Consider the following 288,358-nt stretch of genomic DNA (forward strand, 5'->3'; position numbering starts at 1 on the left):
AGTGGTTTATGACTGTAAAGATGTGATCTGTCCATGAAGCTAGAGAATCCTCATGAGAGGGAACTGTTCCTGTGGTGTCCACACTCTTGCCATACACCTCTTCATTGCTTGAGCCTTGCGCCCAGCATGCCTGGCCTTGTGTATCCCGACCATCTTGGGCCTGTGACTGGTAGTGAGTGTGCCGCTCCCATCAGAGGGAGAGAGAAACAAAAGGACTATCTTTGAACTGATTTCTGCATATCGCACCATATGTCACCATATCCGGGTTTGGTGCCACACACTATTCTCCACACAGGCCATGACAGAAGATGTTACAAATACTGAAGTACACAATCAACCGGAAACAATGTAGATTTGGGCTACATTGTCTTTAAAAGCTGTCTGAACTATCTATATCTTACTCTAGCTATGCTGCTACATATACAGTAGCTGCCTGAATTGTATTCTAGCAACTATATCCTAACACACATACAATAGCTGTTCAGATAATCTTCTAGCAACTTTCTATTAATATGCCAGTAAGTAGCAACATTCTTGGCCTTCACTGCTGAAGATACAAAAAATATATCATTTTCCTATTAACAGTTAATACTCTATACATCCTACCCAACTAGACTCTATTAAACATTATGAGCTTTCTGCATCCAAAGGGATAATGGTTTCTGATCCCTTACAAGCTGGGGAGAGATACTGGATGAGGTGTGAAGGAATCAGGTCACTACTGCAGGTATTGTGACCAGAAGAAGAAAGGAGCCTGGAGACAACTCCTGTTTTTGGGTCAAATGTTGAGTAAGAGAGAGGTGTGGGAGGGAAGGGGATCAAAACTACTTGGAGATTAGGAGATTATTCCTTGTGCAATGTCAATTTTATTTTTTAAATAAATGACCAGGTCTTCAGCACCAAGATTTGTCATGGGCGGCTGCACTTGAGGGCTGAGGAGGTAGTGGAAATTATCAAAGCATTGCTTTAGATTATTGAATGGTGAGGACATAAGATTAGGGAAGTAGACTTGTCTGGCATGCTAATAATTCTGTGTAAATTCTGTATAAATTGTACCCAGCATTAATTTACAATGGAGATAATTCGCTAACGTGTGAATTTCTCCATTGGCATTCCACATTTCTAGAGCATCATTGAAGGAAATGTGTTTGCCAAGATTGCTACAGTCTGCATGGGGGGGGGGGGGGGGTTCAAAGTGTATCGGAGTACTTTTGAGAGTTTCATTGTAATGTTTGGCAGCCAGTTCGGAACAGACGTAAGAGATAGGGGACAGTGATTACTGTACGGAGTCTATAAATTGCTCAGTGTTAATGGCCTTTAGATTTCTTTGTGTGTAATAGTAAGAAGTGTTCTAAGAAAGAAGATAATTATTGATACTAAAGGAGAGAAAGTTGTACTGTGAGAGCGATAGAGAGGAGATTACAAAGTTAAAGATTTAATTGAGCAGAAAGAAGACCTATAACTATATTTCCATCTTCACATGTGAGAGAAGTAGGAAGTTGTGAAGGACGTAGGGAGGAGGTTAAAGGAGTTTGTTAGGACTAAAGAACTGGTGACGTATCCTCTCTAAAGGTCATCAATATCTGATTGATGGGGATTTGATGCTTGGGACCCCCACTAATCAGCTGATTGAAGAGGCTGTAGCGCTTTGGTGAGCACCAAAGTGTCTTCTCCAGGCTGTGACAGCACATTTATTGTCACATGACACGATCAGTTAATCAGCTACAATACCAGGCATAGCCACTATGAAAAATACAGCACTGTGTCAGGTATGCACTTTAGACAGTTAATTGGCAGGCGACCTAAGTGGTGGACCCCTACTGATCTGATATTTATCCCCTATCCTAGTTTTGAAGACCTAGAAAACCCCTTTAATGATTGAAACTAAGAGGCAAACAGGAAAAATAGGGTTATGATAGGACTGTCAATAAGGGATGTTAAAATCACCCATAATGAGATTGCAGAAATGCTAAAATATATTTGGTATAGCTGTAATAATACTGTCCCACAGAATAAAATTTGGTATGGAAACTGAAATTTGGCTCTGAGAGCCTCTCATTTCTCCTGATCATATTTGAGATGTTTTTACACTTTGGTTGGAGTCCATCTGTGGTATATACAGTTAATTGTACATAATTGTAAAATACACACCCCTGTCTATATAAGGTCCCACAGCTGACAAGCATTTCAGAGCCAAAACTAAGCCATGTGGATGAAACAACTGCCTGTAGAGCTCAGAGACAGGATTGTGTGGAGGCACGAATTTGGAGAAGGCTACACAAACAAATTCTCCTGCACTAAAAGTTCCCTAGAGCACAGCGGCATCCATAATACTTACAGAAGTTTGGAACAACCAAGACTCTTCCTAGAGTTGACCAAACTACCAAACTACGTAATCAGGGGAGAAAGACCTTGGTAAAAGGGCTGACCAAGAACTCAATAGTCAGTCTGGCTGAGCTCCCAAGATCCTTTGTGTCGATGGGAGAAACTTCTAGAAGCTCAAACATCACTGCAGCAGTCCACCAATCTAGGCTTTATGGCAGAGTGGCCACAAAGAAGCCTCTCCTCAGTAAAAGACACATCCACAGACAGTTCCATCCAACCTGACAGAGCTTGTGGCATCAAACTGCAGCTTGTAATTGCTGTCAAAGGTTCTTCAACTAAGTACTGAGTACCGGGTGTGAATACTTATGTTATGTTATGTTAGTTTTTTGTTTGTTTTTTTAAATGTACAAAGGTTTTGAGCATTCGGTTTTCATTTTGTCATTATGAGGTGTGCAGAATGATCGGGAAAAACCTGAATTCTTTTTAATTCACAGAAGGCCACAACATAACATTTTTTTAAAAAAGTAAAAGGATCTGAAGAGTTTCCGAATGCATTGTAGTACCAACAAACATTACAGCTTGCCCTCACATAGTTCTATCAACAACAACAAAAAGCAGCTCTCTGAATATGATGATAGAATAAAAAGGGGTCAAAATGTCATGTATATCCCGAAAATAGTACTAATAAAACTACAACTGGCCCACCAAAAAAGAAAGCCTCACATAGTATGGTCAACAAAAATAAATCAAAATGTTGTTCTCTAATTATCCGTTTTAGGCCGGGCTCATACGGCGTAAGTTACTGCAATATTGCACGTAATTCGCGGTAATTCACTGGCAATCAAATACATTGCCTTTCGCTGTTTTGCTCACGTTTGTGTGTATGTATTGCAGAACAAGCAAACGCAAAAAAGAATGCAGCATGTTCTATTTTGCCGCATATTACTCGCGAGAAAGCCCATTGTTCTCTATAGGTGCATAATCAATGCTGCCTATAAACAATTGCATTGCGTATGGGTGGCGTATATACGGGTCATTGTGAAGTGAACAGGGGACTACGTATAACAGTGTGCGTGAGTTACAATGTCATGCGCAGTACAATATCGCTGCCATACATGGCGAAAGGCCAGCTCCACAGCGGTAAAACCCCCATTTTAGGAGTGTGGAAGAAAACCCATGCAAACGGGGAGAAACATATAAGTTCCATGCAGATGTTATCCTTAGATTTGAGACTAGGACCCCAGTGATGCAAGGTAACAGTGTTAACCACAGAGCCAGCATGCTGACAATAAAAATTGGGCCGGAGCCGTCTCATGCGTTCTTTTTCTCGGCGGTGCGGAGAGTCGTCCTATCGTGCAGGAACATTGGCGCATTGGCGCCCATGTGATTGAGCCCTCAGGTAAAATTTTTATTTACATATATATGCTGGAAAAAAAAATACAAGAATGGCTGTTTTTTAGTTGCCTTAAATCCACAAATCACTGTGACAAAACGGCCCAAGAAAAAGTGGAAAAGCTAATCACTGAAGAAGGCCTTCACTAAAATATAACTTTTATTAGTACTAAATTAGATAAAAAACTATGTCTCAAATGGGCAACATAGTTAAACATATAGTTAACTTGTGGACATACTAACAGACATATATTTTCCCTCAAATAATGTGTGGACGATATTTAGATGTTAGGAGACACGATGATATAATAAAGCGGAGGGTACAGCCGTTTTAGACTGAATACTGGTTGTTTATGGCCCAAAATAGAGATGTATGGGTATTGGCAGAGTATTGGGTCGTGGTGTAAAAACCTCAGACAAATTACTGAATTATCCCAATGGATGGACCGGTAGAAAAGTATAGAGTTCTAGGGTATATAGTTAAATTAGAAGTTATATATAGCTACCTAGATGTATTAGATAGTTATCTAGTATTAGATAACTTGCTCTGTAGGACATGTCCTAATTGTGTTTAGCAATATTCTGTATAGCATACTGCAGATGTCATTTGCATATTTGACATTGTTATACACACTCACCTCTTCCAGCTCCAACAGGTCATAATTTGAAGATATCCTAAAGACAGAACAGCTGTAGCGTTTTCAAAGCCACTGACAATAATAACTTCACTTGCGCAATACTAAAGAAATCCTGAAAATATGACCGCTTGGAGATAAGTGCAGGAGTTGAGGAACACTGCTTAAGGCCAGTTTCAAAAGAGTGTATGGAAACACGTCCGTAATATGGATGCAAATTACGTATGTGTTTCACATGATATTATAGAGGTATGTCATCAGTATTTTCACCACTATTTGCCTCTGTATATTTAACTTTTTACGGAAAAATATTGATCCGTATTCGCCCATTAGAAAAGAATATAAAATACGAAGTCAAATATGCAAAAAAAATAGTTATGCTGCGTTTTTAAAAAATGGCCATGAAAAACACGGCTCTCTGAATACATTCATAGAATCACATTGACGTCGTATTACGGTCCCGAAAACACATATCAAATACAGAGCTAAAATACACTAATCTGTAAGTGACCTTAGTCTGTTTTACATGAACGTATTTGTAAATATGGATGTATTCTGAAACAAGATGCATTAGTATTCCATCAGCATTTACTCTGTATTTGAATTGGCTCAGTCAATCATCGCAGCGTTCGATGAACCAATCACAGCCATCACATTGAAAGGCTGTGATTGGTGCATTGAGCGCCACAGTGATTGTCTGAGCCATGGCACTTGAGAACCAACCAGAGCCAGCACTTCCAGGGGGCGGGGCTTTTGGCTGAAGACATCAAACAAGTGCCGGAGACTTGTGGAGGAGTGGACAGCGCCTGTTAAGTGATGTATTGTGTTTTTTTTATGCAGCCAGGGCTTATTTTCGGGGCAGGGCTTATATTTCAAGCCCCCCAAAAATTCCAGCAAAAGAGAGCTACCCACAAAATGGTGATATCACACAGCTGCAATATCGCTGTCACCTGTGTGAAAGAGATCTAAAACTGATAAAACTGCTGCATGCTGTGTTTTTAAAATACCTGACTTTTATCCACCTGTATACATTGAGCCATGAATATCTATTGCAGCTATGCAATTGTATGGCCGCTGATCCACATACAGATTTAGCCCTTATCAAAGAACAAATCTGTGTACGGATTTCCTGGCACGGTATCAGCATCAAGAAGTAATATGTCACTTATTTTATTTCTGCACGTGGATTCCCCATCTGTGTACGGAAAAAAATCGGCACCTGTATGGATTATGGCGTGCATTCGTATTAAAGTTAAATCTGCATCCAATTTTCCCCACCGTACTAAAATTATGTGTGGGCACAAAAGAGGAATTATTACCAAGTGTTGAACATCACATTGTGTGGGGGTAGTGAGAAGACTACTATTATCATTTGGCCTACATAAGGTAACACTTTTATGGTGTGGTGCACTAATGTCTGCTGCACAATATGGCTCTACTGTCTTCAGGGGTGCTGCCAGTGGCGCTATTTTTGGAGGGTAATTACAGTTAGCACTATATTATTTCTGAAGTGTTTAGGGACACCGTATCACACAGCATGTTCAGTAATAGGGGCAGTTAAGGCAATAAGAGGCACAGAATTGGGGGCAGCAGCAGGATAAGGACTTTCTGTAGGCTGGTAAAGCTGTTTGGGGTGCTGGAAACGTGAGGATCCCAAGATTTTTGTGTTGCAAACTTTGCAGAAAGTCGTGGATGGAGGAAGACGATCGATGAGATAATGGTACTGTAATCATTTTTTTATAGTCTGTGTAGAACAACTATATACTGCTATGTAGTAGTAATATTGGTCGTTTTATGGTTGTTTTTAATTTGTAGCAATATGGTAATATTAGTCAGTCATTATGAAGTAATGGTGTGGCGGTATTATTTAAGCCTTGTACGTTGGTAACATTGGTGTGTGTGTATGTGTGTGTATATATATATATATAGTTACATTTTTCTTTGGAGTGGAGGAGGGAGGCTTGTGCCGCTGATCGTTCGCTTGCAAATCGTTCAGTTGTTCACATTCCCTGTACCAGTGAATGAAAATGACTGAATGATCACTATTTAAATCAAATGATTAGCGAACGAGCCAACAATGATTCCTTGCTTGCATGAAATGAACAATAAGCAAACAAATTATTATCATTCGATGGTTGGCTGTGATAATTATCGTTGAAATTGAAACGATACTGCGGTTTTATTTTTACATTTTTAAACGATAATCATTCCATTTAAAAGCACCCTTAAGGCTCATTTACACGGGACGAGTGTTGGGCAAACGGTGCCCGACACTCGCCCCTGTGTCTCTGTGCTCCCGTGCTCCTGGACAGGAGCTAGCACAACAGGCTGGTTCACGTTGCAGCCAGCAGGGGGGCGGGGCAGTGCAGGAGATTTCTTCCCCGCCCCCCCCCCCCCCATTGGGATAACACAGCGACCGTTCACTACTGAACGGCTGCTGTTTAAACTGAGCGATAAGCTGATCGTCCATCGTTTATGCAGCATAAAAGATCAGTGATGAGTTCATTGCTCATCATTCTGTTTAAACAGCCGCTGTTCAGTATTGAACGGCTGCTGTGTTATCCCAATGGAGGGGGGCGGGGGAGCGAGAGGAACTAAATCTCCTGCATTCCCCTCCCCCCTGTTGGCTGCTCCATGAACCAGCCAGCTCTGCTAGCTCCCGTGCAGGAGTACGGAGACACAGAGACGAGTGTCGGGCATCGTTTGCATTGTTTGCTCGACAGTCGTCCTATGTAAAAGGACCTTTAGACTGATCCACTGATCAAAAACTGATGGCTTATCGTAAGAAAATGACAGCAGTATTTAAATTAGAAGAATCTAGGAGACCTCATGTTCCTTTCTGTCATTTGTGCCGGACAGAATATTATAGTCAACTATGCTAATCTGTCTGGCAAACATGCTGGAAGGAGACCAACAAGGTCTCTGCTTGACATGGTTTGTGCTGGATAAAATAGTGTAGTTGACTATGCTCTTCTGTCCAACGCTAATGAAAACCTATGCTTCCATCAGAGTTCAGGCTGAATGCCGCTTGGTGATTCACTTGGTACCCTGGAACAGAAAGGCTGAGCAGGCAACACTAGCACAGTGTGAACCGAGCCTTTGCTTCCCTATGACTACGGATGCACAAGAATAAGAAAAGCAGGAAAAAGAGAAAATACATTATACTTTTTGGTACTTTTTAGTTATGAAAATGTAAACAGAAGGATATGAAATTGTACATTAGGATTGGAAAGTACGGCCGCCTACATACTTTCTCTGCTGTCTCTGTGTCTGCATTGCATATAATACTTTGTCTAAGATAACTGTAATAATGCTGTGGGTGCAAAAGAAAGGAAATATCTTAAAATTGCTCAAAATCATGTACATTGAACATTGAAAAACTGAACACACTGGTAGCTGGTTAGTGTGATAGAAACTGTATAGCCTATATAACAGGCAACCCTACTTGTCCAGTAGGAGTGTAACTGGAATAAGAGTCCACGCCTTTTATACATTTTTATTTTTATCTTTACCTAATAAAAGTTATATTTTAGTGATTCCCTCGGTGATAGGCCCATTTTTTGTAGAGCACATATATGGTATGCACTTTTGGGACATAAATTATTTTTTTTGTAGTTAGTTTTTATCCATACAATAATATGTTTCCACCTTCCATGTTGCTTTATCAGTGAAGGTTCTTTTCTCAAAAAAACAAGAGCCAGCCCAGCGCTTTTCCTTTGGGGTATAAAGCATGGTGCTATGGTGAAAATGGCTGGTTAATGGCTCACAACCAGTAAACAGGCGAGCATATACTCAGAGGTGAAATGCAAAAATAGTGGTGATTTATTGCAGAATTCCAGATGCAGGCAGAATTGCAATGTTTTGGGCAAATACCCTTTTTCAAGCAGAAAGGGAATTCAAGAAAAGGGATCAAAGGTTGCCTGGAGGCAAAAAGATCTCTATTGACATGGTTTCTGTTCCTTTCTGGCATTTGTGCTGGACGGAATACTATGGTCCTGGAAGGAAAGGAAAAAGCATGTCAAGCAGAGACTAATAAGGAAATGCTCGAGTGGATAACACTAGTGTCATGTAAATCCAGCCTTTGGTCTCCTTCTCACGGGCGGATATTTGATGCAGTATCCGCGGTGGGTGTCCGCAAATAGTGCCCATAGCATGCTATTGGAAATCGATTCTTCCTGCACACTTGCGGAAATCAATTGTGGTTTCCACAAGCAGAGGAAAAATCACAGCATGCTCCATTTTTCCGTGGTTTCTGTGTGGACGGCTTCCATTGATGTCAACGGAAGCTGTCTGATCCGCGGCCCTTCCGCAATTGACAATGCGGAAAGGTTGTGGATTTTGCGTCATCACTGGGCAATGAAGCAGGAAAAGCATGTACTGCGCATGTCTGCCGTTTCGCCATGCGGACCATCCACCATAAAGATGAAAATGAAAGTGACAAGGTGCGTGCGGATCATGTGGAATCCAGCTCTGCAGTGTGCAGAAGCCCTAAGTTCCCGACTGGGAGCATAACCATTACTAAAACATAGTTTCAATGCTTCCCTGTAAAACTATTTAAGAAGCTGCGATCGACCTCGTGAGCGTTGAAAGAAATGCCGCATTGTAGGTGAAAGTTCGAAGTATGAAATCTGATTTCTGCTCTTACTTTTCTGCCTATGTCCCAATTCTAATTTGAGCAATATAAGAAAAGAGAAATAAAGCAACAATGGCTCATAGGGATATGAAAGAAGATACAATGTTATAAAATCTTATTAAAATGTATTTTATTTCTAAATGAGGAAAACAGAAATTAACATTTTAGAGCTATTTTCTTTGCATATCAGGAATAATTCAATGTTATTAATAAGACAAAGCCAAAACGCCAGTGATACTGAGTGGCTTGAACCAGCAGCATGGCTTATCAGCGCACCACACCTTTACATTGGATTTAGCATTATTGTTACAATATTTACCGGAGTGTGAAGCATAAATAACACTGCGTGTTATAATATTATATATTACTTAGGAAATCATGGCTATATTTCATCTCTCAGTACAGTTTTATTTCAAGTATATCTAAGTCCATAACATTTTAATTACAAATGAAATATGGAGAGTAACGCTTTTGGAAATGAAGTCGTAATTGGCTGCAAAAATTTTATGTGTGTGTGTTGTTTACTGAACAATGCACGTAGCCGGGTGGAAATCCATCACGTACCAACTACGGCCGAGCTTGCTTAATAACGTATTAAAGGAGACTTCAACACTTTTTTGCCTATGTGATTTTATAGGCAAGTGTGGATTATTATGCTGTACATTAACGACATGTGAGTTGTGCTATTGTTCCACAGTATCGCCAGAGGTAAAGGTCACCCTGTCAAACCCGTTCTCTTTGTTGTGCATTCACACATATTAAAATGTTTTCCTTCGCAAGGTGCTAGCCTCTTGTTTGCTTGAAATAATGAAACGCATGTTTGCTTAAACTATTATTGCAACTGCAAGGAGAAGAAATTCTCTTCCGAGGAATTTCCATAACACATTCATTTGTGAAATGCAATTTATAACTGGCTTCTTTTTAATAATGTACATTGCAATAATTGTCAAACAATATAAACAGCATTTCAAAACTAAAGAGAAAATTCTCTGTACATGGTTACTCTTTTCATCTAAACTCTTTAAGTCACATATATTTTTCTATACTGTTCTTGTTAGCTGTTTAGTCGTTGACGCCCCCTGCAACCCTAAAGGCTCCCTCCTTCCATGTTTTTTGGTTTTGCACGGCTTCTTTCAGTTGTGTGATATCCATGCCAGTATCAGCTGTGGCAGTATCAGCCATCGTGTCCTTTGGCGGCCAGGTCTTCTTTTGCCACTGATCTGTACAAGCATTATAGATTTTTCTAGCGGCTCTGCTTGCATTACATGGCCAACATACATGAGTCTGAGTCTGGTCCTCTCCCCCTCCAGTGATATATCAGGGCTTATACCATTCAGGACTTCTCTCTTTATTACTCTTGCCGTCCAGGGCATACACAGCAGCTTTCACAGGAGCTCAAGCGCATCAATCCTTCTTCTATCAGCTTTTTTCGCAGTCCTGCTTTCACATCCATACATGGTTATGGGGAAAACGATGGTTTGCACTATCCTGTGTTTAGTTGCTATACCAATGTCCCTACTTTTTCAGATTTTGTCCACGTTTAGGATTGAGCTTCGCCACAATACTCTCCTACATTTTATCTTTGGTATAGATTCTCCAGCTTGGTCAATTTTCGAACCAAGGAAGATGAAGTCTCGCACGCATTATATGGCCTCATTGTTGATTTGATAATTTTTTGCAATTGTTATAATTTCAGTTTTCTCTAAATTCAGGTAGAGGCCCATTTTTCACGTTCAGTTTTAATCTTACATATCAGCTGCTTTAAACCGGCTTCAGTTTCTATATTGTACTTCTTAATTTCAGGTCCTAAAATTTGGACCCAGCTTTGCAGTCACATTTATCACCAACGTCGTTTTATCAAGCAAAAGTAAATAATTGTAATAATTCTCTAATTCCCAATATTAAGACTTCCCCTTAGACTTCCTTGGGAGGCGAGAAACTATGCTCTCCTACCTTGCTGCTACTGTACACTAAAATTTGGGTGTATTTTGAACAAAAAAAAAGTAATATTTTAATTTACACTGCTAGTTTTCTGTATATTTTCAATTCCAGACAGGAATTCTTTTGTGACTTTCTTGTCTGATACAGTCATGTAGGTGTTTGTGATTTCCAGTCACACAGCTTCCTTCACTAGCGCAGCAGCCTGTCAATCTGAGGATAGGTCATCAATAGTTTTGAAGTGGAAAGCCCCATTAATTGCAGATTTTGTTTTCTTGCAGAACACACAATAAATGATTATACATTGTAGATTGGTGGGTGGAAGGCGTTCTCCAGTTTTGCTTACCAATGATTTGACACCTAGCAATCTAGTTGTACTGCTTAGTATAATACAACCACCTTCCAAACATAACTGTGATTTGCCAAACTGTAATAGGATGAAGGTCTCCTACAAATATGTAATGTAGCACATTTTTCACCATATACATTCTTCTGACAAATGTTGGAGTTCACAGATACTGCAGCTTTTTTACTAGGTCATCTACTACAGGGGTAGTCATGTTTTCAGGATATCCTATAGTAAGAGCACCTGTGGCAATGTCTGAGGCATCGACAATAATTACATCACCTGTGTAACACTGAGGAAATCCTGAAAACATGACCTGTTGGTGGTCCATGAGGACTGGAGTTGGAGAACACTGATCAACTGCACCCAGGATTCCCTTTGCTAGCAGCATCGGGCATCTACAGAACCAGATATGCGGTGGAATAACAAAAGCATGTGAAAGAAATAAACCTGTGAAGCAGAAACTTAAAATCGGAATGAAGAAAAGTTGATCACAAATTGATATAACAAACAATGGCAATGCATTTATTCCTAAACAGGTTGTCCCACAGAAAAGATATTGTTTAAAGTTACATCCATCAAACAATTCAACACATTCTTTTGTATTTACATTTATTAAAAAATGTTAATATCTCCAGATATTTGAGGAGTTTTGGAATAGCGCCACCTGCTGTTTTTATTGAAGAGCCTGTGTCTAGTCCAGTGGTTCCCAAACTTTTGTTTAGCCACGGAGCCCATTTTGAAGCAAACATTTCTTGTGGAGCCCCAGGGTGTGGTCAGGGGAGAAGTTAGGGGCATGGCTTGCCACAACATATGATTTTTACCTCTGTCGTTATAAAAAGGACAAGGCCGTTTAAAAAAAAAAAACAGGGTGGAACACTGAAGCACTGGATGGGCTATTGGTATACATTATATTTAAAATTAATATGCTGTCAATATCCGCACGGCTTTTGTGCAGATTTTATCCACTGCGTTTTGATGAGATTTTGAAAATCTCATCCACCTTGCTGCTACAGCTACTGTAAATTCTGCAGCAAATCTGCCCCGTGTAGTAATAGCGTTCCCTATATTGGCCCCAGTAGTAATAGTGACCCCTATTGCGGCCCCAGTAGTAATAGTGTCCCTCACAGTGGACCCAGTGGTAATAGTGTCCGCCTATATACTCCCAGTAGTAATAGTGCCCCCCATATTGGTCCCAGTTGTAATATTGTCCACTGTTGCAGCCCCAGTTGTAATAGGCTCCCTTATATTGGCCCCAGTAGTAGTAGTGTCCCCTATTTTCACTCCAGTAGTAATAGCATTCGCTATATTGGCCCCAGTAGTAATAGTGTCCCCTATATTGGCCCCAGTAGTAATAGTGAACTCTATATTGGCCCCAGTAGTAATAGTATCCCGTTTGAGCCCCAGTAGTAATAGGCTCCACTATATTGGCCCCAGTATTAATAGTGTCCGCTGTTGCAGCCCCAGTAGTAATAGGCTCCCCTATATTGGCCCCAGCATTGATAGTGTCCCCCTGTTATTGCCCCAGTATTAATAGGCTACCCTATATTGGCCCCAGTAGTAATAGTGTCCCCCTATATTGGCCCCAGTAGTAATAGTGTTGCCTATATTCACTCCAGTAGTAATAGCATTCACTATATTGGCCCCAGTAGTAATAGTGTACCCTATACTGGCCCCAGTAGTAATAGCATTCCCTATATTGGCCCCAGTAGTAATAGTGACCCCTATTGCGGCCCCAGTAGTAATAGTGCCCCTCACAGTGGACCCAGTGGTAATAGTGTCCGCCTATATACTCCCAGTAGTAATAGTGCCCCCCATATTGGTCCCAGTTGTAATATTGTTCACTGTTGCGGCCCCAGTTGTAATAGGCTCCCTTATATTGGCCCCAGTAGTAGTGTCCCCTATTTTCACTCCAGTAGTAATAGCATTCGCTATATTGGCCCCAGTAGTAATAGTGTCCCCTATATTGGCCCCAGTAGTAATAGGCTCCCCTATATTGGCCCCAGTAGTAATAGTGTCCGCTGTTGCAGCCCCAGTAGTAATAGACTCCCCTATATTGGCCCCAGCATTGATAGTGTCCCCCTGTTATTGCCCCAGTATTAATAGGCTACCCTATATTGGCCCCAGTAGTAATAGTGTCCCCCTATATTGGCCCCAGTAGTAATAGTGTTGCCTATATTCACTCCAGTAGTAATAGCATTCGCTATATTGGCCCCAGTAGTAATAGTGTACCCTATACTGGCCCCAGTAGTAATAGCATTCCCCATATTGGTCCCAGTAGTACATATACAGATAATCCCCTACTTATGAACAGGTTCTGTTCCAGGAATGTTGTATGGAGGTAGATTGCGGGTGGATTCTGCTCCATACAACGTCAGGTGCAGGCTGATTCTAACAGCCAACACCAGCCCGCAATAGTGCTGACAAGCCGGGCCGCTCAGTGGTGCTGTTAGCACTTTAATTGCCGCTGTCAGAATTGAGGGCGGCATTTAAAGTGTTTACAGTTCCGACGAGCGGCTGCCACCGGGTGTTGGCTGTAAGAACCAGCCTGCACCCGACGTTCGAGGTTCCCATACGACCTCCTGTGATAAGATCGTGGGATGCCGTGCAGTTGCCACAGCAGCCGGATGCCTTCTGAAAGGCCCCAGGGCTGCATATGCAGAGTGCCTATCAAGCCGTGCCTATGCCATGGCTTGATAGAAGCCTGTCTGATGGCTGCACAGTATGAGGTGATGCTATAGCATTACATACAGGTTTGTTCGTATCTATCGAAGTTCATAACTCAAATGTTCGCAAGTAGGGCAGAATCTGTATTTATACATATAATATAGTTGCTGCGTGTTCTCGGATATCAGCAGAAATTCTAAGCAAGTGGGACTGTGTTACTGTAGAGAAGCAAGACTGAGTAGGTATGACCACCTTGGAATATTTACTGAGGTGGACTGGAGAAGGAAAGGTTCCTGCAGTAGTGTGGATGGATATTTCTAACTATGGGGTTTTGGGAACTCCCTGACACCTGTAATGAATCTAATTAAGCTTCTCACTCCATTTGTTGAATTATGTATGTCTTCTGTATCTCCTAGATGTGTGATTTCTGTGCTCCATCAGTTGCTGCTACAGGGGGAGACAGAAGACATTTGCCCAAGTTCCATTAGTACAAGGGAACTAGATTAATCCTTCTCAGAAGAATTTTGGCACAAGCCCTTTATTTTACCGTGCAAAAAACAGTGTCTTTCTAATTGCCAGAGTTTAGTTATAAGATGTCCCAATGGTACAGAACACATCTTATATATATATGTCAATGTCTGTTTGTTTGTTGGAGCATCACGCACAAACTTGACGTTATTGTCTTGGTAACCTCATTTGCATTTTTTTTGCCTTTGCTTGAATTTTAATGCAGCAATCCCCAAATTTGCTTTCACCAATAGATTCTACGCACTCGATTTAGTATGCCTGGTTGTTGCCAACAAGTAATTCCCACTAGAAGAGTCATATAGTGCATTGGAACTTTGTGTTTCAGGAAATGATCTGTCCCCAGACAGGAGCAAATTTATAAACACTGGTCCTCATTTATCCAAACGGTCTAACAGTAAATCAACAAACAGTAAAAAAAACAACTGTTTTTGTTGCCCATAGCAACCAATCACAGAGCAGCTTTCATTTTACCTCAGCACTAAAAGGATTAAAAGCTGTTGCCTATAGCAACCTATCACAGCACAGCTTTCATTTTACCTCAGCAGTATAATATATAGCAACCAATGACGGCACAGCTTTCATTTTACCTCAGCAGAATAAGAAATGAAAGCTGAGCTATGATTAGTTGCTATTGGTAACAAAAAATGCTAAATTTTACTCAAATCGGACCAGAACTGGGGATTTGTATACGACATTTTGTTTTAGATAAAAGTAGCTTTCATTTTATCTCAGCACTGAGGATTGAAAAATATTGCCCATAGCAACCAATCACAGTGCAGCTTTCATTTTCCCTTAGCAGTATAATATATGGCTAATACATTACCATAGCATTAACCACCATAGGTGTGTGTCCACATATTTAAGAGTATGTTCTAGTATCTTTTCTTACTTAAAATGTCCCGTTTTGTATTGCACGCATTCTGTATCGGGTACCAGGCCTAGTAAAATATATAACTTGGTCTCTCCCTGTGCTGGTGAAGCTCTAGCACTATCGGTAACATGGTTCATATAAAATGAGTTTCTTCCACTTGCTGCTCTTTGGAGGAATGTGGTGGCTTTATATAATCCAACATGTGTTATGTTGGTGGTCCTGACCCTGGAGGCAACCCTACTGTCTATGTTCGATGGATCTATTGCGAATATTAGGAAAGGCCTGCTCTATTTCTTCATACTTGCAGCCAGATCAATCATTCCTAGATTGTGCCTTCCAGAGTGATGTGAGTGGAGTCCGTGAGATGGACTTCTGCATTGAGTGGCAAGTTGTATTTTATATATTGTATTGGAAATGTGATTGTTTTCTTACCACACCGACTCCGTTGTTCAGTTTGCTCTGCTTCCTTGTATTATCTTTGTCATCCAGGAACTGCCTACACAATCTGGGCACGAGGCTGGGCATTATCCTGCACCAGCGCAAGGTCTTTTTTTTTTTTTTTTTAAGACTCTGTGGATTTCATCCTGTACCTAATAGGAGTCAGGGTACTACTGGCTATTATGCGGAGGTTTGTGCCGGGCCTCGGAAAATATGCTTCTAGAGATCTTCACCGACTCACTGCCAAACCAGTCATGTTGGATGGTGTTGCAGGCAACAAAATGTTCACCATGGCATGTCTTAGCGGTTTAATGTCTGTCACATGAGCTCGCTGTAAACCTACTCCCATCTGTGAAGAGAACTAATGGGGGACCTGCCAATGCTTTTGTTCTCTGGTGATTGCCACTCAAGCTGCATGGTGCTGAACTGTGAGCACTGTCCCACTACAGAAAGGTGGGCCTTCATGGAGTCATAGCATAATGAATCACAGGCTAAACAAAAGGAAATAACGTAAGATAATGAGATATACAGTAATTTAAATCTGTGGGGAATCTTGTATGTTTTAAAAACCCAAATGTCTCAAAGACTAGAATTTCTAACCAGTTACCGCTGCAGGGGGGTTGTGTAAACCTTTCAACCCCTATAACCCCAAGGCCTTGTTTAGACGAGTGTTTTTTTGCACACAAATAGCCAAATAAAAAGATTGCGTCTATTAGAACCAATGACTTCGTATTGAAGCGTTCACATGAACGATTTTTAGACAGCAAAATACCTACAAGTGAGAGGACATGCATGGCTACAATGCCTGCATCTAAGGTGCGTGCTGCATGAAAAGATAGGACCTGACTAATCCTTGGTGCGTGTTGCGCAGGAGTTCCCATTGACTCCTATGGGAGCTGGATTAACACGCACCTCGGATCGTGTGAACAAGCAAATTATGCGCAAATGTAGAGCTCACCTTTAGCTTCATTCAATGAAAAACGCTCGTCTGAATGGAGCCTAAGGTGGTTGTCCCACTTCTAGCAGTTTGTCGCAGGAAGGGGCTAGCTTCGTACATTGCATAGTGGCCAGGGTTGATACTGAAGGATGAATCCCAGTCATTTCAATAGGACTCAAGCTGGAGTACCAACCCGGGGCACTGCAAATGGTATGGATCGGTCTGCTGCCTGCAGCAAAACAGCTAGAAACAAGACAGCCCCTTTACACCATTTGTATGGTACTGGAATCCACTTCTCTACTAGTTTCCTGGGATCCGCCCCGGTGGCTACATCCGAGCACCTGCTGCATTCCTAATGATTATGAGGCTGGACATTCTGCTCTGGCAAGGAACTGTGTCAACATTTTTCTTGTTTGTATACTGTGTTACCAGCGCCATTTTACAGCACAGCAGAAAAGTTACTTTATACTGTGGGGAATATTGAAGCTGTTGAAAGTGTATATGCCAACAGAAAAAGTGCTCTGTAGTAGGAGTGAGTCTGCTGAGCATACGTTACGGCTGATAAAACAGTACATGGCAGTAGAAGGGGAAATTGCGCTGTTGCATGGGGAATATTGCAGCTGCTGAAAGTGTATTATGTACCTGCTGTGGGTTCTGGTGAACTGAAAAACCCAACAGAAAAAGCCGAAGATATCCTCTCCGTATCTGGTATCACACATCTTTCCAAGCTCTGAGCCTGCCTATATAGATTGTTATGACCCAATTTGTGGTTTTCTGTAAACTAAAAAGCCATCAACCTTCAACACGCTTTACATCAACACCGATTATCGGTATCACACAAAATCCAGCCTCCATACAGCAACTGCCTCATGAGAAACTGCATCAGGTTGTGCTTAAACTCATCTGCCTACGTGAGTGCAGCCACACCTCTGAGGAGCAGTTGGCAGCTCTGCAGGCCTCTGAATATAAACTACACTATTGAAATGTCACCTGAAATTGTGTTTAGTGAGATTGCTGGGATACTTATAAAAACTCATGTTCGATATAAAGAGCAGCACAAGACACAAAAACTAATAATAATAATAAAAAAAGTCAAATGCTCTGACATTTCAGAATAAACACGCTTTGAAGATCCACTCAGAATAAAGCTCAGTTGGGAGGGTGAGGCAGTGCAAGCCTCTTCCCACTTGTATCTAGTGTGATAGCTCTCCCGGTTTGTGTACAGGGAAAGAGCTATCACTCTAGGCGATACGGGTGTGTAAAGGCCCCAACCGCATTATAGAATAAGCCATACATGTCCTAAATTTGCATTGGTCGTGGTTTAGACAGCATGAATCTGATGACCGGTATCCTTTAAACTTAGTGAGTCCTCGTCCTTTGTGGATCATTGCAGATTGCAAAATATAAGGTTTTGACCACTGAAGCAATCTATTTAGCGCCCTACTTTATCCTTTGTTGTACAGTATGTTTTAGGTTTTTAAGTGATTTTCACTTTCTTTGAGATTATATACACACAGCTCTACTTCACACATCACAAACATACAGTTCAACTACACAGAAATCTGAAACAGATCACATACATGGCTCTCAACAGGCATCTTATTGAGGTTAATGACAACTATAAATACTTGTATACAATGGCAGCCACTGTAAACCTTTTTCTTCCTGCCATCTGTGTCTGACATGAACATTTCAGCTCTTTATTGCTATCTGCTTTGTGTGCCCTGCTATGCTGAAGTATGGAGGACCTGCAGAATCACAGACATTTTTTTTCATCTTCATGTTCTTCTAGAAGTGCTTTTCTACTGCCCAACAATGATCAGTGTTGGCAGGAGATAGAAGTGTGCAGCCACAAAGTTCCGTCAGCAATCCGGCTCTACCAGGTCATTATGAAAGTGGTCAGGGGAATCTGGCACTGCCAGATCCTCCTGACTTTAGAGTATAAGACGCAGGCACTTTTTTAGCAATTTTGTTTTATTCCTAAAAACGGTCTCATAGTTTGAAAAATACAGTAATTTAAACCCGCTAATAACAGCATTTCATGACTTTTGGAAAATGCTTCATGAGATAATGATCATAATTGTAATCATAATGATCAGAATCTTTTTCCTTTATTATTCTCATCATCTACATTTTTACCTTGGAAGTCTGCATCCAAAATAATTATGCGGAGAATGCATTACAAAATCACAGCACTTGCCATTTTATTTTTCAAATAATAGCAAATATGTACAGCGGAGTAACTTTCTTTTTACACAATTACAACAACATGAAATAAATAAAAATATACTGACACAAGGAAATTAAAACAAGTTATGATTTATGGACAAAAACAAGCTGAGAAAATGATTTTTTTTGTTAAATTACTCTGTCCATGTGCCTAATAAAAACAAAACAAAAAGCATTTGTTTGAAATGAACTAATTCCTTTTTGAGCATACACTTGAAAAGTCTTAGTTTTGTGTATAAGTATATAACAAGCTGCATCGAAAGCGAAAACACGTGCAAATAAAAAAAACTGTATGCCATTGACCAATACCGGGCTGGGTATAGACCACCGTTCCTTTCAGTTTTTGGTTTGCTTTAAGATATATTCGCATGCTGCAGAGATGTTGCAAAAATTGTAAAAACTATTCCATACATTTGAATGAGGTTTCTGTAAGTGATTTTTATAAACCCTATAAAGATTACTGGAACAGTGGCAGAAATTTTTACAACAAATCAGCCATATGAGAGCATATCTGCACATTTCCCCTCTTTAAAGGGAACCAGTCATCAGGTTCATGCTGCCTAATCGGGATGGTATGTATACTGCATCCATGTAGGTCTTATTTGGAAAAGCTGCGATGTTTCAGAAGAACTTAATTTTAAGTTTGATGCCAAACCAAGTGCGGCCAAGTCATAGGGTCAGCCCCCGCCTAGAGTGACAGCTCTCATTCTACTTGTGCATAGGAAGAAAGCCATCATCTCTTTAGAGGATGCAGGCAGGGAAAGGCCGGCGAAGCTAAATGCCGTGCCTCAGAGCAGTTCGGAATCAACTTCAGAGTGGTTCAGGTAGCGTGAATCTGGTGACAAATTCCCTTTATGATCAAATACCAGTTTGGGCAGAAAAAAAGTGCCTATTTGACTGTCTGAACTCAGCCCTAATATGCATAACTGATTGACTTAAGTTAAGACAGTGAGAGCTTTAACAAAGTCATCATCCCTAAAAAAAGCATAACGGACAATTCTCTCTCACTGTATCAGGTATTCGTATTACTCAAAATCCATTTGTTTAGGCTACATGCTTTTTGACCATCTCAGTATTTGGTCTGTGCCAAATTTTACAAAACTATCATTCTGAAGAAGTTTAACTGTAATGACAAACAATTTCATATAGATGGCACTATGTATAATCTGGTCTTATAACACATTCTGAAGGTTGGTGGGTGCAAGTAATTTGTATATAAAAGATTAAACACTTTAATATGCTTTACCAAATGTAATTTTGAAGAAGTGGGCATCGTACATGCTTAAGTATTTCAGTTTTGGGCCATCTGCAAAAGGCATTCAGTAGAGCGCAGTACCTTACTATTGATTATATTTCTGTAGATAAGAAATCAGGCTCAACATCAAAACTAAGGAAATGTAACAAGAAGTTTTTTCTTCTTTGAGCAGTTTTGATACACAGTACCTAAAGTCCCATAACAGAAAACAGTAAACTCCTAAAAATGAACATAAATCAATCTTTTAAAAAAATTAAATAAAAAATGAAATTGTGCAAGATTGTACTACACAGCAGTATATTATCTATTTTGCCATATTCTTTTGATTTGATGTTTACACATTCAGGGGAACATCTTAGGGTAGGCTCACGCAACATTTTCACTGTAGCTTTCAGTTGATGGTCGTCTCCGAATCGCAAAAAACTACATTCAGACCGAATCCTAGGCTTTCATTAGTCAGACTACTTTTAGTCACAGATTCACAGGTTTCGGCTCCCTTCCAGCATCTCTGCCTAACACAACAGTGCAGTAACTTATGCGGTTACAAAAACCCCTGGTTCTGTAGAGACCAAATCTTGCACCTTTGGTCTTCGTTTGACCAATGAAAGCCTATGGTTCAGTCTGAATGCAGTTTTTGGTGATTCAAGCTGAAACCTTGGCAGAAAGGCACAGTGGAAACACAATCAATATGATTCTACCCTTACATTGTCAAAAATGCCAAGCCTTACAAAGTTCAAGGTGTGCTGAGCCAGGCACCAGTTGTCCTGTAGCCAATTTAATATTACTGCTTTATTTAGTCTGTGGCACTCCTTCTGAATATTCTAGGGAAGTGCACACCAAGGTCTTAGGGTGATTTTTTTCCCTTCTTTAAAAATTTGAGAAGTTATGGACTCCAGCACAATAGTAAAATCGGTAAATTAAGAGTTCTTGAGCAGCTTTTCGTCATACACCATAGCATTTAGGGCAAAGCCATGCAGCATCAAGTACTGAGCAAAACAAATAGTCACGCACTTTTCAACCAACTTGCGCTTATAAGATGGCCAATATGATAACTAGCAAACATGCAAATCATCTCATGTACCTGAAATGACTTGTTGAAAAAAATAATGCTGCAAAATGTCTATTGTGATGGGAAATCCATTTCTAGTAGCAGAGACTGATTACAAAAAGTGGGCCTTTGCTACTGTCTCATGTTGCTCATAGACATCTATGGAGAGAAGTGAGCTGCTGGAGGGAAACAGAGGCAGAGACTCATGGCTACAGATGTAGGACAAATTACCACAGAAAGCTATCTTTTACCCGTTGAGAGTCAAGTTAGTTCATTTGCCGCTTCAATACTTTTGCATGGATTTTGTTTTAAAACAATAGCTTTTCAACTACCCAAGATGACTTTCTGTGATAAGTTATGTTATCGTGGTCATATTAAACTTTGCTCCATCTGTACACTGCTCAGTATTGCTGTATGTCCTCAGTGCTACCACTTTTGAGAGATAAGGAGCAGGATCTCATCTTCTCTGTGTATGCAAGTAACAGTGAAACAAAACAGCTAGTCTCCACCCACCTGCTCAGAGAAAACTGAGTATTAGAGATCGAGCCTGCAGAGGGGAAAACTAATGAAAAATGCAGAATAAAAATCATATAATGGCCAAAAATAGTGTTTTATCTCATGCAGATACAGTTTATTCTGAAAAGTCACTTGAAAGTGTAGGTATATTTTAAAAATGAAATAAGTTTTAATAATCTAGAAATAAAAACTGTGAACATGGTAGAAAGTGTCAAGAATACATAATACTGTTGGTAATAGAAATTTATAAACTGTCGTAATAGTCATTTACCTTCAACTATTGTACATATAGAAATTGGGCAATTTTAGTCCATAAAAAAAGTTTTGTTTAAAATAAATTTATTAAATGCGTACTTTTCGTTTTTTTTACCTCATTAGTCTTGCTCAATTTTAATGACTATGGATATTTCCACTTTTATCCTATTTCTTTGAAGCAGTTTCACTTTCAGACAAGTTGAGACCAACAGCTATTAAACTATACAATTTTGTCACAACAATTTTGAATCCTAAGGCTTACTTCAATCATCAGTCTATCTGCCACTGGTGTACAGAATTCTGAGATTAACCAGTTGGTACTGACTACAAATAGTCCCCTCTGTAGATGCTTTTAGCAGAAATACCCCTTAGACTCCCCTAGCGCACAGACTGTTCTTTCTGGCAAGACTTCCTGCAGCTGCATCCTCTCAGATGTCACACAGCAGACTTCAGCGCTCGAGGAGAATCATCTCAGCAACACGCAGAAAGAAAAGACCGAGGAAACATTACTGCCTAGAGTGGTCAGAGATCACAGTATGAGAGGACAATCGCGCAGCGGGGGGAGGAGGCGGAAAGTGTGCACTTTGTTGTGAGGAGCTGGTGAACACATAGTATTAAAGCAGGGAAATGTTTGTGGCACATAACACTAAAAGGGAATGCCCACTGGCATTGAATTTTTTCAAGTGAGGCATCCTGAAAAAAAGTAAAAAATAAAAGCCAGGGCATCATGAAGACAAGATTGCAAAGAAATGAACTAATGAAGATAGTTTCTTGGAATCTGGAAATATCGTCAAATTTTAAACTCCTTGAAATATTGACCCTCTGCCTGTACGACATTCTTGCATACTGTTGAGAAACAGCAAATCAACTTTTAGAGTACATGGTGGAATCTGATGCAGAATTTTCTGCACAGATTCCACCTCTAAAATCGCAACAGAAATCTCCCGCTAAGCCATGTGTTTGTGGCATATTTTGCAGAAGATTTGCAAATGGATTTAGCTCTGTCAATGGGCAAAAACAGCATACGGAAATACTGATGTGCTTCTGGGTGAAGCAGGGACAGGACACTTCAATTAAAACCATGCGGAAATGAGTTGAAAATTGCACACACAGTCTTTTCCCACTGACAGGAGCAGAACAGCGGAATAGGCACAGAACATTCCATGTTGGTTTGTGCCGTGTGAACATAACCTTACTTTTCTTTTGGTTGGGATATCCATTCCTGGTGGAAAACCTCCCGGAGAGGTTTCCGACTAGTGATTGGTTGTTTTAAAACATGGGGTGTTGGCAAATTGGAGGCCACTGTAGGTATAATAAGCTATTCAAAACCATTTTTCAGTGTAAAACTTTATCTTCACTTTAAAAAGTCAGTCAACATTTAAAACTTTCATAAATCAATAGTACAAGTAATAGGAAACTTTGTAATAACTTGAGAAATATGCCTTTGTTTCTGCACTCAGCCACCCCCCAGCTTGTGCTGACCACACACACTGCATGTATTAAGAACTGTACACAGACAGATCTGATTACCACTGCAGATGTCAGAGGGGAGTAAAGGTACCTTTACACTGGCTGATAGATGCTTAAAGAATCGTACCAACGAGCAATTTTGGATGACTGTCGGCTCGTGTACAAACAGCCCTGATAGGGCACTGAACAAGAAGTCAATTCTTCCTAGTCTTTGCTGAAAAGGAATAACGGCTGAGCAGCTTCTCGCTCAGTGTAAACTAGAATCAGCTGTCTCTATAAAGATATATTACAAAGTTTCTTATCTGTCTGTACTATCGGTTTAGCTTCTCTTTTTACATACATGTGTCAGTCTGAATGGTCCAGAAACAGTTTGCTACAGAAAACTAGGGTCTATAGCCTCCTGGTACCATGTATTCGAACAAACAACTTTTCAACGGGCAAGACTTGCTCAAAATAGTGTGGAGCTTTAAATGTCAGTGCAGAAGAATAGTTCTTACCCTTTTACTAAAAACTTTCTACTTCCTTCACATGAATATGTGATGAGGGAGAATGAGCAGAATACATAGTGGATACACAGCAGATTATTGTTCCTTCTCATTCTTGCATTCCAATTTGAATAAAACACAAATAGGATAGCAGAGTAAATGAACTCTACTTCATTCTTGGGCACTTGATTTAGTTCCATGGTTAAACCAAACATACAAACACAGTACTTAGTAGCTATGGTTAGCATAACCCTATTTAAATCACAATTTGTCCTTAGGCAATCAATACTCTATTAATCCAGCCTACTATACACTATTATATAACATAATGGCATTATAAATCTCAAAAACACACACAGGCTGCACAGTAAAAGTACTTTAAAAATAGAAGAGTTAATAGTTTATTGTTGTCAACTAAATCAAATGGATATTTGATGTGTGCACCCCTGGTCTTCAAAACAGCATCAATTCTTCTAGGTACAAATCAATTCTTCTTTTGCACAAAAGTCAGGGATTTTGTAGGAATATAGCCAGGTGTATATTAACCAATTTTATCAAACAGGTGATAATGATTACTTCCATATGTAAGCTGAAATACAGTATTAACTGAAACAGCCATGAAGAAGGCTTAAAGGCCCATTTACACAGAGAGATGATCGCTCAAAAAAAAAAAAAAAGCCCTAAAAAGCGATCGTTTGAGCGGTAATCATTGCGTCTAAATGCGTGGCAATTGTGCACTGCTGGCTGATCGTTAACTTCAGGCCAACCTAAAAATCGTTCTGCAGTCTTATCAGGATCAGTAGTGCTGATAGCATTGTTACTCATAGGAGAACAAAAGGAGCTGAATGGAGATAAGAGCCCTCTGGCTATTAACTGCATTCAGCTAAAGGCTTCATTTGCACGCTAAATAGCTATTAAGTAGCTACTTAACAGTTTATGCAAAATGATCGCTTAAAGCAGTCACTCAAACTGTTTGAGCGATTTTTGAGCAATCATTGCTCCGTGTAAATGGGCCTTAAACTGGATGAGAAACAGCCTAACTGTGCTACAAATGTGAGGTTTTGGAAAACAGTTAAAATGTCACAGGACACACATCATGGCAAGGCTGAGCACAGCAACAAAACACAAGGTGATTATAAGGCATCAGTAAGGTCTTTCCCAGCTAAGGCAACAAACAGTGTAGCAGATTCAAGACACATTATGTTTACTTCCCTTCAAAAGCTGAAGATTTCCAGCAGTGCAATCACCTCGGAACTGGTAGAAACCAGTAGGACACAGGTACACCCATCTATTGTTTGGGGAAGCCTGGCCCAAAGTGGTCTTCATGGAAGAATTTTGGCCAAAAAGCCATACCTTCCACATAGAAACGAGGCCAAGTGACTCAACCATGCATGAAAACATAGGAACTGGGGTGCAGAAAAATGGCAGAAGTTATTCTGGATTTTTGAGTCAAAATTTAAAATATCTGGTTGTAACAGAAAACTGTTTGTTTGCAATAGGGCTGGAAAGCAGTACAATAATGAGTGTCTGCAGCCAACAATGAAGCAGGGTTGGAGGTTCTTTGCAAGATTGGGGCTGCATTTCAGAAAATTACGTTGGTGTTTGGTCAGGATTAATTGTAATCAATGCTGAGAAACACAGGCAGATACTTATCCATCATACAATACTATCAAGGAGGCATCCAACTAGCTCTAAATTTATTATGCAGCCCAACAATGACCCCAAACATACAGCTGATGTCATTAAGAACTATCTTCGGCTTAAAGAAGAACAAGGAGTCATGGAAGTGATGATATGGCCACAACAGAGCCCTGATCTCAACATTGAGTGTCTGGGAATACGTGAAGAGGCAGAGGGATATGAGCAAGCCTACATTCACAGATCAGTGGTTAGTTCTCCAAGATATTTAGAACAACCTTGATTTAGATTTCTCTTTTGTTCACTTTGCGTTTTAATTTACAAAAATAACCTATTAACACGACTATTTTTGAAAGCATTCTTACTTTGCAGCATTTTTGCAAATGGCGGAATAGTTCTTTTTTTCCTATTTAAGTTTTAGAATTTTTTTCAAAGCTTTCTAGTAAATATCATTGAAAATTGCAACTCTTCCTGCAAAAAACAAGCCTTCATGTAGCTAAGTAAACGGAAAATTGAAGGAAAAAAAAAGTTATGATTTCTCGAAAGTGAGGATAAACCAAAATAGCCTCAAGAGGTTAAATCGCATAAAGGGCAAATTGTGATTTAAATGGTTAAACCACTTACCTTTTTTGTTAGGTGGGTACAGATCCTCTAATGTAATCTGCTCCCTTTTCATAAAAATACCATAATTTCACTGTGACTGCACTTGTAAATACAAATTAAATGGAAGCATGTGTATTGCATATAGAATGTGAATGTTGAAAAACCTCTACATAATTGATGCTGGCCAACCTATGAGAAAAAATTGTAACATGAATATTTAAAATTTTTGACAAAAAGTTAAAATTGTGTTTAAAAAAAAATTAGAGAAAAAGGTTTTTTTTTTGGTTTTTTTTTCTTAGTAGTAGGGTCGTTTTTTTCAGTTCAGCTCATTTCCGTTCACGTGAATAGGGATAGAGATGCAACACCAGACAAAACTTGTGGATATCCACTTTAGGTTAGTAAATAACAGATTGAATTACCTTCCCCAATGTAAGAGGTTTTCAATTTGCACTCTACCACCTCATTGAATTAAAGTCTACTAGGTGAGAAGTGAAGTACCCTGGGGCTTCCAGTGACCCTAGTAAAAGTTTTTCACAGAATTTGAAGTTTATCAGCTCACATGGAGTTTAAATATTTTTATTATTGTATATAGATCTTCTCAAACATTTTCCAGTTAAGTCAGCATTCACACAGTGTTATTGACTACACTGTATGATTAAGTCAGGGAGTTCCATCACAGCTGCTGAAATCATCATTGTGATGGACCTCCCGAATAGAAACGAACACAACCACTTGCATAGTGAAACGCACACCATTTTAGTGTTCACTTTACAAAGTTTTCTTTTTTTTTTGCGCTATATTGGCAGTACAGAAAAGCGTCGTCAAGTTTTGTTCTACACTCCAAATAGAACAGAAATCTAGTAAAACTGACAGCAAAGTGGTATCAATTTCCCTATGCAAGTGAATGGTACTTTATAAAGAATATGCGAGGACATGCCAAACAAACTAGGATTAACCCTTTCCAATCCACTGTATGACGTCTAAAGACATTATGATTTAAGGCTGTAGAGCTCCGATGCTGGAAGACGTCCGTCGGGGTTCTCTTACTGTATATTGCCAGCCTTTCTGCTGTCGGAGCCTATCCAACATGTTACTTCATGCAGTACTGGCTTGAGCCAGCAGATAGCGCCGTTGTATAACGGCAGAAAAAGAGTAAGCCCCCTAGGAAAACCAGGATACAAGTTGGATTGGAAAGGGTTAAAGTACTCTTTGAAACAAAAATAAGTGCATATATGTGGGAAAACAGAGGACTGTGAAATATAAATTGGATCTTGATTTGACCACCATTTGTCTACCGTTGTCAGAGCATACGTACTGTACAGTTAAACAGATGTCATCAATCTTTATTATCAGTGAAAACTTCTAAATCATTAAGAGGATTTTTACGACTACGAAAAAAAAAACATGTAAACTCTCTTCAAAATTCCAGTTAGTAAAAGGTATTTAAGTCAAGTAGCACAATAATCATCTGATGATAAAACAATATGTATAGAAAGACACAACTAGTGACTGGAACTGTGCAATATATTAGGGCCAAGCAGAATGATTTTAGTGCCATTCAATATTAAAAAGTTGAATCAAACTAGTTTCAGGAGCTAAAAAGCGCTATAGTGAGTGTGTTATTTCAAAGGAGGCACGAAAATCCTCACGGTTGATTTGCAGAGAGCTGATTATTTAGAGAACAACAAGGAAGGAGAATGTGGCATTAGTAATGCAAAGGCTGGAAAGGCAAGTGGCAAGACACTATGCCCAGTGAACTAAACATTTTGTTCCCATCTCTACTGGCAAGTCATAAGGCCAAGTTATATTTAAAAATAATGTGCAGAAGGTCAGCCGACAAACAATATTAAAACAAGTAACGCTGAGATATCTGTGGTCACGTTCTTCAGTGTTAGTGTGTAACTCAAGACTCGACATTCTTGATGTCTTTTTAGATCTTACCTTAATGAAACATACAATGTTAATAAACAGACAAAGTCCAGAGTTAGTATCTTGGTATTATAACATTTATTAAAATAATGCTATGGGGTTAATAGAAACAGCAAAGAACCAAAGAATTAAAATGCAAGCCATGTAAAAACCCAACTAAAACCCAATGTCATCCAGTCGCTAACTAGAAGCCAAGAAAGACAACACTCCCAATATAATAAAGTACTGCAAAACAATTGGCAATTTTAGTTATCAAAATTGTGGGTTTTGCATTTTTGTATCCTTTTTCTCAATCAGGAAAAAATCCATTTGAATGTTATATAACATACATATAAAACAAGATAGAAAAATACATTATAAACTTGTAACAATGGCTGTAAATACATTATTTTACATTTTTAGGCAATAGGTTGGTTATGATACATACATAGCATGAAAACTACTAAGGTTATAAAGAATAGACAAATACATTTTCATCTGTAAGGTTACATATCAGCTACACTCCCATCTAAACATTCTAAAAAATAAAATATATAATACTGTTAAAGAAAAAAAAGAAAGACTGAAAAAAATCATAATACTGAGATCAAAGGCAGAGATTTCAAAAAGTCATGCTTTTCTCTTAAAGTTGACTCCTTTGTTCCGAAGTTTGTTCATAGCAATCATGTCTTACATAGGTCTATTCAATAGACTTATGCATTGTCCATCATTCCCAAAAAAAACTAAAAAGTATAATCTAAATATAAAACTTCTAAAAATGTCCAGGTTTATCACAAGTGAGATGAATCTGGATCAAATACTGATTTTTAAACGGTTTGATCTCTCTAAATGCAAAACTGTTCAAAAACAGAAATAAACTGCTATACTGTATATATAGGAAGACAAAGCTGGTGGCATGGGAAATAAAAGCTGGATGCTGAATTAGAATGCATGTCTGTTGCATAGTAAATCAACTGATAATTTGTTCCAGTGAGATGGGATGGCAGACTAGACCACCACAAAGGTGCTTAAAAACTAAAGAGTTCTAGGCTTCAGTGCTGACCTTTTAATAGGGACTGTATTAAACACTGTACACAGGGCAGGGGTGATAAAACTGGGAAAAAATATTTCAGAACATTGCCACATCTGTAACAAAACCTTACTTTAAAAGGTTACATATGTAGCAACGTTTTACAACACCGCTCAATACACGGGAGTTAAAGGGTTGTCCGGTTGTCAACTACTGATTGTCTATTCATAGGATAGGCCCTGAATAGTAGCCTGTGACATTCCGTGATCACCAATTCTCTGAGCCGGCATGCTCATGCACTGAGCTGATATCTGCAGGAAGCACTATGCAGTGACCAGGCTTGCTATTACAGGCATTGAAATGAATTGCAACTTTGCCTGTAATACCACGCCTGACCACTTCCAGGATGAATGGAGCTGTCTGCTTCCTGCAGAAATGATCTCAGTGCATAAGCATACTGGCCTAGCGAACAGCTGATTGGCAGGGTCCCCAGGTGGCAAACCCCTGCTGATCTACTAATGACGGCCTATCCTAAGGCTAGGCCAACAATAATTTGCAACTGGATGACTCCTTTAGGTAATACTAAAATGTAGTTGGCATTATGTAAGGGTACAGGCAAGAAAGTTATGAAAAGCTTTTTTGCGGTAACAATATTTTGTTCTTAGTACAATATTGGACTGGGCGACTGAATTCTACAGCTCAATGGAATTTCAGAATTTCTCATACTGCTAATAAACTTGAGGCCTATCAAAACTTGCTAGGTAACATGCTGCAGGCCATTTGACCTTGACGTAAATAAAAGGAACAAACTTATACAAATCCATGGGGCTAAATGACCATGGAGAAAAATAAGGCACTTTCTTTTCTTTAGACTTACACTGATATTGAAACAAAAAAAAGGAGAAAAGAAAAAAGATGAGAGAGGGGAGGAAAAAAAGAAAAAAGGACAAAAAGGCTCTTTTTTGGTCTTATTCCTTGACTACCACCAAAACAAAAGCATTCAATGCAATAAAGGGTTGTTTTTTTGTTTTTCCTTTTTTTATAACACTTGAAAGTATAAAATGCTACATTTCCAAAAATATAGTTTTTTTTTCTGCACCAGCACCCTTGTATAGTAAAAGTATCTACTTTTTGTTCATGTTTTCAATGCACTACACTGTATCTACAATTTCAATACAATTATACAGCAAATAGGCAAGCATGGCTTTTACATCCTTAAATGTTTTTTTTCTATACAGGGAGGTCTAAAACATATTTGACAATTTGCCCAGTAATGTGATACATAATGCATGTACCTTGTTTCCAATACTTTAATAAATGAGGCTTTATGACTGTAACATCATTAATTGCGTCACCCGATTTGTGTGCAGCTAACGACGTTGCAGTCTCAATTTGTATAGCGCAGTACAAAGTTTACAACTCAGAATGTCATGGCACCCTTATCAATGTAGCAAATTTGGCAGGTGATATCACAAATAAAACAAATCGGAAAGTTGACCCTGTGGGGGTACTGTAGTGACTCGAGTAATTTCTAATTTTTAATATTTGTTCGTTTAAATATATAAAATCACTTCACCAGTGAAATCCCTGACCAATCAGGTTCATGCATGATGCATCATCACAACACAGTACATTCAGCTTTATACTTCACTATACGAGAGAAAAAACAAACAAAATCGAGTTCCCTAGAAGTCTCTCACAGTAACTGCCTCTGTCATTGGTAGTTGAGGATCAGCTGTCTTGCCAGTACGGTAGATGAAGCCTTTATACCGTTCGTTTGGTTAGGACACTAGAATATGATCAGTGCGAAGGGTTGAATTGGACCTTATTGCTTTACTACAATTCAGTGCAGATACTATAATCACTTTCACCCAACCAGGGAAAGAAAAAACAAATGCAAAAAAAAAAAAAATGTTGAGTTGGAAGATAACCATTTTTCTGGGTCTTTTGTTAGATGGTAAGACGAACGGACAAGTGCCTCAGCTCGCTGCACTGAAGACAGGCAAGCAGAGGCGTTTACCAGTTAACTGATCAGCAGGCAGGCATGGTCAGGTCATCATTGGGTGAAGAATTCAGAGGTCAGAAGGTCATAGGTTAGTTGCCGGTGGCGGCTGGGTGGTTAGAAACAAAAATAAAAAAAATGAACAAAAAATAAAAAAAATTAAAAACAAAAAAAAGAAAGAAAAGATAGAGAAGAGATTAGTTTCAGCTAGTGACTGCTTAATGACAACATGAAAAACTAATCACAACTAATAAAAAAACAAGCATGTTTAATACTGACATACTGATTGACACCATCTACAGAATGCAACAAAATCATGACACCAAGTATCATGATTCGAATGTGTGAAGGAGGAGCCCACGTCCATAAAACTGGTTAACAAGTAGAAAAAATGGAAATAAAAACACAACTAAGGGCTAATGGTTAGTAGCAGTCGGAAATTGGAGACGATAATGGATCAGCTTGGAACTCAGAAAGGAATTTTCAGACAGTCAGTGCGCAAAATCAGTATCTGACTGCTATTAAGCATTAGTACTCCCCAATGGTGCAAGCATTGAAGCATCTAATATTAATGATGATGTGATTATTAACTTGGATTAGAGTAATGGACCTAAAAGAACATTTTTTACGCAAAAATTAAATGAAGAAAACTCAATGCTTTAATATAAACTAGGGGCCAAACGAGATTGTTTTTGTTCAATAAAATTTTATTGCTCATTTCTATTTACAAACAGAAAATATCTTGGCCTCATAATACAAAGCATAATAAACTCTGGTCTAGCACAGTAGGCATCATCATGTGAACCAGGAACGGCTAACACTATTGCTACTGGCAGCATTTCCAGTTGAAAATACTAATTTACACAATATAGAACACATATAAAATGCATTTTGTATGTAAACACTGTAGAAGTTCTGGCTTTTTTATATCTAGACTCTAAAAAGTTTTTTGAAGTACATAAAAAAACCAAAACGAAATAATCTAATATGCTAATAAAGCATTTTATAACTACAAACAGCCCCCTAATTTCAACGCTAATAACTCTGCAAATACAATAAAATCTGGCATTTCATATACATTCCTGCATTATATTTTTATATATCTTACGCCATCTGTAAATACTATTTTCTTTTTGGAAAAAAAAAAATAAAATAAAATAAAAATACAGTAAAACAAAAAGTTCTCAAGTGGAAAAGTTAACATTCCCAGTGTTCTTGAGCCCTTCCTTCCTCAGTAAGTCACAATCTCCTTCGCTAAACTTGGTCCACTTAACAGTAGTATGTTTTAAGACTCTTTCAACAGCTTTATTATATATAATGAGGTTCCATTTGCTTATACTGTACTGTTGCCATCATGACTATAGCAGAGGAGATGTAGACAAAACGTTTTCAGTGCAAAGTCAGATTTGTGGCATTTCGGAAAATAAAAATCCAGTAGGTTCACAGATAGCTTAGTCTTAAAGCCCGTGCATCAGTTGGTCAACTTCATGAACGGAAAGACTAAAGATAGAATCTCTTGAGTTAATCAGATTCCCTTCCAATATCTTAAGATTTTAAAGTATAACCATATTCTCTTTCGTTCTTCAATAAGAACTGTAATGCTTGCTTAAAAACCTGCTTGTGTACAGCAGACCGAAATCTTAATATAGCTGTGGCTCGTGACTACAACAATGGCATAATGCAGTCAGACAGACTTCTATTTTGATGTACATTGATCCCAATGCACTACTTTTAACTGGATTAAAAAAAAGATGTAATCAAGAGATTTGGTTACAAAGTTATCAGTTGGTGCAACTTACTGGCTTAGCTGTGATACATCCTCTGCCAAGTCTATGGACAAATACAGTACACACAGGTTTAATAACTGTGCAACATTATTAACAGATTATGACAAGTATTTCTGTCTGTTACAACAATTCAACTGAATAGAATAGGATACAAATGTAGTCAGGAATAATCATTGAAATGACTGCCCTTCAAGTCAAGAATGCTTAATTAAAAAAGAAGGATCTGTTCCAGGACTGAGTTTAAAGTCAAATGTATCACACGAGGCAGAAGAGACTTTAAAAACATCTGCAATATCTCACTTCTTGTCAAAAATGTAAGAAGGGGGAGGCTTAAACTTTGTAAAAAGACAGTTTTTTGCAGATGCCAGGATGATGCTTACTACAATAATGTGTTCATAACCTAAACAATGGGTTTCAAATCCAGTATTCTTGATATATTACTAAATGTAGACTGAGAACCGGGAAATGTAGTTTGAGAAAAAGGACCTTCAAGACTCCAATTTTCCCTGTTAATGTTGAACTCTTGATAATGGAAACTCCGATGGGGAAAAATGCTTAATGGAGCACTGCACGAATACTACACAATGTCCAAAATTGCAGAATTTTATATTTTGCCCTTTTTGCTCTAATGTTGTGTATTACAAGTGACCTAATGTGTTTGGAAAGGCTATGTATTAAATTACATTCTGTACACTACTGGTTAGGACCCAATGTTGATATTTCTACTTTTTGAAACACTGTGCTGTCTCTATCAAAATGATACTGATCATTGCATTTACTATATGCCTAATAACGCAAATGGTATACCTATGCAGACTTCTGTTCCTTTGATTCATTGACAAAAATTAATTAAAATCATCCTCGTTCGTTTCAAACAGACATCTGCAAAAATTTGTCAAGGGTAAGCACCCAAAGGCCTCCATATTCTACTTTTATAGTTAAGCATTCATCTGTCCGGCTTTCCAACACCAAAGTAAATTCTGCACGCCAACCCAGAGCAGTATATGTCAGTTGTATGCCCACTCGTAAAACGAAAGATAGGACAACAAAAAGGGGGATTAAAGAAAAAAAAAATCACTGGGCACGTTTCAAGAAACAGATCAACGACCAATGGGTAATTAGCATTTCCTGAACATCTGCTCTAAATTGCTGAGTGCATATTAAGTGTGGTGTTGTAAAGTAAAACTACAGACATAGCACTTCTCATAAAACAAGAGAAAAGAAAAAAAAAGAAAGAAAAAACAACAAACTACACAGCTAAACTAACCTCTGTCTGCGGTCACAATCCTTTGGTAAGGATGGACTCGCATATCATGCCTTCGAACTTTAGTTGCCACCGCACCTAGTTAAATTGCAATTACCAAAACAATGTTAGAAACACAACATTCACTTAAAAAGTACACACAATACAGTAACAACAAGGTTCATCGAAAACTGCAGCTTACATGATGTTTTGCTACAAAAAAAAGGATTTATATTTAAGAAAGCAACAAGTTAAGGCACAGTAGTTTGGAGTCATTGCTATATAAAAGATACATGTGCAGATTAATATTGCATTTAATATCACACCATCTGGCCTTAACCTGCTCAGCCCTGTGAGTTCGGTGGGTGTCTGCAAGCACCTATGACACTGAAGGGCATCATAATGCATTTACTTGCCACTGAATAGCAGTAGATCTTGAAATCTGTTCGACCCAAGAATAATGAAGCTTTACTAGTCACGTAATCATTGAAGTGCTGTACTCTTCGCAGACTAACACCGTTTTTTCTTTTACTTTAATACTGATATCAGTTGTATTAAAAAAAAAATATTCCAGTTTTACAATTTTAAAATTGAGTATTCATTATCTTAAGTCATTATTTTAAGTAGAAACCACATGAATTAAGTGATTAGTAAAGCGCACAGAGTAGGTAACTTAGCAGTCAGCATTCTACTACACACTCACTCACTGCTAGTTAAACGTAGACTAAATCAAATATTGATCAACATAAAAAAAGGTTTATTTTATCTATGTGCAAAATAAAAAATAAGTGCAAGTAAGTCACTGACTGCTAGGCAAAGTTTATTTCCAAATCTCTTTTCTTTTTGTTCAAAAACTGCTGACACTACACAATTGCTAAAAATTTCAAATCTGATGATCAGTGAAGGGTCATTTAAGATTTTCTTGAATTCTTAGCCTTTCGTGGGGAAAGCCATACCTGAAGACAAAAGGAAGGGAATTGAAAAGCAGTTAGAATTGGTTTGCGTTTCTAATTTGACTAATGTCACATAACAAGGCGTTACATTGCATGTTAAAGGGGTTCTCGCATGACAGACATTTCGGGCATATTGCTAGAATAGGCCATCAATGTCCGGTTGGCAGGGATTTAATAGCTGTGACCTCGGATGATCGCTACAACCAGTTGGGCTCAGAAAGGGCAACCGTGTTTCCATTCAACTTTTTTTTTTCACACAACAAAATGGATCGGTATTAGAGTCAATGATTTGTTGATGCAGGAAGAAAAAGTCGAAAGACAACTAAATGGCAAGGTGCCTTGAGCTCTGCTGCCACTTTAGTCTATTAATTGCCAACTGTGAGAGTAGTCATATGACAAGATTACTTGGTTTCTCGCTCTTAGAACAATCACATATTAGTCACATGTCACTAATGTCTGTGATGAAGATAATACCCTTAATAACACTACTTAATAAATCTAATGACCCATTTAGACGGGACGAGCCGTCAGGCAAACTATGCCCGACAGGGCTTCCCAATGATGCTTGTTCCTGCGCTGTTACACAGGAGCAAGTATAGCCGGCATGGAGGTGGACTGGGCCGGGGAGCGTTCTCTCCCTGCCCGTCTCCATTCACTTTAAACAGAGAATTGTTCAGAAGCGAGCAACTGCTATTTACACTAAACGACTTCCCTTCAGTTTCTGCATGCATTTACATGGGATGACTATTGTTCAAAGTTCCGCGGAGTGCAGGAATTTGAACAATTCTGAATGATAATCGTCCAGTCTAAATGGCCTTTAAGTCAAATTAAAACACCAACTCCCTTCAATGGTTTGCATAATGGGTCTGGAAAACAGCTGGTTTTGCCAATAAACATCTTTGGAACTGGTCCAGTCTATTAGCCTAAATGACAACAAAATCTTGTGCCGTTGAACTAACAGAAGCGGACAAAGAATACAGCAGACTTTCAGTTATGAGCCTGTTGCCTCTTCAAGAAACAATTGCAAGCTAATGCGCATCTGCTTGCATACACAGCAGCTCGTCTCTGATGGAGCTCCCCTTATAAATAGGGAGATCTACATACTGTTGGTTCATGTTGGCTAAAGAGCACAATATTTTTTGTCTTACCGATAGTGGACTGGACCTTTCCCCATATTATGCTGCCCTTAAATAGGGTAGCATTGTCAACAGTAGTGCCACAAGTGCCTTGATTTTCAGAGGAAACAGTCCAAATTGCATTTTTCTAGCGCAATTTAGTATGTTGGAGCCAAATTTAATTTCTATTTTCACTAATCTTCTATCTTAACATACCCTTAATGAAGACTAGTGGCCGTTTTACATTGTTCCCTCTTTTTTTGTTATACATAACGCTGCTAATTTTCCCATTATACTGGGTATTTAGCAATTAATTTAAAAAAATTGTAAGTAATTTCAGTTTGGAGTCTGTATTTCTATAAAATGATAATGCTTAAAGACAATTGCATTTAAAATATTTAAACTGTCTTTGTTATGTGAGACAAATTACAGGGGTTCTGCAGTGAAATGCTATAGATGACCTATCATCAGAAGAGATCATCAATAGCTGATTGGCCGGAGCCCGTCGAACGGGAACCCGGCCAATCAACTGAGCGGGTGCATGCTGTCCGCACCGCAAAAACACAGAGGTTGGATGGCAGCCTCCGTGCCAAACCTCTGTGTAGTGGCTGGTGCTTGCAACTACAGGCCAGGCTCCCATTGATTTCAATTAGGGCCGTGCCTGCAGTTACAAGTACCGGCCACTACATGGGAGGTCGGCATGGAGACTTCCGCTCCAAATACACAGAGATCGGACCTCTGTATATTTACGGCGCTGACAGCATGTGCCTGCTCAGCTGATCGGTCAGGGTCCTGAGCGACAGACCCCACAGCCGATCAATTGTTGATGACCTATCCTGATGATAGGTCATCAATAGGATTTCCCTGGAAAACCCCTTTAAGTGTTGCCTCAAACGGTTTCCGGGACCAAGATATTGATGGTCTATTCTCAGGCAAGTCATCAATATCAGATTGGAGGGGTCTATATCCCTTTTTTCCCCATCTGATTAGCTGTCTAAAGTGACCACGGTGTTCATGTGATTGCTGCGGTCACTTCACTGCATACCAGGTACATTACATAGCGGCTGTGCCACGTACAGCGCTGAGTTGCTCTTAGGCCATGTGATCAATAAACGTGACATCAGAGACCTAAGAAGAGGCAGTGGCACTCACCCAAGCACAGCGGCCTCTTTGATCAGCTCATTGGTGGGGGCTCCAAGTAGCAGGCCCCTATCAATCTGATATTGAAGATCTATCATGAGGATATCTCAGCCCCCAAGAAACCCTTTAGGGCCTTTAAGGTGGTTTGGAGATAACCACTGAATACAGAAGGAAATGATGGCATTTTCTTTTGAGATTACTGTAACAACATACTGTTATAGTCTGTAAAAAGACTTTGCGCTTGCAAAAATCTGCTGTTTATGTCTATGCAAGCAACATAACAGCTACATAGCATAAGCTTAACCTAAGGGACAACAATTAATTAGACCCCATCAGAGGTGTCGGATGGCACCTAGACATATGATTGCTGCCCAATATTAAAAGGGCTGTCCGAGACCCAAAGGAGCTATTAAACTATTACAGTGCCCACCAACATTTTTGTAACATGCTTACCATTAAAAAGAAGTGCCAAAAGCTCTTCTCAGGCACATCCGCAGTTCACTGCCAGGGATATAGCTGCTGATGTAACCGTGCAAATCGAGCTGGGAAGGCACCTGAGATTGTGTACGTGATGTCAGCGAAAGATCAGGATTTTTTTGACAGTACAGACATATGACCATTGCGTGAAATGGGACATTTTTTTAATAGGTATATTACAAAAATGTTAGTGGGCACTGTAATAATATAATCAATAGCACATGTGGTTTTCGGACAACTTTAAATGTTTTAGTACTTTACGGAATTTGAAAAGGTAGTCCATGCATAAAGTTTTACTACTACATGGTTTGCAATGGTAAGTGAATCTCTACAGTCCATACAAGCTTAAAAACATAGTTTGCCTTAGGGCTTAATATAAAGTGATATTCTTTCACATGGAGTGGTTAAAAGATTCCTGAAGGATGGAAGTTGAAAGTACCTTGAAAGGAAAAAAGTGTTATTCATATTCATGCAAACGGTAATTTTTGGTCGACAAAACTGGTTTAAGAAAAAGGATGTTAATAGATTTCAGTTTGACATTGACCTAATAAAAACTTGTAAATATAAAACACAATAGATGACATCATGTTCACTTGTCTGTACTAATAGATCATATACGGCCTTCGACTGAAATCACCATGCCATCCATTTATGAACTCCGACATGGTATTCAGTGCAACCAGTAAGGAATAAGTCATTTTAACAAGGTTCTTTGACAAGAGTTATGCCCTGCTTAGGCAGAGTGATTATTACCGTATATACTCAAGTATTAGCCGACCTGAGTATAAGCCGAGTCAATAAGTTTTACCACAAAAAACTGGGAAAACGTATTGACTCGAGTATAAGCCGAGCTATACTCAAGTATATATTAGGTAAAAAAAAAACCCGCAATACTCCCCTCCCAGCCGGCGTTTGTGACCCTAATGCGATGCTCTCCCCGGCGGTGCGGCAAGCTGTTTCAGACTTCTACCTGCTGTCATCTCCCTGGCTCGGTTTTAAATTCCCCCGCCGTCAGCGCTGTGTAACTAAGCCAGCACTCGATAGAGCAATCACAGCCATTCAGTGATGTCATTCACTGAATAGCTGTGAATGATCGTGCCCGGCTTGATTGGCTGGCGCTCGATCCAATCACAGCGCTTAGTTACACAGTGGGGAGCAGGGAGATGACAGCGGGGAGAAGTCTAAAGCAGCTTGCTGCACTGCCAGGGAGAGCATCACGCCGGGGACACAGACGCCGGTTAGGAAGAGAGTATTGCGGGTTTTTTTTTTACACCTCACTTGAGTAAAAAGGCTTTTTAGGCACAAAAAAATGTGCTGAAAAACTCGGGCAAACAACTGAACTACGAATGAGAATCAGGAGGTTCTCACTCGTCATTTAGTTTCCGCCATCATAAAAACCAGCGCCGGCTCATGCACTTAGTATAGGTCCACAGCGCCGGCTCGTCCACATAGGATTGTTGAACACTAAAAAACTAGACGTGCTGGTGATGACGTTACCCGCTCGGGCAAACTACAATTATGAGATTCTCGGCCTGGGTAAAATGGGCGTTACATGTCTTTTATGTTGCAGCTTCCATAAAGAATTCCTTCAATGAAAGAAGGGGGGGAAGGGGCTTGTTATTTGTATAGTGCCAACTTATTCCGCAGCACTTTCAGGTAATCTTTTAAAAATGTATTACCCCCCAGCAAGCTGGGTGCTCATTTTACCGATCTCAGAAGGATGGAAGGCTGAGTCAACCTTGAGCCAGCTAACTGAACCATTCAGGGATTGAACGCGCAACCTTCAGGTCGTGAGCGAGAGCTTAGGACTACATTCTGTTGCCTTAACACTCTGTGCCACATGATGCCCCTAAAAGAGAAATTTATTTTTAACCATTTAAAGTAACTTGCTCAACTGCCACTTTAAAGGACAACTGTAAGCCAAAGGCAAGTTGAAAGCTCCCCTAGATTTAAGAACAGTGATAGAACAGTAAGGGCAAGTAACAAAACCAATTAAAATTTTCACCCCGTTTTAAATTTTCAAGGAAGAGCTATACACACACAAATAATCCACTATATCTTTAAAATATGAGTGTATATTATATATATCTCCCTTGAAAATGTAAGCAGAGCTGTAAATAAATATATACATAAACACATTTAATATATATAATGCTATATAACATCTAAATACGTTAATGCTTTTCTTCACAGATTAATTTTTACATAGAGTATTCTTTACATTTGTATACATACTGTTTTTGTAGTATATTTGCAACACTAAAGACACTTTCCTCAACAACGTGACCATTAGGCTGGGTCCACACGGGGGCAGATTTGCAGTGGAACGTCCGCAGCGGCATTCCTCTGCAGATCAGCCAGGGAAAGCCTGCCTCCAAAATCACACAATCTGGTGCGGATTTATTGCGTATTCCTGTGCGTAATCCACCCCTTCATTGGGAAGAGCTATTGTAAATACTGCGGAAAATCCGCCCCGTGTGAACCCCACCTAAGAGTCAACACGCGTTAGATAGATAAGATGGCAATATTTAAATCAACATTGATTAAGCAACTACTGACTAAAGCTTACCTAATACCCCACTTGTTTCAATAGGATACTCAAGGATTGATGTTGCTGGGGCCAGTGTATAAGGGTATTCATACGGTGTGTAGATCAAGCCAGCTTCTGGTGCCTGTTGGACTAGCGTAGCAGTCGGATGAGGGGTTCCATTTGGCATGACAGCGGCTGTCTGTATTTGTCTGATCAAAGGCATTAAGGTAGGCCCAGCTGGCGTAGGTGTACGCAAAGCAGCTGGGGGCAGTACAGGCGCAGGCCCAGTTATAATCCGTGGGGCCTGAGCTGTCGCTGCAAGAGAAAAGGCAAGGGCTGCTACAGTAAGCAAAGAAAAATTAGAAAGAAATGTAGAGGCAGCAGTATGAAAAATAGGATAAGGAATAGGTAAAAGAAAAAGACGGAAAAGTAGAAAGAAGCAGGAAGGAAGAAAGGAAAGGGGGAAAAAAGGAGAATCATTAGTTCATGCGCTGATCACACAGTGCCAAAGCACACCACTCAGATGCGTACAAGCTACCCCAATTACTAGTGTCATTAAATGCCAACATGCTTAAAATCAAAGCAAATACCCCAAGAAAGGGGCACATTGGAAGTACATGACTCAAATGAGAAAGAACATTTTTGGCAAGTCTCACAATGGAAAATAAATGTTAGCATTGCCAGTGATTTTGCAAAAGAAATATGAAAACACACAAGGACAGAACAAAGCATTTTTAAGAGAAAGTGTGAACAAGCATAAGGGAAGTTGTACACTATAGGTAACCATTACAATGTGAGCACACCAGATTTTAGCTGAGGGCCTTTTACACGGGCTGATCATCGTTCAGAATTCTCACGATCGAGCGAGACAGGCATTCAGTGAGTGATGATCACTGCTGTGTGAAAGCCCAGGACCGATCATTGCTGCCCGACAGGTCGTACCGTGTAAAAGGGCCTGAACAAGCAGACCATGATTTAAATGTCTGAACTCTCTGCACTAAAAACGTTTCTTGGTCAGTTAATAAGCGATTCTCTAGAATCAATCAAAACAGATAGTGTGTGGCTATAGGAACTCTTTAGTTATGCCAGTCAATGGAAGGGGGTCCTTGTTTTAACCCCTTAAGAACGAAGCTCAGTAAAAATACAGGGTAAAAGCTCCTGTTCCTGCAATCTAGCATGAGCAGGTCAGGTCATCGACTGTCAGTCAAGAGAAGGCAAAAGTGGTTTTTAACTGCTTCTGCCTTCTCCCTTTACTGGCTACATAGTGCTCTGTAAGTCCAGCCAAAACCATCACCATATGCTCACTGTAATCCCACACTATACAAATTATATATAAACATATCCGAAACAAGATGAGGAATCATTCCTGTACTTTATTTTAGCTTGTATACACTATATTTAAAAATAAACTAAAATTTTCTTTTTTCAAAGCTTTTTTATCCCAAAATAAAGCAAAACAAAAAAGTCAGGAAAAAAAAAAAAAGATATAAAAAAACAATGCAGCAAAAATAATTTTGGTAGCCAAAAAAAAAAAATAAGGCAGTAAAACCACCACATGGGCAAACTCCTTCAAAGAGGTCTGGTGCTTTAGGACCAAAACACCCTGGTTCTTAAGGGGTTAAAACAATTAGTACTTCCAGAGTATGGACATGAAGACACATTTAAAACACTGACTGCAGTGAATGAAATATATCTTGACAATTTTAATATAAAGCAGGAAAGGTCCACGCATGTCCTAATCTTTGGCTTCCATTAGGAAAGTACAAGATATGCTGCAGGTTTATAGAGACATTTCACATATTCCCAAGTTCTTCATTATTACATGTAAGAGCACTATAGTAGCAGGCATGCACCGAGATCAAGAAGCGGCCCTAATTGGATATTCAATAAGTTTTTGTATACATAAGCAATATACATAAAGCATGCATAGATGTGCAACAAAAAGATGAAGGAACAGCATGATTTATTTTAAAAACAAAACAAAAAAAAAAACATAAGTGAAATAAAAAAAAGCATGAACTTCAAAATAAGCATGTGATCTAAAAAAGAACAAAAAACAAAAGCCCAGAGAATTTCACTTTACATGAGCTAGGAATCTCTACCGTTATCTAAAGTGTTAAGGCAAAAAAATCCCCTTGTGATTGATGTCAGAGTTTTTATTTAACTCTTCAGTGTCCAGCAGGTGACATGCTAGATTTCGTGTTAGCATCATCAGCAGTCCAAGTCCTGCCAGAGAGAATGAAGGTCAGGCTCATAACACTGGCTCATGTTTTCCTTGAGGTTGTGATACTGAATTGGGACTGTGGGAGAGGTACTAGTGTATCCTTCTAAAAAGCGCCTTAAAAAATTAATCACATTTTAAAATATGTTAAAAAAAAAAAAAAAAGACCTCCACTTGAGGAGCATAAATGGTCACAAACATAGAAAAATGATAGGAGCAATAATGTAATGGCATGTATTAGTGCAGAAACTAAAAATGCTTTTATTTTACAATACGCGCTCCCCGTGTATGCGTCATACAAAAACTCTGATGGAAGTGTATATTTTTCTAAAGGAAGACCAGCTAGAGCAAAAAAAAACAAACAAGAAAAGCTTACGTGATTTTAAGTTGGCATCTCTGTATGTGCCATTCAAGATGGCTAGTTCCATCAGCTGCATTTTTTTTAAACTGTCTTCTCCTTCTGCCTGCAAGTTAGAATAAAAGAAAAATGATTGAAATTACATTTTCTAACAGGTACATCGATTTTTAAAAAGCAACAATTTTATTGATTTTACCATCCATTTGTATTTTACAGAAAACCTACGACATAATGGGAAAATACTACAGCACAGAACAGGATTGCAACTTAAAAGAAGCGTGTCATCCGAAAATGACCTGTTAGATAAATCAAGTTCTTAGGTTAAACCTATTAGGGAATTTTTGATGATTTTTTTTTCTTCAAATTTTCAACCTATATTTTAAAAACTTCCTAAAATCCAGCTTTTTTTACACTGAGATTTACTGCTTTATAAAAAAAACAAAAAAACATCAGTCATGTGATTATCACAGGCAAGATTACAATAAAAGGCGACACCTATATATACATAACACATGATCCACCATTCACAATAGACGTTGGTCGCAGCTTATGGGCCTTGTACATGGGGCAATAATCGCTTAAAATTGGATTAAACAAACAAAATGGTGCCATAATAGTCCAGTGTAAATGCAAAAACATTGTTTATAATTCATTCACTATTTGTTATCAAAAACTTTCTGTCAGCATAAAAAACAACGCTGGATTGCGGGCTTGTCGTTCTGTGTAAACGCTCCCCGTAGAAGGTGAAGTGCTGAGCGAGAAGCCCACGATGAAGTCTATCAGTCTAAACGCTCTGCACAAGCGCTAACGATCTTGGGCCTCCCTCACACAGGCGTTTGGAGAAAAGCAGTGTTTTTCAAAGCTGCGCTGACTGTGGTTTCAGCATCGTTTTTATGCAATTTTTAAAATGCAGCTAAGGATGCTGACAAAAAATAAATTCAATACTCACCTAGCCGGCGTTGTCCGGGTCCATCCCGCTGTTCTCCGGAGCTTACGGCACTTCTCATCGCTGACAGAGGATCTTTTGCTAGTGAGGGTGTTTGAAGACCTTGCCTCTAGTAACAGATTTCTCTGATTGGCTGAGCCCGCTGAGTGTCAACAGGCTCAGCCAATCACAGCCAGCACCCGGATGCACCAATCACTGCCATTCATTGAATGGCTGCGATTGGTGCATTTGAGCGCCAGTTCTGACTGGTGGAGCCGGCGCTCCTGAACCAATCAGAGCAATCTATCCTCAGGATAGTTAATTGGCTGTGGTCGGTCGTTTGGGACCCCAACTGATCAGCTGATTGTGCACCCCACTGACAGTGCAGCAATTACACAAAGATCTGAGTGGAAGTCTCTGCTCCAACCTCCATATAGTGGCCAGCGCTTGTAACTGCAGGCACAGCTCACGTTGATTTGAGAGCGGCGCCTGCAGTTACAAGTGCCGGCCACTACACAGCGCCTCTGCTCATACCTCAGTGTAATTGCTACGCTGTCAGTGAGCGCACAATCAGACGATTGGTTGGGGTCCTGGGCAACGGGTCATCAGTAGAATTCTCTCTAGAAAACCCCTTTAAGATTTAACGGTTGGATCTATTTAGCAACCATAGTTTGTTTACCAGAGTTTGCACCAATTTCTAATACATACGTTTAGCGTAAAGCATTGATAAATGTGCCCTCCCCTTGAGTATAACAGCAACTAGTCAGCATATGTTCTACATAACACTCTGTAACCACATGCTAATAAAGTTCCACAAAAAGAGGAAACAATACTGAACATGTATTTTTAATTAAAAGTACAATAGTTGAACAAATAATGTATTCCCAACAAACATGTAAACAAATTAGGGGACTTAAAAATTGCCACAATAAAATGACATTTATCTCGCAGACGCTAGAAGAACATGAAATGGAATATAATTTCTAAAAAGTGCTGTTATTTCCCTTCAGGGAATGTGAAATGGTAAGCAGATGGCTTACTTGGAGTGCACTATTATTCTCCTAAATGCAGTGCGGAGTGCTGGACTGTGGCGATAAATCATTTAAGTTAATACAGCGCCTGGACTACTTGTTCACTTGTGGCTTTTCCTATGAAGTAGTCTTAACACCATTTCTATTATTTTAATCAATCGCAGCGAGTCCCAGCAAGTAATGAGATGAGTACACTAAGCCTCGGGATGACACCGTATTTACATGACACCCAAAAGTAACATTGGTGCCGATATTACTTCGCATTCTTAAGTTTCCCATTAGCTGTGAAGCAGTTTATTAACCTTTAAGCGCAAATTGAAACGCGGCTAATGAACTAGGGGTCAATGTGCAAGGTTGCTGGCCTAGAGAAAATTACATCATTAGTACAAGTAATTCATCTGAATATTTTCTTTTTCCACATGAAGAGTCCCAGAAAACAGCATGTAAAGTATCTAGTTAAAGGGCTTGTGTCAATTTACTAGAAACGTAAAATGAGCATATTACCGCTAACCAGGACACGGTCACCAACATAGGCGTGTGCCGTTAATATCTGCAAGCTGGAATATCAAGAGAGCTTTCTAAATCAGTGCATTTCAAATAATCTGTAGACAATGCCATGTTATTGGCTGCGTGCTGCTATGCCAATCATGAACTGTGCCATCTTTAGAATCTACATGGCTTAAATGGCTGCTGAAATTCATAAAATAATTTACAGCATTTGAAAGTTGACAACTAGGCTATTTCTATGGGCTCTAGTTAGACGCTCCTTGTAATGTGTCACCTGAGAATCTCTAGGAAAGTTCAGATTGCCTGGTCACTAGAAAACATCTAAATGTTCCAGAAGGTCTGCAGGATTTTGCCCATTCCTTGCCATACTCTTTACATTTCTATGAATAGGCTAACTGCACAAAAGTTTTGATCAGTGGGGGTCCTGCTGATCATTAGAACGAGGGGGCTGCAGTGCTCACCTGAGCTCTGCACCCTTTCGACTGTCTTCATTGTTTGAGGGCTCCTCTCGGCAGCTGAAGATGGACTCGGAGGTCTACAGACCTCTTCTATAAACCACCATGCGTCCATCTTCAACTGCAAAGAGGAGCCGACAAGGCAGCTGTAGGGGTACAGCGCTTGTGTAAGTGCTGCCACCCCTTCAACCAAATGATCAGTGGAGGTGCCAGCAGCATGACCCCACGGTGTCCCTCTCTGCAGGGGGGGTGGGGTGGAAGAGTCGGGAGCAGTCCACTGAGCTACCTCCCCATGGGCCTATTTGCTTGGTTTTCACGCCTGGCCGATATACGGTGTCCCTCTCTGCAGGGGAAAGGGGCTGGAAGAGCCGGGAGCAGTCCACTGAGCTCCCTCCCCGTGGCACTATTTGCAATTGGAGGGGGTGGGATGGGGTGGAGCTAAGTCACGGAACTTATCCCCGCCCCGTCTGGCCCCCTCCCATTGCAAATAGTGGCAAAGGGTGAAGAGGGGGCGGGAAGCTCAGTGCTGAGAGGGGCACAGTATATCGTCCAGGCTTGAAAACGCAGCTGATATACAGTCGTCTGAAGCCGCCCTCATGCTGTGAAAATCCAGTTGCGTAGCTCATCTCTACAGGGTGTGTATTCTGCACTTCTCATCCGGCCTCCAGGTCACATGACCAGGACTCAGATTGTACTCTGTGCCCTGCAGTTAAAGGGCTTTTCCAATTGACTCTGACGCAGAATCATGACACTCACAGTGGGCACTACCTGGAAAACCCCTTTAATGGCTCAGTTTTATGTCAAATGTCAAACAATTTTTCTTTTCTTGCCCACAGCAACTAATTGCAACACAGCTTGCATTTCATATTCTGCTCTTCAAAATGAAGGCTGTGCTATGATTACTTACTGTGGCCAAGACAGACAGTTTTTCTTTATGCTAGTCATAAATCCGCCCCATTAACTGCAGGACATAGAGCAAAGTCACAAGTTCTGGTCATGTGACCTGGAGGCTGGAAATAAAGTTCAAAATACACTAGAATGCCTGGAGGGGATGAGCTACAGAACTGGATACTTTACAGCAAAGGTCAGTGATACTTTGATGGATTTTTTTTTTACTTTCATTGTCAAAAAAAAATCAAGCATCTAGAAGGAGTTGTTGGAATTGAATGACACTTTATATGTGTGATTGTAACATTGATATAAGTAAGGGAATTACAAGAGCAATTTAACGCAGAAAACTAGTCCTCTGTTGGGCTGCCTCTAGCTTGGATGCAGGATGTGATATACATATTCTACTGGCTATAAGTCTGGTGGTCTGGCAGGGTACGGAAGTGCGGCAATGTAAGGGTGCCACAGGAATGCCTCCACATCTGTGTGTGCAGCTTAGCATTAGCCTGCTGGAAAATGCCTCTTGGAAGCCGCCATGAGAGGAACACATATGTTCAGGACATCCTGCAGCCACATCGCTGAGCTGTAATTGTCCCTCATACCAACAGTAGGGGTGGCTGACTGTTATATGCTATGGCCCCCCCAGACCATCACACCAGCAGTAGGGGCAATGTAATCTACAGCAAAAGTAGGATTGAGGCGCTCACTCCTAAGTCTCCAGACATGGCCATTGTCCGTGACATATTACGTTGAGCCAAAAAAAAAAGTCATATGTCCATGCAGTTCAGCCTATTACCTCCTTCCCCCTCAATGTTGAGCCAAAGTAAGGCAAAAAAACTCTATAATAAATAGCCAATTTTCCTAATTTAAAAAGGGGAAAAAAATCCCTTCCCAACTCCAAGTCTGGGAATCAGAATAATTTGTTACTGTAATATCTAATATAGTAACGCTCCAAAAAGGCCCAAGTGGTGGACAATTCATTGATACGACCATCCAGCTTCTTGTAGTCCAATAATACGGATCCTTTATTACATTATAGAAGCATCTAGTGGTCAACTAGCTCTACACAAGCCAAGAGAGAAGCCCACTACACACAAGGAGCCTCTGAGAACATTTCTATAATCCAAGAGTGGAACCACTTTCAGGATCTCAGGTGGCAAGACCGTTCAGCTAAATCACACCCCAACTCTAATTTTTGTATATCTGCCTCAGATGTAACTGCATGCAGAGTTTTGCAGCAAAATGACAACTAATTCAAGGGGCTTGTTTTTTTAGTTTTTACAAAGTGTACATAAAAGGAGTGCTTCTTTACACCCAATTGGCTATATCTCATTGTAGTGAATGACCGATTCAAATTATAAACTTGGACTCTGCAGCTTCCCCTTTTTTATCAATCAGCGTCACAGGGCAAATACCCCACCAATGACATCATAAGGGGGTTTTCCAACTGATGACCTATCCTCAAGATATGATCATCAAGGTCATTAATAATTGAACAGCTGGGGTCTGCTGCTCAGGACCCCAACCCATCTGCTGTGCCAAAGTGTACAAAGCAGAAACAGAAAGCTCTGACTCATGTAGTGTCCGGCACTGGAAATTTCATGCGCAGCTGTCATTGATTTTAATGTGAGCTACAGCTGCAATTACCAGGGCCAGCCACTACACAGTGGTTGGAGCTATCAGCCTCTGCTCTGTACAATGTTCGGGTGCTGACAGCAGGCACTAAAACACCTGATCAGAAGACTCCAGTCAATTAACTATTGATAACCTGTCTTGAAGACCGGTCATCAATAGCAATAGCCCATAAAATCCCTTTAAGTTTAAGTAGTGGTAATAGAAGAAAATTAACATTTTGTAGTTATTTAATGCCAGAGAGACAAAGAATATGGTTTCCTAGGATACAAAAAATAAGCATCCAGAAAAGGTTCAAAATGGTGGCCATCAGGAATTTAGATTTCTGTCAAGTTTGGCAGAGCACAAGAAACAACCGACCCAACCAACCATCTATAGGTGTTTTTTACATCTTACCTATAATTGTACAGTAACTGATTTAAATGCACTAAAATGAGAATTCAGACTGTGGATGGCTTCAAGGAAAGGTAGGATAAACATTAGAAGCAGGTGAACATCCAGAGTTCAATTGCAAAGATAGTCAGCGATTAGATGTTAAAACGCCAATAAAAAGAGGTCAATATTAAATTTAAGTCCATAACGTGACACAAAGCTTAAGCGGAGTGTTGCATTTCCACATGATAAATGTGTAATTACTGCTCATAGAGCTTTGCTTTATTGTTTAGGAGGTGGTGGATGGATTTGAAAAGTAACCTAGCAACTAAGATTGTGCTCTGAAATATAATAATCCCCTGTCCTATAGACTCCGCAGTGTGGGGTTCTTTATCTGAGGAAATTGCTAGCACTGCGGAGTATAGGCTCTCATAGTCTAGGCTGCTGCCGTGGAGTGGATCTTTAGGAAGAGTGCTGCTGTTGTTCCGTAATTGGTACTACTCCATGCACTTAGATATCAGTTGCAAATCCGTCCGCCGAAGCAACAAAGTAGAGAAACCCTCTGAAAGAGCATGTCGTCTGGAACATTCAAGGTGCGCAAGAAAACTCCTTTCATTCTCAGCCCTTGCAAGACATATAATCAACGTCTTCAGTGTACGGTTGCAGCCTGTTTGTGTTCAGAGAAATGTTTGACAAGTCATGTGCGAAGGAGAACGGTGTACATCTGAGTTCGATTTAACTTCTCACCAGAAGATGGTGCCATTTATTATAGCAAGCAGTCATCCCGTCCCTGAATAGTGGAGAAAAAAAAAATTGCCATGCAGTACAAATGTCTTGTTTTCGAAAGATGCCAACACAAAAACAATGTAGAGTACAGCCACACCATGGACAGACTTCTCCCCCCTTCCTGCATATTTTCATCTCCAAGTCAGGGCATTTTATCGGACCTGTCCTTTGGCCAAGTGACAGATCAAACAAGCTACGTCTCAGCGATGTATCCTAGCTGCAGGCGTTCCTGAAGGCTCTTGCTGTTTCAGTAAAGGGAGGATGCACATGGGATGCATCGGCAATCTGCAGTGGGACACAATACTACCTGAAGAAAGCTCCATCATTTGTACTAGGAGGAAGCTGCTTTAAGCAAACATCAATAAGGTCACTTAAAGCCGGATTTGCATTGCTTAGTTTAAGCCCAAGCGATTGACTCAAGCCTTTCAGCCTCTTAATTCTTCAACATTCCCCTTGTATTCTGTATGTAAACTATAAAAAAACAGATTAATAAAAAAAAAAAATAAGCCAAGCGATATCTATAACAACAGTTTACACCAAAAGTTCCATTCTGTTCTACAGCTATAGCATAAGCCACATGATTTGTCAGGACAAAAAATGTGCATATATTTGTGTATACAGTACTAACATGGGGGGAAAAACTAGAGGAATGAGCTTAGCTCGAAAAGCATGGTGCCGATGATGTTCCTTTCAACGCACACCAGCTAGGCCCAACGGCCCAGAGGGATCTGAATGGCCTCACATTCCGGCATGGCCTTCCTCCTTCTAGGGCACCTAAAGGATGTCATGCGTGGCAACAGCTGCAACCCCGAAGCCCGGCCCTGTGAGGCTCCTTTCTGACAGAGCATGCTGTGGAATGCTTTTATACTGCTGACAAAGAGAAACCTTCCCCTGCAATTCAGTGCTCATTTCACATATACCATGCCCCAGTCAGATATCCTTTACACATGAATGTTCCTATTCACTGTGGAGAACCAGCCATTCATAATTAATAAAGAAATGTCCTAACAGTGCAGCACAGATTCCTAGAGATTCACGTGTTTGCGCTGCCACCGATCCTACAACTCTTCAAAGGGAGACACGGTCTTCAATGTTCATGGTGAGCACTGAAACTTACAGAATACGCCTCACTTCAGAAAAAAAGTCTTTGTGCACCAAAATAGGTCATTAAAGTGAATGGGACTGAACAAATCTGCGTATTCACAGCACATGACATGCATGGCCATTCTTGTGGTTTTTCTTGCATGCCTAAATATGCAGAAATTATGCACGCTAAAGAAAACGCAAGCAGGGCCGAAATACACAGAGAATGGGCGATTTTCAGTCCATGAATACACTGCGTGTGAATGAGCTCTTACACTGAAAGGTAAACACCTATATGTGGATAACAGGATCCAGCATTTACAATAGGTGATCATCTGTGACTATCTCCTCCCCCCTCCCTGAACAATAACCTCTACACAGGTTACAGAGCAGGTCTAGAACATTCTCCCATACAAGTCAGTGGGTTCCCTCCTGTCCATTGTGTGAATGGCCCATGAAGCTGCTGTAAAGCATCTCTAAATGCTGTAAATGTAGCGAAGGAAAGATGGTCGCCCCCATAGTCATGCATAGACAGCAGGATAAAAAAAAAATAATAAAAAAATTCTACAATCAGAAAATAAAATAAATTTGAAAAATGGACCGTGTGTCACTATCTGGTTTTAACCCTTTGCTGTCCCCTGTCCAACCTCTTCTGACAATCACTGATGCCTGAAGATGCCAGACAGGGTATACTCGCTGTATTCTGCTGGCCGCTCCGCTGCGGCGCATGATGTAGTTACTGGCTTTAGCCAGCAGATGGCGGCATTGTATTACTGCAGAAACAAGCCCCCTAGGAAACCCTCAAACCAAAAATGGTTTGGAAAGTGTTAATACAAAAAATGTTAGGTAATAATAGTCCCTGAAAAGTCATTTCTAAAGCTAGTCTGGTAGGTGTGACAAGGTGTTCATCAAGTACCATCTCGAATCAAAGACCTGCTGTCCCACTGACAGGTTAAGTTGTGACTTCACCAGCTTGTAAACAATGTGTTTTTATTGCCAATCTATCAGTTTAGCTGGCATTGTAAGGTGCCCATCAACCTTCAATAGCAGTTGGCAGAGAGACATTACTTCCAACTCCCCCATAAACATGAATCCGTGGTTCGGTGAAGCAGGTGGGTAGTTTATATGGGGACAGTGGAGAAAGCCACAGTTGTAGCTTATTTCTAGGGGTACAAGAGGATCGGGTGTTGAAATTGAATCTGACCAATCCTCCTACTCCATAATCGTTCGACAGGAGAACGTTGGGGTCTACATGTACATGTAATTACAACTGTAGAGGAGGAGAGCAGATCAAAAATGGCTGAAACAACATTGTATAATGTGACTACTAATATAACGCCAGCTAAATCATCTCCACACCCCACTACTCGGCTAGAAGAAAAGCCTTTCATTTTAAGAATCCCACACTTCATGCTGTGCTGAACTCCAGACTGGAAAACAGGATGTGACCTGTAAGGGGCCAGACTCCTCATCCTGAAGTTTTCTATAGAGCGGTATTTATATCCGCAAGTTAGCTAAATATGTATAGAATGGTCTACTAGAAGCTTCCTGCAAGCAAAGGCAGAATATGCTAGATATAAGCTGATCTCACCGGGGGTACATGCACTCCAACCCCGAGAACAGGTCAGCACTTGGTTATGGTAGTCTGGGGGGCTAATAGAGAAACAGCATAGTGGCATACACAGAAGGTGGCCCTCTACACGGTGGGTAATTACCACCCCCGTGTTACACAAAAGGAGGCGTCTTGGTCCTAAATTAAACAGTGAATTGCAGCATTTCCACCGGATTTATGAGATCATCCACTGACCAAGCCTCTGAAACAGGAAACATTCTCATTCCAGTGACTGCTTCACATGATCATTCAGAAAATAGCAGTAAAAGGTTATTTCTGAGTAAGCAGAATGACTGTACAGAGCTTTATGGAACCAATTATATCAAGAAAGTTCATTAAAGGAGTTGTACAGGATTAGAAAAACATGGATGCTTTTAGTATCGTTTTAGCGTTCAGCACCATTCAGCATCTTCAATAGAGCTGACCTGCAATAACAGACATAACCTATGGACGAGTGTGGCGCTGTTTTAGGAAGTGTCAATGATTTTCTAATCTTAACAACCCCTTTAAATTGATCTTTAAGAAATAAATCCACCTTGAAGTTATATTACTAAGAGCGATGCTGTAGGTAAATGCTTAAGCTAAAACTCTGCATGCCTACTTATGAAATCGGAGGAATGTGTTGGGTGCAGTAGAGCCCCATGCATATCTATGGGTAACCTGCAGTAACCCTGAATGGAGAGGGGTGGAGGAGCAAGAGGAGAGAAATCTCCTGCACTGCCCCACCCCCTGCTGGCTGCTCCGTTAACCAGCTAGCTCTGCTAGCTCCCGTGCAGGAGCATGGGAGCGAGGAAACGCAGGGACGACTGTCGGGCATCGTTTGCCCGACAGTCGTCCCGCGTAAATGGACCTAATAGTGCAATGCTCACTGTGCGGAATTCCGCCAGGTGAATTCACCCGTACTCACCCGCGGCATTTTCTATTTACCGCGGGCGTACATGCAGACGGCTTCCATTGCAGTGTCATATGACGAGCCACCCGAGTCATGCGCTCTACTGCACATGCACGCCGGAGCATCATGCAAGACCTCGGGCGGCGGATCCAGAGGTATGTATGGGATCTCTAGGGGGACGCAGTGACGGGCTCCGCTGTGGAATTTCGCTTGCACAGCCCGTCACGGCACTAGGCCTTGCTCTAAGACTAATTAGCAAATTTTAATGAAATTTGGTTAACACTTCACTTTTCAACAAACTTCTGTTAATACAACAGCCAAAGTAATAACAAATAAATTGCAAATCACTTTATTTACCTAAAAATGACATTTTTGTGTTAACAATTTGTTCTAAAGTTCTAGCTGCTCCCTCCTAATATGCTGTTCACTGCCTGTTGTCAAGTAATGCCTGTCTCTAGCAACAGATAAGACTGAAACAGGAAGTGGAGCATGGTGTGCTCTCATGCTGCCTATAGAAGTCTATGTAGAGAGAGGGGAGGACTTAGCAGATGTGCTGCTGCAGCTAATTGTGAGCCATTTACTGTCCCACAGCTACTGGGATCAAACCTGCAACGCTTAGTACTGCTGTATAATATTCCTCCAAAACAATGTGACTTGAGGGTATTCTGCAGAGTTATGGAGCAGAATCTGCAAATGCATCCATGTGTGGTATATAGAAGACATCACAACAGCTATTCTCCACCTGCAAACTGAAAATTAAGCGGTACAGCCTGCAGAGGGGAAAACAGGTGAAAATGCAGGCTAATAAATCATATAATGGCCAAAATAGTGCTATTCCTCATCTAAACACACACAGCAGCCTATTTTGAAAACTTAAGTCAGCTTTAAACCAAACATTAGACATCTTTTTGGTGAATAACTGGTTAACAAACACCAGTCCCACATTCTCAAAGTACAATGACATATGAGGGGGAAGGGTGTGATCAAAGGAAAAAGGTAACTTTTTAAAGGGGCAGTCTCTTCAGTGAATTTGGATGACCCTACATCAATAGTTTTGTTGCTTTCTTGGAAAGAATATTTTACCAAAACGGAGTTCTCTAGGAGGTGGGGCTTAGCAGGCACTATATCTAACCCCAAAAATATAGACAGGAGGTATTATTTCTCACTGCACCATCAATGTAACAGCATACAAAGCAAGATTAAGTCCCAGCTGAAAGCCATTTTAGGGTTTTGAAAGCCATACAGAAAAATAAACAGAGAAATTGCACAGCGTGGCTTAGTTATTTCTCAATTTCCTTTCCGAATCCTTTGCCGTGCTTTTCTTTTTCTAGGTGGACTGGCAAAGATAAATTAGCATCATTATTTCTCGGGAGCAACATAGCCTGCTTATCTCCTTTTTCGCACCGGCTCGGTTCAAATGATATGCAAAGATGACTCCGCTATTTCACTTGACAAATTTGTGGGTCAGAATGTTAAAGATACACTGGGGAAACATCTTGGCATTATCTTTTTACATTGCCCATCACACTATCGGACATGATCCCATTTAATCACGATCCTCCTCTAGTAGCGGCTTTTACATTCAGGTGTTTGCTTTCCTTCTGTCAGGCGGTAACAAGAGGTTAAGGGAACAACATGGGAATGAGTAGTCTTCAGTGGGAAACTACAACTGCCAGAGAGCGTCAGGCAAGGTTTTATAAGACAGTCTGGTATAATGAAGTAAGCGGAGGTTCTCCAGTGGTGGTGATTTCCTAGACACAAGAAAAGCGTGAGGTTAGAGAGCTTCACTATGAATGTGCTGAGTAACAGCGCTCCGTTACTGAGCCAGTGTCTACCAGACAACATCATTAACGGAACTCAGTGGGGAATTAGGAGCTGAATTTTGATGCAAGAACGGGCTCGTCTATTTCAGTGCAGTTTGTGGTTTCTGGCTGCTGTTCTAGCACTGAAAGCTGCAGGATTAGCTTCCAAACATGGCTTTACCACCTGACATAAAAACGACAGCAAGTGTCAAGATTAAAGACAAAAAACACCTCAATTGTGATGCGTGTCAGCATATTGGAAGCAAAGCATGTATGAGTTTACTTAATGACCTTGCTACTTTTTAATTGATAAATATTATTTCGATGACCAACAGGCCTTGAGTTTTATAGCGTACGCATTAGATTAGGTAGAATGTATATACAAACAGGGCTAGAAATGGTCTCTCATTTTACGTTGGTGAAATGTGCAAAGTAGTGAATCCATAAAAAATAATCATATTATTACAATAAGGCAGAATTAAAAACGTTGTAACGTTTTTCTTCTGCAGGGTTTACATATCACTGTCTATATAGACACGGGACGATTCTCGTTCAGAGTTGGTCAAATCCTGGTGCTCCCACGGGAGTTCTAATGGTCGTTGTCCTGTGTGAAGCTGAACTGAGTTTAGTTTCCCTCTGCTCTCTCCTCTCCTGCAGGTTCTTATAAGCCAACTTATGACTACAACAATGCTTCTCTTTTTGTGGTCATAAACTAGCTGATAAAGTGTAGAAGAGGAGAGATATGGGCTGTAAACTAATTGAACCTTTTACCCAGGAGGAGAACTGCACGATTGTCATTTGCCCAAGCTGCTGATGTCATCACCAGCTCGTTCTCACTCGGGCAACCCGTTTAGACTGCATGATTCTCATTGAGAATCGTGTAGTTCTTGTGCAGTAGTCGTTCAGGGTTTCACATCACTATGACCGATCAAGTGTTTAAACTGCGCAAGAAGTGCATGAGCCTGTGCTAATATGCCAGCTGAAACTGAACAACGAAGCGAGAATCTCACAATTCTCGTTCACCATCGTTCAGTTTTGCTCATTTGAACAATTTTCTGAATAATAATAATTGTTCCGTTGAAACGGGCTTAAGGGTACAGTAACTGTAATCATTCCTGTGTTTTCATACAGGAGCAATAATCATGCACTGACTAGAAGTTGGGCACATCTGAGATCGCTTCCAACCACCTGCCTCCATGCAGAGTAAACAGGCAGTCATTTATGTTCACATGAGCCGATCATCGTCTGATTTTTATCGCTGCCTAGGGCCGAATGCACACAGGTGGAAATTCCGCAGCGAGATTCCGCACGGAACTTTCGCCGTCGCGTGCTGCCCTGGGATTGCATTGCTTTATGCAATCCTATGCAGATGGCTGCGATTCTGATTGCAGAAAACTATTTCAGTATAAGCCTCGCAGAGGCTCACACTGCCGGCACATCCGCTAAGCAGAGCAAAGACACCGGACCAGTAAGCCGTGGGTCACTGCAGGGGCACGGGTTCCATCCCACTGCGAGAATCTCGTAGTTGGAATCCGACCCGGCCGTCTGCATTCAGCCTAAACTGGATGAACAATAAGTAAAACAAACTGTCATTTGGCAGTGTTTATACTAAACAATCACTCAGTTTTGCAAGCTCAAGCGATAAACTAAACAATAATCATTCCGTGTAAAAGGGCCCCGAGGCATCAGTCCAGCCTCACTGACGGATCTCCTATGGAAACTTAGACTGCAGTGTCTATTTACAGTGATATGTAGAAGCTGCAGAAGACAAACTAGGCACATTTTTTAAATTAACCCCTATTGCAAAAATGATTGTTACACCAAAATACATGCATTTAAGTGAAAAAAATTGCCCCCGAGGTGTAATTGTGTTTCTCACTTGTAAGCCCATATTTTACGATGAAAGTATATATGAAACAATAATCCTGTCTTCTAACATTGGCAGTGCTAGATACTTTGTGTGCTCAATAGATGAGGAAATGTGAACAGAAATAGGACTGCTTAGACTAACCAATCGCAGCTTGTCTTACAGCCAGCTCAGACCTGCATTCATTCTTGAAAGACTGGAATGAATTGAAAGAGCCCTCTATGGGGACAAATGTGTCAATCACATGACCTATTTAGAAGCAGAAGCCACGGCGGCGTTGCCTGGGAGAAAGCCTCACTGTTTGCTGTGCTTCACGCTAGGCCCTTCTCTGCAGTCAGCGGTTAGTGAGAAGTACTTTACCGCGGAGCATGGGGCGGCTGGGCTGAAGCTGCAAACAAAAAGCCTTTGACTAAGATGTCTTTGAAAGGGACTGTAGAACGTGTGAACGGCTACCTAAAACCCTACAATTAATCAATTCTGGCATCAACTTTACAGCTAGGGGATAGCAGATACTGTGCACAGGGAAGGGACATCTCACATATTTAAAAGCCAGTTAACAACTGGCTATAAAAATTCATTGCAATTAACCTTCTAATACGAGAGCCAATAAGAGACCACTTTGGCGTCTAATACCCATTGACTTTCTCTATTCACAGGAAATGCTTAATCTGGAGACAACTAAAAGTAGATATATCAAGGAGATCAACAATGTCACATTTTCCTTCAGGCCCATTTACACTAGCCAATTATTGTCACGGCTTCTTTCTGATTGATCGCAGCCATAAAAAATCATTATCAGCAGCAAGATCTGTAAATGCTACTCAAAGCGACATATACAATAGCCAGCACTAGGAGACAGCGAAGGTCCCCGTTGAAAGTAAGGTTTCTAGTGATGGAAAGGTTCAGCAAGATCCTCAGCAAACCTCTTTCTTATACATGATGTGACCCTACACCTTCAACTTTAATATTTGTGCTTGTCATTTGTTAGGTCCCTAAGGGCCCTTTTACACGAGCCCACAGTCAGGTACACTACTACATGAGTGCTGATGTCACTGCTAAGGTCGTTAGTGCTCGTGTAGAGAGTTTACACTGACAGACTTCCCCGCTGGATCGCAGGCTTCTCGCTCAGCGCTTCAGCTTCTATGTGAAGTGCTGAGCGGGGAGCAGTTACATGGAACATCAAGCCCGCAATCCAGTGATGCTTTAAAGTCAGCTTAAAGATCCATGAACAAAATAATTGAGCGATTTTTATGCATTTACACTGTGTGATTACTGCTCAAATTCATTTGTTTGAACAAATTTTGAGCAATAGTCCCATGTAAATGGCCCATTAGTTACACTTTAAATAAGGTATAGAAACTAAACGCCCATTTCAAAGTCTTAGCGATCGTTTTGCAGAAAATGTGTTAAGACACTAATGTCCATTAGTACTTTATCAGCCTTATTTGCATGTAAAAAGGGCCTCCAGGAGCTGTTTGCAGAGCCCAACATGTGGTCTGAGCTCTGCACACAGCTCCATTGTTGTCACACAGACTGTTGGCAGAATACAATGTAATCCCATGCCGAACACAGTGTGCGGTCCCTGTTATCTTTCTCCGACTGAACAATGGATTTTAGGGCTCTTACCCACTCGTGTTTTTGTAACTCTGCAATATCACTGCGTTTTCTTAACGTGCTTGTCGAAAAACACAAGTGGGTAGGAGCCCTTAAGCTCACCTTAAAATCATTGTTCAGCCGAAGAGTGAACGATGGCAGCATTTACACACAATGATTATCACTGATATGCCATAGTTTGAATGAATTTTGAGCGATAATCATTGCGTCTAATGGGCCTTTAAGGTGGAAAATATCAGTAAAGTTTAGGCTGAACATCTAGTTTGGTTGTACATTGACTACCCTAATATGATTTTACATTATAAGTTATCTCATAGCAGATCGTTATAAGTAGGGCATGGGGCAGGAAAGTCAAGGAAGTAAAAAATGAATAGGCTGTTATAGGACTATAGCTTGTATGCAGGATCTTGCTGGACTGCTCGGAGAGGGGTTATATGTAACAATTAGATCTAATGGTTAAAAAATAGTTTGTAATATAATGCAATTTCTTTTATAATCATATGTCTAGAGACCAGTATCTACAGGGGAGTCTCAGGTAGTCTAAGACACACCCCGTGTCATCATTGGTTCAGGAAGCCATACCCCACCCTCTGATGTCTAAAACAGTTCAGACTATGGCTTTCTGCCCACAGTTCTGTCCAATCAGCTGCTGTGTATAGACAGGTCTATTTCAGGCTCCCCAGGAAGTCAGTGTATGGAGAGCGGATTCCTATTACAGCAAGACTACAATAATTAATTACAGATAATAAACCACCGATGCAAAAAAGATAAATATCAGGTAACTGCCACCAATATACAGAACTGTATAAAATCTCATTAAGGGTGCGCCTAGAAAATCCTGATAATTTAAATCTGATAACCTGTGTGCCTTAAAAACATTCAAAGAACAGAAAAAAACACCATATGTACATAAAAGCAAACAGGCAAACATGAAGATAACAAGAAATTGACAGCAACTGAATTGACTTGTGTAAACCGCATATTTTTAAGCAGCAAGGGCATGCAACTTTGAGGTCATTTGAGATAATCACTACTACTTAAAATGTGTGAACAGATATGTGGTTTGAAAGATTAATGCTTAGGGGGGCAAGCTAAATTCTGAATGTGTCCATTTGGAAATTTATATTTCTAAGTCAACACTGAAAAGCAATTAAGTACTGATAATGTATCAAAGGAAGTCAAGCCCTAAACACAGAGGTATGTAATTACTTATAAACACTACATTCTAAGGAACAATCATGCTAATCTCCTTCCTACTATACACCACTTCCCATCAGAATGCCAGAACAGGAGAATGTCAAGCTTTTTAGTCTTAAGGCGACCCTGCGTACCTACTTTTTTCTGTATTGAGGGTGACCGCGGCAGCTCGCCGCCTGTTTTTCCCGCACTGTTGCTAGGCGATGACTCAGTTACCCGTGGCCTATCCACAATGTAAATTGGCTTCTATGGATTCCGTCCATGCAGATAAATGGAACCTGCTGCAATAATAAATCCGCTCATTGGTTCCATTCTTGGGCACAGGATACCGCAGATCGCCCAAGCGGGTAACAATAGCGGATTCCCCGATTCAAATTCAGTTGTGCGCAACCGGCCTGTTACCATAACTTGAACCATTAAAAAGTACTTCTTTGGTTACTGTACTGGCACAAGATTTATTGAAAAGTAACTGTATTCTGGTATTTCCATCTGCTGTGGCACATTTTATCATTTTTCATGCAAATTCTAAACAAGAATTCTTGTAGCGAGATGGACCCGTGCCCCTTCACAGCCGTGCGGCTCGCCTGCTCCCGGGGTCTCCTCACTGCGCTGTGTACCGGCTGCTGGATAGCCGGCCCGTCACCACTGACATTTCTGTGTGCGCCTCTGCGAGACTCGCACAGAAATGGAACATGCTGCGATTTGTTTTCCGCGTGTGTTTTCACGTGGACAAATCCCGTCCGTCTGCCTAGGATGGAGTTTTGTAATGCAATCCTATGCAGGCGGGCACGGGCGGAAATTCTGTGGGAAATCCCGCCGGGGAATTTCCGCCCGTGTGCCGGGGGGCCTTAAGCAGGTGTGAAAAAAATGTGGCAAAGTAAAGATGCTTACAGAAATGGATGTGTTTATTTTTTCAATTAACAAAATACAAAGTGAATGAACAAAAGAGAAATCTAAATCAAATCAATATTTGGTGTGACCTCCTCTGCCTTCAAAACAGCACCAATTCTTCTAGGTCCACTTGCACACATTTTTCGAAGGAACTCGGCAGGGAGGTTAGTCCAAACAGCTTTCCTCTTTGTAGCATTTTTCCACACCTGCCCAGAACTTTTGCACAGTACGGTTAGTTCATTAAAACGCCAAAAGAATGCATAAATCATTACAATTACCTCATCTTGAGGGCTTATTCACACATCTGTATATCGCCCGGGTTTTCACGCCTGGCCGATATACACTGTCCCTCTCTGCAGGGGGGAGGAGGAGGGCCGGGCCGGGAGCAGTGCACTGAGCTCTCACCCCCTCTCCATCCCTCGCCACTATTTGCAATGGGAGGGGGCGGGATAGGGGCAGAACTTAGCTCCGCCCCTCCCATTGCAAACGGTACGAGAGTCAGAGAGAGGGCAGGAGCTCAGTGCACTGCTCCCAGCCCTCCTCCTCCCCCTGCAGAGAGGGACAGCGTATATCGGCCAGGCATGAAAACCTGGCTGATATACGGACGTGTGAATAAGCCCTCACATGGTGTGCAGTATCTAACCTTTAATTTTAAGGGTAGAAGAAAAGTAAACCATGAATAGCACATTTGACAAGGTTTACCATTACTTTTGTTTTCTTAATATAAATCTCTGTTCTTTCTGGCCCACTTACATGGAGTGATAATCGCTCAAAAAAACACTAAAAAGCGATTGTTTTAACCGATAATCGTTGCATCTAAACGAGCGGCCATTGCACACTTTTCGTGCACTGCTAGATCGTTAAATTTAGTCCAACCTAAAAATCGGCCTTCAGCCTTATCAGCAGTTCTCCGCAGGTAGTGCTGACAGCATTGTTACCCACTGGAGAACAAAAGAACTGAAAGCTGATAAGAGCCCTGGGCTATTAAATGCTTTCAGCTAAGACTTCATTTGCACACTTAAATGCTTTTAAGTAGCTACTAAATATTTTATGCAAAATGATCGCTCAAAGCTGTCACTCAAACTATTGTTTGAGCGATCATCGCTCCATGTAAATGGGCCTTTAGGAGTCCAGTGGGTGGATCCATTTTCTGACTGACAGCTATTTCTGTAGGAGTGTACGTATAAAATAGCTGTCAATCACTGGAAGACCGCCAACTGGACTCCTACCTGCAGAAAGAGCAGGGATTTAAATGCATAAAATACAGGCTTTACCGGATCATTCTCACAAAGCTATGTATCAATCCGCTCAACTCCTCCTGCTCTATAACATACTGCCAGTTGATAAGACGCCACATTCAACGTGACAGGTTCTCTTTAAACTACTACAACAGACTAGAAACCCAAAGTGTGTTGAAAAGAGTATTTAAATCTCAGCAGAAAATTATACCACTTATCTAAAGCTGACAGGAAATTTGCCATTTTGGGGAGAAGAAAAAAAGTAATTCAAGTGGATTGCGAATAAGGAATCTCACTTCCTCTTCAAGCTGTGGGAATGCAGAATCTTCTATAAACACATCTAAACCAAAGCCTGTTTTCATATGGGGTTTTATAGGCTAAAATAAAACCACTGCGTGACTTACGAAACGCAATGTTTAGTCTAACACACACAGCCCCAGCCTTATGAGATAGAAATTAGACACTTATTAAGATCAAATAAGATCCATTTACATTCTACAGTTCCCTTTCCCGTAGTGCATATTTTCTAATTTACTCTTCCTGCAGCAGCTTTTCTCATCGCAGACACCTGCTAGCAAGTGAATGGCTTTTAAACCAAAGATAAGATAGGACATTACAGGGGACTGCAACTTTGGACAGCTTCTTGTGGCTTCAGTTGTTGGGTTTTATCCACCCCTTCCATTACAGCTGGGCGCTTACCACTGAGCTTTATCACATTTTAATGGAATTTTTTCCACCAGCTGCTCCCACGTGCTCCAACCTCTAAGAAACTGTGAATTCAAGTGAAAAGGAACTTTGAAGCACAATGGAGCTTTTTCCCAGAGGAAGAACTGAAAAGAGCAAAATATTCTTACTATCGCAGCAAAGACAATATTTAAATATATTGCCATGTTTGCCAACTGTAATGGAAATTTTTTGACGATGACCATTTGAATGCAAAAGGTCCATGTGGTCTACTCCCATACCTGCATTGACCGTCCACTAAACTTGGTGCGAGTTGAGCCAAAAGGACATACATTTAATACTTCCAATAACTAGAACCTCAGCTTTAGACTGAAACCTAAACCTAGGCAAAAAAGACACAACACAGATCGCTTATCTAGAAGTATAGGCATTGAAAGAGCAATAAAGACTTTTTTTTTTAACGATAGATGTCTACTTTACCCATGGCAAACCATGTGCATCACTAAAGCCCCAAATACCCTTATCATGAAGCAGTTAAAATAGTTTTGGTCTTGGTGTGCATTTATTGATGTGCGTTTAAGCTTAGTAATAAAATGGTTCTTAATATATAGACATATGACATATCTGATCGGTTTCTTGAAAGGGTCTGTATGAGTCTTAATAGACCATAAAAGTCTGCAAAAAACTAGAAGGGAAAAAAAAAAGAAAGCTTTCGTATAGTTCCTATTAAAATTCACCTTTTTTCCCAGTTGGCAGTGATGTTGTAACCATGACGTAATGTCAAATGATCAAGTCATCCAATTACTACTTGCCACATGGATGTTGTGTCTATGGCCGCTTAAGTCACTATAGGTGCAAAGTCCTGGAGAAGCATCAAAAGATTTATACATAGAGAAGTAGAACTAAGTAAATGCATGTGACTTCAATAAAGTTCCCAATTCAAATACAATAAACTGAAGCATCCAAGACTTCCTTTTAATCTATGAACACAAGAAGGTATCAGGGTATTGGGGAAGAGAAAAACCCCGTAAGAAACATGTAATGTTTGACTTGTAGAAAGCAGCGGAGCATTGATGCCGATAGTTCCATTGTATTCCTTGAGAACAAGTGGAGGTTAAACAAGCATAAATGATGTTCATCACTTTAGGCATCTGCGAAAGCACAGAGTCCATTTTCTCACATTTCATCAGCATCCGAGCTGAGGAACGAGTCAGCAGGTCAGTGCTTCGACTCCTCGGGAATCAACGTGTGTTTCAATTGAGACCACATTACTGTGTGACCTAACAGAGCCCAAGTCCGGAAGCCACTAACCCATCGGATTCTTGTTTTATTTAAAGTTATCTTCGTCCCCCTGTGCGCCGGGCACACGGCTCTGCCAAGCATAGCGCCGAACATTGCATACACACGAGTTAAAAATCAATACCACCATAATGTATACTGAAAAAATACAAGTCACTGATGTTTAGCAGGATTACTCAAAACCAGATCTAATCTACCAGAAGGGTATTCAATCTGTGCTTGGAACAATGCACTTGTTATTTCATTTTCTCCAACTCTAGAGATTTCATGCAAACTGTCTCATGAAATGTGCTTACTGTACTGTATTTAGCCTTAATAAGCTGATCGCCTGTGAGGGAGCATGGATGAACTCCTCCTCATTAGGAGCGGGCGCAGCTTCCTGGCTGCTCAGCCTATGCCACATGAAGGAGGAAGCTTACCTTTCAAACCACTAATTTATGGGTTTATTCAAACTCACCAAACTGCTTTCAAGAAACGCCTCTTCGGTTTGAAAATTCCCTTGGTAACTCATTTAGCCTGGCAGACAGGCAGGTCTAAACCAAGGCTTTTTATCCTACGGCTAAACCGTCATAATGACAATTCTGCTCTGACACTCAGTAGAGATTGCTAATTACTGTTCTCTTGGTCCCCAGACAGATTGGTCCTTCAGATTAAAATGTGCACCAGGGAAAACTGAGGCAACACCTTCCTGCACAAAAACTCCTGCGTTCTTATACGGCTGCTCATGTCGAACACTTCATTGCTTCAGATAATTACGGAATCCAGAAATTCGGAGGGAAATGTACAACTTACAGTCTTTGCATATCATTTACAGATGTTGCACAAAAATAGTTTCGTACCTGATGAAGGGCATAAAGTAGCCTCGAAAGGTTGCAGAACTTTATTGGATAAGCAGAGAAGTTCTCTCTAGAATTCCTTTTTTTTTTTTTTTTTTATAAATACAAGAATATTTAAGAATTCCCTATATAAATCTACAGAAAAGCTTTAAACGAGAAATGACTAATTTGCAAGTTATAATAAAAAAAATAAAAAAAAGCAAAATAAAGTAATATCCTCTATGCCCTAATTTAACCCTGTATGATTTGCGCCCATCCAAGAAAAAAAAAGATAAAATACACAGACAAATGTGCATCTAATACCTTTGAATGTGCATTGCTTTGCATGGACTATTGTATAATTTAATTCTACCCGGTAATTTAGCTGACAATTTGACATCAATCTTCGTTATGAGCCCTGTGGTATTAGACCTGCTGAACAATCACAGCTTTAATTAAAAAAAGACGACCGCATTGCTTTACCCAAGCAATAGGCACTGCAGCACTTCTCCGGAGGTAGTAAACTGCTCACATCCAGTGACCACATCAACAGTCCGTACCAAAGAATGTAAAATAGGGCAGGCTCTGTTCAGCGCTCTGGAGGTAGAGCTGCCACCTTACCACCTGGCTCAGTAAGACCGGCTCCTCTGTTAATAATAGGGTACAGTGAGAGCATTTCCCCAGAATATATTGGAGACGATAGCTGTGCTGCTTCCTCCGCGTGTGCAGATGCAGTTTTAATACAGAACTAAATTTTCATTACGCCACTTAAAATGGATTATAGGAAGTGCAAATCCAAATGCAAGTTATAGTCTCCCTCTGATTGACTGGATTAGGATGAATGCCACAGGCATTTGCAAGACTGGGTAAAATAATTATTGAACTTGGGGAGATTACAATCATCCAAGAAAAGATTCAATGTTCCTTTTCTTCACAAATCTTCAAAGTTTTGGCGCATTTGCATAGTATTGTATTCTAAAGTAGTTCCAAAACTCGCTGCCTGCTTAGGTAAGTATTTGTACAAACTAATAGCTTCAGCAACAGTGTGTATTCAACATCTCACAAGCGATGCTAGATATAAAGCCAGCTGAAAATGCAGTGTAAACAGATAAAAAGAGCGCCAAGTGGGCTTTGATACATCACGGTGGTTTACTAAGAAGGTAGTATGAACCACATAGTGACAAATATAGAACAAATAAGGGAGATGGAACAATGCCTCTGCAGCGCCACCTATTGGATGGCAGCAATCCTTCAAACCAATGCTGGACCCTTTATAGAGCAATGATTGGGATATGAAAACCAAGCCAGAATCCATACACAGACAGCTGTTTCAGGGTTTTTGCCCCTCGTCAGTGTGCAGTAGGATCCTGGCTTGGCTAGTGAGAGGCCTGTAATGTGAGTCAGGAGGGGTAACATCTCTCCTTAGAGAGAGAACCAAGAAGATGAGTGAGAATTATAAGCCCATGTTTGCTCCGCTGGGAAATATGCAAATAAGGGAGATGGAACAATACCTCTGCATAGATAAATACCCGCAGATGGTCAATAAAAGTGATTTAAAAAAAAATGGAGCATGAAAAAATCTGGAGCATGCTCCATTTTCGTGCGGGTCTCCCACGGGGACGGCTCCTGCAGGCTCCTATTGAAGCCTATGGAAGCCGTCCGGATCCGCGGGAGACCTAAAATAAGAATATACTCACCTGCTCCGGATCTTCCCTTCGCCGCGGCTTCATCTTGTCTCCGTCACGGCCGGATCTTTTTTCTTCGGGCCGGTGCATGCGTGTGGCACGCAACCGACGTGCCATGCACATCCGCCGGGCCGAAGAAAGAAGATCCGGCCGCAACGGAGAGAAGATGAAGCCGCGGCGAAGGGAAGATCCGGAGCGTGCGAGAGGTAAGTTTATTCTTATTTTAAGCGCTCATGTCCGCGGGGCAGGAGGGACCCGCTACGGATTCTCCATGGAGAATCCGTAGCGTGCCTGATTTTCCCCGTGGACATGAGGCCTTATACAGGTCTGTAGAGCACACCAATGAAAGAGGAAAGACATCCATACACGTGACAGTCATTACAAACATGTAAGATTGGTCGGCATTTTGATTTGCACGATTCTGGAGGATTTGCCAACTGCAAATCTAAGCACAGAATCATCTAAAAGGAAATGCTGAAGTATCTAATGTATAGTGTAAAACTGCCCTGGGACGACCCACAATCACTCCCAACCTACAAGCCCAAAATGTAAAAGGTACACCGCATACAAATGTGCAGCTGATAAGAACAGCAGCTCAATGAATCGGACACTACAGCCTCTCCCAAAATGAAAAGGCTGATGACAGGGAACAATAGCTTGCATTCAACTACACAGAATGTGAAGCAAACCTGTTTCTGTGGTCCTTTTAAATATTTCTTTTTGTGATAAAAGATTCCTTCTATCAATGAGCCATTATGTTTAAGCTGAAACTGATCTTCACTAAGGAAATCTATATTTCATTCAGCGCCTGTAATATATCGCTGGAGAAATGACTGTATTTTTCCCCATTTGAGGCCGTTAACACGGATAGCCCCGTCATTTCAGAAAATGCAGCACTTGGTAGGCTCTCGCTGCTCTGGAAGACAGCTGCAGAATAAGACTTCATGCCTGGCAATCTCATGCATCATATGAGGACCACACAATACCTCCAAATGAAGTCAATTTACTATGGGGAGGAAGTGGATCTTGGCTTCATAACTCTTTGCCTGGGGGCCTTTAGAAGAAAGTGCCTGAAGCGGTGAATTTCACTTCGGCTGACTTGACCGCTCTTGACAATAAGGCCCTCAGGGGGTGAGCGATTGGGTCTCACGTTCTCCTCTGTGCCGAGGCTATACAGTAAAGACCTGTGTATCGATGTAAATCAGAGACGCTAAGAGACAGACGAGCTGGAAGAGGTGTAGGAAGGGGGCCAGAACACATCCGATTGGCATCTTCAGCACATGCTATGCACATAGAAGCAGTCTGCCATCCAGAATTAATCAGTGTTACATTGAATGCTGTTCTAAATAAGTCAGAGCACCAGCAACAGATGTAGTGTCAAAAATCAATTCCATCTAGAAATCTCATTTTCATGCTTAGTTTCTGCTCGTTTCCTGATGGACTGGGTTGCCTCACACACTGCTGACCTGCAAGACAAATCCACTATGTCAGCAGTCTGCAGTGAAGGTGCAATGTGTGGCTGTAAGGAACATCATGTATCGCTTCCAAGAAATGCAGATGACCACCCCATGCTCCATATTAGCTGTGCTGTACTGATGAAAGGCACCCGCGCACTAAGCTGCAGATTTATGACACAAGGAGAACTCTTCCCTACAGCTCCTTTAAAAAACAAGGCCATGAGGAAGGGTTTCTGACAATTTACCAGCAAACCTGAAAACTCCCCAAACTTGTAATATTTATTGCGTGTAGTAGTGACGTGTTTGGCCACTTTCGGAATACTACTATATCATTGGCATATATAAAACCTATACTTTTTTTTAATCTAACCCATTTGAATCACTTGGTATTGCGGGTCTTGTTGGATTTTAACCCCATAACATTCACACAAAGAATAGTAAAAATACAAAAAAAATAAAAATAAAAAAAAAATAAAAACCCCACCTTTATCCCCATAGTATGTAAAATAAATAAAAACACCCCACTAATTGGATATTGTGCGATCATAACTACAATAAAAGAGTTGGTGCATTATTTAACCCTCACGGTGCAAGCCGTGAAAAGGAATTTGAAAAAAACATGGCAGAAATAATTTAACGTATCTCGCCGTACAAAAATATAACAGAAAGCAATTACAAAGTTGTATAGATGAACAAGTGGTTCCATTAACAGGTGCAACTTATTCCACAAAACAAACCCACTCGCACAGCACTTTAAATAGAAAAAAAAAATATTTGGAAAAAAAAAAAAAAAATACATGGAAACCATACAAATTTGGTTTTGACCCACAAATTTTAATATAATATACCAGACGGACACTTAAAAAACCATGCCAGAATTTTTTTTTTATATATAGGTGTACAAAAATTGCAAGAGAAAGAAAAAAAACCTAAAACCTTATTTAAATCTGGTAGACCAGAATTATTTTGCACGCTGAACGTCGTAAATATGAAATCCAAAAAACTAATGGATTTTTTCCCCAAATCCTGTATTTAAAAAAAAAAAAAAAGTGTTATACAGTACATTATATATAACCCAAAAATAATATGCAATGGCTCTTGGAATGAGAATTAAAAAGACTGAAAACTTATTTGGTCTTTATGGTGCAAGCAGGCTATGGTACTAAGGGGTTAAGTGCTGAGGACTCGATTGCCAGTGTGAACAGCAGTAGGGATAAAGGGCAACCTTGCCTCTTCCCTCAGCCAAGTGTAAAAGCTAGAGATAGCATGCCACTGATTAGGATATGTACTCTAGGCCACTTCTTTATAATTGAGATCCACTTTTGAAATTGGTTTCTGAATTTAACTATAGTTTCAATATTGCCTGCAGGTATGGTCATTCTATAGACTCAAAAACCTTGGCTGCATCCAATGCAGCCAGGGCCCAACCTTCTTGAGTGTGCCACCCCAACTAGGTACCCACTTTCCCCCCCATCTGATTTTATCAGACAAGTACTTCACTGGCGTAAAACCAGATTGGTCGGGATGGATGAGGCTCAAAATTGCCATATTTATTTCATCAGCTCAGATTTTAGATAAGACTTTGCAATCTATATTGAGCTAATTAATTGGCCAATGCAAACGGCAGTCTTCTGGGGGGTTGTCAGTCTTTAATATCACAATAGTGGAGTCGTTGAGTGATATGGGGAGGGTACCCAGTCACTGGACAGTCTGATGAGCAACTACAGAGCTAGAAGATCACTATATGTCCGATATACTTCCTCAGGTACAGAGATGTAACCTTGTCTATAGTGACTGGGGCATCCAGGTAAGTAACCTGATTATCGGAGAGTGTAGGAAAGACTGTATAATCTAAATAGACATTAACTCCTTTGAGGAATATTAGGCTTTTGGCAAATACGACTGCGAATAGTACTCAGGAAAGGCTGTTAGAATAGACTCCTGTACCAGATCCCTACTTGTCATCTTAATCCGTAAAATAGGAGGAGAGGAAGAATTTTGCGTGACTGTGCTAGAAGCTTACTCTATTGGTTACCCAAGTCAAAGAGTGTTTGCTTTGTAAAGAAGGTTCACTAAGGCTCTTTGACAAACTGAGCATATTCTCTATCAGTCTGTAACCACCTGTTTCCGTTATCCTCAGAGGGATCATCCAAAAACATAGCCTCTTTGAGTGCGACGTAGGGTTTTCATTTCCATCTCCAGCCGGGCTGAGTCTCTCTTAATAAAGAAGATTAAGCATTTAAGACATCCTCTCAAAAAGCCTTAAGGGAACCAGTCATGTCCCCACAGCCTCCCTTTAAGAGTCTCCCATCTTAACAGGTCGGAGTCTCCACCATTCCATTCCTATAAATACTGGCAGTTCATCTGGAATCCGATCTGTCCCCTTTACGTTGCAAGCAAAATGGGTTGATTCTCCACTTACCATAGCTATTGTGATTGGCAAGGTTGAAGATTAAGAGCACGGGACAATGATCGGAGGTTCCTCTAGTCAGATAGTCTATGGATATATTATTACCAAACACAATTAAGTCTAGAAAGTGTTGTTCTATGTGGGGTAAACCATGAATACACGTATTAGGACAAGTGTCCCTGCACAGATCAATCCAGTTCTAAAATAAGTTTATGGAAGGCTGTAGGTGCTCAAGAAATATTTCCTTGTGGTTGGGAAGAAAATTTATCTATGTACGGGTCCATTAGCAGGTTGAAATCTTCCATACATATTAAGCAAGCCCTGGGGAAATAGACTGTGAATGTGGCTGCCTCCTGCAATATATCCATTGAAGCATTCGGTGGGTTATGTATACCCATAACATAAAAGGCATTACTAATATCAGCTGCTAACAAAACATATCGCCCCTCCGGATCAAATTTCGACTGGAGCATTTCCCATCTCAGAGATTTATGCACTAAAACAGAAACCCCTCTGGAAAACGAAGTGTGATATGAATGACCACTCCACTGAACCCATGGCTTTTTAAGTATCTGCACGTTTATCATTTGTCGCTTCTGCGTCTGGCGTTAAGCCACTCATCAGCTTCCTTTGGTGTGATAAAAAAGGATATCTTTTCACCATCTACGATTCTCAAGCAAGTAGGGTGTGCCTCAAAATATGGTATTTGTAGCGCTCAGTTGTTGATTTACTGTAAAAAATGCTCCAGGCGAAAAGTAGGAAAGAGAGAAACCACTGTTTTCTCAAACTTGATTTCACCAGCTTTGCAAAGCATTTGAAGCACCAAATCTCAGTCTTTGCAATTTAGCGTTTGTGCCAGCAACTACCACGGTGAAGATCTCGGCAGTGAATGTTTGGCTAGCACGTGGTGAGCTTGTTCAACCGCAAACGCCATCGGGAATGGGTCCTCCAGAAAGAGCATTTTTCTATAAAGTCATGTAGACATGGACCTTTGACTCTTTCTGGGAGACCAATGATTCCTCAGGTTTTCCATTTTCTGTCTCCAGAAGTCTACTTTCCAGTCCAAGTCCTAAAAAAATGCAAGAACATTAGCTGTGCGATCTTCTATAGTCGATATGCGCTCCTCTGTAGTAGTGACCCCATCGCTCAGGTTTTAAAGCTCTTGCTGCAGTAGTCCAACGTCTATGTGGACCTCTTCTCCCCTGCCAGTCAAAGAAGTGTGACACATTGTAATAGCAGCCAACAGTTGGTCTAAGACACGATTAAGCGCAAGTTCTGTTTCATCTGAGTCACAATCAAATTCCGTAGTTTTTCCGTAGCTGCCGAATGTATGGAAGGGCCCATGGCCCCAGTTTGTGGTTTTGTGCCATAGAATATACTGCTTATACATAACAATAAATAGGATACTTGTTATTTTTCCATAACAATTAAAGAATATGTATCACCCAGGCTGATACTCCTGCAGCACATTTACTGGTCTCTTCAACATTGTAAAGCAAGCATCTTCAAGGTCAAGTGTATTTAAGAGTGAACAAACTGCTCTCAAAACAGTCATAGCTGAATGAAAAGCGAGCGGAGTTGAAGCCATTTTTTCTCGAGTATAGGTCAGACAGCTGTGTCCTTGTTGTCCTGCGACAGCTCGTCTGGAAATATCACATTTATAGGGCTCGTACAGGGCAAGCTGCATGCGTTACAGACTGATTTTAATCTCTAAACCGGCCTGACACACAGTTGACAGAACACAGAAATTGTCCAAATGTCGGTTACTACTCCGGAATACAAAGCCCTCATTTTTGGTGGCCAATTATTGTGGCTAAAGGAAAACACCAACAACTAAAATTCTCATGGAGGAATAAAGACTAGATTACCTTGGTCTTACGGTGTGAATAGTAAACTCATTATCAAATAAAAATCTAGCACCCAAGAGTTGTTCCAACTGAATGAAACGTTCTATATGCGATTATAACATTGATAAGTAATTGCAAAATCAGAGCAAATGGATAATTTATTGCGAAAAACGGAAGACTTGAAGTGTGGTTTTAGTACCCTGTTGTACCGCCTCTAGGTTGGATGCAAGATGTGATACAGGTGGGCACAGAGGCATATAGGCTCCATATAGTTGCATAACTGCCTGAGATGTAACTGCATGCCAAATTTTGTAGCAAAACAAAAACTTCTAGGTGCTTCATTTTTTTTGTCTTCATACAATGAGTATTTCCAGAGAGTGTTTAATCCTCATGTTTAGTTAGGTACATCCATCATGCAACTTGAAGTTTTCTTCAACCCTTCCAAGAATAGTTTTGCTTTTTTTCCAAGGTAGGTCCTCTTTGACTAAAAACCCATTAAGCTGGCTTCAATTTGGCTTTCGGAGTTTTCAGTGGAATAGCTCAGATTTGGACAAGGATCTCGTTTGTTATGCGGTCCACAATACGCTACATGGCGTTTCAGTGCAAGAAAGGCAGTGCATCTCCAGATGCTTTGTTGCTCAGCCTTTATGTCCTTAAACCTCTTTACTTTTTCAACTTATCACCAGTTATTTTACGTTGTTTTAGGTTTGTTTTTTTTAAATCCAGGGCAAAGTGCATTTCTCATCTTCAAGATGCTTTGTTTAAAGAGTCTGTGACTTCTATTGTACGTGGTCACCATCAATTACTACCGTACATTCAATGGCCTTTCCTTTTGCTAAACATGACAAGTCATCTGCAATTCTATGGCTCGGTTCACACAGGGCTGAATTTCCCTGCAGACTCTCCGCATGGAAATTCTGTTGCAGATACAGTCTCATCCACATGCTGTGGAAATAATCAGCACAAAACCTGTGCGTTGAGCGACGTGCGCTGCGAAATTTGAATCCGCAACATGTCAACGTCTCCGCTGCGGAATTCACCCTCTATCAATGAGGAGGTGAATGCCGCACGGGAATTAGAGATGAAACCTGCACCAAATGGTGCGGATTTAGAGGCAGGCATTCCGCGGCCGATCTGCAATGGAATGTCACTGCGGACATTCTGCTGGAAATCATCCCCGTGTGAGCGCAGCCTTAGAAGGGTGCATTTCTGCGGTCATTCTTTCTTCGCACTCACGTGAAACACTACATTATGTCTGGATAGGTTTGTACAGCTCATTGGGGATTGTTCTGTTAAAACTGAATGAGGACAGATTGTTCAGAGAAATCTAGAAACACAGGCACCAATGCTTATCCATTATGGCATCACTGTTTAACCCATCAACTGATAAAGAATGAGAACGCTGGAGACTTAACTATTCTGACTACTGGAAAAGACCCAATGTAAGAAGGGGGGAGCTTAGGAGAGTAATACATCTAGTATTAGCCGACCCGAGTATTAGCCGAGACAATAAGTGTCACCACAAAAAACTGGGAAAACTTATTGACTCTTGTATAAGCCGAGCTATACTCGAGTATATACTAGGTAAAAAAAAAACCCTCCATACTCACCTCCCAGCCGGGGGATTTGAAAGCCGAGCAGGGACATGACAGCCGGGAGAATTCTAAAGCAGCTTGATTGGCTGTGAATGATCGTGCAATGGCTGTGATTGGCTGACGCTCGATCCAATCACAGCTCTTACTTACACAGTGCCGGAGAGTGATGACAGGGCCGAGCAAAGAGGACGGCGGGGGGTGACAGCGGAGAGAATTCAAGCAGCCTGCCACACTGCCACCAGGGACACAGACGCCGGCTGGGAGGTGAGTATGGAGGGTTTTTTTAAAGCCTTCCCTGACTCGAATATAAGCAGAGGGGGACTTTTTCAGCACAAAAAAATGTGCAGAAAAACTAGGCTTATACTCGAGTATATACAGTAATTCAAATGGATTCAGATGTGTTTCCTGCAACCTAATTCAGAATCCTACTAGTTCACAATCTGGAATGAGTGTTTTCATGCATCTTGTTTTGTCGAATGAAATAACGTTGTATACATCATGTGGCCTAGCATAATAGGATGAATAAGTGTGAACTAAACCTTATATTAAAGGGCAGGTAATCAACATCCCTGTCATCTGTACGCAGAATTATTTTCCAGCTTTACAATCATCACTTTGTATATGTAATGGAAGCCATTTAAAGAGCTGCACAGCATGCCTAGATTTTCTATGCCACAATGCTTACAAAACCAACGAAACATAGAAAAGACACAGATGAGCGAAGGTCAAAATAAGGTTCTCCTATAAATCAAGAATGCCGCCCTGCTGTGATACTGATGTACCTCAGCCTGATTCATGCTGTGCTAGGGCGATGCCTATCTTGTACATTTTTAGCATAATGTCATTTGAGTAACAAAATTGGAAGCTAAGTGGACATTTCCCATACGCAGGAGCAAGTACAGAACTCTCATATCCAGATATGTACCAAACACACAGAAAAGGTTCACTGAAATAGAAGTCTCTCACTTATTAGAATACTTATATATATCCTTCCCAAACCTAATGAAGACTTATCGGCTTCATTTAAACCAAGACAACCCAATCCCACTTCTCCCATTCTTGCTTCAACAACCCTTTACATAGGATGACTGACAGGAACATAAGCGCCTGACGGTGGCCCCACGGTCGGCCACCCAACTGTCACACATGTGCTTACAAAACAGCAATAGTCGCTCAAGTGAATGGAGGCAGTGTGGTTCGGAATCGTTCCGCCTTACCTGCCTCCATTCACAGTAAATAAGAGTTGCTCAAACGGTGAGCGGCTCCTGTTTGCATGGACCAATAGTTGCTTGGGTCTTAGTTTTGATAAAAAACAAGCGATTCTAACAAGTGAGCAATTTGTCACTCAGTGCCCCATTGCCGTGTACATGGGACGATCACTCGAATTTGTTTTTTCCAGAGAGAATTTGAGTGATAATCGCCCCATGTAAAGTAACCTTTAGCGTCAAAAATAAAGGCTATAAGCAGCCTAAGGCCAGAACCTTAAACAGCTATATTAGGCCCCATTTACACACGATTGTCGTTTCAACGAACTAATTAACAACTATTTTGCATACAAATACTGGACATTTAAAACTACAGATAATCGTTTGAAATCCTCTCCATGTTGCTCAATTGCTAAAGTAAACACTGTATATGTTGTTTGCTCAGGTGGTGTGTGTTTATGCCAGGAATCTCTGGCCAGAAGGTTTTTAGCTAGTGTGAAGAAAAGCCATTGTCTTCTGCTGCATGAGTCATTGTGTTTAGCCGGGAAAACAATCACCCCTCCCCCTGCAGTCTTTCAAACGACTCAAGGCCCATTTACACACAACACTCAAAATTCATTCAAACAAACAAATTTGTGTAAATGCGAGCAGCTGTGCGCTATTTGTTCACTAGTCGTTTATGGCAGGTTTTTAGCCGACATAAAAATAGCCAGGCAGTTCAAAATTCGTTCCATTTAAATGGGAATTATTCCGTCTTTTGAGCAGCTTGACGACTTGAGGGAAGTAAACAATGTACTCATTGTGTTTACCTTGCATACATAATGAGTACTTTTTTTTTAACTCATGCTGGGAAAAGACAATGGAATCCTGCCAGACAGATAATCGCTAACGTAAACAACCACCCACCTGAGCAAACAACTAGTACTGAGTTAACTTTAGCTAATGAGGGAAACAGATGCTTTCAAGGAATTATGTGTATTGTAATTTTATGCTAAAAAATTGTCGATTCGTTCAGTTGTTCGGTCATTTGAGCGATAACTGTTGGGTGCAAAAAGGCCTTTAACAAATGTTATTTAAAGGAAGCGAAAAGCAAATTCACTAGCGACTATTTTTATGCAGGATGAACCTCAGCAATAGACAAGTAAACGAATAGTGCATGGTGGCTTTGCATTTACACGCAACGATTATCGCGCAAATTTACTTATGTGAACGAATTTTGAGCGATAATCGTTGTGTGTAACCGGGCCTTTACTGTACAGCTCATGCTATAACAATTTTTGCTGGGCTATTATTTTTTTTAAAAAATTGATATTTTGGTGTACGAACAAAAATGGTGAATTCAGCCATCGTCACAAATGCAAGTGGTGGTTACAAAGGTCCGGTTACTTTTAAAAAGCCATCATACAGGTCAGTACCTGCAGCAGACTAGAACATAAATGTATGGTCACATCAATGAGGAGTTTTAAGCATTCCAATAAAAGTGGGCGGCTGATCAAAAATAAACTATAAAAAATGAGCAGGTCATGGTGTCCTAGGAGGCCAGCAAACCCAAGTCTGTCAAATGCAGGTGTCTCTCCTTATAAGAGCCAGCTGAAGATTTGTTGCAGAATTTCCTGCAACTGACCCATTGAAGACAACCATAGGTTTGGTGTAGAAACAACCCCATTCAGATGAATGGACCACCTAGTTGTAAACATTTCTTCAACAAATCTACCACACATGAATATATGCTAAACGTGGCCCAACACATAAGATATCTTCCAGTTTTGACCTACCCATAAACAAGTATACTTGATGAAGTGTGTTTATTGTCACCATGGAGGCAAAGTATAGCCATTGTCAAGATGGGGAAAAACTCGTGCCACACACTTCTGGTAGTGGCCAATCTCCAAAAATAACAAAATGGTTGGTGTATCTTGAAAAACCTGTGGCTCCTTGTATTTCCCAACAAACAATTTGAGAGTGGAAGTAGAATTCAGGCCTGATTAAATCATCTGTTAATGCCTGCTTATAAGTTACAATTGTTTGGAAGAAGAATATAGACACAGCAGTGCAAGGAACAAGCTGGGTGCTCACAAATTTAGACAGTCAAAATGCAAGTTGGCTCTATTTTTATGTAATCTGCAATAATTGTTTGCATGCCAACAGTAATGGCCTCTGGTTAATATCTTCAAAACGAGAGCCAATAACCTTCTGTCATGGCCATATTCGTGATCAGCACACCACAATACTACAGATTAGGACCTTTTTAAGTCAGTAACAATTTCAGTGTTGATCAGTAATCATGAAAGTCTTTACTGAAAAGTATCCAACAATTTCTCCATAATTTTCCCAATATTGATTTCACGGGGCTTTCCAAGTTTAGTGGGCGCTTATTTTGAGCAGTACACGGAGACATACAAGCTCCCTTTAAAGTAAGGGCTATACTTAGAAACATATCAACATCCCAAAATGTCAGGATCTCTAGATGAACTGGATTTAGAATTAAAATTCTAGTAATGTTACGCAGCAAAAAAAAAAAAAAAGACAAAAATAAAAAAAAGCCTTCTGAATGATGAGGAAACGGAAAGGAAGCAAGCGTATATATAGAGTTGGAAGAGCTGCGGTAACACAAGTGTTAATTAAATTCCTAATGAATAATGGTATGATCACGCATCACATTTTAAATGTAATCCAGTAAAGTGATCCGATCAGGAGTCTAAATGTAGCACAGTCCAACAGTGCAGAAAATGCCAGAGTATAAACTCATGCTTCCCTCCCACGTATATATTTTGCTGGCAGGCACACAATATGCCCAACCGTTTGAGCTGCTACTCTAGCTGCGTCTCTCCTAGACAGAAAATCATATGCTTCAGCTTAGAGTAAACAGCAAACTGAAAAGCATTCAGCTGCTAATCACCCTTCGCCATGAGAAGAGGAAGGAATGGGGGGATCAAGATAAGTAACGCTCAATGCAGATCACGAGGGCGCAAATGAAAGCAGGCTTGCGGTGAGATGCTGGTGGCGGGGTCAATCATTATACCCCTCCTTCAATGAAAATCACCCCTATTTTATTGCAGCTGTAGAAACAAAAAATTGCTACACTTACAACATAAAAATATGTCCGCCAAGAAATGGATGGCCAATCCAAAAATCACGGGCTTCGTACTTCGTACGGTTGCGTGCGATTAGATAAGGTGAACCGTGAATAGTTAACCAAATTTCAACACTGGCATTGGAAATACTAGGCTATTATCCTTGATATTTTTGCAGCCTAAATCTCTTCAAAGAATACTCTTCCAGCCCCGCGAAGAAGCGGCTCAATCTCACTGTGTTGATACATTAATCTGTAGGTGTGTGAGCTCTAATTTCACATTTCTACTATCGGTGAAATACCACAGTGTCATGTCTATATTGCTGGGATAGAAAAAGAAATTGCCTTTCTTTCTTACACTCTGAAAAAGAAAAGCTGAAAAGAAAAAACAATTTAGCAGATGTCACCGTCTTAGGCTTATGGACAAAGTATAGCATTAGAACCTGTGAGATTGAATATACGTCTGAATGGAAATGGGTGCCATTTAAAACGTCTACATACTTTCTCCATAAAAGCACAGAAGGTTTGAGGCTTTTTCGTTACACCTTGTAAAAAAAAAAAAAAAGCTAAACTTTCCAAAAATGGAGAGAAAAGAATTTAACGGAAGTGTATAGACATATATGTCATATAATAATAGAATCGAATGGCGTCTGGAAGAACAACCTGGTTTAGGTGGTTTGATTTCTGGAGCTCGAAAGGCCATCTGCAACATCAATGCAAAAGAAGATCGGGGACTCCAATCCATAGCAAGCGGGGACAATATGGTGCGCACAACATTCCTTCACATGAGAGTCCATAGGTGCAAGTCGTCATTTAACACCTCTCCTAGCCAAAAAGGCAGTCCATAACAGCATCTTCCTAAAGTCCTCAGCCAAACAGCACAAGTAGTCTGTCAAATTGGGACAGAAAAAAAAAGGCCAAAGAAAAGCTGAAGATAAGACTCCTAAGAATCCCAGTTAAATGATTGTGCCAAGTGTACAGTTTTCAAAGACAGAACTGCTTACATAAACATTACACAGAATTGGTTGATAGGCCTGGGGCCCACGAGACATTTTACACCACACTGTAGGAAGAAATATCACCTGAAGCTCCTGTTAGCTGATATATATCCACTGAACCTGAACATGCTGCTTCAAAAGTGTAGCATTACTTTAACGGCTTGCTTTAGGCCCATTGGAATTTCTTCGCCATCCTTCAGACCGCTGTTTAAAGGGTGTTTAGTTTGCAAAAGGCTGCAGGAATGTTATACTCTCACACCGTCAGAGGCTGAATGAACAATCAATAAAATCTGACTTGCGAGTTGCTCTGTAGTGGCTAGCCACACAAAATGACCTTTGCATTCCGGTAATAGAGCTGATACTTAATGATTCCGTTTATGAATGAGCGTGCAGGGAAGGTATATCAAGAGAAAAGCAAATTTAAATCCGATAGAATGGGATGGTGTGGCAAGGCCATATACTGTAGGTCTTAAGACGAGAAAAGTCATACACCAAAACCATTATTTAAGGGGGTTTTTCATCCTCAGGATAAGTCATCCATAGTTAATCGGCTGGGGTCTGCCACTTGGGACCCTGAGATGATGGGTGCCCACTGTAAAAAGGTAAAGTCACCCGGTGCAAGCACCAAGTCGTGACCAACTACTAGGGTGACGTCACATTGTGACGCTTTCTCGGCAGACTGTTTTTGCGGGATGGTTTGCCATGGTCTTCCCCAGTCATCTTTACCCCCAAAAGCTGGGCACTCATTTTACTGACCTCAGAAGGATGGAAGGCTGAGTCAATCTTGAGCCAGCTACTTTAACTCATGTGGGGATTAAACCCACAACCTCCAGGTCGTGAGCAAGAGCTTAGGACTGGATTTTGCTGCCTTAACACTCTACGCCACACGAGGCTCTTCGAGCGGCCACTGACAGCACAGCAAATGCAAAGGGGTCGGAGTGGAAGCTGCTACTCCCATCCCTGTGTAGCAGCCAGTGCTAGCAACTGCAAACACAGCTTCCATTGATTTCAATGAAACCCCAGGCTGCAGTTACAAGTGTCGGCCACTACACAGCAGCTTCTGTTCTGACCTCTGTGTATTTGAGGTACTGTCAGCAGGTGCCTGATCAGTTGATCAGCCATGGTCCTGAGTGGCAGACTTCAGCTGGTTAACTATTGATGACCTATCCTAAGCAGGGGCGTAACTATAGAGGATGCAGGGGATGCGGTTGCACCCGGGCCCAGGAGCCTTAGGGGGCCCATAAGGCCCCTCTTCTCTATATACGGAGCCCAGTACTATGAATAAAGCATTATAATTGGGGGCCCTGTTACAGGTTTTGCATCGGGGCCCAGAAGCTTCAAGTTACGCCTCTGATCCTAAGGCTAGATCATCAATAGTATTTTCCCTGGAAAACCCCATTAATATGGGCAGCTGTGAAGACTATATTGTGGAAAAGCATCAAACAGCAATTAACAGCAAAAATCTTCCCCGTTATAAGTAAATGAAAGCCAAGAAATATCTACAGGTCTGCAGAGAATGCCAATTTCCTTGTAGTTACACAGACCACCAATCATCAGATCGGAGGGCATTATGGGAGCAACGAGGGGGCATTTTCAATGTTAGCAATCAAAACCATTTCTTAAAATATTATCAGCGGCTTTAAAGATGGCATTTCACTTGACATTCAATTGAACTTCCATTATGAATTGTATTCAAACCGTGATACCAAAATCAGTGATTTGGACACAACTTCAAGTACATGCACTGTGAATACCAACCACCTGCAAGCATACAATCAAAGCCAAGACTAGGAAACATCCAGTGCACGTCACCGGCCACAGGCTGAGCAACACCCACACTGGCTGCCCCAATATCACAACGATCGATCCATTTAGATGTATTTATACAATATAATTAAAGTTCTCCTTACTGCTGGAACCAGCAACTTCTTCACTTCTTCCACTGCTCTTCTTAATTTAATTTCTGCTCGGTTTTGGGCATCTTCAACTGTGATCAGTACATGCAGATCTTCATTCAGATGCTCCCAGTTTGGTTTTCCTCTATTTTGCTCCTCCTATAAACAAAATGATATATATTAGAAGAACTGGCTCACAAACTTTGTCTATTACGCTTTTGTAGGAGAAAAAAAAAATCAATCTGAAGTTGACACAAATAAGAGCACAACTGCGTACGTCCTGCGTCGCAGAATGAGAACATCCAAACGCTACTGTAGGTACATACAGAACAGAGGATGCACAGCAATTCATTAGCTACAACTCTTCTGGAAACAAAAAATACCTGGACCGTCTGCTGGAGGATTTTGTTTTTTTAAACAAATGGAAGCCTATCAAATCTAGTGAGTGCAGGCATGCATGCACATAAAAGTAGATGCTTGGCGCAACTGGATGTGTTGTCACATATCAACATCACCTTCCATTACCTTTTTTATTTTAAAGGAACGTGTATTGGGTGCTTTACGTAGCACAGTATAAAAGAGAGGAGAGAAACAAATTGAAATATTTCACAGTATGTGGTCACCAGAGCCCCTTTAAATCTTTACACTTAGGTCTTCTGCACAGGGATGCGTCAAATTCCGCATACGGGATCCCACAGTAGAATTCGACCTGGTGCCCAGCCAGGGACCCCGCATACCTGTCTGCAGTTTTCTTATCTGTATTGCGGATGTACCAGCCGGCGCACATGCACAGTACAGATAATGCTGTGTCGTCGCTAGGCGATAAAGCAGATCCCGCTACCTTTCCGTAATGATGATTGCGAAGCCGCAGGTCGAACGGCTTTCATTGACTTCCAATGGAAGCCATTCGCACACAATCTGCCTAGGAATAGAGCATGATGTGATTTTTTTCCCCCCGTGAGCGGAAAATTGACATTCATTTCTACACGTGGGCAGGAAAAAAAAAAGATCGCTTTTTCATAGCATGCTGTGGAAGGTATTTGCTGCGGAATCTGGAGGCACACGCCCCTTCGGATTCCGCAATGCCAATCTGGCGGTGTGCAGGCAGCCTTAATTTTAAAAAAAAGAAAATAAGAAGGCATCATTAACATTACAGACTTCCCAACAAGAGAAGCCAAGATTTCCAGCCTGGGATATCAGAACAAGTAAAAGAAAAACTTCAAAAAACTTTTACCCACACCACGACCACCAATATAGCGAACACCCAGCATCCATTCCCGTAGAAGAAAAGAGACCTTTAAATTCCTCAGAGGAGTAGTCAGTCAGATGCTTTTAACGCAGTACTAGGGCAATCAACCCATCGACCCCAATGGAAGGTGTGACATACATGGCTTGATGTTGCCCTGCCAAAATTTACTAACCATGGCCGAAATTGTATGTTATTTTCAAGCACATGAGAAAGGTAATGTAGCTTTGAGCTGACGGACATGGGGTGCTCCAGTTCCCCAGATGGATTGTGTTGTGGCACCAGAACTACCATTTAGCCGTAGCGGGACCACCTACAACCAATCAGCTCTGCGCTGAGCACTGTACTTGGTGACTAGGTTGGACACATAGAAGAGCCTCCTTTTCTAATCCTTGTTGATCAGATGTTACTCTAATGTCCGATCTTGTCTGCACATGTAACCTCCGTGCTGCAGAATATGTTGGCGCTATATAAAGAGGATTACCTGTGCAGGTGAAATAGATTCGACTAGAGAGCCGCCGTAAGATGAGGCACTTTCATCTAAACAAGACGTGCCGTAGTTGATGGAAAATGATTGGGCTGTGTGGCCACTATTGATCGCTACAGCCTGAATCATGCTCATTTATTTATTACAAGCGTCCGCTCTTCCCCCGAGAGTCCCCACTGCAGGCTATTATTTGTATTCCCCTTTAGCATGTTTCCTCTGAGAGCAGATGATGTGCACATCTCAATAAAGGCAACAGATTACTACAGATGGACAATCCGATTTGTTATTGAAGAAATAGCAGGGATTTGTAGCGGGCCGGTAAGGAGAACAGGTTAGCTTGGCTAAGTGATAAATACAATCCAGGAGCTGAATCCCAATGTGCACACAGTCACAATTTAATCTTCCACCAAATCATCTGCCAAAAGACATTTGTCCGAGACGTTTGCTTACTCAGCTTGTCAAAGTGAAATTTCCAGTATCATTAGCGCATTTCCTCCTCGCAGTTTCTTTGTGGAACCGGAACACTAGATGCATGCAGCATTTCTCTAATCAGTTAGTCAGATGACCTACGAGATGTAGCAAGAGCCAAGGAAAAAAATAACATGCAGCCACTTTAATTACTTCTGTTTGCGAGCCTTAACAAAATAAAAGTAGTCCATGGAAGAGGACAGACGCGGCTGGAGAGGGGGCATCACATGGTCTTGAAGCAATCTCTTCTGACAACTTCTGTCACCGGTATTATATCATTTCCAATTGCCTTGTCAGCGCTCTTAAAGGTGCCCATACACATTAGATGGCTATCAGGTAAGCAGGACCGACCATCTCATTTGTAGGAAGTGTCCCGATTCTACCCTGACAGCACTTCCAGGGAAAGAAGGAACAGGCATGTTGGATTTCAACTTGCCCAATCCTTGGCTCTCATACAATATTTGCTGCCATGTCTGACAGCAGTGTATTCTCTCCCCATCGGCTAAGTGTTCCCGTGTCCTGGAGGGTGGGAGGAATAGCTGTCTGACATGCAAGGTGTATAGCAACCTCTAGCTCCCGCGCTCATCTGAGTTGTGTATGGCCAGGCGTTTGTGGAAAGGGGTGAGGCGGCAGATTTTTGTCTTATCGTCACACTTCAGATGTCTTGCACGTAGCCTTGTTTTGAAGCCCTAGGCTCTCACTGGCTGAAAAAAAGGCAGCACTTGGAGGTACAAAAAAGGCTGAACTGCTTACAAGTAACCAGGCTCTAATGTGCGATAAGCTGAAAAGCAATCAGAGAGAAGTCTAGCTTTCCATTAACTGGTAGTGCAGAAGGCTGTACTGCGGTAGTCCGTGCTGTATATATAGGCTCTCCTTGCCTCAGTACGGCACCATATATTACAGAAATATTGCATCACTTCTAGCAAAGCAGCAACTTTGTAATACCGTGCCCAATGGAACAAGGTACACTTTCTGCTACATCCATACTGGGAAACCAAACATAAGACTACAATATACTTCCAGGGGCCATTGTACAGATCTCGGATATGGCCATGTACATGGGTTCTAATGTAGCATGTCTGAGAACAAACATGATAGTATTTACCTGAATAGATTTAACCTACCTTTCCTATATCTTGATAATGCCCATTTTAAACAAGCCGATTCTAGTTTGAAAGAGCAAGTGACGTCACCACTACGTCATTCGCATTTGTGCAGCCTATTTAGACAGGCAGATCATGGTTGCAAATAGTTCGCTTTTCGTTCAGTGTTCTACATTTGTATGTGAAATACTGAGCGGGGAACATTTAAACGTAATGATAAGTGAGGGAGCAAATAAGACAACGACAAACAAAAAGACCGCGCTTAAATGATTTTTGAATGATAATAGTCATGTCTAAATGCAGCGATGGCAGGCCAGAATATTAATATCTGTAGGCTGAATGCTGACCTGGCCAATAGCCGGCTCTCTCAACTCCCTCCTAAAACATCAACCGAAAACACATAAAATACAAATATTTGTTTCATAGCAACCCAGATCACTTTCCTTTCTTCCTAAATTCTAGTTGGAAACCAGCCTAAAGCCGCCTGCAGACGGCCGGGTGGGATCGTGCTGCGAGAATTCTTGTAGCAGCATGCGGACCTGTGCCCCTGCAGAGACCTGCGGCTCACCCGCTCCCAGTGTCTTCGGTCTCTGCTATGCAGTGGCGCATGCGCAGAACAGAGCCGGCCCGTCATTGCTGACATTTCTGTGTCGGGTCTCTGCGAGCCCCGCACAGAAATAGAACATGACGCAGTTTTCCACGTGTGTTTTCACGTGGACAAATCATGGCAGTCGGCTTAGGATTGCGTTTTGTAATGCAATACTATGCAGGCGGGCACGGGCGGAAATTCTGCGGGAAATCCAGCCATGGAATTTCCGTTTGTGTGCAGGGGGCCTAAGGCCGGGCTCACAGGACCGTAACACTGGTGACCCGGCCTATCGCCTCGTATGGTAGCGCTATTGTACGGTGTATGACAGGGCCTCTCACGCGGTCATGCGCAGTCTTCCTGTTTTTTTGTGTGTGTTTAAATTTCCTGCGCTGTCGCTTCGCAACGGCACGTATTCAAGTCACCCATATGGATGGCGTTGATTATGCACCCATAGAGAACAATGGGCTCTCTGACTTATAACACACAGCAGAATAAAACATGCTGCATTATTTTTTGCACTCACATATTACACAATGCATACACACAAATGTAAGGCAATGTATTTGATTGCCTGCGAATTACCGCATAGCACGTGGTAAACCTATGCCCGCGTGAGCCTGGCCTAAGGTTTTCATAGCAAGGCCTAATTCCACGATGTCCATAAGAGACCCCCTGTATGCTCTGTCACAATGTGGAACATCTATATGAAGCACGTTTCCATAGCTTGAGAATTGAGAAGATCAAAACGCGTTGAAAGCCAGATATTTGGAGTGCTGCGGCGACAGCGAGGCTCAGTTCTAAACTTGCATTAACAAAAACAATGTTTGATGTTGCGTAAGTAGGACTGAATAGTCGTAAGTTTCATCTTTGAAGTTTTCTCAAATTGCAAAGCTCAATGCTCCTTCAAACACAACTAGAAGCAGATAATCAGTTGATGCCTCATTTGAGCATTTTACTTAGGAAGTTTCAAACAAAACCCCGCGCACATGGGAGAATTCCAGGTACAGTCCCGGAGTAATTCAGCGACGCAGGCAAATACGATCATCACTTGCAGGTAATTCCTTGCACATAAGGGAATATTGTTGAATTATTAACCTAATTAATGTGAGTTAAGAAGGGAGCAGAGCTCACTAATTGACTGCCAGTGTGATGTGTCCAGCACAGGGGACCATAAATCATGGAGAAGGAAATGCAAAATTGAAAAAGTAGTTTATTCGGAGCGCATGGTGATGTACTGTAGTTAACGCAGACACAAAGCACAATACAGATCCATTGCTGTTCACTGCGAAGCACCCAGAGGATTGCTTCTACCAGCCACCGAGCAAGAAGCCTCCCAAACAAAAGTGTTATTAGCCGCTGCGTGGATACATTTACATTATGGCTCTATTAGAGATAAGCAAATCGATTGGCCCAATTTGTTTGCCATTGATTTCACGTTGGAGGTTCACTTTTGGTGAGCCGAAGAGCACAGGTAAATTCATTTGCCGGTGGAGTCACCGATCCAGTTTCATGTAGTTTATGGTTGCACATGGTCCAGGTGCCGGCATGTTCCTTTTAAAGGGAGCATAAGTCACTGGTCTGCCCTGGAAATAGGCTTGGAATGACACTAATTATCTATTTGAACAGCAGCAGCAATTCTGTAAGACTCTGCGTCAGAACACACTGATTGTCCTGACCCCTGCTGATACACGGTTTTAATTGTGCATTTATAGCCAGGGAAATTAGCAAAGACTTTTGCTCCTACTGTGCTTCTAATAGCAAGAGTTCACACAGAGGAAGCTGTGTAGCAAAGAATGCCCAGGAAAGACAATCAGGGCAAGTTTGCAAACACATTACAGGGTATAGAAAGGCTACCGTGGAGTAATAGATTAAGGGAAACATTAGGGATGAAACAGCCATGAAAGTTCATGGAAGCTGATGCACAGGTAATGCACTGAATTTATGACCCAAAGGCCACTTCTGTCTTGAAGTTCACATGGAAATTAGCCCGTAGCTGAAAAGTAATCTAAAGTGTTAAGAATCTGAGCCAGATTGGGTTTTCATGGGTGAAATGTCATGTTTAAAGCACTCGGAAAGAATTGATGATCTGGTACATTGTAAAAGTAGTAGAAGGTGTAGCTGCTAATATCTAGATCAATGCTTAATAAGTATACATTTAGAATTTCAGAAACATCATGGCCCTATCCACTGCTATAGAGAGGTTAAATTCAAGAAGCAGCCAGGAAGTTACAATATTAATGTAATGTATCAATGGAATCTGGCCTACCTACTGACATCCACAGTGGTCTACAGAAGCATATGGACATCAAAGATGGGTCAACTCAGGAGCGGCCTCTGTGACCCGGAGCAAGGCTAGAAATAGTCTATTCACACTACATAATGGGAAAACACAGCGGGCATCTAGCAGATGTGCACTGGTCTCTTCCACTTGCTCTAGCTATTCATTCACACGGCTGTAAATGCCCAAAATATAGGAAAATACCAATTAATAAAGGATGAGAAGGGAAAAAAAGGTTCTTTAAAAAATGTACAGGTAATAAAATTATGCCAACGTATAAGAGGACTTTGTAACAGCTTTAACCCTTTGCAATCCAATGTTGGATTCAGGGTTTCCTAGGGGGGGTGAGGGGGGGGGGCTTTCTCTTTCTGCCATTATACAATGGCGCCATCTGCTGGTTAGAGCCAGTACTGCGGTATGTGACATGCTGGAGAGGCCTTCAACAACAGAGCGGCCAGTAATATACAGTAAGAATACCCTGCCGGACGTCTTCCGACATCGGAGCTGTACAGCCTTCAATCAGAATGTCTTTAGATGTCAGACAGTGGATTGGAAAGGGTTAATCCAGTGTCTAGATCTGGCTTCCTGTACAGAATTGTAATAAGAGTGTTCATCATTGAACTTAGAGCATGGAAAACCTAGAAACTAGGACTGCAGTACTAGGCAGTGACTGCCGTCAGCGCTCTCCCCCCCCACACTTCTCTCCTGACATCACCACCATTAATGGTATGTTCACATGGTGGTTTCGTGGCAGAATTTTCCCTGCCGACATCCATCCCAGCGACTATCACTCCTTATGAGAGATTGTGGTTCAGTGAATGGAGGCAGGAAGCGTTCAAGAGCTCTTCTGGCCACGACTATGAACAGGCAGTCCTGCAAAGATGAGTGACTGCCATAGTTGCTTGATTTTTAGGGAAGTAACTCCACCAATTGTGCGATTTCTTGCTCAGTGTCGGTAGTTAATGGTAGCAATGTTAGGGGAGAGGTGGGGGGGAAGGATCTGACAGCAGTCATTGCCTAGTACTACAGTACTGGTTTCTGTGTTTTTCACACTCCAAACATGCTCAGAGTACAATGATGAATATGCCAATCTTGAAGGTTTTCTACTGCTACAGGTGAGTTTTAAATACTTGTCGACATGCATCCAATAATTCAGAATATCTGATAGTTTGGCACCATTTAGACCCAACCGGTGCTGTGTTTAAGCGTACCTATCCCCAAAATGTAATGTTCATTTTAATATGTAAAAAAAAAAAAGCTAACAGTGCCCAATCCCCTAATTAAAAAGGTTATTAAATGTAGTCAATCAGATATAGAAAAAACACAAAAAAAACACTCAATTGCTAGATTACAAGATCCTGTATTCAGCTTAGAGAAAAATATTTTGGAATGAACAAAACGGTTAATAAATCAATAAATACTGTATTGAAGGTTTCTGATTGATAACTGTTTAATTACGGTAGAAAACAGATGTTTTTAGCCTGGACGCGAGATCTCAGAATAACTAGAGATGGCCGAGGGAGATGGTGATTGAGGTTTCATTCCCTCTTGACCAATAAAGTCAGTTTTGGGGGTGAAATGGTGGTGACAGGTTCCCTTTAAATCCAAGGACTCACAGGTGGCATCTCCTACAACTGAAGTCATTCTAGTTTCTCATCATCTTCTTTCTACTCAAACCCCCATGAACATATCAGAAATATCAGTGCCATACAGAGAGCATCCTTGGAAATACTAATGCTGCAAAGATTCTGTTCCCTACAGAAATGAAGCCATAGTGCTGTCAAAAATAACTGTGCCCAGCAAATAGCACCTCTGGAGTAATCTTACTGCAGACATAATGTCCCCCAGAAATAACTGCTAAACACATAATGCACATTAAGTGCCCCTGAAATAATTCTGATAATTAGATAGATAGTGCCCCGGATAGAAAGAGTGCTTTCAAAAATAATTGTGAGAAGAGTGCCCCCAATAGTGCTCACACACTATTCTCCTACATAGCTGTACCAAGCAGAGTACCTCCAACAAAAGATTTCCCACACATTGCCTGCAAAAGTACCAGTGCCAACCAAAATGCCTTCAACAGTAGTAGTGCTTGTTGGGTCACTAAAGTTTACTGTGCCACAGCCTCCCCATAGTAATAGTGCCTTGAAAATACTACTAAAGGTAATAATACACCCACAGAGTGTCCCAATTAGAAAGTGCCCCCATAGTAATAGTGCTCTCCATAGTGACCCATAGTAATAATAGCTCGATGTTGGATGTCTCTGAGCTAACTGTTGATATATTTACAAGTTCTTTCTCTGCTGAATGGGAACCTGTCAAGTCCTATAAAGCACAATAAACTAAGTTATGGTCCTTATAGGACAGGGAACAAGGAGTTCTCATAGAAGACAATGTGGGCGTGCTCACGCTGCCTGAAGAAAAGAGCCATTGACGGCGCCCCGGCCTCCACCGGAGACGGCGCCCCGGCCTCCACCGGAGACGGCGCCCCGGCCTCCACCGGAGACGGCGCCCCGGCCTCCACCGGAGACGGCGCCCCGGCCTCCACCGGAGACGGCGCCCCGGCCTCCACCGGAGACGGCGCCCCGGCCTCCACCGGAGACGGCGCCCCGGCCTCCACCGGAGACGGCGCCCCGGCCTCCACCGGAGACGGCGCCCCGGCCTCCACCGGAGACGGCGCCCCGGCCTCCACCGGAGACGGCGCCCCGGCCTCCACCGGAGACGGCGCCCCGGCCTCCACCGGAGACGGCACGGGAACAGGGAGCCAGGTAACTATTAAAAAGCACATCCCGACTCCTCGCTCCCTGTCCTATAAGCAACGTACCTTCGTTTATGGTGCTTATAGGACATGACAGGTTCCCTTTAAATAGATTTTATTGTGTATGAAAATAGAAGAAAATTCACCAAACAAGCTTTTGCTTGGATTCTAAAGGTTCCTTAATAGTAAAGCATAAAGGTGGTAAAAATGAGTGATACTTGGTTACTTTCCCGAACAGCCCATTCAGATCCCAGATTGTAGGCAGCACTCTTCCTATGTATCATCCAGTGTCAGCCGACAGCAGTTATTTAAACAAGAAGCCCCAACATAGCCGACTGAAGCCGGTAAAGAGTACAACCTGTGCAATCTTCCATTAGTATTCTCCATGTGTCTCCCGGAGAGCTACACAGCGAGATTGATGCTTTCTTTAAATGTTATCCATTTTATTTTAATCTTTATAGTGTACAACCCTGACCCGAGGATTCATCTGCATCTGTCAAAACTGTAGTCATCACTCAGGGATACAAGACTGAAATCAAAAACGGCACACTATTGAGAAAAAAGTTACTTCTAGACACTGGTGAGAAATTATAAAACAACAGGAAATTTATAGTCTGGATCTGTGCATTATTCTTCGCTGTCCAAGTTAACTGTTACTGTTCGGCCAAGACGACACGTCGCTGCCAGGAAAGTCAGAGCTGCTGTTTCCAGCATAAAAGCCATTAACGTAGCATTCGCAATTACTTAAAGGTTTCTAAACATTAATCACAATGCATAAAACATATTCAAGAGCAACGGTAATGTAAATCTATTACAACGCCCTGCCTTTAATGATCCCGTAACAAGAAGCAATAAGTTGTATATCGCCATTATGGTCGGTCTGGTACCAGGTCGAGGACACTGGCATTTTTTGTCACATGCATTCTGTAGGCTCCCAGTGGCCAGCAAGTATGTTCTAGATCTAATAATCATTACTGCATTATATTAGCCTTTGCTGTATGGGGCATACATGTTCAGAAGAAAAGTCATCAAGAGGGGTGTCGTCTCTCCTTAAGGAGAGCACCCAAAAAGTGTGTGGAGACACCTAGGGGGTGAGTGGGTTGGGGAATGGCATTGTCTCTTCCCAAGGAGAGCACCCAGAAGGGGTGTAAGAGGTGAGGAGACTTATACAGCCATGCACACTCCTCTGGGTAATTTACGCAAATAAGGGAGATTGAACAATACCTCTGCAGCGCCACCTACTGGATGGCAGCATTTCTTCAAATCAATGTCAGACCCTTTATACAGGACTTTATAAGAATGATTAGGAAAAGGAAACCAAGCTTGTTCTACTTCCTATTGTTCCATCTTCCTTATTTGCAGAAGTAATGTAGCATGACTGGTAGGTAAACAGCAATAGACATAAGTCATTGAAAATACAAACCCAAAACATCCAAATCCATTTATAGCTTGTGAATGTGACTGATCGATGACTGCTAACTGTATCTATCTACGTCTGCCATCTACCTAATGGTTGTTTTATGAGGCCGCGTTCCCATATATTTGGCCACGTCCCCCCCCAGTCATCATTAGTGAAATGCTGGAGGAAAATGGATGCCAAAATAGATTCCATACATGCCTTCAAGTACCAGACAGAAAAATGTTGTGTACAGCAATTCTTTGTCCAGATACGGACACTACATTCCGGTGCTCCAATCATTAGCTGCGTCTGACATTGGCATAAAACCACTGGTCGGTCACAACGGAGATATGGGAACTCCTGTCCACGGACGGTTTTCACCATGTATTACAAATGCATTGCATGGATGTGTAAACGTGGTGAATGGAGTCAATAGACTTTCATGGATCCATACACATATGATGGTAGATACGCACGAGAAATAGATTGCAGCATGAGACCTATACATTCGTATAGAAACGCTATCTAATACATTGTGTATGGGTGGTGCTTTCATGCGCAACCCCGCTACGACACAGTAGGGAAGTAAAAAAAATATTACACAGGCATGTGCAGTACAATCGCAGTCAAACATGGTCTCTGCTGGCAGACCCGCTATTTACAAGTACTGGTAAAACACCGCGGGGGGGGGGGGGGGGGGGGGTTTCCAGCGTTTTACTAGTACAGCCGAGGCCTTAGGTCAGGCTCACGTGAACTGATTTGCATTGCGTACTACGTGCATACGATATACAGTAATTTGTGGGCATTTGAATACATTGATTAAACTGTTTTGCCCACACTTGCATGCATGCATTGTGTATTACGTGAGCGCAAAAAGAACGCAGCACGTTCCAATTTGCCACATATGTGTGAGAGTCCTTGTTCTCTACAGGTGTGTAATTAACATTGTCCACACACTAATACATTGCGAATGGGTGGCGTTTTTACACGTTGTGAAGCAAGAGAGTGGGAAATTTTAACAAAGAAAGAAACCAGGAAGACGCTGCATGATAGCATGTGTGAGATAGACTCACGAGCAGTACAGAAAGCATAGGTGGCACTGTGGGGGTAGTATTCCATCACCTTTAAATAAAAAAAAAAACCAAAAACGTTACCATACGTGGGGATAGGCCGGCTCCACAGTGGTACAACACTGCATGACTCACGCAGTGCTTTACGCATGCGATCGTGTGAGCCTGGCCCAAGGTCACTTTCCCAGCTTGCTTCCCACCCAAGTCCCTGTATGTTAATATTAGCAATAGAACGTAGAGGACTCTGAACTTATTTGGAGTCGTTCCCCTGCACTCCCAGGCTTCTCTACCCATTGAAAACAATTCTGAAGCGCCCCAACTCTACAGCACCACCTGCCCTGAAGAGCAGGTCATCCTTCCAATATTCTCCTAAACAACTGCCAGCGACCGCGTAATACTGGTATTCCCTTCACATTTCATCATGGACCAACACTCTCTTGCTCAAATACATGACATGTAAACAAATTATATGGGGGAAGCTTCTTCTACAACGTGCATGGAATTAAGGCCTCCTGCACATGAGGGACACAGCATTGCCACCAGAAAAATTGCAGCGATATCGCATCGCTGCACCGTGCAATATCGCTGCATCTTCTCGCGGCAATACTGCGATTTTATAGCGCTACAAAGCCGCATGTGATACGACATCACATGCGAGGATTTTCGAAGGGGAGGGGGTTGAAATATAAGCCCTGCCCCGAAAATAAGCTCTAACAGAAGGAAAATAAAAAAAGTATACATCACTTCTCCCGCGTTGTGTGGGGCGCCGCAGCAGCTTCTGCCCGGGTCCCGGCACTTATCTTCATCTTCTGGCCAGGGATTGAAAAATCCCCGGGTTCTGGAAGTGCTGGCTGTGATTGTCTGACGCTTAGCCAAATCACAGCCAGTGCTCGGTGAATGGCTGTGATTGGTTCAACCACTGCCATTCATTGAGCACTTGCTGTGATTGGCTAGGCGTCAGACAATCACAGCCAGTGCTTCAAGGAGGCGGGGATTTTTCAATCCCCAGCCAGAAGATGAAGAAAAGTAGCAGTGCCGGGACCCGGGGAGAAGCTGTTGCGGAAAGCGCTGCTAAGGTGATGTATATGTATTTTTTTTTCCCTGCAGCTAGGGCTTAGATTAGAGCTTTGACAGTTGGATTTCCTACTGTCCAAGTTGCATCGCACCGCAAGAAAATCGCGTTTTCGTGCGATACAACAGGGAAACATGGGCTACAAAACCTCGCGTGTCGCGGGCATATTGCCAAACCCGCAAGGTTTTTGTGTCGGGTTGTTGCATGCTACAAAACATCGCATGTGTAAAAGGAACCCACAGGAAAGCATGGGCTTCACATACACGTCATTTGGTAGCAACGCTACAAAATCGTGCGACTTTGTTGCCCGTGTGAAGGAGGCCTAAGACTCCGTAAAAACTAGCTGCAAGAATCATCTATTTGATGCAACGCACAGCAAATCCCTGTTCCTCCAAAAGAGGTCATTTTTGCTCTAGTCTAATCTCCTACTTGCACCAGGTCGGTTCTGGTCTTTTATTCTCACAATGTTATGTTGTATTAGGCATATAATAAAATGCAAAAGGGGAACAATATTTGGTAGAATTGGTAAATTGTAAGGCTGCAGAGCATCAGCCTAGGATAGCCTTTGTAGAAAGTATAAAACCTCAAGACACCATGCGTGATGACAGGAAAGCAGAACTTGTTCTCTCAGAGTAAAAACAGGCAATGATCCAATGAAAAAACACTAAAAAGGAAACAATACCTGCTGCTTTTCATCGAAATGCTAAGATTTGTACAGATGGAAAAATGAACAAGTGGGGTGGGGGGTAGGGTGGTTCCACTTGAAGCCACTTGTGTGGATCAAGCTTTAAATACAGACTATTAAGCCTTATTCATATGAACGTTTTGTCGCAGTAAAATAGACATGCGCCAGCAGAAACCACTGAGGAAGGGCGGTGTGCCCCAAAACACATTTACATGCTGGATCACTACAATGAAAAGTGGAGAAGTTGAGCCAACATAGGACATGTTGGTGCTCCTCTAAACAAAACGTTCTCTTCATCTGGTTAGTAGGTAGTATTTACCCCGATTACCTTGAAGGTGCTCAGGCCGACCGTGAACCAAACAGCTTTACAAGCAACAAAGGACAAAAGCCGGCTTCTTAAAAACACTATTCTTTTATTCCAAAAAATCCATAAAATTACAAAAATGGCAGGTACCGTGTAACACCAGGTCTGCGCTCAGATGTGTTTCAAAAGACACTTCTTTCTTGATCAAGAAAGAAGTATCTTTCAAAACACATCTGAGCTGGACATGGTGTTACACGGTACCTGCCATTTTTGTAATTTTATGGATTTTTTGGAATAAAAGAATAAAGTGTTTTTAAGAAGCCGGCTTTTGTCCTTTGTTGTTGCTGGTCTTAGAAGGTTGCGCCTACACATTTTTCTGCTCCTTGGCTTGGTCGCATCATGTTCTTCCTTTTAGGCGGGGCAGCATTTGGGCTGGCTGCATCTTAGTAGCAATTTTATCTGTACTGGGAGAAATAAACCATCTTTTCTGAAAAGGATCAGCCAGCTTTTCCTGGGGGTTGCTCCACTCCTCCTTTGTTTCCCGCTATTCTTTGAATCCCTTTACACTTCATGAGGTTACATCATGGAGGACTTCTATAGAGGGGGATTAGGAGCTGATCCCACACCATACAATGTGGGTGCTTGCTGTTTCTTACAGCAGACACTCATCTGCTAGAGCTGTGATCAGCATTCGTGCTGATTGCGGCTGCTAACCCTTTAAATGCCCCAATCTGGAGTTTGGGCATCCTGAACACCTCCCCCCCTTCCGGACATCGCGGGGTGCCGTTTAGTTACCATAACAGCCAGGGGTCTTCTGAAAGCCTCCAGGGCGGTCACTGCAGATTGCTGAACAAGCCATGCCTGTGGCTTCATAGCTTGATAAGATTGACTGTCAGATTGTGCTATCCTGTAATACTATGGTATTACGTCATACTGCAGGAGGGATCAAATTATCACAAGTTCATATCCCCTATGGGGACTATCAGTTTACAAGAGGTCTATTTATTATTATAAAGGTAAAAGGTAATAAGTTAAAAAAAAAAGTAAAACATATTTAGAATTTAAAAAAACAAAAAAACAAACCCAAACATATTTGGCATGGTTGTGTTCATAAAAGTCCAATTATCTACGGTAACCCATAAAAAAATATAGCTGTCTGAAGATGGCAGCAGAAAATGTTTTTTTGTTTTGTTTTTTTTTTTAAGCAGCAAAGCAAAAAAATAAACTACATAAAATTTGGAATGGTAGTAATCGCACTGACCCATAGAGTAAAGTTATATCATTTTTGCGGCATGTGTGTACGCTGTGGAAACAAGGGGTTAAACAATAAAGGCCGACACCGAGTCCTTATTACGTATAGCAGAAAAGAAAGTGGTTTTTATTTTAGTTGCTATTGTACCAAATATTACTGACCAAATTTATTACAGCTGGGAAGCACATAACCCATTATAATACTGCAGGGTGTATCTCCTCATGAGACTACATCAATTATGAAGTGCGCTTCAGCTTTGTTAAAATGCTACATGAAGATCCCTTGGAGATGTACTTAACCTACATGATAGTACAGAAGGGGTTTGCGAAAGATAAAGAAATGTGTGAAAGGCTACCTGCTGAAATATAGCAATCCGCAGCTCTGAATTGCTGCAAGTGAATTACCTCCACATGATATCACTACGTAGCCACAATAAGAGGAAATTAATTACTGAACATAATGGTGAACTAACAGCTAGTGATCAGCAGTCTGCATTTACTCGAATGGAAGAGAAGCTGCCTGCCACTTCATTCAGGGTCAATCTAGCCGATTAACTGCCGCAGTATGATACTTGGTTGATATAGTTAACGAGACATTATAGAACTATGAAGAGAGAGAAATCAAGGTGAGCAGGAAAGTGGCAAGAAAAATCGGTATCTAATTTATATGATCAGCCATGTAGGAAAGCTGGTGTTTGGGGTCTGCGCATTAACATTTCCCAAACTACATCCCATGCAAAGTTGTCCCTGTCTACATATGAAGGGAGTACAGAGGAAGACCTGCTGACTTATTGTGTGAGCATAGCATGAAATACGGCAAGCGCAGAAGCCTTAAATGCTAATCACAGGCTAATAAGACACAAAATACAAAGACCTGTTATGATGAAAGATGATGGATCCTTTATTCACCCTGTAAGTACATGGCAGCTATGTAAAAGGAGTGTGCTCAGAATTGTTAGTCACAAGTCAGTAAAGAGATGTCTAACTGCAAGATGGGCCACCTCGGCTACTGCAGGAGATCCAGGTAACACAGTTCTCTCCATCATATATATAGAATTCTCCTACATGTTACCAGAAGATCAGACACTTTCACCCTTTCTCTACTCCTCACAGACTTGTGTCAAACTGTATAGAATTCCGAAAAAAAAAAAAACCCACGGCGGGCAAGTTTCAGTTCCTTTTACTTATATAGTTCTTTACTCCGTTTCCGGTATTAACAGGCTTTATTATTGGAGGTACCAAGAAAAGTGACTCAAGACTAAATCTACTTAGACCGGAGTTTTCTATGTCTCTATCCAAAATGTGCTGCAGTGAAGTCAGTGAAATGAATCACCAATATGAGTCTTAATAAATTTGGAGTATATCTGGCTAATTGTATGCACCAAAAAGTGAAATCTAGGCCAGCAATGACCTGCGGGAAATTTAGGCTAAAATATATCTATATCTATATATACACACACACACACACCAGTTTCCAACATAAATCCTTCCACATTTTGGGGCTCCTCCCACCCCCCTTGAAGCACAAACACTTAAAAATAAACGCAAAGCACTGCACAAAAAAGTAAAAGATTGCAATTTTAAGTTTGTGCCAAAATTTGTCCCATTTTCCAGCCAGAAAGTGACTTCCGTGGCTAGATACCCCACCCACCCCCCCCCCCCCTTTCAGGATTTAAAACAATTATCTTGTGTAATTTCTCTGCTTTTACTAACAAGTAGTTCACCAGGGAAGAAGTTGGACACAACAAAATGCAGCTTCTACAAAACCAATGCAAACACATTTAAGACAAGGAGAATTGTCTCAGGTTACATTAACCCCCTTCCTGCCACAGCACCCTTATTGGTGACATAGCTACATGAGGGCTTGTTTTATGCGAGTTGTATTTCTCAACTGCACTATTTAATGTACCATATAATGAACTCAAAAATGTTAAGTGGGGTGAAATAATACAACTGCACGAGTTTTGGGGGTGGTATAGCATTCGTGGTGCAGTAAAACTGACGTTACCTTTAGGGCTTATTCCCACGGGCATATAATCGTCCGGCTTTTCACGCCCCAGCAGATATGCTGCCCCTCTGATGCATTTGTTTACAATGCATCAGTGCACAGCGGCGTATCTCCGCAGCATAAAAGCGTCCGGCCGAGCGCTGGCACGTCAGTGCCGGCAGCTGCATTGACTCAATGACAGCTGCCGGAGAGGGGAGGTAGGAGGGAGTTTAGCAGTGTTACTGCTAAACTCCACCCCTTGCTGCTGTTTGCAATGGGAGGAGTAGGTCAGGGGTGGAGCTAAGGCCCACCCCCGACTCTCCTATTGCAAATAAGCTCCCGCTCCCTCCCCTTGCAAAGAGTCGGTGAGGGGAAGGAGAAGACTGTAGTGTATATCGGCCAGAAGGTGTTAAAAGTCTGAACTTTCACAATGAGATCCATATGATTATATTCTGTAGACATTTCGTAGTAGTCACACTGCGCATGCAGTCTGATCTCTGAACAGATTATAGAGCAGGAAGAGCTGAGTAGGTGAACATATAACTTTGTGGAAAAAAAGATTCAGTATCAGTTGCAATTATTTAATTGTAATTCCTTCTATCTTATCTACAGGAGTCCAGTGGGCAGTTTTATGCCATCTCTGCATACACCCTTAAGGTCCCTTGACACAGTACAACTGTTGGGCGCATAATTGAGCGATTCCTCAGGTGACTATTGGCACGTGTATAGGTACCTTTATACAAGGCATGTTGTCAATCACTTCTAACATCAACCATTGGGCTTGTAAGACGTAACAAACAGGAAGTAAGATAAACGGACAGCATATTATACTGAATTTTCTCCAGCGAAAGTATACATCATTCCAGCCAGCTCCTGCTCTACAGCAAGCTGCCCATAGATCAGGCTGCATGTTCAACAAGAGAGGATCCCCTTGAAGACTCTAGTAAAGAATGGTTCCGCTAGAGGCCACACCTCCTCATGTGATGTTATGGCACCTCAGCGCTGTCTGCAGACACTGCTTATTAACTCCTCCCCCTGCAGGCCGTTTCGGTCCTTATGACCAGGCCCCATTTTTCAAATCTGACATTTGTCACTTTAAGCAACAACTTTGGAATGCTTTTCTTCATGCAAGTGTTTTTCGGTGAAACATGTCACTTTCTTAGTGGTCAAGATATTTTTTAATCCTAAATTTAAAGAACATTTTGAGCAATTAGTAATTTTAAAGACTATAAATTGTTCTGCTTGTAGAAGATAATCATGCCATGCAAAAAAGCTAATAAACAACATTTACCATACACGCACTGCATGTTGGGACCATTTTGAAAGCGTCCATTTATTTATTTTGGAAGTCTGAAAGCATGTAATCATAGTGGCAAGTTTTCTAATGTTGCTGAAATTACCACAATCCCCCTCCCTCCCCAAATCCTCTAGATGCCACTGCCTGCATAGACAGCATTACTTACAAGGTTAAATCACCGGGATTGGAGCCAAACCCCATCCGGATGGTTGCAGTGGGATCACAGCTGTAACTTCTAGCCGTGATCCCGCTCTGATTACTGGGTAATCTGCACTGTACATGTACGGTGCAATGCGGGAACTACTGGCCTGCTGCACCATACATGTACTGCGCATGTCAGGAAGGGGTTAATCAAGTCGGTAGACGAAAGCTGGATTTGCTTTATATAAAAAAAAAAAAAAAAAAAAAAACGAGGTGGCATAAGGGACATAGGAGAACAATGTTATAATATGAGCTGGCTTAGGAATGGTGTGAATGATTCTACTTGTTAACCCCTTAATGACCCTCAAACATTGTTCGGGGGATTTAAATGCCGCTGTCAGAATTGACAGCATCATTTAAGGGGTTAACAGTTCCGATCAGCTGCGCAGCTCATCGGAGCTGTTGACGCTGGTGTCAGCTGTAAGAAACAGCCAGCACCTGCATTGGATGGAGGGAGATCTCCGTGCAATCTGCCTTCATACATAGACTGCACATCCAGGCCGTCAAAAGGCGTATCGGTCATCACTAAGGGGTTAACTTCTACTTTTCCGTCGACATAACTGCACGAGGGCTTGTTGTTGTACGCTTTAAATCCGAAAATGCATTAGCATTGCCGACACACATTTGCGAATAAGCACTGGTGAGTAAGTAGTATCACTTGACAATACAAGTTTAAACTGAATTTGGAAGCCGGTGGAGAGAAGAGAACGGATCCATTTTTTCCTACATCAAACAAAAGTAGCTAATTAACAGCTATTCTGGCACAAACCATTATCACTGAAACACACAATGCAGCAAAGTTCTCTCAACGCCAGTACTTAACAACAACAAAGCCCGGCTGATATTTCAGGGTCACATTCATAAATTCAGTGCTCAGCCAGCCACCTATAATTAAACACAGAAAGGAGAATAATTCCAATAGTCGAGGATGCTTACATGTGAATGCATTTCCCATTTTTTGTTTAGATGATTGCCTTTCATTTTATGGTTTCAAGTAGTTACAGTGTTTTTGATTGCATAGCAATTATACATGCTAAGAACCTAGATGGAAAAAAGGAAAGAAAACAATGCTCTGAAATCATCAAATTGCAAGCAATCAGGGCTACTGTCTTACGTCCACAAGCGGCTCATTAACCACCATTGTCTGCATCATGTTGTAATGGGATTGCTTTCTGCATGTTGATGCAACAACTGTATTAGTTAACAGTTCCTCTGCATACGTCCGCAGTGTCTTACCAAGTCAGCATGTTCCTTTTAGGAAACCGTAATGGTCATGTCTGCATTGAAAATACCATTAGCGGAACTGGGGATGGGTTTTTTTTCCATATAAAGAAAAAATATCCGTACAGCTACAAAAATGTAAATTCCACAAAACATACACAAGTCAGGTCAGGCATGTCTCCCACTGGTTTCAAATGAGGAAAGACAAAGCACAGCCAGCCAAGTAATGTTTTCAGAGGCGCACACAAACAGCGGATGAGACTGTGGATACACACATGTGGATTTACAGCACATTGTAGAGAGGAAGAAGATTGTGTGCTGGGAGGAGGACCGTTCCTCCTCGTGGAGAGCGCCAAGTAGGCGTGAAGAGGCTTAAGCGCTGCGGAATAAGCTGGCGCTATACAAATAAAGATTACTACTACTACGGGCTATGCGGTGCTCCTCTGGCAAATAGTGGATAATATGTCTCTGCAGTGCTACCTATAGTTGCCCTGTAAGTGAATGTCCTACTTTCTAACTGCTTTCCCCCCCATCCCTAAGGACGGAGTTACGTCATGAGAGTTCGGGGTTTGACTGCCGACACCACAGCTGTTAACCAATTAAACGATCAAGTTCAAGTCCCCTATGTAAACTAAAAAATGCCTAAAAATTAGTTTAAAAAAAGTTTTATTAAAAAAAAAAATTAAAGATTAATTTAAAACATTTTTTTCTTATAGCTAGAATAAAAGAAAAATAAAAAAAGGTATATTTGGTATTGCCACGTCCATAAAAGTCCGATCTTTCAAAGTAATTTATCCATTACACCATTAGAAAAAGTAAAAAACCCCAAAACCATAACTGTACTTTTTTGGACACAAGAAAAAATATAATAAAAAGCGATCCAAAAAGTGGTATGTACTCCAATATGGCACCAAAAAAACAAAAACAAAAAAAGATTTCACACAACTATGTTGATAGAAAAATAAAAGTTATGGATATCAGATGGCAGCAGAAAATAAAGTTATCTTTTTCCAAAGATTTTTTAAAAGTAGCACAGCAAACACCTCCCCCCCTCAAAAGAAATGACATCATTTTAATCATACTGACACACGCAATAAAGCAATCATGTATTTTTTGCTGTAGTATGTATGCCATAAAAACCCAACACCACCACACACACATTTCACTGTACCTACAAATTTTTAAAAGCTTTTTAGTATATTATATGGTACATTAAATAGTAGCATTATAAAATACAAGTCGCTCCACATCATTAAGGGGTTAACAGGCCTATTCATGTGGCAGGGCCGATTAGAAGATTGGACATTGACTTACAGGGAAGCTACCTGCAAACGGTGGTGAAGAGGCATTTACCATCTCCTATCTGCACAGAAGAGGTTCCCCTAGATCAGTGTTCCCCAACTCCAGTCCTCAGGGACCGCCAACAGGTCATGTTTTCAGGATTTCCTCAGTATTGCACAGGTGATGTAATTATTGTCGGTGCCTCAGACATTGCCACAGGTGTTATTACTATAGGAGATCCTGAAAACATGACCTGTTGGTGGTCCCTGAGGACTGGAGTTGGGGACCCCTGCCCTAGATGACACTTTACATTAGGTATGTATTTCTCAGTGCCATGAGGTACCATGCAGTAGGGTACCGGCCTAAACCCCACTGACACTTCTACAATAACCTGTTAATGAAGCTCCTACAGCCACACAGCTTCTTACACCAAAAAGGGCCTGGACAGATCTGCCTTTAAAAAAACTACCGTAAATGTGATAATAAAAGTAAGCCCATGTCCATATTCCTTCCTTCGCATACAGATTATGGGGTTGTCTCAGCGTTAATGCCCCATCTGAGAAGGGCCACCCAGCGCCCCCCTGCAGATGACGAGAAGGCCCCTCCACGGTGCTTCATCTGGAGGTCACACAGTCGGCCGGCTCAGGCTTGGACCGCTTCCACTAGACACATTTCTGTCACACAAACTAGGCAGCTGCAGAGGCAGCCCCTTCATTCTGGAGAACACTGTACGCAGCACTTTCACTTCCTCTCCCAGGCATCTGGGCACGGTTACACAATGATACCTCTTCTTCCCAAATTCTTTCAAATGTGTTATTTGCAAAGATTTGTAAGTTGCTGACTTCAAGCGTATCTAGACTAGTACGGTTACACAAGAACCACAACGTTCACACTGTGCTACAGTCTGGGGGCGATCTTTACACCTTCAAGGCATTGATAAGATTTAATAAGATTCAGTCTTCTCATGAAATTATTGAAACTTCCTATAAAATGGTCAGCGTTTCCAAAAACTGTGTAATTCTAAATAGCCAGTAGGAACACTGGAATTCACTTAGTCAAAACTGCGTCAAAAAATTGCTCCAAAAAACTGACCACTAGGGGTCTCTCTTCTGTCTAGTAACAGACAAGATTGCAGGAAGTGGGGGCGGGGCTTAGCTAGGATAAGGGAGCAGTGTGTAATACATACAGCCTGTCCGTCCTGCTTTGCTCGGCTTCTATACTCTATGACCCGTGAACTAGTGTACTCTCCTCCCTCCTGGTTCAGCTCTGTACAGTAGGTAGCCATCAGTCCTGATAAAGGTCTGCCTTTCTACAAGTGGACTCTGCTGTGTCCGCCAGACATGTGTTATGGTTCTGCCAATACTGCGGCTCTCACAAGTTCTCCAGGTGATTACTACTGAAGTCCTGCATGTAGTAACACATCTTTATGCTCTTGTTCACTCTGTCCTCCATATCCATGCGTTTGTTCTGTCCAATCAGTGAGGAGCAGCAGTGTATCAGATCAGGACAGCACTCCCAGTGGTCAGGAGGCAAGTAAGGGAAGCACCAGCATGCATAGCACAGGAAGACCTATCAGGAAGAGTGGATGGATTATAATAGAGCAGCAGCAATAAAGCGCTAGTCAGGGAAATAAAAGGTGTGTGCTGCACGCCATATTACTGCACAAGCCCAAGTATTTCAGTACTTGATGAAATGACAGCTACAATATAAATGTTGACATGGTGTGATCAAATGATATCCCCCTACAATGTACAGGACCCCTGATTGTGGTTAATCACGTGGAATGCCACCAAGGTAAACTAGAAGCTGTACAAGCAAACTACAGGTCACTTTCATCCCTATCCTTTTAAGCCTTGGTTTTCAATGTTTGCTCCAGCAGCACGGTTTAACAAACACTATCCCTGCTATTTAGAGCAAACCAATGTGCTGTATGCCACTACGTCTGTGTGCCAATGCAGTAGGGTTTAACATTCTCAGCTGTCCAGAAAAACACATGCACACAATCACACAGATATGCCCTGATGTGATACACAAGACAGGATATTCACATTTCACATTTACAAGCTAAACACTTGTAGATTGAAGACCTTTGGCCTTTCCATGTCTAGACCAGCAACAAGTACAAAGCTCAGGTTTTGCTATTGACTTTCAATTGTATCTATCCACCCGTTACATCTCTGGGTTCTAAATACGGTGACAGCTGGGAATACAAAATAAAGGGAATGTCAAGAAATGTTTTATGTGTATATTGAGCCCACATGAAAGAGGCAATATGGCTGGTTTGTGCATACAACTATACCAGGTGTCTTATGATAGAAATATACATATATATCTGTGCAAAAGGTTTTAAGCAAATGTGCAAATAAGGTGCAAAGTAAGAATGCTTTCAAAAACAGAAGTCCAAATAGTTTGTCAATTAAGAATATGCAAAGTAAATGAACAGAAGAGAAATCTGGCATAACTATAGGGGATGCAGGGGATGCGGCTGCACCCGGGCCCAGGAGCCTTAGGGGGCCCATAAGGCCTCTTCTCCATATAGGGAACCCAGTACTATGAATAAAGCATTATAGTTGGGGGCCCTGTTACAGGTTTTGCATCGGGGCCCAGAAGCTTCAAGTTACACCTCCGGTTAACGTCCTTCACCTTCAAAACAGCATCGGTTCTTCACAAGACAGGGGATTTCATAAGACTATAGCTAGATGTATGATTAACCAGTTATACCAAAACAGGTGATAACTGATCAGCATTTTCATATGTAGGTTGAAAGACAGATACTCATTATCAGAAACAGCTGTGTAGGAGGCTTAAAATTAGATGCTGAACAGCCAAACTCTGCTACAAAGGTGACGTTGTGGAAGACCGTTACAGATCACAGATCATACACCATGGCACAACTGAGTACAGCGATAAGGCACAAGGTAGTTATACTGAATCAGCAAGGTCACTCCCAGGCAAAGATTTCAAAGCAGACTGGGGTTTCAAGATGTGCTGTTCAAACTCTTTTGAAGTAGCCCAAGAGCCCATATCACCCAGTCAAATAAAAAAAAAAAATAGCTACCACAGAAACGGGATTTACATCACAAAAAAATTGATTAAAACATAACAACTCACTGTACTGTATAAGGCGGTATCAGTACTTGGCATAATAACCCCAAAAAGGGTGGCCCCATTCTCCAAACTCCTAGTAGGCCCCGATACACCATTAGGCCTTCCTCACACAAGCGTTTGCAGAAACAGTGTTTTTCAGCTCTGCGTTTACTGTGGTTTCAGCAGCGCTGGCATGCGTTTTTTTTTACAATGGCCAAGGATGCTGAAAAAGAAAAAAAAATCCCAAAACATCAATACTCACCTATCTGGTGCTGTCCGAGTCCCTGCCGCTGCTCTCCAGAGCTCCGGAACCTTGTCATCGCAGACAGAGAATCTTTTGCTAGTGACGGGGTTTGAAGACCCCGCCTCCAGCAAGGGATTGCTTTGATTGGCTGAGCCTGCGCAGCCAATCGCAGCAAGCGCTGCATGCATCACAGCCATTCATTCTGAGTGGCCCGGCCACCGCTCGAGGAACCAATCAGAGCAATGTCTATAACAACGTCCCAACAACAGGCAAAAAATTCAAGAATATATTTGATTATTCAAAGTGCATTAATGAAATGGTTGAAAATATTACCTATATAGAAGGTACTTTGTCCATATAGAAACTTGTAATTTAATAATGGAAACAATGCGTTTTGCTGGGAAAACTAGCTCATCGGGAGACATTAAAAAAAAAAAAGAATGCGTATTTATCTTCATATACATAGATGGGACAGTGACTGATCACACTCAGAAGGCAATTAAAGGGGTCATTTAAGTTAAGGAAACTCGTCACAGGTTCCCACAAGTGTTAACATAAATCACCGATTACCCACCTCTCCCCGCTCGTCTCCTGCCACTGGCTCCGGGCTCCGCAGTCCTTTTTACCTGCTGCTGTGGGGTTCTGTAAACCTGCAATGATTGTTGAAGGCAGCCGCTCGTTTGTGGACTTACTACGGCTTATTGCAGCCTGCAAAGTGACATAACAGGGAGACCAGAGGCGGTGGTGGACAATGAGTGGGGTACCGGGGAGAGGCGAGTACCCGCTGATGTGTTATTTTAAGACACGTGGGACCCGGTGACAGGGATTTACTTAACTCAGCAACTCCTTTAATGATACATCTTCTTAATAATGCACAAGCAATTAATAATACATAAATTAACTAATGTAAACAAATACTATACTAACCCGTAGAAGTTGCAATTAACGCTGTACATGATCCAGGATGAAAAGCCACCTACGGTGACACACAAAGCCATCCACAGTAACACAAAAATAAGCTCCTCAGGAGGATGTAGGATAAACTGATAATCCCCAAAGTATCCCAGCAAGCAAACATACTTGAAGGAGTTCTGTCAGAACCCCTTTAAGTAACCTTACGGGGCTGGTCACTAGGAGGCTGCTGGTCTTCTCCTCTTCCTCTGGGAGCTGTCCGATCGCAGGGCAGAAACTGGCAAAGTTCCAGCTTTCGACCATGCCAGGAGGCAATTCCTGCCGCCTGGGTCAGTGGTCGAGCCCACTGATTGGCTTGGCCGCATGTAACCTCTGCCGTTCTTGAAGAATTGACAGTGAGTGTGCATGCATCCCCCTTCCCGGCGCGCTTGTGCACTCGCGGTGGACTCTCCGAGGACGACAGAGGATAGACACGGCCAGGTCGGCAGGAGCGCGCATGCAGGAGCCGACCCCTCACGCGCCAGGTAAACAGCAGAAGGAAGAACGGGATTAAGTGACTTAGCTTTGTTTTTTTCACCCTTTTCTTTTTACAGGTCACACTCCACAGGGATGCAGGTCAGTATACATTTTTTTATTTTACTGACAGAACCCCTTTAAGGTCCATTTACACTGGACGAGCTGTCAGCTTGTCTCAGTGATGCTTGCCGCTGGCTGTCACATGGGAGCGAGTATCACTGGTATCGCTCACGGCGCTGCTGGAATGGAGGCCGACTGGGCCACGGAGTGCTCTGCTCCCACCCGCCTCCATTCACAGTAAGCAGACAGTCGTCCAGAACTTCTGAACGACTGCTGTTTACACCGAACAGCACGTCATTCAGTGTTCTGCATGCAGAATCTAAATGGCTGAACAATTCTTGTTTAATCGCTGCATGCAGTTACACGGTTACACGATTATAGTTCAAATAGCCAAGGGAGCAAAGGAATGTGAACGATTCTGAACAATAATCGTCTTGTGTAAAGGGGCCATTAGCTAGATATGGGTAGTAGTGACTGCACATCAGTCTCGGCAAGATAGACAGCATTACTGCATGTTAACATGAGGACGCTCTGGTTAGAATACTTGACCAGTGACTGAGCTTGTCACCGATTTGGTAATACACAAGTAACCACATACTCTACAATTCCCTCATATCAAATTACTATGGAGCCTCACATAGTGATTATGAATCAGAAAGTAATGTACACTATGTCTATTTTTAAAAGTCACCGAAGGTCTTAAAGTAAGGGCATCCACAATATTATCGGCTCGCAAGATATCGTAATGACGACTCAGGATATTCTAAATGTAAGGAACCATATAATCATTAGGTACCAATCAATCAATCTGATAGTGGGTTAAGGCCCATTTACACGGAGCGGTGATTGCTCAAAAATTGCTAAAAAGCGATCGTTTGAGCGAGCATTGTTGTGTCTAAACGCGCGTGGCCATCATGCACTGCTAGCTGACTATTAAATTCAGGCCCACCTAAAAATCGTGGTGTGGCCTCAGTAGTTCTCAGCGCGGAGCGCTGATAGCATTGTTTCCCATTGGATAACAAAGGAGCTGAAAGCAGATAAGAGCCCTTGGGCTATTAACTGCATTCAGATAAAGGCTTCATTTGCACACTAATAAGCTATTGAGTAGCTACTTAATAGTTTATACAAAATGATCGCTCAAAGCTGTCACTCAAACTGTCGTTAGAGCGATCTTTGAGAGATCGTCGCTTCATGTAAATGGGCCTTTAGTAACATATATTCTAGTAGTTGATTACATATCTCTCGCCTGAGTTCTGACCCAATCGAAAGCCTGCGCAAGAGAGGGTATTCTTGGTTATTAAAGCGATGCAATATTGTGGATGAAACTCCTTAACAGTGGAGCAATTCCTCCTATAACATACATATTGTCCCCTAGGAATCCTGCGACACAAGCACAAGTATAGTGATTTTCCCAATGTAATAAGTTGGTTTTCTGAAATGGGTACGAGATATTCTGCCATTCTTGTTCTCATACAGTAATAAGTCTAAAAAGGTGATTAAGCTCATTAAGGTCCCAAGTGAGATGTAGCTCAATATCATTAACATTCGCTTTATCAATAAAGAAAAGCCCCATGGGTACTGGACCACGGAACAACGATGACGTCGTATGCTGGAGGGTCTTAAATTGGTAAAAAGGACCATGTCCCGGAGGACTTCACTTTCCTCCATCAAACACATACGTGTTCTTATATTCCACATGTCATCAATAGACCTCAAGTTCAATTGCTTTTCCAATGGTTTAAAAGCATTTAAGGTGACAACAAAACAGATGTAAATCCCTCATCTACGTAAAACTGTCAAACCTAGTAATCGGTACAAGAGACAAACCCAGCCAAACAACTGAAATCTCAGAAGCCTTGAGTGACTTGGATGATAAATGAATAATTTGTAAGTCTTCACATTTCAACTTTTCTGCACTATTTCCTGATTCTGCCCTTTCCCACGTTCTCTGAGATGGTAAGGTACATTCTTCTTTCTTAAAAAGAGATGAAGAGGGTGCTGAGGAAGTAGAAGGTCACACATTATGATGAACCAACAGAAGTAGCTGATAACGCTGCGACAGAAGTCTTCATAGTACATTCTTGTCCAGGGCCAGATGTACCACCTTGTGACCACCATTTCCTTATTTTACAAGGTCTACCCGTTTTTATTCCCTCTACCATGAGAAGAAAAGGGACGATGACATCCCCCCTTAGTGTACTCAGAATTCAATGTCTCACATTCAGGGAAAGTGCTATCACTAGAAGGAACGGTTGAGGTGGGACAAAACAGGTAGGCTATTTTGCCTTTAAATTCACTGAGGTCTCTAAAACAAATTGGTGATGTTTTCTATCTTCGATATTTTACATTTTTTCAATAGACGTCTGTAAAATAGTTTGAAAAAGTCTGGATCTGACCTAAAGCCCTAGACCTTCTCAAACAGCTCAACCAACCGTGTACTAGAAATTGCCCAAATCATCTTCACTTCTTCTAACAGAATGTTCAGAATTCCCACAGTTCTAATAAAGGTGGAGTACACACTGGAGCTGCTGGACAAAATAATCCTTAAACCATAAGGCATAATTTTAGGTTGAATATAGGTATCAAAAATATTGCACCTCCCATTATGATTTTACTTTATAATATTCATCTAAATCGTTGAATATAGATCTGAAATTAAAGCACAAGAGGTAGGAATAGCTCTGCAGTCGAGCAGATGTCTCCTCCTCCCAGACCAGCAGGAGCCCTGGTCTCCACCACTCGGGTCCTAGAAAAAGCAGCAATGTTCACCTGCCATTCATTGTACATGTGAATGCTCAGTCAGTTACTGGCTTCAGCAGTCACATGTACTCCAGCGCAGTATCCCCGCTCTAGCCAGTGATTGGCTGAGCAATCACGTGTACAAAAACATTTTTGCAGTCACACGGCTACTGCAAAATGTGAGCCTAGCGTTACACCAGAACTGGCATACAAATTGGCAAAGGAATTAGCTGGGGATGGCCCGGGACGCGTACCACAGGTTACAAATTTAATGCATGCAGCTGGCACACGGACTTTCCAAACTGAAGATGGCATTTATTGTTCTTTAACTTGAGCTGCACCCACTTCAAGTAATACAAAATAAAAGTCTGCCTGCCTCGCTCTAACTTTACATTAGACGGTTCAAACTGCCGGCTGGTGGGCTACTCCCTTCCTAGCCTAAACGAATAAACAAAATAAGTCTCGTTATAAATTCCTTTTTACACAGTTTTTCCAACAAGGTAGCAGCTCCCACAGCTTTGGCAGTCTGTCACCAGGGCAGAGACACACTACATATTTCCTCTGCCCTTCTCTACGCACGCAGGAGCTGGCCATCAACGAAGTCAGCTGGCTCCATGCTGCTTCACAGATTCATAGGAGTCTAGGAGAAATATATCTCACATCCACTACCACTCCTATCATACTGTCACATTCCCTCCCTCCTCTGCTCAGGGCACTTGGCCTGAGCACTTACCATGACAGTGCCCTATGCCTGCAAGAGGGCATCAGCAATTTCTTACAATTTTCCCAGTCGGTACTCTGGCAAGGAATCATAAGGCTGGAGTGCAAGAAACCACCTCATCACATGGCTGTACTTTACTTTACTTTGGGACATTTAACCCCTTAGTGACGAAGCCTGTTTGCGCCTTAGTGACGGAGCCAAATTTTGGAAATCTGACATGCGTCGTTCAACGTGGCATAACTCCGTAAAGGCTTTACATATCCCAGTGATTCTGACATTGTTTTTTCGCCACATGTTGTACTTCATTTAGATTGTAAAAAGAGACCGATATAATTTGTGTATATTTATTAAAAGTACCAATATTGGAAAAATTTTGAAAAAATTGTCATTTTTTCACATTTTCAACCGTAATATCTCAAATATGTCCAAACATACTGTACAAATTTTTGATAAGATATGTATTTCCATCTGTTTACTTTATTCTGAATGCACGCTTGAAAAACTTTTGTTTTTTTTTAACCATTTAGAGGATGTACAAATTTAACATTACTTTTCAGCATTTTGAGGAGCACTTTGTTTTCCTGCACCAAGCCAAGTTTGCAGAGGCTCATAAGTGTCAGAATAATAGATACACCCACAAATGACCCCATTTTAAAAACTACACCCCTTAGTGTATTCACTGAGGGGTGTCATGAGTATTTTGACCCCACCAGTTCTTTTCAGGAATTAGTTCAATTTAGGGGACAAAAAATAAAATTTCATATTTTTGCAAATATGTCATTTTAAAGACATATTTTTTTCCTATAGAGCCCATGAAAATGAGGATTTACACCCCAAAATGGATACCCCCGTTTCTCCCGTGTTCAGAAACATACCCATTGTGGCCCTAATCTTATGTCTGGATGCATAACGGGAGCCAAAATGAAAGGAGTAGTCGGTGTCTTTCAGAACATAGATTTTCCTTGAAGGAGTTTTAGGCTCATAGCACTTTTGTAGAGCTCTTGAGCGGCCAAAATCAAAGAGAACCCCCTCAAGTGACCCCATTTTGAAAACTAGACCCCTTAATGAATTTATCTAGGGGTGTACTGCCCATTTTGAGCCCACAGTTTTTGAATGAATTGAAGCAAAGCAAAAGGAAAAAATTGTGATTTTCGTTTTTTTGGCAATTCTGTCGTTTTAAAAACTGCTTTTTTGGTACAGCACACACATGAATGAAGACTTGCACCCCAAAGTGGATACCCCTGTTTGTCCCGTGTTCAGAGACATACCCATTGTGACCCTAATCTTTTGTCTGGATGCACAACGGGGCGCAAAATGAAAGGAGTAGTCGGTGGCTTTCAGAACAGAAATTTAGCATGAAGGTGATTTAGACCCCATTGCACACTTGTAGAGCCCTTGAGCGGCCAAAACGACAGAGAACCCCCACAAATGATCCCATTTTGAAAACTAGACCCTTAACGAATTAATCTAGGGGTGTACTGTGTATTTTTACCCTACAATTTTTGAATAAATCTAAGCAAAGCAGTAGGAAAAAAAATACAATTTTCATTTTTTTGGCAGTTGTATCAATTTAAAAACTGGTTTTTTTGTACAGCACACATAGGAATGAAGACGTTCACCCCAAAATGGATACCCCTGTTTGTCCCGTGTTCAGAACCATACCCCTTGTGGCCCTAATCTACTTAAAGGACGCATGGCTAGGCCTATAATGGAAGGAGCACCCGTTGGATTTTAGGGTACAACGGAATAAATTCCAGGCCCCATTGCCCACTTATAGAGTCATTGAGCGTCCAAAACTATAAAGACCCCCACAAATATCCCCATTTTAAAAACTAGACCCCTTAACGAATTCATCTAGGGGTGTACTGCGTATTTTGACCACACAGTATTTGAATAAATTTCAGCAAAGCAGAAGAAAAAAATTACAATTTTCATTTTTTTGGAAATTTTGTCAATTTAAAACCTTTTTTTTTTGTACAGTGTACATAGGAATGAAGACCTTCACCCCAAAATGGATACCCCCGTTTGTCCCGTGTTCAAAAACATACCCATTGTGGCCCTAATCTACTTACAGGAAACATGGCAAGGCCTGTAATGGAGGGAACACCAGTTGGATTGCAGGGCATAACTGAATACATTCCAGGCCCCATTGCTCATTTGTACGGAATAAAAATTGACTCCCTAAAATCCCCCCCCCCCCCCCACGCCCTTTTCGGCGTTCCCCAAATCTTAGATAAAAGTAATAATGTGAACTGTGTAGTATTTCCAAAGACGGGTAATTATGGAGGCTGGTTGGGATGGGCACATGGGGCAATAAAACCGGGTATCCCCCCCTCCTCTCATGCTTTTTGGGAGTCATTTTTTGACCTCAGCGGCGGGGATGGGGTGTAAAAAGTGGCGCTCTGTGAGTCTCCATAAGCTTGATGAGGTGCGGCGGTCTCACACAGAAGGCGCTCAACAAGCTGCTCCTGGAACTGCAGGAAGGCGAGCGTTCCCGGGGCTTCTTGTAAATTGCGTATTACAGGTAGCGGTCTGAATAACGCCGTGCTCACGCAGCCGTATGGGGAATCCGCTTGTGGAGGCCCGCAGCGGATCCCGGCTGTGAGCCCGGCTGTGACCCTGCGTACGGCCGCGTAATGTACTGCGCATAACTGCGTACTTACACGGGCGGTCATGCGCAGTACACTTTTTTTTGTTGTTGTTTGTATTTCCCGCACCGTCGCTTAGCGATGACGCGGGTACCTGCAGCCCGTATACAACGTAGTTGCGTATGGGCTGCGGGTATATCCATGACCATGGAGCACAATGGGCTCTGTATTGTGGATATCCGCGGTAAAATAGAACCTGCTGCGTTCTCTTTTCTGTGAGTGGATTACGCAATTCCAACCCGCTAATGTGAGCGGAATTGTGTAATCCAATGCGATTGATCTGCGTATTACCACTAATCAAACGCATGCGGAATCCGTAATTCCTATCCGGTCATGTGAGACCGGCCAAAGGTAGATCGCTACCATTTTTTCACGTGACCGGGACCGCTCAACGAGGCCACCCGTCACTGCTCCAGGCTCTCGGTGACCGGTGGTCGCTGGGAGCAAGGAGATATTAAGTTTCCTGTGCTCCCCGACTCCTGCGCATGTGTCCGGTGTTTTGCCAGCGGTCGCATGCGCAGAATACGGGAAAGTTCACGGAAGAAGATTGCGTCGGGGTGTAAATATGGAGACCTCCGGTAAAATTTTTTATCTCCCCTCACCGATCGCATCAGTGAGGGGAGATGAACCTTCACCTTTTTTTAACTTTTACGTGATCGCCATTATTCTTTGGATAACAGCGAACACGTGATTAGGAACCGCTCACCGCGGCCCTCCGTGGCTCTCGGCTAAGTTTTGTAGCCAGGAGCAGGGAGATTTTAAAAAACCACGGCTTTTGCGCATGCGCCTGCCACATTGGTGACGGGCGCGTGCGCAGAAGCTGGGGTGAGGTCCGCGGATAAATCCGCAGGCCTTAGGTACGTCATTTCATCCTCCCTCACGGATATGATCCGTGGGGGGAGATGAAACGCAAGCTTTTTTTTTAACTTTTTAAAACTTTTTTTTTACTTTTTGCACTTTTTTTTTTACTTTACATGATCACTGTCATCCATTGGATGACAGTGATCATGTCCCTGGTGACATCCCTCTGCTCTTGGCTACACATGGCAGCCAGGAGCAGAGCAATTTTGAATTTCCCGGGGCTCGAGCCCCTCTGTGCACGCGCCCGATGTCAATCATCGGGCGCGCATGCGCAGACGGGGATTTCGGGTCCCGGGACATCGCAGAGGACCGGGGGTGAGTATCTTCACCTCCCCTCATGGATCCGATCCATGAGGGGAGGTGAAACTTTACTTTTGTTTTACTTTTTAAACTTTTTCGCGATCACCGCTATCGCAATGGATAGCGGTGATCGCGGGCCTGGGGACCGCTCACAGTGGTCCCCGGTAACACCTCCTGGTTCCCGGCTACCTTCGGGAGCCAGGAGATTTTAAATTTGCCGGGGACACCCGGGCTTTTGCGCGTGCGCGTGACGTCATCGTCAGGCGCGCATGCGCAGAAGGCCGCCGGCGGGTCCGGGAGGACCAGATCTCCGGGGAACACCGCCGACAAGCCGTGTGAGTATTTTCAGCTGCCGTGATGGATCCGATCCATCATAGCAGCTGAATTACTACTTTTTAACACTGTTTTCTTTACTTTTTTGCGATCGGCGCTATTCATTTTATAGCGCCGATCGCAAAGCCGGGGGGGACTGCCCGCATCCTGGGATGACAGCTCCATGCTGTCGGCTACCTGCGGGCACCGACAGCATGGAGCTGTCACGTCCTCAGGCCAGTGGGCATCAATCCAAAGAGGATGCATAAAACTACGTCCTCTAGGATTAAGGCCCACTTTCTGAGGACGTAGTTTCCCGATGGGGCCGTCGTTAAGGGGTTAAAAGGGCATGGTCCATTACCAGCTTAAGTCTTCCTAGAAGGCAGTACTGCAAAGCCTCAAGGGCCCATTTGATAGCCAAGCTTTTAAGTTTTTTCACTTAACTATAACACCGAATGCTCCATTCCATCACTGGCTTGGGACAAGACTGCTCCTAGTCCGGTGTTGAAGGCATCAGTTTGCATTATAAACTTTTTTCTGTTCCAATACCAGTTTGGAACACAGGACAAATTTTAGAGCCTGAAAGGCAGCTTTAGGCCTCTGGACCAGGAATCCTTCCCTTTTGTCAGCTGGGTCAAAGGAATAGCTATGGCTGAGAAATTGGGAAAAAACAGTCAATAATAACCTGCAATTCCCAAGAAGGTTCTTACTTGTTTCTTGGTAGTAGGATGGGGCCCATTTTTTGACTGCCCGAATTTCCTCATCTTGAGCTTCACAAGGCCTCACCCGATAAGATAACTCACGTATTTGTCCTCCTCCAATCCAACGTGACATTTTTCACAGAATAACATCACCAGAACTGGCACCACGCCTACTTTATGATGCACAGTGCCCTATGGAGATCGAATATACACCTATACAGTAGGATATAGGCAAGCATCATCATGTATACACGTCATAGTACACAAATCTGGTGCTCCTCCTGAATCCCCAACCAGGCTAGATTCGACCCAGAATCCATTAATGTAACAACCTTTTGTAGACTCACAGGTCACATAAATGTCTCTCAGAAGCACTGGCATAAGCCACGGTACACACCACCTGTGTGAACATAGTTGTGTGTTATTCTATACCAAAAGTATCACATTGCATAGGTTCTGACATGATAGGAAAGTAGGCTGCCATATGACCGAAATCCCAACAATGGAATCATCTTATCTGACTCTTATTTGGCATAACCATATGCCCTTGAGGCCTTACTGAGCCTCCAACCTCATAACATTCCCAGCACCCCTGTACCCTAGCACAGGTTTACCGTGGATTCTCATGGCCTTGGTCCTGTGTGGGCCAGAGGAATACTGCCAAGTAAGTCCCAACAGGCCTTCAGCTGCTGAATACCGTTCCATGTGATCCACTAGCTAAATCAGAAGCTGTTTTAGCGTCGCCACGACTAATCAACTTTTTCAGCACCGGCAGTAGTGCTCTCAGTTATCAATCGAGGACAACTCTTTGTACAATTTTTAGTTGCCGTCAAAGTTTACAGGTGTAGTCATTTTTTCGTTAGATGAAGAAAGTCGTACATTTGTGACCAAGTCAGCCCGTTCAACCGTTAGGTCCACTGAAGAACCCACCGGGCTCTAACCGCTAGTCACCCACAAACGAGCCACGACATAAGCTTTTAGGGTAAAATAGTTTTGAGCAGAGTCCACCTCCAGATAAAAATATGCTTTTTGTGCTTCGCCAGTTAGGAAGGGAGTGATCAGACTGGCCCAGCATGCTGACTATCCTCTCAAACGTTGCGAGTAGGCTACTCTCTTCCAGCCTAACCGCATAAACAAAACAAGTCCAGTTATAAGTTCCTTACTTAAGAGTTTTTCCAACAAGATATCAGCAGAAGAGAGACACTGCATATTTATTCTTTTAGCACACCCGTTGGACCTAGCCATCTTGGTGGTCTTGCTCCTTGCTGCTTCACAGAATGATAGGAGTCTTGGAGAAATACCTCCCATCCACTACAACTCCTGTCATCCTGTCACACCAACTAACAACTCCTAACTCCCTTTTGGCCTGCAGCTAACATCTGATTGTGTTACTGAAAGCCCCACTCAGAGCCTCCAGCACAGAAGAGGCGCAAAACCACCACCTAAATAGTGCAGGACACAGCTGAACAAAAGAAATCATACCGGAGCTAAGCCATATACGTATGTGAATGGGGCCCAACACCTGATAAACAAAACGCATTAAAAAATTAAGATTAAACCGAAATGCTCAGCTGACCAAGAACTCTAAAATACCTAATTAACACCAGCCAAACAGACATTTCTTGTTTGCGAAGAATAAAAATGTACTTAGATGGAGAACAGCATAGATCTTACTACTGGTCTAACAGCACAAGTTCTTAGGGTTTTTTTTGTTTTTTTCTTAAACTAGCGAAAACTAATGTGTTTATGCAAATGTCAAACGATTTATCATAAGTACACAATCCTGAATCTTTACAAAAGCCATTAATCTTAAAGTTCTGACAAAAGTAGCCTGAATCATTAAACTTAAACACTCCACATTCTTCTTCCTCCACCAATACATTTGTGAAGATTATCTTCCCCAGCCATCTGCTGGCCTAGCTTCATTCAGATGCTAAATGGTGGACACCATTCCAGGGAACATGGCTGCAGGGTAAAGCAAATATGGGGAAAATCTTCTAAACCCGGCATTTCCAATCCTATTACAATTTCCCCCATCTCGTCATGTATTAGTTGGATCCCCGGCAGCTCCGTGCTCCTTGACAGAAATGTATGCCTAGTTCTGACCACGTGGACATTTCTGCCATATTTTACGCCAGTTTCTGAAGTATATTATACATAAACTTGTCGGTCCGGCTCACTTTCACTAGTGTGATTCCCATTTATTCCCACCAGCATTAACCTCGTTAGTAATTTCTGTTTCTCCGTTTTGTTTTCATGGGGCTGAGAGATGGAATTAAAGTGGAACACTTCCATTTTCTTCCGCATCGGTTCTAATGGAATTTCAAAAAAAGTAAATGCTGCCGTTTGCTTCCATTCTCAGTCTTTTAAAAGGAATAGCGCAGCAGAAACTAAACAGTATGGAAGCAAACTGAAACATTTCCTCTTGAAAGCCCTTTGAAATCAATGTGGAAATAAATCTCTTAATTCCACTTTAATTGTGGTTTCTCTGCTCCAAAATGGAAATCCCTAAAGGGGGTAAAGGCTGGCGTGGCATGTTCTGTACTGCAGCTTCATGGATCATAAAATATATACTAGAGGGGACTGATTGACCTGTAGGGGAGCTTGTTCTAGGCATGTTGTATGTCACATGTATAACCTCTTTGTACAGGAATGGGGAGGAGGTGAGCTGTGACCATCATCTATTGTGAATGGTGTGACCCTTTGTTATCTTTCATTGCTGTCCTGTCTGTGATGAGGATGAGAACCATGATGTAAATAGAGGACCATCATGGTTCTAGCGCGGTTGTTGGTAAAGTTTGGTAAAACTGATGACAGAGAATCTGTAAGTTATCAGTCAGGTTACACTTTATTACATCTGTAGATATCCAGTCCATTGTGTGTTTGCCATCTTATCATCAAAGACGTGGACCTTTTTTTTTGGTTTCTTCTCCCCACATTATTCAAAATATCACAACTCTTATTTTTCCATCAACGTAGTTGTCGGGGGGCTTGTTTTTTTGCAAGTCAAGTTGTATTTTTGAATGTTACAATTAAAAATGTACCATATTGAAAAACTTAAAAAAAAATTCTGAGTGAAGTGGGGGGAGGGGGTGGGTTGTAATGCAATTTTGCCATTTTTGTGGGGATATTGCTTTTATGGCATACACACCTGTGGAAAAAAACGACAACTAATAAACCAAAATTAGGTTTTTCTTTTTGAAAAGAGGTCTCCACTTTTAGAAAGGAAAAATTGCTTTATGTGTTTTTATTTTTCTTTTGCCGCCGTCTTCTGACCACCGTATTTTTCTTCATCTTGCAGTTGATAGAAACTACAGGTTGTCTTATGGAAAACGAGCCCTTGCATAAATCTACTGGTGCCATTTTAGTGTACGTGACTTTTTGATCGCTTTTTTCTCTTTTTAATTAAATCTTTATATTTTTCACTTGCTTTTCCGGATTGCTTATACTATATACTAGAACATAAATTTCATCGCTTGAACCAATACTTCAGTAGTATATGGTGTTTCTGCAGGCCCGTCCCAATAGGTAGAAATACATAGCAGTCCTGGTGGCTTTCAACCTCATTGGGAGGGTTGTGTAAGGTGGGGCGCGTTTGCATACAAGAGGTGAATGGTGACACGATGACCATATAATGTCATTAGGGACAAGAAAAAATTTTTAAAAGTCATGGCCGGAACAAAGCTGCTGAGCATATAACAAATTTCAGTTTTATATATATATATATATATATATATATATATATATATATATATATATATATATATATATATATATATATATATATCTATATATATATATATATATATATATATATATCTATATATATATATATATATATATATATATCTATATCTATATATATATATCTATATATATATCTATATATATATATCTATCTATCTATCTCTATCCATCCATCCATCCATATCTATATAGATATATATCTAGCAGCTTATAGGCTCAAATATGGCTTTATCTCTACACAAAGTCAATGTTAAAGCTTGTGATTATATTAATTGCGCTGCAAAACCTCTCACGATGTTGTTTTCTCCAAATGCTGAGAATAAGCCTTAAGAAACGCAGCAACACTTTATTTTATGAGCTGATTGAGAAGTCAATCTCTAATACTCAGTGGGACAAGAATTGTTTCTCTCAGTTGCCACCAAATTCTCCTGCCTCTCATTTTTGTATAGACAGCAGAAGCGGAGCGCGGCGTCCATGCATTACCACTCCCAGCGGAAATCCACTGCAAGATTCATGCATTATTCCCAGCTAAATGAATTACAAAAGGCACATACTATTTACATGCTACTGTAGCCATTGGGAGAAGAAAGACTTCATCATCTGGCAGCCTCCCCAGACATTAGTAGAAGCATTCCATTTTAAGAAGCCGGCTCACAACCAAAAGGTCATTCAGTCACATTTACAAGAGCGCTAACTTCTAGGGAGAAAAAACGCAAGAATCACAGGTTGGGGTCCGGGTGTCAGCACTAAATCCCTACAGTGGAGGCCGGTGTATTATATGTAGAGAGGCATCTGCATGGCACAAGTTCAGTCAATATCACCGAGTGATGCTGTAATGTGCCGCAGTAACGCACCGCAGTAGCGTTGCCTGGGATGAGGGGTGTCATATCGTACGAAGACAGGTCACAAAAAACTGGAATTTGAGTTCAGGAGTTTCAGGGCATTTTAGTTGTAATAGTATGCTCCCAACTTTGTGAGCCGTGACCTTTACCCTATCAACCACCTTTGGGGTGCCTGACCTCATAAATGCTCTTTTAGCTATAGAACAAATGCTCAGCTATGATGGGTTACAGAAAGGGATGGGAATATTGTGCCTGCAATGATAATATGCCCATGTGAGAGTGTCCTAAGGTGGATCTGGGAGGGGCTTGGATGGAGCTCAGCTTTTATGGTAAAAAGATACAGTAAAAGGAAATGCTTCAGTATTGCAGTGTATTATACAAGCAATGAAGAGACTATCAGTTACGTGCACAGAACAGCTGACAGAAGACAAGCCCTCCCCCTTATAGAAACACTAACCGTGTTAGGCCTCAGAATTTGGCAATACTAATATATAAATCTAATATCCCCATAATTGTATTGACTCCCAGACGAAACTTAACATATAATAATTTTTATGACATATTGAACACTGTAAAAATTAAGTGTCAAAAAAGGCACAATTGCACTTGTTTTTTTTTTTTAAATGAAAGTTTTTTAGTAGACATTAAAAATCCCTCATATCCCACAAAAACATACCCTTTTACGACTGGGGCAACGGAAAAAATAAATAAAAAGTTATGACTCTTGGAAGGCAAAGATGGAAAAAAAAAATGAAGATACAAAATGGCTGTGTCCTCAAGGGGTTAAAAGCAATCAGCCCACAAAAAAAACGGGAAAAAACCTCCCCAACAAATTGTCAGCTATGTCTTCACACCTGACATTTATTAAATGTCAGGATACGTAAAAAAAACTACTTTGAGGAGTTGAGAAGTTATTTGAGCCAGCGAGGAAGCCCTGAACGAGTGGCTGTCTGTGAAGCGGGCAGCTGCACCACACGCTGAGCGCTGGCATTCTTGCTAACTGGGGGCAATGAAGACTGTCAGTGAATTAAGAGACTCCTCGTCTGTTTTTCTAGGCCTTGAGGTTACGGCTCATCTTTACCATCCAGCTTGTGGCCAAATATCTTTCCTTTTCATCACTTTCAAAATACTTCATCAGCTCACATTACTTCTGCCCCGACGTCTCACTGATTGCCACTTGTCTCTCAAGCTCCATGCGGCGGTAACGAGAATGAGGGCGAGGCAGCCATGTTTGCGGGGCTCGACGATATGATGCCAGGTGTTTCTAAAGCCTGCTACGCATTAACATTCCGATTCTGTCTATTCCTTTCTGCACGCCTGTCTGGGGACCATGCAATATTAAAACAGAAGTCAAATTTCACTTCACAATACAAAGTCATATTAGCTAATAATCTGGATTGCTTTCTTCTTACTCCCTGCGGTCTTGGAAAAAAAAAAAAAAAGGTTTCTTTACTTGTTCTCTCTGCTTGACTTTATATGCTCAGAAAACAGAAGATACATTCTAAGGCTGAGCGAATTCTGAGGCGGATACAATAAACTGGACAATTTCTTACAGTCCCTAAAGAGAAACTGCTGCTATTAAACTGACAATGATAACAAGTGGATGACACACAAAGTACTCCAGACGCAGCGTGAGCCCCACTTCAACAATGGATCTACCCTACAATTAATGGTTTCATCACAGGGCACCACAGATTACAGCAAGGAACCACATGCCTTATTATTGGTGGAACGCTATACAATTAGCTCATGTCATTAATAGAGGAAACTGCTGGATACAGCCGGGAGGGCAGTCATGCAAGGCCATATGTGGATATTACGTGCGCGATACGCGGTACTTATATCCCATAGACAGTTATTGTGCTGCTCACACAAAAACCCACAGCATGTCCTATCTTGGTGTGTAGACTTCAAGATAGTCTATAGGGGTTGGACACACTTGCTGCATACTCCCATGTGAAGACAGCACACACAATACACACATGTGCGTGAGGTCAATGGGCTCATTCCCACGGGTGTCATTTCACCGCGTATTACACAAGTGATGTACTCCCGCGTAATACGCGGTGAATGGAGCCAATAATAGTACATTGATTTCCATTGTCCCACTCACACTAGCATTTTTTATTGCGTATGATACGCGCATTAAAAAAATAATAATAACGCAGCATGTTCTATTCTACCACGTATGACGCACGTCCAGACGTATTGTTCTCTATGGGTTGCATATTGCCGCTAAGAGAGAGCGGGGAATTTAAAGGAGAAAAAAAACACCTAGTTAGACGGCCATGACCGTGTGCGTGAGATATGCTGTTATGTGTAGTGCACAATTGTTGCCCTTTGCAGCAATTGTTGGCTCGCACGGTGGTAAAACAATGCACATAGCATTTAGCGCATGCAGCCGTGTAAATGAGCCCTAAGGTAGTCTGCTGCTGAAATACACCAGATTAAGCAGAAGTCCAGAATAGTCTTTGCAAAGGGTTATTTAGACAAAAAAACCAAAACACACTAGCGCACATATACTACTGCTTTTATTCTAGTTTCTGGAATTTAAAAAAAAAAAGTTATTTTTGTGCAAGCAGGTATTAGCGCAGAAAATTTGTGATTTTTCTCCCCGCTGCACCCGCCCCAACACTTTTTTGAAAAGTGGGCAGGGCTTGTCACAAGGAGGCATGGCCACTGGTGTACGATTGATGTCAGAATCTGGTGTAAATTATACCTAAAGTGTATGCCAGGTCTGACCTGCTATACATTTCTCTGTATGGGCACTTAGCCGCCAGGAATGCGCATAAAACATGGAGTGGTGTGCACCGCTTCATGTGGTAAGCACACCGTGTGCTGCAGGAGATTGCAGGAATTCTGGCATCGGAAATGCTGGGCTTGGTAAATTTTCCCCATTGTGCCATATGTCCTAGTTACACACTTGGGTAATTGGCTGCCCATAAAAGGGGTATTTTGGTCTAAAACGTTTCTCACCTTTCCAGTGAATAGGTGTTAAGTCTACATAGGCAGGGGTTCACCCTTTGGGCCTTTATCAATCACCAAAACTGGTGTACCAGGTCCCCCGGTCACAAGACTGCAGAGGCGGATGACTATGTGCATTTACAATCTACTGCGCTGATGGGAATAACGTAGCTGGACATGGCTGACCGCCACTCCATGCAAACTCCTCCTAGGCACAGTCTTGTATCTGGGCAAGAATGGGAGACCAACGATCTAGCATGTATTGCCTATGCAGTGGCTAGCTGAAAAATGCATAAAGCTTAGACCCCTTTGCAGGCAAGGGATTGTTTTTTCTTGAAATGCGAGTATTTTGGACTGAAAATGATTTTTATAATTCCTCAAAAATCTCTGCACCATGTGGCACGCAACACTGTATAAACTGCAGGGCTTGGTTTCCATCTCCTCTTCTCTAGGAACCTTCTTATCAGACAATTTATGACCTCAGCAAACAAAACTTTGTTATAGTCATAAATTAACTGATAAGAACAATTAAGAGAGAAGAGATGAGGGCTGAAAACAGATCTTCCAGGGACTCGCTGACAGACTACAGTGTGTGCGGCTCAGGAGTGTCCATGAAACCCTATTGCAGATTATTTTGAGCCCCAAATAAATGCATTTAACCATTATAGTTATATAAATTGTATGATAGTCCAGACTGAGGAAGAGGTGTATTTGCCTCGAAACGTTGTGCGTTTATAAAATAAGGCGTGCCTGCCTTAGAACGCTGTGCGTATTATTTGCTGGCTTCCATCTTTTGAGAAAATAAATTTTCCCTCAAAACTTTAAAGCTTACGTACGTCAGTTCGAACAGGTCGCGCCATTATATCAGTGTTTTTTCTCCTTCCTCTCCATCCTGGGTGAAAAGGGGGTGCATCAGAAGGATGCATGTATATGTACGTCGTTTCGATGGCGAGGGCTCAGAAACAGAGATCGTGCCATCTGCAGCAGGAGGCGGTTGTGACTGATAGCCAGTCTTCTGCTGTTAACACCTTACATGCCAAGATCAAAGTAAAGGTCCATTTACACAGGACGAGTGTCGGGCAAACGATGCCCGACACTCGTCCTTGTGTTCCTCACTCCCGTGCTCCTGCATGTCTCTTTTTTCACTTTTGTGCATTTTTTAATTTTTCTTTTTATAAACAATTAAAGAAAAAATTTGGCCAAAATGTTTTGTTTATTATTAGAGATGAGCGAACATACTCGCTAAGGCAAACTACTCGAGCGAGTAGTGCCTTATTCGAGTACCTGCCCGCTCGTCTCCAAAGATTCGGCTGCCGGCGCAGGTGACAGGTGAGTTGCGGTGGTGAGCAGGGGGAAGCGGGGGGGAGAGAGGGAGAGAGAGATCTCCCCTCAGTTCCTCGCCGCTCTCCCCCGCCGGCAGCCGAATCTTTAGAGACGAGCGGGCAAGTACTCGAATAAGGTACTACTCGCTCGAGTGGTTTGCCTTAGTGAGTATGCTAGCTTATCTCTATTTATTATGCCTCCCAAAAAAAAGCAATGAAAGTGATTAAAAAAGCCCTATGTAACCCAAACAGTACAATTAAAACCTACAGCTCGTTATGCAAAAAACAACAGTTCCAGGGAAGGAAAAATCAAGTTCTGGGGCTGTGAATGCAGTAATACAAAAAATATATATATAAGAAGGACTACTGACCCACAGTAAAAAAAAGTCATCATCAAGCAGCATAAATGGCAGGAGCACAGTAAAAATATTTAAAAAGTTTTAACAAACACTCTAACGGCAACAATAGAAACTACAGCTCTTCAAGCAAAAAACAAACCCTCACACCGCTCCTGTGATAGAAAAATAGTTTGGGCCTTTGCAATGATGCAAAATAAATAAATAAAACATCTGACTCGCGGGTAAAAAAAAAAGTGCAAGATGAACAGAGTTTTGAAAAAACCACACACAAAAACAAAAGCAGAAATGACACATTTTCTTCACCCTGCCCTCAAAAAAAATTATTAAAGGGGTTGTCCCGCGCCGAAACGGGTTTTTTTTTTTTTCAACCCCCCCCCGTTCGGCGCGAGACAACCCCGATGCAGGGACGTACAGACAGCTTACCGGAGCGCTTACCTTGATCCCCGCGCTCCGGTGACTTCTATACTTACCTGTGAAGATGGCCGCCGGGAACCTCTTGCTTCGTGGACCGCAGCTCTTCTGTGCGGTCCACTGCCGATTCCAGCCTCCTGATTGGCTGGAATCGGCACGTGACGGGGCGGAGCTACACGGAGCCGCTCTCTGGCACGAGCGGCTCCATAGAAGACTACAGAAGACCCGGACTGCGCAAGCGCGGCTAATTTGGCCATCGGAGGCCGAAAATTAGTCGGCACCATGGAGACGAGGACGCTAGCAACGGAGCAGGTAAGTATAAAACTTTTTATAACTTCTGTATGGCTCATAATTAATGCACAATGTATATTACAAAGTGCATTATTATGGCCATACAGAAGTGTATAACCCCACTTGCTGCCTCGGGACAACCCCTTTAAAAGCTAAACAGCTTGCTACACTAAATAAAGGCAATCATACGCCTAAAAGTTGCATCCTTAGGTTCAAAACAAAATAGGTCATGTAACTAAGGGGTTAAAAGGCTTGCAAAATTTGTGCGATGATGCCGGTGTGCCGAGCACATCCGCCGGGCCGAAGAAAGAAGATCTGTCCACGACGGAGGGCAGGTCCGCAGCGTCCGGACAGGTAAGTAAAATCTTATCTTCAGGCCTCATGTCCGTGGGAAGGAGGGACTCGCTGCGGGATTCTGCATGGAGAATCCACGCATGTCCAAATTTCCCAGTGGACATGAGGCCTGAGTCCCAGCTGGGTGAATAGAATATATATATTTTATATTACACACACTTACACACACACACACACACACACACACACACAATTATTATAGTATAGAAATTATATACACACACACGCACGCACACACATATATACACACACACACACACATATATATATATATATCAAAGTCAACAGTTACACATTTCTTCCCACTAACTCCCTCCACCACTCTGGTCTCTGCCGTCTTTACAGGCAGGAGTTCTGTCCCGTAAACCTGTTGTAGCAGCCAGAAACAGTTCTCAGCCGCGACCATTATCATTGGCTGCTGCAGCTTGTTTGCAGACTGGTTCACCATCTAGAGAGCGAGGCCACGACGTAGACCAGAGCCGGACAACGAATGGGGGAACGGGGGGGAGATGTATAACGGCTGATGTTTTAAATTTAAAGGCAGGGTGACAGGCGGTTTCTTATCTCAGACGAGCACTTAAGGCCGGCTGCACACGACTAAAATTGCATTGCGGAATCCGAAGCAGGCATCCGCCTACGGGTTCCGCGAGAAATACAGCCCATAGCATGCTATGGACGAGCGGTTTTTCCTGCCCATGAGCAGAAATCAAACGCAAGTTTCCGCTCATGGAGGGGGAAAAAAATAAATCGCTGCATGCTCAATTTTTGAGCAGGTTCTGCGCGGAAGCAGGGTTGGATTCCACTGTGGGCTCCCGCATGTGGAATCCAACCCATTTGTGTGCAGCCGGCCTTAATCATTCATCCCCATTCTGCCATCATTGGTCGGCTGCACACAACATGGTTTTGTAAGGCTGAAAAAATTCCTACCTAATCCCCAGATTTGGAGTCGGAATAAATCCCTGGATCAACAACCCTTCTGAAGTAATCAGCGACTAGAACAAGTATAACATTCAAGAAAGCCGTCCAGGCCCCTTTATTAGCGAGTTCACCACCACCCCCCTCCACTGTTTACATGGGGAGATGTACAGCAGACTAACAAACATGTTCATGCTCGCAAAAAAACAGCTGCAAATGAATATTTACTGTTTGCCAGTTAATTGTTGGCCACATAAATGGTTAAACGAACGTTTAAGAGAATGGCATAAATTATAGTAAATTTATTGAAAACAGACGAGAGCAGTGTAAACCTGAAAAAAAAAAATTAATATATATATATATATATATATATATATATATATATATATATATATATATATATATATATATATATATATATATATATATATATATATATACACACACATATATATACATACATACATACATACACACACACACATACACACACACACACACATATATACACAAATGTGGGAAGCAATCAAACTTGCAACTTTTCTCCATTAAAATACTGGCAATAACCAAACATTGAGAAATTCCCCCAATATAAAAGCCAATATTTCTCGGTTTTAGGACAGATACTATTTGTAAATTTCATAAAAATTCAAAAACAGATTTTTTAGAAGTAAACATGTTTCTGTAGGTACATTGTGTTTGCTTACCTTTAGGGCCAACATACTGCATTCGAGTATATTGGTAACAGCCTGCATGCAGCATGTCAAAACAGTAATAATTGCCAGTTAGGAATGCAGGTTACCAAAAACACATTAGCATGATACATCATACACATTCCTGACTTCCATTAGTGACAAGGATGATGATCATCCAGCACATGCAACGTGGGCCTAACACCTGTTTGTACAAAATTCTTTCATTTTTAAGACCGTTTTGACTGCTCACAATAATGGCATATTGCTAATTATGGGGATTTAAACACAAATATAATAATTTTATGATTTTTTTGTTTTATTTCTACCTACATGTGGCAACTGGTTACTTTGGGCTGTGGTGACGGTCTAAACTCCTTTATACATGAGGCCATTGTCCTTTCAGGAAACCATATCTGCAGATAGCAGCAGAACTGACATTTTTAGCTTTGGTTTCAGGAATCTATACCTGAATATACTTGTAGTATTGGCATGCAGGTACTAATCTAGATTTGGCAGAATAAATAGGGATTGGCATGTGTAAGGCCGGTAGACACTAATCTAGGATATGGATGTACCTAAGAGCCATATGGGGCAGATCTATGGATACATTTAGCTACATGAGACGAGTGTGCTACATATTACAACAGGCATACCTTTTTCTTATCTCTCATTGAGCCTTTGCCTCGAACCATAATCTTGCATCCAGTTTCTGCCTCCAACTGCTTAGCAGTTAGTCCTCGGGGTCCCAGGATCCGTCCAACAAAATTGAACTAGAAGAGAAGGAAGCCATTGTTAGAACCTGGACACGCTTCTGAAAGAGTCAGATAAAGAGAAACTCAAAGAGTGGGCTTAGAAAATTAACGTGTATGTAGTGTAATAAAATTAACAAAAACTTCCAGAAAAAAAACAAAAAAAAAAAACACAACATATTTCCCTGAACTCCTGGCCTGCCACATATCAAAAACACTCGACTGCAGTATAAAGGAAACAAAGATTGGGCGTTCAAAAATAAGTAGAGAAGACTACTTCTTATACCACTGGATTATAATGTACGGCATGCCTGCAGCCCATAGACTGCAATAACTAAATATATGCAAAAAGAAGCATGTCCCAAATCAGTCTATAGACTAAAAAGGCTACTTAACAGTGCATACCACGCATATTTCAGAAGCAAGCCTGCATTAACAAAAGGTGACCACACACCCCTCTATCACACAGTAGTCTTGTCAATGGTACTGAATGGCCAGTTGTGTCACAAGGAGTCTGTACAACAGCTTGATGCCTGGGTCCTGAGCAGATCTGCTCTCCTGTATTGTTCCTTAGTCACAACTATCTTTTTATTCTATACTATTGCGTTAAAAGGATCTTTTAATAAATCGATTGCCGATCCTCAGGATAGGTTATCAATACCAGATTAGTAGGGATCCAGCGGTCTGGACCCCCAGTCTGCTTCTGCAAGTTGTCTCCCGTTAAGAAAGGGCTAGATAACAGCTCACCTTGGAGAATCAAGTTCATTTGCTATTAATTGTGCGAGACACAACATACAAATAGTTTCAAAAAGGGAGCAGGATAAATGACCACCTGGTTGTCTGGGACAGGCAGAAAGATGACCCAAGTAATTAAGCCTCATTATGAGGAAGTGTGTAATTTTACAAGATTTTATTGGGATTCTACACACATAAATTCAACCATGACCAACAAGTCTAACTCTTACTAGCCATGTTACTTTGGATAGCTACGGTGATCGCCATCTCCCTGTCATTTCCCAAAGACTTAGCTCTTTGGGCCAACTATATACTTCAGACAAGATGTATCTGCACTCCCCCACACAGAAATAAAGGCTTTCAGAGACAGAATTACCACCGTACATTCAAAAAAAATCGTTGAAATGAGTAAAAGTGAACGAGTCTGAACACAGCCAGGAACCAAACGCCGAATATCTGTTCACTTTTCATTCGTCGTTCATTCTATGCAGGCACCAGTGTTGGCTCATTCCCTTATCGCTCAGTTCAAGTACAACTTATCTGCTGCAAACTCTCACATTGTTCGCCCGTTTGGGATCATCAGATCCCAAGGCTGCTCTCATCACACCTCAAAATAGGGAAGAAAGAAGGGACTTCTAAAATTGGCAGAGCAGTGTGAGGAAGGAGAGGGTGCGCTGATTCTTATTTGCAAGTGTCTATACAAGAACATAGTCAAAGCAGTGTTTCACACCAAATACAATACCTAGAAGTCATTACACCATGACATTTAGGAGTAAAATGAATATTTACGCACTAAAATAAAAAAATATATATACATTATAGAGCTTGAGAAAGACCCATGCATAGGGTCGATACGTAGCTGCTGCTTGCCTCACCTGTGATGTTATGCACTGAATAAAGGAGCAATCTTAAGCGGATGCTGCCTGGATGACTTCTATTTCCTCATATATACATTATACACACTATATAATCTATTGGCTTACTGTACATACACATCCTCAGAGTGCTGCACCCTGGTACACACATCCACAGCGTTCCCCGCAATATAAGTCACATAGTTTGTGAGGAGTGCTGTAATTACATCCTGAGTGTCACCTTGTGTAACAACCACCACTTTAAAAGTCACCCCCCAGTATAACAATCACCGTCAAAGCCCATGACAATCATATTAAAGGGGTTGTCCCGCGAAAGCAAGTGGGTCTATACACTTCTGTATGGCCATATTAATGCACTTTGTAATATACATCGTGCATTAATTATGAGCCATACAGAAGTTTTTCACTCACCTGCTCCGTTGCTGGCGTCCTCGTTTCCATGGTGCCGTCTAATTTTCAGCGTCTAATCGCCAGATTAGACGCGCTTGCGCAGTCCGGGTCTTCTTCTTTTATGAATGGGGTCGCTCGTGCCGGAGAGCGGCTCCGTGTAGCTCCGCCCCGTCACGTGCCGATTCCAGCCAATCAGGAGGCTGGAATCGGCAATGGACCGCACAGAAGCCCTGCGGTCCACTGAGAGAGAAGATCCCGGCGGCCATCTTCAGCAGGTAAGTAAGAAGTCACCGGAGCGCGGGGATTCAGGTAAGCGCTGTCCGGTGTTCTTGTTTAACCCCTGCATCGGGGTTGTCTCGCGCCGAACGGGGGGGGGGGGGGGGGGGGGGGTTGCGGGGGGGGTTTGAAAAAAAAAAAAAAACTGTTTCGGCGCGGGACAACCCCTTTAAGAGCAGCCAGGTGACACCACTCCACCCCCTTACTCCCAGCACCCCAAGTCCTTAGGCAGGTAGCCAGCACCGAGGTGAACACAGCAGAACGGACAGCGCCGCTAGGCTCCATCAAGACCGTACGTGTTGGGGGGGAATGGTCTTCTGCCATGCGCATGGCACATATACTGGACGCAGATGGAAATTTTATAATTCTGTTTGGTTTTTTTTCTTTTAAATCACAGCTGCAGGCCTAGTAACAAATGGTGACAAGGCGGAAAAATCTTGTTGCAATTTGCAAAAATTGTGGGTGGATTGGTGACCATTTTGCCATCCAGCTAAAGCTCTTTATAGGGAATCCTACGGTATCTGCATTCAAGCCTTGGTGTCTGAGGAAGCCCCGAGGCCCCTTCTCATTCTAAGACATTGTGTGTGTGTGTGTGTGTGTGTGTGTGTGTGTGTGTGTGTGTGTGTGTGTGTGTGTGTAGGGGAGTATATTAGTGCATGGATATTTTTCTGCAGTAGCTGCAGGGATTTCGGCAAGCCCCATTCATACAGTAGACATTTCTACAACATAACTAACACTTGTGAATGTACCCTTACAGATTTTGGGTTGGAGCCCATGAGCTTCTCAGGTCTACACCCCATGGTCCCTTGCTGATATCCAGGCACAGCGCCATCATACATTTCAGGGTGCCTTCACACTTGCGATTGCAATATCGCTGCGTTTTTTAACGCAAATGTCAATTGGACTTTTTAATGTTAAAAAGGCATCGCACAAAAATCTCAAGATTGTGCTTTATGATTTTTGTGCGATGCAAGTGTGAAGGCACCTTCAGAAGGGCCGTGTCTCACATAGCATCTCGATCTCATTCACTTGAATAGGACCAAGCTGCTCTTAGGCCATGTGACCAATTAACATGACATCACGGGCCTGAGTCGATCGGCACTGGTCCCCAGTGGTCTGGTATTAATTACCCATCCAGAGAATAGATTGATAGCTTAGACCCCCTTCTGTGAGCCTCAGGGTTATGTCGGCTCATACAAATACCATCCACTATGGGGTTGTATAGTTAATCTTACTGCTTAGACCATGCATTACATTAAGCATGCTTATGAATGGCCTGTAGCCCAGATCCATAAGCGTTTAATACAGACATATGCCCCAACAGTTAGAGCAGACAGTTTCAGCAGGGCTTGTGGAGTCGGTGTCTAAATATAAATGTCAATATTATATGACAATTTGGGTTTTTAATTACACGCAGGGATATAGCCGTCATTAACGGTGTGAACCTGTAATGTCCCTCAGACAAGGGCACAGAGACCACATCCTTCCAAAGCACTTTTGTTCTGAAGGTAAGGCTTCTTAATGCCCTTTTAAAACCATGCTCTTCTAAGCCTACCAAGCACGATGATAAATATGATATATTTCTACCTGTCTAAGAGAAACTGGCAAGAAAAAAAGGTCTCAAGATATTCATATTCATCTTCTGGTTAGTGAATGTTAATTTTACAGTGTCAAAGAAACACTGGCGAGATTAACCCGAGATGTAACCGGCCAGATTCATAGAGCAGCTTATCCTTAGTCCTCGAGTCGTCGTCTTTCATGAAGTTGTAAAAATTCTACTCTAATTTCTCTCTCTATATGGAAAAGCTTGGTGATAATCAATGTGACAGCCATTATAGATCCCTCAAGACTTGTTAGACAGCTTCCTCTGATTCCTAAATGCCAGATCTGACTATAGTCCCTCTTCATAACTAGGCAGACTTGAGGGTCAAGACTCCATGAAACCTGGGAGACAACCAAGATTTTCTTCAGCTGTAAAATCTAACCAACTACTTAATCAAATTCTTGGACCCAAACCCATTCCTACATGAGAGAGTAGTTTGTATCAGCCAACGACTCCCCCCCCCCCCCCACACCCCCTTACATGCATGCTTGGATAGCTTGTCCCTGCACCTCACTAGGGAGGGGAAACCACTGAGACCCCTTCTGATCCTAAGAATGGGGGTGGCCAATAACTACCACTAAGTACTGAAATCAATGAGGGATACAGAGACTTAAATGGAGTGTGAGGCTATTGCAGCAGTCAGACCGCTACCAATCATTTTAAAGGGTTAAGACAGGAACACAACCCCAATTGATATGTCCTATTAGGGCATATAAATATCATATGGCAAGGCCTTCCACATAGGAACCCCCTCTATGAGCCGGAACTCAGAACCACTCTAAGAGCATGTCCCATTCTGGCAAACTTTGTGAGTCTTGTATTATAGGTCAGCCGTTCATGGGAATGGCCATCATGCAATACAGCTTTTCTGCTGCAGGGTAATTGTCTGGCTTGCCATGACTTGCCCCTCAAAATTAGCCATTTGCTGGGGTTGTCAGCAGCAGGACTAGGGCAATCAGCTATTTGCCACAGGCACTACATCCTAAAATTGTTTGGTGAGACCACCTCTTCAAGGCATATTCAATTGCTAGGTTGTGAAAGGTGTTGTATCCAAAAACTAAAGTTATTCCCTATACACAGGACAGGAGATAAGTTGATGATCACTAAGGTCCAATAGCAAAGAACCGCTCGATCCCAAGAACTGGGGTCCCAACAGTTCCCACATGAGTAGAACAGAGGATGTGCACGCATGCTTCATTCGCTTCAATGATAATGCCAAAGATTCCCAAGCGCCCGTACTTGGCAATTTCTGATGCGGTCATTTAAATCAGTCTCTCTCAACTCTAGTCCTCCGGGACCTACAACGAGTCATGTTTCCAGGATGTCCTCAGTATTGCACAGATGTTCTTCCTATAGGATATCCTGAAAACACAACCTGTTGGGGGTCCCTGAGGACTGGAGTGGAGAAACACTGATTTAAATGAATGGAGCAGTGGCGTGTATGCACAGTCTCCATTGCGCCATAGTTGGGACTCATTCTCAGGATCATTGAACCCCCACCTGTCCTGTGTGTTGGAAATATTTTTAGATTTTAGTACAACCCCTAAATAGTCAAAATTTAGTGCAATTGGCCAACAACTTAATAAGCATGTCGGCAACTCAGCTGTCCCCCTTAATGGAAAGATGACTTGGGCATGTTGGCTTTCAAGTTTATTAGTACAGCATAGTCTTAATAATGAATGTACCAAGTAATAAACATGGCAGTTACAAAAATATTCATACTGCACCAAAAAAAAAAAAAAAAAGGGAAAAAAAAACATTTTCAACATTAAGTGAAAAGGTTGAAAAAGATGTGTGCGAGACCAATGAAAGTAAAATCACGTAGATGGCATAATCTTAAGAGCAAATTGCAGACATGTAAAGTGGTGAGGAGTCAAAAAAAAGCTTCTAATCCTTGTCTGTATTTTGGCTATGCTCTAGTAAATATTCAAAGGACAGCAGTTGATGGGGAATAGAAAAATTCACAGCATGGTTATTCCCTACGTGGCTCCGAAAGGAACTGTCTGATTGCTGAAGAGCCGGCACGTAAATCAACACTGATCAAAATCAATCAAGCCGAGCTGAACACAGACGTAGTTTTCAATTCCAAGTCACACTCACAAAGCTGTGTTACAGCCCTAACGCCGGGCGAGTTCTCATCATTCACAGTTGACCCACAAAATACTAACCAAGCTCCTTGTATTCAGTCATTATCCCTCGGCAGCCAGAACTGTGGTTTCTGTAGGGCAGCACGGGGGTCTACAAACAGCCCAGCTCCCAGATTATATGTCCTTACTTTATCAGAATGACACAGTTGACTCCGCAGTCACGTTATGCCGCGTGATTTAATGACGACCATAATGAGGCTGTACGGTGTAACACTAAATATTCGAGTCCGTGATATTTCAGATACATTGTAGCCAGAACGGCACACAGGCTCAGCTGCAGAAATAAAAGCAGCTCATGGAGAGGGATCCATTGCATTTACACAGTGATTGCAAATCTTAATCTGTATTGAACAATGGCTAAAGCCCATCCTTGCTTCTGTTGTTGAATGTGAATAATGTAGATTTAGGGGATTTATCCGGATTTTCTAATCTGGGCTGCATTATTGTTAAATGCATTTTTTATTTCTGCTTCTAAAGCCTTGGTGCACCTGTTGTGTGGAGCGAGCGCGCTGTCACATCATCAGCCTGATTTGGTTGCGTGTTGATAAGACAATCATTCAAGAGGCTCAGGAATAGTCTGAGATGACCTTTTGACGAGGGCAATGTGAAAAAAAAAAATGATTTTTGCAATCCTTAGGGATTTTGCACAATTATTTGAAGGCATTTGCGACTTCTAATTTGCCTTTACAGAAGAAGGACACGCGGAAAAAAAAGATGAAACGGCAAAACGCAACGTATCAGGGAATTCTTTTTCTGCCTTCTCAGAGATGGAGCGAGACTTAATGCAAACAGCCATCCTTTTGACCTTCCCAATCAGCAGGAATTGAACTCATTAGGAACTTATAGACTAGTGACTCTTCGGTTTTCTACCGCCGCTGCACTGCATACATTGGGGAGTCCGGTAACAGCGCAAGGCTGGGAATAGTGCGCAGATAATATACATGAATTCAACTGATTACTGCCTAAACACATTGCTATTTTTCAGCTGTGCTACAGGCTCCCAATACTCTGCACACAGAGTACTACCATGACTGTAAACACTACTTGGGGGGAAAAATCTGCAGTTATGATGACCTCATCTGATTTGGGTTCTTCTAGATCTGCTTTAAGACAAATCGTAAAAACCTACAGCAGCTGAAACAGTAGCACATAATTCTAGAATACATGTACACACATCTGTCATGTGTACACAAACTAAAGCAGTGTGCTTGAGCTAGGACTACTTGTTCCATGTCGTACAGGTTACTAGATTATTATTAAACACCCCACTAGGTGAACAGACATATTACGGAACAAAGCCCAACTAGCCAATAGTCCTTGTATTCATTTGAAACCTCTGCACTGTGGATTTCTTTCCCAGATAAATTATCCATATTACATATATTTGTTTGCATCCGCTGTACTTCAGCTTTAGTAGGACACAAGGTAAAGCAAGTGCTTACAAATACTATGCCGGCCAAACACTTGAGGTAGCGGTTTGGCCAACAACTATTCGTCTGCCCTAAAAAACTAAACTAAACCTGAACATTGAAAACGAACATGACAGTTGGCGTTTATAGGCATGGACCACTGCCCAATGCAGAATACAATGGCGGTAGAGGATAAAACTACTTTTATTACAACCCTACAACAACAGTTTACAGCTGTCTATACTCTGCATGTTAGCTGACAACTGCAGCCTGCTCCTTGCTGATAGTCTGCAGATATTCTGCTATTTCCTTATTATGTGTCTGTGGTTTTCATAGTGCTGTCTAATTGAGCTGTGGGTTTCTTCCAACCCCCTGGTCTCTGTACCCTGCCCTCCAGGTTCTTGCAACATTTTGTGGAATGCAGAATAAAGGCTGTAATGTGTGGAAAGACTGTAGTTATTTCGTGCCTATAGCTAGGACAGAATGATGATGTAAGAGATGCATTTGCTTGGGGGAATCCTTCTGCGCACATTATGGCACAGGATTTTACAATGGGTACGGGAAGATGGTGACAACAATATCATTATGCTGTACCGGAATTACTCCTAGCCTCCACCTTCTCCAGACTGACAACCTGATTGTGCAAATAAAAGGAACAAAGAGCCAAGTCTATCATGGTAAATAATCCATTTCCATTAAAGTCTTTGAATTAATAGCGGTCTACAAATATCTGAAGGGCTGTCACAGTGCAGAGGGATCAGCCCTATTCTCATTTGCACAAGGAAAGACTAGAAGCAATGGCATGAAACTGAAAGGGAGGAGACACAAATTAGATATTAGTAAAAACTTTCTGACAGTGAGGGTGATCAATGAGTGGAACAGGTTACCACGGGAGGTGGTGAGTTCTCCTTCAATGGAAGTGCTGAAACAAAGGCTGGACAAATGTCTGTCTGGGATGATTTAGTAAATCCTGCACAGAGCAGGGGGTTGGACTAGATGACCCTGAAGGTCCCTTCCAACTCTACCATTCTATGATTCTATGACAAGATAAACATTTGTACTAAAATGAGATGACAGATCTCTGAATCATCGGACATTAAAGGGGTTGTCCACTCGTGACCTATGAGGATAGGCCATCAATGGCAGATCAGGTGGGGTCCATGCCTCGGGACTCCCGTAGATCAGCTGTTCGCTAGCCCAGATTTGTGACGAAAGCAGGCAGCTCAATATCTGCTGTAGTGGCTTGCTTAGTATTGCAAGCCAAGTTTGCATTCAATTCAAATGAGCTCGGGCCTAAAGGCCTATTTACACGCAAAGATAATAGTTCAAAAGATAGGTTGTGGGGGATTGTTTTGCATAAATTGCTAATGGACACTAATATCCATTAGCAGCTTATCAACTTCATTTGCATGTAAATGAGCCTCCCAAAGCTGTATGCTGAGAACAGCAGATGGTCTGTTCTCTGCATTCAGCTCCTTTGTTCTGCCACAGGGCTGCAAGCTTGTTTGTACATCATGCAGACTGCAGCAAAAATGACAACTTTATTAAATGGGACTGTATGAATGCGAAGATACAAAATTTATATAGCTTTTTTTTCCTGTGCCACTTTAAAAAAAATTGGCCTTTGAAAAATATTTTAATTCTCTTTCTCCTGCCATCTGACAGCTATAACTTTGTTTTTCCTTTAACATAGTTGTGCGAGGGCTCTTTTTTTGAGAGACATTCTGTAGGTTCTATTGGTAATTTAGAGTACATACAACTTTTTGATTGTTACTTAATAAAAAGGTTTTCTTAAAGATGGGACCAAAAAAAAAAAAAAGCACAATTTTGTTTTGTGTTTTTTTCTGACGAGGTTCACCATGTGTAATAAATAATGTGTTACTTTGATAGATCAGACTTTTACAGACCCAGTGATGCCAAATGTTTTTTTATTATTATTTTTTTATTACAAATATGGGAAAAGGGGGGCTAAATGTTTATTACCCTTTATTTAATTTATTATAAAACTTGTTAGTTTTGGTTCCCCCCCCCCCCCCCCCCCGCAGTTCCTATAGGGGACATGAACCTGTGCTTGCTCCTGCACTACAATGTATTACCAAAGCATTACATTATACCACAATCTGACAGGCAGTCTTATCAAGCTATAAAGCCGCAGGCATGGCTTCATAGGCAATCTGCAACGGCAACCTTCATGAGGCCCCTGGCCGACATTGCAACTGTGTAAAGAATGCAGAGGGGCTGTTCGGGACCCCCAAACTTCAAATGGGGCATTTAAAGGGGTTAACAGCTGGGCTCAGCATGAGCACTGATAACAGCTGTTAGGGGCAGGTGTCAGCTGTTAAAGACAGCTGACACCCGCAATGTATGGAGGGGGATGACCCCTTGATCCTGCTCCATACAAACCCAGAGCCTTCATGATGAAACTGTACGTCCCGGTGTGTAAAGGGGTTAAAAGAAAAAAAAGGATGGGTGGAGTAAAGACCAGGAAAGGATGCAGATCCTTTTCAGAAAAAAAGAGGCTTTCTCATTTCCTCAGCAGGGATAAAATTGCTACTAAGGTACAACCAGCCCAAATAATAAATACAATAGTCCAAGCCCATATAATAAACTGTGTCACATCTCTTTTTGGCTAAAATGCTGCCATCTCAGTTACTTCTCCCCCTTAACTCCTGCACTGATCACTCACTCTGTATGTACTGAGAAGATCTCTACATTGAATGTCGTTTTTAGACTAAACCAATTGAAACTGAACGATAAAATGCAGCCAACGACTAACGAATGGGAATCTTGAGGTTTTTGCTAGTCGTTCACTTCTTGTGTATTCCAGAACACTGCGTTCAGTGCTTCACAGAGGAATGCGAGCCACTGAATGACTAGTGCAGGAGGACTGCAGTCTAAACACGGCACCACTTCCTTCCCGCTCAGGCAGCGTCAGCGGCTTGTTCACACGGGCAAATCAGTCTTGTCCCATGTAAAGGGGGCAGAAGTCCATACCTTGAGGAATCAGATAACAGCTGTGGTACATAGAGGCCTGGGTCTTGTTTCTTGCAACCGCTCCTTTCTCCCCCCACAGACTTCTGCATCTGTAATCTGATCCATGTGTAGACTTCTGTGTATGGATCTTATTAGTACATGTAGAGTAAAGGTCCTTTTACATGGAGTGATCATCAGTAAGATTCCCGTGATCCAGTGAGAATCCAATCGTTCAGTCTAAATGCATGCAGTGGCTGAATGAGGATCCTTCACTTCTGGTTCGTGGTTCAGTTTCTACATGCAGAAAACTAAATGGCGGTGCGTTCCGTGTAAACAGGCAGCTGTTCGCTTATGAACGGCTGCCTGCTTACTGTGAATGGAGGTGGGCTGGAATGAGCGCCGGCATAATAGGCATTTGACTTGCGGTAAAAACACAGGCATGACTATTGCTTGGACGTCCCATTGGGAATCCATTGCCTGGCAGGTTGTCCTGTGTAAAAGCACCCCAAGCAATCACTGCAAGGTGGGAGGGCTGATAAGTGGAGAGAAAAAAAAATCTCGTTCTCAATGAGATAACAAAGTTTCTTATATTTGCTCGTAGTATTGATTTATGAAAAAACATTACAAGCTTAGTTGCTCTTTAAAAGGGATTATGAGGACTAGTTGTCATTAGGAGTGCATGTCCAAGTACTCCACGGGATGCAAGCAGTGGGAGGACAGCATGGGAACAGTCATCCCCAGATTCAGCACTCCAGCTCCTATGAGCCCCATAAGCCAACAAGAGTCCATTTAATGAGTTTTCCTTGAAGAAAACAAAGCCAAAACTAAAAACCAGAAAGGTTGATAGACGATTAGGTGCTTGATGTGGGGGTAACAAATAAACAAATGGGATCATAGAATGAAACCTGAAACAGACAGTAACCATGTGAGATAAGGAAATCCCTCCTCTAATTCCACAAGTCCAGGCCTGGAAACACTGACTAACAGACTCATTGTCTTTGTGAGCAAATGTTTGTCCTTCCAAGCATGTGACCTTAGCTGTCAGTGCGGTGATAAGACCACCAGCTGCTTGTTTTTCTCCTCCAGCTACAATACATTCTCTTCCTTTTTTAGGGCCCAGCACCCCAGCAACAAACAGAAGGGTTTAGAACAGCTGCTAGAATGTCACAAACCTATATATTTAGCTATGAGCTAATTTCTGGCCACGCTTGGAGTCAGACTCCTAATGTCCCTATTTGCCTCACTCCATCAACAGACAAAAAGTGAGCGAGCGAGTCGCCGCCAGAATAGTCCCAGAACACAAAGCTCTACCCCTTCTCACAGGGGTGCTCAGCCGCGCTGGAGAGGTGTGTTGTCACACACGCTTCTGCATGCACAGATTTAGCTCTGACAATTGCTTCTGTCACTATGCCCAAGACCTGCTCAACATTTGTCATCAGCACCAACACATAAGGAGATGCGGAAGGAAACCGTTACAGGTCACCAGTGAAGGGCACAGAGGATCCGCGCGGCTTCTCACTGAAAGGGGATGTGACAGGTTTTAGTAATCATCATGTGGCCATTGTACCCTAAGAGAAGAGCCTACCACGTGTGCCATGTACTACTCCTCCAGATTTAACCCCGTGCACACACAGGTAACCTCCTAGTGCAGTGTCTCTGCTGTTGTACATACTGTATCTGATGGATCGTGCCACAAGATGACATTAATACCTTCAGGATGAAGCCAGGAGTATATGGAGGTACAGCAGATGTCCACTTGACCATGACCCCAATTGTGATTCCATCCAAGAGGAGTTCTAAGAGCTCTTATTATGACCTGTGGGTCGTGTGATATTTAATAAATTGGGACGTTTACGGATGCAGCAGTATTTTTTATTTTTTAAATGTACTAATTAAAAAAGGAACAACTTTCATTTCTTTCAGTCTCCATAGTGGTTTTGAACTGGAATTTTATTAAGACCTTAATAGACAGAAGTCTATGTCAGCCAGTGACGTCACAGGCGAGATGCCTGGGTGACATCTGAAGGGTTGAATACAGCAGACACCTACTGCACGTAGGTCACCCACCTCATGCCACACATGCACAGCACTCATCGGGGGTTAAATTCATCAAGTCTTGTATAAATTGTCTGACATCGCAGGAATGCTGCCTTGCAATAGGTGGCGCTGCAGAGATATTGTTCCATCTTCCTTATTTGCTTGTACCATATACTCAATCCTGTACATAGAGCTTTTAATTGTTGCCCATTACCTATATCACCTAGAGGACTATAAACCATATGGTGCTCATAGGGACAGGTCCGGGGCTATGCTGTACATAGTTACTTGGCTCCCTATTCCCACGCTGTTATCTGTGGTGTGACTTTACTTCGTTACGCACGCACACAACTGTTCTGAGTGCGCAAGACAATGATTTTTGAAACACTGTTAAATTAAAAAAATTGCATGGTTTGTCTTCTGCAACTCCCAGAGATCCCTGAATATAGACACTGCAGTCTCAGAAGGAGATCTCCGGCTGGACTCACCTTGGTACAATAGGGAATTTTTGGGCCCTCCATCACAACTTATTTTCATGTCTGCATTTCATCTGTAACTTTCTGCTTCTTCATTGGGTCTCTAAGGGTACTTTATACGGGTCGATTTCTGAATTTTTAATGGAAACAGTGAATTCGAGCAATAATAGTCCCGTGTACAGACAGGCACTAGTTGAGTCGTTTGGTGCTTTAGCAAAACTAAAAGCCAAATTCGCATGCAGATCCACAGCTCTTTTCAAATGCAGAGTCTGTGTTAGGCCGGGCTCACATGAGCGTGCGGTAAAAGGCTATGTGCATAACGCAGCATTTTACCGCTGCAAGAGCCGGCCTATCGCTGTGCATAGCAGCGATTTTCCACTGCTCATGATAGCGTATCTACTGCACGCTGTTAGTCTGACTTTTTTTTTTTTCTAACTTCCTGCTGTCGCTTAGCATCGTTGCGTATAAACATAGCATTTATGCAACATGACCACCACATTGAGGGTCCTTCAGCCCTAAAAGTAGCTCTTCCGTTTCCCTGCAGCAATCAGCCAATTGCCTCCTTTGACTCTAGTCTGGACTGTTGCCCTAACTCCTCACAGCTCCTGGGACACATGCCCCTCACCCCTCCTAGCCACATTCCTGGTCCAGCCTCACTGACAGATTTCCTGTTGACACAAACTGCAGTTTCTATAAAAAGTGATATGTAGAAGCTGCAGAAGACAAACCATGTCAAGTTTTTCATTAAACTTCTTCTGCAAAAATAATTATTCCAAAATACATGCATTTAAGTGAAAAATATCTGCCCCCCAAAAGATGTTCATTGCCTTTAGGACATTAAATGCTGATTGGTAGTATACCCCTGTCACTAAAATTAAAGCCAGTTTTATTTACCTTGCATTTCCATTGAGGGTGTCTGCTACATGCCTGAACTACAAAGCTCAAAAACAATTTTACAGTTTAAGAAGGTCGGCATGTAAAAGCCCATTTAGACACAACGATTATCACTCAAAATTAGCTTAAAAGCTGTCTTTTGAGTGATAATCACCACGTCTAAACATGCATCCATCGTGCACTATTCGTTTATCGCTGACTTCAAGCCAGCTTGAAGTCAGCAATGTGTCCCATCAGGACCGCATGCAGAGTTCTCCACGGGTAGTGTTGATCAGATTTTTTTCAGCTGCTATCCCACTCGAGAACAGACCCCCAGCTGTTATCTGCATTCAGCAAAAAGAAGTAGCTACTTAAGAGTTTATGCAAAATGATCACTCAAAACTGTCATTGAAACTGATGTTTGAGCGAAGTTTGAGCGATCATTATTGTGTCTAAATGGGCCTTAAGAGGCCATCTTATCTGGGAGCATTGTCCCCTGCCGGTACATGCACTTCGCAGAACATAGTTCCCCCCAACCTCACTGTCACTCAGAATGGGCAAACCGGAATATAGGACTCCTTTGACCTTGATCTGTTTTGTTTAACTTCTCCACACAACTAAACTAAGAAACCTATAGAGTTAAGAGGCCACATGTGAACTATAGGAGAAAAAGACAAATTCCTTAAGATTGCAATATGTGGACATGTGATGACGAAGTTCTAAAGGCGCTCTTGTCCTTTACATGTGCAACAGTAACACAATGCAAGGAATGGAGATATGTAGAAACAAGCTGAACAAAGCCTGAGGCAAGCAATAACCACTCCACCCCCTTAACTTCTCAATACAGGTTTTTTAGTGCTCCCCCTCCCCCCCCCCCCATAAAGGGTCTAGATTCACCTATATTTTTTTGCTACATAAAAACAGATAGTGAAACATACTATATTTCTCAGAGACCTTTTTTTTTAAAAAAATTCTGATTGTTTTTTACGCCATCATTTGTATATCTCTGAGACATGCTTTATAGTAGAACTCACTGGCCATTTACACAATGGACAGGAGCTCACTCGTTGACTTCTCTAGCTGTGTGACATATGCAGGGAGGGGGAGGAGGTGAACTGTGACAATCACCTACTGCAAATGGTGAATCTTGTGTTATAAAATATAGACGTGTAAACTTCTACTGTAATTCAGCCTGTGATAATGACATGACTGGTAAAATCACCCTCTCTCTATAGAACAGGAGTGTAGAACCATCATGGTGCTTTCACAAGCAAAATATTTCTACAATCCACCCCTAAAGGCACACTGGTTATGGAGTGGAAATCTGCAGCACCAAATTAAGCTGTGTTTTTAGGTGCAAATTGCTAAAATATTCCACTTATGTGAAGAAAGCACCCTTTCACAGGGCAGATTTGCTACTGAATTTCCGTGCACACCCTCCGTACAGAAATTTCACGACATTTACAATAGCGGCAAATTGGATGAACTTTTGAAAATCCACACAGAACCCGTGTGGAAACGGACATGCGGTGCAGTATTGAATTCCGCACCGCAAGTCAATGTTATTGCTGTTTCTGCTGCAGAATTCACCTCTTCTCAATGAGGGGGTGAACTCTGCGATAAAACCTCCAGAACGGAGTTCCTTTAGTGCGCTTTTAACCCCCATAGTATCAATTAATTTTTCCTTAAGAACCAGTAAACCCCTTATCTCACCCCTTTTTCTGTTTCAGCTTTTTTTGGTAGCGTAGTCATATGACATTTATTTTGCAGGACAAATTCCACTTTTTTTTTTCTTTTTAAGAACCAAAATTTCCAGTGCGTTAAAGAAGTTTTATTAAATTTTTATTTTTATATTTTTTTTGCTGGGGCAATGTGGGGGAAAAAAAGCAATTTTTACCATTGTTTGCGATTTATTTTCCTGATGTTTACCATGTGGAATACATACTATGTATTATACGGATCAGTACGACTGACAACAGCAATACATTTAGGTTTCATAACTACATAGCACCAAATAAAATCCACACAGGGCAAAAAAAAGCGTGTCGCGTAAAAGCAGAATGCTACTTAACACAGTTAAAGCCACATTCAAAAATGTGGAATAAAGAATGCAATGTCCATAATGTAGGTATGTGTGAGGGCTGGTTGCCAAAACATATATATCAGTTATATATCATAATCAATGGATAGAAAGGTAAAGAACACATAAATCCAGTGCAAATAAGCCCTGTCACCACATTCAGCCAACACAGAAGGCCTCCCCAAGCCCCGACGTACGTGTCGCTTGTTGCTGCGGATACTTTTGCACAGTAAAAACACTCCAAACACACCGTGGCGCCACATTCCAGGACCACAACAGGTTTATTTTCCTGTTGACAGCTGTACGAGGGCTTCTTCTTTGCAAGACAACTTCTAGATTTTAGCATTTTTATTAGTACCATAGTGACTGACTACATGATTTTTTTGTCCTGTTTTGGGGAAGCAAGATGAACAGAAAACGGCTATTTTTGCACTTGCAGTTAAATGTAATATTTTTATAGTAGCGGATGTTACGAATATGGTGACACAATTCTGTGTAGTTTTCTTTTTAAATATTCAAAAAAAATAAAATAAAAAAAAAGTACAAAAAAAGTGTGTAAGGAGGGAAAAAAAAACCTTTACTAAAAATAAAAATGTAGATGCCGAGGTCAGCAATGACTGAGGCATCTGCAGGCTTAAACAGTGTAGAGGAGTTATTAGAGGATTAAAGGTACATTTAGACTGAAAGCTGATCGCGCAAAAGTCACTGATACGGCAGTGAGCGATCATTTTTGCATAACTCTTAAGTAGCTAATTAGCTACTTAAGGAGTTAAATGCAGGCAAAGTGGGATGCCGCAGATAACTGAGAACAGCAGCTGTTTTGTATATGCAAACAGCTGCCTTGTTCTTGCAATTATCAGCAGTGTCCTGCTGAGCTGATAGCTCCGAGAAACAGCAGGAGCGCCCACAGCTGCTTTGTTCTCTGAGCTTTCAGTTGGTATATTGCTGGGAAGCCCCAGTGGGATACCAGCTGAAAGAATATCAGTGCCGCCCGCTGTGAAAATCAGCATGCGGCGCTGATTAGTCATTGGTGATTTCTAGTTTGCTAGAAAATCTACACCATGGTCGCGCGTTTACACACAACGATTATCGCTCAAAAGATGGCTTGGAGCAAATTTTGAGCGATAATCATTGTGTCTATATGGGCCCTAAGCGTTCACCCTTTCACACCAAAGTGACAATTGGAGAGAAAAATATATTTTCTGATTGATGCGGTGGTGTTAACGAACAAAAATCCATGTTGCCCTTTCTCAGCAAAACAGACTGGCATCACACACAGATTGTTCTCCGCTGGCTGCTCTGCAGCTGTCATTTTTCACTCAGAGTGTAAAGTCAGTATTCCCAACCTCACTTCAAACGGTTGTAGCTCTGGTTCTGTAAGGCCTCTAGCACACTGGCGAAAGCGATATAGGGCCTTGAGTCATGGCCCAATATCGATCTCCCAATCCATGGGAAACCCCCTGCGGGTCTTCCCTTCATCCCAATGCTTTCAATGGGGCGGCAGCAGCTCTGACAGGGGATTCCTTCATGCCTGTGGGGAGTCCCCTCGTTACTGAACACCCTGTTGCTGCTGTCACAGTGTTGAGTGATGAGGGGACTCCCTGCAGGAATGAAGGGATCCCCTGTCACAGCAGTGGCAGAGGAACGTGATGTTTCCCTATATTTTCAATCGGGCCGGCGCTTCTGCTGCCGGCCCCATTGACAACAAGGTGAAGCCTCTGGATGTGACAGCATCCAGGGGTTGCACATTCAAGAAATCTCCTGCTGCGGCTGTGACATATCATAATGATAGGTTCATTGGGGAAAATCGTGGCATGCTGCGATTTTTATACGCGAGCAGAAAATCGAGGCGGATTTCCGCTCATGTACATCTGGCTGCGCTTTCCAAAGTTATCCTACGGAAAGCATTTCATGCGTTATTCGCGTGCGGATTACACAGTGAAATATTGCCTGTGGACAGGGGCCTTAAGGCATTCATCCCAGGAAAGCATCTAGGAGATACTATCTCTGAAATATGGCATCCATGCAAAAGGACTTGATTTAATTTTTTTTTTTACATATAGAATCTGCCAATAAAAGGGTGGGGGGGGGGGGGGGGGGGGGGTTGAAAAACCCAGAGTCACAATTATGTGAATGGGGAAGAAAAAAAATCTGTAAAATGTTCTTGAACATATAGGAGTTAATATATTGGGGTAAGCAATAGTGTTTGCCCCTCCCCCGCTTGTACATCCCCATGTTAGCCAATCCATTGCTTGAAGTAATACCATTACAAAGCACTAAACTTCTCCTCTGGATGGAATTTTCTAAGATAAACCATTCTAGTAACTGGGAGCCCACTGTAATTTCTGTAACACTGGCAGAAAACTCGGAATTGTACAAAATAACAATCTCTGTCGTGGCAGCAAATTATATAGTGAGAGCAGTCAGCCGTTAAGACCTTCAGCATTGGCATTTCACAATCTGCCAACAATCAAGGCTGGCAAGTCAGTTTCTTCAAATTGTATATATAAAGGTGGGAGGATGCGCCGCTATCAGCGGCTTTGTCTACTGTATCGGAAATTTGCTCAGTGTTGATTTATTATGCTAGTGTTGTTCCACTTAATTAAAATGATGTCACACAAAATGCTCTGGCAAAATAATTTCAAACAGCATTAGCTACAGGACACTGGAAAGGCCAAGAGGAAGAGGGGGAATCCATTCATTAACCCCGCTGCTTAATGCTGCCCTTCACCACACTGGTGCAATTACAGAGCTGTCAAGTAGGACTTGTTTATGGGAATTAACTTTAGGGTCCGCATGCTTTAGGATATGAGGTGCAACGTGGAAAATGTCACAGCACTCCGCAGCAATAACATACAACATGCTACATGGCTACAATATTGTCTGCTCTTCATACTGTGGAAGAGCCATGCTCATCAATCCTGCCACCAATGCCTGAAGATGGAAAACGCAGAACAGTTAATGATAATCATTTGGTCTAAGCGTGATCCAATGACTGGATGACGAACCATAATTGTTCGCTTTTCGTTAGTCATTCATTTTATGCAGAAATAAAAATCACTTATTGTTTGTTTTAGGTCTCCTTCACACGGGCGACATGGCATCACTGCTCTGTGCGTTATCGCTGTATCTTCTCGCAGCAATTCTGTGATTTTGTAGCGCTAAAAAGTCGCATATGGCGCTACATAGTCACTAAAATACATGCCCTACCCTGACAATAAGCCCTAACTGCAGATTTTTTTTTTTTTTTTCAAGTATACTTCACCTAGAGGCGCTGCAAAAAAAACAAACAAACAACCCCACCCCCCAGCCCTTTCTTCCCCTCCCTAATTGAATTTAACCTTCAAATCCACATTGCATCCGCAAATGTATTTGCGGATGCACAGCGGATCGTAAGCTCCAATAGAGATGAATGGGGCACATCCGCGGTAAAATGGAGTATACCGCATTTTGTTAGTTTTTTTTTTCCCCCATGCGTGCAATCCACAAATGCCCCCCCCCCCCCCCCCCGCCCAAAAATTTTTTATTTTTTTTTAATAAATAAAAGATATCTGCAGCTATTTAATTAAGTGTGGAGGATGCCCAATGGGCAGCTTGAACTGCAGATCGTCAGCGTGGGTGATTCACGGGTGATCTGCGATTCAATTATGCCAGTGGACATGAGGCCTAAAGTACAACCATAGCAGGAGGCCTGTGACCATCAGCTGCAGGCAGCACAGGAACCATCAGTGATGGGCTTTCCTCTGCACACATGCCAGTTTGCAGGTCTGCAGAGATGTGCATCCTCTCTGTATGTCTGTGCACACACAAAAGTGATCTAATGGGCTGTTAGGCCGGCTGCACACGGACGGGCTGGATTCGACATGCAGAGTTTGGCTCTGCCAGCAGCAGCGTTCGCACATACCTGTTCTTTCAGTCTTCCCTCTATACTGAGGATGGTCTGCACCACGAGCCGTTGGACATGCGCAGTAGTTTTTTTTTCCTCTGGCTTTTGCCAAGGAATCCACGACCTTTCCGCAATTAGACTGCGGAAGAGCCACAGATCGGACTGCTTCTGTTAACTTCAATGGAAGCTATCTGCACAGAATTCAGGGGGAAAAAAATGGAACATCCTACATTTTTTTCCTCCACTTGTGGGAACTGCAATTGGTTTCCACGAGTGTGCAGGAAGAATCATTTTCCCATAGCATGCTATGGGCGCTATTTGCTGCAGATCTGTGGTGCGGCTGCCTGCTATTGATTCTGCAGCAAATATTCAGCCGTGGGCAGGTGCCTTTAGCAGTGATCTGTATGGAGGGACAACACGTAACACAGATGTGGTTATTGGTTAAAAAAATGTAAATTAAAAAAAATAATAAAAACCCTAAAATGTGTGTGGGGGGGGGGGGGAGAATAAATAAAAACCTAATCTTCCCTCCAAATAAGTGTTCACCTCTCTAAACACACGTACACCAATTTTATACATCCTGCATAGCATGGATGCCTTTTTTGCATAAGAATCAGGTGCATTAAAGGGGTTGTCCCGCGGCAGCAAGTGGGTCTATACACTTCTGTGTGGCCATATTAATGCACTTTGTAATGTACATTGTGCATTAATTATGAGCCATACAGAAGTTATAAAAAGTTTTTCACTTACCTGTTCCGTTGCTAGCGTCCTCGTTCCCATGGAGCCGACTAATTTTCGCCGTCTAATGGCCAAATTAGCCGCGCTTGCGCAGTCCGGGTCTTCTTCTGTTCTCAATGGGGCTCTGTGTAGCCCCGCCCCGTCACGTGCCGATTCCAGCCAATCAGGAGGCTGGAATCGGCAATGGACCGCACAGAAGAGCTGCGGTCCACGGAGGAAGAAGATGCCGGCGGCCATCTTCACCGGTAAGTATAGAAGTCACCGGAGCGCGGGGATTCAGGTAAGCGCTGTGCTGTTTTTTTTTTAAGTCCCTGCATCGGGGTTGTCTCGCGCCGAACGGGGGGGGGTTGAAAAAAAAAAAACCGTTTCGGCGCGGGACAACCCCTTTAACCCTTCCTTTCCAATCCAATTTCACATATTACACTTTTTTTTTTATATAAACATTTACTACAGAATATAAAAAAAATCAACACGTTACCCACATTTATAGTTTTCATGGGTTACTTTTTTCACAACGAAAACACTTAAAAAAAATTGCATTGCCACATTCCCAGACTATTTTCCCACCAGTGGGGCTGTGTAAGTTTTTTTTTTTTTTTTTATGGAATGATTTGTAGTTTCCATTGGTACTATTTTGGCATTCATGTGAATTTTTGAGCGTTTTTGTATTGTGTTTTTTAGGAAGGGGAAGAATGAAAAATAGCAATTCTGTTTCTTTTTTTTAACATTACTTTAAAACTTTTTTATGCTATTCACTGTGTGGGATAACAGACATAAAATTTTATAAAATATAAAACTGCAAAAAAAAAAAAAGTAAAAAATCTTTTTCTTCCTTAAAATCCTTTTTTGTCCCTCAAGGGGACATAAAGATGTAATCAGGGACTCTGAAATCAGCTGATCCAGCAGCCACCCGGCCCAGCAGTTGATGGCTGATTGGTGTCACTGTCGACTGGGCCACAGCTGTCACATATCAGTGATAAGTAAATTGGCTGGGCAGCTGTTACATTAGTTGTTTTCTTGTAAGAAATTAACTGATACGACAGGCACCCTGCACATTTTCCCAGCTCTAGATGAGCCTTTCACAGCACAGAATGTAATGTGACAGTCTTGGTGCACTACACAACTAGTATTCACCAGTTTTCCCCTGTGCATGTTGCATCTGTGATTGTTAGTTTTTCTTGAGTTCAGCTCTATGGTGGACACTGTTATGAGGTCTTCCATGCAGAGAGAAGATCCTACTCTCCCAACTCTGAAGCACATACCAGAAGCAGCAGCAGTGAGGACATATAGCAGGACTGAGCAGTGTAGCTAACAGTACAGTGCCAGGTGAGATAGAGCACTTGCTAGAGCCTTTAGCTGCAGTGTCTGTCTCTCACTCTGCAGCATCTAGATCTACCCCCCCCCCCCCCCCCCCCGATTTCTATGATCATGTAACCTAACCCCTCCATGGCCTCGAGATCTGATGATTCATCTGGTAAGTCAGATACCAGTAAATTGAGAGCAACTGATGAGTACAGAAGGCTGATGGGAGAGGAGTGACTAATAAGTGGAGAGAAGGGATTTTTTCTTTAATAAGTTAGAGAATTGTTACATTTGCTCATACTAGTTTTGCAAGGTTTGTTGAAAGCTCTCTGCCCTTTTGTGGTGGTCATACGAATAAAAACTGAAGGACTGTCGCATAAAAATTTGGCTTTATTCATGGAAAAAAAAAAAAAAGCTTACTTGCCCTGACCGTTCTAGAGAAGGCTTTTTTTTTGCAAGATATTTTTATTTTACTTTGTGTAGATGAAGCCATTTTCTATGCTGGCGCCCCTCAGCGCGCCGGATATTTTTTTGCCTCATCCTTTTGACAATTCTGGTGCGTCTAGACACAGCCATGTGCTTGATAGGTATTTTGTATGCAGGGCGTTCCGGCTCTTTAGAGTTGTGTCAGTCAAACCATTATCTCCATCATAAACATGCACATTCAGTCAAGCGTACATGTGTCTTTAAATGGAAAACCGCCTCCAGATCGCTGTGGCTTATCTCCTGTGGGAACAAAGAATCGGGCATGTTGTAATCAAATACCTGCTTCTTCCCCCTCGCCCAATATCTGCTGTCAGGGAAAACTTAGGAGGCCATTAGAGTATGGTCCAATCCCATCAAAATTAGCAGGTTCAGTAAAGTTCTCTTATGTGCATGGACATCTTTATAATCCATCCATGTAATATTTAGGAGAAAGTGTTCCTATTGTCCTTTGTTTCATAATCCAATCCTCCATTGATCTAAAAAGCATAAGGGCCCATTCACACGGATGAGTTCTGCCCGAGTTAGAACTTTGACCCATTAAAATCCATATGGCAATGAAGAAAAGCGTTTTTCCCTCCCTGGAGTCTGCGTCAAAACAAAAACAAACCGGTCTGATCCACGGACAAGAGTATGACATGTAATGTCCACTGCCCCCACAATATCCGATGCAAGTTGTCTTAATGTGTCCTAATGGAGAATATGGTGTACAAGGTGGCTTACATCTAGAAACATGCACCAAGCTTCTAGAAAGCACAGATCCACTTATGGCAAATACTCATTTGTTTGACAATTCAGAGTGATCTACTAGTTAACTAATGAAATCCACATAATTGCAAAGAAGAAAATCCATTGATGGGAAGGGTTCCTCCTTGAACTGAAAAGAACCATTTTATTCCAGCACCAATCACTTGAGCGCTGTAAGCACGGGCTGCTAATTTACAAGCACAAATGGCCAGAGAGCAGAAGACAAACAAGAGAACCAATGAATTTGCATTGTGGTTCTAGTTTATAAACACAGAAACTAAGAGATCTCTCCTCTAACAATGATAAAGGCTTCCCCTGTGTAACCTCAAACCCAAACCATAATCATTCTTTCACTCTAATAGTCGCTCACAGTCAGTCATGCTATAATCTGCAAAAAAAATGGTCTGTCTAATGATAGATTGTCTAATAAGTGACAGTAAAAGGTATTTGGAGCATCAGCGTCTACCAGCAAGACCAAAACTATAGAGACGTGACCTACACACATCTATAGAATCTGTGAAATTATAGGAAACTGATTAATTACGTGAAGTTGTGGTCATCTTAAAGTGTAATAGTTGTTTCAGGTGACACATCAGCGGTCACGTGTATACATGAGGCACAACACCGTTTCTGGACAATATATAACTTGTATCCATTTCAGACTTTTTCCTCTCTGTTTACCATTTCGAATTCTCAGTTTTCTCTGAACTCTCCCAAGTGGTTGGAGAGTAGCTGCTATGACATGTCCCACACACAGATACATTGGAGAGCAGGATCTCTTATTCCCTGAGAGCACACCCTCTGTCTAGCATGGAAGACATTATATAGCAGTACTGAGCAGTATAGCGGTCAATCCAGCACTGGGCAAGGTAACACACTTAAAAGAAAACCTTTTCAAAGGCACTCAATCATCATATATTTTTGTAGCCATATCTACAAGATTACTTGGTTTCTCTTGCTGGGAACAATCACATAAAGAAAACCGGTCATGACCTTTTAGCACCAGACTACATTACGGGGCTCAAAAGTCAGGGAACATGCATGTCCAGGGAGCGTTTTATACAAGTGGTACCTCGGGATGCGAGTGGGGCGCCTAATACTCACCTATGGCCGGCATTTCGGTCCTCGCGATGGCCTGCGGTGTTGCTGCAGGCTGTCACATCCTCCTCCCCGCCGACAGAGCATTGCTTTCTGGATGCGGGGCTTTAATGTCCCGCCTTCAGCAAGCTAATACTCTGATGGGTAATCCAGTGCCGCATCAGTCAATGAAAGTCAGCGCTGGGTTAACCAATCACAGCCATTCAATGATGTGCGGAGAAGTATTCACAGGCGCAGACTTCAGAAAGAGACAGTGCAGGAACGGGGCACCCTGGAAGTCTAAAACTTCTCTCCCTGACATATGAGCTCCTCTCCCTGTATAAAGCTCCTCTTCCTAGCGAGTGACAGGTTCCCTTTAAGGGGGTTTTCCGGGGAAATATTGTTGATGAGCTATCCTCACAATAGGTCATCATTAGTTGATCCGGAAGTGTGGGGAGAAACAAGGGGAGATCAGTGCTGCTGTAAGGGACCAGGATTGTAAGAAGGGAATTCCCTTATTAGGATATGCATTTCTTTCAACAGGCCACTAGTTGGCTAAGATACAATAACAAATTGAAATGCCTGTCAGAAGCGGGAAAGAGCCTAGCGCCTGATATTACAAGGAGGTCTACCAATCCCCAGGTAACAGCAGGGCTATAATTCATATTAAATTTGAAAATATGTGCAAACGAAATCTAAAACAAAGACACTATTAAAAAAGTCATTAAACTAATAATTTAAACTACTGTAACTATAGTTTAGCAAAAGTGACCAATGTGAAGCAGTCCAAGACACACTCCTTATCACTGCTTCACACTGCCTCCTCTGTAGCCTGAAGCAATGATTAGACAGCCAGGGTCTCAAACTACCGCAAACTAGGCACTGTAGATGAACTATAGTTACAAATCTTAGCCGACTGACCTGAGCTAAAATATAGCCAAGCAGGAAGCCCTGAGTAAAAATAAATGGTGTGTAATCATCTCCTGCATGTACTGACTTACATATCAATTTTGAGCTTCTGACTGGAGGGTGGCTTTAAAAGAGTCTTCAGCTGCAGAGTATGGGTGCCTCTTTCTTTCACACTGCAGCTGCTTCCCCCTCCCCTCTCCATAAATATCTATGGGTAGCATGTAACCCGATTCCTCAGTGAAACAATGATCCATGTCTAAACAAGTTTTTACAGTAAATGATCAGTACAGAAAGGAGGAGAAGTGTTGTCTCTAAGTGTAAAAAAGGCATTTTTCTCTAACAAGATATGTTTCGAATGCCCATGGGCAGGTTGCATTCTGACTGCGAAATCTGGCAGCGGGATCAGACCCTGTGCCACAGCATTGACCCCCGCATACCTGTCAGTTGTTTTCCTCTCTGGTGTGCCGCTGTAAATGTGCAGTGCAGAAACTTGTGCCAACAATGACACAGATCCGCTGCGACTTGTGGATGGACGGCTTCCATTGACTGATGGAAGCTTTCTGTGCGAGGCCCGCACTAGAATAGGACATGCTGTGATTTTTCCCCATGAGAGGGAAAAAAAGTTTAAAGAAAAAAGTTAAATAAAATCAGTTGATTTTCATTCGTGGGCAGGGAAAAGCGTTCTCCTCGCATGTCCTATGAGGAGTATTTTCTGCAAGGGGCATACATGCTCCAATGAGGCCAGGCAAGTGCAGGAATGCAATTTTATTAAAGTGAGGGACACACTACGAAAGTGAAGCTTCAAAACCTTTAAACTTTGATCTAATGTACAAATATTCTGTCAATACAATCAGTATATATATTAAGGCCTGATTGCTACACCACTAAGCTATATAGCAAAACTGTTATATTGTGTTAAGTCCACTCCCAAGACACTTTTATATGTAGGAATATGAGAATTCCTAGTACATTTCCAGAATGTGTCTACAGAAACAGACAACGGCCGTTCTTAACACGTCACCTATATCCACCATGAAGTCTGCGAGCAGCCTTAACGTGGCTATGAGCTTATCTATATCATTTCAGCATTTTAATATTCATCAATGATATGTTATTTAGTTAGTAAACTCCCCAAAGTACAATTAATCCCCAGATTCATCATTTTGTTGCACTAATTAAACATTTTAAGGAAAATGGTCAAAAAGTACGCACAAGCTGTTTATCACTGCTGCCCTTTGAGCTCCACAATCCTCGGAGGACGTGATTCTTTAGATGTGATAATTATTGAGTTCTTGAGTTTGACTAAGAAGCCACAGAGGAACACCAGTAGTGAATTTCACATTAATCAGAGTTAGCACTTTTTTTTTTTTTTTTTATTAAAGCTGTAATTATAATTTAAAAACATTTATTCATTTGTGAGAATAAGGGAGAACAGTTTAACATTGAAGTACATTCAGATGAAAGACTTCGATTAAGTCAATTTTGTTAAATACTCTTCAATTAACAATTCAACAGAGGTTTTACCAAAAGAGAAGACAAAGTGCTACCATGAAACTTTGTCAGGAGAAGAGTCTAGAGTTTTCATTTTAGAAATATGGTAATAGGTTGTATTTTAGATGTGGTAATAGTTTCCGAATCAGAGATTCTGAAAACTTCAAGAACTGAAAATGCGCAAATAGGAAAATGTGACTTTAAGGTCGCAAGCTCAGAAAGTTCATCGAAATAACTTCCAAACAACTTTCAAGTTGTTCTTAGAGCGTTCTGGCTCGCTGTACTGAAATAGAATTTGGCATGACAAACCTATGGGATTTTTCAGCATTAGATAACTTATTTTGCTGTATTGCGGATGGATGACCGCAGTGGCTCGTGGTCGGTCACGTGTATCCCTGTGCCGCCGCAATGTTAATTGCGTATGGCTGCGGGTCGGATGGCTTCCATTGACTGTCTGCACAGAACTCGCCACAAAATAGAGCATGCTGCGATTTTTCCTGCGCCCACGGAATACACAATTTGTATCCATGAATGTGAGCGAAAAAGCTTAAAGGAGATGTCCCGCGCCGAAACGGGTTTTTTTTTTTTTAAACCCCCCCCCCGTTCGGCGCGAGACAACCCCGATGCAGGGGTTAAAAAAACCACCCGCACAGCGCTTACCTGAATCCCGGCGGTCCGGTGACTTCAATACTTACCGCTGAAGATGGCCGCCGGGATCCTCTATCTTCGTGGACCGCAGCTCTTCTGTGCGGTCCACTGCCGATTCCAGCCTCCTGATTGGCTGGAATCGGCACGTGACGGGGCGGAGCTACACGGAGCTACACGGAGCCCCATAGAGAACAGCAGAAGACCTGGACTGCGCAAGCGCGGCTAATTTGGCCATCGGAGGGCGAAAATTAGTCGGCACCATGGAGACGAGGACGCTAGCAACGGAGCAGGTAAGTAAAAAACTTTTTATAACTTCTGTATGGCTCATAATTAATGCACAATGTATATTACAAAGTGCATTATTATGGCCATACAGAAGTGTATAACCCCACTTGCTGCCTCGGGACATCTCCTTTAAGTACAGGCTTTTCAATGCCCGCATTTTGCCACGAATCACTTGCGCAGACGCCGATCTCAGATTCGGCCATTGGAATCTGCCTGTGTTAGCCCGGCTGAAGAAGAAAGTAGGGAAACTGTGTGGTAAATGCTAAAACATGTCAGAATTAAAAATACCGCAAAAGTGAAAATGGGAGGGGGTGCGCAGAATGCAAAAAAAGTTATGCAAAAAAGCAAAATCCTGCTTACAAATTATATATTCTACTAATACACATAATATATGTCCCTGCTGATTAGCTGATTTTGGGGGCTACAGCACTTCAGGGAGCGACAACCCACCCCCTCATTGTTTGTTAGGCACAGCTTTGTAAATTTTGTATTGGCTGCACCCATCATTGCAGATAAGGTCCATTGACCTGACTGGGACTGAGCTGCCCTTGGTAAATAATGAAGGGGACGCACTGCGATCAGCAGAGGCTCCAGAGGGCAGGCCATTAATATTAAAGTCCCTGAAACCCCCTTCAACAACTGGAAGATACTCAGGATTTTTTTAAGCTTCTCCTAGAGGTCAATGACAAGTGGTGATCGTGTGCTGAAGCTTCAGGCACCTTCTGGAAGAACCATAATATTGCTCAAAAGAGAATGCTAATTGTTCAGTCTATACGCATGCTAACGACTGAACGGTAATCGGTCACTTTTCGATCAGCGTTCATCTTCTGCAAGCATAAAAACCATTGTTGGGTCATTCACTTACTGATTGTTCAGTTGTTCTCAGTCACTTGTACAGCGAATGTGAATGACAGAGATGTATCCATATAAACAGGCTGACGAGCGAACTTGTTCATATAATAAATGGGCTTACCTAAGGCCTCATGTCCACGGCACGCCGTTTTCATGCAATTATTCGCAGCAGATTCTCTGCGAGTAGTCGGTAAAACGATTTTTGTGTGCGGGAGATCGTGTTTTGTTTTTTTTTCTGCGCGGGTGCACTGCAAATCATCTGCGCTGAAAAAAATCTGCAACTCTACCTCCCAACCTTTTCCCCACCTCCCTAATTTATTTTAACCCCCAAATCTGCAGTGAATTTGCTGATGCACTGCGGACCCTAAGCTCCCATAGAGATGAATGAAGCATAATCCATGATAAAATGGAGCATGCTGGGATTTATTATCTGCGCGTGGCATCCGCAAATAATTTATCATTAAATCCACAGGTGTTAAATGAAGTGCGGATGCCCCATGCTTCTCTATGGGCGGCTAGAGCTGCGGATCTCCTGCGCGGATCCCGCAAATCAAATATGCCCATGGACACTGGGCCTGGCTCTCCCAGAATGTGAAGCTGCACTCTTTAGGCCCAATGTCCACGGGTGGATTTGATTTGCGGGAGATCCGCAAATCAAGCCGCCAATTAAAAGCATGTGGATGTGATTTTTTTTTTTTGTGCGGGAAGAAAATGTTAGGCCTCATGGCTGCGGGCACGGGTGGAAACCACTGCGGAAATCCACACTTGGAAACCGTGCGTGCCCGTGGGCATGAGGCCTTAAGGGGCAAGGCTAGACCTCTCAGACCATCTTGTTACACGGACACATATGTAAAAACACAAGCCATGAGCCATGAGGCTGCAGAGGTCTGACTGGAGTCCTATATATTCTGCGATATTCTGACAAGCCAGGACAAAATACAGAGGGCTACATTCAGAGTCGAATTTCATTCAAATGAAACTCACACAGTCAACACTTGTGATTTCAGACTACACAGGCCATGGTTCTATGACGTCACAGGTTTTATCACATGATCAGACAGACGCTGCTTTTCAGAGCTGCTCCCTTGCATCATGGAAAATGTTATGTTATTATATTGAACCAGAAATGCTTTACTTAATAGCGTTTAATATCTACAAAAAGGAATCAAAACTTTTATTAAAGGGGTTGTCCACTTCTACACTACCGATGACCTAGCCTCCGAATAGGTCATAAATAGCTACTCCACTGCTCGGGACCATGGCAGACCAGGCAACTCCATACACATCGCAGTGGCCAAGTTGGTAAGGCCACTGTCACAAAGCCTGTTTTTTTTACCACGATTAGCATGGTGTTTCAAATGCCATGCTAATTGCGATATAACGCCTCCATTGATTTCAATGGGGCCTTGCAGGCTGGCGCTTGATTTTCAGGCGCTGTCTGCTCTATTTTAATGCGTTTTATTGTTTGTTATCGCACCTCAGTCAGCACAATGACGGGGTGCCTTAAAAAATGCTGAAGCATGCGTCCGAAAACACCGCGCAGTAAGACACCGTGGTTTTGTAAACGCATGCGAAAGATCAGTCTAATTTCCATTAAAGTCAACGGGAAGAGTGCCTGCATTACCAACCCAGGCTGCTGCAATGTATATACAGCCATCCACTCCCTGATTATACAGGGTGATAGTGGCCAGGAGGACAGCCACATAAATTTGTGGCGCACATTAGGCAATTACAATGAAGGTGGTCAGCAATATCTCTGGAACATTTTCATCATTTTCAGCCCTTTAAAATTTATTCTGCTGTGTATTTTCTTTTCATTTTTATTTAAACCAGAGACTAAAAAAAAAATTCAAGTTTTTAGAATTGCGATATTGCATCTAAATTTAAAAATGAAAATCGAACAACAGAAACCCATTTCATGCTTGGAAAATTCTATCCCAAATCTATTTTGGGGAAGCTTTAAATGGACACATTATCGCAGGGATGCAATTCTGTCTCCTTCCCTGAAATATTATTTGTCAATGTCAGAGTCTGCAATAGCCTTTAGTTGTGAGGGTCAGTCACTGCAGTGTCCCAACCCGCTTTACTCTTACAATTGCCCTTTTTGGTACAAAGAAAATACACAAATATAAAAGCAAATCATATTAATATATGTAATGCACCCAAATTAGCGGTTCGCCATCTACTTACAATAACGACACAACTAACCATGTGGCTGAATAATACCTGCGCTCCAAGAGGACATAAAAAAAAAACTAATCTGAAGTCTGTGATAACGGCAGCATCGCTGGATATCACAAGATTTGCAGACAAACTAAGCAATAATGTTCAGTGATGCCTCTGCAAAAAAAAAAGCAACTTATTGAAATGAGACCTCTTGGAATACAGGTTTTGTAAGCTGATTTGCCAATCAAGTCCCCTGACATACTGTACGCCGCTAAATCTGATTAGTCATAGCTCTGCAACTCTGGTCTTTAGACTCGGATACAAGGTTATCTTCACTCACATCAAGGTGAAAGTTACTGAAGAGTGGCACAAAGTCACAAAAATAAAAGATCATTCTCATAATTGCCCACAAGAGAATAGCAAAAAAATATACTCAACACCCCCAAAATTGGTGACAGATACAGTTTAAAGTGTGAAGGCAGAAAGGGTCGTGTAATCTAATAATAATCCTTATTTATATAGCGCCAATATATTCCGCAGCACTTAGACAAATCTTTTCCCCATTAGCCATAGCAGTACTCTCAAGCCTAAACGACAGCAATTGTCAATTGGAATCTAGGGATATGTAAATACTTAACAGCCACCTTAGTACCATAATGCTGGGATATCACAGACAAAGGCCGAGCTTACATCAGTGTCGGTATTGCATATTCCACGCACGAGGAATGCACTGTACCAATCTCCTATAACGGCCACGTTACCGCTTACACGAATGGCGCAAAACATGTGCAAGAAAAATCGCTGCATGTTCTATCTTGGCGTATATTACGTGCGCACACATGCCACGATAATACATGGCGATGGGCGGCACACAGCAGGGCCACAATATTATTGCATAAGTGGCTGCCCGGATATATGCTGCAGCCGGAACGCTGCGAGATACGCTCTTGCGAGCCCAGCCACAACCTCAAAGATACAGCAATGTAATTGTAATATGTACCGTTTTTCCCCAAAAATAAGACAATGTCTTTTATTAATTTTTGTTCAAAAAGGTTTAACTTTTTTTACATGTATAGGTGCCTGGACACTATTTAAATTGACTTTTTTAATTAACTGTTAGCAGGGCTTCATTTTGGAGTAGGGATTATATTTCAAGCATCCACAAAAGGCCTGAAAAATCATTTTGCATCCTCAAAAATCATGCTATGTCTTATTTTCAGGGTATGTCTTATTTTCAGGGAAACAGGGTACATACAATGTTTTTCCACAAAATATCATTCCTTCCAAAACATCGATGATGATATACAAAATATATACTTACATCTGGATATTCTTTTACAGGCACATAAAGTTTTTCTTGCAACTGTACAATAGGTCCAATACCATCTGGCAATTCGGCACTTCGCCTGTCAGTGTTGCCACTACCATTTAATGTGTCGTTGTACATGTCTTTCCGTACTCTGCTGATCTCTGCTTGAAAGAAAAAAAACAATAATCAATAGCTGAAATTACCCATAACTGCAAATTAAATTCTTCTAATATAGAACGTGAACTGTCAGTGTCGCTCGGTACCTGGTAATGTGGCCATTGTCATGGGCTACCAAATGGACAGAACCAAGGAATATTACTCTATATGGAAGACCACACTTTTTAGCATTACATTTTAATCCTGTTCACACCAACCTCACTCACACATATAGAATTTGTACCGTAAATGCAATGATCACAATATCCTTCTCCTAATATTCAGCGAAAACTAAAATTATCAAGGGATTGTTTTCAAGTAAGCATGAAACCTGAGAACGCAATATGCCGTGGCGATGCTCCGCCATCACAATGGAAAAGTTGTAGGGTAAAGAAGCTGGCGTCAGTTTAATATGAGTATTTATACCTCACCAGGACATTTATTATTAGGCTATGACTGCACAGACACTTTTCAGCTGCTTATCAAAGCCCTGCTCCGTCATGGAAAACGGAATGCCGGATCAGTCTACAATAGATAGACGTGGCACCAGATGGAATCCACCGACTAGAATGGGGTTTGTCCGGCCCTCCAGCATTGTCCAAGACAAAACAGTGCAGTATGCTGTGCTATACAGTTCGACACTATAGAGCGGAAGCAGCCCTAGAGTATACATGGCTAAATTAACAGAATCACCAAAAAAATTGCCAAAAGGCAAAAAGATAACCCAACGATTATACCCTCCCAAAAGAGAATATAAAATGATATACTTTATGTAAAGTAAAGGGGTAAAAAGGGGGAGGAACTGCCCTCACAGCCTGCCTAGCAATATATATTTAGTTCTTTTTTTTATGGACTCAGTAAGGATTTAGTTCAACCACCTATGCCTTAATTTTTAGTGTCTTTGTCCGTTTTGAGCACATATGTCAATAAACCATTAGGCTATCTTTTTGCCTTTGACAATTCTTTGGAAATTCTGTGCCATAGTGTTGGGCATTGTGTGCCAGCCATATGGAGGCTCTGATGCAGATGTGAACATAGCCATACTCCTGAGACAGATGCATACATGTTCCTGTGTCACATGTCTCCCCTTGTAATGAATGGGAGCAGGCAGAGTTCTCGCTGCAACAAAATAAGGATTATTATTCCCAGCTTTGTTTTTTTTGGATTGAAAGGATGCTTCCTACAATGCCGATAGTAAACCCCAAGTACAGCCTCTTTCAGGGGGTTTGTACTGAACCCAACACAGACTGCTGAGAATTTATGAAAAAAGTGATGGATGTCGACTAAAATAGAAATGCTTAAATAAAAAAAAAGAAGCAAGCATATAACATGCTCTTTTAATTTGAAAGGTCATTCTAATAAAACACAGTAGAAAATATATCAAGTGTGTCAAATAAATTGAAAGGGCAACAACATAATGGACCTGAGAGACCAGGGAAAAATGCTGCCCCAAGCAAGTAAGCAAAACTGGCTCCCAGGGTACAAGCCGGCGTTCTGCACTAGACTGGAGTTTGTTTTACATAATCAGCTGGTTGATTTTAAAAATGATAACCAAATCCCTGGCAATGCAGGAGATTACTCTGGATTACGGGGTTGTACTCACTTGCTATTGTAACAGTCTTTACATTATTATGCTTCCTCTGTGGCCATAAGGTTATATTCAGCCTACATAGGCGGAATTTAAAAAGATTACAGTACTCTTGGCAAAATCCTCAGCAAATTCACTTCGCTTGTAGAAAAAAAAAAAAAAAGTTCAGCCTACAACAGGACATCTGCACCGAGTAAATATACAGGGCAGCAAATACAATTCCAGTCCGCATTTCACTTGAGGAAACAAAAGAGAAATTAAGCAAACTTCAACAGCGTCAAGTGAGTTTAAGCATGTGAGCTGAAGGGTAGGAGCGGCCGGCGGTGGTGGGGCTGATGAAAGCCTCGCGGCAGAACTCGGGAGGTAAGACTTCTACAGGCCTGCAGGCTCTCCACACAAAAGAAAATGATTGAATTCTGAAATTGAGAGAGCTGACAAATCAGCAAAAGCACTGTCCATTAATCACTAGCGTGACAGTTTAATCATCCTAAGTACTTTTATAAATAGTGCTCACAGGAGAAAACCAGATTCAATTTTAACCCCTTATGAATAGTGGCTAACCAACTGTTGAAAAATTAGCTATATGTCATACATCCCAGCTGTGCAAATAAATATACATAATAAGAGCTTACAGACCCCCTCTCTCATTTCTACACCGTTACATTGTATTCCAAAGACCCTGTGCCGTGCAGCGGAGATGGTCCCATATAATTGCATGAGCCAATTCTACTTTAGATGCATAGTTTTCTAATAAATTTTAGCCAAAAGCCCAAGGATCTCCACGTAGTAAACATTTCAGTTACACTTTTTTTTTACTCAACAAGACATGGCCTCTGTCAAGTGTATGGTGTTATTATTGGGTATACGAGTGGTCATCAAAGCATAAAACACTGCCAGAATACAAGAAGGTCAATAACAAATGACACCATCAAGTGTGGAAGATGTCTCTACTGGCCACCCTAGTGCATTACCCTCACAAGAGGAATGGGAGACTTGCAAGACAATTACCGAGGGGAGCAGATGAACAACAAACAGAAAATGAGAGGGAACCCTGAACGAGGAGTCTAATCTGGTCCGCAAGTAGAGTCAATATCAGATTATTGGAGAGCACCACTTCACAATAGACGTTTCATGGTAAAATAGGTGGTCGGAGTGCCTTATGGAATAGTATTATTTATTGGCCTGACACGGAAAAATCCCTGAAACTATGAAGGCACATAGCAAACCTAGAGAATAATTCTAGTAAAGCTCTAGGCCGGCTCTCACACGAACGGGTTGGATTCCGCATGCAGCGACCACGCGTACCTGTTACTTTTCTTCTTAATTTGCACTGCGGATGGCTGCGGTGAGTCGGGGATTGGACAGCTTCTATTGACATCAATGGAAGGCGTCTGTGCAAAATCCGCTCTAAAATAGAACATGCTGTGATTTGTCGTCCACTCGTGGAAATCGCAATTGGTTTCCGTAAGAGTGCAGGAAGAAGAGTTTTTACATAGCATGGTACGAACGTTATCTGCTGCGTAACCGCTGTGCTGACCACAGATTCCACAATGCAAATCTGTTCCTGTGCAGTTGGTCATATAGGGTAAAGACAAGGATTTCACTTCAGAATGTTTTGGGTCGTTCTTAAGTATTATGTAACCAGATGCAATAGAAAGGGTTAGGGCTCCTTTACATGAACGTGTGGCGTCAGCATATTATGCACATGGGTTTTGCACATGTAGCACGCTGTACCCATCTGCTGTAGGCTCCCATGTTACCACTCACGCATATTGCATGAAACACGGCGCAATAAGGATCGCAGCATGTTCTATCTTGGTGCGTATTACACGCGCAAACACGCCAAGATGCTGTGTGCCACCAATCGTCATGCAACAAGTACGCAATGTCATTAGATACTTACGACGGTCACATGCAGGCAGCGGATTCTGCTTGTGTGAAGCCGATTCTATACAAGCAGTCTGGCTTCCTGTGAAACAAGTTTCAACTTGACGCAGGCAGAAAAGTCACGTAAGAGCTTACAATTAATGAAAAGGCCTTAGGATCCAAGTCCAGGCTCACAGAAAAAGCTTTGCAACGTACAATAAAAGGGGTTGTCCTCCTTTGGAAAGTCCCTTCCTCAAGCAATTTTTTTATATGTACATACATGGTACAATCCAAAATTACCTGAGAGCAATGCACAACTGGTGAACAAGGCAAAAGGAGCGCCAATAAGAGCTTTATAAAATGTTCACCGATAGAATTGATGTAGCGCTATAGATATACAGCGGGCAAGTATTCACCACCATTCACATGGCAGAAAACACAACTACAGTCAAACTACTAACGATCTGTTAGTATGTATGTGGGTGCTTCTCATGCTCCACCCTTGGTAACATCATCGCAGGTCCTGCAACATATATAAAACACAGAGCCCGACTAACAGAAGAACACCGTTAGGGCTCTTGGAAGGGGAGGACAAAAATAACAAAATGAGAATACAACTAAGCCATGATTTTCATCTCTGTTACAGGTGCATTGTGGCACTTTCCTGTCTCCAAATGTGGTGCTATGTGCATCAAACTACTAACAACCACTTGCCCACGAATATGTATGTTTGTGTGTGTGTGTGGGTGCTTCTCATGCTCCACCCCTGGTGACGTCATCACAGGTCCTTCCATATATATAAAACACAGAGCCTAACCAACAGAAGAACACAGAGCTCTTGCAAGGGAAGGATAAAAATAACAAAATGAGAATACAACTAAGCCGTTATTATCTCAGACACAACTCAGCGGTCCTGACAGAAGACACTGACCTACCGCCACCCAGTGGGCTGAAGAAACTGTGGTGACGTCACTGCTGCAGGAGGAGCCATTGTGCAGTTTGGTAGAAAGTACTGTCTGTATACTGGATAAGCAGCTGACAGGACCTGTGATATCACAGTCATGTGATCGTGTGTGGGTGGAGTCAGTGATCACATGACCAGGGGCTGATCACTGTATCCAGGAGTTAGCCGAGCTGGTGATGTCTGGAAATCAGCATGGATGTACGATGTAGTAGATGTGTGTGTGTGGGTGTGTGTGAGAATCAGGATGGATGTAGTAGAGCTGTGTGTGTGATATGTGGGGATCAGGATGGATGTAGTAAAGCTGTGTGTGATATGTAGCAGAGCTGTGTGGGGCAACTGGTACTATTAATTTCCTAATAATTACTAGTATACTATTAAGATATAAAGAGGATTACAAACACATAGGAAATGCCGGCAAGACAGAGAAGTATAGAGGTAACAGCCCATATAACATAGGCAGGGGCAAGAAGGACAAACCCACAGACATTCCATAATATATATCTATTACCTCAGGAGGAGGCCACATTAATCATGAGAACAGAGATGTATGAAGGAGTGCTGACCGCCCTCTCTCCTCAGCCCTCCGTATACTGTATATTACATGTGGTACCTCAACCATAGACGTAGAAGCCATGTGTATATATTCTATATTTACACACGCTGACAAGGAAGAGTCACATTCCTCTCCAGTATCATGGCTGACATGTATGCTATTTTTATTTTCTGCCAGTTCCCTCAGACAAAGAATGACCTTGAGAGCGGGAGGCCTTGAAGCAGACGGCAGCAAACGCTGGATTATTTTACAATGCTCAGCAACAAAAGGTTCCTCTGCTTTTTAAAATAGGCTGGTAAAGCTCACCGACCACTTAAATATATTTACCGGCATGCAAACCATCGAGAACGATGCGGCCATATTGCTCTAACAACCCCCTCGTATCACTGCACTCCGCACCTCCACTCTGAAAGCACCCTAGAAAGGAGGTCGCAATAGTGCCAAGTAGCGCCATATCAGCAGCTGTGGCATTCATGCCCCCTACAAGTGGAAAACAGACCGGATGAGACACGAAGTTACCTCATGTGTATAATCCACAATCCGAAAGACCGCTCATTCTCACATTTATCCGCCATGTTCTGGCGTACATGTTACAGCAATGGACGGCTGTAAGGTGCGCTTAATTCAACTAGGCTATATACTTTCTCTAGGCAGTGTACAGAGCGACAAGTACTACTTAGGCCGCATGCACATGGGTGGATGTTTGCTGGGGAATCCGCAGCAAATACCGCCTGTTACTTCCTATGGAGATCCATTCGCAGTACGGATTCGCAGCCGGGCACAGGGTCGGATTCTGCAGCGGGCTCCCACATGTGGAATCTGACCCGCCTGTGTGCATGCGGCCTTAAGCAAAGTAGGAAGAGTCATGAAAAGGCCTTTATGGAGGAGGTGGGAGAATATGAGAATGTGACAAGTAGTACAAAACTACATGACAGGACATGACATGACTTCGGCCTGGGCCAATCGCGCGTATGCGTAGCTGAATGCCACTGATGCAATTGTGCACGCAAAATATACACACTGGGTTCCCGTTTCTGCAAGTAAATACACCTGTGTGACACAGGCCTATCTTCGTGAATGAAAGACGATGGCGATGGACTGCGGGGACATTGGAAGAAGATGAACGAGGACAAGCGTTAAGATTGCAGGACATTAGACATGATGGGGTGTGATGGTGCCAAGGTGGAATCATCATCCTTTGTGGTGCAGGGAAAAAAATGGATTGCCTGGGGGGTGGGGGGCCAGTCCACGGCTCGCGGTGGTAGTTTATACTTTGCTGGTATGCCTTTTTGGCATTTCGTAGAATGCCTAGAAGATGTAGGAAATATTTAGCATTTCAGAAGGACTCATTTTACACATTCTCTGTAAAATATATGACAGACTGGAAAGCTGTACAGTTTGCGAAGCTATTCACAGTCCACAGAGGATACCACTGACACGAAACGGGCCCCATCAGAGAATATGGGATTGGTTTTGTGCTCACCCCCCTTCACCTGCAAAGTTTTCACACTCTCTGCGCTTCCTTCACCAGGCACCCAGCGGCCTCTAGTGAGTGCAGCACTGCTGATCAGATGGTATGGAAGTGGCATCACCTGACCAGCGGCGCTGCACTCAATAGACACATCACATCAGCAGCAGCGCTGCTCCGATTACAGGCCACCGGGTGTGCCATGAAGGAAGCACCGAGAGAGCAAAACCGTCAGAGGTGAGGTGGGAGTGCAGTATCCTCTGAAATCCACTGCGGAAGTGCAGCTGATTTAGAGTCAAAATCCGTACTGATGTTGCAAATTTTGACTTTACTGAAAATGTGAAAAAATTGCCACGGAAATTCCGCAGTATTTTCACTAGCATAAATATACTCTGAAGAAGGAGGGGAAAAAAGAAAACATGCAAGACAAAAACAAAAAAACGCCATACGCACAGGATGCCGCATTTTAATAAAAACGCCACTGATCCTGAATATACTACAAAAACGGTGTGCAAGCAGAATTTTTAATGTATTACTATAGACTTTAAAAACAACATCGTAACGGTGTTTTAATATTTCTAACATGCTATGAAAGGGGGTCAACACTATGTGAAACCTGTCCTTGATCTGATCTTAATAAGCGCCATCTGACCTCGAAGTGAATATAGTAGTGACCTAAGGGGAGAGGTAATGTCACCATCTCATTGTCACTTCTCGTGACCTGGGGATGTCATTTCAACACCACAGAATATCCATTCATGGGTTTTTCACCATGACCACAAAACACAAATACTGTGAAAACAGCCAAAGTCACCATTAATAGTAATCCACAAGCCCACACGTAGCATTGCCTGCACTCGGCTTATACCACACAGCTGCCCATAGCTCGCCACCTGCAGGGAAAGCACATGAATACTGCCTGCATCCTGACCATCACCACCCTGCAGCAGGCATTCACCCTCAATATCATCTTGTGGGTTAAATAGCAGGAAACGTAAATCTGTGCCATCGGATGAGGCGACAATGCACGGGCATACACGGCCATCAGCCTGAGGTGCCCATCTCCGAGCGTCCTTTCCCTTTAATTGCTCGTCTAATCAGAGCTGACATCGCGCTACATCATGTTACAAGGGCTTCCTAATTCCTTAATGTTTGACAGAGGAGCAATTTAAATTATTGCACTTTCACAAAGTACCGAAACATTTTGTGCATTCTTACAAGTCCAATTTGTATGCAGCATTTGTTGAGATCTCTATGAAAGCAAATTTATTAGCATCATTATGGTCGCTCAACTTGCTGCGCGGATGCCATAGATATGCAAAGTTGAATTTCTGCGTCCATCTGTTTTCTGTTTGTGCATCACTAGTCATCTAAAGCTACAGTCAAGATCAGTCACACGCACATACACACAAAAATATAATTACGCTACCACGGGAAGGAGGAGGGTCGGACAGCGCACTTCTGTCGGGGGAGTTCAAATAGATGCACAGCTACAGTTTAGCCTTCAGAAGTCATTAAAAGATTAGAAAGCAACAATTTCCTACACGTTTCCTGCTGCATTGGTGCAACCCAACGTCACAGCGAATGGATGCAGATCTGCCCATGACTAATAATGTCCGTATAGACCTCAGCCTTCTATAGGTACATAGGATTACACTATACATTGGGGTTTTCGGAGCGCTCACATATAAGATTAGCCAGGCACTTGTCAGGAACTTGACAGACATTACACTGTTTTGAGGCAAGACTTCTATGTTTCATTAGACCGAGGCTGACAATTTTCAACTATGCAGCGCTTTGACTCCTCAAAGACACAGTATGTGTATGACAGGGCTGCCAGCAAACCACACAGCTGCAGCTCCATCTTTGAGGAAAGGAATTGGAAGAGACAGCCAAGTACATGAGCACCCTAAATCACACACCAGCCAGTCAGTGACAAACGGCAGGATCCAGCTGTGTCATCATTAGGGACAGTGTCTACGGATGTCTTCTTGGCAAGACACTCGGTACTGACAAACACTGGATCTCACAAGTAATCCTAAAAACAAGATAAGAGTGGGCACGATAATGCACACAGAATAATGAAGAGCTCACACCAAATTCCACCAAGGGGCCGGATTATCATGGCATGCAACCATTAAAGGGCTGCTCAACACTCTTAAAAATATATATATATATATATTTTTTTAATTGGGCTAAGTGATGGAATACTATAAAACTACAAAAGAACCAGTAGTTGGCAAGTCATTAGCCACTAGTCTTTCCCACCGGTGCTGTGCCCATATGTCCACGGCAGCCAATCCCATGCCACTAGTGAAATAAATGCCCTGAAAGGGAAGCGTCACCAGTGACAGCACACATATACAGGATAGCACTGGACCATACCACCAAACTGAGGGGTAGACTAATTACATAAGTTACAAAATGACTGTGTACAACAAGTGTGGGCTTAATGGGGACGGGGGATAAAGAAAAATTAAAATCAGATGACCCGATTAAGTGACAGGACAGGTACTGAAGGATTAAATTAGTTAGTGCAAAATTGAAGAGGGGGCAACAGATGGTTAAAATAACCGTACTCATCACTTCCTTCCCATGTTGGTTCAGCGCCGCTGGTCTCCGTATACTTGGCTGCAACAGTGATGTTCTGCATGCAGATGTAACCGACGCAGCCAATCACTGGACTCTGGCGTACAAAACTCAAGACTGTGGAGGTCCGTGATTGGCTGTCGCAGTAACAGGTCACCGCTGCAGTTTGTCAATAAAGATCAGAGGTGAGGATGGCAGCACGGCAGAATACCAGGGGTTAAATGTAGCAGTGAGTATAGCCTAAAGTTTGGGGGGGGGGGGGGGGGGGTTGTCTTTTTTTCATTTTTAATTATTTGCCGTCCTTTCCCCAATATTACTGTACCTTTGAAAACCCCCTTAGTGTGTTCACACGCAACGGAACTGGTGTACATTTTCCACAGTGGAAAATCTGCCCCAAAATCCATATCAAATCTCACAAACACCTGCACGATTGGTGCGGATCCCTTCAATTGTACGGGTGAAATCTGCTGCAGATCTGCGTCACAATTCGCAACAAATGGTATAGATTGTGATGTGGGTTAAGGTCAGTCTCTGCATCAGAGATTGGGCTACGGATCTGCACCAAATCCACAGCCTGTGAAGGTACTCCAATGGGCGAGATGGAATATGCCACTGAATGCCACCTCAAAAACCACACCAAAATCTGGCTTTTTGTCATGAATCCGCACGCAAAATTTCGACACGGAAACGTGATTTTCCGCACACAGATCCTGTCCATTGACAGGGAAAATTCAGTGTGTGGATGCAAGTGGAAAAACGCCACAAGAGTCAGGCCTCTAAAAATCTGGGGGGGTTTTTCACGTGACTTTTTGTGTGGATCCGTATGTGAAATTTCCGTGGTTTATTCATCAAGAAGTGACATAGAAATTTGCAGAAATTAGGTTTTCTGTGTTAAAATTCCGCATGCAGATTTTGCCAATGACGGGCAAAATGCTGAGTGCAGATCTGTGCAAAAAATCTGTGCCAAAAAGATGCGGAATTTGAGGTGGATTTCATGCGGAGTTATTCTACGGCATACATTCTCTGTGTGCTTGGGCCCTTCTGCCTTTATTTGCATACGTAAAAATATGCAGAGTATTTACACACAAAAAAAACAAAAACAAAAAACACACACAGAAGGGCCAATTGCTTAGATGCGCAAATACACACGTTCGTTGGCTTCAGTGGTCCATTTCAGCTTGTAAGACGCACCAAAATAGGGCATGCCACATATTTTTTCACACAAGTGAAAGTCGCATGAAAAAATACGCTCGTCTGAACACCCCAATATAAATGAATGGGGATTCGGCGCAGCGTATCTCGCCGCACAAAGACACTCGTGTGAACGAGCCCTTAAACAGAGGATGCGAGTTATTCTAGTTTCATCATTTGTACGGCTCTTTCTAGCAGCTCCTCTGTCAGATAAAACAAGACATCACTCCGCATACAAGGATGTGACAAGCCTTAAAGGAATCCGCAGCATTGTTACATCATACAGGCAAGATGAAGAACAGAGGTGATCCACATCCAATTACTGATGTCTGGCCCTATGAGCAACCCCATAACAGAAGCCATGGATACACTTCCACACTGGAATTACACTATACAAGCCGGGACAAGACCATAAAACACTAATCTACAACCAAAAGACACATGATTGCACAACTAGCATTGCCGAAGCAACCTGCAGACGTCCAGAGGTTGGACTATATATTTATTATCCAAGATAAGAAAGATTTGCCCCCTGCTATTTTTGAGGAGTACTTTAAGCCCCAAAAATTAACGTATAGTCATTTAAATTAATAGATGGGCATAAGTGGTGTTGGAAACTCACTATTTACGTAAGGAAACAGTACTGTAACAGTTCTTTCTTACATAGAGACTTTAGGGAATTCTATACCCATTTTACATCATACACTGAACACAAGACTGACACTGTACAACTTATTAAAAAAACGCGTGACGTCACGTAGGCGACTATGGCCTAAACTAACGCAAAGGAAAAAAAAAGAAAAAAAAAAAGGAGTTGACATTTTGGTGGCACATAGCAATAAATCATATAAGTTTCCATTTTGTAACCTGCATTAGGAAAGTGCGCACAGTAGTAATTCCCCCTCATGCATTTCATTTCCCATTGACACGGTATTAGTGTATCTTGATACCACCGGAAGCTATGGGCTTGCCAGGAGGAACGCCCCTGTCACACCCCTAGCTTCCGATTGGCTCAAGAGCTGAAGGCCCTACAAGGAGCTTACGGTAAGTGCATGTCTGTGTAAAGGACCCGTCCCTTAGCTGTAGCGGTGTGACATCAGGTACCCGGCTCCCCTCCCCTCCGGGGCTCTGCCCTCCGCCTGCTGTTTTTGGCCGCTTGCTTCCGTGGTGTCCTAGACCTGTGTGCGGGGGAGGCATGCCAGTCAGTGTCCCCGCAGTGAGAGCCTGCAGTCTGGGGCCGGTGGCTGTCAGTTCCATGTGGGGAGGGGGGGGGGGGGGGGTGAGGCACTTGTCGCCCAGCACTGCCGGCAAAGCCGCTTGATGGCCGGTGTGGTCTCCGTGCTGCCGAACCCACTATGCGCGTAGTGTCCTCACAGTGAAAGGCTGCAGTGTGGGGCCAGCGGCTGTTAGTTCCATGTGGGGAGAGGCGTTAGGCATTTCTCGGTGGGCACCGCCGGCAAAGCCGCTTCACGGCCGCTGTGGCCTCCCTGCTGCCAAACCCGCTCTGTGCGTAGAGGGGGGTTCCGGCTTGTTCGACAAGTGCTGCCGCGGCCATGACATTAGTACAGTTGTATGGTGCATCTTACTAGGCTGCCAGCAGCTGCAGGCAAGGAAAGTATTTGCCCAATCACATACAAGGGGCGTCACCCCCCTGTCTATCTTGACTCCACCAGAACTTCCTGGTGGCGTCAAGATACACTAATACGGACTCTCACCTGGCACCTCCCTTCCAGACAGTGTGATCAGGTGCATGTGCCTGCAGCAGCCAACCCCTGAGCTCACAGCCTGAGGCCAGCGGTTGGCTGCGGTAATTACTGGCCATCTATCATGGGATCACATTAGCCCAAGGAGAGGAAAGAACAGAACTGAGAAGATTGGCAGGAGGCGCCAGGTGAGGTTTGGTTTTTACAGCAAACACATGCCAAGCTAATTCTCACACTTAACAAGTTTATGCTTTGGCCCTATAAATATCTCTAACACATGACCTTAACTATGGGAAACTAGTAATTGATTTTAAGCTCCAAAATATTGACTTCATTTTTTTTAACCCCTTCCTGTCCCAGGATGTATTTGAATGTTAAGAGAATTGTCCTTGGGACTTCATGTGGATGGAGCTGAACTGCAATATCAGACACTGCTAGGGGTAGGCAATACAGCCCAAATAAAAATGTCGATTTCCTCTCCTCCCCTTACATGGAATGATACATAACTCTAAGTAGCTAATTAGCTACTAGAGAGTTAATGCAGCTGGAGTGGGATACTGCCTCAATAGCTTTAAAGAACAATGCAGCTGTTTTGGATATGCAAACAGCTGCTTTGTTCTCAGTGCTTTCAGATGGTGTCCTTCTGAGAACTGCCAGCAGGAGGATACCAGCTGAAAGAATGCTATCAGGACCACCCACTGAGAAAATCAGCGTGTGGCGCTGATAAGAGTCATTTGTTAAAAATGAGCAATGACCGAACAGTGCATGAAAAGTGCACGATAGCTGCGCGTTTCGTCGCAACGGTTATCGCTCAAAAGATGGCTTGAGAGATAATTTTGAGTGATAATCGTTGTGTCCAAATGGGCCTTAACACTCACTTGACTTCATCAACACAGCTTGAATCCGGCCCTGCTTCCTTCCCTCTAGCCACATGGGTAAGGGTAAACCGTTTTTTAAAATCAATGGGAACAGTGCCTGCAGTTACAAACACCGGCCACTACACAAGGGTCGGAGCAGAAGCTTCCGCTCCAACTCTTGTGTATTTGCGGCACTGTCAGCTGATGCACAATCAACTGATCAGTTGGGATCCTGAGCTGTGGACCCCTGCCAATTAACTATTCATGAGGATAGGTTATCAACAGCATTTTCCCCCAGAAAACCCCTTTAAGGATCGTGACTTGGAATGTGCTGCTGAAACTGTCCGTATAAACAAAGCAGCTCTGGCAAAGATAACACCATATTTAATTCAGGAGGCCCCACGTGCATACCTCACAGCTGAGTGCAGTGTTCTATAGTTTTCTTGGGATAACGGAAGAGACAACCCATCAGAGAGCCTCTTAACACTATGGCCCCGGATACAGCGTCTCATCTAGGCTTGCGAAGTTGCCAACTGAACCCTATAGGACTGGCAACATGTGGCGTGGTCCAATGAGTCACAGTACGAATTGGTTTGACCTAATGCTAGAGTTCATGTGTGGCACCAATCCCATGAAGCCGTGAACCCTAGTTGACAACAAGGCGATTCCTGACTGGTGTTGGGTGTATTCTCATGGCATGAGTTGGGTCCACTAGTCCAACTAAACATCATTGACCGGTAGCCACTACGTTTCACTGCTGGATGACCATTTGCAGCCGTTGATTGACTTCACGTACCCTTGACAACGATGTGGTATTTCAGCTCGATAATGTAGTATGCCATCGGACCCAGGTTGCGTAGAAGTAGTTCTAGAAGCATTTTGGAGCGCTCATACAAATGGTGTGGCCTGCACATTCACCGGATTTTGTAGAGAGCTTCAGTCGTACCTGAGATAATGCACCTACAAACACCACTGAGCTATTGGTGGCTATCCAGACGGCATGTGTAGGTTCAATATAATAACTATAGTCAGCAATTAAAACATATGGGACATAATCTATAGCCGAAAAGCCTGCTAAAGATTTGCCATGGAATTTGCTGTAAAATCCACAGCGGATTCTTGACAAATCCACGTTTTGCATGCTGATGCTGACTTCATTCTGCTTATTGAAAATGATGAATTCCACAATGAACATTGGCAGCAAATTGACATTCTGCACATTTTAAATCTGCACTACATGTCAACTGCTATCCAGATTACTTCTGCGGCGTGTGGACCAGGTTACAAAATATCATCCACTATGTTACTACTGTAATATGCTACAGGTTCTCAGCATATCCGTCCCATGTGGAGATACCCAGCAGCTGGGAATACTCTCAGTCCACATTGTACACCCCTATGGAAGGCCCTTACTCCTTTTAATGTCATTTGCGTTGATTGCTTACTTCATCTGTTACTTCCCCAATTGTAAAGCACTGACCAATATTTTGGGACTATATAAAGATTTAATATTCTCACAACATAATTGCTATGCTTACTGTAAACTGCACAAAGAGGTGACATGACTATCACCAGTCCAATAGCACAGGTGCATCCCTATAGCAGAGGCCGTATAGGAATACTAGGTGGCTAGTAAGCTTGGAATAACGTCAATGACACCACAAGCTGCTGTCCATGAGAGAAGTGATTTATGTAGCTGGCGATTATCATCTTACTGGGTGCTACGGAGTCATGTGATATACGTCCAGGCGAGATAACCTCTGCACCAGGTAACTAGACAAGAGGCGGATATCTCTCTAGTAAAAAGCACATCCATCTTCCTCTTACTCCGGGATTCAACTCATTGAGACGAAATCAAAATGTAAATCTCACAAGGAAATTGCAGGCCATCAGTAGCACACAGGAGATAATGTGTTATACGCAGGACAGAGGTGAGGAGGCTACAAACAAGTGCGCACTTTACTTGTAGGCGACTTCCTTACGACGAACCTGTCATGTTATGGCACGGGTTGGAGCTGAGCAGATTGGCACGAGCGAACATTCGAGTTACATGTGCAGATAGTTTACACTGCGCTCGCACTATTGTTTAGTCTTTCCCTAGTAGTTTACACGAAACGAGTTGCAAACAATGATTTTTTGCTTATGCCTGCATAAAACGGACAAACGATATGTGAGTGAAGTATCATTTGTCATGCAATTGTTGGCCGTGTTTACATTGAACGATCAAACAATTTTGAAATTAATTGTTCCATGTAAAAGGGCCCCAGGGGCTGTCCACATCACGCTTTGGCCATCAAGCTTGTAGGGCTTTATGCAGAGCAAGGCTGAATGCAGCCGAGACTTGCATGCATGTTACCTCCCTTACTATTGTGCACTTGTTTGTGGGATTGAAAAGTTTTACATTATAGTCAATGTGGTGAACGGAAACAAAGCTGTACATTTCCATATGCTTGATGTATAGGCTTTTTGTTCTCGAAATGCCCTAAAAAGAGACTTTAATATAACTTTATTAAAGAGAACCTGCCACCTCCCTCTGTAGCACCATAAGTTTATTTATGGTGCTGCAGGGAGGCAACAGGTTCCCTTTAAAGAGTTTACAGTGAAAAAGTAGAAGTCATTAAATGCAAAAACAGACAAACTTATGGATATATGCTTAAGGTGTATGCTTTAAAAAAAAAAAAAAAGGGGGGGGGGCACGTGCTTAAAAATTGTATAGGTTTGCATGCGGTTTTTTTCATGCATATTTAATGTATACATACACTAAGCACATTGAAACCATGTATCCATTTAAATCCTTGCTTGTTCTCAGTTTAGAGGTCCAGTGGGCGGTCCCATTAGTGACAGATCGCTACTCTGCTGATCAACTATTAGGATTTCCCACTAGAGTCCCAAGCATTAAAAGAACAGGGATTTGAATGAATAAAACATGAGTAATACTTAAGCTTTTGCCATAGAACTATACATCAATCTGCTCAGCTCTATAGGATGTCGGCCACATATCAGGTTACTTTTAAAGCTCGGCATGCAGTTCCTATGTCACATGACTGCTGTCCTTTATCCTCCTTGCAAAATAAGGTAAGTGAGCCATACAAAGGCCGATGCTATAAAGTCGTAATAAGAAATGTTTGAACCCGTGTGTTATTAAAATAATTGCTAAATTAGGGCTCGCACACAAGCCTACTGCTGTGTGCCAACAAATCCCCATACACTAGTATACTCCAAGAATGCATGTTGCATTTTTTGCATGCTGTTTGTGAGAGGCAGCATTGAAAGTAATGTAAGTCGTTACCACGTATTATACGCGAGGGTAATACAAGGTAAAAGCCGCTCATGTGAGAGCCCTTCGTTAACAAAGATGAAACTGTAGCACATCTCATTCACTTATTACCATATACAGATTAGAAAAGGAATGCTCACATGGAAGAAGAAATCTTTTCCTTGTGCCTGCATAAGTCGTTTCTGCAGAATGTGCACGTGTGCTTACAATACCCATTCAGATGTAAAAGGGTAGGTTACTACTAGAGATGAGCGAGTATACTCGCTAAGGCACATTACTCGAGCGAGTAGTGCCTTAGCCGAGTATCTCCCCGCTCGTCTCTAAAGATTCGGGGGCCGGCGACAGGTGAGTTGTGGCGGGGAGCGGAGAGCGATCTCCCCTGCGTTCCTCCCCGCCGCCGGCCCCCGAATCTTTAGAGACGAGCGGGGAGATACTCGGCTAAGGCACTACTCGCTCAAGTAATGTGCCTTAGCGAGTATACTCGCTCATCTCTCTAGTTACTACGCAAGAACCTGCCGAACAAGAAACTGGTCCCGATGCACAAGAAGTGGATCCACTTCACTGGAATATAATCCAGAAAAAGCTACTCATCTTCTATACACCCATATTTACACTACCGGCCAAAGGTTTTTGAACACCTCAGTTATTACAGTTTTTATTGAAATTTACAGTTTAATGTCTCAAATATACACTGAAATTAAAGCATTAAACATAAATGTTAAAAGTTGAAATAAATTAAAAGTAATGGATTAACTTTATTTCACCAAATTAAATCAAGATTTCTGACTCTTCAGAAGTAGCCGCCTCTAGCTGATATAACAACTTTACACGTTTGAGGTTTTCTTTCTACAACTGCAATAAGATATTGTTCAGAAAGTTCTTCCCAGCATTGTTGCAGAAGTTCCCACAAATGTGCTGCAGTTGTAGGTTGCTTTATTTTCACCCTTCTGTCCAGTTCATTCCAAACAAGCTCAATGGGTTGATTTCAATGGGTTTGTTCACATAAGCATATTTTGCGTACACGTTTGTGCAAAAAAACAATAAAAAGCATACTCTATTTTCCTGCACATTTCCACAATGAGCGAGCACATATTGAACCAAATACATTACTTGCTCATTGCAATAAATGGGAGCATGGTTGCATGTTTTTTGGGCATGCAGAAAAAGTACAGTAAAACATGCAAATACGCAACACTCAAAAGTGCGCTTACACCCGAGTGACACCTAAGGCTGCCTGTCCACGGGCGAGTGGTCATTGTGAGATCCTCGATGATAAATCGCCTGCAGACCTCGCATGACATGCTTTCCATAGGCTAACTATGGAAAGCACAGCCTGACGTCCAAGAGCGGAGAATCATAGCGGTTCTTCGCTCACTGGATTCATTTGCCGAGATTCTCTGCAGTGAGCGTATTGGGCTCATCGAGGAGACCTGTCAGTGCTGCCCCCTCTTCTTTCATGGTGAAATATCGCTAGCCGTGGACAGGGGGCCCAGTCTGGAGACGATGCAGGCCATTCCATTCTTGTCGTCTTAAATAGTTCTGACATGACATAGAACATTGACTTGCTGCAATATGAACCTCTGACCAACTAGGTGTACACCAGAGGGTATTGCATGGCATATCAAAATGCTTAGGTAGCTACTAAAGTAACTTGTTTGTATGAGTTTTTTTGAAATTCTACTGAAGGCAAAAGTAAATATATCTTTGATAATAAAAATTGCGTTCCAGTAAAAATTATTGGAACGAACCAAAAAATAAATAAATAAATGCTGTGGTAGCCTTTTTGCCCAGTATTCAAGTCACCCTGTGCAATCTGCCAACTGAAGATCAAGCAAAATAGACCATCATGCTCCCTCCTCCATGTTGGACAATTGGTATCACACACTCGGGAACAATCCTTTCACCTACTCCACGGTGTACCAAACATGTCAAATGTTGATTCATCAGTCCATAAGACCATCTTCCACTCTTCAGCAGTCCACTGGATGTGGCGATTGGCCCAGGCAAGTCTTTTTAATTTTGCAATATTAGCAGGGCTTTTTGTACTGATATTCTACCTTTCTGTGCTTGAAGATTTGGTACCGTGAAGCACCGATCATACAAACTGTTGACTAAAATATTTGTCACGTGCTTCTATAGTGGTCTTTGGCCTGCCAGACCTCTTCCTTTCAAGAGTTTCCTCCAGTTTCCAAATTACTTGATGGTATAGGAAACTGTTTTGCCCCTTTGGCTTTATTGGCGATGTTTCTGTAGGACAGGTCTGCACTTCCAAGGGTTATAATTGCCTTTTTCTGGCCATTACAATAGCAATGGGCTCTGTCTTGAAAAAGCTAAATTAGTCAAATCCTGCTCCAGTAGGTGTTATAATTAGAGGGTTTGAAAGTAATTTACAAAAAGTTGACACACCCCTGTAGAAATAGTTTACATCCAATTTCAGACCATAATTTGATTTCTGTGCTCTAGAGCAGCGGTCCTTTGAGGTGTTCCCTGAAAAAAGCTCTTTGGTTAAAATCAAATTCAGACTATTGTTGTATAGTTTTAGCTTTTGTAACTTATGTTTAAACCCTTGAACCATTTTTTGCTCTTGAACTGTGTTAATGTAAAAAAATAACTGAAACAAATTGATGTGCTCTAAAACGTTTTGACCAGTGGTGTATTTCAAATATGTTTGCCTTGGAAATATTCTTTGTTCTGCCATTTTTCTCAACAACTTTAAAATTTCACATTTTCTCTCAACAGCACAATGTCCTCTGTGCTGACTGGCCAAGCTCCGTACATGAGGGGTACTTCAAAAATGTTTCTGCAGCTAAAAACCCACAGCAAGAGAAAAATAACACATTGGCATACAAGTTATAAGGCATTTTCATCTCTATTCATTTTTTTAAACAGCAACGATGTAACTTACATAAGTTTGGGGCTTAACGTCATACAGTATTAATAAAGCTTGTGTGTCACTTTCTTAACACATTTTGATGGAAACATGGCCAGGGCATCAAGAGTTGTGCTGAACACAAATCTTACAGTATTTTTCGGACTATAAAACACATTTTATGAAGAAAAAAAAATAAAAAAATCTTGCTCAAAATTGCTTGCGGCTTATAGTCCAAAGTCAGGGGGGCTGGCAGTGCCAGAGCCCCCCATCTGCTTCTTTAATGATCAAGCAGAGGGCTCATATAGCACTTTGCTTGATCATTTACCGGTCTAACAAGAAGAATGACAATGTGCACCATCAACTTGCTCTATGACAGCAATCATTCACCTGCCCGATGACACCTACTGGATAAACATTTGATTCAGGTGAATACTCTAATCACTGGTGATTTCTATGTCCACAGCTGAGGAACTGCTCCTTGATGAAGATACCGTCTGAGATGGCGAGACCTCCAGCAGCACCTCTATGACAACGGCTGCCAGAAAGTGTAGCCCTGAAAGTGCTGATCTTCCTACAGAATTCAATCTGCATCTGCTGGTGAGAGGCTGGGGCAAGAGAAGCTGGGTTTGTCTATGTCTCCTATAAGTCATTTTGGAAATTCGTAAAAAACACAGCATTCCAATATGTAGGGCACAGAGATTGATGCGAGACGACAACGAGCACGGGACTCTCACCTGGAGTGGTTGTGCTTGCAGAACCTGTCAACTGCAGCAACCTCCATCTGGACGATACAGGGATTTCGGTTAGCACAGCCAAGGAGAAAGTGAATCAGGGGGACCATGATGTGCTGGACAGATGAAGACAGTAACAGGATTCACAAACAAGCAGACTTAATTTGGGTGACACCTTTTAGTATTGGATCGAAAGCTTCCTCCGGCGTAGAGGAAGGCATTGATCCAATACCAATATGTATCGCCTGCTTGTGAATCCTGCTACTGTCTTCAAACGTCCAGCGCCATGGTCCTCCTGGCCATTCTGGATTATGTAAATACGAGCAGAAGGCGTTTTATTGCAAATTACGGCAATGCAGCAATAATAAAGCTAGCCGAAACCAAAAGGTTTCTTTAATTAGCAGCCAGAAGTTTGTGTTGAGAATTTATATTTAGTGTGCTTACCATTTATAACAGTCCACGTAGTGTGTAGTCATCTAGCAAAGGCTAAAGTTGTTGTTTTTTCCTCTAGAAGGGGTACTGCACTTTTTATAATGGAAAAACAAATCTGAAGGTGTAAAGTAAGAAAACATATGCACGGCAGTATTACCAAGCCACTGCAGACTCTCACTAAAGGTTTTTTCTGTATGAAATACTCTTTCCCTTTATCATAAGTGAAAACCGCAAGCTCTATTTAGACAGACTCCCCAACAGAGATTGAGCCTATAGCCCCCAATTGTGTGAACAGGAGTTACCTTACCACTGGTAGCCACTCATAGCTGCCCAGCATTGGTAACAGAACGTTGAAACAGTTCTTGAAGAGTTTTATTTCTAACCTAAACTGTACATGTGCGAGCCGAGCTCCAAGATCAGCTATCCAAACTAGCAGAGTAGTTCACACATTACTGGATCAATAGTACAAGCAACCAAACATAGCACTTACTGGATAATGACAAAACCACTTCCCATTTCCTCAAAATTTTAATTCAGCCCTAAATTAAGAAAAAACTGTCATCAGAAAATAAAGTATAGATCGAGTTTTTATGTTAAACATTTATGTCAAGTTCTTGGTTTAAAAAAAAAAAATCCTGTATTTCCCAGGCGTAAGGCCCACTTACACGCAACGCTTATCGCTCAAAATCCATTAAAAGGATGGCATATGAGCAATAATCGTTGCACGTAAATGCAACCATCATGTACTTTTCATCTGAACGATGATTTTTAGAGGAGCTTAAAAACCATCCTTCAGACCGCACAATGTGTTCTGCACGGGAGCAGGAGACCATATTATATTGTCTCTGAAGCCCCTGCCAGAACAATGGAGCTAATTGCAGAGCTCAGACCACCTGCTGAGTTCTGAAAGCAGCTCCCAGAGGCTCATTTACAGCTGATAAAGTACTAATGGGCATTAGTGCCCATTAGTACTTTATGCAAAACGATTGCCAAAACTTTCAATCGCTTTAAAGATTATCTTTGCATGTTAATGGGCCTTCACTGTTAAGCCTAAAGGCCTATTTAGAAGGAAAGAGTATCAGGCAAACGATGCCCAACACTCGTCCCCGCACATACTAGCTGCCGTGCACCTACACGGGAGCTAGCAGCGGGGGTGGCAGGAGAAGATTTCTCTCCTCTCATTCCCCTGCCCCTCTTCATTGACATAACATGGCGGCCCTTCAGTACTGAACGGCTGCTGTTTACACTAAACAATGACCGTTCAGCTCATTGTCCCATTGTTTATGCTACTGGAGCTAGTATGTGTCAGGACTAGTGTCTGGTATCGTTTACCCGACACTCATCCTGCCTAAATGGGCTTTAACAATTCTCTGTAAACAATCGTTTGTAAAGAGAACTTTTCTGCAGTCATCTCATTATATACAGTGAAAGGTGACACCTATACATAGATAACAGTATTCACAAAAGAGAGTGATGAGGGGAAATCAAATCCGTTAAATAGCTTTTTCTCCAGTGTATGCACAGTGGAAAATGAAAGGTCAGATGAGATGCAGAGTGATAAAGTAAACTCTCCACTAAATGTCATCAGTCTAACCCAAGTAGTTGTTAAATTGGCTCAATGCCAAAAAATAAGAGTGGTCATTAGTCGTACATACTCTGATTGGGTCATCGTTACTAATGGGGTACCCCAGAGGTCAGTATTCAGCCCTATTTTTAATATATTTATTAGTGACCTTGTAGAAGGATTGCATAGTAAAATATCAATATTAGCAGATGAAAGGAAACTAAGTACCGTATATACTCGAGTATTAGCCGACCTGAGTATAAACCGAGTGATGTCAGTCACTGAATGGCTGAGAATGATTGAGCGCCGGCTGTGATTGGTTGGCGCTTGATCCAATCACAGTGCTTACTTACACAGCACTGACGGACGGGGAATTCAAAGCCGAGTAGGGAGATGACAGCGGGGAGAAGTTGCAAGCGGCTTGTCGCACCGCCGGGGAGACCATTGACCTGGGGACACAGACACTGGCTGGGAGGGGAGTATTGTGTTTTGTTTTTTTTTATCTCACTCGAGTATAAGCCAAGGGGGGCTTTTCCAACACAAAAAAAAAAAAACTGTGCTGAAAAACTCGACATACTCGAGTATATAGGGAAATTAACTAGAGGACAGAATGCAGTTGCAAGTGGATCTGAATAAGGCTGCCTGTCCATGGGCGGGTTTGAATTGTGTCCCCCGCAGCAATAATCTAGCCGCGGGGAACGCAGTGAACGCTCTCCATAGCTTTGCTATGGAGAACGCAGCCGCCCTGTCCACGAGCGGAAAATCACTGTGATATGCTGACAGCGGAGATCTGTCTGCCGGCTCCTGCTCCCGGGCGGCGCAACGCCTATGGACTGGCAACCTAAGTTAGAGGCTTAGGCAGAAAAGAGGTTAGATAAATGTAAGGTTCTGCACATGGGCAGGAAATACATGTCACCATTACACACTAAATGGGAAACCATCGGGCAAAACTGCAATGGAAAAAGGCTTGGAGAGGTTAGTTAATGGTAAACTAAACTGGGAGCAACCAGTGCCAGGCAGCTTCTACCAAGGCAAATAGGATCATGGGTGCATCAAAAGAGGTCTAGGGGGACATAATGAGAGCATTGTTCCTACTCTTTACAAGTCACTGGTCAGACCACACATGGAATATAGTGTACAGTTTGGGGCATCAGTACTTACAGCTTAAGCGGATTTAAAAAGACAGGCAACCTTAAGTAATAAATGGAACGGGTGGACTACAATACCCAGAGAGGGGTTATTTTCGCCCTAAAAGCTTAGTATAAATCTATATCCTGGGACAATATCAAGATCTCTTCCATCTATTTATGTCTAGGACCGTGACAGTAGCAAGGGGGATCCTCTACGTCTAGAGGAAAGGTTTCTACACTGACACAGAAAGGGGTTCTTTACTGTAAGAGCAGTGAGACTATGAAACTCTCTGCCTGATAACATGGTGATGGTGTACTCAAAGAGGGGCTAGGACATCTTTCTTCAGTGTAACAATATTACAGGTCACTAATTATTTCAGAAGGGTTGTTGATACTGGGATATATTCCAATTGCCAGACTTGGAAGCGGGAAGGAATTTTTTCCCTTTAATAATGAAAATTGGCCTACACCTCATTGGTGTTTTTTGCCTTCTGATTGTACATGAGGAATGGTAGGGGAAGGTGGTAATAGGCCTAATATACTATGAAACTACTATGGCTGCATATAAAACTTTTTGAGCTGAACCAAGCTACACAATGGTACCCTCCAAATTATATATATAATTCTAGCATGCGCTATATGATGCCATATTAAGGAGTTAAATAATAAAATACAGTGCTGCACATTATTTGCAATTTTGTGAACCATTAAAGATGAATAGGGATTATGGATCTCTCTCGGGTATCTTAAGTAAGATGTCATTTCGAGATGTGGTACATCCATCAGTCATCACTAGATGTGGAGGGCTGTGGAGATAGAGGTTCAGGAACCACAATGGATGACCTACGGAGCTGGGCTTTATTTCCTTAGAGCTGACCTATGCAGGGAAAGGCACTGAGCGCCTAATGTTGCCCATGCAGTTGCATTAGACACCAATGTTGCACACATCACCCCCACGCGGCATTCAGTGCACTCTTCCATCTAAATTCATTAGCATCTTCAAATCCATCATCCTGTTGTGATAGCTCTTAACAGCTGGCTGAAGTTAATTTTAATGCATTCCCCCCAGCCAGGTAAATTAAAGACTAGAGGTTTCCTTCCCCCTCACACATATAATCAAATGTAATTACTACAGTTTTAACAATTCTTTCTTCAGTCACAATCTACAAGTAAGCATAATGAAGACGATATAAACAACCAGGTATGCACAGCAGGTTGATCTGCACATCAACATTAATTAACAAGTGTATTAACGCCAACTGACACTCACAGGTGCTGGATTGTACGCCGAACCTCTCAGATGACTGATGCCGTGAACATCTATACGATTACAGTAGCTACTACAAGTAAAGCAAAGAGCCGGCAATACTACTAGTTTACCATACTCTGTATGGCGAGCAAAGAAAAAGCAACACGACCCAATAAAACAGTGGATGGGATACCAAAGAAGAAAATTGCTTGCGGACAACACTAGAGAAGAAAATATTACGCTTCCTCTACGCTCCTTTGCGTTGGACCACTTGGTCATGGGACCCTGAGAAACGTTACAGAAGGAGGCATGCTAGCTCAAGTCTCATCGTTGTCCACCTAGTCTCCACAAGGACACAGAATGTAAGGTTTTAAGAGGCAATCGGGACCGCTTCATATATAAATCCATCCATACCAGCATATATGCATCTACATACTATGACAAGATTATAGGAGTTGTAGTGGATGGGAGGTATATTCTCCCAGACTCCTATCGAATAAAAGCTGATCTGCTAAAAGGGCAGAGGAAATGTGCATTCACTCTCTGTGAAGACCTAGACTGCCATAGTTGTGGGAGCCTGTATACTGTGAAAACCCTGTGTTGGTACCAAACTCAATACTAGACTTGTTTTGTTTGTGTGGTTAGACTGGCAGACTTCATTTGTGTGAAGTGGGAGCTCACCAGTCGATAGTGAGGAGCATTTGTGTGAAGTGGGAGCTCACCAGTGGATAGTGACGAGCATTTGTGTAAAATGGGAGCTCACCAGTGAATAGTGAGGAGCATTTGTGTAAAATGGGAGCTCACCAGTGGATAGTGAGGAGCATTTGTGTAAAATGGGAGCTCACCAGTGGATAGTGAGGAGCATTTGTGTAAAATGGGAGCTCACCAGTGGATAATGAGGAGCATTTGTGTAAAATGGGAGCTCACCAGTGGATAGTGAGGAGCATTTGTGTAAAATGGGAGCTCACCAGTGGATAATGAGGAGCATTTGTGTAAAATGGGAGCTCACCAGTGGATAGTGAGGAGCATTTGTGTAAAGTGGGAGCTCACCAGTGGATAGTGAGGAGCATTTGTGTAAAGTGGGAGCTCACCAGTGGATAGTGAGGAGCATTTGTGTAAAATGGGAGCTCACCAGGATAGTGAGGAGCATTTGTGTAAAATGGGAGCTCACCAGGATAGTGAGGAGCATTTGTGTAAAATGGGAGCTCACCAGGATAGTGAGGAGCATTTGTGTAAAATGGGAGCTCACCAGGATAGTGATATCATTTGTGTAAAGTGGAAGCTCACCAGTGGATAGTGAGGAGCATTTGTGTAAAGTGGGAGGAGGCGGTAGCTCACCAGTGGATAGTGAGGAGCATTTGTGTAACGTTAGAGCCGACAGGCAGGGGTTTTCTTTTAAAATCTGAAGTGGTTGATATTTGTAAAGCTCCACCTGCAGGTAAAGAAAATAAATCTCATTTGGAGCTTGAAACCTATGCACAAGCTGCTTGAATTGAAGGTGTGACCGGTCGATATACTCTCTCAATCCACAAAACATACAAGTATCTGTAGACCTGGGACCAACAACACTTTCAGCAAACAAAGTTGTGACATCAATCAAGAATTCCTACCTACCAGAGCTATAGCCATGCACTGCCTCGCACAGTGGCAGCAAAAAGACATGCAGATAAATGTAAAGGTGCCCATACACCTTTAATAGCTCTCAACATCCACCAAATGAACATCGGCAGTTCATCCAATACACAGTAGATTAGCCTAGGGTCGGCTGGACCTGCCAACGTGTATGGCCACCTTTAGTTTCCACCACAGACAGCTTCCTCCTGGGATGACAATTGCAGTACATGAATCAATAGAACGGGACATGAACCAGATCATCAAGCAATCCGAATTAATCTATAGGTCAGATGAACAAACTACAGGAGTTATCTATATTTGCAGCTTCAAAGGAAACTGCTTTAATTGGTCAAATCGACTTGATCTGCTGCGGCTTTGTGAGAAGCAGTGTTATGACACAAGTGTAAGACCAGCAGCCGCCAGAACAAGGGAGATGAGACCCAGATTGTTGCAAAACTGCAGTGTTATACTGGCAAAATAAGTCACTCTTTTGCGGGAGAATAGGAAAAAAAGCAAAGTATTCCTATTTTGTTATTGGAACAGTAGAGTGTACAGATGGTATCTATCGTACATGAGCTTTCAGGAATGCACAAATCTCTTCTTCATATGTTAAATAAGGGATCTGTGTGGTATGAAAGGCTCATGCCTAATACCATCTGTATATAATTTTGCTGTTGGCCCAATAGAAAAAAAAAAAAATTAAACCAAAACAAATGCTAAAGCAACACGATAATCCAAGGACCTGATGAAATAGTAGAAAATAGTTATGTGCATGACAAAGCTTGTATCCATTACCGGCACCTGTAATAACGATACGAGCCGCTGCACATAGGTAGTCGTAATACAACTGTACATCCCACCAACAACATACAGAGCTGCGCTAGTCCTGGCCCACCGCGGCATTGTGTCACTCTTCAATAACAGGGTGTTCTCTTCTTTTAGGGTATGTTCACACAGGGAGGAAATGCAGCACTCCCCTCACCTCCCAATTCTTTGCACTGATGGCATCACCCGACCAACAGCGCCGAGCTCACTACATGCCACCAGGTAGCGGGAGAAAGTTCTTTGTGCCTTCGGTGCAGACTAAGAGGTGAGAGGAGCGTTGTGTCTGCCGAAATGAGCTGTGGATGAGCAGCAGATTTCTACATTCCTGTGTGAATGTACCCCAATTTATCTTTAACAGTACTAGAAGTGTCTATTGCAAAGGTACAATTGGTGGCACCATTGTGAAGAACAGTGCGCGTTCTGTTCGGCTTTCTTTATTGCATTCCCAGTCAGTACAGACAAGGAAAGATCACATCACAAGCCAACGTCTCAAGGGAAGAAAAGAAGCTGCCGGTCAGGCCTCTTGAGGACAGATCTACTTTTCAATGCAAAAATATAAGAAAGGTTAGCCTTCACATTTTTAAATATTGTAAACTACAAAGTTTCTTTAAAAAAAAAAATTATATATGAATAATAAGATATATCATTAATAAGAATTAGTAAGATATTATTAGTGGAGTTCTTGGGATGTGCACAAAATCACAAAAAGGTGATAGGATGCCTGTGTAATTAACACACAGATCTGGATCAGTTGGGGGCTTAGGCAGAATGGTGGCAAAATGAGGTTTAACACTGGGCAGGGAAATACATGTCACCACTACACTCTGAATGGGTAACCACTGGGCAAAACTGACATGGAACTTGGGGATTGTAGTTAATGATAAACTTAGCTGGAGCAACCAGTGTCAGGCAGCTGCTGCCAATGCAAATAGGATCATGGGTGCATCAAAAGAGGTCATGGGGCACATGATGAGAACTTTGTTCCTACGCTTTACAAGTCACTGGACAGACCACACATGGAATATGGTGTACAGTTTTGGGCCCTGGTATTCAATAGGGACATATCAGAGCTTGAGCAGGTTCAAAGTAAGGCAACTAAAGTTATAAATAGAATGGGGGGGGGGGGGGAGAGAACTACAATACCCAGAGAGGGATTATTTACAACCTAATAACTATGTATAGATATATCAGGGGACAATACAGACATCTCTCACATAATCTATTGATACCCAGGACTGTGACTGTAACAAGGGGGTGTCCTCTACATCTCGAGGAAAGAAAGTTTCTACACCCACATAGAAGGGGGATCTTTATTGTAAGAGCAGTGAGACTATGGAACCATCTGCCGGAGGACGTGGTGATGGTGAACGCAATAAGAGTTTGAGAGGAGCCTGGAAGGCTTATGTCAGTGTATCAATATTACATGTTCTAGTCAGGGCGGCCTTTTTTACCCTTAAAATTAGAAAAATTGGCTTCTACCGCACAAGGTTTTTGCCTTCTGGATAATAGCCTGAACTGGGTGGGTGTGTATTTTTCAGCCTTACACTCCGTTAGGTTTATGTAAAATATCACAGCAGAAAATTCCTGCAATCATGATTTTAGACCGCATTATAAAGCCACATTGTGTGTGGAAAACAATTGCTGCAGGTCAATGTGTATTTTTCTTGTGTGTCTATGTAAAACAATTACCCATGTAAAATGCATGAAAATGATGTTTTTTTTTCCTTTTTACAAGTATCAAAAGCTGCCACAAAGATCTTTCCCACTGATGTTATCCACAAGTGATGGTGGTATATGCTGGCCCACCACCTGTGCCAGAGGGCTAAACACAAACTCACCCGCAGCCCAAAGAGATCCTCCGAGTATTAATGCTTTCTTCTGCATGTGGAGAGGCAGGGAGATTTCCCTAATCCTTTCGGTCACTGAAATCTGTTAAACAGGACAAAATAGTGCTGCATGCCACGCCATTTCATCTTGTAAAATACAGGCCGGACAGCGATCAGACCCAGTTATACTCAACGGGGTTTGTTCAGCGCCATCATAGGATGGTTCCATTTGGCCACCGTTTGCCATTTTCCTGCTCCCGTAGTGGAGCAGGAAACGAAGCCCGAAACCGCTGATGTTAACAAGCCCTAATGAGAAGCAAAATAGAACACTCAGATTTTCTACATTTATACAGATTGAAGAAAAAAAAGAAAAAAAAAGATAAAATCTGTATAAAGACACAAACTAGTTTGTAAGGAGTTAATCCCTCATATAAGCACAGGGATGCATGTTGCAGACTGCAGAGGCACAGTCCCTCTATATACATATTAAACAAGGAGCCTATGCAGCTTTCTTTTGCGCTCTGTACTTCACAGATGTTGCTTTCTATATAAATAAAAAACCTGTTTAAGGCCATTCATCTGAACTAAGTAGGCCAAAATATCCTCCTATTCCCGTGTTCTTCTCAATGTCGAAATGGGTGGATAAATTTAAAGCCTGCTCTCTGAAGAGTTGCTTTATAGGCAATTTTCTACCGGTATCAAGGTCTGCAATTTCCATTTGGCTGCCAGTTTGCGATTAAATTCATCACCTTTATTATAAAAATGCGCTTCACTCCATGGCCTGCTGCACAAGCATTGTAAGGAAGACATTTTTCACTGCTAACGGCTGCATCATTCTCAGGCAGCCACCACATCCATTCAGGCATTAGCTGCTCCAACTTGATGCAGGAGGCCTATCACTCATAGCAGACAAATCCTTAACAATTGTATACCCTGGAGAAACCAAATTCTGCACAGGCGGCATCTTTCAGCTCAGCTTCTTGGAGTCCAGCCACATACAAGCCTCTCCTAAAAATCTGCAAAAGCACTTGTATCAGTCACCATTACACAAACACCACTAAATTAGTATTTACCCTACATCAAGACTCTTCATCACTTGTCTGACATCACTCATGATGCGACTTCAATAAAGAGACAAAGAAAAAAAACCTCAATTCTTCAAATTACTAATGAATATCTGCGCTTTCCTGTTGGGATTTGTTTTGTTCAGTCTCCACTTGGCTGAATCCATGAATGCGGTACATGCGATGTTAACAAATGAACCCACCAATCACACTGATACTGAAATTAGACAGAACGGCATTACTGCGCACTTATACGTTTCCCCTCCTTAGTGCCAAACGGACAAACTTCATTACTAGTTGCTTGTATTCGAACGAGAGAGAAGAGCTGCCTGCATAGGCCACCATGTAAGGGATCGCTACACCATTACTTCATGGTCATGGGGTTATGACCATTGCAACCCCCAAAATCTCCCTTGTACATCAGCGGACCCGCACACCATATCTGCTGAGCCCTTTAACTGGGCTGTGTTACAGTTGCCTTCACGGAGGGCATTTAATATAAAACACACTACAGGCTTTTTCTTGCCCCACACTTTGACCCCTTTGCGTGACCTTCGGTGGCCGATTTTGGTGTCAGCAGATTTGTGACATTCTCACCACCACCATAAAATCATAATATTTGAGTTTGATACATTTAGTGATCTGTCAGGCTGGGTCACAGTTCCTATGTTAAGTCTAGCGGATCTGTTGTGCTGTAGCCAACCGCGCCACTGGGGAGAGTCAAGCATTGCCAAGCGACATTCTTCTCAAGTGCTTACCAGTCTGACTATTGCCATGTCCCCAAAACGTGGAAGACCAAGCCGTGGACGGCGAACAGTTCATGCCAAATCCTCAGCTCTAAAACCATTTCATGTTTGCGTAGCCCACATCGGGTCAATCTAGTTATAGCTACAAATTGGTCCTTTAAAATGAGATAAAATTTAATTAAAATTTAAAAAAAACAAAAAAAACCTACTGTAGTTTTATAACATTCAGCGTACGATTGTTTTAGGGTCACTTTACACGCACTTTACACAAAAATGTGGGGCGCATGAGTGCTTGACAGTTATCCTAAAGACTACTGCGTCTCTACACAGGAACAATAGTCATTCAGTGAATGGAGGTGTACCGTGGCAGAGATCTCCTCCGGCCGCCCAGCCACCTACCTGCCTGTATTCACTATGAACTCAAAGATGAACGACTGTTTATACTGAGTGAGAGTCGCTGACTAGTCACTTAGTTTTCAGTGAGCTGAAACAAAGCAACTAATGAGCAATTTCTTTCCCAGTACCATGTCAGTTTTCATCTTTACATGGTACAACCATCACTGGAAATCAGTAATTTGAGCGATTTTGCCTTCTGAAAAAGAACAAGCCATAATTGAAACAGTTGTCCAATAGTCAGTAGTAGTTAAAAGGGTGTCGAGGGCATGGATGTAGTCGGAGTCAGAGTCCCAATTTGGTAAAGTGGGTGGAAATGTACTGACCTCTGCCTATAAAATATACTGTTATATATAAATAATATGGTATCATTCACTCAATGCAGAATTTGTTGCATATTTCCCTTCAGAAGAATTTAGAAAAGTTTTGAAATGCCCTATAAATATGTTTCTATTGATCTAGGCCCCTTGTTATCAGAAACATTGATAACTAGGATCGGCAATAGACGAAGAATTTGATTTTGAAAAATATTTGGACCATACAGACGGAGCAAAGTGTTGCCACAGAAAGATTCCTTTCCCATATAAATTGATCAAATTACAGCAAAATTGTGAGCTTGACCGTTCATGAAAACGGACTGTGCATGAGGGGATTCCTTTGGACTCTGAAATGGTCAGAGATTTTGCCCTGGTGGTTACGGCTTTGCCACCAACCCAACTTAGAATAGAGTAGACGTAGAGTCAGAGTCCTCTGGTCTTAAAATAATTCGATCAGATGGGGGGCCATCTATGGAGGAGGATCTGGTGGAGGCGATACTATTTCGCAGAACAAGTTCATAGACTGCACAAAGGTGTTACTATTTTTCTATTGAACCCCCCCCCCCCATGTACTAAATGCATAGTGTATTGTATAATCACAATTTTGCAAAGTTTAGTACAGTTCTGAAATTGTATTCTAATATATTTTAATAGCTTGATTTTAGCATAATGATGATGAAATGCCTGATGTTACCAATTTAATACAGTAAATTCATCACTAGACCAAGAGTCATATGAAAGAGTTGGAGTTTGGATTCAGAGCCTGGGAAAACTGAGGTTTGACTTATAGTCTCAACAGGCAGGTCCAGCATAAGAAAAGCATGGCTGCTTTCTGCCAATCACAGTGCCACCCATGTCCATAGGGTTGCGTGCAGTATTGCAGCTTGGCTCCATTTAAGGGTGGTGCTGTGTTTGTAGGAAAGCAGCCATGTTTTTCTAAGCCCTTTCCGTGTATATACGTTACTTGGGTCAACATGCATGATCCGTAATGAGAAGGCCAACCCACAGCAAGGAACGTAGATGAGCGGATACATCAGGATTTACTAAACGGTAGTCTTTGTTCAATCATTCGTTTGGTAGCCAAGTCAGTAGGAAGGGAATTGCACCTGATTTTCCTCCCATTTTCGGCAATACAATTGTTACTCGCCTGGTATAATCATACTTATATGGTCACTTTGAACAGTAACAGATAACCCCTGTACAGCATTACTTTGTATGGCTGAGGTATAATAAAGTATATGTCTCCAATACGAAGAGAAGTGAAAAAGTCCATAAGAAAAGCTCCTGTCGGAAGTAACAAAGTAATCGCAAACTAATCTTAGTGAAAGGTTTATGATATCATTTAATTGTTTGCTCAGTGAATCAGGAGATAAGAATTTATGGTCGGCAATTACTCCTACTTGCAGATACACTACAGAGTGTCAGAATGAAGCACAGCTTAGATGTAGACGGCAATGTTTTTGTTTCAATCCCAGATCCTTTTTGCACCATTTTTGCATTATCCACATGGCAATACCAGGGATTAAAAGGTCATCTTCCGGCTGTAGTAGGACCATGTCAGGACTTTACCATTACATATGAACCACAATGCATGACCAACAGTCACTAGGAATCACTGCCAGTCACTTTGGGTGAAACCTGCCACACTTCACTCAGGTTGGTCAACCTCATTTTCATACAGGTGCACAGAGCTTTATTAGGGGATGTTTTGGCCGTGTTCCCATTGCACATTTTACCACAAATCTGATTTACATTTACATTAAATCTGAAGTAAATCCATAAGCTTCCATTCATCTGAATAAGACTCCTGGCCATAGTCTATTTGGTGTTGAGTTTTCCTACCAGCATCACAGAGGGGTGGGGGTTCTTGACGTAGATTCTGCATAGGCTTTCCCCCACATGCGAATAAGCCCCATTAAGAAACAAGACATATACACTATATTGACAAAAGTATTGGGACACACATAAATGGTGATGAAATTCAAAATTTTAAAATCACATTTGTAATACCATGTTGGGCCATCTTCGGCCTCAATGACTGCAGTAACCCTCCTAGGCGTGCTCTCCACTAAATGTTGATATATAAATGAAGAGATTTGCCTCCATTCCTCTAGGGGAACCTCAGATAGTGATACAGAGCATGATGGACATACACCGATACAACATTCTAGTTCATCCCAAAGTTGCTCAATGGGATTGAGTTGCGGACTTTGGGCTGATCAATGAAATTTGCAGTTGTTCTGCTCCTCAAACCAAGCCTCAACACTGCGTGCCGTATGACATGGTGCTTGGTCACGTTGGTGGAGGCATGGCGCTGTACTCTAGTATTGCCACGGGGTAGGTAATGTCCCATTGTCCGAAATGTCTCTGTACCCATTGGAGTGGAGGGTGGATTTCAACATAAGCAATGGATCCTTTCCAGCATTAACACCCCCACACCATAAGGCCACACTCACACAGGCGTTAGTAAAAATGCAGTGTCATTACTAGGCCACATCTGCTTTGTACAGCATTTAGAGTGGCGTTTACCTGCTATGTTACTGCGCACAGATGATGGTTTCCATTTAGAATTAATGGAAGTCTGTCCACTCTACACCTTGTGGCATTCTGGTGGATACTGTACTGGCATATGCTAATGTGATACTTTCCTTTAGATCTAATGCTTACACACCCGATTTGCATATCCCCTTTGGCTGACACCACAGAATTGGTGGGTGCCCCAATACAGGTCAACATAGTGTAGATCCCCATTCATCAAAATGTCTAACATTAAAGGGAGCCTCACCACCTGTATGCTGCTCTCTGTGGCACACCGATTACAGCAATAGGTCTTTTATAAGTATCTATAAAGTTCTTCCTTTTAAAAAGTAGATGCCGATGCTCGAGTAAAATCCAAGATTTCTTTATGAAAGTGAGTGTAAAAGTCAGCAACAGTCCAAAAAATGCTTAGGATTAAGAATAGTTCAAACCGTGTAAGTCTTTTGGACCGGTGTCTGCTGCCCATTTAATAAAGCAATCGGAACATGCTAATAATACGGCCCTAAGACGGCATGCTGCCCAAGCACTCATACGTGATTAGATATAGCGGCTAAGATATGCTATGACAGAAATACATGGTGAGCAGCCATTCCTGTTGACTCTGCCCTAGTCTATTTAAAACTTACATTGTGACTGGGGGGGGGGGGGGGGGGGGGGGGGGGAGACCCAGCAGACGCGGAATCGTTGGGCGAGACACAGGAAATGTTGAAATGTTTATTCCTTTTATATACAAGCAAAAGAAGGGACGGCAGAAGACATTAAATCTAGAAATGTCAGCTATGTCTACTTGCAAACTGTTCCAAACTGTTTCCAATATTTAAATGTTGATAACTTACATATGAAAGTTCGATAAAATCCATTTGAACATAAAACTTACATTTTTTCAGCAGCAGCGCTGACATGGCATTGGAAGGTCCTCAATATAGAAGAACTACGGAGCTAGCCCCACCCATCTGTGTTGGCTTGCCATGCCGACCCACCCACTGATTGACCATTTCTCCTCATTGCATAGGGAGAAAGCAGGCAGCAGACGTGGATGTGATTAGCCCATCAGCCCTTACATATTCCAGACTACATCCTCCCAACACAATGCGAGTGTCACTACTTAGGGTAAAAGGCTGATTTACATGCAACAATTATCACTCAAAATTCGGCCAAATGACAGCTTTTGAGCGATGGCCGTTATGTATAAATGTGTGCCCATTGTACACTTGCCATGCACTCTTTGTCCATCGCCGAGTCCAGTTCAGCATAAAATCTGTCGCCCCGATGAGAGGGATGGCATGCTGTGTTCTCTGTGGGCAGTGCTGATAGCATTGAGCGAATTTTGAGCGATCATCTTTGCATGTAAATGGACCTTAGGCTCAAAGTCCACGAGTGGGTTTGATTTATTAAATCCACGCGGGAGATCTGCAGCTCTAGCCGCCCATAGGAAAAAATGGGGCAGCCGCAACTGAATTAAAACCTGTGGTTTTGATTTTTAGGTGCTTTGCAGATGCCCTGTGCGGATCTAAAATTGCAGCATGCTCCATTGCAGATGTGGCTCTATCCACCTCTATGGGAGATGAACACACAATACGCGATCACCCACAAGCCATTAAAAAAATAATTTTTAAAGATGATCCACAGTGCATCCACATTAAAAAATCTGCGTGTGCCGTAGACATTGGGCCTAAGTGACACAGAAAATGCTACAGATACATAAAGTAGACATCTCTCCGAAAGCAGCACGCCTGGCACTACTTTCTGCTAACCTAATTGCTTACCTTACCAGCTTTCATCATTGCAACAATGAAAATGCTGTTCACCATGGCAGGGTCCCTTTAAGCTGAATACAAAAATGAGAGCTGCAGTTTTGTTGATAGGCAGGATGACCAAATCTTTTTACACCATTTCAATAAATTATGTCCATATTATGTTTAGCACAAAGCCAAACCTTTTAAAGTTTAGCAACACCAGAGGATAATAAATACACCTATTGCTTTCCTACACAAGAAAATCTCCATTGATAACATCTAGATTTCTACAACATACTGTTACAATGTGAATTCGCCCAAGTTCAGCCACTGAGGATGTCACTTCTTTAAAGGGAACCTGTCACCTTGTATGAACACCATAAACTAAGTTATGGTGCTCATACGGCCAATTCCTTGGAGTTCGGGGAGTTATTACTGATGCTTACCCAGCTTCCCGATCCAGCGCTGACCACATGCAGTGTGCGTACTCCCAAAGCAATCAACTGGGGGTGACAGCGCTGGATGGTGGAGGCAGGCAAGTATAAGAAAGGTATGAGTTAGAGGTATAACTTAGTTTTTGGTGCTTACACCTAGTGACAGGTTCTCCTTCAACCATCACCAACCCAGGAAACATTCCTGTCATTTCCAACTGCCACGTTGCCAATTCAAACATAATAGGCTCTCAAACATCTCTCATTTCCAACTAGCCATTGTTTCCTGGGCCACCGTTTACTGCATAGGCTGACGAAAAAATTCAGTAATCCAGACTGAAGTCGCAGGAGAATCTAAACCACAAAATGATTTATGGTACTTTGGAGTAAGTGAGACATTTACATGAAAAGGTACTGTGAAAAAAAACTAATATTTTTTATTTCTCAATTTGTTTATTGCCTCAGGAATATTCGATGTATTTATTCCGCGCACATCCACGTGCCCCAAGGGATGAGAAATGCACAGCATTTTATCACCAGTCATGCTTACATCTTCCATATCATTTGGGATAATTAATCGCCTACATACCATTGAAAAAACATGAAGGAAAAGTCAGAAACGAGACACGGTTAGCATTTTTGAAGCAAAACATGTGAAAGGTTTTGTCATGTGTCACAATGCATTAAATGTAACAATGCCGTACACTTTGGGTAAAGGGATGAGCACGCCGGCTCCCCATGCAACTTCATTACATGCACTCTGCATATTCCTCACCAAAGGAACATTAAGTTGCAAATGTTCCATTGATTTTTTCCTTCCTAAACAAGCAGAGCACCCTATTTAGCTGGAAAATGCCTTTTTCATTATTATAAACCGCAGAATTAGCTTTGATAAAGCAAATAGTGACCCGACGATAGGAATGGGCACAACGAAACCGATAACTTGATAGCCCACCTTATCGACAATGTTGTGAAGAACTAACCAATGCACGCACCCCCGAGAAGACACTCATTGTATTCACCGAGCACTGCTGTGTTAAGCCATGCACGGAAGAAGTGTGTCATGTGACCTTTCATTACACTAAATGCCCGTGGGGTCCTGAGAGAGGTCATTATAACGGACTTCACGTTTAAAAGGGTTTTCCGGGACACTTTAAAAATAAAACGTTATGGGCTTAAATTGAAGAAAAATTGAATCCCCATCTATCCCGCCCGCCTACCGTCCTGATACCTGACGCATGGAGCCTGGCAGTAGTGACGGGCGATCACATACCAATTATTGTGCCCATGACCTCTCAGCCAGTCACAGGCTCCAATGGCCAAGGTAGAATCCGAGTGGCTGAGAGGTCATGTGTACAATGAACAGCATGTGATCGCCCGTCACTACTTCCAGGCTCCATGCGGCGGGCGCTGGGTCTGCTGCAATGGACAGGGAGCTGCTGGGATTGGAGAGGATTCAATTTTTGGGTTTTATAACCCTTTAAAAAGTGCCGTTCAATCTGTGGATAGCACGGTACAGGCTGAATGCTTTTTCATACATTTGTGGGAATGGAATCCATATATTTTGTAACTTAGGTTAGGGCTACAAGGCAACAAGCATCACACTGCAATGACACATCAAATGACTGTCAACGGTGTTGCAACCTATCACAAGTGCAGCACAGCAGTCACACAAAATTTAAAAACTGGTTGGATTTTGGCTACGAGTCGTACGTGACATTTCCTCCACAGGCACCAATGTGAGTAAGAGCTCATTCACAGGGGCTTATTGTCACCACGCATCATGCATGCGCATTTCCCATGCGTAGTACGGGGTGAATGGAGGCAACGAAAGTCAATTGACTTTCACTCTTCCATTCACACCTGCGTGTGGACAATGCGTATGTATATGCAGGAGCAATAAATTGCACCAAGCTCTATTTCTCTGCGTATTATATGCAACACTTGTATCGGCTGTGTATGAAACGCTGCCCATATGCATGACATACAGTGAAAGCTCTGTTAAGGCCCATTTAGACACTATGATCGCTCAAACTTCAGTTTGAGTGACAGTTTGGAGCGATCGTTTTGAATAAACTTTTAAGTAGCTACTTAGTAGCTTATTAGCGTTCAAATGAAGCCTTTCGCTGAATGCAGATAACAGCTGGAGGTCTGTTATATGCATTCAGCTGCTTGGTTCTCAAGCTGGCTTTAAGTCAGCGATGAACGAATAGTGCACGAAAAATGCATGATGGGCACACATTTAGATGCAGCAATTTATCGCTCCAAAAGATAGCTTTTGAGCGAATATCGTTGTGTCTAAATGGGCCTTTAATCTATATAGTGGTGGGTATATGTACATACGCCTTTGTACATTCCACCATATATATTATCTGCTTTTCTTACATCAATGTGGAGATTTCCCGGGGAACCTTATATACTTTTGCTTATATGCCATTTAATCTGTGAAGTACCTGCAGGTCTATGGTACCAGCTCTGTGGATTAATGCCACTCCCTCTGCTTTGGCCTTATTTACTAGACTGAAGAGCGCTCCCACTATTATTTACTGACAATGTATCATTGTGTAGGAGTCAATAATGTGAATGCAATTTTTTTATGCATGCATAAGAAACAAAACGCTGCCCTAAATTTGTGTTTCTGCCCATTATTTCCAGTCTGACAAAATTCTGCTGAATGGTTACTGAAAAGTCCCAAGTAAGATTGCCTTATAACAAATCCTGCAGTGCAGTCCTACTGCTTGTGGTGATCACTGGGGTAATCAGGGGTCTTCTTCAGGACTGAATGGCCCCCTAGACTGACAGCATAATATTACAGAGCTATTCCCAAACACTGCTGCATGAACAATCATTAGCAAAGCAGGTAATAACGAGCCCACGAGCTCTATCCAAACTACAGCTCATTTACCTTGTTGTGCTATGGAGAAAGTGAGGTCAAGGACTACTGCAAAATAAAAAATAAAAAAAAATTCATTAATGAAGTCAAACAGAAAACATTTCTGGGAAGCCATGGCAAAGACTGCACCTTTGGTAGCGCTGCACGTCTGCAGCGTAGTGACATCTGCACACAGCTCTCCTTCCAAGTAACATGCTTCTACTGTCCATCTGGCAGTTAAATCTGTTAAAGTCACTAAAATTTGTGAAGTGGAAAGGGACTAGCGTCTTTCCCACTCAGGCATGCAGACGACTGCAGCTCGCCCTCCTCACTTAATTACCCTGCGTCTAACCTAAATATCAGCTGCCACCCAGAAGCACTCTAGCCTAAGCTGTGGGACACTGTGGCCACCTACGACCATCCCGCTCCCCTCCAATTTATCATAGTCAGCCTTCTTGCTGACACTCTTCAGGGCTGCCTGGCTGATAAATGGCTCTGTTATTCACCCTATGTTAATCGGAGGCTGAGGCAAGTGTACCTTTTACACTCGGCTAGATTAAAACGCAGCACTATCAGGCAGCCACACTGTGCATTAAACCTTCCATTTGGAACCAACCACTTTTCTCATGAATAGTTATGGAAAGTGTAGAGTCAGTAAATCAATAGGCAGTAAGGTTTATGCACCCCATTATCTAAATAGCTCTGGTTCTGTCCTTCCATTCCCTAGAAGTCTCACTTGAATAGTAAGACTCGATTAGAAATACTAGCGTTCAATGCACAAACAACTAAATGTGATTCTGGTCCATCTCGCAGCAGGATAATGCCGGCGATGCACAGGCTTTAAATCTTAGACAAAATTTTTTCTGGGAAGTAGAAGAAGCGGTAACCTGAGACAAAGTTTGGCTTCCGCTATTCTGCAACATTACTAAGTGGAAGTACAGGGACTATCCGTCAATGTACACTCATCACCTATTCTTATTCCTTCTGTCTAGTAGGGGGCCAATTAGCCCCCTACTAGACCCAGTGCAACCGAAACACCGAGCCTGGATATTACAAGGAGAGAGAAGGGAAGTTTAGTTATTACTAAAATAAGTTAGTACTTAAACTAGCCAAAACACATTTACTGTATGACATCGGTAACATCAGGCTTGTCATCAGCATGATCCAGTAATCCAGCTACAGCCTACACTCCACATCTAGTTAGCAATGATAAATAGGGCTAAGATGAATATTACACATTTATAGGACATTTCAAAACTTTCCTAAATTCCTATTAAAGAAAATCTGCAACTAATTCTGCATTGAATTAATTATGCCACAGTGATAAAATACACACACTGTCAAAAAAAAATAAGTCAAGCACCAAGAATTGTTATTTTGCTGCAAAACTTGACATGCAGTTACATCTCAGGCATATTTGCAAGTGATTATAGTCGTGCTGTGATTAGATGAACGGTCTTGCCACCTGAGGCCCTAAAAGTGGTTCCACCTTGGCCTATAAAAGGCTCCTGGAGGTTACTTGGGTGTAGTGGCCTCTTCTTCCGCTTGCGTAGAGATAGTTGACCAGTAGACGTCTCTACAACAACTGAAGAGATTTCACCCGGTTAACTTAGTTTGAGAGGGGCGCATCATTAGAATTGGAGAAGCTGAATGGTCGTATCATCAAATTCTTCACCACCTGGGCCGTTCTGACCAGACTGTTAGGAGGGGTTTGGATCAGGTTGCATGAGGGCACACATACAATTCAACCGGGCTCAGGACCCCCTTGACAGACCACCAGTAGAGAGGTTCATCTGACAAGAGCAAGCAGCTCCAAATGTTTCATTATTTGCCATCCAGGAACAGGTCGCACCATCGCTGCAGGCTCCTGCGTCTGGTGGAACCCATTACATGTACAGCCTTTGACACCCACCATCGTTTACAATGGTGTCATGAACGATAAAAGTGGATGCTACAGAGTGGTAGCGGGTTGTCTACAGCGACAAATCCTGGATTAGTTTGGACACTGATGATGCAGTGTTCATTTCTGCAGACCTTGGGGTGAGCGGCTCAATCTTGGCTTTGGTGTGGAGCAGCACACTGCCCCCTGCTGGTGTGATGGTCTAGTGGGCCATTGCATACGACAGTCAGTCACAATGACAGCTCAGCGATATGTTCAGGACATCCTGCAGCCACATGTGTTCCTCTCATGGTGTCTTCCAGGAGGCATTTCCAGTAGGACAATGCTCAGCTACACACACAAGGGGGTCACAGGAATGTCTGCACAATATTGTCACACTTCTGTGGCCTGCCCGGTCAACCATATTATCACCAGTCGAAGATATATGAGACCATCTGGGATGCCAACTTCAACAGCCTAAGACTTTGTACAATCTAGAGGCTCAGTTACAGCAAATGCGGACCGATATGCCACAGGATACCATAAGGAACCTGTTTGTCTCCATGCCTGCTTGCATCATATCTTGTATCCAAGCTGGAAGTGGTATAACAGGGTACTAGAGCCTCCATGCCTGCCTGTATCACATCTTGTATCCAAGCTACAGGTGTGTTACAACAGGATACTAGAGCCTCCATGCCTGCCTGCATCACATCTTGTATCCAAGATAGAGGCGGCCAAACAGGGTACTAGAGCCTCCATGCCTGCCTGTATCACATCTTGTATCCAAGCTAGAGGTGGTACAACAGGGTACTAGAGCCTCCATGCCTGCCTGTATCACATTTTGTAGCCAGGAGGTGGTACAACAGGGTACTGGGGCCTCCCTTTAAGGGTTCAGTTTTTGCAAAAAAAATAAAATTCTCCTTTTGCTCCGATATTGTAATCACTCACTTATATCACCATTACAGTCACACACACACAAAAAAATCTATCCCGATAACTCCTTCTAGGGGTTTGATTTTTTTGACGATTGTATATTTGTGTTTTATAAGCCGGAGTCCGTACATTTCTACAGACTCAAACTCCACCAACATGTGAGTCTGACTCCAACTCCACAGCCCTGCTATACAGATGACTATCTGATCAGCCGTGGGAGTTGAAGCCCAATGCTTTCTATAGCAGTCTACTGCTGTATTCAATAAGCCGGAGCTTTAGAGGAAGACTAGCGCCTCCTGTCAGGGGCACGAGTGCTCCCACTACACCAACATGCCTAACGACGACTCCTCCAACAATGTAACCTGTGGTCTATTACATTCAAGGACTAGAACACACTGGAAGGGAAGGAAGACAAACAATGGAGAAGGACAGCCTCCATATACATGTAGCAGTATCACATTCTGTCATATTCAAGGCTGTTCACACCAAAGGGCACAATAGCTCTTGTATAAAGAGCGCGGACTATATAGCAGCATTGTATCTTGTAACTGTCTGGAAATGTAGATTTAATACACTGCAGTGATCTATTGCTGGGTCACAGATGGCACGGATATGAACAACCAATACAGCACATACATATGCTATAACTATAGACATTAGATATAGCAAAGCCTGACAGAACCCAAAAAAACTTCAATTGTACAGGTTGATTATATTTTTACATGCCAAATCCTTTATTCCCATTGAGATAAGCGTCTGCCAGAAATATGGTCCTGCTTATCTCCCGTCAGTATCCAGCCAACATGCATACAGACAGTTAGGTTGCTGTAGCTGTAAAGTCAATACGGAGCCGAAGGGTTAAATAGAAGTATCTATGCAAATATTCTGGCTAAGAAAAGTTACAGAAGTAAATCACGAGGTGGTTGTTTCCCTCAAGAACACCACAAGCAAATACCATCCCACACCAATCCATAATGCAATCATCTAGCCGCAGACACAACCAACAGGCAGTGTGATGGGTAAGTGGGTATATTCTGGGGCATGTACACGGCACATGTGCACCGCCGAGATAACACACGGCGAGGGCTCAACAAGGACCGCTATACTGTGCTGTATCAATAAGCACTCTGACAAGGCCTGCACGTCCCGACAGGATAGGTCATATCTGAGCCAACAACGTCTTCACACGTTGCTCGGCAGTCTAGTAGGAATCAACACGTTAGGCCAAACACAGGCTCTCCAACACAAGCCAATAACTGGCTGACTGAGCACAAGCAAGAACATGTATTGTCCATGCGTGACCATGGCAGCGGCCAGCCAACAAACAAGAATACGCTCGTTTGGCACTTGGCTTTTATGCGGGCAACAGGAAAGAATAATCAAAGAAAACCACCTATCTGCCTCTGCCTTAGGCCGCCTGCACATGGGCGGAAATCCCGCCGCAGGATTTCCCGCGGGATTTCCGCCACTGAAAGTTTGCATAGGAGTGCATTACAATACGCACTCCTATGCAGACGGCCGCGGTTTGGCCGCGCGAAATCTCGCGCGGCAAACAAACCGCTGCATGTCCTATTTTTGTGCGGGGCACGCACTCACCCGGCTGCCGGCTCCGGTCTGCGCATGCGCCGGCTACGCGGCAGCCGGCACATGAAGGAGCCGGGGCCGCCAGGTGCGGGCGAGTACGCGCTCGTCCCTGCAGGCTCTCGGGTCGGGTCCCGCGGCGAGAATTCTCGCTGCTGGATCCGACCCGCTCGTCTGCAGGCGGCCTAAGTGTAGAAGCTTAGGGCAACTTTACCCCTTGTGCAAGATTTTCCAAACTTTCTCAGTTTGTAACTTGAGGCACGTTAGTTTGGTGGCCAAGGAGCCTTCCAACCAGGTTGGAATTAGTCTACATGGACATTTTAGCATCACAATGTTATCCCTATGAGGCTTGAATTCCGCACCTGTTAAAATCTGCCGGTCTTTATGACAAAACTGCAAGATTAAATTCCACAGCGGATAAGATTTCTGCTGTGGAATTAAGGACGTTTTGCGGTATTATTATTGAAGATTTCTAACACACAGGACACGTATGCTAGGCGTTTGACAAAATCCACATCTGTGCTGCGTCTTGGGGACAATTCCATCCGGTGTGAAAGGTCCCTAATACTATGGACATGGCTACACTGTTCTCTACTCCGAGACCAGAATTGGACACACAGGCACAGTTTAAGCGTCATTTTGCCTGTAGGCTTCTAGCAGTAAAATGCTGTTTGTTGTGCGACTTGCACTAAATTGGCCATAAACACTAGACAGAGATTTGAGGATGACAGAACAAGCAATTGTCAAGTGAACACTCATTTATTAAATTTTAGCCCATATTGCTCATTAAGGGTGCCTCCACACAGAGCAGAAATGTTGCAGATCTTCCGAAGCATTTCTGCATCAAAAACCATGTCAAAATCCATAACAATACTGCAAGTAATGACTGGTAATCACTGCGGATCTGCAGTTGAATTAAACCGGTAAAGTTGCTCCTCTCACCTCATACCGAGCCACCGATCAGCTGATATGGAAGTGGGTGCTCAACGCCGGCAGTGAGGGCTCAACATGAGTTGAAAAGGAGCGGCAGCGCAGGTTCATATCAGCCAATACCAGTCAAAATCCACACCAATGGTGCAGATTTTAACATGGTTTTTGATGCGGACTTTGTTGCCGAAGATCCACAGTATTTCCAATACATGTGAAGGCACCTGAAAGTTGTTCAAACTAGCCATACAAGAGGAAAATGATGATTAATCAAATGAAAGATCTTTCAGAGAGCCAGCTTTAAAACAAAAAAAGTTAGTTGATGAAAGATCCTTTACCTCTCAGCTGAAACTTCCGAGCGCAGTTGACTTCCCAACGACAATCTGTCATCAATCAGCTAAAACGATAGTTCACTTTTATCATCGCAACAAACAATAGTTTTAGTTGAAATCGTCCATTTTCATCAACTTTAGTCTAATGTGTCTGGCATCTTTAATGCTCTACCTACTCAAAGCCAAATACCTAAAACTCATGGCACGGAGGCTGCGCAGCGGCACACGGAGCGCTAAATATACATCCAGTGGAGCACAAGACTTTTTTCTATAGACTCAATACCTCTATATTAAAAAAACAAAAAACACCTCCATATGTCTCTGTATGGAATGGAAGGCATCCATAGGTACGGTAAAGGCCCCAATATCGAACGTTAACAAAAGGTAGTCACATAACCAGATTCCTAAACTACCTATCCAAGATCTATTATAAACTACCTACCTAAGGCTGCTCTATACGCCAGAAACAAGAACGCTTGACGTTATCCCTAATAAACAGGATTTGTTAACATTATACGGTTTTGTAAACATCCTCAATTCTGCAACCAAAGCAGAAAAATGTAATGAGTATGCAAAGAAAGCTGTAACATTGAGCAAAGAGGCAAAGCTGTCAGTAAACATGCCTACTTGTAAATACTGATGTGACACATGTACAAACAACACATATACCTTCTGCTCCCACTAAACAATAGGAGGAAATGGTCCTCCAGGGGCAGGAAGAGACCCCCTTCCTGTATGCGGGCCGGCAGCTGATAACACATCCAGCTTCCTCCTTCCTCTGCTGTCTCTTTAGAAGATACCTTTAATATGTAACACAAATACTACAAGATACAAGTAAGGTTTCAGGGCAGTCTTCATGGTTTACTTATACTTTCTTCTCTTAAGGATCCGCTCAAGATAAAGAAAAGTTCCTCCAAAACCTGCACAACAAGCAGGAACACGCTTCACGGTCATACAGGGCAATAATGATTGAATATGCTTTACTTCTAGAAACAAGCATGCTATGAGAGCCCATAGATGTGCAGGTCACGCCATCACGTCTATAGGCCTCACTACTGCACACGGATGAGCTGTCTGTGTATGGATTCTGGCTTGGTTTTCAGTGCGCAGTCACTGTTATAAGGCTTGTTTAAAGAGTCTGACATTGACTTGAAGGAATGCTGCCTTCCAATAGGTGGCGCTGCAGAGGTATTGTTCTAGCTTTCCTATTTACGCCAACACCAGCAACCACTGTCAGAAGCACACAGCCTGGGTTCTCACAATGGGCTGGCAATGACGGAACAGCATGCTATGCGCTTCCCATTTATTGCATGGAGGCTGTGCTGCTCTTGCCATTGCAGTCAGGCATAAAGTAACCAACCACCTTTGTCGCAATCACACATCGCGTTTTTCCAGAGGACAGTACCAAAAGCCACCTATCTGGCACGGACATAAGACAAAATCTCAATCTGCCAATGGAAATGCCAAGAGTACAAATGAACTTAGTGCGGCTAATATCAGATTTACACCCCGTTATTTCACGGTATACTCTATGCAATTATTGCGCCGTTTTAGAATGAGGATATGGAATAGATGTTTATAGATTTCATTGGACAGCACCTGCTTTCCACACGCAGACTGACATTAGGAAGACAATCCCCTTATGTTGAGTCTCGAGATTTAGTGAGATACAATAAAACAATCACTTTTTCAGGCATACGGCAGAAATATTTGCCGAATTCCTCCCATCGAAGACAAAAAACGAAGTGTGTAAATCCAGCCCACACAAACACACGTTTCTACAGCAACTCCGCCGAGGCCTTTCCCAGCGAGGCTTCTAGTGACAATGCCATGGCTGCTCCAGTCCCAGCAGTGGGAAGCGGCTCCACACAAAGGAGCGCAGCGCTGGGAAGATCATTGCAGCAACTCAACTGCACCATTAGCATAAGAGCCTGCTAGTTTAGGAGCTCTCCGGAGCAAGCCGGGGCACAAAGGGACAAAGATTGGCTTCTCTCTACATGCAGAAAATGCCAACTCTCTGGTGACTGGATCTCTTTACCATCTTCTCTAGTGGGTGTTATTCAAACCAGCTCCTGTACTGAAATGTGCTCATCTAAATTACAAATGGCAGTCATTAAATACTTCCAAACAACAATGCGCAACTTATTCCAGTAAAGCGTGGGCCCTCCCCGAACTACTGCGCCCATGGCGTCATTATGCAGACTACCGGAGGCGCAGGATGGACCTCAGCTACTCAGAATACCTGTGTAGAAAGAGTTAAACGTGCCTCTGTTGTCACGGATGTTAACGGCTCCGTCACACTGGCGACTGCGATTTTGGCGCGAGAAAATCGCGTCAAAAATCGCAACATGGGATGTCTGAGCATCAGCGATGCTTAATTTTTTCGAAAACATCACTGCCGCTCGTAACGGACAATAGAAGTTCCTAATGTTAAAAACGTATCTTTGTGCGTTGCAATGCAATAAAATGTGCTTTCACTCACTCCCGCGTCACTCAAAAAACGTTGGATTTTCTCGCAAGTGTGAAGACAGCCAAAGGGTGACATGGCAATGACCGCATCACCTTGTCTGCAAGCTGCCATGAACCGTCCACAAGAGTGCCAACCGGCTTGGTTTCCTTACTATAGGGTCACATGAGCATACTTTCACTGCCCATTACGCATGTACAACGCGCGGGGAATGGAGTCAATGAAAGTACGTTGATTTGACTGATCCGTTCACACTTGTGTATATTCATCATGTATAATAGGCTCGTCTAAAAGACCGCAGCGTGTTCTATTTTACTACGCATTGCATGCGATGGGTGGTTAATGAACACTCTACGTACACAATGTAATTGCGGATGTGTGACGTTTTATACGCATGTTGCTAGGAAACAATATATACAAAGGAACTAAAACAGAGAGCCAGTGCATGACAGCGTGCGATATACGCGATCTCAAACGTGGCGATCCACAGATCCGCACGCCGGTAGGACGCTGCGTTTTCCCATCCGCAGGGGTGAGCTGCACACGATCACACATTAATGCTTTCCTGGCGACGATGACAGGGAGACGCTGCGAGACGTGTCGGAGCTAAATGTCACCGTGTAGTCCGAGTCTAACTCCTTAATGAGGGTAAATGGGAGGTTGTGGCCAACTGCACCAACGTGACAGAATGGTCTTCGGAGATTATTTGTATTACTACACCAGCCGGCAGCCCAATGCTAAATGCCACATGCGCAGAAGAAGGCAGAGGGTGAAACTGCTAGGAGTGCTCACCCCTATGTGCAAGGAGTTGTTCTCTGGCATCAGCCATTTCAAATATAAAAGTTTTTTTTTTTCATTGCTGACAGAAGATGAAATGTTTGTTTCTATGATTACTACTGTTTTTCGCTCTCTTCTAAATACATAACATTCTGTCTGTGTGCCTTCTGCCCCACACTTGCCGGCAATGCATGTGAATGAGCCCCTAATGCCCCGGCCATCCGAAATAATGACCGCAGAACAAGGTTACGCTTTCCGCACGACTCCCACAGATTCTGCTCTAAGGAGCAATAAACCTCAGCTAATCCACTTGTCAATCCATAAGGAAATCTGCTGTAAAAGTCTGGAAATTCAAGGCACTTACTGCAGAACCTGACCATGTGACCCAACATTAGCGGAGGCTTGGAGGCGTTCACATGAGATGTACCTGGGCCTGCAGGCTATCGTATCCTGGTAATACCTTGCTGTGGGGTCCCCTCCCATACCTGTCTTCATATCATGGCGATATCCATCCTATTCGCTGGCACACATGACTTGCAACAGTTGTAGGAACACAAAGGGGGGAGATTTACTAAAACTGCCTGTTGCCCATAGCAACCACTCACAGAGAGGCTTTCAGTTGTCAAAGGCAGAATATGAAGTGAAAGCCGAGCTGTGATTGGTTGCTATTGCTAAATAGCTTTCAATTTAGACAGTTTTATAAATTGCTACTCCGCGATACAACGTTGCCACAGATTCAGCGTTTCAGATTCTTCGCCATCGCTGTAAAATCACGTAATGCTGCCTGGCAATAGTAAACATAGTTGTGGTACACTTGTGGTTTCACTGTAACTCACGGATGTCGCCACCGCCTGTCATGTGCTCTCTGGTAGGTAGGAAGCAGTAGGTATGGATACAGGGTCTCACAGAATCCAAATAAGAGAAAGGTAAAGACTTCGTCACCATGACGTAAAAGCATGAAGAAAGGGGAAAACTTAGTTCTGGAAGCAGCACTGAACTTCCGGGCTCGCCCTGTCCTGCCAGACATATTGCTTTCGTGATGGCCAGAAAATATCACTGTCTATAGGCTGCATTCGAGTTGCACCCAAGAGACTGAGGCCCAAAGCGCATCAACAGGGTGGGAACAGGAGGGGCGGCAATTGTTTTTACATGTAGATAGTCCCTCCAAGTGAAATACACAGACCACACACTAATTACACACACACACACTAATATATTATATATATATATAACGCATATACATACATTATATATATATATATATACATACACACACACACTAATATATTATATATATATATATATATATATATATATATAAAACGCATATAAAAATATATATATATATAGGCAGTCCTCCGGAGTGCTGCATTTAGAGGAGTTGCTCCGTCCCCCTGAATAATTCACAAGGCCGCGGCGCTGCTGGTGGGTTTTTGTTTATCATTTTGATCCCAAGATGAAATGAGCGTTTAAAGCCTTTGAACGCTCCGCGGCTTTTCAGCACATCAGCCAGTCTTTAAGGGCTTTTTCTCTCTATTATTTTTAAACAATTTAGAAGCAGTAACGTTCCTTTTAATGATCATTATGAATGCGGGCAGTGTAATTGTAGCTGTATTTGCGAGCGCTGCACATAATCCACATACAAGTGCTGGTAGCGCTCGGTGACGCCTGTGTTGCTCTTCACCACCAGCATAATGTGTCTTTGTATCAAACTACAGTCAGTCAGTGTCTTTTTTTTAAACAAAAATCACATTCATGTGAAGTGTATAGAGAACGTAGCGGCGCCCCTTAGTGGTTTACAACCCAAAGCTATGAAATAAAGTTCAGTCCCATGTAGCAGGGCTTTTTCCTGCCTCCAGTGTGTTATTGTTGCACATTCCTGGAAGTTTTAAGTTTCCCCCTCCTTTTACACATACAGATTCCTCCGGCCCGCACAGGCCAAATGCACAAAAACAGGAAGAGCAACCAAGCCCTTTAAACAGGCCGAGCTTGTAGCATCAGGTTACAGCAACAGCTGATCCTCCACTGAAGATGGCCAGATTCTAGCAGCCTCCTGACCAGATCCTCTATTCTACAACACCAACTCGATACATGTTAGCATAAACACTGGAGAAATGTAGCAAGAAATTGTAACAGAGGGATAACAGCACACCTCGACTATACCATCACTCCAGGCATAGGCCCTATGTCGTACCGGCCTGTACTCAAGAGCATGGCAAGGGCAACATGTTCTAATCAACCCAAGTGCCCTATACATATATTATCTAAGGCTAATCAGACACACCGTATGGACGAAGCGCCTTGTTATGGATGGTGATCAGCTGCATTAATGAAAATGCTCTATGGCCCAGCGACCCCCTATTTTACTTATTTACACACATATTCCTGCGCGCTGTACAGATACGGTCATCACTTACACCAGCCTATATAATAAGCAGGGCATGGTATATTTACACCTCACCCCGCTTCCAGTGCCATCACATTCCAGACAGAGCAAGGCATGCACATCTACCAGTCTGCCCATAGTCAGGCCCAACTGATGCCACTGGTCACTTTGTTTAATCAATAGGCTCCCCAATACAACATGGGCCTGTGATGGCATGGCTGGAGAGACTGTTGCAAGTACGAGGAAGGAATTCGCCCCCAGGCCATGTCTACTTCCCTGTAACAATGGAGGTAACTGCTCATTTAGTAGAGCAATCATAGCTGCTCTCCTTTATTCCAGGGCCATGGGGCAGTGAAATGAGAGATCTGCTGCAATGTTTACCAACCAAATATTTACACTGTGCTTGACCAGCAGCTGCAAAAACTACAGGGTGACCTCCCCCTGCCCGGAGGGGGCACAGGCGGCACATAGTCTTACTGAAGAACTCCATTACTAAAATAGATTTCTGATGGGAGAGGGGAAGCTGTTGTGACCTGCCACCCTCCTGTCTGCGGGGACGCAGTGGACGGGTCACGCTGTAACCCTCCACGGGACAACTGTTCATTAGCACAACTAAACAGGAAAGGGAGCGAGGAGGGAACTGGAAATGCACAGTCCTTCAACTACTCCGGAGGAATCAATGGGAGGCTGCAAGCGGCTGATCACACAATAGATTTACCATTGACAAGGAGCAGTATCTCCCAGCCCTGACTGCTCGCTCGTGGACTACAAGCATTCGTGGCGCTGTAACCTCAGATCATCCCAGTGTACGACATGACAAGGTGGATGATAAATTCTCTGGTCTGTCCCTCTGCCAGATCAATAGAACCCAGCAATCCAATTCCGCCAACAGTGGAATTAACCAGCGCCACTCCACATTTATAAGTTCATGCACGGCCCTCTCTCCACACAACACATGTATGCTTTACCAGCGAGCAAATGCTAAAAATATTACTACGGAGCGGCTTCATGTGCCACATGTCCTGGTGCCAACTAAGGGCAGCAAATGGCCGCACACCAGACAAATCGCACAACGGCTATAGTTAGCCTTTCTCCCCATTTTCTAGCAATGCTATGTGCCTGGACTAGCTCAGCTATGGCATCTAGAGGGGCTCAGATGTGGGCATAATCCTGCAGCCAAAGGGTTATTTGCAAATAATACTGGATTAAGAGATTCCTGGTACAGAACTCATCCTGGGAACAGATATAGCCCTGAAATGTAATACCAGGCCTAGGAGAACAGCCCCCACGTCACCTATGTACAGGCCACTTTACACGGCTGCACCATCTACAGGCCACTGTATAGAGTCCTCTCGTTCCCCAACTACATAGATGAAACTGGATTCAGTACCCTCAGTCCCAAACTATAGAGCTCCCCGGGATAGAGTACCCTCTCTCCCAAACTATATAGGCGCCCTGTAAAGAATACCCTCGCTCCCAAACTATAGAGGCCCCTGGTATAGAGTACCCTTGCTCCCAAAATATAGGGGCGCACAGTATAGAGTACCCTCGCTCCCAAACTATAGAGGCCCCCGGTATAGAGTACCCTCGCTCCCTAACTATAGAGGCGCCCAGTATAAAATACCCTCACTCCCAAACTATAAAGGCGCCTAATACAGAGTACCCACGCTCCCCAACTACATAGATATCACTAAATTGAGTACCCTGGCTGCCCAACTATAGAGGCCCCAGTATGGAATACCCATGCTCCCCAATTACACAGATGTAATCAGTACCCTCGCTGCCCAACTATAGGGGCCCCTGTATAGAGTACCCTCACTGCCCAACTATAGGGGCCCCTGTATAGAGTACCCTCGCTGCCCAACTATAGGGGCCCCTGTATAGAGTACCCTCGCTGCCCAACTACAGGGGCCCCTGTATAGAGTACCCTCGCTGCCCAACTACAGGGGCCCCTGTATAGAGTACCCTCGCTGCCCAACTACAGGGGCCCCAGTATAGAGTACCCTCGCTGCCCAACTACAGGGGCCCCAGTATAGAGTACCCTCGCTGCCCAACTACAGGGGCCCCTGTATAGAGTACCCTCGCTGCCCAACTATAGGGGCCCCTGTATAGAGTACCCTCGCTGCCCAACTATAGGGGCCCCTGTATAGAGTACCCTCGCTGCCCAACTATAGGGGCCCCTGTATAGAGTACCCTCGCTGCCCAACTATAGGGGCCCCTGTATAGAGTACCCTCGCTGCCCAACTATAGGGGCCCCTGTATAGAGTACCCTCGCTGCCCAACTATAGGGGCCCCTGTATAGAGTACCCTCGCTGCCCAACTAGAGAGGCCCCTAGTCTAGAGTACCCTCGCTGCCCACCTACATAGAGGCCCCTAGTCTAGAGTACCCTCGCTACCCAACTAGAGAGGCCCCAGTCTACAGTACCCTCGCTGCCCAACTAGAGAGGCCCCAGTATAGAGTACCCTCGCTGCCCAACTAGAGAGGCCCCAGTATAGAGTACCCTCGCTGCCCAACTAGAGATGCCCCAGTATAGAGTACCCTCGCTGCCCAACTAGAGAGGCCCCAGTATAGAGTACCCTCGCTGCCCAACTAGAGAGGCCCCAGTATAGAGTACCCTCGCTGCCCAACTAGAGAGGCCCCAGTATAGAGTACCCTCGCTGCCCAACTAGAGAGGCCCCAGTATAGAGTACCCTCGCTGCCCAACTAGAGAGGCCCCAGTATAGAGTACCCTCGCTGCCCAACTAGAGAGGCCCCAGTATAGAGTACCCTCGCTGCCCAACTAGAGAGGCCCCAGTATAGAGTACCTTCGCTGCCCAACTAGAGAGGCCCCAGTATAGAGTACCTTCGCTGCCCAACTAGAGAGGCCCCAGTATAGAGTACCTTCGCTGCCCAACTAGAGAGGCCCCAGTATAGAGTACCCTCGCTGACCAACCTATAGAGGCCCCGGTATAGAGTGCCCTCGCTGCCCAACCTATAGAGGCCCCGGTATAGAGTACCCTCGCTGCCCAACCTATAGAGGCCCCAGTATAGAGTACCCTCGCTGCCCAACTAGAGAGGCCCAGTATAGAGTACCCTCGCTGACCAACCTATAGAGGCCCCAGTATAGAGTACCCTCATTGCCCAACTACATTGAGGCCTTCAGTATAGAGTACCCTTACTCCCCAACTATAGAGGCCCCAGTATAAAGTACCCTTTCTCTGCAACTATAGAGGCCCCAGTATAGAGTACCCTCGCTGCCCAACTACATAGATGCCCCTGTATACAGTACACATGCCACTAAATTATAAAGGCCATTGTATACAGTACTTCTCATCTATACACATACACCAATGTATACTGTCCTCACTACCCAGCTAACAGTTAGTTCATTGTATACAATACCTCCCCCGCACTCTATACCATACCGCCATGCCTTCTATGTACATTCAGGACACTATACTCCTATCCCCACATAAAAAAGGGCACTGTATACAATTCCTCTTTCCCATATATGTAGGACACTGTATTCCCCTCACCTTACATATATGGAGTGCACTGTATACAATCCACTATATACCTATAGGATACTGTACACCCTCCCCCCTACCTATAGGATACTGTATAACCTTCCCCCTATATACATGGGACACTGTATAACATCCCCCTCCCCCTATGAGGTACTGCACACCCTCCCCTATATACCTATAGGGTACTGTACACCCTCCCCCTACCTATAGGATACTGTATAACCTTCCCCCTGTATACACTGTATAACATCCCCCTCCCCCTATATACCTAAGGGATACTGTAACCCTCCCCCTATAGACCTAAGGGTTACTGTACACCCTCCCCCTATAGACCTAAGGGTTACTGTACACCCTCCCCCTATAGACCTAAGGGTTACTGTACACCCTCCCCCTATAGACAGGGCACCGAGCCCCTCCCCCTGTATTACATCACAGTTTGGTGAGCCCCAGATAACGCCACATTCCAGCAGGTCACATGGCGCACACTGGCAGGGGAGCCGCAGGGGGGAGGAGGACTCAAGTGGAAACCAAACTCTGCCAGACTTTGCAGCCATCTGATGGCAGGCTGTAGAGGGAGAGAATAGCTGGCAGCGCAACTTGTGGGCGAAGTTAGCGGTGCCATGTGTGTGCCTACGTGTGTGCGCGGACGGCCCGCCGTGCTCTACCTTCGTCCAGAAGCCGCTCCAGGTGGTTAAATATCCCGCAGAAGTTGGGCAGGCTGCTCATCAGCTTCTTGTCGTTCATCAGCTGCATCAGATAGTCGGGGGTCGGCTTGGGCTTCTCCTTTGTTTCCATTTCCCCCACCATTATCCAATCTCTCCGGACGAGCGAGCGCTAAGAAGAATGATGACCGTGTGGCGGAGAGGACGAGCCGCAGACAGCCAAACTTCACCGGAGCCCGCAAGAGAGCCGCACTTTCCTTAGAGCGCCCCCGGGTGTCCGCGCACATCAACGGCGATCACATGAAAGAGCGCGGCTGGGGGGACAGCAGCTCTCCCCTCCGGGCGGCTGTGGTGGTACGCTCTCCCCAGGCTCCCGCGCTCCGCAGCAGTCTCTGTACAGATGGGAGGGCACTGGTCTCCCCTCTCAGCAGGGCTGTGGAGCACAGTGGCCGGGCTGCCGTCTGCTTCCCACCGCCGCCGTCGCCTCCTCCTCCCGCCAGCAGCAGCACAATGCCTCCTCTCTTCTCCTGTGTGTACACGTCCCTACGGCCGGCTCTCGGGCTGCGCTGTGTATGCCGCTTTTCCTCTATAGGAGTTTGCTTCAGTTGAGGCAACAGAGAGAGGAAGAGGCGGCGGGGCGGAGAGTGCAGGGGATAGGAGGACAGGAGAGGGAGGGGGCTGGGGAGGAGTCACACGAGGAGGAAGGGGGGAGCCCTCCATGGTGCCTCACAGGAGGAGGAGGGGGCACGGCGGGCTGCTGCTGCTGCTGCTGCACATCACGTCCCTCCAGGGATGGAGCCGGGTACACAGGCTGAGGGCTGCCAGGTGCTGTGCCAGGCGGCGGGGAGCTGCAGTAAAGTTGGTGAGGGATCACCGTGCTGCCCTCCCTTGCCGTGTGCCCTCTCCTCCAGCAGCAGCAGACAGTTAGTGTTCTCCTTGTGTTCAGCCCCGGTTGTTCTGTCCGCTCCGGTCCCGTAGTGCTGCACGGACAGCCCGGCGCACATCATACAATGCAGGAATCTGTCATAGTCTGAAGCTATCTGCCCCCTGACAAGTGGCTGCGGACACCCCATCCATCTAGCTGTACATGAGCCCCGCTGCTGGCAGCTGGAGATGAGCCGCTAGGGTGCCTTCAGTGCTAGCATCAGCTCCTTCCTTCTAGATTGTTGTTGGGGCAGTTGCTACGCAACTCCTCCATTAGTGGGGGCAGCTGACCTCACTGCTGCACCCCAGGCGTGCTGCTTCAGCCCTTCTTTAAAGGGGTATTCCGGGCACAGACTAAGGCCGCCTGCACACAAATGGATTTGCGTTGCGGAATCCGCAGTCGTTGTCCGCACCGCAGATCCGTAGCAAATACCGCCCATAGCATGATATAGAAAAGTGCTTCTTTGTGCATACGAGCGAAAACCAATTGTAATTTCAGCACGCAGAGAAAGAAATCCTAGCATGCTCTATGTTTGCACGGACAGTTTCCATTGAAGTCAATGAAAGCCATCCAACCCATGGCCCTTCCGCAACGTCAATTGCGGATTCCGCGTCATCACCTAGCAACAGGCTTTCTCTGGCCTCCGAGTGAGAGGGAGGGTGGTGCTTGTAAGTTGTAGGACCTGTGAGCTGCGGGCGGAGCTATAGCGTTGGCCAGTAATCAATTATGCATGCTGGGAGTTGTAGTTAACAGTGTGTTGCTTAAACTTCAGAAGTGATACATGTAAACACAGCTGCAGATCAGCAGCTACACGGGACAAATAAAAAGGTCCAGAGCAGCAGATAAAAGATGCAGGTTGCTGCTAATTCCAAAACACAAGATTTTTTCTGGCGCTCATATGAAGTTAAAAACAAAACTTTTATTATAGCATCCTTAAAAACATCATCATTAGAGATGAGCGAACGTACTCGGTAAGGGCGATTTCGCAATCGAGCACCGCGATTTTCGAGTACTTCACTACTCGGGTGAAAAGTACTCGGGTGCGCTGTGGGGCGGGGGGTTGCAGAGGGGAGTGGGGGGTAGCAGCGGGGAACAGGGGGGAGCCCTCTCTCTCTCCCTCCCCCCCCCCCCCACTCCCCGCTGCAACCCCCCGCTCAACCACAGCGCACCCGAGTACTTTTCACCCGAGTAGTGAAGTACTCGAAAATCGCGGTGCTCGATTACGAAATCGCCCTTACCGAGTACGTTCGCTCATCTCTAATCATCATAGAAGCAGACGGGGGAAAAGGGGGAACAATATTTACGTTTCAAGAGGTTCAACAGGTTGCAAATACTCAGCATTTTCAGAATTTCCATTTTGTGCCCAGAAAACCCCTTTAAATATTCTTGGCTTCTGCATTGCGTTGCTGGTTATAGCTTAAACTGTATATTCTGGTTGTTAAGCAAATTTTCATAAATTCCATATATGAAAAGGTGTTTGCACTATGTTTATACATAACCGTTTTTTTGTATTAAGCATGCAGCCATTACCTTCTTACCCTGTCCCCCATTTTTGATGTTACCCCACATTTCTATTTTCCAAGATCGCCACCACATCCCTGCTAATATACGGCTTGAAACCACATTTCTCAAAATTCTTTGCTCTTTACTGTACTTCTTGTTCGCTTCCCACCTAAGTGCTGCCCTGCTTTGGTCAGCAATCCAGTCCCAAGAGCGGAAGCGAAAAAAAGCCATCCCTGGTCATTCCTACTGAGCAAGTCCGATCTGTAGCACTTTAATACCTACAGGTCTCATCCACAGCGACCTGGGAATAAGCACTTCTGAAGTTTCAGGAGAAGGTGATGGTTTTTAGAGCTACAGACACTAAATCCAAGTCAGAAGCACATTGCAAACTTTAATAACTTTTGTTTATCATTTATTTGCCAGTAAGTTAGCGTAACTAGAATACCCCTTGAAGCTATGCGCATTTAAAGAGGTTATCTTGGATTAGACTCAGGATAGGTCATCAATAGATGGTCAGGGGGGTTTGCTTTTTGGGATCCCCAGCTGGAGCCTCCACTGCTCTCGGCTACCTATTCACTACTAGAGATGAGTGAGCAAGCTCGGATAAGTCAGTTACTCGAGCGAGCCTCACTCTTCTTGAGTAACTGCATTCTTGTCCGAGCGTACTCGGGGAGGCGGCGGGGGGTAGCAGGGGAGAGAGTGAGAGAGATCTCTCTCCCCCCCACCCGAGCACGTTCGGACAAGAATGCAGTTACTCGAGAAGAGCGAGGCTCGCTCGAGTAACTGACTTATCCAAGCATGCTCACTCATTTCTATTCACTACCATTGGCCACTAATGTTTTTGATTGCCTTACATATCTCACCATGATGAATTAACACAGAATCTCATGTTTATCTAGCTGTCTAATGAAGAGGTCTGCGAAACCTGCTGGTTTCAAATAAAGCTCAATTTAACCTACATCCTTGGCTGCACTCTCCAAGTCGATATCTCACAAAAGGTCGCTTCAGTGCCTCAGCTCTTCTACTCCTTCTCTCATTGCCGTATCTGACGCTAACATGACTTTTGATTGACCAGTAGCACCCACTCTATACAACTCCTACAATGTTATCTAGACCTAGCATTGTCATAGGTTCCCCATCAAGGGTACCCTGGACAGCTTGTTCCTTTTTTCCCCTCTTGGTCTATATTTATTTTGTGTCCGTCTCTCCTATGCTTACAGAATGTGGACTATTTGAGGATAAAGGTAGGACTTAAGGAGACTCCGTCAGCCCCTATGAACCTAAAGTCCTATTAGCCCACTTGAAAGTTATGGGCTAATAGGAGTTGAGCGCAAGGATCTAACTATACTCACCTTCCTCTGCCATCTCCCCATCAAAGCTGCTCCTTGTTGTATACAGTGGACTACTTAGGCTGGCTTTGCAAGGGCGTATTTATGCACGCAAAGTTTGTGTACGCAGAGAATTAATTCCAATGGGTTATTTCACATTTCCATATTTTGCATGCACATTTCGGTCATGCACAAAAAAATAAAACATGCTCTATCTTTCTACATATTTACACACCAAAGGTCTCCATACAAGGTAATGGGGGGTGGGGGTGAGGGTGTGCAAATGCATGCACCATACACAAGGAGATGTGTGAAACACTGCAGAATTGTGCTGGAAAAAGAACACATCTGGAACTAATTAGTCATTTCAATTGATGCATTTGTTTGCCTGAACATGGCCTGAGGACAGAAAAACTACAGTAAAATACACCAATGCGTGCACAAAATAGCCTTGTTTAGCGTACAAATATGTTGCACTGAGGCACGCACAATTGCGCTGGTGTGAAGCCAGCCTTATGCACATACTCTTGACAAAGAGGGCTAGTCCTTTCATTGTGAGTGTGCGCGGAAGTACTCCATTGTATACAAGTGCTGTTTTTTCAGGGGAACATGAAAGTGGCATCCCCGGACTTACCACCCCATCTCTTATGAGCCAAAAACTTGAGTTTATAGGGCTCAGAGGAGCAGAGTCCCTTTAAGGCATACTTATACGTCTGTGTACAGTATATGATGAATAACACTATTCCTGGCCATTACAGTTTTGTATTCTGCATTTATAGATTGTATCCTGCATTTTTCACAAGTTTTCCCTTTTGTAGGTTACTTTCACAGCCAACCAGTGCATAATACACACCACGTCCAGGACGAACGCAAATAAGGACTGGGACAGGGGAATGTGCATACATGCAGAACATTCTAACAGAGTGAACTGCAAACGGGACTTGCGTGCAGACATCCAACAACGACTGACAAACACCAAAACACTTAGCTAGAATACCAACACTCATAAGCAGATGGAATAGCTAAAGGATGTACAAGGTATTGGCTCATATTTTGGCCAAGATACTTAAGCTCACGAGCCCACAACAAGGGTCCTTGTTGTCGCGTGAGTCCCTACTCTAACAAGATAATGCAAATCCTAGGGAGCCCTGCCTGCAAGGATCGTCCCAATAGGGGGTTGGCCCCACGCTGGAACCTTAGGTCCTGGCTTGCCATATATGATAAATGGCACACAAGCAGAACAGGACGCTGTTCACACCGGCAGACGAGGGAATCCCACCCAGAACCTAATGCATGCAGCAACACCAAGCAAAACATGCATGACTCCAAACATCAGGGTTCTGGGAGGAATGAGCAGAAAGATAAATGACCAGCTCCCTCTACCAAGAGGAGCTAGCATTTATGTTCAGCAGACCAGTAGTGATTGGTTGGCTGGAGCAATACACACCCAACCAGCTTAATAATCCCACACCTGGGGAAGTGTGCTCGTGGAAACCATAGAACTACAGGTTTCAGAAGCACAACATGACAGCTACATCTCTAATTTTCAACTTCCTGCAATCCGTCTCAGTGTCTCTGTATCTAATGACAGACTTAAAGGTGTTTTATCATTATTAGAAAAATTTTCCAACAGTTGGACCCGTTAAAAAAATAGATAGTACTCAACTTTCATTGGACCCCCGAAGCTGAGCGATCCCAGTGTCAGCATCTGGATTGGAAGCTTGTGACCGCTGCCATCATTTAGAGACCACAGTGTCACTGTCGATACCAGGAGTTTGGGATTGTGACACTGCAACCTCTGATTGACTGGAATGGTCAGGTGATACCACCTAGCCATTAACTTGGAAGCCAGGGTAATGTGAGCCACTCAGCTCCGCTTTGGGGGTCCAAAGAGAGGTGAGTATTATCTATTTTTTTATTTTATAACAGTGCCAACTGCTGGAAAAGTGTTTAGAGTAATGATAAAACCCCTTTAACAAATTTGAAGGGAAACCTAATGGTCAGCATTTAGATGGAGTCTTCAGCACAAAATTGTAATTAAAGGGTAAATAAAGTAATTTGCACTTTTGATAGTTATCACATTGCTGCAAATATTGGCTATCATATGCCTCAAACTACCGTGACCATTTAAGCTGGCCTGTTCCTGATTAGGAGGCAGATTGCTGCAGCAGAAACATCCTCCTACTGTGCTGCTAGGAAGTAAACTAAGCTCTACCTGATCATGGACTGCTACTGGAAGTGAAGACCTGATTTTCTACTGAACTGCTTTTCAGAAATTTCATGATGCCTGCAGACTGATAAACAGGAGGCTTCAGGCAGTGCAAGCAGAAATTCATGATAGCTGCATTATATTCTTCAATGGCCATGCACTGTCCTCTTGTCTGCATGCTGGCATACTGCTTGTTGTTATGTTACTTTTAGGAAATGTCCCTGGTTGAAGCAGTATCCTATGCTGAATAGGTGGCAAAAAGGGTTTTTAGCCCCTTTCCCTGCGGCCAGTTTTGGCTTTCTTTACCAGGAACAGAAGAGAAGTTAGCAGATAAACTAAACAATATTTATTACCCTGGATCTGCAGCTTTTAGAAATATCCCCCATGTGGCCCTAGTGGGTAACAAGACTCAAACACCTCAGAAATGAAGGAGCTCCTTGTGGATTTTGGGACCTCCCTTTTACTGGGCGAATTTTTCATTGCCATATTCAGAGAAGCATCATTTCTCAGTTTTCCCTCTATGAAGCTGTGTGGGGCCTTGTTTTTTGCGGCATAGGTTGACCTTTTCACTGGTACCATTTTGGGGTGCAGACAAAATTTCTGATCGATTTTTAGTGCAATTTTAGATCAGTGATTTTGCCATTGGTTTTCTTTTTTTAACAGCATTTGCTATATTTGATAAATAACATAATTTCATAGTTCTTTTATAATTTTGGTATGAATGCATTGGTACCGAATTTGTGGTTTTTTTTTCAAATAAATTAGCATTTTTCCAATTCTAGTTTTTTTTTTTTTTACAAAAATGTCAATTTTTTTTTTGCGGGAGGACTATACAAGTAAAACAAAAAATATATATTTATCACACCACATTTGTTTGTTTCACAGGGGACTTGAAGACACAATCATTTGATTGCTTACAGAATACACTATACTACTCAGTTACTGTCATGTTCATCATTAGCAGTACAGTCTGTTACTGTTGTACACTGACTTTCACAGGCCACCCTACATGGCAGAACCCACAGGCCATGCTTTGACCTTTGGTTGCCTTGGCAACCATCTGCACCCTGTGATCTTATCGCCGTACTGGTATGGCGCAATCTAGAAATCACAGGCCTGCTGCGCCATACATGTACGGCGCCTGTCAGTAAGGGGTTAAAGCAGATCTTTTAGCATAATGTTTACACAGTGTACTGCACATGCCCATGTATAACTAAAGAGCTAAACTCTCTCCCCCCGCCCGACGGTATTTCGAGCTGCGGCATATATGCGCCAAAGCCCCGGCCGCCTGAACGGGTAACAGATCGAGATACTTGGCTGCTTGCTGTCCATGCAATTTTTGGCCTGCAATGCGATCCTCTATCACATGTGTAATTCGCGCAAGAGGATCAGAACTTCACAGATGCGAGGCATATTGATCTGCCGGTAGATCACACATTCACGAGTGCGGTATGAGGCCGAGGTTCACGGCCTGATATCACGCTCACCCGTGTGTAGGAAGCCTAAGGGTACATTCACATGTAGCTGCTTTGGTGCAGATTTTGTTGTGGATTTTGATGCTGATCTGCAGCAGATTTCACCCTTTTAATTGAATTCAAACTTGAAGCAGAGAAATCTGTTGCAGATTTGTACCAAAATGCGCAGCAAATCAGCTACGTCTGAAAACCCCCTCAGACAGCTGTCTCAGCGTGACTTATTAGAAGCACACAGCTGTTTGATTGTATAGTAGCGGGTTTAATCTAGTGTCAGATCTTAGAAAGGGCCTTGTTTTAGCCATTAGTAATAATTGATGGCTACTATGTATCGCTCTCGTATAGTTTTTAGAACTTGAAAAATTCAAGCAGGATGAAGTGAAAACCGTAACCCTGCACTCCTCATAATGTCACTCCTGAGGGTAAAGATACATAGATGCACTTCATTATTGTATATGTACATGAAAAGGAATATTTAAGTGCTCAGGACGCCAAGTAGGATTTCAGGAAAGTTTTTGTGATGTTGTTTGGGTACTTTCAGCAGAGTACTTTGCTTAGAAAAACGAAGCAACTAGAAGAACTACAAAGTGTTACTGTTTGTTGTTTGCTAAAAACAAAATGCCCATACAAGTTATGGAAAGCAGGTGGCTTTCTACTTCAAAGTAGCTGTGTGGCTTTTGAAATATTCTTGCTTTACCTCTTCAAGGTAGAAAATCATGCTCAAAATTGTTTTATTGACTAATTCGTAGTCCACTGTCATATATGTGTATATGTATAGAATTTTTTAATGGCAAGGACAGTGGAGTAAAGTAAAGAAAAATTATTGATCTAAGGTCACTGTTTCTTTCAAGTGGCACAGCAATGGTTTTTTTGCAAGGGTAATAAGTAATATAGTTGAAGAAGGAACTCAACCCTGTCTATGGAATCAGGACATGTTCTTTTAATGCTAGCCACCAGAGATGAGCGAGCATAGTCCAGCGAGTAGTGCCTTATTCGAGTACCTGCCCGCTCATCTTTAAAGATTCGGCTGCCGGCATGGGTGACAGGGGGAACAGAGGGGAGCGCGGGGGGGGGGGGGGGGGGGGACTGAAAGGCTACTACACACTGAAATTAAATCAGCTTTACGTTAAGGAATGCAATACAGTGATTCGTAAAGCTATAATATTAATTTGTTCCTATACATCCATTGTAAGTCGAAAATATTGTGGTTAGGGCTGTAGTACATGTAGTGTGATTGTCAGATCTGTCTTAAAACCTGTCATATCACAGTTCTGTATTGCTAATGAGGACGGCCATTTCCTTTTCTTTACCTCCTGGCTTTTGAGAAAAATAAAAAAATAAGACCGTAGCTATAAGTATGTAAATTTCTTTAGGTCCTTGTGTGTACTTAGTTACAGTAGGGTCCGTATCGTGGAAATTCAGAATATGGCATGCCTTGCCATACTGTCCCATACAGAATCCTTGAGAAAAAAATTATGGTACGTTTAATCCCAAGGAAATATTCTTCTAGTATTTCGGTAAATAAATCTCCCTAATATTATCTTCTACATACTTTGTCTGTTCTTCGGATGACTATAAAGTATCATTATTAAGTTTTGACACTAGTAAGAGAAGATGACAGCAGACTAGATCAAGTATTAAGGCAGTATTATATTAGTTAGCATTCCTGCTTTTTCCAGGCTGTTAACGCAAAGTATCACCTATGGAAATTTCATATAAAGCAACAGCCTTCGCACAGTTTTTCCCAGCTAGTAACTTGGCAGCCATGTGTGACTCCAGGCCTCGTGTTATGTGGCTTCCTTACTCTTGACAGCTGCAGATACTATTGGACATGTGACAATAAAGCATGTCTTAGCAGTATACTATAAATTCAGCTAAAGGAATGTTAGTTTTAACTGTTCCTAGGGCCATATTTATATTATCCATTAGCCAGTGCCTAGGGGGGCAGAACATTAGGGGCAGCACTTAGATAGATAGATAGATAGATAGATAGATAGATAGAGATATTACATTTTTACCGTTTCAAGCTTTAACATGAGCAAATAACTTGACTGACCTGTGGTGTAGCTGCTCAGCAGCTTCATAACCTCCCTAACTGTTTACATGAAAGTTACTTGACTAAATGCAGAGTGGAACTGCTGCTACGTCACAGGTCTGCTGCTTAATAAGCCAATGAGCAGGGAGCTTACTATGTGTAGTTGACCTGTGATGCAGCTAACCAATTTCCCCACTGTGCATTTAGTCAAGTAACCTATTGATGTGCTGATCAAGGAGGTGACAGAGGCCTGACTGCTTCCTGCTGAGCACATCAATACATTACTTTGACTATCTTGGAATGAGCTGTTGGCCAGCTACATGTAGTCTGTATATGCTGATGGTGCCGTCCATTGATACTGGCACCTATGCCCACCCTTTCCTCTCCTAGCTGAGGAATTACCATGCAGGAGAACAGCAGGTTAGGGGACTAATTAAGCACAGGGAATCTCTACGGCTGATGTTACAGTGAAGACAGCTGCACTCAAACCACTCCCTGTCATGCACAGATTTTGATATTCTCGAGTCTGTGAATAAAGAAGGGAGCAACATGTGTGTGTGCAGTATGGAAAGTGGATGAGAGATGTTGTCTCCCTCATGCTTTGGTTCATATGATGATGCAGGTGACCCATGGGCCCACTCATAACTCAAAAGAGACAATGGTAGGGATGGTAGAGAAGCATTGGCTAGCTACAGGGTTCAATCAGGCTGCTACTTCATTCGTAGTTGCCTGCACTATCTGTGCATTGCATAATCCAGGAAAGGTAGTTAAAGGAGTTGTCCCGCAAAAGCAAGTGAAGTTAAACACTTCTGTATGGCCATATAAATGCACTTTGTAATATACATCGTGCATTAAATATTGGCCATACAGAAGTTATATACTTACCCCCCCGGTGTTGGCGTCCCCGTCTCCATGGCGCCGACCGAAGCCTTCTTCTGCCTCGATTAGACGCGCTTGCGCAGTCTGCCTCTCTGTCCCGTTGAATGGGGCCGCTCCGGCGTGCTCGCGCCGCACAGCTGGTCTGCGCATGCAATTGCAGATTAATTTTATTCAAATGCCTTATTGAGGTAGTTATCAGTATGCATTGGGGTGTGTGGACTTGGCTTGATCCAAGTGCCAAAGTGATAGCAAAACTGTAGCTAAGAAGCTACTTTCAGACGTAGCGTGCAGATATGGAATTCCAGAGGTTATAGAAAGTGATAGGGAGCTCATTTCACAGCAGCAGTTTTAAGTCATATCCTGAAAGATAGGCCCTACACACCCTTTACCATCGTTGGAGCAGTGGGAAAGTATAGAGACTTAATAGGACTCAAACTGAAAATGCAAAAGATGATGATGGAACCCGGCAAAACCTGGGTAGAGTGTCTCTCAGTTGCCTTCTTCTCTTTAAAAAACAGCCCCAATAGAAAAACAGGTCTTACACCTATATAAGGTGTTGTTTGGTGGTCCAGTAAAGACACCATGCTACTTTCCCCAGCAATTACAGCACAATCATCGAGATCTTACAAGCTATACAAACCAATTACAACAAAAACTAACTCTTGTCCACCACTGAGTGTATTCTTCTATTCCAGATCCAAATGATCCCAGCAGACATGAACTGAAGCCAGGAGAGTGGGTTGTAATAAAGAAACACTTGAGGAGAGGACTGGAGTCTTCATTTGACAGAGCTTATCAGATCCAGCTTTGCATGAAAAGAACTAACTGATCCATGCATCACATTTCATGTAAATCAAGGACAGGAAAAGAGACCAGTAAATAAAGTCAACTTGATGCTCACAAGCAACTTCCATATTTGTAAGACAACACATCTCCAGCAAAAAGAAATAGTCAAATGTAGAACATGTCTAAGAAACAGCCTAAGCCCCTCTGAAAGTTTGTCTACTGCAGGAATCTTCTGAAACAAAGCAGTCTGCTTTCACATGGATGGTGGTAAACATTTTACTCTCACTCACCAGATAGTAAAGGTCATAAGTACTACTCTCATTTGCTGGAGAATATTGGTATCTGGAAGACCAACTAAACAAGGATTACAGCAGTTTTAGAATTATAAAAAGTTATAATGTAAAATATTAAATTATATACTCTTTCTAATTATATTAATACTTGTATTCTGTAACTTTGTGTCATTCTGATCAAATACTGTATTCTTAAAAAAAAATAAAAACTATTGTATTGTTTAGAATTATAGTGACCTTCAAATTCTTTGACCCTTAGCAGAGTTCCCAGATGTTGAGAGCATCTATTGAATGTTTGTTTTCTTTAGCCTCATATTTACTATATATTTTGGCTTTTTAAAATTAAAATATGATGTTAGACAAATATTTGGACATGGGCACCTGCTCACTATTTACAAAAGATATATACTCTCTATTTTTTGATTCTTGTATACATTATTTTCATTAATTGGTACTACTTATTGGTATTAAATACCAATGATCGAATACAATGATTTATGCAAAATGATTGCTCAAAGCTGTCACTCAAACTGTCGTATGAGCGATCTTTGAGCGATCATCGGCCCCTGTGAACCAGCCTTTAGGGTTTCTCCTGGGATCTGTTGTACTACATGGATTTTCTGCAGCATAGCTTCACAGGTGGTGTTGATTGAGCTTGTTAGTTGTGAATTGCTCCTGTAAGGACTGGCTAGAAACAGAGAGTTACGGAAGTCACTACGCCAGCCCTCTCCCATGTCCCTGCCTACTTGCCCCTGTGGGCTAGGCCCCAGGGAGACAACTGGGCAACGGTCCCTACTCTGGACTAGGGACATGACCCCCGGAAGGGAAGGGACAAGTGGCGAATAGTATGTGAAAATGCACAAGATCAGCAGGGAAGCTGTGCGTTTGGCCAGGAGAGACGTGCTTCCGAGCGCAGAGGAGCACACGCTGCCGGCCAGCCCAAGCGAGCACCAGCACGGGAGAGCCCTGAGTGGGACGCCCGCATGACCACCATCGGTGCCAGGGAGGACAGCGCGCACATGCCGATTGCCGGTGTCCCCAGTTGTAAGCTTCTCCCTAACAGCTCCAGCCAGCCAATCCCCAAGGTCTGCTGCTCATATATACCAGCTCCTCTGCTAGAGGCTGCTGGCCTTTTCTCTGTTTTTTCAGTGTGGGCAGTGTAATGCTCCTGCATCTCTGTGCATGTGGCTGGACATGAAGTATCTGTTCATATGGCTGGATATGAGGTGTCTGTGCATGTGGCTGGACATGAGGTGTCTGTGCATGTGACTGGACATGAGGTGTCTGTGCATGTGGCTGGACATGAAGTGTCTGTGCAGCATTCAGGATGTTCAGTGTGAATAGTGTCATGCTCCTGCATGTCTGTGTGCCTCTTAGTACGTGTAGTGTGAACTGTGTCTTGCTGTGAGTCCTTATCATCTAGAACAAGGTAGGTCCCTAGGCTGCAGCACGGGGTTGTCCCTGTCAAGACAGTCACCCCGCATTGCAGGCAGGTTAGTTGTCTTGTTAGTGTAGGGACCTGAAAGACAATGAGGACCCTTAAATTGGGCTTGTGGGCTTAAGTATCTTGGCCAAAATATGAACTATATCTCGTATTGTATCTATTCTATCTGTTTATACATGCGGGTATGTTTGGTGCGTGTTTTGAGTGTTTATTAGCTGTTGGTTTGTGTCTGCGAGTATGAAGTCCAGTCTGCAGTTCTGTGATTCAGTCTGAGTTTGCTTGGCGGCAAGTTTTGTGTCCGGTTTGCAGTTTTGTGGTTCACATGCCAGTAAGACTCTGCAGAGTGTCCATGTTCCAGAATGATGTTACAACTACTGTATAAATAAGCCATGATAACGGTCTCTAAACCAGAACATACTTAACTTCATCCTACGTCTGTGTGCAGTTGTTATGTCTGTTCTCCAGTTAACTGATAAAGAGAAGTTCCAGTGGGAAACTTCTTGTCTGAGTGGGTTATCTTTTAACTACTCTTGACAAGCCAATCACCACTTAAAATATTAATACTCAGATGTGAGTGCAGAAAGATAGTCAGTAGAGATGAACGAGCATACTCGCTAAGGGCAAATACTCGAGCAAGTATTGTCCCTAGCGAGTACCTGCCTGCTCGTGAGAAAAGATATGGATGCCGGCGGGGGGCGGGGAGCAGCGGGGGAGAGCAGGAGGGAATCAGGGGGAGATCTCTTTCTCCCCCCCCCCCCCTCCATCCTGCTCACCCCCGCCGGCACCCGAATCTTTTCTCACGAGCAGGCAGGTACTCGCTAGGGACAATACTCGCTCGAGTATTTGCCCTTAGTGAGTATGCTCGCTCATCTCTAATAGTCAGTACTCATTATGTCATGCATCCTGTAGAATAATGGACATGTAAGGTAAAGAAAAGTGGGTGGACTTTATCAAACAACTCCTTTTATCTTAGCTTCCTCGATTCTTGTGAATTTAACATGAGGTAAAGTAGGAGATTTCTGTTAACAGCTAAACTATTTGATTATTCATCTTCTGAAAGCTATCTAATTTACAACCTATTTCTATATCTAAACTTCTAACTGAGATGCAGCAGTACTATTGGAGTTATTAAAAATTTACTGGCAGTAGAAGCAGATCTCCATTGGAAGGTTGGTGAATTGACATAATTTCAGATATTCTTTTTCAAATTAATACAGTGGTCCTCATTCATAGAAAAGGGGACTCACTCACACTTTTACTCCCACTGATTTCAATTGGAATCGACCATCCAATTTACAATAATGTTTAGAAAATTTGGTATGTTGAACATACAGAGATCATATGCTGCATTGTGATTTACCTCACTTGTGTTTTATGATTAATTGTATTACAGTTATCTATATATTTACTTTATGACACCCATCTATTTATAAAAGGGCATAGTTTGGGCATAGTTTAGTTCATGATGAAGACATTTTGTCCATATGTCTTTAAAATAATTCTATTACTTGGACACACGGACTCATCTATTTAGTATTATTACAAAAGTCTCTGGTGAATGACAGGTTCCTAATGTAAAGATCCTCTGCCTGCCATATTTCTCAGCTAATAATATTTATTGGAATCAATTAGCATTTATTGTATTTTAGTGTAAAATATGCACTTATTCTGGTATATAATGCAAAGAACTTTACAATATATACTAGGGGTTTACATCTTTCTGTCTATAATAAAATGTCCCTCACTTGAACACTACTTTAATTTTTACTTGTTAGGAGTGGACCCTTTAAGATAGATAGATGGATCACCTTAGATTTGTCAAATATTTGTCACTGATTTGTTTAGCCTGGATATGTTTTTTGCTTTTAAGATGGAGCTCTGGAGGAAAGCATCAAATTATACCAGTCAAATATTGTGGCTAGCACAAAAGAAAAAACTAAAAGATTGGCAAGTAACCTTTAACTGTGGACGTGGAGTTTCACAGGCCCCGCCCCATTCTAGATTTCTGAGAATCTTCACGGCGGGAGAGGGGAAGTATGCAATTTATATAAAATATGCTTTTTAAAAGTTGATTATTTCTACATGTTTTTTAATTATTTATAACCTCAGAATTAATTAAAAAGCAAGACATTGTAAACATCCAGTTCATTATTAAGAAAAAAGTCAACCACAATATATAGGAGACTGTGAGACCCCACGTGGTTTCATGTCTGGTCATCTGGGTGGCCAAAGATTTTTGAAAATTAATTGGTCATCAAAATTACTTTCAATTTCCCTCATGATTGTATAGAGCTGGGTTTACAGTGGACGACTGTCGGGCAAACGTTGCCCAACACTCGTCCCTGTGTGTCCTCTCTCCGGTGCTCCTGCATGGGAGCTAGTAGTGCTGGCTCACTCACATAGCGGTCAGCAGGGAAGTGGGATAGCTGCAGGAGATTTCCCCCCTCTCCATTGACATAACATAGCGGACATTCAGTACCGAATGGCCGCTATTTACACTGAACGATCAGCTCATTGTTCATCGTGTATGCAGCATAAACGATGGACGATGATCTGATCGCTCAGTGTAAATAGCAGAAGTTCAGTACTGAACGGCCGCTGTGTTATGTCAATGGAGAGGGTTGGAGAAGCGCAGGGAGAGAACTCTCCAGCAGCCTTCCCGCTGAGAGCTAATGATACTAACTTTTGTGCAGGTGCACAGGAGCTAGTATTTTGAGGGAAGAGTGTCGGGCATCGTTTGCCTGACACTCGTCCTGTCTAAAAGGGCCTTTAGATGTGTGGCACTTTATGCCATCTTATTGGAATCAACTTGCCATTAATTCATTATCTGTTAACTGATTCTTCACCAGTTTGTGAATGCAGGATTTTATCTGTGCACTTCCTTTACTTCACCTATTCCAAAATGCCCTTTGACATTCTTTCCATGAACGCATTTCGCAACATTCATAAACAGTAAACACACAATGTTCAAGTACATGTTTGTGACATACTGAGTCAAACATCTGTTTGGCAGTCGTGTTCTGATGTCACCGGTACAGTCCTCTTCATTAAAAGGTGTGATTCTTCAATAGTTTTTGTTTTAGACAGTTTCATAAATCTCCCCCTATGTCTGTCTTTGTTGCTTATAACTCTTGAAAAAAGAAAGCTGATCTGTGATTGGTTGTTACGGGCAGCAAATAGTTTTCCTTTTAGACAGTTTCATAAGACTGCTCTATAATCTTTGTACTTAGCAGTTTTCATAGTAGATTTGTTGCACTAATGCTAGTGTAAAGTTTACGGTGTATGTTACCGGTAGTATGAAACAGGTAACCATAGTTACCGGTGTATGAACCGCCAGTATAAATACATATACGCCAATGTATTTACGATTAATGTGTCGCCAAAAAACTCAAACATATGGGCATGATGTCTGCCTTTATTTGAGGTGCCATTCAAATTAAACAATAGCTGTATGTAAGTTTGTACATATTATCAAAATCTGCATTACAGCTTGATTTGTTTTCTCATGTTTTTTCCTAAACTTTATGTTTTCTGACAGATAAAAAAGTTGACATTTTTTTTCTTTTTGATTTGTCCATATTGATTTCTTTGACAGCCCACAAGGGCTTTATTCGTTCATCCTTGAAATCTCGCCTTTGTTTGTTATTTGATGAAAGGAAAATGGCACATAGATGCAGAATGTAGGGTTCAAGAGAGAACGATCAGTACTTTCATAGGAGAGGTAAAAGGAAATAATTCCATCTTTTATTTGTGAGCAATAGATTGCTGTTTTAATTCAGCTCACCCACCAGAAGAGAATCTGATTTTAAGTTGCAGTTTAAAAGTATTACTATGCCTTACAGATTCATGTTATTTTGCTTGTTTTCGCATGACAAGATATTGTCCGTGTCCTAAAAGCTTGTTTGTCAAGGTACATAAGTCTTGCAAGTGCCAGACGGTGGTCGCTATGTGTCCTTAGAAATTTCTTTTTCACTTGCCAAAGCCTGTAGAGTTTTTCAGAGCACAAACAAGTCTTATTTTCTTTCTTTTTGAAATGATTCTTAGTGCAGGATTTTGGAGTCGCATGTAGATAAGAATATTTTCAGTATATTTCAGTTTTATTCGTTTAGGCTTCTATGGAAAATTGAAGAGAAATGTAACTTTTTACATGTACATATTTTGTTTCAGTGGGTATGATGTGAATTTCTGGTGTACTCTACACGTCCTTGTAGTAGAACAAATGACATACAGTATCTAGATACAGTACAGTGCAATGTTACAAGAATAACTCTTATTTAGTATGTTTGTATGTTGTTAATATGAATCTTAATAGAAGCTCATCTAGTCATGTTGTATTTTTTTTTTTTTTATTCGTAGGTTAATTTTTAAAAATCTGTCTCAGTTTACCCTATGTATTGGATCTTGACTAGCATGACCGTACGATGATATGCTGTGTAAAAATCACAGTGCTTTACTGGCGTAGGGAATTACATCTGTATTGTCGTGTTTATACATACATATGCCTGCGCATGAACGGCATATTTTACACACGCTGTCATGTACTGACTTCCTAGTTTTCTCTTTTTTTTTAAACTTTTTTTTCAATGTTTCCTAGGAACATGCATAACAAATGCCGTACATTTGCAAAGTAATTGTGTATGTATTGTGTTCCGAACACGCCCATGGAAAACATTAGGGCTGTAGTATATGCACTAAAAATATGCAGGCGTGAATGAAACAATGAAAATCAATGTATTTTCATTGACGCCATTCACTGCGTATTATGTGCGCTTAATATGTAATTCAAGTACATTTGTGTGAGTCGGCCCTAAAGTTGATCGAAATAGATGATTTCAACCAAAACAATTGTTCACTGCATGAACTTTAACAATAGTCATTCCAGGCCACTGATGATAGAAGTCAGCCTCATTTGAAACTTTTGCCCAATAGTCAGACAAAAGTTCTTTCTTTGAAAACACATTTCCTCTGAAGATCATCGCCTGGTGTCATTGAAGATGGGTGGCCAGTTTGAATGACTGTGACGGCCATTATGGACTAAAATGTGTATGACTACATCTGCAAAACTGTAGTTCACCAGACAATTGCCTTTTAATGGTTGTTCAACCATCAACCTACTTCTAGCTAATTGTATGGCCACCTTTAGGCTAAGCGATTAGTTGTCTGTCAGCACAGTATTGACTGATGTCAGTATCATTTAGAAGGATTTAAAATTTTGCTGAGGAGTATTCTTTACAATACAAGGTGTAGCTTTAGGACCACAGCCATGTTGATTCTCTTATTGAGAGTAATAGCATTGCACATATTAGGGTACACTAGGGTTTGCTAGGAACCCCCTCTTCATATTTGGGTCTGTTTTTCTTTCTTTAATCTGATCTATTAGAAGTTACATTTTAGAATAATGTGGATGAAGGTTGGCACTCTGTGATTTAAGTTTACACCACATGGCACGACACACTGCTGAGGTACACATAAGCCAGCCAAAAGTTGGTGTAAGGAAGAAAAGAGTGCTTAATATATCTAGAAACAAGCACTGTCATACAGTGTGTGCTACTCTTAATCTAGTGCAGATTCTGCCTTTCTGACCTAGATTTATCCAGTCTAAAGGCCCATTTAGACACAACGATTATCGCTCAAAAGTCGCTCAAAAGCCATCTTTTGAGTAATAATCGTTGTGTCTAAATGCGCTGCCATCATGCCCCGTTCATGCACTATTCGTTCATTGTTGATTTCTAGCTTGGACATCCCAGCAGGGTACCAGCTGAAAGCTCCGAGAACAAAGCAGCTGTCAGCACTCCTGCTGTTACTCGGAGCTATCAGCTCAGAGGGACACCTCTGATAACTGCGAGAACAAAGCAGCTGTTTGCATATACAAAGCAGCTGCTGTTCTCAGAGCTGTCAGCAGTCTCCTGCTCCACGTGCATTTAACTCTTTAAGTAGCTAATTAGCTACTTAAGAGTTATGCAAAGATGATTGCTCAAAACTGTCACTCAAACTGCCATTTGAGCAACTTTTGAGTCTAAATGCACCTTAAGAATTAGATAGGTCATACGAAATAGATATGTACATCATCTATATAAGCCCAAAAACATTCATTGGTAATCGGCCATTATAGGAAGAGAAACACAAAAAGGCTGTGCTCCAATTCGGATTACTCTGTAGTAGAGATGAGCGAACACGCTCGGATAAGTCAGTTACTCGAGCGAGCCTCGCTCTTCTCGAGTAACTGCATTCTTGTCCAGGCATGGTCGGGGGGCGGCGGGGGAGAAAGAGAGAGAGAGATCTCTCTCACTCTCTCCCCCAATACCTCTCTCGCTATCCCCCGCCGCCCCCCCCCCCCCCGAGCATGCTCGGACAAGAATGCAGTTACTTAAGAGCGAGGCTCGCTTTAGTAACTGACTTATCCGAGCGTGCTCGCTCATCTCTATTCGGTAGGTAAAAGCTAAAAGGGGTATTATATGTATCCTCAATAGATCTGGACCCATGGGAAAAGAAAACTTATAATGAGGAACATACAGAAAATACGAGTATGTACATCATGCACATTGACGTATTACAGCTCGGTTTTGGCCAAAATCCTAATAGTAAACTCGTAAATGTGTATGGGGCCTTCTGTATCTCTATACGCTTCTGATTTGATTCATAGGATACAAAAGATTGTTCAGTTGGTTCATATATGCTATTTTTATGTAGGCTTTCATAGACAATTTTTACATTTTTTTCTGTAAAATGAGAGTAAAAATATACTAATTTAAGGAAACGCAAAACAATTACAGCAATATAATCTAAAGCTGGTCATACCCCAGTTATTTCAAGTTGATATTTTTCAAATGATTCCCCCTTCTATAGTAGGTCTTTAAAGGGTGTCGTTATGAATTAAAGGTACAGATAAAAAAGCAACCAGTTTTCAAGCTTGATCTATGACTTTGATTTGGTTTCTGCCTAATCTGTGGACTTCCATTGACAAGGTGCACATCTGTTGTTCAAAATGAATAAGGGCTCATTCACAACCTCCAGCAGCAGACGTGGAAATGCTGATATCAGGCACATGCCTGACCCAAATGGCGCAGAAAGGAAACTATTGACTATAATGGATTCTGTTCTGTGCCTTTATGCACAAAAAAATCCTGCATACAGCCCGTATTGTGTCTGGGTTTTTCATGGAAATCAGCAAAATAGGCTCAATGTTTGTACGAGAAATTAAGTTAATACTTAACCAGTGGTCAGTTCACAGATAACATTAGCAATTGTCCAGCAGGATGAAAGCTGAGCATTATCAACTAGACTAATATAAAATCGCAATACCCCTGCAAAGAAGCAGTGCTAAGGCCAAGCTTATATAGAAAGTCCAAAGGTGGAGTTAATGGCAATCAAGGCAAAACAAAGCAGAGTTCAGAAAGGCAATGAACTATGTCAAGGGGTTTAGCAAGAAGCAGTCCAGCAAAACCAGTAGCTCAGTGGGAAGAGCTGGTGCCTGCGACACAGGAGTCTTCAGGTTCAAATCTTTCAGGCCTGACAGTGAGGTTGAGATCTTCCTTAATACAGAGCCCCTGTCGGCTACATGCCCATGTAAGCTATGATACCCTGTTTCCCTGAAAATAAGACATACCCTGAAAGTAAGACATAGAATGATTTTCCAGAATTTTTGAGGATGCAAAATGATTTTTCAGGCTTTTTGAGGATGCTTGAAATATAAGCCCTACTCCAAAATTAAGCCCTGCTAACAGTTAATTTAAAAAGTCAATTTAAATAGTGTCCAGGCAGCTATACATGTAAAAAAGTTAAACCTTTTTGAGCAAAAATTAATATAAGACACTGTCTTATTTTCGGGGAAACACGGTAGGTGCATACTTTGCCATCAAATTGTAAATATGTGAAGCATGATCATGTAATACGCTAGATGAAATGATGTTGTTAGAAGACTCTTTGCAGGTACTATAGTTATGCTGATCTATTTACCTCTGAATATCTCACAGGGTTCGAGCATCTTCGGATTTGTTTTCTAAAAGGTAAATCATGTTTTGTCCTAGTAATGTTGATTTAACTGAAAGTTGCAGCCAACCGCAATTCACTGAACTGATGTTTTCAAAGCCATTCACCTCTTTTCTCAAACATGCAAAACAACTTGAATTTTAGCATTAGTGGTCTCCAGTGAGAAATACCTTTTTTAGGTTTTGCTTGGAAAGAGACAATGCATTTTACATTTGTGGTGCCCATTTTTATCCACCAAAGGATTCTTTAAAAAAAATTATCGATTACCAATATTATATAGAATGAAAAAAACAAGAGCAACAGATAAATTAAACACATGAATAGAATACGCATCCATGAGATTTATAGTGTGTAGCGTCTTAAGGCCCTTTTACACGTAACGAGTGTCTTGCAAACGATGCCTGATACTCGTCCCTGTGTATCCTCGCTCCTGTGCTGTTACACCGGAATGAGCATCGCTGGAGTGCTCACAGCGCAGCCATCACGGAGGCGGAGTGGCTGGAGGAGAGTTCTCCCCACGCTCTCCCTCCGCCCATCTCCATTCACTGTAAGCAGCGGCTGCTCAGTACTGAACAGCTGATGTTTACTCTGAACGATCGTTGTTCAGGATTTTAAGCTGCTTAAAACTGAGTGACTGGGCAATTTTCATCCAGTCATTCATTTTCTGCATGCTTTTAAATGGGACGATTATCAGAATGCGATCTTGGGGTTTTGAATGATCAGAACAATAATCGTTCTGTGTAAAAGGGCCTTTAGACTAATGATACATACTGATGCACACTGCGCATCAAATAGTCAGAAAACTGGTGTGGTAACCTTTGTTTGTCCAGGACCAGAGGGATGCTATAAACTAGCTTTGCAAGACAATTACCAAATCATACAGGCTAAACAATTTACAGTTGATGTACACATTTATAATGAAGTATACTGTACAATGGGAAGGTAACACTTCTGTAGACAGCGCTAAGTCATGAATGGTGGCTTACCACACCCAGTCTGTATTTAACAAGAGTCACTCTAGAAGCTTGTATACAAAAGCAGAACAGTTACTTTTTTTTTTCTTAACACAAAGTTCCAGCAAGGATCTTGATGAACAATATAGTATGTTTAAATCTCTGCCTAGCAGGCCTGCTTACTGTCTGTCTCTAGTGATTCGTGTGCACACACTCAAGTTTTTTTTATTGAGGTCCATCCTCATTTATGACATCAGGCATCCTCTGTACTGTAATGGAGGTGAACGGACTGCCAAAGTCTGATGGTGGTCTCTGATCCATTGTCCGTGTAGCATACAAAGGGCCATTTGTAGTTTCTGGGAACAGTGCTAGCAACTGAGCCACCACATGTGTTTTTACTTCTCCAGAGAAGAAGAATAAACACAAATAGAACATAAAAACTCCATGCAGATGTTGCCCTCGCAGTGTTAGAGTTTGTTAGGGCTCATGTCCACGGGCAAAATATGATTTAAGATCCGCAGCGGATCTCCCGCATGCGGATCCGCATCCCATAGGGATGCATTGACCACCCGCGGGTAGATAAATACCCGCGGATCGTCAATAAAAGGGATTTAAAAAAAAATGGAGCATGGAAAAATCCGGACCATGCTCCATTTTCGTGCGGGTCTCCCGCGGGGACGGCTCCCGCGGGCTTCTATTGAAGCCTATGGAAGCCGTCCGGATCCGCGGGAGACCTAAAATAGGAATTTAAAGTATTTACCATCCGGCGCGGGCGGAGAAGATCAGCTGTTCCTCACGGCCGCATCTTCCTTGCTTCGGCTCGGCGGATGTGCCCGGCGCATGCGCGCGGCACGTCGGCGACGTGCCGGCGACGTGCCGCCGGCGTCAGGAATTCATCCGCCGGCCGAAAATGAAGATCCGGCCGTGAGAAACAGCTGATCTTCTCCGCCCGCGCCGGATGGTAAATACTTTTAAATTCTTATTTTCGGCGCTCATGTCCGCGGGGCAGGAGGGACCCGCTGCAGATTCTACATGTAGAATCTGCAGCGGATCTGATTTTCCCCGTGGACATGAGGCCTTAGTGTTCTAGGTTCCAATTTGACTAAGGGCAATATCTGTATTGAGTTTTTATGTTATGTTTATTCTTCTAATTTTTCTCCTTTTCTGCAGAAGGAAGAACAAATGTGGTTGCTCATTGTTAGCACTGCTACCTTGCAATGCTGGAGTTCTAGGTTCAAGTCTGACCAAGGGCAGCATCTGTATGGAGTTTTTCCATGTACATGTAGATATTTTCCTTGATGAGATTTGAGCCTAGTATCAAGGCAATAGTGATAACCACTAAGCCACATTCATTGAAGAACTACCACCTGCATTCTCATGCAATTTGGGGCGTTTAGGGACCTTCTGGAGGCCAAATTAGTGAACCTGATTTTTTGTTCCATTGACTTTAAAAGGGTTGTCTTGCGGCAAACATCAAAATTTTACATTAGCCCATTCCCCCTGTCACCCCCCTGGCATAAAATAGCATTTTAAAGCGGTTTTTAAACCGCTTGCTGCTCACCGATGTGATGAAAGATGAACTTATAAAATTCTTCTCCCAAGATGGCCGCTGATCCTTTCCCAGGGATGCACTGCGGTTTTCTCCCATGGTGCACCGCAGGTCTTCTCCCATGGTGCACCATGCGCTCTGTGCGTTCCATTGCCGATTCCAGCCTCCTGATTGGCTGAAATCGGCACATGTGATGGGGCGGAGCTACGCGATGACGCGTAGAAGGGGGCGGAGCCAGAACACTGCTCGTGCCCGGACGAACCAGAAGAAGAAGACCCTTCTGCGCAAGCGCGTCTAAAAAAGCAAGAAGACCCCGAAATTAGACAGAGCCATGGAGACGGGGACGCCAGCAACAGAGCAGGTAAGTGAATAACTTCTGTATGGCTCATATTTAATGCACAATGTATATTACAAAGTGCATTAATATGGCCATACAGAAGTGTATAACCCCACTTGCTTTCGCGAGACAACCCCTTTAACAAAAATCAGGATCGGGTTGTCCCGATCAGCTTTTGAAAATCGGTCAGATCATCTCCAAACTGATTATTACAATAATTGCTCATCATTGATCATGAATACATTGGACTCATAAACTGGAGTTCGCTGTAGCTTGTCCAAAGGAGTACTAAACTAATGTGACATCTGTGCATTAATACCGTTTTCTGTGAAAGGTCAAATATGCATTAGACTGATTTCAAACTACCTTTATGCTTTTACAGGTATAAATTGCAATATACTCCTCTTACCATTTCTACTCTGTTAGGTCTCATGTCCACGGGCTTAAAATCCGCAGCGTTTCTCCCGCGCGCGGATCCGCGCGCCCATAGGGATGCATTGGAAACCCACAGGTAGTTAAATACCTGCGGATGTCATTTTTCCCGTCAGGCGCAGATCCGCGTGCGGGAAAAAAAATGAACATGCTCCATTTTCGTGCGGGTCTCCCGTGGAGGCGGCTCCCACAGGCTTCTATTGAAGCCTATGGAAGCCGTCCGGATCCGCGGGAGACCCGTACCAGAATTAAACTCACCTGCTCCGGACGATGTGGTTCTTCCCTTCTTTGCGGCCGGATCTTTTTTCTTCGGCCCGGCGGATGTGCCTGGCACATGCGCGCGGCACGCCGGCGGCGTGCCAAGCACATCCGCCGGGCCGAAGATCCGGCTGCGAAGGAAGGAAGATCAGCATCGTCCGGAGCAGGTGAGTTTATTCTGATTTTTAGGCCACATGTCCGCGGGGCAGGAGGGACCCGCTACGGATTCTACATGAAGAATCCCCGGCGGGCCTGATTTTCCCCATGGACATGAGGCCATAGTGTATCTAAAGACATACTTTTTTTCTGGCCTACTTTAACAGGCATTTTTCTAGTGGCATTTTTTTTAGTAACACATGTATTTTTTCTTCTGCGTTTTTTTTCCCCTAAACAGATGCCTATGGGAAAACGCCAGAAAAAAATGCTATACCCTGAAAATGCCGTTTTTGTAGGAATCTTTCTTTATATTTTACTATTGACCTTCAGGAAGCATCTGGATGCAGCATTTTTTACCAGAAAAACTTACTTGTGGGCCTAAGAAAAATTGCCCGTTCGGCGTGATTACGTGAGGTTTCAGGAGGAGGAGCAGGAGGAGGAGGATGAATAGAATACACAGATTGATGAAGCAAAAAGGTCCCCGTTTTTGATGGTGATAGAGAACGATGCTTCCATCCGCGGGTGCAGCCTTCGTATTGATTAGGTATCGCTGCTGTCCGCTGGTGGAGAAGAGAAGTCTGGGGAAATCCAGGCTTTGTTCATCTTGATGAGTGTAAGCCTGTCGGCACTGTCGGTTGACAGGCGGGTACGCTTATCCGTGATGATTCCCCCAGCCGCACTAAACACCCTCTCTGACAAGACGCTAGCCGCAGGACAAGCAAGCACCTCCAGGGCATACAGCGCGAGTTCAGGCCACGTGTCCAGCTTCAACACCCAGTAGTTGTAGGGGGCAGAGGTGTCACGGAGGACGGTCGTGCGATCGGCTACGTACTCCCTCACCATCCTTTTACAGTGCTCCCGCCAACTCAGCCTTGACTGGGGAGCGGTGACACAGTCTTGCTGGGGAGCCATTAAGCTGGCAAAGGCCTTGGAGAATGTTCCCCTGCCTGCGCTGTACATGCTGCCTGATCTCTGCGCCTCCCCTGCTACCTGGCCCTCAGAACTGCACCTTCTGCCACTAGCGCTGTCGGATGGGAATGTTACCATCAGTTTGTCCGCCAGGGTCCTGTGGTATAGCATCACTCTCGAACCCCTTTCCTCTTCGGGTATGAGAGTGGAAAGGTTCTCCTTATACCGTGGGTCGAGCAGTGTGTACACCCAGTAATCCGTAGTGGCCAGAATGCGTGTAACGCGAGGGTCTCGAGAAAGGCATCCTAACATGAAGTCAGCCATGTGTGCCAGGGTACCTGTACGCAACACATGGGTGTCCTCACTAGGCAGATCACTTTCAGGATCCTCCTCCTCCTCCGGCCATACACGCTGAAAGGATGACAGGCAAGCAGCATGGGTACCCTCAGCAGTGGGCCGAGCTGTCTCTTCCCCCTCCTCCTCATGCTCCTCCCGCTCCTCCTCAACGCGCTGAGATACAGACATGAGGGTGCTCTGACTATCCAGCGACATACTGTCTTCCCCCGCCTCCATTTCCAAGCGCAAAGCATCTGCCTTTATGCTTTGCAGGGAACTTCTCAAGAGGCACAGCAGAGGAATGGTGACGCTAATGATTGCAGCATCCCTGCTCACAATCTGGGTAGACTCCTCAAAGTTTCCAAGGACCTGGCAGATGGCTGCCAACCAGGCCCCCTCTTCTGTAAAGAATTGAGGAGGCTGACTCCCACTACGCCGCCCATGTTGAAGTTGGTATTCCACTATAGCTCTACGCTGCTCATAGAGTATGGCCAACATGTGGAGCATAGAGTTCCACCGTGTGGGCACGTCGCATAGCAGTCGGTGCACTGGCAGATTAAACCGATGTTGCAGGGTCCGCAGGGTGGCAGCGTCCGTCTTGGACTTGCGGAAATGTGCGCTGACCCGGCGCACCTTTCCGAGCAGGTATTACAAGTGTGGGTAGCTTTTCAGAAAGCGCTGAACCACCAAATTAAAGACATGGGCCAGGCATGGCACGTGCGTGAGGCTGCCGAGCTGCAGAGCCGCCACCAGGTTACGGCCGTTGTCACACACGACCATGCCCGGTTGGAGGCTCAGCGGCGCAAGCCAGCGGTCGGTCTGCTCTGTCAGACCCTGCAGCAGTTCGTGGGCCATGTGCCTCTTCTCTCTTAAGCTGAGTAGTTTCAGCATGGCCTGCTGACGCTTGCCCACCGCTGTGCTGCCACGCCGCGCGACAGCGACTGCTGGCGAAGTGCTGCTGCTGCTGACACATCTTGATTGCGAGACAGAGGTTGCGTTGGAGGAGGAGGAGGAGGAGGGTGGTTTAGTGGAGGAAGCATACACCGCCGCAGATACCAGCACCGAGCTGGGGCCTGCAATTCTGGGGGTGGGTAGGACGTGAGCGGTCCCAGGCTCTGACTCTGTCCCAGCCTCCACTAAATTCACCCAATGTGCCGTCAGGGAGATATAGTGGCCCTGCCCGCCTGTGCTTGTCCACGTGTCCGTTGTTAAGTGGACCTTGGCAGTAACCGCGTTGGTGAGTGCGCGTACAATGTTGCGGGAGACGTGGTCGTGCAGGGCTGGAACGGCACATCGGGAAAAGTAGTGGCGACTGGGAACCGAGTAGCGCGGGGCCGCCGCCGCCATCATGCTTTTGAAAGCCTCCGTTTCCACAAGCCTATACGGCAGCATCTCCAGGCTGATCAATTTGGCTATGTGCACGTTTAACTCTTGAGCGTGCGGGTGCGTGGCAGCGTACTTGCGCTTGCGCTCAAACAGTTGCGCTAGCGACGTCTGGACGCTGCGCTGAGAGACATTGCTGGATGGGGCCGAGGACAGCGGAGGTGAGGGTGTGGGTGCAGGCCGGTAGGCACTCGTGCCTGTGTCCTCAGAGGGGGGTTGGATCTCAGTGGCAGGTTGGGGCACAGGGGGGGAAGCAGTGGTGCAAACTGGAGGCGGTGAACGGCCTTCGTCCCACCTTGTGGGGTGCTTGGCCATCATATGCCTGCGCATGCTGGTGGTGGTGGCTCCCCAGCTGATCTTGGCGCGACAAAGGTTGCACACCACTGTTCGTCGGTCGTCAGGCGTCTCTGTGAAAAACTGCCACACCTTAGAGCACCTTGGCCTCTGCAGGGTGGCATGGCGCGAGGGGGCGCTTTGGGAAACAGTTGGTGGATTATTCGGTCTGGCCCTGCCTCTACTCCTGGCCACCGCACTGGCTCGGCCTGTGCCCACACCCTGACTTGGGCCTCCGCGTCCTCGCCCGCGTCCACGTCCTCTAGGCCTACCCCTACCCCTCAGCATGCTGTATTACCAGTAGTGCAGAAACAGAACGCTGTAATTAAATGTGCCGCTTATTGGCCTGTGGTTGGAGGCTGACTTCGCTTACGGAACGCACAGCAGAGGCAGGAAAGAATTTTGCGCAAGCCTGCTATAACACTTAGCTGGCTGCGTATGAATTAGGACAACTACCCCCAGCAGAGACCCAGTACACTTGTGGACAGGAATACAGCGGTGATGTAAGAGGCAACACAGAGGCAGGAAAGAATTTTGCGCAAGCCTGCTGTAACACTTAGCTGGCTGCGTATGAATTAGGACAACTACCCCCAGCAGAGACCCAGTACACTTGTGGACAGGAATACAGCGGTGATGTAAGAGGCAACACAGAGGCAGGAAAGAATTTTGCGCAAGCCTGCTGTAACACTTAGCTGGCTGCGTATGAATTAGGACAACTACCCCCAGCAGAGACCCAGTACACTTGTGGACAGGAATACAGCGGTGATGTAAGAGGCAACACAGAGGCAGGAAAGAATTTTGCGCAAGCCTGCTGTAACACTTAGCTGGCTGCGTATGAATTAGGACAACTACCCCCAGCAGAGACCAGTACACTTGTGGACAGGAATACAGCGGTGATGTAAGAGGCAACACAGAGGCAGGAAATAATTTTGCACAAGCCTGCTGTAACACTTAGCTAGCTGCGTATGAACTAGGACAACTACCCCCAGCAGAGACCCAGTACACTGAGGACGGTCGCAGGCAGCCCAAATAGATTTTTTTTCCCAAATGTTTTTGGAAAGGCCCATTGCCTATATACACTAAATATGTCTTCTGTCCCTGCCTCAGCACTACTGGCCCTGGACAATGTAAAATTACTGCAGGACGCAATGCTCTGCACGGCCGATATACAAAAAAAAAAAAAAGTGCAACACTGCAAAAAGCAACCTCCACACTACTGCACACGGTTAGATGTGGCCCTAAGAAGGACCGTTGGGGTTCTTGAAGCCTAAAATAACTCCTAATGCTCTCCCTATAGCAGCTCCGGCACCAGCAGCACTTTCCCTGAACTATGTCAGAATGCACCTGTGGCGAGCCGCGGGAGGGGCCGATTTATATACTTGGGTGACACCTGATCTCGCCAGCCACTCACTGCAGGGGGGGTGGTATAGGGCTTGAACGTCGCAGGGGGAAGTTGTAACGCCTTCCCTGTCTTTCTATTGGCCAGAAAAGCGCGCTAGCGTCTCAGAGATAAAAGTGAAAGTAACTCGAACATCGCGTGGTACTCGTCTCGAGTAACGAGCATCTCGAACACGCTAATACTCGAACGAGTATCAAGCTCGGACGAGTACGTTCGCTCATCTCTAATATGAGTATAAAATATGATTAGTTGCCTAAATAAATCCATATGCATCACAAATTACAGTAGCTTCTTTTGTTCTTTTTCCAAAGGCCAACGATTTGGGTGGTTTATTGAAATTAATGAGCAGTAATGTATACATGCAGTTAGGCCTCCCTCACACAGGCATTTGCAGAAATGCTGCATTTTTCAACGCTGCGTTTACTGCAGATTCCGCCCGGTTTCAGCAGCGCTGGCATACTTTATGCTACCGTTTTGGCTGCATTTTCAGCACAGCTAAAAGTGCAACCAAGACTGCTGATAAAAGAAAAAAATCAATACTCACCTAGCTGATGAAGTCGATTTCACTGTCCGGGACCTTGTGAAGCCGGCCAATTGTTCTGATTGGCTAGCTGCTGCTGAGTGACAGCTGGCTGAGCCAATCAGAGCCAGCACTGGATATGTCGAATCACAGACATTTAATGAATGAATGGCTGTGATTGGATGCATCCAGCACTGGTTGTGATTGGCTGAGTGGGTTGTCACTCAGTGGCGCTCAGCCAATCAGAGCAATCTCTCGTTGGAGGCGGGGATTTCAAATTCCCGTCACCAGTGAAAAAGTTCCTCTGCCTGCTGAGAAGTCACGAGAGTGCCGTAGGGGACAGCGAAATCACCTACAAGGTGAGTATTGATTTTTTTTTACTTAGCCAGTGTTGCTAGGCCGTTTAGCACTGCCAAAAGGGCAGTACCAAGTTGTGCCGCATTTTCGGCACCGCTTAAACTGCTGCCCATTCATTTCAATAGGCAACACAGGGCTGAAAATGGCCAAAAATAGAACTTGCATCGCTGTCAAAGCGCAGCGTTGAAGACGCTGCGTTTTCAGCCTTGTGTGAGCAGGCCCACTGAAATGAATGGGAGCGAGCGTTGTATAGCGTTTAGCGCAGCGCTGAAAGAGCAGCAGTAAACGCTGTACAAAAATGCCTGTATGCGGGAGGCCTAAGCTGCGTTCTGTTACTGTAGGAAGGCATTAAGCTTGGTTGGGGTTTTGTAGCTCTATGTAGTATGCTTGTTTTAATTGCTGTATCTATGCAGTAATCTTGGTTCTTTTACTATATCTATTATGTATTCTTGTTCCTTTTACTGTATTTATGTGCAATTCCTAATTCTGAAACTGTATCTATGTAGTAAACCTACGTATTTATGGGATATAGGAAAGGATTTAAAGGTGTGCACACACATCACTCCCATTGCACACCCTGGCAAATCACATTGCAAATTCTGACATTCAGAGGAAGTTAATCCAGTCTCTAATTTCGATGTAAAATCAGTATCATATTTACATCTCATTGTTAATATGCTAATGAGGATAGTTCAAGAAGTCTGTTCAGTATGCTCAGGGGATGTGACTATCCTTAAAAAAAAATTGCAGTAGAATACTGTGCACAGCTCAGTTACTCCCCCCATACAGCTCTTGCACCCCTACCAAATGACATTTTAAAATTCTGGTCTGGTGGGGACGCAGAATTTTCATACAGCCTATGGTAGCCTTAATCTGCCTCTACATGTCTGTTTGAGTGAATAATTATGTTCCCCATAATATAATAAATCTGGAGCATCTTTTCTTAGAAAGCCTCATTGTACAATTAGAACCATTCCTTTTTCATTCCTACTAGGAACTTATGAATAAATTGATAACTGGGTGTTAGCAGTCAGGGTGTGTTCCTGTAAACTCTGAAGTTGCCAATCATAGCTGCCAGTGTCAAATTGTGTAGGGACACATCCCTGTGACATGGGTAATGGTAACACCGTTAATATCAATTCATACATTTCTAAATGGAATAACAAAAAGATAGCAAAACCATCTGCAGAAAAATGATCCAAAATTGTTCTTTCATGGGCAGTATGAGTATTTACTAAAACAGATATGGCAGGAGAGTTGATAGGTACTGAAGAGTTAATTTAGACCTATGATGCACAGTACATGTATGTCACAGGAAGTCGAGCCATACCCAATGGGTATAAGTGCAATTATAGCCATACATATATAGTACCTAAATGTTAAGGTCATTGCTGACTACAATCTCTGAGCCTTCAGAAGGGGGTGTCTCTCTCTTTTGCCCCATTGTCTGTGGGAGATGCGATCTTAGGGTGCCAATGTGTTGCCATGGCAGCTCAGAGACTAATGAAGACTCTTAGACCCACAATAATCAAGTGTTCAAGTCCCCTAGTGGGAATAAAAAACCTGTAAAAAGCTTAATAAAATTTTTTTTTAAGTATTCCTATAAAAAAATCTATACAATGTAAAAACATAATTGTCATCACTGTGTTTGTAAAGATCAGAATTGTTAACATAACATAGTATTTACGGCTGAAAAAAAGACATATGTCCATCTAGTTCAGCCTTTTATCTCCCCCAACACCCAATGTTAAAATGTTGCATTATTCTGCATCGTGAATACTATAAAAAAACACACAATGCCAGAGTTGCACTTTATTTTGGTCACTCTGTCTCTCAAAAAAATGTAATAAAAAGTGATTAAAAAGTTATATGTAGCTCATAATTCTACAAATGAAATCTAAAGCATGTCCCACAAAAAACTAACCTTCATACAGCGCCTTCAATGCAATAATAAAAGTTATGGGTCACAGAATATGGCAACAGAAAGCATATTTCATTAATTCTTTTTACGTTTTAAAACATAAAAAATACATCTGGTATTGCCATCATTTTACTGGACCCTATAAAGCTATTTTAACAGAAAAATAAAAAAGTTATGGCTCTTGAACGGCAAGGACAAAAAAACGAAAATCTGAAAAATGTCTGGTACTTAAGGGATTAAGTAAGCTTAAAATATACAAATAATACAATTATTAAAATACAACCTATATTTTCAATGATATGGGAAAAAAAACCTTTTATTTAACTGTGTTAAGGTTTACATCCGTGTCTCATTTTTATTATCTCAATTTAACAATGCATTTGCTTTATCAAACCTGCATAAGAGAGTAATGGCAGCAGAAGTAAAGATACAGTACATTCCTAACCTACGGCTTCATATGGAGACCGAGTTGGTTTAGATTTTGCTATGTTGCCAATAAATGCAGCTGCAGTCATGGCACCAATACAATTGAAAAATTGTACAAAAGGTCATCAGGCCCTGCCTGTACAACTAGTGCATCTGTTCTCTTTTTTGCCATCACAGCTGGGTACAACAGTGAATTTAACTGCATTATAATATCAAGTATAAGATCCTTATTCACATTAAGTCAGATGTCTTAATCATTAAATATAAATAGTAATGCAATAATATATGTTTGCTCTTCCTCTAGCAAGAAATTGTTTATAGATGAGCATGGCGAATCCAATATAGGCACACTTCATTTATACGTATATGAGTGAGAAGATGTCATTATTAGAGATGAGCGAACGTACTCGGTAAGGCCGATTTCGCAATCGAGCACCGCGATTTTCGAGTACTTCACTACTCAGATGAAAAGTACTCGGGGGCGCTGTGGGGCGGGGCGTGGTGTGGTGGGGCAGGGGGTAGCAGTGCGGAACAGGGGGGAGCTCTCTGTCTCTCCCTCTCCCCCCCACTCCCCTCTGCAACCCCCCGCTCACCCACAGCGCCCCCGAGTACTTTTCACCCGAGTAGTGAAGTACTCAAAAATCGCGGTGCTCGATTGCGAAATCGGCCTTACCGAGTACGTTCGCTCATCTCTATTCTTTATAAATAATCGGAGCTGATAAGTATATTGTTACAGACTAGGAAATATCCTATACTTACACTATTACAAATTATTATCATAGTTGTGCCCCGTACCACCGCTCTGAGTCTCCCATGATGCTACGTTAGCAGGCTGCCGCAGCTTGTTTGCAGGGTGTCACAAGTGCTGCAACAAATGACAGAGCTCAGCAATTAAGCAATAGGACTGACAAGCCAAATACGACTTACCTAAACCCTAGTGCATCTTCTTCTCTTTTTATGCTATATCTTAGGGCTCTCTTATACGAGCATTTTTACTGCATATTACACATGCAGGTTTTGTGCGTGTAATATGCAGTAACTAACTTTACATTACTTTCAATGGAGCCTCTCACACACAGCATGCAAAATGCGTAGACAAAAAGTACACGACATGCTTTATCTTGGCGCATGTTACACGCAGATACACACCAAGATAGTGTATGGGGATTTATCGGCACACAGCAGTATGCAATGCATTGAATATTGTTGTGTGCTCTCCGTGGCCAAGATACGCTCGCAGAGAACACTTGTATGAGAAAGCCTTAACTATAGAGTGCTGGAGCATATGTGGACATCACTGGCGTATCTACAGGGGATGTGGTTGCACCCGGGAACAGGAGCCTTAGGGGGCCCATAAGGCCTCTCTTCTCCATATAGGGAGCCCAGTACTGTGAATAAAGCATTATAGTTGGGGGCACTGTTACAAAATTTGCATTGGGACCCAGGAGCTTCAAGTTACCCCTGTGCGTGAAGGTGTTAAGAGAAGTTGGGGGCCCAAGATAAACTTTTGCACCCAGGCCCATGAGCTTTTAGCTAAGCCCCTGGTGGGCATGGTTTTCTGCTTATGTTTTTATAGATCATAACAGGAAATTGTACCCATTACTCAACTGAATTAAACTCAAAGGCTTTCAAACTTGCAATGTACAACTTTTTTGTGCTCATGTATTATAATAATGATTGGCTGAGAAAGTTGTTCTTACTGCGTCAATAGTCGTACTTTAATAAAAAGACAAATTTATTTTGTATCACATAAAAATCCGGATAGTCTTGAACAATTATGAGACATAGCAGACCAGAAAAGAACTTTGCATGAAGCATTTTCATTTATGCTCTCCGCTTTGCTTGATGCAGTTTCAGAACAATAAATCCATATTGAATTATTGTATAGATTTTCAACACACTCATTTTTTCAGAACAATGAAAACATGTTCACCTAGTTGCATGAAAACATTATACATGATCCATCATAGTGTATGCTTGTGGTATTATACCAATAAATGTCCTAGGCAATGGAGTTTTTGGACAGAAAAATCTACAATGGCTAAAGAAGTTTAAATACAGGGGGTTAACAAAAATAAGGAAGCTCCATACAAAATGCAAGCCTTAAGTTACATGAGATTCTAAATCATATTTCACAATACTACCAGTACATTTTTAACTATATCAATAAGACATGTCGAGACTGATTCTAAGTGGAGGTAATATGACACAGATGCTGCCGGGCACAATTAAACATCTGCCCGAGCAACAAGGTTCCATACTATATGTTATAATAATATTTCCATATTTTTGTCCACCCCCTGTAACTATCAAACAAAATGTAAAATGCCAGCCCGTGGTACATGCATTAACAACATTACCATAAGGCTTTCTGGCCTTCATTTCAGCAAGTCTGCCTTTTGGCATTTGGGCCGGACAGAATAGCGTAGTTGACACAAATGGCAAAAAAAGAATGGAAACCTGCTCAAACAGAGACGAAAGCTTGCAATTTAGATCTCCGTTATTGTAATGAAAGCCTATGGTTCCATCTGGATGCTTCTTTCAATAATCCAGATGGAACCCCGAGACAGAAAGGCTGGGTGCACTTTGAAACGCAGTGAAAAAACAGCTTTAGAAAAAAGCTTTTCTCTAAAAGCAGAGGCACTCATGTTCATGGGTTGGGTGGAATATTGTAGCTCATCCCCATTCAAGTCAATGGCACTGAGCTGAAATCTCATACCTATCCCATGAACAAAATGTTGATAAAAAAGAAGCAGACTACTTTTTTCTAATCATGTACAACCGCTTTGAAGTTGAAATATATTATAAGGTCGGTGTAATTTTCTTTAACCCAAAGCAACGTAATAAATAAAGTAAGTGGATAAAACTGAGAATTGAAGATGGAGACTGCAGATGGGAAAACTTCTAAAAAATGCATTATACAGGGCGTGTAATGATCAGACATAATGTTATTCCTCATGCACACACATGACAGCCTACTTTGAAAAGTCACCTGAAAGCTCAGGTACCTTTTAAGTAAATTATTCATCTCAACAGCAATATTCAGGCATCTAATTCTTCATAGCTCAATCATGGCAGCATTATGCATATAAAGGGTGTTGGCATAAATCTTCAGATTTAATGAACTTAAAACTTAAAAGAAGTAGGGAGGAAACTAATAAGGAGATTATTTTTAGCAACACTTCTCTGAATAAACTTTGTCCTTGCTTTCCTATTCTACGTGTCATTACCTCTAAGAAATCACTCACATTTGATTTCATATGCATTGCTAGCCCCTGTTGCACAATGACATATGGATAACAGATATACAAAATTCTGAACATCACCAGACGGAGCAGTAAAGTATCGAGTCCAAATGACAATCTGTCCAAAAATTGATCTGCTATGCTGGACTATTTTTTTGCTATTAGTGAAGTTGATACAAATGGCTGCAGGCATTTTCAAATGATAGAACAGTACAAGAGGTATTTCATTTACCTTTTTCCCTTAATGCCTAAGCTCAGTGACAAGATGTTTGACTGTACCATATGGCACATGCCATGTTACATGATTATAGTCATTTTCTTTTATGATGCCCCTTGCTCCTCCAGACAATAACTCAAATTAGCTTGGGAGAGAACAGGGCAGGGAGATTCCACCTATAAAGCCAACAGCAGGAAGATGGCTCCCAATCCAATCCAAGTTGGATAAATCTTTACTTAAGTGAAACTATGACATGCAGATAGATAAAAAAGGTCATAAGGGGATTTTTACATAGTCCAATAGTATGTGAGGCAAAAAAAGACTACCCACAAACCCCAAATGTTGATCCTGCGGAAGGAAAAAAAACAAGTTAGAAGTCAGTATTCCCAATTTAATGGAAAAAAAATCTTCTCAACTCCAATCTGGCAATTGGAATAATCACTGGATTAACAAGTCTTCTGAAGTTATTAGTGATTGTAACATGTAAAATTGTAACACTCAAGAAAGACATCCAGGCCCCTCTTGAACTCTTTTTTATTGAATTTGTCATCACAACATCCTCAGGCAGAGAGTTCCATAATCTCACTCCGCTTACAGTTAAAGGGGTTGTCCCGAGGCAGCAAGTGGGTCTATACACTTCTGCATGGCCATAATAATGCACTTTGTAATGTACATTGTGCATTAATTATGAGCCATACAGAAGTTATAAAAAGTTTTATACTTACCTGCTCCGTTGCTGGCGTCCTCGTCTCCATGGTGCCGACTAATTTTCGCCCTCCGATGGCCAAATTAGCTGCGCTTGCGCAGTCCGGGTCTTCTCCTGTTCTCTATGGGGCTCCGTGTAGCTCCGTGTAGCTCCGCCCCGTCACGTGCCGATTCCAGCCAATCAGGAGGCTGGAATCGGCAATGGACCGCACAGAAGCCCTGCGGTCCATGAAGACAGAGGATCCCGGCGGCCATCTTCAGCAGGTGAGTATGAAGACGCCGGACCGCCGGGATTCAGGTAAGCGCTGTGCGGGTGGTTTTTTTAACCCCTGCATCGGGGTTGTCTCGCGCCGAACGGGGGGGGGGGTTTAAAAAAAAAAAAAAAACCGTTTCGGCGCGGGACAACCCCTTTAAGACTACTACATTCTATATCGGTGTAGAAACCTTCTTTACTCTAGATGTCAGGAATACCCCCTTGTTACAGTAACAGTCCTGGGTATAAAGCTAGGTTGTGGGAGAGATCTCTGTATTGTCCCCTCATATATTTATACATAGTTATGAGGTCACCCTTCAACCGTCTTTTTTTCTAAACTAAATAATCCCAATTTTGATAACCTCTCCGGGTATTGTACTCTGCCCATTCAATTTATTACTTTGGTTGCCCACCTCTGAACCCACTCAAGCTCTGATATGTCCTTGAATACTGGTGCCCAAAACTGTCCACAATATTCCATGTGTGTAAAACATCTGGCCAACACATTACAATGTTTTCCTCCTGGCTCTTCATGGCTGAGTAGCCACTGCACTAATTGAATATGCAAAGCAAAACAAAGCCATCTTTTAGGGTGCATCTAGACAAAAAGATGATCCCTGGAAAGATGGCTTTTGAGTGATCATTTTCATAATCTACTAACTGGTACTAATGCCTATTAGTACCAATTAGTAGCTTGTGAGCTGCCAAGAGCTGAATTTATTCAAAGGACCACCCTCTGTTCTCTGAATAAATTATCTTTGTTCTGCCAGGGTCTGACAGCTGAGAACAGCTGAGACAATGCAATCAGCTCTCCCTGGGCAGAGCACAGCATGCAGTCCATCTTATCAGCTGTTCTGCTGAATGACAGATTTCAAGCTGAACTGAGAGCTAGCGTTCGACAGAAAACTGAAAGATGGACACATTTACTCACGATTATTGCTCAAAAGTTGGCTTTCTGTCTAAATGGGCCATTAGCTGCTGGAAACACTAAACAAACTGCATTCAAACTGAAAGAATTTCCAGCGATCAAACAATGGATTTTATACCAGCCTAAAAACCTTGACTAATGATAATTGAACGAATAGTGCACAACTGCCGCGTTTACATGTAGCAATTATTCCCCTTTTTCGGCCGTTTGAATGAATTTTGAGCAATAATCTTTGCGTGTAAAAGGGCCTTAAGAGTCAGGGACCATGGAGGAGATAAGTGTATTGTATTATTAGTACTCAGGCTTATTGGACCAGGATAATGAGAAGCTTGGTTATTGTGTGGCTCGTGTCTATGCAAACTTGCTGTCACATGTTTCCAACAATATGGCTCTCCACCCATTATATATTTTCCAGTTTTGGTACTTTACATAGGTTTCATTGGTTTTACAATTTTGCAAAAATATCAGAACAGAAACTTGGTTAAAAGAGACAGAAAAGTAAACATTTCTCTTCACTGGCCACTATGTTCTCTCTTATTTTCATACAACACAATAAAGAAAAATGACAAGGAGGTCTATATTTAGGAGCATGGTTTTCTAGTATTATTTCTTCAGACATAACTCCTGAATGATGTCAGCTGAAATATTTCAACTTTGAAATAAATGAAGAAACATTGTAAACGGAGGTTGTTGCTGTAGATCTGCCATTATTTTACAAATAAGGGAAATTTTATTTAAAAATCTCATTTTCATATACCCAGTTAGGGAATGCTGAGTTAATAGAAGGGGGTCAATCTTCCCAGGAATCCCCCCACCCGCAAACTTTTCTTATTGTCTGTTCTGTCACTTTCATGTAGTTTCAAATAACTTTTATTAAAATAGCACATATTGATAAATATATCATTTTTTACGCACAAATCCCCTCACAGGGGGCATAACATTTGCATTCAATATGATTTCAAAAAACTTATATATATAGTTTAGATATACTTATTCTCCTGTAATCTCCTTCTTATTATTAGTTTCGGGTGTTATTTAGTTTATCCAGAGATTTAAATATCCACTGTATTTAAATTTATAACATAACAATAAAAATGTAACCAAACTCACACAAGGTCGTCGTTTTTATAAAGTTCTTTTCTCATAAAGTTGACAGACTCACTTAATTCAACATATCTTTAATTGAATTGGTGTACCCAGTCACTTTAGGTCGAATGGAGGATATGTCTGAATCCAGGGATGTCTACTAATTCTATCCTGGGTCCCCATACTTGCCCAAACTTTTCTAACGAATCTGTCCCTATAGCATGTAATCTTTCGTACAACGCAATCTGTGAAATTCTATTCATCGCATCTTGGAAGGAAAGGTTTTGTTGTTTCCATCTGGCCGCTATATGAATTCTAGCCGCCATGCAAATAATTTGAATCAATTTATGGGCTCGGTATCTGAGTTGGCGATCTCCTAGGAGAAACACTGGGGGAGATTTTTGAAGTGGGCCTATAAATAGTCTGTGTAATAGCCTGTGCACCTGAGTCCAGAGCCTAGCTGCCTCCGGACAGGTCCACCAAATATGTAGCTGGGATCCCTCCTCTGTACAACGCCTAAGACATAGGGGTGAAGATGTTGGGTAAATTTTATGCAATCTCGTCAGTACCAAATGAGTACGATGCAAGATTTTTAAGGAGGTTCCCATTAAAGTTACTTGATGACTGCCTTTAGATATTGTTTCGCAGCAATGGCCCCAGCTTTCTATTGAGATATTAATATCCAGGTCTTTCTCCCATTTTGCCATATAAGGTAGTCTGCCATCCCCCGTCGGGTTGTTCAGGATACTATAAACCAAAGACAAAGTGCCCTTTTTCATAGGGTCTCGTAAACACAATCTCTCAAGCATAGTTATATCCGGAAGAACCCGAGGTAGCCGGAGTGAGCATATAAAATGAAATACTTGATTAACCCGATAATTTTCAGATGGAGGAGGATTGAACTTGGCTTGGAATTGGGCCAGAGTCAGCAGATGGGAATTCTCCATCAAGTGGTAGAGGCTAGTTACTTCATTAATTTTCCACCACTGGAAATGGACCAGGTCCAAGCTTGGTGGGAATCGTATGTTTGGAATCAGAGGTAATAATCTAGAAGGGTTAGTTGAAAGTTTATATTTAAAGCGAATGTTCCTTAAATTATTCAGTAATCCCCAGTCATATTGAGCAAACAGGATTGGCTATGGTCTTTTATGAATCCCTGCTTCTTGATTCTTGTTTAACATGTCCATGGACATGTTAGATTTATTTGTACAGCAATCAACCTAATTTGACTGCTGTGTATAGTAATTCTAATACCTTTTTGCAATAACGAAAATATAGTAAAGAAAATCAAACAAATTGTAGTAGAGATACTGTGGTTTTCCTCTTCTGGTTCTTCAATTTTTTTTACGGATAAAGCTAAATCTGCTAGGAATAATCCAGAGGTTTTGCAAGACAAGATCAGCAAGGAAGTGAGTTATGGGCACTTTATGGGCCCATTGAGGACTCTTGTAATCTCACTCTAGTTGTTATTTCACATTATAGATTGTGTTTGAACCCTAGAGTAGCTCATTAAGTGGTAGCTATCTTCCCTACCAGTTCTGTCAATGTTTTGCATCAGCTGGTGTTCAGGTGTTTGGAATATAACATTTAGTTTCAGCCTTCACATGTGCCAGGTATTAATAATGTGACTGGTGACTTTCTCTTTTGTTTTAGTTGGCAGGACGTCCAGGAGCTGTTGCCGATGACAGAATTGGGGGTTTATCGTGCCCCCACACTCCTATGAGAGCTGGTAAGGAATATCTGATGTCATTGTTGTGTACTCCAGTGGCCCAAAGTAGCTATGGTGAAGTGTGGAGTGAATGGTGTGAGTTGGTGGGGAGTAGACAAAATGACATTGATGAAGCAGATTGTATGCAGGTAACAAATACCTACTTGTTTTGCTTGAGGGAGTTACTGTTGTTGGGTGGCTCAACAGTAGGACCCAGCATAGGTTAGAGGGTTAGCATTCACTTTCAGCTCTGGGGCTCAATACATGTTTCTGAGAACTTTAGTATTATTCAGCAGGCATTCTATGGTTGGAGGAAGGAGATATGAAAGGATGTAGTTACCCAGTTTTATATATTTTGCTAGCTTGATTATCTCAGGCCAGAACAGATCTTATATTTTTATTTGTCATTTTTGCAGCTTTGAGAGCAGGTGAGTTAGCCTCCTCATTTCAGTCAAGACTAGATAGCTTGCTATAGGAGTACAGAATGGTAGGGAATGGCCGTGTTTTTCTTTGCACCTGACATCCTAAGACAGACTGTTTTGGCTGTAGTATGTGGACCCTATTGCACAGCATAGAAGGGCCAGTATGTCCAGTTTGTTTAGTTATGGAGTTCCACACTTTTTATCACATTGGATCCAGTTTTGGTCCCATGCTGACAGATTGCCATTGGCACTTGTGCAGTTCTGTTGAGCCTTTAAACAGTAATTGTGAGTGGTTAGCGTGCAGCCTGGAGTTCAGGACCCAATTGTTCTGTATTTGGGCAACTACTGAAGCTTGTATGGTGAGGTTGCATAATTCAGAATATGGGTCGTGGAGATTTACTTTGTCCTGATGTATGTTTGCCCTGAGCTAAATTACTTTTTATTTTGTTTGCACAGATTGCCATTGCCTGGTTCTACGGTTCCTAGGACACTTTTACATTTTTTGGGTGCTCCAGCTATAGTTGTGCGAAGGAGTTTGGGATCTATGAAACATGGAGATATTCAGGATTGTGGTAATCTCCAGTTCTGTCAAGAATTGTGAAAATCAGTGGAGAAGTACAGTTCCTGGTGGTATTAGTAACACTGGAGGCAATTAATGAGTTGATAATGCTTATGTGTGCCAACTTGTAATATCAAGTACAGTTCTTGCTGATCTTTTGGACTGAAATAATTCCTCAACGTCACCTGTCAATCGGTATGTGATATGGTTGTCGCAAAAAGGGTTGGAGAATGGTTGATGCATGGTGCATACGCTGTAGGTCTTGTGTCATATTCCATCACTTGTAGTTTGAAGGGGATAATGGGCACCAAACAAAAGTCCAGATGGAGTCAATTTAAATTTCATTGGTTTGGATATATTATTTCAGGTTTGCAAGATGGAGTGGAGCTGGTGCTATTTTTGTTAGTTGGGGTTGGAGCCACAATGTAGCAGTACACAGACTCCTCCTTGGTGGTTGATGGGGGGATAAAGTGGTGCACTTGAAGGTGGACTTGCTTACTGGGAGTTTACATATGGCTTCAGATGCTCTGATAACTATATATGATATCTTAAAGGTTTTAATGGTTGAATTTTAAATGAAAGCTTCGTCTGACTCCCGTTCAACAAAAGAATTCATGATGTGATGTGCGTTTTTTATGCTAAAGTTGCCAGGGGCTCATCATCAGGGCCGTATTTACAATTAGGTACCTGATGGCATGTGACTACAGTGGCCAGAAGTATTAGCTAGCTAGGTGTTTACCACATGTAGATGGTGTTGCTACTTGATCATTGTCTAACATTTGCCAGAAGTTGAGGTGAAAAGATGATCTGAGACCTGTTTGTGCACACTGGAGGATATCTGAATAATACGCAGAGCGGCGCTGGTGGACATCTGCTAAAACACCTGTTGATCTGCTCTATGAGATAAGGTGCAGCTATGATAGAACCACCAAGCAGTCCCGCTGTATCTAAGCCCGTATAAACTGTTGCCCAGAGGCAGCGTTAACCCACTGGCCCTCTGTCCCCCACTCCTCCCATGAGTGGCCTGCTATGAGCAATTACCCTGTCATGGCTCCCATTATGCACCCACCTTCCCCAGCTCTTTCTGAGAACACTGGATTACAGGAAGTGCCGCCTCATACTGCCGTCTAGCACCACAGGTAAAAGGAAAGAGAAACTGCCGACAACATGGAGGACCTGGCTCCTGAGAGGAGGAACAAGACTGTGTGTTTGGAATATATATATGTGTGCAGTGTGTATATGCACACATTTAATGTGTGGTTATTAGAGATGAGCGAACCTACTCGTTTCGAGTAATTACTCGATCGAGCACCGCGATTTTCGAGTACTTCAGTACTCGGGTGAAAAGATTCGGGAGCCGCCGGTGGGTGGGGGGAGGCGTGGCGGCGCGGGGGGTAGCAGCGGGGAACAGGGGGGAGCCCTCTCTCTCTCACTCTCCCCCCCAATCCCCGCTGCAACCCCCCACTCACCCACGGCACCCCCCAAAACTTTTCGCCCGAGTATGGAAGTATTCGAAAATCGCGGTGCAAGGGCGAAAAATGGGCGTGGCCAAGTAGGTTCGTTCATCTCTAGTGGTTATGTATATGGGCTGTGTATGTATATGAGCTTAAGCAGATGGGTGTGTTTTAGTCCCGTTATGTAGACATGAAAATCACAGCTGCATAACGGGACAAAACAAAACCATAAATTTCAATAGTTTCGTTTCCACTATCAGGATTCTAGGATGTAAGGCTTCTTTCACACTGGCGATGCAATATCGCCACGAGAAAATCGCAGCGTCATCGCATTGGTGGTCTGTGCGATATTGCCGCGTTTTCTCGTGGTGATATCGCGAATTTATCACGTGACTTTGTAGCACCGCATCCGAGGTGGGTGGGAGGGGGCTTGAAATATAAGCCCTATCCTGAAAATAAGCACCAGCTGGATTGGCAAAAAAAAGAATACAGCAACTTTTAGGTGCTGTCAGCTCCCCGCATGTCTCCCCTGAAGCTCTGGCAGACTTGCTTGAAGTCTTATGTCATCGCTTTCTGGATTGGAGGTTCAAATGCTCCACCTTCAGGAAGCGCTGGCTGTGATTGGTTCTCAAGCGCCGTCGCTCAGCCAATCAGAGCCAGTGCTCAATGAACCAATCACAGCCAGTCAATGAAATATGCAATGGCTGTGATTGGTTTATCAAGCGCTGTCTCTGATTGGCTGAGCCATGGCGCTAGAGAACCAATAACAACCAGCGCTTCCTGGACGTGGGGAATTTGAACCCCTGTCCAGGAAGCGCTGAGAGAAGACTACAAGCAAGTGTCGAGGACCTGCAGCGAAGATGTGGCGGAGTGAGCAGCCGCTGCTAGATGATGGGTTTTTTTGCAGCTAGGGCTTAATTTAGGGCTTTTACCGTAGAATTTCGTACTGTAAAAGTTGTATTGCACTGCACGAAAACCGCATTTTCGTGCCATGCGATGCAACAGAAAGGAAGGTTCCATAGGGAAACATGGGCTACAAAACATCGCAAATCACTGTAGTATTTAGCAACCTATGATTTTTTTCCTCGCAATGTCCAAATTAGCGTCCAAATTTTACGTACGTAATCTAATTCTCTCACTTCCCGATGTCATAGAAACTTGAAATTTGGCACCAGCATTAATTATGTCATAAATAGTCCCAACTTGATTATTCAATTCTAAGCACAAAAGAATTTGCATCCAAATTTTATGTACGTAATCTAATTCTCTCACTTCCCGATGTCATAGAAACTTGAAATTTGGCACGGGCATTGATTATGTCATAAATAGGAAAAGCTAATAAGTCCCAACTCGATTATTCAATTCTAAGTGCAAAAGAATTAGCGTCCAAATTTTACGTACGTAATCTAATTCTCTCACTTTCCGATGTCATAGAAACTTGAAATTTGGAACATGCATTGATTATGTCATAAATAGGAAAAGCTAATGGGTCCCAACTCGATTATTCAATTCTAAGCACAAAAAGATTTGCGTCTAAATTTTATGTACGTAATCTAATTCTCTCACTTCCTGATGTCATAGAAACGTGAAATTTGGCACGAGCATTGATTATGTCATAACTAGGAAAAGCTAATGGGTCCCAACTCGATTATTCAATTCTAAGAGTAAAAGAATTAGCATCCAAATTTTACGTACGTAATCAAATTCTCTCACATCCCGATTTCATAGAAACTTGAAATTTGGCACGAGCATTAAATATATCATAAATAGAAAAAGTTAATGGGTCCCAACTCGATTATTTAATTCTAAGCGCAAAAGAGTTAGCGTCCAAATTTTACGTAATCTAATTCTCTCACTTCCCGATGTCATTTTATATAAAGGAAACGTTGCATGGTTACTTCCATGTGGTGTTTTCTGGGTAATGCAAAGAACCATGCAAAATGGTGAACATATTTTTTTCCTCGGTATCTCTAAAGTAACCACGACTTCATAAGATTTTCCGTGTGAACACCAGATAAACACCAGTACCAAATTAACTCACGTGAAGCCGGGTATATCAGCTAGTACTTTATATGTATGTGTGTAGAGCGGATATGTAATTTATATGTACAAATGGCAACTGTCAGTCACTGGGGAGAGGTGGTACGGGTTGAACTTCCCACATGAATACAGCAGGGTAATTATCAGTTTGCCGTATTCATTGCTAGGGCTATTAGCCAGACAAGACAATATTTTTCTGCCATTTGGGCTAGTAGTGCAGCAGACATGCTCCCATTCCTAGAGCATAGTATGGTAATAGATCTGATTTAAAGTATGTCTACATTTAGCAGTTTTCTGGGCAGAAAATCTGCAGTGGAATAGAGTAGCAAAAATGTGGACGAGATTTGACCAAATCTTGTCTACACTATGGAAATTTTCTATACGTAAATTGGTTTGCTCTGTGTATCTTAAATCCAGCGCATGTCAAATCTTTCTGTGTATTTTCATATTGCATTTCACCTTTTGCAATGCCTAGAGTGAACTCCATGTCAAAACCGCTACAAAACCTGCTACTACTCAACATAACATATTTGCACATGAACGCAGTTGTTGAGGTTGATTTGCATGCGTGTCTGCGCATAGTACTGTACTTTTTGCGCACGCATGGCCAGGTCACATACGCGCATGACACAAGGCCCGTGCTTGAGTGTTGTATTCGCCTTGTAGAATTTCTCCTTGTAAAGTTTATGACTTTGCTCTTAAAAAAAGAAGCACACTTGCTGTCTTGCGTAGCAAAATTTTTGGAACTGTCCTGATTCATGATGATTTTCGTGAAATTGGTCTGATACTGCCACAAACTGATTATTCCCCTAATACCAATTATGTATTTGCCATGAAGTAGTTTTATGGCTTTATTTTTCATGTATTTATGTATTATTTGAACTTTCCTCCTAGAAGCAATTTTTCTAGTTATCTTTAGCCCTTTACAGTTGCAACAGGTACATCAATTCCAAACCTTAGGGCTGTCTCACAGAAGCGTATGGTAATAGCGTATCACGCAGGGGTTTTGTGCACATAATACACTGTACCAATATCCCATAAACAGCCATTTTGCTGCTTCCACGAATTGAGTAAATTACACGTGCAAGAAAAATCACAGCATGTTCTATCTTAGTGTGTATTACATGTGCATACATGCTAAGGTAGTTCATGGCAATGGGCGGCATGCATGCTGCGAGATACGCTCGTGTGAGGCTGTGCTTAATGAGCATTTTTCTGTGACATTTCCATTCCTTTGTATAGAGCTGTGACGGACATAATAAACATGGCAGAAGAGCCTAAGGTGCCATATATTAACTGTATGGAGCAGCGTTTAGATTAGGGAATGTTTTAGGCTTTTCTAAAAAAGCTTGGTGAATTCTGACGTGGAAAACCGTGTTTACGCTGTGCAAACATACCTTAAGAGTTTTTGGTGTCTCTACAGTGAGGAAAGAATGAGCAATTGACTGAATATGGAAAGTGAAGGAAAGCTTGGAAACCAAATATAACTCTAATACAGCAGCATGCTGCGAGGATTTATGGTGGTACCACAGACTGAGATGCAAATAACAGGTTTAAGTCGGTTAGTGGATGGTGAAAACACATGTTTTTGAGAGATTCAGTTTTAGATAGAGAGACAACATAGTGTTAGAAACAGTGGACAAACAATGACTGCCATTTTGTAGTAGCAATGCTGGAAGAAGTGTATAATTTGATATTGTCACTATAGACATGGTATTGAAAACCCAAATCTACTGTTAGTTTGTCCAATAGGGGCCATGCAGATGGAAAAGAGGAGAAGACCAAGGACTGAACCCTGAGGCACCCGCACGGCAAGGGGATGAAGAGAAGTAGAGCTGGCAAATGATACACTGAACAAGCAGAGAGGTTGGGGGAAAACCAGAAGAGTGCTATATCCTTAAGGTCAGTAGAGTGGAGCATACTGAGAAGAATTTGATGATCTACAGTGTCAAACACTGCCGAGTGATCAAGAAGAATCAGTAAAGAGTGGTTGCCATTCGATTTAGCCATTAAAAGATCATTTGACACTTTACAAAGAGCGGTTACTGTAGGATGTAGAGAGTGAAAACCCAGACTGTAAGGAATCAAGAAGAGTTATTTGAGAAATAGCTTATTAGGCGAGAGTAGACCATACATTTCAGAAGTTGTGAGATGAAGGGGAGATACGAGATGGGTCAAGAGATGGTTTCTTTAGTAATGGGGATATGGCAGCATGTTTAAAGAAGGAGGGAAAGATACCAGAAGAAAGAGAGAGGTTAAATGTTGTAGTAAGGTGACTGATGAAAGCCATGAAGAGGGACTTAAGGAGGCCAGAGGCTAACGCAGGTAATAGGGCAAGAAAAAGAAAGGAGCGTGAAGACTTCTTCTGAGAGTGAACTAGAAGAGCTGCAGTAGAGAAGGTGATCAAAGCCAGTAGGTGACTGGGAAGTTATTTCCTGACAGATGTTGTCAAATTATCCTTGAAATAAGCTTCCAGATCTTCAGCACTAAGATCCATTGTAGGTGGCTGTATTTTAGAAAAGTGTCAAAGAATCTTTTGGGGTTATTGAATATTGAGGAGATGAAAGAAGTGAAGTGGGCTTGCTAGGCATGGTGAAGGGTGAAGCACACCTAGAGCACGCCTAGCAAAATGTGCTTAAGGTGTGAGCCATGGTTGCCGCAGTCTGCTCAGCACCCAGATCGGGACAAGAGAAGGACAAAATTGGAGAAAGGGATGACTGTGAAGTCTGAAAATTGCTGGGTGTTAAGAGCCTGTAGATTTCTGCATGTGTGGTAGGTAGGAGAGTTCTTAGAAAGTCAAGAATACTTGACAGTAAAGGAAAGGAAGTTGTGATCAGAGTGATGGAGAGAGTAGTTTGCAGAGTCAGAAACAGAACAAAGGCAGAAGAAAGCCGAAACAAACATATTGCCAGAGAAGCCTAGGGAAGAAGCTAGCAATACAAGCTGAGGAGCAACGAAGAGATCAGGTTGTCAATTGGGATGTTAAAGTCGCCCAAGATGAGAGTTGGAATTTCACAGGATAGGAAGTTGGGGATCCAGGAGGCAAAGTGACCTAGAAAAAGCTGGGAGGGCCCTTGGATAATAGACAACTGGCACTCGCATGGACAATGAACAGAAGAGTCTAAAGGCCCTTTTACACACAACGATTATTGCTCAAAAGCCATCTTTTGAGCGATAATCGTTGTGTGTAAATGTGTGCCCATTGTGCACTTACCATGCACTTTTCATGCATCACTGACTTTAGGTCCACCTGAAATCCTCATCCCTCAGGACAATAAGATAAGACAGACCGCACGCTGTGTTCTCCGCGGGCAGCGCTGATAACAGCTGATAACATTCTTTAACATTCTTTCCCTCTGGAGAACAATAATGATGTATTTAGAGGACAGAGCACCTGCTGTTCTCTAAATATATACAATGAAGTACTACAGGGCTGATTTAGCCCATAGTACCTATGCAAAATGATTGCTCACAACTGTCAGTTTCTGACACATTTTGAGCGATCACCTGTGTGCATAAATGCACCTTAAGAGTGTGGACCTCAAAAAAGGGAAAAGTGAGCAAGAGTACCAGAGGATGACCTGGAAGGTGCATTGTGTTGTGGAAGGGGAAGAATGCCTACTCCTCCACCTTATAGCAAGCTGACTGATAGTTATAGAGCACACACTTAAAGGAGAGAGTGAGCAGCGAATGGTAACCAGATTTGAGGAATTTCTTAGTGGGGCAGATAAGTTATAGCTAGCAGAAATAGAAGGTGGGCCAGAATTAAGAGAGATGTCCCCTGCAGCTAGTAGTAAGGATAGAGAGGGTGAGCAGCTGATTGAGATATTTACGGGAGCGACTTTTATGTTTCACAGTGGAGTCAGATGTTTTGAGATGGTTTAGGAAAGTGAAAAGTGTGTGTGAACTGTTCATGGGTGAGGCAAAGAGAGTGGCTGATGTGGATGCAATGCAATGAGGGTGGACACTGGTTGTTAGTTGTGAGACAGAACTAACCCCCAACACTTGTGCCACCCCAAAATGGCATCTACATTTATAGAGAACAGGTGCTTTGATCTAGGGCTAAGTGAACTAATTAAGTAAATAGCATTTAAATTATAAACACCAGGCAAAGAAATATTAACAAACTTTCAGGCCTCTGCGCATCATAAAATCTAATGAGGTTCAAGGGGTTGGACAGAGGTTTATAGATAAAGGTTATATTTTGGTGTTAGGCTTAATTGGTTTAAACCAACTGCATTAAAATATGAAGGGAAATGTATGAAGAAAACAATATAATTGTTTTCTATTAGCCTTTCTGTAAAACTTGTAACATTTAAAAATATTGCTACTATTACAATACCATATTAAAGCCTCATTCATCCACAATATACAAATAAACTAGGAAATATTAAAAAAAATTCTTTAAAAAAATTAATTCCAAAAGGGAAAGCCTTTACCGTTATATTTTGGAACTATCAACATGCCATCACTGAAAAAAAACAGCCTGGATTATATAACCTATAAATCCAAGACATATACAAACAAATAAAAGTTGCTTATCTGGGTCTGAAATGACTACCAGGGTTCACAGCTATGTAGACAGTACAATAAGCGCAGCTGTCAGTTCTGCATGCCATTAAAACTGATGACATCTTTGTGCACAGTGTTAAAAGTCCCTAATTCTCACATCAATTATATGGTAAGAAAAAAGTGATTAAAGAAGGAAATGATCTTATTTGCAAGTTAACAGTTTTCTCATAACCTAATTATGTTTCAGTGTCATGGTTACAGAATAGTTACACTGAATTCTTGAAATATACATTCATACCTTGGCAGTGCACATTCTTATTCCTTTGGAATATAAATATAACATATTCTTCCTGTTTGCATTTATGCATTTCAGATCATTTGAAACTTGATATATGCTTAGAAAATCTATCTAGAGCATGAAGTTTGCATATATGTTTCTTATATGCTAGTAGTTATATCACATTGTAGTTATGGTCTAATTACATTTTTTCCTTTTCTTATTTGCATTTTAGTTACTTTTTAATCTGTTGGATAAAAAATTGTCCTTTCTTTGGTGATACGTTAAGAAAGTGTATATAACTAGTATCCAGTAGTTACACTGAACAATTTATAGTATAAACTTGAACAAGGAAAATGTTAATACTCCGTCCTTAGCATTAATGCATCCTGTGACCTTTTGACGTGGGAACTGTATTGCAGATATCTGCATATCAAAAACTACAACTTAGTCATTGTACTAAAAATTGAAACTAACTGCTATCCTTCAAGCTAATGCAAAGAAAATAGTCACTGGTCACATAGTCTGCAGTTCTGTACACAATAAATATTTATCCATATGAAGGCTTCTTTCTGCCCAAGGCAGCTGCAATCTGCGATGGAATCCACTCCTCCTTTTCCACCCCCAACATTCTTCACAGCATTTCTTTAATCGTCCATGCACTAGTAATGGAAACACAGGAGCGTTGTATACAGGCAGTTATGAATCCTTCTTTATGTTCTGAAGTTCAGGATTTTTTCTAGGTGAAGCAAACTCCACTTAAACACAGAAATGGATGATTTGAAATGCTTTTGTGAAGTATTGCACAGCATTCATGATTATTCTTGTTTATAAAACATAAGTAATGAGATCTTAATACGTCTATTCTGCTGTCTGCGCTTGTGAATGGCTCCATTTATTGAAGATAGAATGTTCAGATTTATTTAATATCAGAATGGATCATTAATTTTATGATGTTTCTTTTAATTCTTCAAGGGGAATTTAGTTCTAGTAGAAAAAAATAATGTAAGAAAATCAGCAACATGATCTGTATAATCTACAGCAAAATGAGATGCAACTCTAAATGAGAAAATGACATTAAGAACGCATTGACTATAGTAAACGTATTAAAGGATCACTGTCACAACTCCTGTCCTATCAGGAAGTATGTCATCATATACAGTATATAAGCACATGACATTTCTCCCAGCTTAAAGCTTTGCATCCGAGTTTAGAAGTCACTTCTTTTGTTCAAGGATCACACAAAAGGGGAAGGGGCATCTGTACCGTAAGTCATCATATCCATGTAAATAGCCAGAAAAATAAGATCTGCTTTCAAAAGTGCAGAGTTAAGGATTTGAGGCATTTTAGTTTTGCTGTTCCTCTTTCGGTCACAATGATAAGTGTGTGCTATGAGGCATATATTTGTAGATATGACCTTCACCTATTTCAGTATTAGTCACATGGATATTACTGTAGAGCATATTGCATCATTATTGTGAAATACCCCTCTGTTGACTTTATACACATACATTCCTAGCCTCCAGAAACTCTATTAATGATATAACATAGCCATTTAATTGCTGAGGAAATAATATAGTAGACAACAGGGGTGTAAATAAGAGTCTAATTGAATAAATATGTCTTCAGAGGGCACTGAGGAAAAATATGTAATATAAGTAAAACATATCTCTATTCAGCACAAAGACATGACAGGTTTACTAAACCGTATTTCAGAATGTAAGAAGACGAACATTCCAAGATATTTTGCAGTACAGAACTGAGGCATCTTTTATCTAACACAGGCTTTTGAAATAACAATTTTAGCAAACAGTTCAGTATTAAAAATGGGAGAATGACAGAAAGCAAAAGTGTGAAGCCCTCATGTTTTGGCCCTTATTTAGGCAAGTTTCACACAAGCGTATTGTCACACGTCCCTAATAGGAATCCGTAGCACAGACGTGTTACAGATGACATGGCAATTGTCATCTTTGTTTGGTCTGTATTTGCCTCCGTATTAGTCGTCATTGGTTTTATCTTTATTGACTATATATGGATCCGTATATGCGCAATACAAGATCATACTAATGAATGCAAATGCAGAGACAAAACGGCCATAAGCCGTGCATGCCGCGTAAGAATGACAGCCATGTAAATAGATAAATAGACATACATTAACTCCGTATTACAGTTCGTACAATATGGAGCAAATACTGTGTAAAAATGTGCTCTGAAAGCGGCCTAAGAGTGAATCTCTATTACGAGGGACTTCAGCTTTCTTCGCCCTCATTCACGGAGTACAGGCTGCTATAAACAGTGCTGACATTTCGCTACTTGCACCTACAGGGTAGAAACAGGAAACTGGATTTTGACTTAGAATTTACCTGCAGCCATGCAAGTTAAATGTTGTAATAATTCCTATTGTAGAACCCGTGTCGGATTGGGGTGCCCAGGGCCCAACAGTAAAATGCATTCTGAGAGACCCCTATACAGCTACATGCAAGTATTACTTCACCCGCTTCACAAATTCCTTGCCACTGCATTCTTCACATTTGTGTGCGGCTCTGTGTTCACTGAGTACAGCTTGGGTGTGGGTTGGGGGCCCACTTTGGCTCAGGGCCCACCAGGGGAATCCACCTGTTCCCATGTGGGCCAGTGTAAAACCAAAGTCAGCTCCCCTCTGTGTGCACTGCAGCAGAAAGCCACTGTAGTAATAGGATACTTCGTGGTTAAACTCACTTTTATTTCAACATATTATAGGAGTTTCAAAAAAGTTACAATTCACCTACATGTTTCAAGCCAAAGTTGTTAGCCATGGCTGGTCTGAGGGCTCCTGCAGACGAGCGTAGGCGTAGATATCCTCGCCATAGCCTGACTGAATTGCACTGTGAGGTCTCCCTCACACAAACGTTTTTTTCAGCGCAGCGCTAAACACTCTCAGAGGTTCCTATTATTTTCAATGGAGCCTCTCACACAGCCTCAGACAGTCACTTTCCAATGCCACGATTTTCAAATGCAGCCTGTTCATCAATGATCGCAGGACATCGCCGCAGGACATGCACGCACCATGATTAAACAGGCTGTGCATCCTTATTAGTCCCCGGTATTACTAATTTCCCCACTAAATTGCACAGCACAATTTTGCGGGGACTGGTGCGCAACCCATAGACTCCTATGGTGCCTTTGGTGCGCTAATATGCACAAAAATAGAGTCACGTATTTTTTCTAGCGCAAAATGTGTGCTCAAAAACGCATAATGTGAGGGAACCTATTGAAATAAATATGTTCTATTCTCTGCACCCGTGTGAAAAGCCCTAAAACAGGTAGGCGACCTGTAACTGCATGCATAGCTTTTATTAAACTCCTGTAATACGCTGAAATAAAAGTGCTTTCAATCCACTGAATATCTGGTGTGTTGAAATACCTTTCTTCTTAGAATAATTCCTTATTCAAAGAGCTCATTCACTTATGCATGATATGAATCTAGGTTTTTATTAACAAATTCCATAAAAAATCACGGCAGGCACCATATTGTGGCACATGAAGTGCCTATGTAACACTGTACAAGGCTAACTATGGTGTTAATTAGAGATGAGCGAACGTACTCGGATAAGCATTACTCGTCCGAGTAATGTGCCTTATCCGAGTACCGCTGTACTCGTGCTGAAAGATTCGGGACGCTCCGCTGCTGACAGGTGAGTCGCAGCGGGGCAGAGCGGGCGGGAGAGAAGGAGAGAAAGATCTCCCCTCCGTTCTTCCCCGCTCTCCCCTGCACCCCCCCGCTCCGCAGCGCGTCCCGAATCTTTCAGCACGAGTACAGCGGTACTCGGATAAGGCACATTACTCGGACGAGTAGTGCTTATCCGAGTACGTTCGCTCATCTCTAGTGTTAATGCATTTTATTGGTGGTGTGCATTCCGCTGTATTTTCATACTGCAGTATATATCCATCTTTTATGCGCAGTCTACATAAACAAATTGTAGTTGGCTCTATTAGTGTTACTGTGCGGCAGCTGCAGTTCCTCCCGGGGCGGCGGGGCACTGGGTCCCGCGGTCAGGGCGCGTCCCCCTGGTTTGTTGTCCGGCTGCCGGGGGTGCGAGTGGCTGGTCGGTGTGGTGCTGTTGGTGCGCGCGCACCTGTAGTCAGCCCCGTGCATTATCACCTTTTAAATTGGTGCTGTGGGAGTGAGTGTTCCCCTCTTTCTGCACCTGGGCAGAGGCTTGTGTTTTTAAGGCTGGCAGTGACCTGCATTCATTGCCAGTTATTTGGTTTCCTTCAGCGTGCTAGCATCCTGCCTCTGTTGGTCTCCAGGGTTGTCAGCTTGTTCTGTCATATCTGCCAGGTTCTCCCATCTGCCTTGGTCTGCTTGTTTTTTTCTGTTGGTTGTATCTTCTGCCCATCCTGTCGGTATTCTACCTTGTCACATCTTGGTACGCCAGTGTCCCCTCTCGGTCCCTAGTGAGAGTAGGGACCGCCGCCCAGTTGTCCGCTTGGGGTTAACCAGGAGTGGAGGCAAGTAGGCAGGGACAGGGGTTGCGGGTAAGTTCTAGGGCAACAAAGGCTGGTGTACCGGTGGGTAGGATACCGTAAAATTAGATCCTGTATTTTGAACCACATTTTACCCTAGAAGGATTGTTTACAGGTCATGGATAGAACACCCAATTATGTAAAAGGATCCTCAATGACCAAGTACTGTCTTCAGCTGCGGTAACCACCTCCTACTCCCATGTCCAAGACTTCACCTCTGCTGCTCCTATTATTTGGAATACTCCCCATGGTTTTATAAGACTTTCTTCCAAATACAAAGTTTCAAGGAGGCTGTTTTCTATCTATAGCTGTTTCCCCTTTCTGCGAGGAAAGCACTTATACATATCATGGCAAAAACTAATTGCTGTACTGCAGATTAATGTGGTGTGGATTCATAACATAGTGCCCACAGGAACCTATAGGCCTCTGCTCTACCTCTGTATGCTTCTGATTATACATGGATAGACACAAAGATTTTGAAAGAATTTGCCTGATCAAAATGGTGGCCTATTTTACAACATGCCAATTTAAAGGGGTATTCCCATCTCGGGAATCCTATTTCAATGTGTTCAAAATCATAAAACAATGACTCACCTGTAAGATGTTTATTCCCAAAGTGCTCCATTCTCCAGATATTGCAGCTAGTGATTTCTCTGCCCTGTAGTTTACTGCTCTTTGTCAGGGAAACAGAACACTTCTTCTATGGAAAGAAATAGCAGAGCACAACAGTAGCTGGTGGCCGGGCTGAATGCTAGCACACGTGCACATCTGAGATCCCGGTCATTAGATTTAGATTATTTCTTTCCATAGAAGAGGTAGTCTGTTTCTTTGGCACTGAGCAGGAGGAATCAATATCTGCAAAATCTGGAGAACGGAGCATTTTGGAAATGAACATCTTATGGTTAAATGCATTGTTGTGCAGTTTCGAACACACTGAAATAGAATTTCAAGGATGGAAATACCCCTTTAAGGAGATATTCTTTCCTTCATGCTTTGCTTTAAGGGAAGAATATAATACAAGCCAGAGATTCCAGGATAGAATGATTACAATGGGTGCCCCATAGAGGCTGTATATACATGGCATAGCTGTGTGCAAGAGACATAAAGCTGAACAATCCACTAGAATGTGATAACCTAATTCTAATGAGTAAAATAGTTTACACTGGATATGATAAATGTCAGTGAGCTGGGAACATGACTATAGTTCTCTCTATACCTAGTTCACATGATAGTTTATGTTCTTCTTGTTATGCAATCGTTTTTGAGAGCAGTAAGCCTCTGTGTTATCTGCTTATTACACAGGGCCTTCATTTTACTCTTTCACTTGGTGTCTGTACACATTACTAGTCAAATTAAAGTAGTGGATTTGAAATATTTTGGGGTCTGCTATGTCTCAGAATATTGCCGTAGTGAAAAACTACAGTAGTTGCTATAGGAACACTCAGTTAAACATAATGACCATATTACAACAGAAACATGCTATTGTCCTGGATGACTAAAAAGTGGTCCTTTTGTGCTAGGGAGCACTGTGCCAACAGCTCTTTGTGAAAGGAAGAGCATGTGGTGCTAATTTGTTTCCATGGAGGCTGAAACTATTAATCTTTGGAGGGTGTAAAGACTTGAATTTTCTTCACAGTATTTCAAAAAATCTTTAAAGAGGTTAAATCTCTCTCAGGGACTATCCTTGTGAGGGTAGACATTTGTTTATTAATTCTGAAGTTGTTCACTATTCCTTCCTTTTCCATTGCAATGCATCCTCTTATATTTGGTTGATTGGGAACAGTAGCAAAACTATTTAAATTGATGCATTTTAAGACGACATTTTCTACTTACCATTGACGTCTTGTAGGTTTTGGTTTGTTCGCATTACTTAAGCAATTTAACATCACTAAATTGTAGTAATGCAATATAAAGATTGCAAGTTAAAACTGCTGGAAGGTATAGAATATTATAGAAGGAAAAATACAGTGTTTCCTGAAAATAAGACCCCGTTTTATATTATTTTTTGCCCCAAAAGAGGCACTAGGTCTTATTTTCAGGGAAGTCTTATTATACTTACCTAGCAGGCTCGTTCCAGGTCCTTCCTGCTGCTCTTTAGTCCTTGGTGCCTGCAGAAGATCACTTCCTAGGTACGGAATTCATAAATCCCGACTCCAGGGAGCATTGGCTCTGATTGGTTCTTCGAGTGCTGCTCAGCCAATCAATGCAGCGCTCGATGAAGCAATCGCAGACATCACATTGCTTTATCAAGCGCTGCATTGATTGGCTAAGCAGCGCTCAAAGAACCAATCAGAGCCATTGCTTCCTGTAGGCGGGATTTTTGAATCCCGTAACCAGGAAGTGATCTCGTATCAGCAGCCAAGGACTGCGGGAACTGTTCCGGAGCTCTGGAAAGTAGCGGAAGGGACCTGGACTGAGCCTGCTAGGTAATGTATTCCTTCTTTTTTTATGTAATGCGGATAGGGCTTATTTTCGGGGGAGGGTTTATATTTCACGTATCCCCAAAAATCCAGAAAAATCAGGCTAGGGCTTATTTTTGGGGAACCGTGGTAGTTATTGATTCTAAAACCCCCAGAATGTAAACCAGTTAATACAATATCACTTAAGCAGATCCATGTGAAATTGCGTTGAAAATTCGGCACACAGATTTTACCCATTAACAGGGCTAAATCGACATGCAGATACAATAGCAAAATACATGGCAGAAATATGCAGCCTAGTCATGGATTTCTGCTTTGATTTTAGAGAAATAATCTGCACAAAAAATTCTGCATTAGATTTTGCTGTGTGAACATTAGAGGGACAAACAGGGCAATCTGCCGCATATTGTCAAATGGTGTATTGTCTTCATTGCGCTGGAGTTTGACGCATCACAGTTTGAGTTGACAGATTACTGGGAGGGGCTTATGAGGAGCCAGCGGTCATGGTACACATTGGCACCAATGACAAAGTTAGAGGAAGGTCCTTAAAAACTACTTTGGGAAACTAGGATGTAAGCTTAGGGCAAAGACTCCCATTTGTCTTTCTCCCTCTGCTTTTTATTGCATCTACATTTATAAGTGTATGTCTTTTCCACAATGTATATTTTGTTATCGCACAAGCAAATTATTCTACTGTATATATATTTCTAACCCCGTTCTTTCACATTTGTGTTGTTTCACTGTGTTGTTCGGCTCCATCCTAGGAGCTAAACAATAGCAAAGTTACAAATGTCGGATCCGTGCCTCAACAGCAACGCACGGAACCTAGTGATTATGATGGGTTCTATCCAGCTGCCATTATGGACTCTCACTAAATACAACTGTATTCAACTTCCAGTACTTTGTCATGGATTTTAGCAAAAATCTGCAACAGATTGAAATTAGCTGCTGAAAATCTGGATCATTTAGAGTACAAGCAGTGTTGAGAAAACTGGAACAGTCAAACCCTTTTTCGGGTTGAAGTTTGCTAAACGTTCAGTTTGGTGCAAACCTGAACCTTGGGCCATGTGTCTCGGCTGAACACAATAGTAGAGTTTGTTCTTCTTTTCCTTTATGTTCTTCTTCCACCAGTTTTACAGATATTAGGGAACGAGTTCGGTTCAGACTAATTCGGACTGAACCAAATTTTTTGTGCAAATTTGAAAAACATTGGACAATACGACACTAAATCCAAGCTGCAGAGAAAATGTAGTATAAATTAACCTGCGCTACAGATTTTAAATTTGCAGCATGTCAATTTCTGTTGATGATTTTCCACACAGATTTCACATCTTCAAAATAAGAAAATCTGCAACATATCCAGAAGATGTGAACATATTCTAATGCACATTCTCTGACACAAATCCAAAACATTAGGTAATGCATGTCAGGGTTAGAAAATAGGATTAGGGTTACAGAATGTGTATCGGGATTAGGATTCACATGGCCATACTGCAAGTTGCGACTGAGGGACTTGACAAAAGAGGAAACCCTTTTAATAGATGAAACGTAACCTTTATTATTATAATTAAAAGGATAAAATGAATGAAAGAAACCCTATTCTGGTGCTAGGATATTGCTACCTAAGCAGGGTACCTGCCCTGACAAACCTTTCCCTGGAAATCCTTACACTATTCATGGACATCCGGGAGAGAAAAATACTGGCTATCAGGCCATAAATCAAACACAGTCCCAATAATAACTGGTCTAAAACAAATAAACGGTTGGCCACATATCCATCCTATGTCCAGATTGGGTGATTCCAGACTAGCGAATGTTGGCCACTATGTGGCTGAAAGAAAGATATGTCTGAAGGAAAGATATGTCTGAAGGAAACCTAACATAGATGATCCCCTCAAGTAATAAAAAAGTTGGTTACATGGGAACAGCTGCTGCCGTCTCACAAATAGTGAGAAGATCTGAGCTGCAGAGAGGTAAGTAAAGAAGCCAAGAGGGGTAAAAATTACACACAGGAGCTGCAGTTTTTGCATTAATATGGTTAAAATAATGGTGTGCATTACACTGGAATTATTTTTTTTATTTTTGATGGAATAACCCCCTTAAAGTGAAGTGACTTAACAAAGGTAGACACACAGAAAGTGATTAAACATAACATAGCATTATACTGGGTGGAGCTGCCCTATAATGTAATAATAAGACTAAAAGGAAAGACTAGAACCAATGGGATGAAACTGAAAGGGGGGAGACATAGGTTAGATATGAGAAAAAAACTTGTGAGGGTGATCTATGAGTGGAACAGGTTACCACGGGAGGTGGTGAGTTCTCCTTCAATGGAAGTGTTCAAACAAAGGCTGGACATCTGTCTGTCTAGGATGATTCAGTGATCCTGCACTGCACAGGGGGTTGGACCTGATGACCCTGGAGGGCCCTTCCAACTCTACCATTCTATGATTTTAATAAATTTTTGTTATTAAAGTGCAAAGTTGAATAGGGCCTTCTTGTAATGTTTTGGATATTGATTTACCTATGCTGTGTTTGTGCTCAAAATAGGGGAATTAGATTGTGAGTCCATTGGGGACAGGGACAAATAGGTGATTACAATAAGACACATTAACACAAACCCTTGAAAATGGCTTAATCACATGCATTTATTAAGCAACTGATCAACATTTTGTGCATGTTTTCAATGTCTAATATGTGCCAAGATAGAACATGCTGCTTTACTAAAATGCCTCGCATCACTTCTGTGAAATAGCAATCCTCAGGAATGTTTTTCACGTGCATCAAAAGATCGCATATGTTTCCCATTGATTTGAATGGGAATCATCCCATTGCACTGAGTGCCATGCGGTATCTTTACAAGTCCCATTGAAAACAGTTAGCGAGGCAATGCATGAGAACGCCCAAAGAGAAAACATGCTGCGATTTTTCACTCATGTGAGTAAGTCCATTCAAAAGAATGGATTTCATAATGATGTGAGTTTTGTGAGTTTCGCATCACTCAAAACTCGGGCGAGATTCTCATCCGTGTAAATAAGCCCTACAAATATTAGGTAAAAGCACTGAACATAGTTCTGTACTTTATACAGCCCCCGACTTTTCTATGACCCATCATTTTATTGACAGCGCTCGATCTCTTCCAGTGTCCATTTTCACTTTTAATTCTTGATATTTTTGCTGAATGCAAGAGAAACGCGTTTGCTTTAGATACATTTTCTCATAATCATCAGGTCTCCAATACATTTAATGAATGATTAATGTGCAGCTGCAGAAGAAAACAAGTGGCTGCACACCAGGTGCATTATAAGATAAAGTGGATATTCCTTTTTCTTTAATCTTGGCATAAACTAACCTGTAACAGTGTATATCTGTGTTGAATTACACATGCCTGGTGGACAGAATGAAATATAATTATGCCTTTGGATTCTCTATGCATTAACAAGAGAAGATCTAAATTGCTATTCATCATGCATACATAAAATAAATAGCTGCAGAGATATTCTATAATGAATTGTACGCAACACAGGAATGCATATGTAACAAGATTCAATGTGTTGATTGTTCTTCCGGGCTTCTTATGAATATGCTGAGTCTATCACTGCATTGTGCTGCAGCTATATTTCAGAGCCTCCATTATTACAGCGTCTATGAGGCTGTTACTTTAAAAATAAGATCTTCATAAGCAATCACGAATCTCAGACATTAAGCAGCAATTTAGTTACAAAGCTTACTGATTACATTTGCGTTCTGCCTTCCTGTTGTGTACAGAAACACTTTATGGGACCTTTCACACGGGACGGAATATTCCGCAAAAGCATTGCAGATTTTGCATCCCTGAACTTCGCACCAAAATCTGCAGATTTTGATGAAGAATTGCCGTCAGGATTATGCTATTTTCAATTCCGCACCAAACTTCGTACTTTAGGAATGCGTATTTTGGGGCTGCATATTCCGCAGGAGGGTATATTCTGGATAGCTGTAGCAGAATATTCTGTCCCATGTGAAAGGTCCCCAGGAGCAATGCTACAACACATACACTGATTTTATAGGAGCTTCCCCTATGCATCTTGAAAACTGATGAATATGATGTTTAAGGAAGGGAAATGTAAAGTTATAGTTTGTTAGTATTGGATACTAAGTATCACATTGTATGCAGGCTCTAAGACAACGATACTGCATGTTTCCAAATAAACACTGCAGTATATATGTATCGTAAACATATGATCTTCAGCAGCTACATGAACGTTCACAATGCATGTTTAATTGGGTGGGAACAAGTCTTACAATCCTCCGTTCGCCTTGCATATTACTGTATTGGTTTCAAAAAGAATTAAGTTCAAACAATTAGAAATGAATCTGGAACTGCAGCTAGTTGTTGGAAACCATGGTGTCTGGGAGTTATGCAGTAAGTAAGCACGGATTTCACCAGCATTAAGAAATGTCTTTCAGAGCTTGGGACAGAATGGCCAGCCCTGATTGGGTAATGATGATCTCATGCCCATGCCAATTACATCCAGCACAGACAGCTCATTTACATCTAAAAGTGGCAGAACATTCAGAGGCCAATCAATTGAAAATCCATGGTTAAAAAATGACCGTGATTCATGCAAAGTTATTTCCTACAAGCAGTGGAACAATCCTGACAGTGTTTTCACCCAAACATTTGAACTTCTCGCTTTTGGCAGAAATCTCCAAGAAACAAAGAAGTGATCTGTCAAAAATATCTTTTTCTTTATTTTGCTGCAAAATGACAAATTTGATCACAGTGTGATGAACTTCAGCAGTTGATATGAAATATACAGCGTATATACAGGATATATACAGTGTAGAAAAACCTTCATTTTTACAGCTCATCAGTATTCGTATCAATACTTTTTAAATAATTCTTTTTAGATGCATGTGTGCATGTTCATATGGCAATTCTGTACAGTGAAAAGTGAATTGTGATGGTAAAATGGCCATAACCCTAAGGAGATAACAGAGAATTGAAGAAAGACTGAGTTATTTTTCAATTTTCATATAGGGATGGGATTTCTCACAATAGTGATGACATATTGCTACAAGAAGGGGGCTGACACTCAGGACTTCCACCCATTTTGCCCTGCATAATGACATTCCAAATTACCTTTTATCAAGGGAACTACAACACATCTTCTTCATCTTAAGGCCCATTTAGACTAAAAGCTGATTGCTCAAGCAACAGTTTGAGTGACAGTTTTAAGCGATCATCTTTGTGTAACTCTTAAGTAGCTAATTAGCTACTTAAAGAGTTAACTGCAGGCGGGGTGGGACACCGCTGACAGCTCTGAGAACAGCAGCTGCTTTGTATATGCAAATAGCTGCTATGTCCTCAGAGATGTCAGCTGATATGGCTGAGAACAGCAGGAGCTGCTTTGTTCTCAGAGCTATCACTGAGAGTTCCATGCAGGATACCAGCTGAAAGAATGCTATCAGCTGGTATCCCGCTGAGAGCTCAGTGCGCGCGCGCGAGCGGGGGCGGGGGGGGGGGGGGGCTGATAAGATACATTTCTGAACAAATCGTGCACAAAACATGCATGATGGCCACGCATTTAGGCCCACAGTTATCACTCAAAAAATGGCTTTTGAGCGAATTTGCCTTTACTCCCTTCTAATTTGTTGTCTACTACCTGTTTTCAAGTAAAGTTTATCTTTAGTAATAGAGACAATGATATGGAACACAGGAGGTGTTGTCTCATGTTGCCCACAGAGGTATATGGAGAGGAAAGAGTGAGGAGGAGCTGCTGGAGGTAGCAGGTGAGGGGTCCAGAAACCAAGACAGACAACAGAGTTTATAGTTTGCAGTTACAAACACAATTCACAACACATACACAACTTAGTTGCAATATAAAAACATCTCCTTGAGCTCTGTAACAATAGACATCATGGAGTAACATTGGGGCACATCATGAATATCAATATGGATTAACATAGCGGAGATTGCGGCATGGTACAAATCCAGGACACTAGGCATAGACTTCCAGTATTAGGGACAAGTTCCAAGTTGCAGGCCCAACTTGAAGCCCCAGAATACACAAAAAGATTCAAGGTATTCAAGGTACAGGATACGGGATACAAGATTCAAACTTTTATTTGAAGTGATGGAAACACATCCAGGTCCATAACTCAGTCACAGAAAGTGGCCATATACTCACCAATATACTGAAACAAGACGGCAGGCACATACACCACTTATTCCCTCAACATGCAGACAGCCAGAATGCTAATGGAGGAGCAGCAAACAAATGTGCAGGATACTGATGAGACAGCTCCTCACAAATTCTCCTTATATTGGTGAGGGGGGACTGCTTTGTGTTTATTTCCACACAAAAGATTAGGTACAGGGTGCCCATAACTCAGTCCATAACTCAGGGTACACAGCAGACTAACATTCAGGACTTAGGGTCTTGAGTTCCAGCTACTACTGGCCCAAGCTCTGGATACAAAGATGCAACTTCAGTAATGTTAGAAGAGACAAGACTACAAAACTGGATGGAGAAGTCCAGAGTTCAAGTCCAAATGAGCACAGTTCCTGACAAGCAGTAAGGCTCACATAGGTGTTGCTGCAGGTTATAGTAAATGATCTACTAGAATCAAATCTACACTGTTTAGTACTGCAGCACACTGGCCTTCAGGATGCTGTTGTTTCTCTGTGTGTGCTACAGATAGTTAGGGAGCAGAATCTGCTGTGTTCTCCATATGCAGTGTATGGAGTCATCATAGCAGCTAGGCTCCATGCACCAATTTAGAGAGAACTGCAATTAAAGATACAGCCTGCAGAGGGGAAAACTGATGAAAAATACCATAGATATGTCATATAATAGCCAGAAATAGTATTATTCCTCATGTACACACTCATGGCAGCTTATTGTTAGTGTTTAAAATGATGTAATTTGTATTTCAATATGAAATACATTAAGTTAGCAATACATAAGAGAAACTATACTATATAGATGCACTAAACTTATCAGATTTCAACTAGTTTTATAAGACTTGTTAGAAATAAGTAGAAGTATGGCTGTTGTTTAGCACATAGAAGTATCGGTTGTTTAGCACATTTTTATTTTGCTGGGAAGTTTAATTCATTTTAGGCCCTGAAATATATTTTTGAAGATTGAAGAATTGATAAAAAAAAATATGTAATACGATGATCCAAATAATAACCCAGTACAAATAAGAGAGAAAACTGGATTTGTTAGAAAGTGATGTAAAAAGTACACATTTGCTATTGCTCTCTAGATCTTTACTAAAAGAAGCGATAAGGAATAATAGAAAGTCCAGTAAAAGTCCTGAAAAGAATCAGGCCACAAGCTGCTATAGTCTGACAGCCAGACAATCTGTACTGTGAGAAATACAGTTAAAGAGGGGTTAATAGCTTAAAGCAAACATTCCAATACTTTTTCTCAAACATAGCACATTGCAAGGAAAAAGATTTCTCTCACATGAACATATTTTTAATCAATGTTCTTTTTTTCACTATATAATATGGAGCCAATCTTAAACTTTAGGGCTATGGGAATATTATATATGTATACATTTTAAAAATGACATATGCACTTTTTTCATTTGTTTTGCCAAACACCTCCTGAAGTATATAGAGAGTGGTCCAAGTGTAGATAGTTGTATATTATCTGTATGTTATCCATATTGCATTAGTATGTCATTTGTATCATTTGTATTGCAAAGGCTATATTCGACTGACCTTTCTCACATATGCAGAAGCTGTATTTCCATCAGCCTTTTTGTGTTTCTCTGCAGAGGGTTAGGATTGTTGGCACTAGAGTCTTGTGTGACAGCTAAAGGGGTTGTCTAGTTGTAAACAATATATGGCCTATCCTCAGGAAAGGTCATCAATAGTAGATCAGTGGGGGTCTGCTGTCTGGGACCCCTGACGATCAGCTGTTCACCAAGCTGGTGCGCTCATGTACTTAGCTGATTTGTGCAGTTGACATCGTCTTTCAATAAATTGTCTTAAAAAAAATAGTGACACGGTGTGAGGTTGAAAAAAGACATCTATCCATCCAGTTCAGTCTATTATTTTACAATGTTGGCTCACAGAAAGGCAGAAACACTCAAGGAAAAATTTCCTTCCTACCTCTAAATCTGGCAATCAGAATAAATCCCTGGATCAACAATCTTTCTGATCCATGGGAGGTCGGCGCTGAGACTTCCGCTCCAAATACGCAGAGGTCGGAGCAGAAGCCTCTGCGCTGGCCTCCTTATAGTGGCCGGCGTCTGTAACTGCAGGCACACTTCGCGTTGATTTCAATGAGAGCTGTGCCTGCAGTTACAAGCACCGGCCACTACACAGAGGCCAGCGCAGAGACTTCCACTGCCTCTGCTCTGATCTCTGTGTATTGCGGCGCTGACAACATGCGCCCACTCAGCTGATCGGCCAAGGTTCCAAGCGCCGGAACCCGACTGATCAACTATTGATGATCTATCCTGATGATACATCATCAATAGTATTTCCCTGGAAAACCGCTTTGAGTTATACTTGTTTTTCTGCTTTTTGACTTAGTTACGGTACATTTCATCTGGAGGCTTTATGATTTGTGGAGATATGTACAATACATTTGTTAATGGATCATGTATTGCATTATTTCATTGCTTGATATTTCTTCATTAATATATCTTTTCTTCACATATGTGCGTACCATGTTTTATTATTAATAAAATATATATAATTTTGGTATCATTGTAATTATACTGACCTTCAGAAAAAAAGTTATGATGTCCTGTTGCTTACCGCTTTGGTTTCTGTTTCAATATTGGCAGCTTATGGAACTTCCAGGACTCTATCTAAATACCCTCATACAGAATCCCCAGATAGAAAGGACCCAAACAGCATGTGAATGAAGACTAAGTTGCAATTCCAAGCGCAGCCCATGGAGAGTTGTGCCTAAAAAGATAAAAATCTATCCAGTTTTACTAGGCAAACACTCCGGGACACCAAACAGCAATATTTAAGCTGCTCTGAGACCCACGTCAGGTTCCATATTTCTGTTGTATGGAGGTGTACGTGGTATTATTTGGAGTAAAGGAAATGTTCTCAAAATGATGGATGTACAAAATCAAAATCAAGGTGAACTTGAGTTTCTGTCTCTGTCATTTTGTCTTAAATGCTTATTAGAGGGTTTCCTATTTGAATAAAACATGGAAATGTAAAGCAGGAAGCAGCCCCTTATGTGACACAGAACACATTTAATAGCTTTTGACGTCTGAATGCGATGCAGCCTATTCCAGAGCCTTGCACTGTGTACCATACTCTCTGTATTTGTCTTCTGTTTTCCTTTCTTAACATCACTTTCTTATTTAGAGAATGCTTCTCTGTGAGCAACTGATCTGAGGCATTTCTTCATCATAAAATTAGGTCATATACAGATCAGGCAAATAAAGACTTTTAATGAGTTTTGCCTGATTTTTCTTAGTAACATAAGGTAATTATCGTACAGGATAAGGACCCTAAGCACCATAATTTTTACTGTTTTCCATTAAAGATGAAAATAATACAGAAGCGTGTGAAGAGATTGAAGATAATGCAATGATATGGACATTTAGTTTGCCTTAGATTATTATTTAATTATAATGGGTTATTAAAGAAGACAACTCCTGTATACATCCAAATTCTCCATGCGCTATGAAGGAAATATAAAATATAGTGGATTCCACTAGTTCTAACGCTTTGCTTACTTACTTCATCCTTTATTTTGCATGTTGTATGTTGAATTTTTTTTAGTGCTTGAAATTAGAGACGGGAAGCCTGAAGCAACTTTGGCATTGCCTATGCTCATATGGGCATTATGGGAATCTGAGTCATTGTCTATCAATGTACACAAATGACTGCCACTATTTAAGCCACTTAGGGTATTAATAATGCAGTGGATGCTGATTGGGATCCACATGTTGTTCCTGAGATAACTCAGTATTGTTAAAAAAAAAAAATATATATATATATATATATATATATATATACACGAGGGGCTGCTGATAAGTCTTTGGCTTTGTGTTCTTTTTTTGTTTCTATGGTAACGAATGTTCACATGAAAGCCTTATGTGTCTAATATATGATTTCAAAATTTTGTGTTTGTAACTTATGGCAACAGTGATCTAGGCACGCGGGAAAACAAAATGGCGGAGTCTAAGGCGATATTCACAGCAAATGAGAGCAGAGGAGTGATAAAATTCTTGTTTCTGCAAGGGAAGTCCGCGAAGGATATTCATGGTGATATGTGGCAGACATTGGGGGATCAATGCCCTTCATATTCTACAGTTAAGAACTGGGTTGCCAAATTTAAAACGGGCCACTTCAGCAGCAATGATGAGGAACGTCCTGGATGACCTAGAGAGGTTGTTGTTCTGGAGATCGTCAATGCTGTGCACAACCTCATACTGTGGAGAATCGGCCAATTTCAGCTAAAGGAATAGCAGACCTCATGGGGATTTCCCATGAATGTGTTTATGTCATTATCCATGAACATTTGAACATGAAGAAGCTACCTGCAAAGTGGGTCCCCAAATGTTTGACAACAGATCAGAAAAGCATGCGAGTGAGAACTTCCTGGTCCATTTGTCAGCATTTCCGGACTGATAAGAACTTCCTGGATCGACTGGTCACTATGGATGAGACCTGGATTTATTTGTATGACTCTGAAACCAAGGAGCAGTCAAAAGAGTGGAGGCACAGTGGTTCTCCTCACCCAAAGAAGCTCAGGGTGCAAAAATCAGCCACTAAGGTGATGGCGTCTGTGTTCTGGGATAAGGGGGGCGTGCTGCTAGTGCACTACCTTCAAAATGGTTCCACCATCAATGCAAGGTATTGCATTGAACTTTTGGACCAATTGAAGGCAGCTCTGAAGGCCAAAAGGCACGGCAAGCTGTCCAAAGGAATCTTGTTCTTGCAAGACAACGCCTCCGCTCACACTGCACAAGCGACCACGGCAAAACTGGTAGAGCTTGACCACCCACCTTATTCACCAGATCTAGCTTCCTCCAACTATCATCCGTTTCCAAACTTGAAGAAACACCTCAAGGGGACCAAATTAACACCATTTCTGGCTGCTACGGATGACTGGTTTGAGGCATAACCGGAATCCTTCTCTTTGCAAGGCTTACAGAACTTGGAATACCGATGTAAGAAGTGTGTTGACATCAGTGGAGAGTACGTGGAATAAATGTAAAGTATCATCTTCCTGTGTCTTTCTGGGTAAACAAAGCAGCCCCTCGTATATATATATATATATATATATATATATATATATATATATATATATAAATACAGTATATAAAAACAACCACCGTAGCAAAATCTCAGGGTTAAAAAGTAACTAATTATTGATACTGATATTGATACTTGTGTAGACTTACTGTATTGGAGCGCTGCTCAACACGGTACTTATTTTGTTGCGATTATGAAAGCCAACCTAGCATGCCCACCTCCCTGTTTCTTATCCATTTTTTTTTTGTGGTTGCCAGAAGAGACATAAGAAATTAGAAATAACTTATTTTCTTTCATTTGTGATTATCTTGCAGCCTATAGAGTGACATCTTGACTTATAACTGTTGCGACTACCAATTAGCAATGTACACTGAAATTGGGGTGGTTTGCACTGCGAAGACCAAACCCAGTACACTATTTTATGTAGTGCAAATGACATGCCAGGCGATTGTGGTCCCTTATTACCTTATTCTGTGCCATGGAAATATTATTTCAAGTCTTTATCCCTTAGTTTGAAAGCATCCCCTACATGCCTCCACTTAGAATAGGACCCTTGCAGACCCAGTAGCAGTACAATACTTTACTCCTACAGTGTGCTCTGTACAGAGCATAGCCTGACTCCTCTTCCATCTCTGATACTCACGATACTGAGAGCAGGAGACAGGGGAGGAGTCGGTTATGCCCTGTAGAGTGCAAGGCATCCAGCATAAGTGTGTATTTAAAGGCTGTGCAGCTGCTGCAGCCAGACAGCATTTTTCAGTGAGGGCCCAGCAGGTCAATGGTGGAAGAAGGTGGCGCCATTGAGTCCTGGATCTTCCGTGCCCTATAGTACCGTAGCTGAAGGATCTGCTGCCAGGGCTGGCCTTTAGTTAGATGATGCTTTGTGCAGAAATTATTTAGAGCCCCATAATCATTATAGGAGGGAAAAAAATAATGCCTTTATCACCGCTGCAAACATCTTTTGTTAACCCCCTTACAGTTTACAACGAGCTCTGTTGTACAGGAAAAGGACATTACAGTTTTGGACCAATAGAGCTTGTTCTAGATGAAAAGGCTGTAGCTCTGCTCCTGTCAGCGCTGCTAAAATGCTTTTGGTGTCATTTTAAAGCCATGATTCTTGGTTTTAAAATGCCAACAAAAGCTTGTTAAACCAGAGTCACAGTTGCTTCACATGGGGTCAGGAGATACTGTAGGAGAAAAGCAGGAAGCAGAGAATAGATCTGTCCTTCTCCTGTCTGTCCCTCTGGCCCAGAAAAGGGTTTTTTACATGGACTTTTGTTCATGTTATCACTAGAGATGAGCGAGCGTTAAGGCAAATTACTCGAGCGAGTATCGCCATTTTCGAGTACATGCCTGCTCGTCCGAAAAGATTGGGGGGCCGGCGGGGGTGAGTGGTGAGTTGCGGGAGTAAGCAGGGAGGAGCGGGGGAGAGAGAGATCTCTCCCCCATTCCCATCCCCCGCCGCCCCCTGCCGGCCCCCGAATCTTTTCGGCCAAGCAGGCATGTACTCGAAAATGGCGATACTTGCTCGAGTAATTTGCCTTAACACGTAGGCTCGCTCATCTCTAGTTATCACCCTTCTTATCAATCAAAGCATATTTGCTCTTAGATTATTACATTTAGGGATGTTATTTTCCCCAGAAAAAGAGTCAGAAGATGAGCACTTGGTCATCTAATTACTCCACTATGCTGTTTAACCCTGCATATGCTGCAGTCATTGCATCTAAACCTTTTTACTGAAAATTTAAAAAAGAGGCTTTTTAACCCTTAGGCCTTAGTCACACGGGCATTTTTTCCCGCGATTTGCGGATCGCATGACGGATGCGCATCCGCAAATCGCGTGACCGAGGCTGAAAAATCGCCCGAAAAAACTGCTCCTAGCCGCGTTTCATTAGAAACGGGCCGGAGCAGTGCAGCGCTGTTCAGCGCATTGAATTCAATGGAGCCGGCAATACAGCTGGCTCCATTGAAAGCAATGCGCTGCGGGCAATCTCACGATAAATTTTCGGGAAGAGCTTAAATATATAAGCCCTTCCCTGCAATTCATCCAGAAATGTGTAAAAATAAAAAAAATATATATACTCACCTGGTCCCGGCAGACGGAGTTTAGCCGCGGCCAGCCGGCAGTTCTCCTGAACTGCTGTGAGTAGTATTCAGCAGCCGGGGATTTAAAATCCCCGCCTGCTGAATGAGCTACCTCTGATTGGTCACAGCCCTCACCAATCAGAGGCAGCTCTCACTCACCCATTCATGAATTCATGAATGGGTGAGTGAGTGCTGCCTCTGATTGGCTCAGCGCAGGGACCAATCAGAGGCAGCTCATTCAGCAGGTGGGGATTTTTAATCCCCGGCTGCTGAATACTACTCACAGCAGCCGGCAGCCCATTGCTTTCAATGGGCAAACATCATTCTTCTCTGCCACAGCTGTTACAGCTGTGGCAGAGGAGAATGATTTGTCTAGTATATGTTCTCAATGGGGTCGGCGCTGCTGCTGCTGGCCTCATTGAGCCCATATAGAGAAGAGAACAGGAATCGCAGATCGCAGATAGGTGCGATCTGCGATTTCTGTTCTATAATTTTATCGGACGAGCGCATAAAAAGCGCTCATGTGTCCGATACCATTGCAAGCAATGGTTTTATAAAATCGCACATCACATGCGCATGCGCAGATCGCATGGAAAATTGCCCGTGTGACCGAGGCCTAAGGGTGTTAGATAATACTGGAAATGCTTCAGCAAAACTAACACATATATATTCCAATATTGATAAACTATTTTAATGTTTTTGTAATAAAAGTTTTTGTTTTTAACATATTTTGTACCAAACTTTGGATGAACTGGATTTTTCCTTTTCCATTTTAGCTCTTACCCAGCACCTCTGCTGTAATGAGAGGCAGCCTCCGCCCCCCTGTTACACCATACAGGATGTTTAGGGTGGTTTCACTCGGACGATAAAATCGTGCGATGCGAGAGTGAGTAAAAAAGCTGGATTATGAAGCCAATGATTTTCAATGGTTTCCTTCAGATTAGCGATGCTTTCACTGATGTGATGTTGTGATTTTCATACGATGCGATTTGTTTTTAACATTAGAAAGTCAAATTGACTTTCGTAATAAAAAAATTGTGTGATTTTTATCACGGCAGCAACGATGCAATGCAAGATTTTTTTTTTTTAAAAGTATCACTGATACTCAAAAATTGCGGGAACAGAGATGGGATTTTGCCATTTGTCAGCTCTCTGGACCCCTGAGAGTATAGTGTGTTGGAGTGAAATATTAAAGGGGTTGTCCAGCAGTTTAAAAAAATATCTGTCTGCAGCTGTGATGGCACTAAGTAAGGTATGCTGCTGCCATGTACATACAGACTGTTGGGGGACCATTCGAGCATCTATGAGGGAGTATCACGGGATTAAAAGGTGACTATTGTCCTTTTTGGAATTTTATCACAAATTCTGCTGCGAGTCTGGACAATCCCTTTAGGCTTCAGTGGCTCCATCTCTGAATTTTGAATTGCTGATCAAAGCTGGACTTTATGAAAATGGCTCTATTATGGTTCTACACAAGCCTAGTCAACTCAACAGTAACACAACACACTTAGAAATCTGTGGGTTATACAGTACTTTTATGCCAATTTCATACAGAGTCATGCAGGGGTATTTTGTTAGATTCATACAAAATACGACAAAAAAAATCATTTCATGTTTCATCAGTTGCTGTTTTACAGAGGTATTCACTGTGTAATAGCAGTGCTAAGCAAGCTATAGATATTTCCCACCCACAGTGCTGTCTATTTATAAAGGAGGCATATAAAATAAAAACTTCACAGCAGCAGATGCTGTCTACGAAATCATCTCCAGATGACAAATTTTATGACAGCACATAGGGCACAAGGTAGAACTTTTCAAAACGTACTACCGAAACTCCTAGGCTGCCTGACTGCTGCTTAGGGTTGTGTTTGACTCCAATCTTTCCTTCAATCCCTATATTCAATCACTTGCACAGGCATGTTACCTACAACTCAAAAACCTCTCCAAAATGTTCTCTTCTCTCACTAAGAATATATCAAAAACTATTTTTGTTATCCTGATCCATTTTTGGCTTCACTACTGCAACTTGCTACTAAGTGGTCATTCCCTTCACTAAACTCTCCCTTATCTAATCTATCACATTTTTGCTACACTAATTCCTCTTCCCCCATTGCCAGCCACTGTACTTGTTGCTTGTCCACTATAAAGAAAAATTTAAACTCATCCCTCTCATGCATAAGGCCCTCCATAGCGCTACACCACCCTAAATTTCCTCTCTCATCTCCCTACCCATGCTTTCCACTCTGTTAATGACTTTAGACTAAGTTCTTTTGTAATCCATAGCTCCCACTTCCGGCTCTAAGATTTTTAATCAGCTGCACCAATTCTCTAGAAACTGCTACCCCAGATGATCAGGTTAATCACCAATACCCTCTATTTTAAGCGTGGCCTATAAACAATCTCTTTAGGGAGGCCTACCACATTCTATAATCTAACTTCTTTCTTCTTACGCCTTTTAAACATTGTCCCTCAGAACCAAACCCACTTCGTTCCACTGTATCCCCCGCACCCAATACACCCTAGTATACTTCATATCTGTATATGCAAAGATATCGACTGGGGACTTGTTTATGGAGCTTTATGTATACAACCCTATTTACATAACAGATGGCTGGACCATTGCATAGAACCCAGGGACATTCACATATTCCACGTCTGATGTTGTGTACCTGATCCTGTGCAGTAAATGTCCTGTTGGGGATCTTTATGCTGGAGAAACAGGACAAAAACTGATTGTGACGATGAGATCTCATCGCCACACAATTAAACTGAGAAAGACAGAAATGCTGTGGCTGAGCATTTTTCTAGTCACGGACATAACGTAGAACATGTGAAAGTCACTATATTAAAAGGCAATTTCAAATCACAACACCATAGAAGAATTTGGGAGTACAAGTTTATAACCACCTTTGACACTTTCAACACAGGCCTAAAGTTTTCAAGAGGCTTCATGCGTGACTGGGGATTATGAGAAATCTATATAACAGATAACACGCTGGCCGGGTGACCCCCTAACACCAATTCGGAGACCATAAAACGTTCCCATCCCTGATCAGTGGACTAATTAAGTATTTACTTCTCTACTCATCTTGTTCTGGTATTTTTTAAGTGCCGATTAATCACACCATGTCTGTGCCTTTTCATATGTATGTATATATTAATGCATGTGTCTTCAGATCTATTCCATAAGCCTGAAGAAGAACCCCAAGGAGGGTGGAAAGCTTACTATAACATCAAGTATCTTTGTCTGCCAATAAAAGGTATCATATGTACAGAATTACTTGGTTTCTCTTGCTGGGAACAATCACATTTGGCCATGTTAAACTATTAAAACTGACCTGAGATGACTGTCATATTCTTCAAATTCTCAACTCAAAGACAAAATCTAACAAAAAAAATGCTTTTCTTTAATAACATGACAGAAAATGACAATTCTAGAACTTATATTTACTTGGGTAGGGCATGATTTTAGAAAAAAAAAAATCTAGTCACATACATTTATCATCTAACCACTAGATAGGTGATAAATGTCAGATCAGTGGTGCTTCAATTACTCGACTAGAAAAGCCTGATATTCTCCATCACCTCCTCATCCACATGACCACAGGGAGATAATACATGTAAATATCCCTTTAACTGGATATGTTTATTATACCAAGTATGTAAATAAGTACATATATATCTTATGTACCCTGTAATCTATATGTTTGTAGGTAAATATAGGACATTAGGAAAAACTACAGTCATACTGATAGCTATAAAACAGCAGCATGTAAACAGAAAATAGATTGAATGTGCAGAGAACTCAGGATCACAAATCTTGTTTACTGTGGTCTTATTTCATATTTTATACATCAATAGAAAGTATTAATAAGTCAAGAGAAAAAGATATAAAACATGATCAGATGTGGAAAATCTGAGGGTTATATGACACATGGCAATCGAACACTATGTAGAGGTTGTGGATATATAAAATTCTGCAATTATTATGGAGAATTACCATACACATGTAGACAGTGTTCTGTACGTGGAAGGAAAGCTAATGCCACTGAAATAATGAACAAATAGCATTCTCTCTCATTGACGGTAAATGCAAGGTGTTCATCCCTAAGTCTGAGGCTAGAAAAAAGAGAAGGCAGGTAAATTGTATGCCAGACGAAAATAACTCTTGTGTCCATATAGTTATGCTGCATTTTTCTCTTTTCACTTGAATGTCAACCCCTGCAAAGTGTTTTAAAATGATGAGTTTGCATAATGCCAAATACCTTGTAAGTAAGAATGACGAATTCTGCATTAGTCTACTAAAGAATGACAAATCTAATAAACGGAAGATTTCCTCTGTGTGCAAAGTGCCAGGAACACACAGGACTTTTATAAATGAACTGCAGGTATAACATAAAGTACATTTTTTATTAGCCTTGGAAAAATGTACAATGAAGCTGTTCAATGAAGCACTGCATAGCAGAATTAAGCAGAAACAAGCCGAGAACATCGTTTGCAACACTGCACAGTGTGTCTGTTTGGCCATGCGCAGAAAATAGCCAAGAGTAAGACTGAGATTGTATTGACAAGAACAAGATGAATGACCCCCTAGAGAATATAGGATTTGTATTCTACTTTGCACCACCTTTTCATCCCTTTGAACCCCCTCCCCTGAATTCACATGCAGATGAAGTTAGAGCAAGGCCCTAGTAAATACTGACTTTTTCCCACTTTGGTTTGGAAGGTAGGTCGGAGAATCTAAATATTTATGAGGGTTTTTTTCCCCTCTCCTCCATGGTTTATGATACTCTCTTTCTGAATGTTGAGAAATTACATTAATGAATGCATGCCTGCACACACAGACACAGAAACCAGGCAAGAAAAAAAACACACACAAAGCTTTGTCAGCTCTGATGTCGGCACTTACCAAACAGTTCCCATGAAAAAAAAAGACAGGCAAAGAGATTTAAAATCTGTTGCCAGGATGAAAATAAATTGTACAGCTGAGCTGAAAAGAAAGAACAAAGTTGAATCTTTTCTTCTTTTAACTGCAGAGCAGTTCCTGTTTTATAATGCCCACATTTCAAATGGATAAAGCAAGTTCATTTTCACAAGCAAGTCTTTAGCTGGATGTAGAGTTATAGATGTCACTTATGTACTGGGTTCTTTAGGGACAGAGTAAGTAAACAGATATTAATCCATGCTAAAACTAATAAATGCCTTTATTAGGAGGGATTAGTTGGGCTGTTTATAGACAGAATGGCTCGTAGAATTGAAATTGTAATAGGGTCGTCCATCTATAACTTTTCTTTTTGGATGAGAGACATGTGTTTGTTGAACTTGAAAATGACCATCATCTGGGCAGCGATGACAGCAGGTCTAGTCATATAATGGTGCAGATGACTAGGAAGAAAAAAAGAAATGGTGCAGAGTGTTAAGGCAGCAGAAATGCAGTTCTAAGCTCTTGCTCATGACCTGAAGGTTGCAAGTTCAATCTCCGCTTGGTTCAGGTAGCCGACTCAAGGTTGACTCAGCCCTCCATCCTTTCGAGGTTGGTAAAATAAGTACCCAGCTTGGTGGGGGGTAATAAATGTATTACCTATACAAATAACAAGATTTATTTAGTTTTAATAGAAGAAATGTTGT

General features: G+C 42.4%; 1 protein-coding gene across 9 annotated transcripts; it reads right to left on the bottom strand.

Annotated features, from left to right (window-relative positions):
• Positions 1-28,193: 28,193 nt before the first annotated feature.
• Positions 28,194-213,563, bottom strand: QKI (QKI, KH domain containing RNA binding). 9 transcript variants are annotated; one of them, XM_066605422.1, is made up of 9 exons: positions 212,949-213,563; positions 158,955-159,103; positions 127,080-127,196; positions 80,744-80,887; positions 42,992-43,079; positions 40,434-40,709; positions 34,204-34,278; positions 32,949-32,979; positions 28,194-31,258 (listed from the first exon to the last, which is right to left on the bottom strand). In XM_066605422.1, the coding sequence occupies exons 1-9, from the start codon at positions 213,088-213,090 to the stop codon at positions 31,204-31,206; spliced, it is 1,077 nt and encodes a 358-aa protein (XP_066461519.1). In that variant the 5' UTR covers positions 213,091-213,563; the 3' UTR covers positions 28,194-31,203. The 9 variants fall into 9 exon arrangements, 7 of the variants coding, with proteins under 7 accessions (XP_066461519.1, XP_066461518.1, XP_066461517.1 ...); XM_066605421.1 differs by having other exon boundaries at positions 40,434-40,730; XM_066605420.1 differs by having other exon boundaries at positions 40,434-40,733.
• Between the last annotated feature and the right edge of the window lie 74,795 nt (positions 213,564-288,358).

Source organism: Eleutherodactylus coqui, chromosome 1, assembly GCF_035609145.1.
Source record: "Eleutherodactylus coqui strain aEleCoq1 chromosome 1, aEleCoq1.hap1, whole genome shotgun sequence".
Taxonomy (NCBI): domain Eukaryota; kingdom Metazoa; phylum Chordata; class Amphibia; order Anura; family Eleutherodactylidae; genus Eleutherodactylus; species Eleutherodactylus coqui.

Excerpts from the sequence above, each read along its gene's own strand:
- QKI (XM_066605420.1), bottom strand. The coding sequence starts at position 213,090 with ATGGTGGGGGAAATGGAAACAAAGGAGAAGCCCAAGCCGACCCCCGAC. Across the intron at positions 127,197-158,954 it reads CTGTAAAAGAATATCCAGAT|TTCAATTTTGTTGGACGGAT; the intron begins GTAAGTATATAT and ends CTTCTCTTCTAG. Across the intron at positions 32,980-34,203 it reads GATTGTGACCGCAGACAGAG|ACTTGGCAGAGGATGTATCA; the intron begins GTTAGTTTAGCT and ends ATTTGTCCATAG.